Source organism: Equus przewalskii, chromosome 2, assembly GCF_037783145.1.
Source record: "Equus przewalskii isolate Varuska chromosome 2, EquPr2, whole genome shotgun sequence".
NCBI lineage: Eukaryota > Metazoa > Chordata > Mammalia > Perissodactyla > Equidae > Equus > Equus przewalskii.
In genome coordinates this window covers 69,054,190-69,342,547 of record NC_091832.1, presented here as the reverse complement: position 1 = coordinate 69,342,547, position 288,358 = coordinate 69,054,190, and the positions used below count along the sequence as shown (strand labels likewise).

Below are 288,358 nucleotides of genomic sequence, written 5' to 3'. Positions count from 1 at the left end.
CTCAACTCACTGGGCTCCGTACCATCCAAATGACTGGAATGATCCAAACACTTTAAAAGAAAGTAAGAGACCACTTCTATTTAGCACTCTAGACAAATCACTATGATGCTCGGTTCAGGGACAAAATTTGCAGTAGTAGTGACAAAGTATTTGAAGTACGAAGAACTGATGAAATATGGGATATAATTAGGCGCAGTTTAAAAACAGTACTTTCTGTAGTTACGTGATCAGAAAAAGAACAACATTTGGGAACACCCAAATCATACCAGATGCCATATAGCCTTGTCACCTTGAAATGATTCAGGCAATGATTTGGCAGCTGTCACACTGTGGGTGCCATATGTCTGGTGATCTCACAGAGCTGAGATGCTGCCTTCTGAATCAGTTTCATAACTGTAATTCATAGTATGCTAGATAATCTCTCCCGCATTCTTTACCTCTCATGCTATTTCAGCCTCTTTGTCCTACTCAGCAACTCAGCCCCAGAATTAAGCGCCTAATTATTCCAGAATGAATAATGAATGGACAGAGAATACCTATAGTACTCTTCAAACATGTTTCAGAAAATATCTATGGTCCATTTAAGAGACAAAGGGTGATACTAACTCTAAACTACCCCCACATCCCAAGAATGCAAAGTGCTAACTTTTGTTTAGTACTTATTATGTCCTGGGGAAAATGTTAATCACTTCCTATGAATTTTTTCCTGTAATTGTCAAAAAAAACCTAGAACTGCTTTGCAAATGACTCCGTTGGGAGTCAACTCTGCCCTCTCTACCATAAAACTCTACTCTCTCCTGATTGCGTTTTTTTTAGAGTTTCTTATCTTCAGAAAAGGAAGTTTTATAGCTTCTCAAATAGGACCAAACACCTTGCTCTGTTATTTGATTAATACTGGTGTTTTTCTCCACGTTGAAGATTCAGCTTAGGGAGTAACATTGGAATCAACAACAAAACTACATGCTATTGAAATAAATATTTAGGAATAAGAAAATGTTTATTAGATTAAAAAGCCAGTATTTATTCAGGGAACTAGAACTTCATTTTCTCTTTCATCAATGTACATAGAAAGCTATACATAATGAAGAAGTTGAAATAATAAGCATGGATTCTTCTTTTCAACATGACACCTGGAGTTCAGTCACGGTTATTTAAATGATTCTATGTAGAGATTTGCACAGTTAATTTATTCCACCTCTGAATGGTTATCAATATTCTCCTGGTGCAAATTGACATGAATGTACTACCACTGGTGCCAAGTAGGAATTTTCTTATATGTGTTGACCAAAGTCAACAGGTTGCAATAGAATATAATAAAACCTTTCATGGCATTTCACCTGATTTTCACACATATTATTGGGAAAAGAAATTGTGCCTTGGCTATAATCTTGACCACATTTAGGTGGAAAAAGTAAATGTTGTCATACATAACCATCCCACACAAAAGAGATTTTGATTTTAAATTGTATCAAACTAAAAATATCAGTCCTATAAATGCCAAACAAAGTAGAAAAAAATAAGAAGTTAGGACAACATTCAAAACTAGACTGATAATCTAATACAGTAAATAGAGCTGAATCAAGAAAATTTTTCCCAGGCTTCACCTCACAGAAATCCAGATTTTAATTCATGAAACAGAGACCACCTTAAAAAAATGTGTGAAAATATCAAACAACTCCCATCATAAAATGAATAAATGAATACATCTGTTTCAATACTATGTAAGGGCTAAATTCTGAGGCAGCTAGATAAACGTACCAAACCCCACCCACTCTATTCCCACCCCACTCCACTGCCAGCAGCTTTGCACATCTATCCAACGTTAGCAACTCCAATAAAACATCTGAACACTCAGTGAGGGGAGTAGACAGAGAGTCCATCCAGGGTGCCTTGCATCTTGAGGAGTCTACTTTCAATAGGAACATATTTGGGTAAGGGTAGGAGAAAAGAAGGACCTGGGAGTGCATGCTGGGGGTCCCAGTGGTATGCATACAAAGTTGTTTGAATTCTCCAAGAAGCATACTGCAGGATAAGAAGAGGTCAGCAAAATATAGCAGACTTGAAAATGATGAATGTCTACACTGAGAACTATGCACATAGAACTTTTCTCCAGTTAAAGGTTTGAGAAGAGGATTTGGCTGTCATACAATCTAATCACAATTGTCACTCTGACAGATGATGAACAGTTAGACTGGATAAAATTAACCTTGATAAACAGGGGGAAAAAATAAGCCACCTTAGAACCTATGAGAAGAGGCTGAGAAAAAGCAAAATGAAGGGAAAAGGATCACAGTCTAAAGCTCAAAGAAAGAACATATCTCTGAAAACCTTTTTACACATCAAGAAGATTTTTCAGTCAACTGTTAACCATTCTCAGAAGATGCAAGAAAATACAATGTCAAAGAAATAGGAGAATGTCAAAAGATGAGAAAAGGCTAAGATGGATAACAAGAGGAAAAGATAGGATGAAAGGAAAATGAAAATGGATACATGGCAGTTGTAAGGCAAATAAAATGTAAAAGCAAATAAAACCTACAAGATAGGCAATAAAGAGAGGATAGTTCAAGAAACTACTAATTTCATGGGGGCAAACATAAAATGGTGTGATATGTGAGAGTGTTAAACTAAGTGGTTAGCCATGTGGAAACTGACAAAATTGCTTAAAGCATACACTGGGATAAATTCCAAGTGGATCAGAGAAGTACAGTGTAAATGGGAAAATACAACCACACAAGTACTAGAAGGAAGCACGGTTATACTCCTCTGTAGTCTCAGACTGAGGCAAACTTTCCTGACTATGACTCAAAATCTAGAAGCCATAAAGCAGAAGTGTGATTAGGTGACTGATTTAAAAAGCTTTTCTAAAAATCTGTGCATGGCAAAAAAAAGTAAAATAAAATGACAAATGACACACTGAGAAATAATGTTTGCAAATTATATTGGAGTCGTGTGATATAAATAGCTTCTAAAGAAGAAAAAAAAAGGGCAAAGATCCTGTAAAAAAAAGAGGGGGGTGGCTAGAGGTATTAAGCTGATAGATTACAAGGGAAAAAAGCGAATGGCTTTTAAGCATAGAAAATATACTCAAACTTACTCACAAGAGCGAGTGGTTAAGTTCGCGTGCTCCGCTGCGGCGGCCCAGGGTTTCGCTGGTTTGGATCTTGGGCACGGACATGGCACCGCTCATTACGCCACATTGAGGCGGCGTCCCATATGTCACAAATAGAAGGATCTGCAACTAAGATGTACAACTATGTACTGGGGGCATTTGGGGAGACAAAGCAGAAAAAAAAAAAAAAGGATTGGCCACAGTTGTTAGCTCAGGTGCCAATGTGCCAATCTTTAAAAAAAAAAAAAAAGAAAGAGAAATGCATATTTAAGCTACATTTTTCACCTAACAGATTGGCAAAACGCAAATTTTTAACCAGTTGTTCTACCATGGAGAAAACGGGTTTCTTTGTATATAGCTGGTAAGAACGCAAAACGGTACAAACACTTTGGAAGAGAATTTGGCAATATCTAACAAATACTTATCCATGTAACTTTTGACCAAGGAATTCCACTTCTAGGTGTTGATCCCAAAGAAACACTGAAAGAAATAGTAAATTCAAATTTGTAAAAGCAAAATTTGCAATAGCGAGAGACTGGAAGTAACTCAAAATATTCATCAATTGGGGACTGCTTGAATAAACTATTATAAATCCACACTGTGGAGTACCAGGCAACGGTAAACGTGAGCGAAGAATATCCCTAAACATTGCTACGGGATGATCTCCAGGAAATGTGCTTAGGTAAAACAAAGAGAGAGGCAAAGAAAGATGGTAAAAGTGCATATGATATGCTATCATTTATCTAAGTAAAAATGTATGCTTGCTTTTAATAAATACATATATATTTGCTTTCAATAAAGAAAATCAGTGGGAGAATAAATCATTAAAATTCCATAAATGTTTTCTTTTTGAGGAGGGGAAGAAGGAAGAGCATGGGGAAAAGGGTAAATTTTAGACTTCTTTGACTATAGCTTGTCTTGTAGATTTGACTTTAGAACCAAATATTTTTCATAAGTATAGCATAAAATTAAAAATTTTTAAATTCCTAAAAGTCAAAAGTGAAATGACACAAATGAACCAAAATTTGTACCTATCTGGTAGAATTGTGCCACAGAGAGAAATCATTCTCAGTGACCCTTAAGCAGAGTAATCTGATTCTGCCTCCTTAGCAGGATATACTCAAAGAACTAAAACCATAGCGCAAACAATTTTAAACCATTTAGTAATTAAATTGTTGGTAATATTATTGGTATTGTTATTCTAATACTATTGTGTTTGTATTATGAAATAAATTGAGTGAATAATTACGCTAGTGTCTTTGAAAATCAAGATTTTTGGCATGGTTAAAACGAATTACATGTCTCATCAATGAAATCATGTTACACACAGTTAAGTCCTGAATATGAATTTGAAGTATCAATATGAACTCATGATGCATTTTGTTACACACATACACACACACACATCCTCTAAGACCTTTCTAATGTAAGAGCCTAGAAACAATGATTAAAAAAAATAGCTATGATCACAACTAACAGTCATATTTTGGTTTGCAAGTATCATTTTCCTTGAAAAAGACTTAAGCCACTTAAAGAAATGACTTTTTTCGGGTTTGGGGCAGAAAATATACAAGCTGAAGCAAGGAAGCTATCAAATACTAAAGTAATGTCAAAAGGATACAGGAGTTAGTCTGAAATCTGAATAAACTCCCACTAGCCTAAGACTGGACAATTTGAGCAAAAATAAATATAACAACTCTCATGGATTGAAACACATCAAATATGCCTAAATCCATGGGTTCGTAATAATGCTAAGAAAAAAAATTACCTCTTTGGTGTCTTTTGGGGGATACCAGGGAAACACTCAATTTTAATAGACATTGGGGACAAATCAAGCATTTATCTTGCCTTTTCTATATAAGCAATATCTTAGGGTAACGAAATAGTTGATATGGGGAGGTTTTTCATCATAGGTGTGTTCCAGCTCTCAAAGAAGAAATGATTGAATAAAACGTCATGTTGCAATTCTCCATGAGTTCAAAGACACAAGGGATACTGATCAAAGGCTGACATCACAAATAAGAGAAAACAGACATTTGGACCTCCTGATGAAAGTACAAAACATCAACTCTGAAGAGGTCTCACCGGAAAATGTAAAACATTGATTCCTAATCCAATCAGGCCTGTAGATCTAATTACTGATTGACAGGAAATGTAAGGGACAGATGAATTCATTTAATGACAAAACAGGATGTAATCTGCACAATCATTCTAAAATATAACATTCTGATTTTTTTAAAAAAAAACAAAAATAATGCCCAGTGAGAACAGAGATGGAATATACTGAGACTTTAATACAACCTAATTGCTTTAAAAAAAGAAAATTTGAAAATGTGTATAATAACTAGACACAAAATTGAGAAACTATTTTTTTGTAGTATAATAATGTATATTACATTTTTGTAGTATAATAATGACATTGTGGTTATAATTTAAGGAAAAGAGTTCTTATATTTTAGAGATACATACTGAAATATTTATAGAAGAAATGATGAAATGAGTAGGATTAGCTTCAAAATAGTCCTGTGGTGGGAGTAAGCATGCATATAGATGAAAATAATTCACCGTGAACTGATCATAGCTGAAGCTGGCAATGGATCTTCAAGTCCATTATGCTATTCTCTCTACATTTGTATATATTTGAACATTTTATATAATATGAATTAAAAATGCCATGTGGTCAAATGTTCTCAGGAGAATATACAGAGACTTTTCTTTTGTAATAAGAAAGTCAGAGACTAGGTTAAGCATTTAAATAAAGAATTTGGAAAAAGAAGAGAAACATCAAACAGATAATTTCCAAGCAAAGCAGGGGAAGTAGGTTTTTTTTAAAATGAACTCCTAAGTCAATATAAATATAATTTTAAAAATTTTAAAATTATATCTAGAGCGAATTATTTGAAAAGATCAATAAAGTGTTTTAAATCACTGCTGCAACCAGTCAAATAAGTAAAAAATAAGTTTAAAACACTAAAATCATAAGGAACATATAATCAAAGGGTTTTAGGAATTTTTTGAAAACTATACACTAGGCTAATACCTTTGAAAATCTTGTCTAAGATATACATTTCCAAGTTTAGCTTAAAAAAGTTAATCTGAATAGATCAGTGTTCATGGAAAATATACAAAGATAGTGAAAAGAAATACCTTTCAAACAGAAAACTAGTAAAGGGCAATAGTTTATCTCATATTTTGACAGTATCATAAAATAAAAATGTACAGTAGGGGCCGCCCCATGGCCAAATGGTTAAGTTTGTGCACTCCACTTCAGCAGCCCAGGGTTTCACTGGTTTGGATCCTGGGTGTAGACCTGGCACCGCTCATCAAGCCATGCTGAGGTGGCGTCCCACATAGCAGAACTAGAAGGACCTACAAGTAGAATATACAACTATGTACTGGGGGGCTTTGGAGAGAAGGAAAAAAAAAAGAAGATTGGCAACAGGTGTTAGTTCAGGTGCTAATCTTTAAAGAAGAATGAACAGTAAAAGAAAGATCAATAGAAATTGAATACAAAATTCATATAGACACTCATGCTTAAGTATTTAATTTTAGACGATAAAGGCATTCAAAATGGCTTGAGAAAGATTAATTATATGATGGCTTTTTTAGATGTTCTAATAGTTTGATAACTCCGTGTTTCCTGAAGTCTCATATTGAACACCAATTCTGGAGCATATTAAAAGGTGTTGTGTGAAGTAAAAGATTTCAACATTCAAATAAGCCTGTATAATAAATAGCTAGACAAAGCCAGACAGTTTTATTAAATTCAGAATAGAAAAAAAATGAAGAGAATGCATGTTCAAAGTAATTCACCATAGAAAATGAATAACCTATAAATATGTGAAAAAAAAAGGTTAATCCTCTTAGGCAATAAAATGCAAATAAAACAAGATACTGTTTTTAACTCTGCAATTGGCAAATACTCAAATGTTGTAAAATACGATATTGATGACTATTTAGAGAAATGTCATTTACCGCTGACAGGTACAAGTTTTTCTGGCATGAATTTGGTAATATGTACCAAAGTCTTTAAAAATGTTATATTGTTTATTTCAGATATTCCTCTTGTAGGAATTAATCCTTAAGGGCATGATATATTCAAACACATTTCTCACAACTTTATCAACTGAAATATTAGAAAAAATTTGGCCTCTTTACTAGTTAACTCCTGCAATTTTTTTAGTGTGTTTCCTTGATCGACTTCATTCCAAGTGTGCACAGGTGTTCTCTCCTGAATTTTTCCAAAAGCCACCCAGCAACATCCGTAGAGTTTAATAAAAAGTTATTGAAGGCTTTGGTGAAAAGAAAGGGGGAATTAAAATGCAAAGAAAGGGGGACAAGTCTTAATGTTAACTATTCTATATCATTGTACATAGAGCCACCAAGAACGATGCTCCAAGACGGCCATTCACCATTGGCTGTTTGTCTTCTCAGCTGTGTCCTGCTGCAGTGTTGCAGAAACTGTCTTACTTTCCATTATCTAAGATGAGAAAATGCTGTTTTCATAATCATCTCTACAAAAATCCAATTCTGTCTCTAAAGAACAGGTTACTTAATATTTCAATCAGAATCATCTACCTTCAGATTCGTTTATTCTTGAGATATTAGGAGAGGTCCCAACTTACATCTTCATGTCTAATCTCTCTTAGAACCAGGGGAGATATTGCTCCAAACACAACATCCATCTTTCACCCTAAGAAGAAACAATTTATGGCTCCTTTAATGCCTGTTTTCCGTCCTCCACAATGTTTGATCTCCAATTTCCATGTTCGGCAATAGGAAGAAATTTTTGGCAACGTTAAACACAGCAACTTCTCAATACATGTATTTTCCATATTTTCTTCAAGCCCCTAATAATAATAATAATAATAATAATAAAAACAGCAAGAACAAAAACTACAACCATGATAATGATTACAATGGAAATAAAGAACTAATAGATGCAAGTGAAAAAAATGTCTAAATGAAAAGGTCTGAGTGATGCTGGCAAGGTTTCCATTATAACAAAATATATAGTGAAAATGTTTAGTTTTGTTAGTAATTATTTTTATTGAAGTAATATATTCTCAAAAAGAGTACAAGGCATAGGCTACCAAACCATCTGATGGTCATCTCAACTGAATAAATATGTGCTTTATTTGGGAAGAAAGATAAAATTCAAATCCATACTAAGATTTGCTTTTCCAGTCAATATTTTTCCCAGGAATTTTTGTCTTAGCTCTAAAGGGAGAGAGGTGTGAGAGCAGCTAAGGTGATGGTTTTTTCTCAACACACTAGGTTAGATACAGGATAGGTGCTCTAATGCATTTCCAGCTAATTTTTAGCTAGCATATTTGAGGTTTCATTAAAATGCTTTGATGTGTTGAGATCTTAGCATATTTTGAGGCTCTATAATGATACATACACACACCTTTTTTTTGATACTTTCCAACTTCCGTCTAATTTTTTTTACAGCAAAGTGGTCCCATAGCTGTGTTTTAATCCATTCAGATCTCCTTAGTTTGTTTGACTGGTGGTAGATGGTCTTAGGTTTTCCTGGGGACTATTCATAACCCAACTTTCTTAACTCAAATACATCATAATTTATTTATTTTCCTTAATGTGTAAGTTTTCTTTGTAACTTGCTTGACAGAAGGGTTGGAAATATTTATGATATCCTACTGAGAAGATATATCCTTTGGAAAACCATCGGCAGAAATGACTTTCTGCATTTGTAACTTAGACATACTGTCCTCTGGAGCAACTGAAGGGTCTGGAACAATCCTGGGGAAAGAAGTCCTTTAGTTCCTACTATCATTTTCAATTAATAGAAAGTTACGGAAATTAAATCAGTAGCATTTACAAAGTAAAGAATTTACCCAGAGTTTCTGTTTTTGAATTGTAAAAAAAGGAGCAATTTACTTTGTTTTTTTAGAGAACAATATGAACAGTTTAAGTTTTGGTCCTTGTCCAGGGAAGGCAAACATAGTGTCAAATTTTGTTATTCTTATTTTACAGATTGAACAATAGAAAATGAGAATTTGGTGCAATAATATGAGATGATTCCATAAGTATTAAGACTCTTGACTTCTATGTATGATTTTCATTTGCCTTGTTTCTTGCCTGGTAAGTGTGTACACACACACACATATATAAGATTACCAACAATATGACATATCAAATTCAGTTGCCAAAGAGGAAAGTAATAAACATGAAGGGAGTTTAATCAATTCTCCCCATGCCTCACTCAGAGTTCACCATGAAAGAATCACTTCTCAGCTTAGTGCTTTTCTTCATACTTGTATTTATTCACAAAACCTGTTTTTACTTAATCTCCACTTCAAGAACAGAAAGGCTTCTTTAATCTTAGATGACTCTTCTCTCATTCCAGAAAGATCTCCAAATGGTTAGAGTTTAGAAAGATTCCAACTAAAATGTCGGGTAGTGTTTACAGTTTTCTTAACGTTTTTAAAATTTAGGAGGTTCTTTGTTGTATAAGCAATAAGTAGAATTATTTGAAGTTTAGTAGAGATAAAAAAAAGATTGCACATTCTGAACACAAGAGAATTGAAGGATTCAATAGATTTAAAATTCTTTACAATAAAAAACCGCAATTCTGATTCTGAACTCTGTGTTCTTATTTTCCACATATTGATATTTGACTACTTTCTTTTATTTTGATAACACAAATAAGTGCAAAATAGGGAGTGTAGATTATCCCAATAACTTAATTCAGTTGCATAGTTCTTTCTCTTCCTTTATTTTGTAATTTTTTCTTTGTAATTATCTACTTGATGGATCATTTGCAAAATACCTTTTTTGGAGAATATTGCCCATTTGGAGTGACACTACTCTTTTGGAAAATATTAGCTTTGTCACTAATTTTGTGGGCGGCTATAAAATGAAACAATTAGTAAGAAAACTATTTGATTTAATTTTCCCCACAATGACTTCTTGTGTCTAAAAGGTGGCTCATATATAAATAATGTATTCCTCCAAGCTGATCTTACTATAGAAATTTTAAAAAATGTATTTTTATCATATTACGGACTTGTGAGAGTATGTGCTAACAAATAAATGTGCAATGTATTTATTACATGTGCACATAAGGCTAGCTTTTAGCGATTCAGTCATACTCCCTAACAGTCTGGATTTAAAATATGTACATATGTGTATCATTGTCATCATTATTTGCTTCACTGTTGATAGAACATTGTCTCCTTCACTGTTAATAGCAGAACATTGTCTGAAAAGCAATTTTATTTTTAGCTTATTTAAATCACAAGCCTTTTCTTTCCTGATTTGGCAAACTCTCAGCATCCCTCACAACTGACATATTAGACTTGACATTTCATAGATAAACTATTATTTGAAGCAAATAATGTAGCATTCTTATGGAAAACATTTTTTCCATAAAAAATGCTTAGACTTTTCTGATTCGAAAAACAGAATTACCTTTGTGTAGACTGATCAAATATTTAATATTCTTTTGGATGAATATTTCTAAAAGTTAGAATCATTTGAAAATATATCTTATATGGAAATAGTATGAAAGATTTTATACTATCCTATACATTGTCACTGTTAAAAATATACTTTACAACAATAAGAGTAATGAAAAACAATAATGACTCCTTATAGTCCTAAGTCAGCTTTCCACAGTGATGGAGGAGTGGGAAAGGGTCCAAGAGGTAGCATTTTCTGGGTGAGGGAGCTGCAGCTCAGAGAGTAGACAGTTCACCCATGGTCATGGAAGACGTCATGTAAAGTAGCTATGATTCTAACATGAATCTTTTTGACACTAAAATCTATGCCCCTGAAAGATTTGCTGAGACAGTTCAGCACTGGAAGGGACTGTGTTTAACTACTTGGGAAATATGTTCAGATGCAATAGGGTTGACCAGGTGAAGAACTCGGTCTAGAAGTCATTTATCACTTTACAACCTTGAAGTACTTTATCAAACTCAAGTTTTTAATGTTCCCTTCTTTGTGTTCAATACCAAGATTGCCTTGTTGCACAACTCCAAGGGCCCCCATTCACAATGCATTCTATGTCACTCGGATTTTGGGAGTGCACCTCCTTCAGCTGTGCCATTGATGTTGTGGAAGATACATAAGAATTACAGCAGATGCTTGTTTAAAGATGCTTCTGATCTTGGTTTGTGTATAGTTTCCCCCAAAACAATCAAACAACTTGGAGAATAATCCAAAAATCTAAAATAATTTAGTCATGAGTTAAGCTTGTGGTAAAGGCACATCTTTCAGCAAATTGTGGAGCATTCAGCTTTTCTTTGGTGGCCTCCCATTCTCTTTTTTCTGTACTTGCTCTACAGGTACACTCACACATCACCATGCCGGCCTCCACAAAGGTTCATCAGAGCAGTCACACCTAAGCCTCTAAAGGTGCTCCTCCTGCCTGTGGGATTCCATTAAAATACTCCCTCTTTATCTAGCTTTTTTTGGGATGTGTGTGTGGCGGGTAGCTATTAGTGGGAGGGAGTGATATTTGATTTAACCAAAAGACTGGAAGACTTCATCCTTTCCAGAGGTGTCTGAATATCAAGAAGCATGATCCAAAGGAATGAATCTTCAAGAACCAAACAGTAAGCAACTTGATTTCTGCAGAATTGGTAGGACATGAGTCTTTGTGTAGATGGTCTTTTCCCTGGGCCCCTCAGGTCAACAGAAGTAATAGCCTAGTCTGGTTTCCCAAAAGGTATGCTGGCACATCTTTGCCATGAATTTGTTTTATATGTAGCTCACGATTTTGATCCCCTCAATCCTCAAAGAGGCCAGAAGTGCGGTGAGCCTCTACTCACAATGAACTTCATCTGGTTTAGTTCAATTAAGTCCAATGTGAGCCATGATGTGTGTTTTTTTAAATTGTGGTAAAATGTACGTAACATAAAACCATTTTTAACTATACAGTTCAGTGGCATTAAGTACATTTACATTGTTGAATGTACTTATTCTTCTCTCCTCCTAACCCCTAGTAAATATCATTCTATTTTCTGTCTTTATGATTTTGAATTTGAGTATTCTAGGTATCTCAGATAAGCTGAATCATACAATATTTGTCTTTCTGTGTCTTGCTTATTTCACTTGGCATCCATTTTGAAACGTATCAGAATTTCATTTCTTTTTAAGGCTGAAAAATATTCCATTGTATGTATATGCCATGTTTTGTTTATCTCCTCATCCGTCTATGGACATTTTGGTTGCTTCCACCTTTTGGAACTTGTGAATAAGGTTGCCATGAACATTGGTGTACAAATTCCTGTTCAAGTCCCTGTTTTCTGGTCTTTTAGGTATATACCCCAAAGTGGAATTATTGGACTGTATGGTAATTCCATGCTTAATTTTTTGAGGAATCACTTTACTTTTGTCCATAGTGGCTGCACATTTTTACATTCTCACCAGCAATGCACACAGATTCCAGTTTCTCCATATCCTTACCAACAATTATTATTTTCTGTTTTCTTTTCCCCCAGCTTTATTGCAATATAATTGGTGTACAAAAAACTACATATAAGTAATGCATACAATTTGGTAAATTTGGATATATGGATGAACTCATATTACTATGTGAGCTATGAATTATAAAATTGTTGGAAACACAGTCTTACTCTAGCCACTTATAAGGGCCAACCTTAAAGATGTGCTAATGGTCACAAGAAAAGGAGAAGAGAAAGGATTTTAGTTTTGTCCATTATTTTTTAAGTTAAAGAATCTTGGTTTTTAAAAGCGTTTCTTCATAAGATCTACTTTCATCATTTTGACCACTTAATTGATTATTCCAGGAGCCATGTCTAATTTTCCTGTATCTCTTTTATAGTTTTGTAAATGGAAAATATACACAAAGGACATGGGTGTTGGTTTGCTGCAACACTGGGTAATGTTTGCAATCTGCTCTAGGAATAATGTGGGCTCTCAGAATAATTTTTTTGTTGTTTTGCTCAGATGTTTTGCTTTCTTATTCCTTTAATGTGATCTTTGTCAATTTTTATGGTGTTGTCTTTTTTAAAAAAGTAATTTGGGGTTCTTTTTACAATCTGAATATCAATGCATCATCAATTGTGTGTTGAAGCTATCTTGTCTCCATTTGTGGGTTGCCTTTTCCTTAATTTTTTTGTACTTTTATGAAGTTTTGTGCTTTTGTGCTAAAAATCCTTCTTTATTCTAATATTAATGATATTCTCCTGCATGACTTCAAAAAATTTCTTTTAAATTTTAAATTATCTTTTAAATTTTGGTCTTTAATCGACTTGAGATTGATTTTTTGTGTATGACGAAAGGCAGTGACCCATTTTTTTCCCCATTAGTATAAACAATTGTCCCAGACCAATTATTAAGAAGCCATCCTTTTCCCCAGTGACCTGCAATGACAGTTTTTCTTATACTAAATTTATATGAGTTAACCTGTGCCTATACCACAAAATATTAATAACTTTAGCTTAATTATCTTTATAACATGTATATTATGTTTTGATGTCTGGTAAAGTGAATCTCCACCTTCTTCTTCATATTTAGAAGTTTCCTGATTACTGAGATTTATTCTTCCATGAAATTTTAGAATCAATTTTCAGAAATAACTTATTAGAAGTCTGATTATGATTATGTTGAATCTATAGAGCAGTTTGGAAAGAGTGGGGAAATTCGTCATACTGAATAATCCTATTCATTTTCACAGTAAATATTTCCATTTATTTAGGTCTTTTGTTAAAGCCTTTCAAAAAGGTTTATAATTCTCTGCATAACATCTTTTGTTGAAATTATTCTTAGATATTATGTTTTATAGTATTCATATCTTTTTGTAAATGACATTTTTTGAATGTTTGCTGGTTTATTGGATGACTTTTCACATTAAATTTGTCCTTGGTAAACTTGCTACACTTTGTTAATAATTCTATTATTTTTATGGATTCCTTTGATGTTCTTTGTAAACAGACACTCTTGCAAAACAACAATTTTTTTCCTTTTCTATTTTTTAAAATCTTTCTTTTTCATTTCTTATTGATTTATTTGGCTAGTATCCACTTCAATGTTAAGGAAGTGACGTTAGATATTCTTATCTTACTTCTGATCCTAAAGGGAATTATTTTAAGGATTTACATTAGATGTGATAGTTGCTATAAACTTTTCCCTGATACACATTAAATTTTGAGTCTCTATTTTGAGTCCTCTAAGGATTTTTTTTATTATGGATAGATTTGGACTTAATGAACACATTTTCTGAACCAAACTGTTGAAGTGATAATATGATCTTTTTCTTCTAATATACTAATGTAGTTAATTTATCATTTATCAATTTTCTAATATCACAACAACCTTCATTCCTGAGAAAGTTTCCAACTTGTCTATCTAGATTTGGTTTGCTAATATCTTATTTAGGTTTTTGCATCTATGTTTCATAAGTGAGAATGGACTATTCTTTTCCATTATTGTAAAGCCCTGGTTTGTTTTCTATCAGGCTTGGGCCAGACTTAAAAAAATGAATTTGGGGATAATTGCCACTTTTTCTATATTTTTGAATATTTTGTATAACTTTAGGATAATTATTTCCTTGAGTGTTTGGTATTATATACCTAGGAAACCATCTGGGTCCATGATTTCTTTTGTACAATTGCTTCAATGGTTATAGGGTAATTTGGGCTTTCTATTTCTTTGTGAATTAAAATTATATTTTAGAATTTTTTTCATTTCATTTAGTGATTTAACATTATTGATATAAAAGCATTCATAACATATCCTTTGTTAACTCTTAGCATCTGTAGTTAGATATCTTTTTTATTTCTGTTGTTGTTTATTTTGTTTTTTATTTTCCTTTCTTTTCATCAGTCTTGCCAGAGGTTTGTCATTGAGTCAACTTTGGGCTCTCTTCATCCTGTCTGTTGTATGTTACTCTTCTATTTTACTACTATATCTTTATTATTTTTTCACTTTTACATCTTCGAACTCATTCTACTGTCCTTTTTCTAACTCATAAATTGAATAATTATTTTAATACGTTTCAACTTATCTTCTTTTCTAATGAAAGTGTTTGAAGCTATAAATTTCCTTCTAAGAATCTAATTAGAAATTATCCCTCAGTTTTTGGTAGGTGTTCTTTCATTTTTGTTCAGTTTTATTGTAATCTATACAGAGTCTCCTTTCCATGATTTCTTCTTTGTCGATGAGTTTTTTAGAAAATGTTTTTCCTTTTTTTCAGATATTGTTTTCCCAATTGGGAAGATTGACATCTTTGATCAATCATGGAAATTTGACCATTTAATCTGATCATTGCTTCTCCTTTATTCTTGCTTTATGTTACAACTAATTTTGTATATGTTACTGATTTTTAACTTAATTGGATTGTGGCAGATAACATAATATGAAATATACTAATCTTTTGATATTTATTAGGGTTTCTCGATGGCCCAGTACATGTTAGTTATTTGTGTGCTTAAAAAGTGTATGTTTTCTTTAACTAAGTATAGTATATATGTACATCTTTAGATAAACCTTGTTTATTGTCCTATTAAAATCTGAAATATCTTCACAAAATATTTTTTCTTGCTTGGTCTACCAATTACTGAGAGAAGTATTTGAAATATTTCACTATGATGGTTGTCTTGTCAAATTTCTCTTTCACTTCTGTAAATTTTTGCTTTAAATATTTTGTGCTATATTATTACTTACATAAAAGTTTCAAATAGCTATATTCCTTATAAATTAAATATTTTTATATAGATATATATGTCTACCAATGCTTTCTGTCTTAAAGTTTATTTATTTTATATTAATATCGGTTCAAGAGGTTATTTTTTAGTATTTGTTTATTCTACCTTTTTCCATGTTTGCTTTAAACAAGATGGGAAGTAAAACACAAAAATAATAACAGGCAAATGTATATTTTTTAGATATTATTCTTACAGTTGGCTTTTTCTTGGATTTTCCCTCCCAACTTTATTGAGGTATAATTTACATATGCAATAAAAATTGACATATACAATACAAATTGTATATATTTAAGATGTATGATATGATGATTTAATATGCATATGCATTGTGAAATTATTACCACAATCAAGTTAATTAGCATATCTATTATCTCACTTAGTTATCATTAAAAAAATTTTTTCTTATAGCTGTCTTTGACTTTATTTTTCTTTTGCTTTTAAAGCCCAGTTTGAAATCTTTCTCTCTCAGTGGAAGAACTCATGCAATTACAACTATTGTCATTACTGACATAAAATCGAATTTAGTTCTACCATTCTTATTTTTTGAGCTTTATATTTGTCCTAATTTTTTATGCTTATTTTATTTTCTCCTTATTTTCCTTCTTTTATATTGATTATTTTTCTCCTTGTTACTTTTCTCCCATTAGTAGTTTGAAAGTTTGATAGTTTATTTTTATTCTTTTCAGATTTAAAATTTAACATGCATGCTTTAAAATATTTAATGTTAATAAGTTTACCTTACTCCTGGACACACGTTACTCCCTCCTATCTTACATGTTACTCTTATTGTCATTTTAATTCCATTTTTAAGTTGTTAAATTAGGTATTATTATTACGTTTTGCATGCATATTTTTAGCTTAAAATTTAGTTTCTTTGGTCACCATTCCTTTGTGCACTTCAGGTCTTCTACCTGGGTTCATATTTATTTTCCCAGAGTCATCCTTAAAGTTTCCTTTAGTAAGACTCTCTTGGTGTCAAATTGTCTGTCTGAAATGGTTTTATTATGCTCTTGGTATTGAAAGGTAGTCTTACAGCTTGATTGACAATTGATTTCTCTCAGTCCTTTGAGGATGGTATTACAAGATCTTCTGGTTTTAATAGTTGTTAAGGAGACAGACGTCAGGATAAACAGCATTTCTTGGTAGGTAATTTGTCTTTGGCTCTGGCAGCTCTTAAGATCCTTTTGTTGTCTTTGGTGATTTGCACTTTACCATAATGTGCCTCCATGTGGGTTTGTTTTAACTGTGCTGGGCTTTCTGAATCTGAGTGATGTTGTCTTGCAACAATTTGGGAAATAACTGTCATTATCTCTTCAAAATTGCCTTTCTCCTGTTCTTTCTTTTCTCTCTTCATTTTAGCCTCTATGTCTTTTTAATCTACATTTCATATTTCCTGTTTCTTTGTCTCTCTATGCCACATTCTAGACAATTTCTTCAGATTTATCTTCTAGTTTACTAATTCTCTTTTTGCTACTGTGTAGTCTACTTTTAAGGTAAGGCCTAATTTAAAAATTTTTAGTTATTATACTTTCGTTCTAAAAGTTCTGATTAGTTCATTTCCAAAACTGCTTGCTACATTTTTATGGTTTCTGATTCTATGCTTTTATATATTTTCAACGTCTTATTTATTTAAACATAGTAGATACTGTTATTTTATATTCTTATGTGATCACTCCAATATCTGGAGTTTCTAAAGTCTGTGCCTTCAGTCTTTTGTTTCTGCTACCTCTTTAGGTATTTTATAATATTTTACTGTATACTCACGTGTTTTGAGAATTTATCTGTGGGAATTGTTTAAGACCTTGGCTGAAAGTAAATCTTTCCTGAGAAGATTATATTCATTTATATGAGGCATGTGAGGGCACTTTCAGCCCCAGACCAATTTAAAGTAAGTTCTCAATTTGAGGCTTTGGAGACCTGCTGGTGAATTCTGGCCACAAACCCATGTGAAATCCAGTCTATGGTTTTTGATTATTGGAATACTTTTTACCTGTTACTCAGACAAGACAGACAAGTTCTCTTGCTATATATTTCTGTTGGTACCAGGTCAACACAAGGCTGACACAAGGGAAGCCATATTGTAGGAAAGAAATCATTGTAACTTTGAATGACCTCTGATTAACTAACCCAGACATGCTCTGTAGATTTCATGGACCCTCCCAGCTGCTATAAGTTGATAACTTTGTTCTTTTGAGTTCTTTAGGAATGTGATGACCCCTGGGCAGAGAGTCTATGCTGATAGCCATGGTCAATGACAACTGAAAGAACAGGGTGTAGGGCGTTGCTCCAGTCTCTGATGCATATCCAGTAAAACAAAAGACTATTAGGAACTAAGACCAGATGTCTGCCCACACCTGGAGATCAGAAGCAGGCCCTACTGCGATTAGGTTTATTTTTCAGGGACTGTTAAAATTGGGTTGTCTGTACCTCTTATCCCTCTGGTCCAATACTTGATTATAAAATGTGGCTTTAGATGTTGTTCCAAAACTGTTGAGCAAGGTACAAAATTCTAATAATGCAAAATGTCAACCTGAAGCTGGGAACAAGAGAATATTTCCAAATGAGTGCTAAACAGTTTCATTCCTCTAACCAAAATCTATGCCTCAATTGAGCAAGAAGTAGCTAGATCGGTTGTTGCCCTGAATCCCTCAAGAATGAGGAATAACCAAAGAATAGAAGGGATTGAAACTGGAAAATAGTTAGCCATTGATGATTAAGTAGCTAGAAACTAAAGGGCTTTTTTTCCTTTTTGCGATTACTGATTATAGCTTTTAGCTGTTTAACCCACCCATTGTTAACCATACTATTTAGGCAATGTGCTAACTCCCACTGGTTCCTATAGATAACATCTCCCTGAAACCTGGATCACCATGGTAATAGGTGTTTTGAGCTGTTTTTCAGGAATTAGAACCCCTTGTCCACTTCAGGCCAGTTGAGACCACTAACCCATCAACTGGGCCCATGCAGATGTCCAATAGCTAACTTTTGACATCAAGAGGCTAAAAATTCACCCTTAGATCATGCTCATGCTGCCATTGTGTGAATATGCATCCTACGAAGAGGCATGGAGTCTGACTATGCTTGCACAGATCACCAATTACCTTAGCTCTCCTCACCTCCAATCATCTATCTCCACATTTCAGACCACCTTGTCCCCCAACCTCTAAATGTTGCTGAGTCCCCATATTCTGGGAAGTGGATTTGAGACTCATTCTCTCACTTACTCACATGGCTGCCTTGTGATTAAAACCCTCTCTCTGCTGCAATCTCATCTCTGTGTTTGGCTTTCTGGGCAGTGGGCAAAAAAAACCCACCTAGTGGGATAACACTATTCTTAGTTTTTTTTTTTTTGGATTTCCTTTATACCAAGGACGTAACTTTGCATTCCCACTTTGGATAGGTGTTACTATTAGCCTTCCTAACCAGGGATTTCTATAGACTTTGTCTTCTTAGTGTTTTGACATAATTAAAGCTGGTTGAAAAATTCCAAGTTTTGATGAATGCCCCCGGGTTAGAAGCCACCTTCAGTGCTAGCTTACTCTCTGGATTCCTGCTTTTACCTCATTTTTGTCCTCTTATATTTCCTTCCTTTTTCTCACCTTAACAATGGATTAAAAATATTTTTTAAATATTTTATCACAAGCATCACTTAAGAAAGAAAGAAGAAAGAAAAGGAAGATACTAGAGAGAAATTTGCATTGCAAAGAGGAATTTAACTACCCAGAGGAGGGAAATGATGAAGTTCCAAAGGAAAATTTGTTTGGTTGTCACCATGAATATATGGGTACAATATCAAGTAGCAGTGTTCTGGAATTTCTCTGATTTCCCAGTGGAGGAATATTCTTCATGACAGTGGCATTGATCTGCTTCTCCTAGCATCCTGTGTTCCACCTGTAGAACTCACATAGTTTGTCCTTCAGTGGCCTCCTATTTTATGCCTGGGGCACATCTCTGGGAACTATGGCAAAGCCTTGTCCCCTCTAGCCACCATCATTTCTTTTGCTGTCATCCCTGTACTGTTGGATCTACCAATATGGAGAAAGGATGGGAGGGTGGGGTGGAGATGGAGGTGCTAACAGAGAGGAGAAAACAAGTCACATGGAAGTTTTAAGCCTCTGTACAGTATTTATTATTTAATCTTAATATCCTCCCTGTCTCCCCTCCCTGCCACTCATCCCCTATTCTCTCAGATCTCTAGCTGCAGGGACGACACTCTCGCCCAGATCTCAACTTAAATCCATTTTAGCAGGTCTAATCCAGCCAGAGGAGCACATGCTGCTTTAAAAAACTAACATAATCCTTGTTTCTGTCTCCCATAATGTCCTATAATTTTTGAAGTTGCAACTATCTACACTGAAACAGGGAAGAAATATAGAGGTATTTGCACCAGTTTACATTCCCACCCTTTTCTTTCCTATTTTCAATTTCATTTATATAGCATGTGTAATGTTTAATAAATAAATGAACCATCTTTATTGTTAAAAATTTTTTTAAAAAAATTCTAACCAGCAGTTTTAGGTGCTTTTGGTGACAAGGTTTTCAGGAACTCTAATTCCCACTATTGCTGCAATTGGAGGTCCCCACTACGTTTTTCTCAAAAAAGCAGTATTTATTTCCCCAAAGAGTTGACTCCCCCAAACATGGTTTTGATAAGCATATTGACTTATATTTATAAGGAATCTAACAATTGGCAAACAGTGGAGACACTATTCCTAAAAACACCGATGTGGAGAATTTAACCTCGTAGTTTTTCCAATTACTTGGCAATTCATCAAAGGGTCTCCATAAATCCAGTCTTGAGGGAGCTTCACTATATTTCTGAGGTTCCCATTAGAAACAAGAATGCCCTGAAACCAGTTGGGAGCTCCAAGGAGGCAGAAATTTTTAATGGCCTACACAGTGGACTAAGAAGCAGAGATTTGACCCTAGTTGGACCTTTCTTGGCATGGTCTCCTGCAAGAAAGTTAAAATCAGCTTAACTTGATTTCTTTATTTGTTACAGAGAGTTGTTACAAGGAGTAAACAAAAAACTAGATTTAAAGCACTCCAAAAGGGAAAAAGTGCTACAGACATGTAAAATAACACAAGACTTGTTAGAAATGTAAATGGAGTCCCTTGAGACTATTTTTTTCCCCAGTTTTATTGCCCTTGAGACTATTTAAACCAGTGCAGGTGCTTGAGAAATTCAACTAGCAGTAAGGTGACTGGGCAAGGTGACTGGGCTACAGTTTCTGGCAACAGCTTCTCACCAGTAGCCTGAAGGGCTTCCAATCTCTCTTGCATTTTCTTTGCCTTTCCCAATGAATTGAGGTGTTAATCTGAATAAGTTTGAGTTAATTCCTAAAAATGGTAAGAAGAAAGTAATGACTACTATTTATTCTACTACAAATGGACTAGTTTTGTTGTAACATCCTTTGTTCTTGATTCCTTTCCCATAATCAACCAAGATGGTCCTCGGGCAAGCACAATGAAACAAGAGTATTTCCAGAGCACTTCCCAGAAGGTGTTTTCATGTTAAAATTGACACTCAAAGATTCTAGATTTTGGTAAAAAGGAATTCTGGCAAAAACTGTGGTTTGCACAGCAAAAACAATTCAATGTGCCAAAGGTCTTGTTTTTATTTAGTTACTGTGTGCACAGATATCGAAAGAGGGAAAAAGAACATGGTGCTGAGGAAGGGGATGCCTTCCCAATACTGAGGAAATTGCCAATAATTCACAAAGGTGGAGCCTTAAAAAGTTGAAAAGGTCACTCTCCCAGCTGTGACAACAGTCGGCATTTGTTTTATACAGGAGTTATGTGCAGCGTTATCTGTTATATGCTATCTGTATAAATCATTTTGACCTGTGTTTCTTCTTAAACAAAATTATCTGCTTTACAGTTGCTTCCTATCCTGATGTCATCAATATTTATAGCTCTTTCTTAAGTAATTTTAATATACCATCTTTCAAACGAATTTTTACTCACATTTTGATATGATAGGTGAATTATAAAGCAAATTTAAAAGTTACATGATGCCAGATGTTAAGAGTAGGACAATTCATCTGTCTGTGGATAAAATAAAAATAGAAGCTTTGTAAAGCAGCTGTAGTTGTTGTTAAGCTATTAAAATATTAATCATTATGAGTTAATTTTAAACTCACAAAAGTAGTACAATGCAAATTTAATACTCAAAAATCCTTAAAAATCATTATTTCTGGTAAAAGTCACTTACTGTGAAACACAGTATCCCTACTATATAATGGCGTCTATAAAGAGATCTTTATTAATTTGGAAAAGTTTCTGATTTTTTTGGTCAAATAACTCTTTTTAAAAAAATATCTAATATGCAGATTTGATTATCTTAATTGTGGAAAGTAGAACTTAAAAAAAGAAAAGAGAGCTGTAGCTATCCTACGGGAATCATTTTCTCTGGATGTGAGTCTGTAAATTGTTTCTAACACATCATGAGTGAAACATATGTCACAAAAGTCATTTGACCAGCATTTACCACAATAATGTCCGGTGAAGGCAAACTACAAGCATATTTGTTTTCTCGAAATACTAAGGTATTTTATAAATTGCTTTTTCTAGGAATAGCTAATGGAAAGTGAATATTCTCCTCAAATGTTGTAATAGTAAACAAGTCAAAAGTAGCGTTTTGTTATCCGTACAGTTTGTCTATGGCTCCCTGTTCTCCATCTTCTCTTTGTGTGTTGATGGAGCTATTCCCGGACCATTACTGTGAATAATATTCCTCCAGCAGAGGATTCCAGCCAGCTGCCACATTCTTGAGCGTGCTCTGACACATTTGAAAATGCTTTTTGATCTATCAAGTCTTTGAGCTGGTTTAATGAGGATTATTATTTAAATGCTCAGTTTTATGTTTGTTTCTTATATGTCTTTGACAGAGCATTCACAACGTGCTACTCATTAGACCACGAGTGAAAATAACAAGATTTCTAGCATGATTATGTTTTTTTCCCATACTATGTTTAATGTCCTTTAAAGAGTATAAATCAAGTGGTATGCTCCAAAGACTTCCTGGATGTTTTTCTTTCTCACCTTTTTTGTATCTTAAAGCTTCCTTCCAAGCATGCTACGAATAGGCTGCAAATTGGGCCAAGTATTAATAACATCCAGTGATAAGAAGGAAATACAATCATTGTTGTTATAAGTCTTTGTTTCCATTTTGTTCTCAAATTCCTTGCCTTGTATAAGTAGTTTCTGTCACAAAGTTTAAAATATGTACTTGCATATATGAAAGTAGATCTATGTGTTCGAGAAAGAAATGAAGAGAAATGCTAGTACCATTTAAATACTTCCTCTCTGAGCTAAATTAGCATGAGACTCCCTAATAAGTCTGAGGAAAAAGACAGGAAGAAAAATCCCATTACAGTGTCTTAACAGAGTCATGATTTACCTGTTGAAAATGAGGAATTATTGAGATCATAGCATCTATCTTGTCTTCCACTGGATTGACTCAGTCTACCTTGTCCTCAACAAAATTTATACAGGCAAGTTGAAGTAAATCTGCTTGACAAAAAATACCAGAAGGAAGAAATTTGGATACAAATTACCTTCTACCAGCCAAACTTAATCTAACAGGAGAGATTGTCTCTGTTGGTTTTATTTGCTCCAGGTCAGTTTGTGAGGGCAGGCCAAATAGAAATGAAATATTTATTGTTGATAAAGATAAAGCATTTATCTGAAAAATAGAGGCAAATGGAAGACTGAAGGAAGCATTATATTTCAAGTGACTGCATTATCAGACCAAGTTACACTGCCCCACGCTGTGATCCGCAAGATAAGGTCTCCACCATCTGTTCTCTGAAGGTCCTGAGTTTAAATCTCAATGGGAGGCTAGTGCAGGATGCCAGGAGAAAGGAAAAGATAATTTGTAAATTTTGCATTCTTTATGCCAAAGCAATAATGATTCTTGCATACATTTGTTTATAAGAAAGGATAGCATTCCACCCATACACTAATATTAAACAGACTAACATTTAATCGAACATTGAGATCCATTTTAACTTACCTTATATGTTTCTGTTTTAGCTTACAATTTTTGAAACATACTTACATATAAAACAAGGTGTCAACAATTACACCTACTCTGTTTACTTTTTCTAATCATTCATGTTGTTGGATTCTGACAACATTGTTTAAATCAGAATCGGCTGGAGAAATTTAAAAGTATTTAAAAGTTCCATCAAATGTAATTCTATATTTTTTTTTCCTAATGCCTGACAATGGAGTAAGCTAAGAGTTGACAATCAGACTGAAGTTGCTTTAGTATTTAAACAAAACAAAACAACACACATTTAGAGGTATGTTTGTATCTTTAGAAATAGGAAGAACCTGGCAGACGTTGGCGTCTGGTGCTATCTAGACTGAACTATGATACAGCTGAAGGTAACCGGTTGCAGTGGTTATTACAGGGACTCCAGGGGTCACACATCTCTCTATATATATATCAAATTCTTTGCATCATGTATATTTTAATTTCCTGTAATTTCTCCTGGTCTCCCAGAGAGATGGCGTTTGTATCTCAAAAATTCTTCAATACAGAAAGCATTTATAGGAAATATAACATTTTTTTCTCAAAACAATAAATATCCTCAAAATACAAAAGCTACTTCTCCGTTTCCTTCCCTTTCACTGCTTACATCCACTTATATGTGTCTCTCTCCTACCTCTATGCTACCAGTAGCACTTCATAAAGAATAAAATGATTATGTCCAGATGAACACATTGGATCTTTTAAAGAAAGTATTTATTTTCTGTACAATCCAACACATAATCAGCCCCTTACTTACATAGGATTCAGGAAAGGTCTAATCCGTTCTTTCTTCAGAACATGTAGCCAAAGCAACCTTGATAGCTTTTCAGTATGTTACCCCCTTGCTCAAAGCCTTCCTTCCCCATTGCCTACTGGATTAGGGGTAGACATTCAAAGCCCTTCACTTTCTGGCTTCCCACTATCTCTTCCAGGCTTATTTCTAACTGCTTTCATATACTACACTCCTGCCAACCACCCATCGTTACCATAACAAGTCAGGCATTTTCCTGCCTTTGTGATTTGGTTCAAATTTGTTCTTCCTAGAATATTCTTGGGACCTTTCTAACCTTTCTGTTAATTGATTTTCTAACAATTTTTCAAGGCCTAAGCCAAATACCACTTCATACATGAAGACTTTCCGGAAACCACTAGTATGAAATAATTTCTCTCTTCTCAGTATTTTGTAACTACCTTTTAGCAATTACCTTATTGCAATGATGTTAAACTATACATAACCAATTACATTAGGGCAGGAGCTCTGTTATTTATCTTCACAATTTTTTTCCTCTATATTATCTTGCATACTCCCTTATAGACAGAAATGACTCAATAATTATTGGACTGAATTTGCCAAAGAGCAGACAGATGTTGCTTATGAAAATCTAAATGCTAAAGGTCTATGGAGCAGTCCTGGATTTCCTGTTTTAGTTTTCACTCAGGCATTTATCTAACAAATATTTATTGAGTGCTTGCTTGCCACTATGTGGGGCTATAAGACATGAGAATTAACAGAACAAACTTGGTTCCTACTCTCATGGACCACAACTCTCTGGATTTATGGCTTTTATGGGACTTACATTTCCTTATCTAAATGAGGTTTAGATTATATAATCTCAGACTCCTTCCAATTTTAAAATTATGAAGACTCATAAACAGAACATACTTTGTAAGATTAAACATCTATGTTAGAGACATGAACTAACTTATGCATTATATATTTATAAATATAATACGTATGTATGCTTTCTTCGTAGGTAATGTGTCATAAAAACATGACAGTCACACTATAAAATGTTCTTTTTTGGAGGGGTAGAAAACGAATTGCCACTTGTTAATTAGGTAAGGTAGTCAAAGAAGTTATGAGATATTTCCTCCATCTTTTTGAGATTTTGGATGAAAAGATTATCCTTTTAGGAGTAAACTATTAGGGTGATAGAAAATATGAAAATTTGTATATTAGACATATTTTTGTCAGATGGCTGTAATCTTTCTACATATCAACTTTGCCATCATATTAAAGTTCCCCTTTTACTAACATGGGTATTTTATAAATAGCATGGAGAATGTTTCCAATGGAAAATATGCTGATATTCTTGATATAGTGAGGTCTGGTTGAATTAGGTGGGGTTTTTTTGTTGGTTTTTTTTAAGATTGGCACCTGAGCTAACATCTGTTGCCAATCTTCTTTCTTTTTTATTCTTCTCCCCTAAGCCCCCCAGTACATAGTTGTAGACACCAGTTGTAGGTCCCTCTGTCTCTGCTACGTGGGACACCACCTCACATGGCCTGATGAGTGGTGCTAGGTCCGTCCCTAGGATCCAAACCGGTGAAACCCTGGGCCACTGAAGCGGAGTGTGTGAACTTGACCACTCAGCCACGGGACCAGCCCCTGGTTGAATTAGTTCTTAAATCACTTATTTTAAGTAAAAATTGCATATGCCACCAAGTCTTCAATCTGAGGAAACTTTGTAAATTTTCTTCAGACACTCCTTTACAGAAGACAGTGTCTACAGTGAACTCATGAATGTGGTTAGAAATAACCCCGAAGCTATGAGATTTTCTTTAGCCAATTAATCTGGTTGTATAACATAATAATTAATCCTTTTAAATCCTTAAAAATACTTTAAAATAAAAAGACAGTATATTTCCAGCTACGTACTAATGCTGATTATCCCTATTGTTCAAAAACACTTAGATGATGCCAGTATATTAAAAATGAATAAAAGTATGCCTTGTGAGCTCTGTATTCTTTGAGCTAGGCAAGACAAAGAACTAACGTCCAGAAATATGATAGCCTGATTATTTGATCCTGTATTGGGGGGTGTTTTGGGGAGAGCTATGCTTGCTTTGGATTGGATAATCTGGACACAGTGTATTCTCAGTGGACGGGAGGTGAAATGGGGAGAATAGAAAAGTGGAAAGGATAAATTGAAGAATTACTTAAAATCAAAATATGATCAAGATAATACTTACATTGTTATAATTTGAATATAACCCCTATTCTATTATGAGAAATTATCAGACTGACGTGGGCCGTGAATATATGTTTATACAGATGTGAAACTGCTGTCCAGGCTCATTATCGCATCATGATTCAGTTCAATCATGCTCTCAGAGGAGAGTGATTTGTTATATTTGTGAACAGGTGGCAGCTTCATCTACTCAGAGACCAATTATGTAAAGCAGCATGAAAATAGCCAGGGTGCCAATGCTGGCACAGAGAGAGAGGGAGAGAACGCAAATCTGTCACATGTTAGTTACAAAAGCAATAGTGATTTAACTTTTGAACAAGGAAGTTTTTTTTTAAGTTTCTGGTGAAATAACTCCCTGCATGAGTGTCTATCATGTGAAATCCATCTGAGTATCTGATAGTGTTCCATTAGTCCGGTAAGACAGACTAAATGTTTAAAATTTGAAAAACACTGACTGATCAGCTTGCAACCACAACAGTCCTGGCTGCACCTAACAGTCTTATTTTGGGCTAAAACATTTCCTACCAGAGCTACTATTTACATGCAAATGTATCTGTTTTGTACGGATTTGCTTACTGAATGAATTAGTAATCTCCTAGAAATGTAGAAAGAAGCTTCCTAGAGAAATGAGGGATAAGTTTGGTCAATTTTGAAAGGGATGAAATGATCAGGAGATTGAAAGTTTCTAGCAACCAGGGACAGCGTGAATAATGGGACTCTGAGAGAGTGTAGCTGCCTAGGGCGGGAAGGAGAAGTCAACTGTTTCTCAGAGTTACCAATGACTGGATCTGCCGACAATTATTAAAAAGTCTTTCTCCAGTGCTTCTTGGTAAAGGCCTTTTATACTAGAGCTTGTAAGTTTGGCAGGGAATGAATTGATCTCATAGTTGAATAAAAATTCCCACAGGTCCAAAGAGGTGTTGAAGAACAGCTATTATTCCTCAAACTGGAAATGACTTAGATAATGAAAAACAAGTTAGAAACATACAGGTGTTTAGATAATTGAACTTTGACCTTACTTTTTGTTTTGTTTCTGGCAAAGCTTGCCGGCCAGAAGTCAAAACAATAACACTAATCAAAAACACTGTATCTGTTGTGAGCCTTGGGGAAATAATAAAGTCTCTTTGTTTCAAAGAAGTTTTTTTTTTTTTTAATATTTGTTTGGGATTCAAATTCTCTGCTAAATATATAGTAGAATCCACATCACAAGATTTCAGCCAATCGGGCACAAGCATGTAGGATGTTTAAAATTTATTGGGAACCATTCTGATTGAGCTCATCTTGGCTTTACAACAATGCTGTATGTCATTAAGAACTTCTCAGGTTTGGGGAAAATTGAATTCCTGATGGAGATTTCCTGTGAAATGATGATTTCAAATCTCTCTGATGATAGCAGTTTCTTTTGGTGTCTGGGAATGTGGTATAGTTAAAAATGAGAATAAACATCCAGCTGCACCTATCTAAACACATAATTAGTCTGCCTGACAGGTCTTCAGTGTAATCTGCATTAACTGAATGTTTTTGTGTTGTCCTTGATGTTAACTAGCTAATGTCTTAAGAGAATTTAAGCTTAGGCTAATAGGCAACTAAAGTTTCTTTAGTATACAGGTGTTTACACATAATTTAAATTGCAGCCTACATTCAAGTTTAATTTGTGCCTCTCTGAATGAATTAAAATTTCTATCTATATTTGGTTTAGATTTGGTTACATTTTTGTAACTTCCATTGTCTTAGATTTCTGTCTGTTTTTCCAAGGTGCTTACCAGGGGTCTCCGGGTTTGGCTGTTGCCACATAATTTGGGATAAATCCCCAAGATCTATTAGAGATGTAGGAGAGGAAATCTACAGAATTGACAATGTCTGTGGGAATAAACTGTTTCTCAGTTTTTAGAAATTAAATTAATCAGATATGAATTGTTAAAACAACCCTTTTAATCTGTCTACAAATTTAGTTGAAGAGGAAATCAAGCTGCAAACCTTTGGGGTTTTCAACACTTCTTAATTCAGTATTATGTGTGAATTTAATTAAGATGCCTACCTTTTTAGCTAGATTTAAATGAAATTAGGCTATTCTGATCCTTCTGGCAGCACCTACTCATCTCTTAATTTTTCATCACATACCCCTAAGTCCTTTGCTCTGGCTTTATCCCATCATTGATGGTCTAGATAATTTGCCATCCTTTTTTCCAAGTCTCCTTATCTTTCATTAAGTCCCATTTCAAATAGATAATCTTTAGTGCATTATATTTGCCAGTCTCCAGTCTACTAGTTTGTTAATATATGGACCACTCCTTTGCATTCTATCCACAATAGAAAACTATTTTAAGTGCAAAAGGCATAGTCACAAATACCTGTTAGAAATATTTTGTCTGTAACACTAGAGCAAGAGACTCACGCTCCTGTAGAATATTTTGTAAAGTGATTGTGAGTGTTAAAGTATTTTTCAAAGTTTTTTAATTTTTATAAACCGCTAACTTTTTCTTTTGCAGATTCCTTATGTATGGGAATGGGCATTGTGTGCAAAGGAAAAAGGAGAGGAACTTTTTAGGTACAGCTATCCTGGATCTGTTTGTCTGATTCACTGAACTGTTTTAATGTCTCATGAAGTGTTTTTAAGGCCCCTATACAGCTTAGCTCAAGTTTTCTAGTTGGATTCTGTGGTGGGCATAAATATTCAGATTTAATGCTTCTTTTTCTGTAAATACAGAGAATGGTAACAGGCATGTTAATAAATGAAAGACTTCACTTTGCCCTTCACAAGCTTTCAGGACTAGATGGGGCAGTATTTCATATTTTGGTATTTTTTGTCTCAAGTAAATTTCACACAAACACAAGTGACATTTCTCTATCATTCTGTAAATGAAAAAATTTCTTTTTTTAATATCATTATTCCTTTTCCCTATAAGAATTAACTGCATAGAGAGCCTGTGAAAGCCTTGATACTTATTCCACAAGAGCAGAATATAAAAAGGCAAAAATGATAGGATTTTATATCAGGATAAAAGGACAATTTCCACATAGGAAAACAACAAATTGGGAATTCCAGTTATCAAAGAACCCAGAATCTAATCAGCCATGAACTAAACATATCAATATCTACAAATTCAGTATCTAAATGTGTCTAGAAAGAAAGTAGTATTTAAAATAACATTCTACATGGCATCCAGGATCTTTCAGCACACCATAACTTTGTAGAGATATGAACTATAACTCACACTTTCCTATTGTCTCTTCTGTAAGATGCTCCCACACAGAACAGGTTAATTGAGTTCTATTATCAGTTCATTTCTCGTAATTATTTATATCTGTAGATTTGGGAGAGCATATATTCCCAATGTCATGACTTTTGCAATTTATTCTCAGCCTCCTCTCCAACTTTCCATTTTTCTTTTCAAAAGCAGCAAAAACAACTAGTATTGTGATATGTATATAGGTATGTGTGTGGTTATAGACACACACACAACACAGAGCTCTAAGATGTTTTTACTCAAAGTTTTTTGCATGTATATATTTCCTGCCCATTTTTTTCAATAGACATCTGAAACTCTCATGAAGACAAAATCTGGTTTAACAGCTTATTATTTGCTGCACACCAGAGATCCATCTCATAATGAAGCTCACTTTCAGTTCATTTAAATGAGACAATTCCTTTACTCAGTCTGGAGAGGATGTACCATCATGGAAGGCAGCCAAATGAATCTGCCTGAGAATTCTCTCTCCAAAGTCATTGGAAATTTCTCACAAGGAGATATTAGTATCCCTGGTGAGGACAATGTTGACCTGGCTTAAAAAAAATGCTATCTATGATTGGTCAGTTTTGGAATATATCAAGCTGTTTACAAATTGTTCTACTAATATATCTTCCATGAGTATAATTGGGAAGGAAGTTACGCAGGCTAATAGAAGTTTCCAGGATTTCCCTGTTCTCTTTGTTTGGCATTTACCTCCATATTTATTTTTCTTTAGTTGCTCTGACACCTACTTAGATTTCTTTTTAAGTTTATTTTTGAATCCTCAGTTCAAAAATATTAGGTTGTTAGATTTGCTTCTAATTCCCATTTTTCCAATTCTCTCTTGTCAAAATAAAACAAAATCATTCTTCACTGTATTTATGAAGTCTTTTCATATTTCATTATCAACTTAAGATTCATCCCCATACTGTCTTCTGTAGTTTAAGATGATTACACTCCTTAATTTCCACATTCTGTCACTTTTCTTGTCCAAAATAACTATGCCTTGTCTTAAATTGTTCATAAAATAATCGCTCATCCTTTGTTATTAACACATTAATAACCATAATTCATATTTCCTCATACTTAAGCTGTGTAGTGCTAAATGCTTTCTATTACTTCATTCGATGTTGGTAACAACCCTCTCATCTAGGTATCATTTTAAAGATGGGGAAATTGAAGCACAAAGGATAAGTACTCCACCCACATTTTCAGTTGCTTTCCAGTTCACCTAATCATTGGCTCAATTTATGCCAAAGCTCTCTTATAAACAATGATTCTTAACCTCTGCAGCTGTCTGGAGCCCCTTTTCCTTTGCTGGCTCCCCTCTATCTTTTTCCTGCACTGATTTTTCCTGACGTGATGCTGTGGTTAGGCTTAGTTCCTTCCCAATCTCCTTTCCATTTAAATTGCAAGTTCTTTTTCACCTCATAAATCCCTAGGCATTATCTGAGACTCAGCAGTAAAACTGGGAGTACACAGGGCCCTGTTTACAGGTGTGCTGTTAGATGGTAAGATAACCGGGAGCTGGGAAATTAGTCATAATGAGTGTTTCTGTCAGTAGAGGGCAGGAAAGCATACTCCCAGTCATGTGGATTAGCGTTGATTGGAACCTCCTGGAGTTCTCGCTGGGACACATGGCAAAAATAATAACTGCTGATATTTGATTCATCTTTTTGGCAAACCAGAGTTTTATTCCATTGAAAATGTTTGTTATATATGAGTCTTCTCTGTTGTTTGGTAAAGGGTGGGAATAGGGTGAAGAGAAGGGAAGTAAGTTCACTTTGTTGTCTTTCCCTTCCTCCAAACATGGTGTGAAATTCCACTTGGCATACTTTCTAAAATTTGGCCTGAGTAGCACACACAATGATACATAGTGTATACAGGAAGCAAAATTCAACAGAATACCTTTGGCTACCACCCATGCTTACACAAAAGAGGAAATGGGCCATTATCCCACTCTCTACTTGCTGAACTTTGGCTACCATTGCTGTGAGGACAATATTTATCCTCATCTCACTTCATTCAAACTACTGTATTGTTTTCAAGGCACAGTATGAGGCAACAGGAACAAAACCCAAGCAAAACAAAACCTTACCTACCACAGCCAGACAGCTAATCGGTCTGAGAGAGAATAACTTTACTAAATAGGATAAACTTAAACTCTGGTTGTATTTGGACATAAGGTAGTTTATAAAATAGGAGTGGATAAATTACCAAGATTTACTCCCTTCAGGGCATCTAAAATTCCTCAAATAGTAGCATTTATAAGTGGAAAAGACGTTAGGTGTTGTCTAATTCATAGACAATTTATCAACTTTTACAGATGCCCAAAGTGCAGATATACAGAAATTCAGAATCAAAGGGAATAAATCCATTGCTCAGTGTTAAATAGCTAGTAAGGGGCAGAACCAAGATCTGGCCAAGAGTCTCTGGATTCTTTGACTAACGTACTTCACATATATTACATGCTTAAATAGTGCATTTCAGGCTATGGGATATGAAGTCTGAGTAATTATGGATTAGATTATAATCAGCTTTGGCTTATCCACACTCAACATATCTTATTTGCAAATTTTCTACCACAGAATTTTAATCTACCACAAAATTGTGCTAGTTTTCTCTACGATGGAGCACATATCATGCCATCTCCAACTTCATTTATACTAATATTATTTCATTGTAACTAAATACTGTAATTATTAGACTCCTTCAACAGAAGTACAAAGAGATTAATTCTGTCTGGAGGAAATTGGCGAAGCCTTCACAGAGGACTCTCAGCTCAGCATTCAAGACGAGAGGAAGTTTACGAGGATAAGGAAGAGGGAAGCACAAACTGAGTCAGTAGTTTGTTTGCTTAACATCTTGGACATTGCTTGGCCCATTGTAGGTGTTAATTAGAAAAAGGCAGGGTTGTAAAAACCCCCCCTACTGGAAGGAGGGAGAGAGGGGCGATAGATAGAGAGAGAGTGATAGAAATAGGTGAGGGAGAGAGAAAGAGAGAGAGAAAGGAAGAGGAGGGAAAGGAAGGAAAGGAAGGAAGAGAAGAAGGAAGAGGAGGAGGAGGAAGAAAGGGAGAGAGAAGTCACTAAAGAGAGAAGGAAAGAAGAGAAGAGAAAAATCCAGAATGTTGTGACAGAAGGAAAAACAGTTATTTGAATAATTGGTGAAAGAATCAGTCTTAGTGAGAAAATTGCTTTGTTTGTTAGTGTATTTGTGTATTATGAAACATTTAATGGGTCATTTAAGTGTGACGTGATAAATCTTTTGAGGCTAGGTTGTAGAAGGAGCTGGCATAATGATATATTAAAAGTAGGTATAATGATACCACATCAATAGAAGAGAGAAAAAGCACAAAAAGTATAAGCAAAAAACATTTTAGAGGAATCTGATTGCGTAATGATACATTAAAAGTAGGTATAATAACATCACATTAATACAAGAGAGAAAAAGCACAAAAAGTACAAGCAAAAAAAATTTAGAGTCATCTGATTTTCACTTTATATGAGGAAGCCAGCCAGTGGCAAAATGAGCAGCAATGACAAAGAAAAAAATATCGACGTGACATTTCAGTTCTGCTTATTAATCTAGCAATATTATAAAATGCAGCAATAACATTGTCAGCTGATTAGCATTATTTAAGTTCCTATTTAGCCAAGAAGACTGAATCATTTTATGTCACAAATTTAGCTCACATCTAGGATTAGAATGCAGAAAACCTTATTCACACACTTAATGTTTGTTCTGTTGAGTCATAATTATAGCATCTTCCTTCTTGGTGGCCTATGAGCAAGAAACAGTTGTTTCTATGAGTTTGTCCAAAAGACACAGCTGAAAGAACTTTTGAAACCCATCAGAATGGATTCCAATAGAAGCTCTTTGAATTTAAAACAGTGTGATCCTGTACAAATAACTTAACCTTCTCTAGAAGTCTTAGTTCATTTATCCGTAAAATGGAGATTATAATGCTCATAGACTTCTTTGTTGAGGATTAAATAAAATAAAGATATGGAAAGCATCTAACACAATGCCTAGTATACATGGGATGTGTTCAAGTGTAAATTCTCTTTCCTTTTGCCTGCTTAATCTAAAATTGATATTCACTTTTTATCCCTCAGGGAAAAAAACCAAGTCAAAAGACAGGAAATTGAATTACCTTGTAAATTTGGGCTGGAGAAGTATACTTCAACTTTTAGGGTAATTTAATTTTTCCTAGAACTAGAAAATCAGTGCCTAATATCCAGCTAACTTTGTGCTGAATAAATCTTTAGATTATTTCTCTGGACAACTCTGAAATCGTTGGGAGATGATGCAACTTTCTTTGTGAATGAAAAATCTTGCTCCTGGATTAACATCCCTCATCAGTGTAAGCAACTAGAAGGGAGAGTAAACGCAAATAAATGTAAAATAGCAAAGTATATGATGATCTGATGCCATATCTTCTCTCTCTTTCTAAGTAAAACAGATTCTAAATATACAGGTCTATGTTGGCTTATTGTTCATGCTTTGTACAATCGTATTCATGAAGCACTCACTAAAAATAGATTCAGATCCTATTTATGTTGTTTCCCTTTTAAATGGATATTTCACAAAATTTTGACTCTTCCCCTATCGTTACTCCCCCGAAAAACAACAAAAGAAAAAGAGAACCTTCTCTGCTAATATTTTGCTGAGATTTCTTTTATTTCTGACTATTAATTCACCTTAGGTCAATGTCACACAAGGTCACTCTACATCTCTGAATACTCTTCCATCACTGTCAAGGAAGAATAAATGTCCTCATGAAGAGTGACAGTTTAGCTGTCTTGAGCTGTTTTTATTCTAAACTCAATTATTTCTAGGACAGAAAGAGGGTGTCAGATTTCTCACTACAGCTGATCATGTAATGCTGGGTGCTTTATTGACAATCTTGTAGAGTTCCTGGTTAGTTACCACTCTAAGAAGAAAAGCCAAACTCATAATATCATATGTGTTCATTGGATCATGGATCTTCTCCATTTTATGTGCATTTATTTTATTCTATTCACACTGTAAAATTGTTATACAAGCTACAAAAAGCACAAAGCCCTAATCTATTTTCCTGTACCAGGTTAGAACCAAGTTGAAAAAAGGATCAGTACAGTAAATTAAAGAAAAGTTCAGGTCTCCTGTACAAGTCATACTGGCTGTCCATGATGTATTTAAATCTGTAAATATGCCACAGGAGAATCTCCAGGAGAATTGCCACAGGAGAATTTACGAGGTTTCTTGTAAAACTCAAACCTCTCTTTTTCTTTGTGTAAAAGTTTATAATTAAAAATCAATTCTGGAAAAAACATTCATATTGAAAATGCTATTAAACTAATTTAACACTTTTTTCCCTCTGTATTTTTTCAGGTGTGACTTGTAGTGGTGAAATAATTTTTTCAAGAAAAAAATGCATTGGTTTAGGCTCGCTAAACTTCATTTTAGCAAACCAAGCCACAAGAAACATTAGTATAATAAGAATGAAAGTTATTATTGAGGGGATAGAAAGAACCCACAATATATCTTTTGAATCATGGTCTGACTTCTCCTCATATTCTCAGGTCTACTTACAAATACACCCTCTTCCACATCTCATATACCAGCCTCATTGTGAACCAGGACCAAACACCTTATCATTTAGAATCAAACAATTCAGACTCTATCCCACTTTTTCTCATAGAAGCAACATCCTCTGTTATGGGCAAACTCCACTCCTGGGTAGCATGACATCTGTGCCACTAACAGCATGCATGCTATCCTCCAGGACATTCTATATCTTCAGAGTTCCCTAAACTAGAGCTGCTTTATCCTGGATTACACAATAAACAGTCCTACGCTTGGAGCAATAGCAAAGCATGGGCACCATTTTTTTTAATTTGATATTTGCTATTTCAAAAACATTTAAAATTTTCTTTTTTAGAAGCATAAAAACTTTGATGGATATTTTTATAATTCGTTTCTGGTTCGATATTAATAGTATTTCCAGGCCTTTGTCTTACCTGCCCCTGCCCTTGAACGCCAGAGAAGCACTTACTCCCTCATGTCAGCCTCAAGGTCTCGTCTATTCAGAATGTCCTGTCCTTTTGTGTACATCCCATTGGCTTCCCTTCCTATATACCTTCCTGCACCCTATTATTGCCCTTTTTTGACTTCCACCAGATTACAGCTAATTAAAATTCAAAGATTTATTTGTATTACGTACTAATTTATTTGTATTATACAAACATTGCTTGAGTAATGCTTTCATACATGGACAGTTTTGGACCAATTCTCAATAAAATTTAAACAATTGTCTAAACAGCAGATTTTAGCTTCTGTGCATCCCTTTTCTTTAATGTAAAAGAGATCATGCATGTTTTCTGACTTTTGTCTGGCTCTATGAATAAAATCATGTTTGACTCTGCACTCTAATTAATGGAGTTCATTTTCCGGCCAGGTCTCTATTGGCAGCCCAGGATGGATCAGAGCCAAATTTCTGAGGTTGGTTGCTCACTGAGTAGCCTAAATACACACATACTCACACACTCAGTCATCCATTCACAGCATCAGCAAATGGGGGTTTAAGGTGGTCTTTCTAGAACAGCTTCATTGTAAATGAAAATTTCTTCCTTTCTCCTTTCCAAAACCTGCACTTTAAATTATATTTAAGCATAAAAGCTTGCCTAATCTCTCTTGAGCTTCCACTCCCAATCACAGGAGATACTGACAACTCTCAGTGTATCTTCTTTCACTTATTCAGAAGTTTTTCAAAAATAATTTTGGGGGGCCGGCCCAGTGGCACAGTGGTTAAGTGTGCACCTTCCACTTTGGCAGCCCGGGATTCGCCAATTTGGATCCCAGGTGAGGACATATGCACTGACTGTCAAGCCGTGCTGTGGTACATACCACATATAAAAAAGTAGAGGAAGATGGACATGGATGTTAGCTCAGGACTAATCTTCCTCAAAAAAAATAATAATTTTGGACTGGGGGCCAGCCCAGTGACACAGTGGTTAAGTTTGCACACTCTGCTTCAGCAGCTCCAGGTTTGTGGGTTTGGACCCCAGGCATGGACCTACACACCACTCATGAAGCCATGCTGTGTCAGTGTCCCACATACGAAATAGAGGAAGATTGGCAACAGATGTTAGCTCAGGGCCATTCTTCTTCACCAAAAAACATAATAATAATAATTTTGGATTGTAGATTAATTTAAAACCTTCTTACAATGAGGGACATAGGCAGTATAGGGTGGTGGTAAAAGTGTCCTCTAGAATGGACAAGAGAGGATCATGGCTCCACCATTTATAGTTGTTATGATTAGGACTGTTAGTCAACCTCTGTAAACCTCAGTTTTCTTATCCAGAAAATGGGAAGATTTTAATACCCACCTAATGGTGCTGTTGTATAGATTAAATGAGATTTAGCTTAGTGTCTAAGCACTTACTAAGTGGTAGCTATGACTATTGTAGTTACTATTGAAATTATTAGGATTATCCCCATAGCGAAAACTAAGGCTGTAATTTGGCATCTGTTTTAACCTGGCTAAAAGTGATCGGCAATCTCTTCAGACTTAGAGATATTTTACTCCTAGGATCTCTGAAATATTTATAGCAGCTCAGGGAAATTCTATCCAGGCTTTACAGTAGATGGGAGCACCGCTCAATATTTCTCTGACAGACACAGTAACCTAGGGTTATTTTCTTTTTTTTTTTGATTTTGTAAAAGGCTATGTCCTGTCTAAGAATAAAAATATTTAAATTTTGTTTTACAAGGTGAAACACATTCTCTCTTAGCAAAAAAGTATTGGGGATATTATAACTAAATTCAGGACTTTAAGAGGTACATTATTTTGAATTGAAACCATAGGATGCTACATGGCCTTGAGGGAGAGCATCTTATGTAACCTCATGGAACAGTGTTTCTGTAGCAGCACAGGCAAACACACAAGCAAATTTGTACTCTAAAAGCTCCCAAAGACACTGATTTAAGATGACACATTTTCAGATAGAATGGCGCAGAAAAATGTGGCTTGCAAGAGTTTGATACAGTTTTGTGCATAAAAATTTTTAATTGAAACAATATACCAACAAGTAAAAGTATTAAAATATATATGGAGACTTCTGAGATACACCATTTTAATGATTTCCCTTTCCCAGGGAACACTCTAATATGATCAGATGGAACTAAATAAGCAAATGCTCTGGAAATTGCTTTTTCTTGAAGGCAAGGTTCTGAAATATACATTTCCTTATTTATTCTCAACCTGTAGACAAAAATGCTTCTGTCTGTGGAATGTCAAATTTGAGATTTTGAAATATCAAAAATATCATATCAGAATTATAAGAGGGTAAAAATAACTTGTTCTATTTTACGAACACACAGTGGGAAAAAAAGAGAAGGACTTGACTGTAAATTTATCTTAGATTTCAGTGTTTAAGCTTTCCAGAAATATAACAAGAATTTATTTATTTAGAAGTTCCAAGCAACACAGTTTTCTACGAATATACTTCTTTCTTACTTATCAGCAAAGTTCTGAAACATAGGTACAATCCATAGAAGAGATATGATAAAATTGTATTAAAATTTGGGGATTATTAGGAACTTTAAATTCTATCTCCTATAATAACTTTAATTCATGTCTCTGTGAAATCCCAGATCCTGTATATACAATCTAAATAGCACATTGATATATTAACTTGGGCATGGCCATTTATAAAAGGTAGTAAAGAATAAAACTGAAACGAAAGCACTAGGTTTTATTAAAAAAAAAAAAGATCAATACTTTCAGCCTAAAAGGAAATGGCTTGAACTTAAAAAAAACACAAAACTGTTATTGATCAATAAAATATATTTTGCATGAATTACTGCTACGATTACTTGGTATTTTTTAGAAAATAGATATTGAAACAATTTATATTTTTTCTTAAGTAGTAAGACATAGAAATACTTGTCAAATCATAAGGTAAATTAACAATTAATTCATACCAACAACCTAGGTTAGACTGAAAACCTTTAACAAAACAGTAAAACTCAAGACCATGGATTTAAAGAAGTGACATCTAACATTTGATAAAACTTGACATTTTGCCGTAGAGAGTAAGATAGAAAATAATTTTAAATTAATTGCTTTTCTTTACAATAGCATCAGGAGCTTGTACTTTGTGGTGTCAACTCAATTTGGGCTTTAGGTCTCCAATCACGTTTGTAAAAAAAACCCAGAGTTTTTCTGTTGCAGTATTGATCGATCCTCAACGTTATTAGATAAAGTCTAATTAAAAAAAAAAAAAACGGTTTGTGCAAATGGAGATGGGAAGAGTGGATGTAACTGGTACATGAGATTTTTTGTGTCAAACTCTGTGGCGCTTCTCATTTGTCTTCTCTCATGCCTGACCTGGCTCTCCCTCATAAACAGTCCGTTAGCACTGGCCCTGTCTACAGGGTAAACCCAGTATTTTCAAGTCATCCATGGCTAAATATGCGCTAGGATTTCACCTTCTGGCTTAAATCATCTATGGGTTTTCACTATTTGAGGGAAAAAATAAAGGAATGAATTCAATATGCTTTGCAAAATATTTTTTAAAGGGATGTACCTTCCTTGGGATCGTGTTTTGTTATTAGATCGTCCTAGCCCGAAATGTAATCATTGATCTCAGAATAAAAATATCCTCTTGGAAACTCTAGAGGAGCATAGGGAAGTTAGTGAAAATTGCCTGAAGAACAACTGGCTGTCTTCTCTACGTCAGCCACACAACTCTCCTTGACAGGTTCTTCTTTTTGCAACACACGCACACTTAGACACACACTCACATCAACACGCATACACATGAACATATACACTTTCAAATCTGCAGGGGTGGATTAGCCATGTTAGACTTGCTAATATTCCTTAAAAGTCCTGTAGATTGTATAGGTTAGACAAAAGAATAAAACAAGAAAGAGGTATAGGTGACATTCTTCTTTCAGTAATTCAATCAAATTCAGCATGAGACGCTGGAGCTTGGAATCATACGGTGTGGATTCATCATCATTAGTCAGTGTTTATTGCGTGCCTTCTGAATATGTGGCATTATTATAAATTGTTTACATCCAGGCTGTGCTTCCTTAAGATGACCCTTAAAGCTTTAATAAACAAACACAAAAAATAAGCAAAATAATATTCCCTAAAAAAATCTTAATTAGTGATGACTCTTTTGAGAAAACTTTTTGCCAGGAAAATTTCAGTTAATTTAGAATTGGAATCCCTTGTACTTTTTCAAAAACCCCAAATGATTTTTTTATCAATTTATGAATCTCTAGTTTCTCATATACAAATAAAAAAGCAACAGTTTTGAAAATGTGTCTCTATTATGCCAAAACTGTGTCTCTCTGTGTCTTTGTTTCTCTCTCTGTCTCTCTGCATCTCTCTCTCTCTCTCTCTCTGACTCTCTCTCCCTGTCTCTCTCTATACACAGAGGCGCACATTTACAATGAATGTGTCATTGACTTTAACTAGGGTAGAAGCTCCTGGCTTTGAACTTGCCAATTTTGGAGGAATCGTCAGTATCAGTTCTTCCAATCAGTTTTTCCAGCATTAATTCTTGCAAGTAATTAGGCAGTTTTCATGACCAGAAAACAGTGTGTTCCTACTATCATCTACAAAAGTTTATAAATTGTGAAGATAAATTGAAGTTTCCTATTAGATATTCATATTAATTAGATAGAAAGTTTTTTCTCAGCGAGAACTTAGCCATACATGTGGAAGATGAGTACTATAATTTGAGGAGGCCCCACTTTCTCAAAATGGACTAAATAAAACTGCAAAACAGAGAAAACAGCAACTTATCTTGTTGAAAATTCTGGTGATTTTTACTTGATAGAAGAGAATAGATTCTTTTATGTTTATTAGGTTAAATTAAAACAAGATTGTCTTTCTTATATCAGGCTATTAAGTCACAACAAATTCTGATAGGTAATTTTTTTCAATATATAAATATATATAAAATACTATGTTGATATACATATTAATGTAATGTACACGTACAATTAATATAATAAATGTTGATATGTATATTAATATAACCAAGGTCTATATGATGAGAAAAATTCCTACTTCTTTTAAATATCGGAAGGAGCTTTTTGATCTTTTCTTACCAGCCTGTTAAGATTAAGGTACTATTCATTTTACTTGCAGTAGAGTTGTTTGATGCCAATAGATATATGGAATATATATAAAATTGATTATCTAATTGTCTAGAAAAATTTAATCTTAAAGTGCCTTGCTTGGGGAAAATTCTGGAAATAAGTTCATAGTATCTACCCCTCCTGAGCTAAGCAGTGACATGCCCTCAAGGACTCCATATAATCAAGAAACATTAAAGTGTCTGAGAGGTCTCAAGGGAGGAAGAAATGATGTCAGGATTTCTCCCTGGAGCGTGGTGAGACACTCGGGTCCACTGTCAGGGGGGTTCAGCAAGCAGACCAGAAAGGGGTAAATCCTGGGAGAAGCTGTGTGAATCTCAGGAATTTAAGGTGAAGGTCGATGGCTGTACCCAAGTACGTCAGGACTTCCTGGCTCCCAAGGAGACCATACGGAGCTGCAAGGGAAGGCCGACTATATAGCTTGTACTCAATAATCTCTTAGTTAGTACTATAAATATCTTGCCTTAGTTTTTTTGTGCCTTATCTGATCTAGACGTTTCGCCAGATTACAGTTTGCACTTTAATATTAGTGTTCTTTTTCATAGTCCGGTTGACAGTTTAAAATACTTTGTCAGAGTTAAAGAATAATAAAAGTGGTGCAGTATTGGGACCACAATCTCAAAAAAGGCTACACTTGCAAGATGCCAGGTTATTTATCTGATGCCATAATTTCTGGGCCAAACAATGAAGGTAATGTTATGGGCCATTCAATGACATGTTTTTGTTTGCTTGTTTTTAATCTTCTTGTTTATCCTCTTTGAACTTAGGGAGGCTGAATCTCAACAATATTTCTTTTAGCTGTGACATCCTGCAAGCTTATCGCCTCATTTAATCTCTAATTTTCATTTATTCATCTGGTCTCTAATGTTTGACTTAATTACATTTGTTACGACTTGAGAAACAGTTGATATTTTGTTTATAATACAGTATTAATTGTAAGGAATTTAATTTTTTTATGTTTCCAATTGATCTCTGAAAAATCATGAAGGCCTGTAAATGAGCCTTTTGTGTTGGATTAACATGGTGTCACTCAAATGAAATGTTTTAATCATGAATTTTCTTAAACAATAAGAAAAATTATACATAGATTCTTTTTTTCTTGTCTAAGGATATATTATTATACATTACTTTAACATTTTAAATGGGTTAATTTCTCTGTCCTAAACATTGTGTCTTCTAGTTAAGAAGGGAATTTTCTTTTCTCTTAAATCATTGCTTGCCCCGTGAGCTGCCGTGATGGTTAGGTTGGCAAGAGCCATTCCAGAGATTGAACATGGTTAAAAGCTGCTTTTTCTTTTTCTTTCTTTCCCACATGCACACAGCCACACAACCACAAACTATACACACACATCACATATACATATACACATATAGAACACACACCACACATCACGTTACATATACTAAAAAACACTATTACTCTGTAGCAATCCAGGGAACTTCTAGGTATAAGAGCCTTTGGACTACCCAAAGGAAAATGAATTTTTTGTTCATTACCTTTTGTGCCAGGACTACTGTGATTGCTACGATGTACACCACAGTCACAAAAGAAGAAAAACTTCCTCTTTGTCAGAGCTCAGTTAGCAAATCATAATTATAATTATTATCAGCAGTCATAGTATCCAGCAGCCATAGAGATACCATTTTTTCTCCTACATTGCCAGTAAAACAGTGCGTCCTTGCCTATGGCTCTATGAGTTATTCTTTAATATCAACTTCGATCATCTCTAAACCACAAGTTAAATCATTCACGATTATAACCTTAAATAACATGCTATATAAGAATTAATATATTACTAATTTTTAAGTATTCCTGTCACAGAGGCTGATGTAAACGAGGTCTTTCTACTGCTCTTTCTGCCGACTGTACTGTCTGAAGACTCTGGCCAATGTTTGAAAGCTCTTTCAACTCAGAACTCCCTCAGATGTTCTTTGATGATAAGGAAAAAAGGAGAAAGCAGAATAGCTTTGTGTTCTGTGGTAATGAAGAAAGGTCAGAAACCACAGCATATAGATTTTAGGAAAAGAGTCAGAACTTTTCAGAGAGAAAAGATAAAGATTATTAGCAACATTGACCTTGCAATCCAATGTAACCATTTTTAAGGCTAAATTGATGCCTTTGTGGAACAAATAGCATGTTGACCGTCAAAGTAACCTCACCATGACTATGGACAGTAATGAAGCCACGAGGCAGAGGAGAAAAGGGCGTTAGTTTTAAATTACAGCAGCGACATCAGATTCACGCAGTAAACTTTAAGCAGCGTTTCCTCCATATTTTAATTCTCTTGTATATTAGGAGGATGGCAAATACTGTATTTTTCCCTTTTGCATCATTGCTATAGCGATCATATCAATTATCATCCAAACTGAGATAATTTTGAGAGTGACAGGGTTACTATTAATATTCTGGAGCAATAGGAATAAACCAGGACTGACTCAGGGAAACAAGGATGCGTGGTCACCCTAAGAATATATTTGCTCTGGGGAAAGATTTTATTATCATAGAATATGCACCCTACAGAACCTCAACAGTAGCTTCCAATTATTTGTGACTCAATGTAAACATAAACCAGTTCAACTTGTGAAATTCGGTCAACATTGAGATTTGCTTCCAGGAGGAAAAAGTGATAGAGTTTTATCCAAGTTTTAATAACAACATTTCAAAAGTTGTGTTCAGCAGACAATGATGATATGGTCTAAAAAAAATACCACAGACAAAGTCTGGTGTATGTTTTGCAAATATGATGCGAAATGATGATCTAAATATAGATCTATCAATGGAGTATTTTTAGGACGTAGTTCTCATTTTAAGTACCCGCAGAACATTGGAAATTCCAATAAAAATATATGTGTGGATCAACATATAGAAATTCCATTATGTTTCTGTTTTGTGGAAGGATGTTTATAATTAACATCTAGTCTAAAGACTCGAGTAGTTACAACTATGATTCTGAGAAATTCTTTAGGAAAAAGGAAATTTGTGATGAAAATAGTATTATGGTACACATGCTATAAGCATAAAGGATTAGACTAAATTAAGTTATTTCCCCTAATTGCCCACCTTAATTTTTAAGGTTGCTTTTATGTGAAACTGTGGAATTTCATTCACTAAAGAAAAATTTTCCAAAGTAACTTATTTGATCTAGGACAAGGAGTAAATACATAGATTTACTTTGAGTTTTAATTGAATAAGTTAGTTTAAAAACCTGAACCAGTTGCATGAAGTGGCATAGTCTGACTCTGTTTAGACACTTGAAGTCCAAAATCGATCTATTCTAGGTTTCGCAGATGAATGAAAAGAGTATTGAAATCACAGCAAGGAGACATGGTGCGGTGGAACTTGTTCCAAGCAACTCTGGGCAAATGATTAAGCCTCTCTGGCCTTCAGTTTCTCCTCCATAAAAATGAAAGAAATGGATTTGACTGCACTATAGGTCCTTTCCAGCTCTGATACTCTATACTTCTGTCCCGGTGATTCAAACCACCAAAACCATTTTGCTGTCATTTGGCCATTAATCTTTAAATAATTATCCTCTTGACCTTGTTAAGTATTTATGGGCGAGAATGACTTTCATTGAAATGTATCAAAGATTTACTGCATTCAAATGAATAATGGTAGTAAAATTTTTGGTTTGGATTTTTGACTTGTAAGGAGTGCACCTGTTCAATAGTTTCCCTCTAAACATCTTCATGATGGCAGTCAGCTGCACAGAGTGGCATTTTGTAAGTAGTGTGTTTCAGTTGCATTTTTACTTCACTTTTACATGGGAAAATAATCAAAGTTGGTTAACAAGGATTCACTTTCTGGAGAGATAAAGAAGAAATTTCTGATTTTCTTTTTTCTCTTTTCAAAGGTATCTCTGCCAGCTACCACTGAGATTTCATATGCTGTGTGGTATTTAAAGAGAAACTGCTCCTGATTTTTTTCATACCTGAACTCCTCTATTTCAGATGTTCCAAAGAACGTCTGCCTAAAAAGGAGGTGCAAAACAGATTACAAAATTATTTTGGCATCACCTACTGGAGAAAAAATGGATAGTATTTACCAACATATCATCACACCATCTCATATAGGAGAACGAAGTTAGTCCCTTTGCTAGTTACTAGAGTACCATTTAAAGCAACATAGTGAACAGAAAGGTTTGTTGTCTCTTTGTCTTGCTTGAAATGTTTTCCATACAGAATAGTTACACCTGGTTGTATGCTTTCTAAGACCCTGATTTTCTCTGTAGCATTTACAATTATAATAATCATTTGCAATTTACATATATAGTCATTTGCAATTATAAACACATGTAATCTTGTTTTTGAGATGACAAACTTGAACATAATTCAAGCGATTTGAGTCTCTTATAAACCTTATCTCCTCCACAGTAATTCTACATGCTTCTGTTCCCACAATGCTGTAGAGAATGAGAGCTATGTAGATACTAAGAAAGCACCTACTCACGGAGGCTGCCCATAGCAGTTTAGATGCATAAAGTATTTGTTAAATCAGATTTCACCACTTTAGGATCTTACTAATTGCCGAATCTCTAGAGCCTTGAATATTCTGAGTGTTAATAAAATCTCTATTGAAACATAAAGAATGAGAAATTGCCCCAAGAATAGACCCCCTCTAGATGTAAACATAAATTTTATATACATTACTTCTTTTTAAATAAGTGCTTTCTAGGTTGAATTCTAGTAATTTGTTCCATTAAAAAATGTGAACATAATTAGTTTGAACCATTTCCTGCTACACAATTTTATGTATCCTGTTTTAGTTGTGGCTATTTCTACAACACTAATGGAAGGGGCTTTGCTTTGGTATAGCATCCTGCGCGTCATATTCTAAGACCTTTTTTTCCTGGAACCTTAGGAAAAATGGAACGTACATGGTGATGCAGTGCTGTCTGCAATTCGAATCATGCCATAGAATGATATGTTAAGTGCTCTTTCAACAACAAATAATGGAATATCACTTCTAAATAAGCTAAATATAATTAGGTTCTAATAATATTATAGAATGTATTTTCAAAGTATCTTATTTTTAAACCCAGAGAATGTCATGTAAAACCTTGAAAGTAGTTATTCATACATAAAGCAAGAATGAAAAATATACATGTTTTTTAACCAAGTGGAATTTAATCATTTAGTCACAACTTGTTGTGTTAAAAATAAAGAATGGTCCAGGAGATGTCTTAAAGTTTTAAATTGGTTCTTCCTATTTTTAAATCTGAATTCAACATAAAAGTTATATCCTAGGACATGATGTAAACACAGTTCTGTACATAGGGCTATTACAAAGCAATGCTGACACCTACAGAGAATCTGTGCAAATATCCAAGTTTAATTGGTATATACGTCATTGATTGGTATCAATATTTTAAATTCCAAGTATCTAGATATGTAAAAAAAAAAAAGACAACTTAAGTTTGATGTGGTGTATTTAAAAAAGGATATTTTGCTTATAATAAAAAGGCTCTTTTTGGTCCTTTCAATAAACTTCATTGTTGGGTGTCACATCAAAATGATTTGATTATTTTAATAGTCAGGGGTGAAGCCTATTTTACAGCCCAGTTGCTGTGGACCTATCTGCTGATGTCAACTGATGACATGTGAAAGATTCTTTCAATGAAAAACAAACAAACATGTTTATTCTTTTTCCTCCTATGTTTGTGTAGTGTTTCTAGTGAGGAAGGTGAGCTGTCTTCCCCTTTCTGGGAGAGCTGAGTGTTCGCAAATATATTGCTGGAGGCCAGGGAGAAGCACAGACTGCCCTCGTCCTTTTTCTGTTGGCTCTTCAACTCCATGTTGTAGAAGAACTATTCCTCCCAAATTAAAGTGTGATGTGAGCTTAGTCCAGTGAACATTTTTTATGTAAGAAAAACTCACTACCCTCTTTAATGAGCATAAGCCAAAAGACGGCAAAAACTACATCCTTTGTTAAACCAATATCTAAGTGCCTAGTTGTCACAAGAAGAAATCAGGCTTCTACAGTCACGAACAATCAGAGTCCACTGATTCTAATTTAAAGCTCTATACCCTACCAGTTATTCCCATAGAAAACATCCCTTTTATTTGCAATAAATAATACCTAAGCATAACTTTAATAATGAAAGTTCAGTAGCTTTATGAAGAAAAAGTGCAAAATTTTATTGAGATAAAACAGACATAAATGAATATAAGAAACATGGTCCTGACTAAAAACATAGGTTAGTATAGGGATGTCAATTATCTCCTAATTCATTTGTACATTTTATATGATTTTTAAAAGTCCAAAAAAAATCTTCATTGGAGTTTTATTTGCTTAAGCTTTTTAGAAGTTGTGTAAATCACTGTTTTTCAGAGAAATAGAACTAATAGGCCCACCCACCCTGGGGAGGGCAATCTGCTTTACTCAGTGTACCAATTCAAATGTTAATCTTGTTCAGAAACATCCTCATGGACACATGCAGAATAATGTTCAACCAAATACCAGGGCACCCTGTGGCCCAGTCAGTGAAATTAACCATCACAGCGGTTCACGAGCAAAATTAGCTGAGAGCATTTTGACCAGGAGGACTAACAAGAGAACTATGTTAGCAAATAATTATATGCCAAATAAAATGTATATTCCATAATATATACTATATGACATATTAAGTGTATATAATATAAAGCCAAAACAATTAGAACAATGTAGATCTAGCACTATATAGACAGACACTTTAAAAGAACAAAATCTATTGTTTATAAGTACACCAGTATCACAAACTATTGTGAAAGGAAGAATTAGTCAATAAAATGGTGTTGGGAAAATCGATTTTCAAGTTTATTAAACCAGGAAAAATATACATAAAGAATACAGAAAGTAGAGGTCAGCCCGGTGGTGTAGTGGTTAAGTTCACATGCTCCACTTTAGCAGCCTGGGGTTCACAGGTTCAGATCCCAGGCATGGACCTATATACCCACTCATCAAACCATGCTGTGGTAGCATCCTACATACAAAATAGAGGAATATTGGCACAGACGTTAGCTCAGGGACAATCTTCCTCAAGCAATAAGAGGAAAACTAGCAACAGATGCTAGCTCAGGGATAATCTTCTTCACCAAAAACAAAACAAAACAAAACAAAACTCCAGAAAGTAAATTGCATCTATCATCTGATCTTTAGATATGAGTGAAGAGACCAAAAATGAAAATGAAATCACAAAGTAAAGAGTGATTGAATTAAGACCATAAAACGTAGAAATTTCTGTGTTTCACAAATACATCACATAAATTAAGAAGAAAATGACTGTTGGGGAGGAAAAATTTCTTCCCCACCCTTATAGGTTCTTTGGCTGGTCTAATAATCAAATTGACATCTGAGAGATTAACAGGAGAAAAATTAATTTAATTACGTATGTATGGGGGCCGCACAAAAACAATGAGACCCAAGGATAATTCGGGCAGGTGAGGCTTACATGCCATTTTGTGCTAAGGCATGGGATAAGGGCCTGGGGCTTCAAAGAGGAGGAGGGTAATTCACAGGAGTATAAGAAGGGCAAACTTCAATAATTAGATCAATTAGATGTTTTCCCTGCCCTACAGATAGGTCATTCAGATAAAAAGTTATCTCTGGTAATAACTCTCTTTCGGGACAAAGCCTCCTATCTAAATTCTTTTAGGTAGTTAAAAGTTTTTCTTGAGTCTTCTGGGTCTCTTGATTGCCTTCAGCTCAAAATAATTCACATGCCAAAGTGGTATACTGTGGGGTCATATATTCTGCTCCCCCTCACGACAATCTTGGGAAAAATATTTACAGTGATTATGAAAAAAAATCCATAAAAAAACTCCAAGAAAGTCCAGTTGAAAACTAGGAAAGGATTAGAAAAATTCATTCCCAGAAAAACTAATATAAATGTTTAATAAGTGTGAGAAAAAAATGTTCAACATCACTAGTATTTAATACCAGTTAAATTTTAGTTAATTCAATAATACTTTTTTGCACATTAAAACTGTCAAATATTAAAAGAGATTCTATTCACTATTGGGTAGGTATGTGGTGAGAATACACACTCTCATATATTGCTGATAGAATATAAACATGGAAAAACCTTCTGAAAAGATAATATATAATATGAGCTTAAATAATGATCATACTTTTCAACATTAATTTCACTACTTGATTTTTTTTCATATTGAATTAGGCTAAGGAATAAATTCTAAGGAAATAATAAGAAAAATAGTTTAAGGAAGAATGTTCATTGAAGCACCATGAAATTGAGGATAAGTCTAAATGTCCAACAATTGCAAAACAATGAAAGTAATTCTGCTGCTTCCATAAGGTAGAATATTATGTAGCTATTAAGAAAATATTATCAAAGGAATTTTAATATGTAAGACAGAAAATTCATTGAGATGAGAAATATGGCTGCTGTGTGGGATAGAATCAGGATGGGGAAGACCTGTTTGGGTTTAGGAACTTGATTTGAACATGCTAACTTTGAGATGTATAAGAAGTATCCTGATAGAGATTGGCAATGGGATATATGAGTCTTGAGCACAATGGAGATATAAATTTGGGAGTTTACCCATCTTCCTGACTTTATATTTCTGTTTGTGGCATCTCTGCTCATTCGAGGTACAACTCTTTGTGTCAAGATTGACTCTTCTTTTTCTTTTATTGTCCCTCTCAACTGGAAAATAAAATTAATCTGGTTTATCAAATTCTAGGAATTACCCTTTATAGTAATTGATTTACTTAATGGAGTGCTTAATACTCTATTCAATGGACTGACATTCTCATTGTCATCACTGTGACATGAACTGTGGCAATATATTCTTCCACACCCTCCACTTTTGAATGATTCCTGAAAACTACACCAGATTAATCTTCCCAAACCATCAACTGTATTATTAATCTCTCAAAATCTTGAATCACTCCTCATTGCCTATAACGTGAACAATTGCACGACCTGTACTATGTTTCTTGTCTGGTTCCTTTTCTCTTCTTTCCAATAGGTAACTTATATTCCAGGCAACTCATATGATTAGCTTTAGCAAACATTCACCATGTAGTCACAAGAGCAACCTTGGCTTATTTGTTCCCATGAGCTGTAACCCCTTCCCCTCTTCTATAACTGCAAATCCTATTCATATCTTAAGAATCACATAAAATGTCTTATCTTATATGGTGTCTTTTCCCAATATCCACAGACAAAATGTTTCCTCACATTGCACTTTTCATGTTCCTATTTTTATCTTTTAGATTACATTTATCCTACATCAGCCTATATTTTGCTCATTTGTTAAATGTTTTACTTTATCTCCTAACTGTAAGTTATTTTTAGCAAAGTTGGAGACTTTTAAACATCCTTATCTTTAGCAGATCTGTCAGGCCAAAAACAAAACAAAATGCAACAACAATAACAACCACAGAAAAATAAAAAGCAAAAGTAGTGACAGTTTCACTAATAAAAATAAAGATGTTAACATATACAAATTAAGTTTCTTATGCTACAGCCGAGAAAACCTGTTTCTTTCTCATGCCTATGGAGCTTTTGCAAAAACTGGTTATATTTTGGCCACAAAAAATTTTTTTAATAATTCTAAACAGCAAAAAATGTGCAAGACTACCTTCTTTGATCACAACATAAACAATAAAAAGAAATAAGCATTAATAATAAATTGATAAAAAAAGAAAACAAAAATTCAAGTACTTTGAAATTTAAAAAATAAATCTTCTAAGTAATTTTTGAGTGAAATACTATAAAAGTAGAATAAAACTATGTACTGTGAAAAATCATCACAATAAGAAAAATAAATTTCAAACCTATGAGATATTGCCTGAGATTTTTATCAAAACATACTTCACATGGCAGATATAGTGACTTAGTTTGCTCAACATCCATTTTGGCTTTCAACTGGGGGCCTTTCTCAATGGAAGAACTAGAAAGCTAAAACCTACTTTTTTAATGCTTTTTGGTGAAGAATATTGGCCCTGAGCTAACATCTGTTGCCAGTCTTCCTCCTCTTTTTTCCTCCCCAAAGCCCCAGTACGTAGGTGTATACCCTAGTTGTAAATCCTTCTAGTTCTTCTATGTTGGACGGTCCACAGTGTGGCCTGATGAGTAGTGTGTAGGTCCGAGCCCAGGATCAGAACTGGTGAACCCCGGGCTGCTGAAGCTGAGCACACGAACTTAACCACGGCCCCATCAGGCCGGCCCCATAAAACCTACTTTTACACGACTTCCAGGCAACTAAATTTTTGGATGTGAAATTGGTTCTTCTAAGAGATGCACTCTTGAGAGTTCTAGAGCAGCACTGTCCAACAGAAATTTAATGTGAGCCATATATGCAATATTAAATCTTCTAGTAGCCACATTACAAAAAGCGAAAAGAAACCAGATGAAATTAATTTTTAATAATGAATTTATTTTACCCAATATATTCAAAATATAATAATTTCAACACGTAATCAATGTTAAAAAAATTGAGATATTTTGCATTCTTTTTTCCCATCTAGTCCTTGAAAACTGGTGTGTATTTTAAACTTAGAGTACATCTCCATTTTGACTAACTACATTTCAAATGCTCAATAGCCACATGTGGCTAATGGTGACTATGTTTGGCACTAACATAGAAGATGAAAACTGGGAGAAGCAATTTCCTGCTGCTGAGGCAGTTTCTCCGAGTGGGCACTGCGGTAGAGAAGTTGGGTTTTCTGCAGCAGTGTTTCAGTGTTGCATCAGAAATAGGTGTGGCGGTGACAACGACTTCCTGATTTCTGGATCAAAGCTAAGGGGGTGTGTTCTTGAAGTCAACATTTCCAGTGATGGCTTCCCAATTCCTTCCTTTCTGATTGTATTAAATGTGGTGCCTCCCTTGGCAGGCTAGTTTTGTGGTCTTCTTCTGGGGTCATTCCTGCCAGATCTGAATGAAGCCTGCTTCTTCAAGCCTTCCAACAACTCTCTAAGCATACAATTCCCCGCCAAATTTCTTTCTGCTTAAAATAGATAGAACAGTTTTTGCTCCTGCAACTGAACTCCAAATGGTATGCTAATTCATCATAAATCTTCTCATGCTTAAAGAAGTAGAAATAAATGTACTGAGGATTTTTAAGAGTTTTAAAAAAACCAACTTCAATAAAATAAGTAAAAAATGAAGACAGAATTAGTAAAGAAAAAGATAAATTAACTTAAAAAATCTTTTTGACTAGTCTAATAAGTAAATAAAAGCTAAATTGGAAACTCATAAAATTGGAAGTGAAGAGTATGAGTTGTACAATAACAAAACCAAAAGTTATAGTAAAATGCTGTGTTTACATCAGTTTATAAATTTGAAAATCTTGATCAAACAAACGAAGATCATAATTTTCTAAGAAAAATGAAATTATCAAATTTGATTCAAGATATAGTAAAAACCTGAATATCCACGGAAGAATCAAGCATCTTAGAAGATGGAATATCATCTTTCTACAAAGGAACTTCCACTGATGGAAAAGTCACTCTACTCTAATCCCTGTTCCAGATGTACCAGATGGAAAAAATCTGAAAATATAAAAAAGAGTCAGCTGAGCTGAGACTAGAGTCTTTAAAATATTTAGGTTGCATACTGCTAGCCTCTAAAGTTTAGAGTGTTCCACACTCAGAAATATTCCTAAAAGTTAGCAGAGAAAAATCATAATTTTCAGTGATAAAAAGTCTAATCTAGGCATCCAAAGTGTCTGAGCATATGATTTTTCTTGTAGCAAAATGGGTATATAATACATAAAAATAGCTAATGCTTTTGGGTGGATACTCTTCAACAGTTTAAAAGAAGCAAAATCTTTCTCCAATTTACCGGCATTGTCAAGTTGAGTGCACCTCCCAATTCAGCTAACCAACAAAGCAGATGGTAAAATTATTCAAGAAGAGAGATGGGCTACCTAGCATGTGATATAAGAATTATAAATTAATGTTTACTCACTATTCTTTAATTACTAAAAAAGTAGTTATTTAGAGCCTATTCTATCCAGCAGTGTGTTCATGAAAGGATGAATAAAACAGAAATAGAAAATATTGTACAACATTCAAAAGATTTATACTTACTACTCCTTTAGTCATCATTTTATGGTGGTGTAGCCTTTTTGAATTTCCATGGCAGCCAAATAATGAGCTGTGAATATTTTCACATTATGAAAGTATACCTTGCTTCAGGTAAGAAATCACGTCTTTTCCATTTTATTCCCTGGAGTGCTTAACAGAATGCTGTTTGAATTGAGTTGGAAAAAAAAAAAATTGAATTTACTTCCTAGCATTGGTTTACTTTGTGGCATGGGTTCTTCAGAGGGCAATGAAACAACACCAACACCAGCACCACCAACAGCAAATTCTACCACATTATCTTTGAATAACATTAAACCTGTTACTAACTTTTCTCTGAGTAGTTAGAGAGCTTCTGAGTGACCAAGCCTGTTGATGATGTGAGACGACGGCCACGTGAGAGCTAGCAGAGTGATCTGGATGTTGTTGCTCAGTTCTCTTCCCTCCATTATGTAGAAGAAAATGCCTTTATTTCTTTCTTTTTCAATGTGGAGACATACTAAGCAATACTTTTCCCAATGACAGGCTGCCATGTACCTCAAGTACTTTCTGCAGTACTAACACTTATGCACATTATGAAGAATTTGTGACTGCTGAAGCTCAGTCATCTAGCTTAGGTCCTGAATCAGAAACTTATAGGGAAAATTCAGGCTAAACTCAAAGAAAGTGACTGCAAGTAAGATTCTTATTGGCTCCCTGCCACTCATGCAGATCTTTAAGAAAATAACAGTTTCAATTATTTTAGAAATGAGGCAATTGGACGCTATCTGTGGTCATTTATTTCAATCACTTTGATTCTGATGACTCATACTAACAAAGTATCATTAAAAGAGGCAAATAGCTGATGTTTTAAAAATTAATATACATTCTCTATCATCTCATTCTATATATAGTGTTTAGTGAATTATATTAGTAGATTAATTGAAATTACTTTTTCAAAATTACTAATTACAAAATCTGAGAGTAGCCCAGTATTGCCAAATATGGTGCAGGAAAAAAATCATGTAAATTCCTACTCTTTTTTATAATATTCCTTAGTTTAAAAACCAATTTATAAGAATTTTAGGAAGCTGGATCCATAAGAATAGTTCTAGAGCTATTTAAACTAAATTCCCACCTAAAAGAAAGAAAGAGAGAGAGAAAAGATGATCAGAGGAAATAAGATACAATATGGCTAAATTTAATCAATTAATTTTGTGCTTTATTAATTGACTAGATAAGGAAATATTTTGTCATTATACGGGTAGAGTAATCCAATGGAATTCTTAGGACATAATGAGAATCACCCTCTCACTCAAATCTCAGAAAAGTTAAATTTATAGTAATGACTACATACATATACATATCTAATTTAGAATTATGTAATCATAGTTAAACATTATATACATTATATGTGTATGTGAGTATAAAATATTGCTATACATAAATATTTATAGGCATATTTCTCAAAAATGACCCTAGAACAGAAGTTTTAAGAGATTGTCAAAAAAGTTTGAGATGCAATTAAATTAAATACATTTATTTACTCTGGGAGGGTATATGTATACATTATAAAATAACAAATATAAAATATGTTATATATAAAATATATCTCCAAAAGATGTTTATTTGATCAAGGCATTTTACCTTTTTATTTCAAGAAGAATTTTTGATTGAACTCATGTCTCTTGGAACATCCTTAAATGTTATAGCACTAAAGAGATATGGAGGGTTCCAGGGGTTTTTTGGATTTTTTTGCTGAGGAATATTAGCCCTGAGCTAACATTTGTTGCCAATATTCCTCTGTTTTATAGGTGGGTCACTACCACAACATGGCCACTGATGAGTGGTTTAGGTCTACAAGTGAACCTGGGCCACCAGAACAGAGTGCATTGAACTTAACCACAAGGCTATGGGGCCAACCCTTCTAATTTTTTTAAGTGACCATAAATTTTATAATTCCCATAGCAACCATAACTTCGAAACATTATATAACCATATATAAATGTTTAAGTGTAAAACCCATTTTAACTGTGTATTATTTATACCAAATGCCCTGATGTAAACAATGCATTAATATGTTTGCTGTTATTAACAACAGAAAGATTCAAATACAGAAAGTTATAATATACGAAATTTGGGAAGCAATATGAGATTATTACCCAAGGTAAGATCTAAAGGGAGAATATTTTCCATCTTTGAATTACAGATTAAGTAAAGGCTAAAATAAGGCCCAGGAAGATGAACAGAATTCAGCGAGCGTGAAAGGAAGCAGGAAGGTGCTTGCTTATTCCTATTTCTTTCTCCCTCATATTCCCTATTTGGGTCCAACGCCCCTATAAAAATTCTTCCCTCATTTCCTAAAGTGAAAGCGATTAGTTTTCATCAAACACCTGTAATTTTCAATTGTTCATCATGTAAAGTATTTATCGTATTCTATCACGTTATACCCGTCTCCACTCTATTGGATTGTACCTTTAGTCAGGGTGGTGACGAGCTGTCATTCATCTTTCTGTGCCTTTATTATGCTGTTAGTAATATATATTGACCTCAAACAACTAGGCATCTTTATCAAAGTTATAGTTATTATAGCTAAACCTTTCAGAATGAGCAGCATGCCGGGTGCTATGCTATGTGCTTTCAGAGTTAAGGCCATGGTGTTCTCATTCATACCTTATGTACTTATTTGTGTATTTATGTTTTGCATTGAAATGCACTTAATTGTTTAATTTCCTAATTTCAGGGAATAATACTATGCTTTATAGGATTAATCAAAATATAGTATAACTGTATCATTCTAAAATTTAAGCATATAACTTGCAAAAATGGTTGCTGCAAAACAAATGTCAAGTAACTGTCCACTTTTATTTATTTGTAATATATAGAAGAGGCACATTACTTTCTTTCCTCCCTTGTTACTCATCTTATGTTGTTGTTGGACTCGTCACTGTTTCTCCTTTCATTCGTATGCATTTTTATTTTCTTTAGTGTTGTAACTGAAGGTACCCTAATGACTGTAATGAAATTTCCATAAAATTTCAGGAAAATTTTCTAAAGGTCCATATTTTTTACTATTTTCTCCCTCTCAAACCTGACTCAATGCTGTGAGGTGAACAAAAGAAAAAGTATCCTATGGTCCTTGCTGAGGTTTTTTTCTTTCTCTGCAGTTCCTATAGGGACTCAGACTGGGCGAGGAAATTTATGTTGGCTAACAGCTCCTGGTTCTCACTAGAGGTCGCAGGATGTCAAAAAACTGACCAGCCAACAAGGACACAGTTGCCAACGACAGTCTGTATAAAGCATCCTCTTTGTACACTCCGAGTCGATTAGAACACCATAGTCAAAAACACATGAAGACCAATTAGTGCCCGACCTCTGCACTCTTTCTGTCTTGGAGACTAAGAGCTTCCATGCTATGTGACCTTTGAAGGCCTAGTAGAAAAACCGCATCTGAAGGATTGGTATACCATTTGCCAGACCAAGCGCTTCAATATAGTTAAGGGTGTCTGATGACTTAGATTATTATTGTATTTTCTCTAATTTATGAAGTGTTAGAGATATTTAATTAGTATCACAACCAATGCTGTAAATTCAACACTTACCAAATCAATATTTCTTTAAGTTTGAATCATATTGCCAGAAAAGGAGGTAATATGTCCTGTCCTTTATTTAATACATTTTAGTAGATTCTACCTGCAAATGTTCCTTTGGTAATCTTAATTTTCAACTTTCCTTATATACAGTACTTTCAATACTCAAACTCTAATGTGGAACTCATACTTTTGATGTTTTTCCCATCACATTAACTAGAACATTAATAAAACAAAATATGCTTAAAATATATACAAAAATCTCTCACAACTGTACAAAAGTTCCAGTTATAAATCCTCAGGAGAGCTTTTAAATGGAGAAATCTTTCTGAAAATTTACCCTGAATTGAGTGACACATTTAAAGGAATAATTTTATGGAAAAATATATGATAATTGGGGAAAAACAGATTTCATCTTTGACAGAACGTCAGAAGCCACAGGAAATCCTACGGATCAAAAAAAAATTGTCATTACTTTAGCCTCAAGTACTTGACATTTGAACGAAGAAACAACTAATTTTGCAATGAAATAAGTTCTGTGGAGCTAAATTAAAATTTATCATCACATTATTCATTTTGATGTTTATTATTTTGGGAAATTATTTATTAAAAATAATTCAGATGCTGAAGTCAAAGCAGTAAATATCGATTTAGTTAGGAGCAAGTTAATTTTTAGGGGTAAGGAAGAGCCCAAGTCAGTAACCGGTCTACTCTGATATTACGGTTTTTGTAGAGTTAATGTCATTAACTTGCACATACTCTATTTTATGACGAGCATCTTCTTTCATGATAATTTTATTTATCCTTTGAGAGCATGCCCTGTGAACTGAGGTATTTATATTCTAGGTTATTAGAATAAAAATGGCTAATAAAAGGTTCCACTACATATTGAATTAATTGTTCTACTAATTACTTTCCTGTTTTACTATTAATTAAAAGCAAACAGCTTCAGGTTCTCTGTATGTGGTCTGATGATTTCAAGAGAGTAAGCCATAAACTTTGCACTGGTTTTAAAGCCAAACACAGGGCAATTTCCATTTCTCATAGCAATTGTTGTTATAGAGCAAGAAACAAAGGAGAACCAGCTCATTTTTACAGGTTGTTTAGAAATGTTTCAATTTTTTGTTATTCCTTTTTGAAATTGTTACAGTGTTTTATTTTAAAAGGGAGTTGTACTTAGAAACTGTTCTAGCAATGGGATTTAATGACTTTTTATGTTGATGTTGGAACCCATATGAATGAGCCGACCTTTTTTAAATCCTTGTAAAGAACAGAGAGAGAGAAAAAATGATAGCAACCCTTTCCATCTCTGTTACAACTAGAACGCTTAATGGTGAAGAGTGAGATACTAAGCACAGCCTTCCAAATGAACTGTGACCTCAACTCACAGATGGTGGTGTTTTTAGAGGAGTGGTAATAATTTGGAAAGCACTGGGTGTAATGTTCTATCGAATACATGCTAACTAAAGTAGAAAAACGGAGGAAATTCTCCAGAAATGTCAGCACTTGCCCGCCAGCAAAAAATTAAAACACCACACCCCTTCTCATCTGAAATAGCTAGATAATTGAGGATGAGGGGTGATTTCAAAACCTGTCTGAGTAATTAGCTTTTGATCACCCAGCTCTCCTGTGTACCCTGGCAAAAGCAATGTGGAGAGTCCGCCGCTCTCCTGACCTGTGAGAGACAATCGGAATCCACTGTTCAGACGGTTGACATCCTGACCCAACTGTGCTCTGCTCTGTTGACAAGATCATTTTGGGGGGGTGGGGTTGTCAGACATAGAATAAGTCTGAATGAAAGCTTTCTCCAGGGGATGAGGAAGAGGAAAAACATGAAGGAAATTGTTCTGTCTGAGTTGTAGCCACTTCAACATCTCAGAGTTTTAGAGTTAGTGCTGCTAGCCTCGAACGAACCATGTTCACCTATTTTAGGGACCATTAGTTAATGTTGCTAGAGTGCTTTGAAGATGAAAAGCAATAAATATATAAATAAGCACACCTTAGATGCTTCCTATTGATTGGAAGTTGGTTTTATAGTGCAAAACCGTTGCTTTAGTGGTTGGAAAAGCGACCCAAAGTGAGTTATAATGCCTGAAGATAAAGGCCGAGGTCATTAATTATTGCCACCTGAAAGCCTAGTGCAGCTTACAAAATAAATTTGGCTTGGCCCTGGAACCAGACCCAGAGCATAATGGAGAGTTTAGAAATAGTCACAGAAAAACTAGTGTTCAACTGCAGCTGCATATTATGAATAGAGTTAAATAAGTTATAAAATAACTTAGTGATTTTTACAATGCATCATAAAAACTGAAGTCGCACAAGTTTTAAATATATTCCAACCAATTACCGAGCAACTTAGTCAAGAAGTTAGTAGACAATGTCAGCTTTTTCAATTTAACTCATTTCACCACATTGTGTTTTTATTTACTGATTACTGAAAGATGTTGGCTTTGATAAATCCAGGCTGTCAGAAATTTATTTTGAGAAGGTAAATTAATAAAGTTAGCTATGAGGCATTACTACCATCTGGACATTTAGTTATTTACGGGTAGAGAATGGAAAGGAGAGATGAAATCCTGAAGTAAATGAGTCCTGTTATGAATATAAGCATTCTTCTTTTTCAGTCTCCCTTCATATTTTCTTCTTATCTGGGGAGGAGAAATCTTGTTTTTCCCAATCATTTTACAAATACTTATTACAAATTTCCTTTCAGAGTCTTTGATTTGATTGTTGGTGTTCTCATAAATATTTGTATTTGTTGGCAGAGAGGGGAGGACTTCATAGCCACTGAGGTCCTGTCAAATGCTAGGCTCCATGCTAAGTGATTTATCCACCTGATGTATTTGCATTGCAAAATAATCATATGAGGTAAGCATTTAATTTTAGAGGTGAGAAAAATCAAACTAAGTGCCCAAAGACATATAACAAGTAGAATAACAAGGATTCAAAGACATTTTCTGATCCCAAATTCTATTTTTGTATGACATACATAAATTTTTGAAATTAATTTCCACTTTTATTCTAGCATTAAATGTTTCCAGTGATGGAATATAAGAATATTACTTAGATTGTTGAAAGGGATTCAATTCCATCTTTTCCAGTAAAAAAAGTTATTTTGCACTAGTATGTGAGAAGTACTTTCTAGGATTCATCCATGGAAAAGATGTGGCCTCTATCATGGAAAAAATGTGCATGGGAAAGATGTGGCCTCCATGAGATCAATGACTTGAATGTGAGACAGAGTAGAGGCACTTCTGCCTAGAATATAATCTGGAAACTCAGGAAAGAAACATTTCAAAGTGAGGCTTGACCAGATTCTCGACTGAAGAGTGGGCTTTAGCGGGGGCTAGAGGCTCTTGGCCATCGTCAGACATGAAATTCTCCACTGCCCAGTGCTTGTCAGCAAGCTTAGCAGAACTGCAGACTCCCAAAGAGAGGCCAGCTGAAGGAGCCAGTGGAGGGTCAAAGATTATAAAGTGACAGTATACGTTCACGAATGACTCATTCATTCCAACTCTTACTCCCTGTCTTTGAAATAGCATAAGGTTAGAAAAATGTTGGCAAGTGATTGACCCGGATAATGGGCCATATGGAGTTACGGCATTTCTTTCTCACAAGAAGTGCTACTTCCTTATTTAATTTTTTAAAATCAAGTTATTCTCATTGCATTGGAAGTTTATAGTATGCTTTATCAAAGGCTTTAGTGTCTAGTTTCTAGTCTTCATGAAGTAAATAGAACGAAATGATGTACAAATTTCATTTCATAAGGAAATTGCATAGGAAAAACTGGAAGACCTACCTTATGCTCATAATATGAAAATATGAACACAGCATCAAATTAGCTAAATTAAGGGGGCAGAAAATGTCCAGATGAGAGGCATTCTAAATTTCAGTCACAGACATATATTATCAGGGAATTTATAAGCAATACCAGTAACATCACCTAAATCTTTACAGTTATGCGTGGCGTAATGACTTTTCAGTTCACAACGGACTGCATATACGACGGTGGCCCCATAAGACTAGCACCATATAGGCTAAGTGTGTCGTAGGCTGTACCATCTAGGTTTGTGTAAGTATACTCTATGATGTTCGCACAATGAGGAAATTGCCTAAGGATGCGTTTCTCAGAACATATCCCTGTCATTAAGTGACACATGACTGTATTTCAATTCGATAGGTTTTATATTACTAGAATTTTTCAAATAAAACTGTCTTAGCTTTATTTAATTTTTAACCAGGTGTGTGTGTGTATGTGTGTGTATGCTGAATTTCTTGTCTGACAGTGAAAAAGCTCACAATGTACAGGTTTTTCCCATAGATCACAAGGAAAATGCCAATTAATAACAATAACTACCTTTTTAATGTGCTTACACCTGGGGGTTGGAAATATTTTGACTTTTTTAGAATTTACTCAAGATGATAATAGCAAACAGATATCAAAAGTTCACAATATACTAGGAACTGTAAACAAATCATATATGTTAACTAACTTAATCCTTATAACCGCTCTATGAAATATTATCACCCCTAAGATTATCCCTATTTTATGGATGAATAAAATGAGGACACATGAAATTATGAAAGTGGTTCCAAAATTACCAAGCTAGTAAGTAGACAGCTGGAATTTGGATTGAGGGAGTATTTCCAAGCTCCGTACTCTTATGTTTCCATAGCTAGACGTTCAGGGGACAACAGTGAACACTCAGTACAGGTGTAGAGGTTACACAATTGAATACTACTGGTAGACTCAAACCTATGAGTTCCACCAGGTGGGAAATGAGACGATCCCCCTCTTACTCCATTCCTTTCCCTCTATTTCCCTTTGGCAAAGCTGATGCCTGAAGGAGATGCCTGAATGAAGAAGACAATCATTTCCAGATGTTGTTAGGCAATAATATGCGGTTTCTGAACAAACAAGTCAGTGGCTCTTCCTGAGGTTTATACAGCAAATGATGCTTAAACAAGTGAATAGACCAAAAGTGCTAACAGTAAATACATGCAGCTTCTATGTCCAAATATAGCCTTTCTGCATTGTGCTACTGGAAATGAGAATGGGTGGTAAGCAGGTAAGAGAAGGGAGATGTGGTACAGGTGTGATGGAAGGGGGAAAAGGTTGTTGTCCACAGACAGTGTGGGGTAAGAGGACATGGGAACTGAATTAGATCAACGTTACCAATCACCAGTTAACCGTCACATGCTGCCTTTATTATTGACTTAATATCATAAATCAACTAACTTGTTTTTTAATCTAAGCATCATTATAAGAAATATATATGCAATTGCAAATTTGTTAATAACTACTTTTTCTAATACACACACATACATGTCACTATTAATATCTTTTAAAAGTTTATCACTATAGTACCTAAAATGATCTCATGTAGCAGCAGTGGGTTAAGTATCATACTTTGGGACACTGAAGTAGAATTTGCAGATCCTATACAGAACTGCTCAGGGCTGAGAGAGAACCTAAAGGAAAGATGGTAAAATAAAGTAATATGTATGCTGTAGAGGGTCACATCAGAATGGGGTGAAAGGGACAGTTAAAGGGTCTGGAGTAGCTAAAAGCCATAAAAAGCAAAGGGGTCTCTGTTCCCCCCCGGCCTGGGTATGCTAGAGATGAGGCTAGTACAGCAACCTAGTACCAAGTACCAAGGAATGACCAGAGACTCCTAGGTGAGTAGCTCATAGTCAGACCAGAATCCATCCAGAAGGAAGGCTCTTGTCTTTTTTCTGTTTCCTGGAGAAGTGTGTGTCTTTTTTGTAACAAACAAACAAACCCCTTAACACTTTTCTTGTGAAGCAAATATTACCTCTGTTTGCTTCTTCATCCTGTCTCTGACACTGTATTTGACACTAAGGAAAGAGCAATAAGCACAGATTTTGACTGAACGCAGTGTCATCCTAATTATGAAGAGTTGGGAACATCCTGCAGTGGTGATATGTGAAATAAAGTGATATTAAAAAATTGTAGAATGTAAGATTTTAAAAAAAGAGAAGAAAAGGAAATCAAAGGCCATTGAGGCCTAGAGAATCATCTCTTTATTTGAAAATATTTGACTGAGATAATTAATTCAGAAGAACAACAGCATTAATGCAACACAGTTTTTACAAAGCCTGGAAGTAATAGGTGGAACCATAGGAAATTGCCAAAATTTGCTGTTTTTGACCTACAGATGAGACAATTTCACAGGACTCAATCTATATACACACTATTTGGTTAACAGGTTAACAGTGTTTGCTTCAGAGGAGGGGAGTGAGACCAAGGGCCAGAGGGAAACACATTTCAATCCATACACCTCTGAATTATTATTATTATTTTTTTTTACAAAGAACATGAGAGGAATACATTCATGTATTACTTGTTTTCACAACAAAAATCAATTACAACTAACTTTTCACAAATGGACTGAATTAGAAAATAGACATTTGCTTTTTTTTTTGAGGAAGAGTAGCCCTGAGCTAACTGCTGACAGTCCTCCTCTTTTTGCTGAGGAAGACTGGCCCTGAGCTAACATCCATGCCGGTCTTCCTCTACTTTATATGTGGGACCCATATCACAGCATGGCTTGCCAAGCTGTGCCATGTCTGCACCTGGGATCTGAACCGGTGAACCCAGGGCTGCCGAAGTGGAACGTGCGCACTTAACTGCTGCACCACTGGGCCTGCCCCCAAAACAGACATTTCTAATTGACATTATCTCAAGGCAAGTTTATTGTAATTACTGTGATAGTAAGCAGGATATACCAACAGATGTAGAGTGTACCTCTTGCTTCGGCTATCTTGGGTGGCTTTATTCCCTAGGATTGCTGGATGCTGGTGGGATCCTGCTGCAGGTGCCAATGGCAGTCAGTGGCAGTCGCCAGCTAGAAGGCAAGGTTACTTCAGCACATGTCTTACTTCCTTTAGGAGTCAATCTCTTCTTTTAATCTTCTTGAGGAGACTGGATTCACATACTGCACGTGTGTGTGGCTACATTCTAACAGAATACTCGACTCCCTTCTCACGTGCATATTCTTGATTTTTACGATTTTTTGCAAATTCATGTTTTTGTTCTCGGACAGACCAAAATCTATTTTTAGTTTGCAATCATAGCAACTATAGAAATAAAGTTTATTGATAGGTATTTTATTATCATAAACAGAGTTAGATTTAATAAATATTTTAACATAATATTTAAAAATAAAACGGGTTGAGGCCTGGCATATTGTGATATCAATAAATATTCTCTGCAAGTATTTTAGCTATAAAGAAACATTTCTTTATTTTAATTTGAGTTTATATTATGTCAATCATTCTAACTCTGAATTACAAATTTATAAAACTGTAAAACTATGCAGTGATAAATTCTGTAAGGAAAACATAATAGGTGTCACTATATAAGGAGACAGATGTCCCTATATGGTACTATTTTTTTCAGGACAAATGAATGAAACATACTTGTCCCTGCAAAGTACGTGATATTTAGGCAAACTCCAAGCAGAAACTCTTGCAAACTTACATATGATAAAAAAATTCTAAGGAGATGCTTGCAATCATTTCTACTAACAACGACATTTTAAGAGTCTTGGGGTAGAGAGTGGGGAAACTGTCAGCAGCTCAAGAGCAAGGATCCTCTAAAGGAAAATCGTATTTTCTGGGCTTTTAGATGGGCTAAGCAGAATGCATTCTTGTTTAGCCCTGCACTAGAGTAACACCATTATTAATTATGCAAACATTTTTTTTGGATGGGTAAAAGAATTTGAGAATGACTCAGCAAGAGATTTCAAAACCGAATACTCCACCTGCTTATTGAACGTGCTCTTTTCAAATCTGCTCTCTGTTCTGTGACCTGGGGCGAAAAGTTTGAGATCTGCTCGAGCAGTGAGGCCCCATCACTGTAGCGGCTTCTGAAAAAGCCTCAGTTTTGCCAGGAACATGGAATCAGTCAGTTCTATTTAGTCCTCCCATGCTTTTACTGTTAGGTTAAGTTGGAAATAGTTGGTACTTCTGCAAGATTAGCCTCTAATTTTTCTTTAACAAACATGGAACCTGGTCAAATCCCCAAACGGAAGACTGGATCTACCTGTCAAAGGCGTGTGTGTGGTTACCTTCATATTTCTCTCTAGATGAGACTGTATGTTGATGGCAAATTGCAAAAGGGGGGGAATTTAAACGTTAAATGAGATGTAAAGGCAACAGAAAATTTTTTACAAGTCCCCGCTAAAGTGACAGTTCAAGATTTAGTCGGAAAAAGGAAGGCTTCCAGTCACCAGTCCCTTGGAAATCTGGGGGAGGAGAAATCCTCTCACCTATTTTGGAAACTACTTGCAGATGTGGGGAAACCTCTGAATTGCTCACAACAGGGGTTTTGCAGAGATTTCCTCTGATTTTTTTTTTTCCTTCCCAATTTCCCACAACCTGTGTTTGTCTTGCGTCTGCTAGACCGACATGTGGTTTACCTCGCTGATCCTGCTGCCAGGTTTTACACACTCCCCTCCAAAGTCAAACAACTGACGCCGAAGGATACTGAGCAACTCTGGGCATGGGCGCCAGAACTGTCACAGAAAATTTGCTTCCCGAGTATTCTTTCCAACTTCCCTTCCTGCGCCCACGTGAGCCATAGCGCCAGCCCATCAGCAAGGTCTTAGCGTTTCCTGCTGCGGCAATCTGTAACTTGATTTCGGATTTTTCTTTTTTAATTGCAGTTCTGAGGATCTTAGTTCTTACCAAAACTTTGTCGGTTGGGGGACTTTTAAAGCAGTCTATTTCCTTACCTAAGTCGCGGAGGCTCAGACACTTTTCCTCCATTCCTGGGCTGCACTAAGGTTAAACAGCAGCAAAGGAAAGAAACACACATTCGCTGTTTATTTGGGGGGAGGGGAAGTAGAGATTTGCTGCTAAGTTATCACGATCCCTCGCGCCACCCCCGGTCTGGCACTCTCTACTGACACGTACATCATCTATTAATTTCTGTTCGCGGACGCAGATACATAATATATCCATTTTTATCTTTAGTAAAATATAAATGGAATTGTCAGCGCGCTCGTGTCTGTTTGTTTGTATAAGGCTATCAAAAGAAGTCAGAGAGGAGGCTGTGGCCCGGATCCTGACCCTGATTGTATGAATAAGTAAGCAGGATGCAAGTGATTGGGTTAGATGCTGCGAAGATTTTTTTTTTCCAAGTTAGGAAGAGGGTAAAAAGACAGCCTGGGGGGAAAAAGGCGAACAGTGCATCCCCACATCCTCACACTTTTGCTCTCCTGGCTTTGCTGGCTTCTGCAGGCTTTTAAGGTCTCGCGGCGTAGACATGCCTGCCCCCCACCCCCTTCCTCGGTCTCCCCTTTCAGTTCAGATGTGCTGATGTGCAGACCGGATTCATCTTCCCGGAGCGGCGGCGGCGGGCGCAGGCGGCGGCGGTTCGTGCTCCACCGCCGGGTCCTGGCAGCGACGGGGGCGCGGCGCGGGAGCCGGAGCTCCGGTGGCAGCTGAGCCCGCGGGGCGCCGCTCGCCGAGCCGCGGCCGCGGGAAGTTCGGCCGCCAGAAGGACGACCTGGCAGGCTGCGAGCGCCCGCTCCGCGAGAGGCGAGTTTGCCCGCGGCTGCCCCTCCCCGCCTCCGGGAGCCGAGCTCCTTACCTGCCCTCCGCCCACCCGCGGGCCCCTAGCCAACTTCTCCCTGCAACTGGGGGTAACAGGCAGTTCTTGCCCTCTCTACTGTCCCGACGGCACCCGTATGTCTCCGGACACCTGAACACCCCGGTCCCGCCGAGGAGCCTCCCGGTAGGGAGAGGAGCACCGGTCCCCCTCGCCCCGCACATCAACGCGGACCGCGGACGCCTCACCTCCGGGTCCCGTCCCCTCCTTTTCCTCTAGGGGAGGAGGATGGGGCTGGAAACGCTTTCCCCGAGGATGCTCGTGTGGCTGGTGGCCTCGGGGATTGCTTTCTACGGGGAGCTGTGGGTCTGCGCCGGCTTCGATTATGATTACACTTTTGATGGGAACGAAGAGGATAGAGCGGAGACGATAGATTACAAGGACCCGTGTAAAGCCGGTAAGTGCCTCTCCAGGTCGGGACGGTGGCGCGCCGGGGACCGCGGCGCTGGATTTCCGATGAGTGGCGGTGGGAGCTCACCTGTTTCCTTCCTTCCCTCGCCGGCCCCTCGGCCGCCCCTCCTTCTCTTCCCCTCCTTTCCCTCTCCTCCCCACCCCCAAGTGGCAGCCGCCGCGGCCCGAGTTGACTGGAGTTCTGTGCTAGTGGGATCGGATGCCAAGCTCCCGTCTCCCAGTTTGGGAAAAACGTCGTAGAGTGCTGATTCCTCTCCCATCCCCCAGCAAAACGAAACAAGCCGTAAACACAGCTGGCTGCTGTAGGTTTTAAATCCCAACACTCAGTGGGCTTTCTGCATCTGGAGGGGACAACATCTCCTCTTTGTTCCAGGGCGCGGTTCCCCAGAGCTCGCCTGAGACCGAGTGGGCAGAGTTCCCTAAAAGGTGGGTGGGGATGGAATTGCTACCTCGGGACACCTTTGCTTCCTCTTTTGCCTGGGGTTTCAAGTTTGGGTTCCAGGCAAGGAGGGGACTGTGACGACCTTGGAAGCTCTCACGCTAGCTAGAATTCAAACGCAGTTGCCCATTTAAAATAAACCTTAGAGAAAAAATTTCAGGTTGCTACCCCATTCAAACTTGTGTCTTCCCTCCTGCGTACACCCCCGGGAACTGCAGTGGGACCGGCCCTGCCTGGAGCTCAGCTTCTCCTCCCCAGGTCCCGGATCGCCCTGGGACCCGCCCCTCCCCTCGGCGCGTCCGGTGCCTCTGCGGGTCTCTCCTCCCTCGCGGGGCGGCGCTTCCCTCCCGCCGCCTGAGGTCGGAGCCGCACGCGCCGCGGCCGGCGACCACGTGAGCGCAGCGCCCCAAGGCGCCAGCGCGCGCTCCGGCTCCGGCGGGGCTCCGGGAGCTCCTGGTTCATGCTCTGCTGATTTGAGATTGAGGTGACCCGAATTCAGTGTGGACTCTCGACTAACTTCGGAAGGAAGGTTACAGGGGTTGTTGGGCCGACTTTGTAGAGTTGTTTGTAAGCTGAAGGCATGTTCTGTCCCATCTCAAGAAGTTGGGCTTTGGCGGAGCAAAGAGGAAGGGAATGGGCAGAATACCAAAAGTACCCATGCCTCTCCAGTTGGTCGGTCTGTCACTGCGACTGCTCCCCGTCCAAAGCTAGGTAAATCTTATTCAGCCTCTTCTGGGCTTGAAGGAAGGAGAGGTGTATACAAATGAAGGAAGATGCTGGAAATCCCCTTTTTAAATTTGTACCTTTGATGGCACATTGTTCTGACAAGGAGGGCACGTGAGTTGTGCTGGCGTTACCAGATCCTTCTTGGTGCACCTTACTGCAGTTACTTATTCAAAACCCAGTAGCTTAGCAGAAACTGGTCAGTCTGGAACTCGGAATTCCGACAATTCAATTTTGCTTATATTTCCTCCTGTCACCGTTAACACTCAGTGTGTGAAGGCCACGGTTTCTTGGCCTTTCCTGATGGGGTAGAAGACAAGACGGTGTTCTGCTGTGGTGGGTGTCTAGTGCAGGGCAGCCAGAATTCAGGACTATACAACTCGCTACGCATACTTTCTATTGAGAAATTTGTTTTGAATAATGTTTGTAACTGGGTGAAAGTTGTGAGCTTTCTTGTTTTACGTAAGGTAGAAATGAACTATTTTCTTCTAAAGATTGTCTAGGAAAATATCTACTCTGATGCTCTGTTGTGTGAAAGACTCAACCAGCTATCAAAATGAGAAAACCAGGGCACGTGTGTACATTGGTCCGATTTCAGGAAAATAAAAGTAGTTTTCTAGACAAATTAAAGGTTTCTGACTTTTAAAAATCATTAACTTAAAATATGAATATTTATAAGAGGCATAAAAAATTAGCTAACATATTTTCAGAAGTTATGTTGTTTCAGGCTTATCTTCTGTTAGAAATTGTCCAGAAGCAGGTTCTGTGAACCTACGTGGTTCTTTTTGTTCCTATTTAAGAATGTTTTCAGTTTTAAAATTTAAGTAGCTGTACTATGTGTATTGAAACACACCTCAAGCAGAAATATTTATTTTCCTCATCAAATAAACATCTAGGGCAAAAAAAACCCTCTTTAATAGCATGTACTTTTGTTTTTCCTTTAATACTGGTTTATTTTTGAACATAGCTGTTAAAGTTCAAACAACTAAAACAACTTTGAATGGATCATTACTGTAATCTTATTTTCTTCCCTGTCCTTGTGTAAGTAAAGAGTCATGCCTCTATGTGTGTGTGTGCGCAGTGAAAGAGAAGAATGGCCCAAGTTTCTTTGGTTGAGAAGTATGCCCAAAATCTGAGATCACTTTTTAAATTATCAGCTCTGCTTTTTTTAATTTAGTGAAATGAAAGGCTTTAACTTACCCTCTTGGCCGAAGAGTGGCAGAATCTTAAGTGCCTCCCTTTTGGCACTGTATAAGACAAATAAAATTTGTAATAACAGGAAAAAAATTAAATAGTACATTGAAATCCCAAACAAGAGTCAAAAAAAGGTCACTAAAATGAGAAACATGAGGACGGCTATGTGAAATACAGCTACGCAAAAGCAGGAGAGGGTGCTCTCCAGACTCTGGGGTTCCTTTGATCTGCCCTTTCCAAAGACCACAGGGGAGGGCAGGGCCTTGACATAAAGTGCCCTTTGTGAACTCCTCTTAAAGGAGTCCTAATGATCCTCCAACTCCACAGTGGCTTGATGTCATAATGACTAACATAACTTTATGGTTTCAGAGCACTTTTGAGTACGTTATTTCAGCTCAGCACAGCAGCCCAATATGGTAGAATATGTTAATTTTCCCGGTACAGAGATAGGAAAACAGATGCTTGGTGAGGTTCTACACGTTTGTTAAGATTACCCAGAACTTGATTCCAGGTCTCCTGGCTGGAGAGTCTGGCTGCATTAAACCACTACACTGCAGTCTTAGTTGGCCTTTTGGAGGCCTTTCTTGAAATGCAAACAATAGAAATTCGTCCAGATTTACCTGGAGTCTAGACAATAGAAATGCGGTTACTTTGATATCTGACATGAGTGAATGACTAAGAACATAGTTTCATCTTTTCCAAACCCAATTAGAATATAAAGTCCTTGAGGACAGAGGTCATAACTGATTTTTAATGTTTATCACATGGATGGATTACCACTATTAGGTATCTAGTATATTCTCAATATCTATAGATTATTAATATTGATCTTCGTTCCTTATCTACACATTTCTGTTCTAACCAAGAGCAGATGTTACCAAGGAGAAATATTCTTAATTATAACTTGTTAAACATTGTGCCATCCTTAATATATTTGTGAAACAATATAACTTGTATACTTATCAACTGATTTCAATTTCATGAAACTATAAAACAAAAAGGAAGTTTTGTGTTAATTTAATTGAATTTTGATTTAGAAAAACATTTTTGATATAAGAGAAAGTAGATGCAGAGCTGCATCTAGATTTATATAGCCAAATCCATTAGGATGGAATATAGGTAATTAATCACTCTATGTAAATAGATAGACACAGAGATGCAGATAATTCAAAGAAACGTCTGATTATCTTTCTTCCGCTGAGTACGGTCATCTGAATTTGCACTCAGATTTCTCTTACTCTCTCTAGTTCAGAAGGGTCCTGAGGGCCATTGGGCAGCTGATGCTGCAGAAAGTCATTCCCAAACGGAGGCTGAGGTGTCCTATGTCCTTGTTGTACTGTACCAATAGGTGTTAATCTGAGTATTAATGTCTGTGAAGAGCCGAGGCAAATTCAGTGTGCCAGTTAATCTCTCACGTTTGTCTAGAGATTACCTGGAAAAGCAGAGACCTGATAAATGAACTATGTGTGTATTCACAAATACCCTCCCCCCATCACCCCCTTCCTCTCCCCCTCTCCTTCCCTCCTTTTCCTCCTCCCTCCCTTTCTTCCTTCGTTTCTCTTTTTATATTTAAGGGGATATTAGGAAAGCTCAGGCAGTTAAATATATAACATCTAATAAGGGAGATTGAAGAAATTATTATTTTGAATGATGGGTAGACGATGATAACACTGGTGAGGTAAAGTGTTAGTCCAGAAGGGTATCCTTATCCTCTTAGACAAGTGTGAGCACCCTGAAAAAAAGACTTCATCTTCTGAGTAAATGACTCGTTTTCTTGGAAAAAATCCAAGCATGTTAAAGGTTAGTGACTTGCAGGATTAAATTTGCCTTTTGGGTAGCATATGCAAGACTGTTTATGTGGAAATAGGCTTTTGGCATCCTAAAGGATTCTTCTTCCTGCTTTTCTTTTAACCAATGTCCTGGTGCCCTGGTATACTAATTCTTAGGATAATTTTCACTGTTTTTTCAGTAATACCTTATCATTCTTTTGGTCCTCAATGTTGAATTTTTCAGCTTCATTGACAGCCTCCTAGACATGACATTTTAGAATTTGATGTTCAACACCATGTCTACTTTATGCCATCATGATATTAAATATCCAAACATACATTTCTTGGTCAGCACCTCTCAAGGTTGCCAAACCCTCATGTTAAAAATGCATTTCATAGAGCCGTTTCTCTTAGCCAGTCTCTTCTGTTTTAGTTTTCATTCCTCAGATCTTTTTTTTTTTTTCTCTTCCTGTCTGTGGTGCCAACTTGGAAGTGGCCAAAATGCAATTTTTGCAAAAGGAATGGATAAGGCATTATATTCTGTATACTTGAATTCTCTTCTTCATTTGCCAATGGTAATTCTTTAGCCCTTGTCGTGGGGGCCCACATCCATTTTTGGCCCACAAACGGCAGTTCCTGTTATTAGATATGAATAAGATAGATTATTTTTTCTTAAACATATTCCCTGAGACTAAGCCAGCTCTAAAACTCTCTTTGGTTTCTTTGTTTGCATATACAAGAGATCCTGAGATCTCTTGAGGTCTTCCCATTTTTTGTCTCTGTCGAAGGTAGTGTCATTTGCAAATTCAAAATCTAGCTGGAATGCTTTCTCTGAGGTTGCTTGTGTAAAAATTCATGGAATTCTTATAGTTTCCATTCTGGTAGGTGCTCTTTGAGCCCTACCTTCTCTGTTTAGGTCTCCTTAGTCCACAGTGAAACAGTTAAAAGTGTTTAAGAGCCTAGTGACAGCTTTTTGAAAAAGTTGATATATAATTCCACAGTTTTTCCTCTTGCTCTCATGATTGCTCACTTTTCTGTGGAAGTCTAATATAGTTCATGCATACTTTCTTTTACAGAAACCATATTGCCTTCCCCCATTGTATATGCATGAATCCTATTTTTGTATATCTTAGCCTTTATAACTTTCCTTAATTTAAAATTTAGACTCAACTTGCCTGTAGTTGCCATCATAGTCTTTGTTATCTTTAAGGATATTAGTCAGATTAATAATTCCTTAGGCCTCTCAAGCACTGAGTTTACTGGAAAGAGGTGAGCCCTTAAATTTTTCTAGAACTCAAATAGGTAGTATTGAGTGTAAGCGATTTACCATCATTTTTTTTCTTTTTAGAATATTATCTGTTGTTTCTAATAGTACCTTAGACCCATCTGCTTAAAATACTTAAAACTGGGACCCTCCTTAAGCTTTTCTAAGAATGCTTAGAAAAGATAGAGGCAAATAATCCATTTAAAATGAGGCCTTGCACATCCTGCTGGGACCATCTGGTGTCTGGGGAGGTGGGGGGAAGGGGGCTGTGCTGTTCCCCTGAACTACAGGAAAGCCCCCTGCAGCATCTTGAGCCCACAGCTAGGCCTGGGCTAGGCCAGGGCTCAGGTGCCTGGCAAGATTCCTGGGGATGTAGGATTTCCTCTACTGGGGGAATTTTGAGGCCTCTTACAAGTTCTTTCATTTTCCAAGATCTGGAATTAATTGTGGATTTATCCTTCCTAAATTAAGGAGGGGAGAGTCCTCTCCTCAACCCTGGATACAGTAGAATGATTTAGCAATATGGTTTTAGTGGTTTATTTCCTTTAGTTATCTATTGAATAATGATACTTGAGGAGGAATATATATATAAAAAAATTTTATAGCCTCAAAGCTATGGAATGAATTAAATAGAATGTATTCTTTCCCAGAAAGGAGGAGGAAGAAATCCCTTGCTTATTTATTTAGTTCTTGCCAGTGTCAGCCCTGAAAATGGGATATTGACTATTAGATTTTGGGACATTGTGGGCTGGCTAATGGAATGCTTGTTTTATCAGCTCCTTACAAAATGTGTGCTAATCCTATCAAGCCGTTCTAAAGAGCTCAACTATATATTTGTATTAAGAAGTATTGTAAATTAGGTGTTAATGAAATCCAGAAAGTGAACCAAGGAGGTGTTTGTCTTACTCAGCTCTTCTCCTGCAATTTACATGTATAGTTTAAGCTAAAACATTTGTTATTGATCGTATTAGAAAAAATGCAAACTTCCTTGAATGATAATTCTAAAAAGTTGAAGCTATACTTTAAGTAGGTCAAAAGTGCTTCCAAAGTATATTGTTTCTCCCAAACAAAATCTAATTAACGTATTAGTTTGCTACTCAAAGCATTCACTTCAGTGTTTAAAAAGGACATTTCAACAGTTTTTAATACACTACATGATTTTATAAATCGTGGGAGTAAGTATGGAGATGGAGAGGCAACCATATATTTATATCAGCATTTGATGTCTTCTGTGTTGTTGAACTTCCTATTGATGATGTTTAATTTGTGTGGTGGGGGAGGCAGAGGTGGAGGGGTAAGAGAGTGGAATAGTTTCTTCATTCCTTACATTGTTCATCTATGTTAAACTGTCAGCACATGGACTGTGTACCACAGGGGTACCTTGAATGGCCCCTGGCCTGGTTGCTGATATCAGCGTCTTTTGAGCTTCCTTCTTTGGCCATGAGTGGATTTGAAGTGTTTATTAGGATAATCTCAGTTCTTGTACAGCGTTGGGAACCACCTTGGCATCAGTTCTATGGATCGACTATCCTGAAAGAATGGAGCTCCATTCTCTGCCTTGATCGTTTTGACCACAAATGCCTAGTAGTTGAGGGTTTGTGGTATTTTGTACTCAGGTTATTGTGTTATTAAGTATACCTCATTGCATGAAAGTTGAACCTTTAAAATACCCCAGGGAAGAACGTCATGCATAACTAGAAAACAGCCAAATGGAGAACTTTCAAGAGAGAAAATTCTTGGATCCCACATACCTCACATATCTAGGAAGTGCCTTCATGACTCATGTCAAAATAACATGGTTTGTATTTTTACAGTAAATATTTTAAATGGTCTCCTGTCTTCACCATATCCCCATCAATTAACACTATTGTTTCTTGTTTTGGACACATGAGGAAACTGAGATTCAGAAAGGTTCAGTGGCTGGGCTGTCATCACAGTTGTTAAGGTGTGAGAACTTGAACCGAGGTTCTGTGTTCCAGAGGTCTTTCTTTTTCTAAATCCCCTACACTGATTCTCCAGAATACAAATGTATTAAGAAAGGCAATTGAACTGACTGTATTTGTGCAGTGGGCATCCATCATTGTTATTTTCTTTAGTGAGCGTGCATCCTGTCTTCAACATTCTTGCATTTTATAATCCATATGCAGTATTGTCAGAGGAAGGCCAATACTTTCAATTGCATGGACTTTAGCGCAGACCCTAGTCCCTTTAAAAGATAATTTTATTTTTTTTTTGAGGAAGATTAGCCCTCAGCTAACTGCTGCCAATCCTCCTCTTTTTTCTGAGGAAGACTGGCCCTGAGCTAACATCTGTGCCCATCTTCCTCTACTTTATATGTGGACGCCTACCACAGCATGGCTTGCCAATTGGTGCCATGTCCGCACCTGCGATCTGAACCCGTGAACCCTGGGGTGCCAAAGTGGAACATGCGAACTTAACTGCTGTGCCACTGGGCCGGCCCCCTAAAAGAGAATTTTCTAAGAGTGGAAAGTTACAAATGAAATGTCCCAATTAGGTATGAGACAAATGAAAATGCTAAATAGTGTAGGGAGACACTGCTGTGTGTTGCTCCAAGTGTATAAATTGTGACAGCAGGCTTTCCATGTTAAGTAAGGCAGGAGTTGAATTGGATTTGAGTAGAATTCAGTCATTAGTGTCCCGTTCTTGGCACAGGCTCTGACATTTTGTGTAGTGCGTGTTAAATTGTTTCACACTTTAGATTTGCTCTCTGAGTATTCATTGAATTCGTGATTATGAGCCCATAAAGAGTGTGAAGAACATCCTTTCAAATGCAGGCGATTCAGGAAAGTGGTTTACAGTGTACATTATGTATGTAAATGATGTGTGAATGCCTTTGAGAAAACAAATATGCTGTGAGAAGTTACTTAAATAACTTTAGTTTTTTCAATCCCAACTTGTCTATAAGCCTTAAGGTCAAAAGCTTGAAAGCTTTTAGAGATCATAGGGTTAAACTTCTTGAAACTCCGGTCTGGGTTCCTAAGAGTAGTCTCATGCAAAATATATACTATGTGTAATATGTATTATAGTACAGTTTCTTTGAAGAAATCATAGTTTTTAGCGAGTTATGTTTTCTGGGAGGAAGAGTTCCTTCTCCTGCTTGTTCTCTAACAAATGGGTGAGAACAAAATCTGGTAAAACAGGCTTCCCTTTTCTGTCTCCTTCTTTTCTAAACCTAAGAACAAGGGGACGTTTTTCTTATATATATATATATGTTTTAGTCCCGGGAGAAGAAATAGTATCTATCCAGACCTGGGTGGAGTATAGAGTGCAGGCAGTCATCAGGGGAGGAATAATTGAGATTTGCCATCTGGAGTGGGTAACGGAAGTTAATGACCTAAATCAGGGGCCTTGTCTCGCTTTATGTTTCTATGGGGAAAGAGATTTGTGAGCAGGTTGCTGGGTGAACTAGTGACCAAGAGTTAAAACACAGAAAGAAGATATTGGTTATAGTGTACACCGCCAGTGTGTCCCAGGATTCAAATTTTTACAATAAGAACAGATCTCTAGTATATGCATTATAGCTCAGTGGTTGAATATGGCTTCAGACACAAAACTGCATGCTTCATAAGTATCCTATAATATATCTTATTTCTATATTGAATGGCACCAGTGGCTTAGTGTTTTAAGATAACTTGCCTTTTGTCACCCAGTGATGGAATCAGAATTTGAATCCAGAACTCTGGATTCCATGTGTTGCCATGACGTTTCTCTCTTCATCTTCTTCTAGTCTTGATTTCTTTTTTTGTATAGGTACATTTTTGCAAATTGGGGTTGGCTTCAAAAATTGTTTTTTTAAGATTTCAGGGAGGCAGAATGTGCATCTATTAAAACCTTGGTCTTTGCAGTTTGATGGACATAGACCCACCATGTAGTAACTGTGTGTGGTTTTTGGCAAGTTATTTATCCCTGTTACGCATCAGTTTTTTGATCTATAAAATGGAGATAACGTTAATGTCCTCATGGCGTTATTACAAGAATTAAATCAATGTAAAGTAAAAATCACTTTGCCTGGAATATAGTAAACACCGTATAATTTTTATTTGCAGTAGCATAAATATATAGGAAGTAGAAGATTTTTTGTTTTTAGTTGCAACTACTTATTTGTGGGAAGATGATCTTTATAAAAACATTTGTGGGATGAACATCTTTTTGTTGCCATATATAAACATGCATTTATGTCTCAAGTCCTCTAAACATTGCAATTGAGAGGTTAAACTCCCAAATAGACCTTTTTTTTGGAAAGATATCAGAGGTAACCAATATAAATATTTTTTGTGTTTTGTTCTCTTGGCTATTTACTCAATTGCCTAATACACTCAAAATGTATTGACAATTTTCAATTCACATTGACTAATGTGTGAATAGAATCTTGGCTATATAGTCTTTCAGTAATTTCTGGTTCAGATTTTATTTGCCATCTGGATTAACTTGAAGAACTTACATACTCACAATCATATGTTTACATGGAGCTAAGCTCAAGCACATGGCTCTAAGCTACAAGTATTCATAAATTTGTCAAACCTTTATTGAACCTTATTGTCAATGAAATGTGGATTTATCCTTGGGGTTACAGAAGTATGAAATATGATACAATGCCTGACCAGGTGTAGTCTTAACTTAACCGTTTGTAGGTAGATGATAGTTTATGTATAAATAGTTATTTGAATACTAATCACATAATTATTCAAATAATACTAATTTTTTCTACAAATTTTATATAAATAATACTAATATAATTTTTATACAAATAATACTAATAATTCAAATAATACTAATCACATAATTATGTGCTAAAGTTATTTCAATTTAGCACTTGAACATGGATAATATTATAAATTATGGTAATCGGAAAATATATTCTGTTAAATTTTTCCTGGAATTTTCTTTACTCATGATATATGATGAATAAAGCTTTGTGGAGAGCATACCATCTTTTAAATGAGTACTTTCCAGACTTTGTTATTTGGCAATGGACTTGGATGGGATGTAACCAGTAATTACTTATGAAATTATCTGCAAGTAGTCCATAAAAACAATCATGATTTCCATTTATTTTTTCTCAAATAGTTTGATTTAAAATTTCGACTTCTTTTTGTGATGTTTTCCCACATTATCTACTAGAGTACATTTCTGCCCTCCACACTATATCTTTTTCCTTAAATACATTTAAAGGCACATGGTTGACCTTTTCTTTGTTTACAGGTTGGGAGAAGCAAAAACAAATGATAAAACAAATGAAGTGAATGTCTAGTCTCTTTACTTGCGCCATTCTACTGTGGTTTTGAAAAGCAAATATAAATTTTGCTTTTTTTAAATAATTCTATGTGGGTAGTGATATGGCAGTTGGAAAACAAACTGGACTAGTAGTCAAGAAATGTAAATTCCATTACTAGCTCTGCCGCTGTATTTGTGTGTAACCTTGGGGACATCCCTTGATTTTTCTGGGCCTCAGTCTCTGAGGCTTGGAAGTCTCTAAGGCTATTCAAGCCCTAAAGCTTTCTGAATACTGGTGTCTCTGACATTGGAAGCAAGAGCTCCTCTAAGTAGTACCAGGAAATTGCAAGACCAATGGCCTACACTGTCCATTGAGAGGAAAGGGGAAATGTTTACACCTCTCCTATGGTCACTCATGCTAAGACCTCAGATTTCTCATGACTCCAGCCAAAGCATGACATCCACCAGGCTACAGCTTCAATAGACTGTGCAGTTCTGAGACTTAACTTTGCCAAAATTAGCCTTGGAAGCAATTTATGCATAATTTCCCGTCCCTCTTTTTTCACCCCAGTCCATCAGTCAAAAAATTTGCCCAAACAGGAGTAAGGTATGTGGACATCGCCTTTCTTCTTATCAGCGCATGTTAGTCTCATATTACCATCAGAAGTGAATGTTGCTCAGTTGGTTGTCCTTTATAGGAGAGATGATTTTCATGTTGGATGAGCAGAAAATGGCCAGTGAATGGGGAGAGTCCAATTCTTTCAATATTGAGGTCCATACTCATAAGGGAGAGAACGAGAGCTACAGGCAAGGAAACTGCAGGAAAGATTTTCCAGCTTAAGGCATTTTACCACATACGTGGCACATTAAAAGATACATTCTTATGTCAACTAATCACTTATATCTATCCTTGAAAACATTCTTCCGCTTGGCAAAAGTGTATATTGTTAATTATTGCCATAAAACTCAACTTCACAAAACTTCAGTTTATCTGAATTTTCTAGTAAGGAGCTACTCTTCTCATCATAAGTTAACTTATTTTATGTATAGTATAGTTTTTTTTTAAATGAGGAGTCTCAAATTCTCAAGCAAATCATTGCCAAAGGAAGTTTTCATTCTTGATGCTTTATAATAATAAAGAAAGAACTCCAATGGAAATTAATGACATGAATCTACGTAATGTAGTTGAATTCGAAGAGTGCTGGATGTTGGATCAGGAGAGCTAGGTGCAAGTCTTGGCATGTCTATGTTTAATTATATGATCTTGGACTGCTTACTTAACATTTCTGAAATTAAATTCTCTCATTTGTGATATAGGGATAGTGTTGCTTAGTCTATAAAACATCTAAGTGTTAAATGCACAAGGTCTTGGTAAACTGTCATGCACTGTACAGAGGTAAATTAATACAAACTATATTTTGCACCTGATATGTTTCAGGAATATGCTTGGAAGATGCAAATAAGATATGTTGCCATCCTGTGAGGATTTCAGTGTCTAACAGAAAAAACAGGAAGAATATGTTTCAATTATCAATATAAATGTGCAGTAAACAAAATACTGTGGTAGCACAGAGGAAAGAATGCATTAATTATGTTTGGGATAGAAGGCTTCTCAGAGAAGGTGTCATTTGAGCTGGATCTTGAAGTCATGTAATTTTTTTTGCTAGAGAAAAGGTGGTGCAAAACTTGAGAGTCAAATAACTAAGATAAAAGCTGAAGCTGTGAAGATTCATGGAATTTTATGAAAGTATAGGAAGTGATAAATAGTCTAATATGGGCAGAGCAGAGGGTTTGTGCTTTGGCAAGAAATGGTTGTGGAAAGTGCAAGGAAAAGGATCTTTAATACCCAGTTAAGGGGTGTGAACTTGATCCTCTTGGCAGTGGGAAGGGGCCTTACTGAAAATTTAAAGTAGATCATTGGCTTGATTACAGCTATATTTTGCAAAGGTCAGTGAGGATGTAAAGGATGGTCTCATGTAGTTGGTGTAGGAAGTAAAGAGCAAGTGGGAGGAAGGAGACTTGTTAGAGTTATAGTAGAGGTAAGTGTTGATGAGTGCTTGCGTTTGGACTGTGTCAGTAGTTATAGAGTATAGGGGTTGGATATAAGAGACCAGTCACCAACTGGATGGCTTTGTAGCAGAAAAGGAGTAGTCAAAGATGATGCCTCCATGGCCACATACTTCAGTGACTGGAGAGACAGTGATACAGATAACCAAAGTAAGAAACATAAAATAAAAACAGTTTGTGTTTTGTAAAGAAAATAAAGGTAGTTTTGAGATCCCATGAGTTGCAGATAATTCTCGATGTTTCTTATCACAGATCCTCTCATGTTGTTGTTCTTCTGGAGTGTATTGGTTATATTTGTGTTCTGTATTAACTTTGAATCAAATTTCAAATATAACTGTTTGGATTTAGATTAGAATTGCATTGATTCTATGGGTTAGTTTAGAGAGAATTATTTTTATGATAGTGAATTTTCTAATCCATGAACATGGTATATATCTGCATTTGTTTAGGACTTCTTTGATACTGTTGAATAAATTTTTGACATTTTTATCTGGAAAGTTTTTCTGCATGTTTTGATAGATTTATTCATGTATATATTTTCTATTTTTTGATGACATAAATATACCTTTTTATAAGAATTCTTTTTTAAGCCATTTGTTGCTGTTGTGTAGAAATGGATTTGATTTTTGGAATATTTACTTTCTATTCAGCATCCTTAACGGTTTCTCATTAATTTAAATGATTTATCTGCATATTCTTCACCTCGGCAATCAAATTATCTGCAATAATCATGTAGTTTTGTTTCTTCCTATACAATCCCTATGCTTTTAATTTAATTTAATTTTTCTTGCCTTACTGTGCTGATAATCTTCCAATGTTGTGTACAAGTTATGACTGAGGGCTAGCTTATTCTGGTCCCAGTTTTAAAGAGAATGCTTTCTATTGTTTATCAATTATACTATTTGGTGACTTTTTTTAAAAAAAAAACAACAAAAAAACACATACCTTTTACCAGATTAAGGAATTCTGCATTTGCTGAAATGATATAGTTATCCTTGTTACACCTTTGAATATGATGAATTAGAATAATTCATTTACGGGGCTGACCTGGTGGTGCAGTGGTTAAGTTCGCACATTCCTCTTCAGTGGCCCGGTGGCCGCTGGTTTGGATCCTGGGTGTGGACTGATGCACTGCTTGTGAAGCTACGCTGTGGCAGCCATCCCACCTATAAAGTAGAGGAAAATGGGCACTGATGTTAGGTCAGGGCCCATCTTCCTCAGCAAAAAGACGAGGACTGGCGGCAGATGTTAGGGCTAATCTTTCTCAAAAAAAAAGGAAGAATAATTGATTTACTAGTATTCCCTCACTTTGCATTCCTAGGATGAATACAATTTGAGCATAAACTATTATTCTTGATTCCATCCTTGGATTCAGTTTATTGATAATTAGTTTGGAATTTTTGTTCCTCTGTTCATTAGTTAAAGTAGCCTGAAACTCTTCTTCTTTTACTGTGCTTGTTGGGTTTTGGTGTCGAGGTTGTATTAGCTTCTTAAATCCTCTGGAATAGTTTGTGGAAGACTGGAGTTATTTGTTCCTTTAATGAATTTGAAAGGATTTTTCTTTGCCTCTGTTGACTGTCTGGGAGTACTAACAGTTCAGGAGAAGTTTAAACTAAATTCTCTGCTTGAGTTATTGGGCTACCATTGATAATATCAATTTAGAATGCAAACCTACTTTGGGAATGAGTTTTGCTTATGAGATTTCAGAGGATATTTGCTTTTCTCCTCCTACTTAGTCTCAAGCTTCCAGAAAATCAGTTTTCGTATAGTTACCTGGGGTGGTAGGAACTTAATTTTCCTTCTTCCTTATACTTAGGAGTCCCAGATTTGGGAGTTCCAGATTTTGGGGGAGTTATCTTTTAGACTTTCCAGCTAGACCTTCCTGGCATTAGTCTTTTGCTTATCTCTCTGGATCCCCTCCTTCACTCAGCCATGAAAATGTTTTTACTCCTCCTTTCATACATTCAGGGAGATTTTTAAAATATTTTATCTAACATATTTAGTTATGCAGGAAGCCCAGGCCAATACTGAGTCTAGCATCTTGGCAGAAGTAGCAGTCTTTAAAAAGGACTTTACATGTTAAAAAGGCCTTTCAAATGTTAAACATCAGGGGCTGGGCCCCATGGCCTAGTGGTTAAGTTCAGCACTCTCTGCTGCAGTGGCCTGGGTTTGGGGGTTCAGATCCTGGGAGCAGACCTACATCACTCATCAGCCATGCTGTGGTGGTGACCCCCATACAAAGTAAAGGAAGACTGGCACAGATGTTAGCTCAGGGCGAGCCTTCCTCAAGCAAAAGAAAAATGTTAAACATCATCAGGGTATTGCCTTATAGAACTTAAAAATTATGGCAATTAAATGGCTTTATTTGAAGCTCATATATTAAATATAACCTTAAGGTCTTCTATGGGAATATACCATATGTCTAATTTGGTTAACATGGGAATTTCATAATGGTCAAACCACCATTTGTTTTAGCTGACTTTTCAAGATAGTCATTCAGTCCTAGGTATGCCCAATAACTCCGGAAGTTTCAGGAATTATACGTAAGCACTTCGTTGTAAACATAAACATTTTTCTGCCCTTCACTTGAAAGGATTCAATTCAAATTTCAGGGGAAGAACTTCCATATGTAACTCAAAGTAGCCATTGTGATTTGCAAGGAGACACTGCACCAATTACCTGCACTGACCTCCTGCCTTCAGGCAGATTTGACTACTTTTTAACCTTGTGGAAAGAGCTAGGATTATGCTTTTCTTAAATTTACCAGTGAAGTAGATGAGGGATGTGTTTCTGCATCTTTTGATATTTAATTTATTTTGTTTTATTGATTTTGAAAAGATAGAGAAGCAACTCATCATCATTCAATCTCTTCAATTGTTTTAAAACCATTAATAAGGTTTTTCTTTTTCTATTTAAAATAAGTAGAATTTCTTTAACTTGTTCTCACATGATTATTCAAACTTCTGATGATAGAACTTTAACCTCAATTAACATCTATGCTTATTCAAAATTTCTTATATTCCCTTTCAGTTACAGGGCCTCAAAAGAGATCTTCTTCTTTAATTTGTAGAAATGTAGCTCTGAATGTACATTTAGAGATTATAACCCCAAACTCCTCATATTAGAGGTGCTGCAATGCTGTTCTGAAGTGCTAACCAATCCCAATTATCACGCTTAACCTATCTTGGAGCATGTGATGCAGATAGATCGAGTTGGGGCGGTGACTTGTGAGTGTGAATGGAGGTGAATTAGAAAGGTCATTCACTGCCCCACAGTATGTTATTCACTAATTCATTATGGTTTCCTGAAAAATATGCCATTAATGATTTCTTTGAATAAAGCATTGCTCTCTCTATGCCTCTTTTCTTTTAAAACACAAATACTCTTTGCTGGGTAAATATTAAGTCATTAACTTGAAAATCATTAACGGGAAGGATCAGGCCTGTTTCATAAATATACTAGGAACATGGAAAACTAAGGAGGTAGAAAAAGCAGCTCTGAGGGTAACCTTAGGCTACTTCAGAGCTTTGCTTTTGGGCAGCTCATGGTCTGGGTGCCCCAGTGCTTCTCTTGTCCTTAAACTTTTGTGTTCCTCATATTGGTGCCTCTGCATTACGCTCAGTCATTCTTAGTTAGCCTTGATCTGGAGAGTGGTTATGGAGACTTTTCTTCTCTAAGGAAATTCTGACCTTACTTTAGGAGATTGCGTCTTCACAATGGTAGCTGTTTCCATCAACTCCACTTCTTCTCATAACTCCAATGTGTGCTTGTCATTTTGAGTCATTAGTGAGCATGTAAACTAGTGCTGAGCTTTTGAGTAAGACTATCACTTGATGGCCTTAGAAACTTACCTAGAATTATAACACTTTCTAAACTGATTCTTTAGTAAGGTTTTTTACATAGGTGTTCACTCCTTAAAGAAAATTGGATCCAAATTGAATGATCGTATTTCTTCATATGGAACTGAATGGAATCCTAATAAATTCAAGCTATGTGAACTTCTGCTTCTGGTTGGAATGGAGTAACGTGGACCAGATTTATCATGTGCCTGAAGCAACAAAGAAACTTCACAAAATATATTGAACAGTAGTTCCCAAGACATTGAGCATCAAGTGACAACAGACAGTGGTCTTTGGGAGACAGGAAATAAATGAGGTGAGCCTTATGATTGCTCCAGCTTGCTATCTATAGATCAGGGTTGGAGAATCCAGGCAGAGACCAGAAGTCTCCCTGTGTTGAGGAGATGGACCTGGAAATCCAGAGAGTCCAAGGTGGCTAGAGTTTGCAGGGCAAGGTTCCGGAGAGGAGAGAGCTGCACAGAGAAGGAATTCTGGAGACCTGCAGAGAATTCTCATCTTCTGTTCAGCAGAGTCTTCAACCGGAATGTTCAGCCGACTACTGATTAGTCCATGCATGTAAGGAGACCACCCAAGGCTCAGGAAATCACTACCCAAAGGGTAGGAGGAAGAAATCCTTGGAGCTCACAGAGCAGGAAATAGTGTTCCGTTTTCCTCTAGCAGAGTGGAAAAACTTCATAATTCACTGGGCATCAGAATACTGAGAAGAGTTTTTCCACAGTATTGGGAAAAACTTAGCTCTAGACTAAACACTGTTCCGGTCCTACCTAACCAAGCTTGGAAAAGAAGACCAGAAGGGATCCAAATAACTGCTTCCCAGAACAAAACTGAAGAATATTTATAGGAATATAAACATATCCAGCATCCAAGAAGTTAAAATTCAACCCGTATTGCACCTGGCATGAAATCCGTATTGGAGCATTGTTTTAAGAGGGGAACAAACTGGAAACAATGAGCATGTTTGTCATTAAGAAAATGGTTGACTAACATATGTTATATCCTTACTAGAGAATATAATGAAGGTATTAAAAAGAATTAGTTAAGCGTATATCTGTTGATCTAGAGAGATATTCATGGTATAATAAATGAAAAAAAAATCAAGTTTCCAAAAAAACCCACAAACAAAGAAAAAGCATATATTTGTTTATATGTTGTTTACATATGAAAGATAGAGAAAGAAACAGAAAAAGGAAGGATACACAGAAGGATCCATACCAGGCTGTTAGTATTTATATCTGAAGAAATGGAATTGGAGTAGGGTGTGGAGACTATATAATTTTTTCTTTCATATAATTTGTTTTACTTGTAAAATAAGCATAAATTACTGTGTAATTTTTCAAGCCTTAAAATATTTCAGAGAAAAAATAATGACAAAGACTATATGGGGAGATTAAAGATTTTTATAACATTAAATGACAGCATAGAAATATTAATTTGTCTGCATACTTTGATTAGAACTGTAAAAATGAGAAAATGAGCTATGTATGTGGACAAGGCCTAGTGAGAACTTCAGCCTTTTTTTAAAAGTGTGCTAGATATGTGTATACTTCCCCTCCTTTTTTATATCTGAATGTTTGTGGGCAATAATAATGATAGTCTTATTATGTAAAGTATGCCACATATAGATGGATGTAGATTAAAAAATGTAAAAAGGAAAGGTATTAGAATAATAGGGTTATAAATTAGGTTTTTTTCAATTTCCCCAAACTTTATGTAATGTTATACTGTCTTTATAATAAAAAGTAGCTCAAAACTCAAGTGGGCTTGCAAAGAACCATGAAAATGGGATTCACAATGAGGAGAAAAATCACATAAATGTGTCTCAGAAAAGGTACAGATGACAGTACTAGTACACAAAAACATTAAAATAATTATAATATTTCATATGTTCAAGAAGCTAGAAGATTTGACATGTTATATGGAGACATGAAGGATATAAAAAAGACCCAAATCAAATTTCTGGAGATGGAATATCCAAAGTCTGAGATTAAAAATACACTGGATGGTATTACCAACTGATTATACATTGCAAAAGAAAAGGTTAGTAAACTTGAACACAATACAAGAAACTATGGTAAATGGACACAGACAAAAGGTTTTAAAAGCATGAACAGAGCATCAGTGAACTGTGGGACAGCATCAAGTGGCTTAATATGCAAATAATTGGAGTCCCTGAAGGAGGAGAGATAAATGGGGGAAGGGGGTGGTGATAGTGGAACAAAGCCTAGGAAATGATTTGAGGAAGTAATGGCTGAAAATTTCTAAATCTGATGAGAATAATAAATCTGTAGATGCAATCTTGTCAACAAACTGCAAGTACAAGAAACATGAAGAAAATGGCATTATGTCACATCATAATCATATTTCTTAAATCCAGTGATAAAGAGAAAGTATTAAAGAAGCGAGAGAAAAGGATGCATTACTGAGGAACATCCAAGGAATTACATATGGAGGCGCAAAGATAAGAATGACAGCAGATTTCTCATCATAAGCAATGCAAGCTAGTAGGCAGTTGAGCAACGTCTTCAAAGTCCTGAAACAAAAACATTGTCAACTTCGAATTCTTTACCCAGTGAAAATGTCTTTCAAAAATGTAGGTGAAATAACTTTCAGACATGTAAAAGCTGAAAGAATTCATCACTATCCAACTTACCCTAAAAGAAATGTTAGAAGAAGTCCTTCAAGTAGATGGCAAATGACAACAGATGACAGTCTGAATCTCCCAAATGAATAAAGAGCATGGGAAATGGTAACCACCTTGGTAAACAAAGATTTTTTTCTTCACTGTTTAAATGTCTTTCATTGTTTAAAACTTTCCTTCTGCTCTGTCTTATGTCTCATTTCACAAAGAATATAGTTGATATACTAACTTCTCCCAATTTACTGTGACTTTCCATACCCCCATTCAGTTCTTAGCTCCAGGGCCTTATTTGCCTTGTTATCTTCCTCTCACTATTGTCTTCCTGTTCACTGGCATACTCTGCTTGCACTCCTTTCCCCCTGGACTTAAACACATGCATACCTACTTTTACAGAGATGAGATTGGGTTAAAATTAGCATCAAATACAACTTGGAAGGGGGCATAGAATTAGAGTGATAAATGTTAGAAATGGTTAGGATTAGGGGTTGAAGTGAAGAGAGTATCTGACTGTGTTAAAATCAACCTTATGATTCCTAATCTGCTTTTCTGACTCATTCCCCAGTCACTCACCAATGAGAGACCCCACAGATGCCCAGTGAGGCAGATACCCTCATTGTGTTCTAGGAATGACTCTGCTTGTCTTTTTAGAGTAATAATGCCACAGTGCATTTCTAGGATAGGAGCAGTTTTTCCAAACATAGTTCAGGAGTCAGCAAACTGCTGACTTCTTTTTACAAATAAAAGTTTTACGAAAAAAGTTTTATTGAGGGGCCGGCCTGGTGGCATAATGGTTAAGTTCATGCGCTTTGCTTTGGCAGTGTGGGGTTTGTGGGTGTGGATCCTGGGCATAGACCTGCACACCATTCATCAAGCCAACAGTACTGCTATCCCACATAGAAAATAGAGGAAGATTGGCACAGATGTTACCTCAGGGCAAATCTTCCTCAGGCAAAAAGAGGAAAATTGGCAACAGATGTTATCTCTAGGCCAATCTGCCTCACCAAAAAAAAAAAAAAAGTTTTATTGAGGGGCTGGCCCAGTGGTGTAGTGGTTAAGCTCACATGTTCCTCTTCAGCCACCTGGGTTTCGCAGATTCGGATCCCACGTGTGGACCTACACACTGTTCATTGAGCCATGCTGTGGTGGCGTCCCACATACAAAATAGAGGAAGATTGGCAATAGGTGTTAGCTCAGGGCCAATCTTATTTGTCAAAAAAGGAAAAAAGTTTTATTGAAATGCAGCCATGCTCCTTTTTTTATGCATTGTCTATGGCTGCTTCCATGATATAACAGTAGAGTTGAGTAGGTGCAACCACTGGAGTTAGTGTGGACATCTTGCAATGCTAAATTATTTACTTTCTGACTCTTTAAGGAAATGTTTGCTGGCCTGTGTAGTTAATTAAAATTAATAATAGCAAATACCTATAGCATTTACTGTGTGCCAAACTGTTTTAGTACATTAATTAAAAATATTAATTTAATACTCATAAAAACCATATGAAGGAGATACTGTTAAAATACCTGTTTAATTGAGGAAACCAAGGCACAGAGTATTTAAGTAATTTGTCCTAAGTCTCAAAGCTAAGTGGTAGGGCCAGGATTCAAACAAAGGTGGCTTTACTCCAAATCTTGGCTTTCAATAGCTCTCCATACTGTGCTCCAATTGAAGAAATAAAGGAAATACAGAATGAAAAAGTAAAAGGGCAGCACACAGAATACATGGTGCATTTGTGGTGGACAGCCAACCGATTTCGGTGAAAAGCAGGGAATTATTTAAATTACAAGAAAGAAGATGAGATATATTTAATTAGTTTTAGAGTCATTATTGCAGTTTCTTCAGGCTTATCCATGAAAGAATAATTATTTGACTAGCCAATTTTGTTTTAAATTTAGTTTTATTCACCCTTAGTCAATGACCTCTTTGAATCAGGCCTGTATCTCAGTGTAGTAATTTTACAGGATGGTAGACTCAGGCTTCTTCTGTCAGCTTCCCCGTTTTGTCCTTTTTTTTTTTTTTTTTTTTTTGTGGTTCATTGCCGTATCCATGGAACTGTCCCACCAAGGAATCAAAATGATTTCCAAAATTTTCGTTTCATAATTTTGAATTTTCCTCAAACCTGTTTTATATTTTCTGCATCATTGTAGTAGAGAAATCCATAAGCATTTATTTGGGTAATTTGTTTGCAACTAAAACATGTGAAACAAAACAGGCTCAATAGATTCTGTCAGCTTGCTTATTTTTCTTGAAATGATTTGAGTTTGGATTCTTGACACAGTGGTCTCAAAAAAGTTTAAAAATTATACAAACATACAGTTTGGTAACTTTCTCCTTTTGAATATTATACTTGTGACCAGAGTTTAGCATGAAATAATATTTAAGAGTACGTCATAGTTGGGCTTTTATTAAAAGACCGTCATGCCACAATTTTATCTGTTTTTGAACTCAAGCCATAATGTCCTTTCCCTTTTAGGGCCATAATAGATATTTCTTTCAATATGGGAAGCTGGAGTTTTGTTCATCGTGAGACGTTAAAGCAGTCGCTGTTCATTGCATCCAGATAGCCACATCAGCTATAAAAATGTGTGTGTTTTCTTTTACTGGACACCTGTGACAGGGATCTGTGAGGAATTGTATCTTGGACAGGGATCTGTGAGGAATTGTATCTTGTAGAGAATGTTTTGTCCTGTAAAGACATTATTGTCTGGTCAGGAGTAATAGAATAAGGATTCAGATGACTGTAATAAAAAATGCCAAGTAAGGTCTGCTTCGCATAAGTCATTTTACAAACTTGTGAGAAGTTAAATAGTGTTACAATATTGAAATACCTGTTCAGGACAGTAGTGTAAGTTGATAATAAATCTTTGAAACAAACAATGTTATAAGACTTGAAAAGAAAGAGATATTCTTTTACTAGTTCACCTTGAAAATGCTTTACAAAGAAGTGCTAGTTGGGTTTTAAGTAGATGAGAAGGATTAGATTATAATGAATACTGAATATTTCTATAGCACTTGATTTTCTTTTCAAAATACTTTCACATATGTAATCTGATTTTACAACTAGTATGGGTATTCTCATTTTAAAAGTATTTTGAGACTAAGGGGGCTTAAATGGCCACGTGTACACAACTGGTAATTGGTGGTGGTGTTATTCGTACCCAGGTCTTCCAACCTGGAGTCCTCTAAGTTTTATATTGTACCACTCCTTAAAGAGAAGAGTGGAAAGCACTAAACTACAGTCAGTCTGCCTGGAACTCAGGTAAAGGAAGTTGGAAATTAGGCTAGGAGGTAGAGAGGATCTAGATTCTGAAGCTCCTTAAATGCCTGAGAGTAGATTTGAGGTGTGAGCAGGGCAAGAGAAGATGAGCAAGCCATCGCAATAATCCAGGCCAGACACGGTTGTGGCACAAACCAGGGCATTCGTAATGAGGTTGGAGGCAAGTGTTTAGATTCTGGGTACGTTCTGAAGATAGAGCCAACTGGATATGCTGGTGAGTGGAATGTGGGGGTTTTGAGAGGGAAAGAGAGAGTCAAGAATGGCTCTAAAGTTTAAAGCTTGAGCAACTGGAAGAATAAAATTATGGTTTAATGAGATGGGGAACACCGAGAGATGAACAGGTCAGAGATGAGTTTCAGACTGTGGAGTGGAGATGCCAGTTAGACATCCAAATGGTGATATCAAATAGGCAGTTGGGCAGGTGAGTTTAGAGTTCAGTAGAGAGTCTGGGTTGGAGAGATGAATCTAGTAATCATCAGAATGCAGATGGTATTTATAGTGGTTAGATGGAGTGACATCCCCAGGGAACAACTGTGGACAAGAAGAGAAGAGGTCTCAGGACTTATTTCTGGAATACTCCAGCATTCTGAATTCTTGAAGATGAGGAGTGACAAGTAAGGAGCTTGATACTAATGCAGTTGCTTTAGAATAAGCTGAAAAAAGGCTGCTGAGTGTGGGAAAAGCTGTAAGGGCGGTTGAAATGTAACTTAAAAGAAACTTGGATTTTTTTTCCAGACTGTGCTATGGGCCTAATGGTGTGTTAGGTAAGAAACATCCATCATAAAATGCTAACGTGATTAAATGTTTTCATTTTTTGGATGAAACAATGTTTGTTTAATTGCCCCAATAGCAAAGTGAGAAGTAAGTATCAGAGAGTCATTGCTTTCATTTTTAACGTAAAGAAACTTAAGACCGGAGAAGGTGAGTGGGTTGCTTGTGTATTTACAAGTGATGGCACAATTTTTTTGGTTATTAATGTCAGGTTAATTTTCAATACTTACTGTAGTCCCTGCTGTCAAAGATCTTGCTCAATTTCTAGAGTGATATATTTCGTGAGCAGGAACTCATTAGACACCAGAGCAAAGTAGAGAAAAGGAATTGATGTTAAGCATAATAAGAGAAGAACAGTTAGAACACAAACAGTGACATGCTCTACAAGGACACAAGGAATCATGGTGTGGTGAAGAAAGCTCCGGACTGAGAATCAGGAAATTTGGATACCAATTCTGGCTGTTTACTTTTTTGAAAGCCTTGAAACCAGTTTCTCAGAGCTTAGTGTGTGGCTAAGAGCATGACTCTCCTGTAGGAAGGGGTGTGTAAGCACGTTGAAAAGGTCTGAGAGAACACCTGTCAAGGAGTTACCTCTGGGGAGCAGACTGAGCCTGTAGGGGCAACAACAGCAGACTTTTACCTTCCTCCTTAGCACTGTTTGATTTGTTTCTAATGAGCATGTGTTACTTTCCTTAGTTTCATCAAAAAATAAAAGAAAAAACTATAAGATAAAATTCAATTAAGCCATTTCTAGACATTGGTAAAAACATGTAGATCATTCCATTTGATCTCTAAATCTTAGTTTCTCCTATAAAATTAGGGAGTTTGGCCACAGTCCCTAAAACCAATTCCAACTCTAGTATCCTGTGATCCTATGGAGAGCCACAAAGTTTTAGACGTGAGGCGCTTTCCTCACTACCATATAGAAGGGAATCTTTGAACGAATGTGTTCAAGAAAATCAGGTGACTGAAATGCCCTGGTACACTGTAATGCTGAAATTGTACTTTGCGTCAGTACTAAGTAGTCCATAACCATACCAATCACTTGAAATAGTTTTTTTTTGTTATCTCCCATCATCCAGTTTTACATATGAGGACATTGGGGCTTATCAAGATTAACTCGTTCACGCAGCTGCTAAATGATGAAACCCAAGCCCGAGTCCTAAGCCTGAAATCTAAATGACTAAGCACATCTGCTCTCAGTCTTTTTGGGGTGTACATCTTCCGTGATGTGAGGAAGTAATGATTTATTTTAGTTTACAAAGTGGGAAAACCAGAGTTTGCCTGGTTTTTCTTATTTCTGATGTCCTTTCAAGTTAATTTTAAAGTTAACTAGGTAACCTGCTCATACCTCCTTTCTGTGCCTCCCGTGATAGAACCCTACCCACATATTCTTCAGTCATAAAATGCCTTGCTCCAATTTTAATGTTTCTGAAATACAAATATCTTACAATTTATGGGTGTGTTTGGTATGACGGTATTTCTTTTCTCTACAGGAAAATTTAAGTCAAAGGTGTTCTTAAAAATGTTACCTCTGAATTCAGAAAATAAGATGATAGACTTTCTGTTAGCAGCACTGTTGTCTTGTTAAACAGTCGAGGGGCCCGTACAGCTAGTTTCCTGACTGTCTTCCTGGTCCTACCGCATTGTCTTATTCAGAGCTCCAGCTTGAGTCTCTGACTTTCATTTCTTTTTTAATTGTCAGACATGGAGCCCTCCCAGATCTGACCCACTCCTCTGCTGCCTCCTGATTCTGTTCCAAAACGTGATTTGGTTTGTCTACTGTTCTTTTTTCCTACTTAGTTTCTGTGACCTTTGTGAACAGCTCTCAAACTTTTCAGAACATCAGAATCACCTGGAGAAATTTTTAAAATTATAGATTCCACAGTACAGATCGGAAGTGCAAAACCAGTTGCTTGAACTGGGACCTGGATTTCTCTGTTGAAAGGGTTGTTTCATGCATTGCCAGACTGGGAATTTCTGCCCATGTGATCTCTTCACCTGAAGCAGGTACCTTTGTAGATTTTCTCCTGGTTCGATGAACTGGGTTCTTCACCAGCTGTGGGAAGTTAGGAAATTAGCTATCATTCCTTCGTGGCATTAGAAACTTTATTTTTGAGAATTATAAGAGGAAGCCATTCTAATCTCCAGAAAAATGTGCCTGTTTATACTTATGGTTGTGTTAAGCACATCATAGTAAATTACACTTAGAATTATATTCCCTGTAGAAGTGCTCATTTTACTGTATAACAAAAAAAAAACCTTTTATGTTGGTTTTTTTTTCTCTTTTTTCTTCTTTAATCAAATATAAAACATTTTATGCATTGGAGTTTATATTGTTTAAAAAGTCATCGTCATACCACATGAACTGTGAAGTAATTACATGTTTGTTCCAAACAGTTTTTGAAACGATATTTCCCAATGGATACTTTTCTTATTTGAATAACAAATTCAGATCGTTGATTTTTTTGTCCCATTAGTACATGCTGAGTTCATTATGATTAAAATATTCAATGAAATTAAAGTTATTTATGTTAATTTACTTAGTGAATATTTAATAAGTGTCTACTCAATGCTAAGAGTCTTACTAGGTGCTGGAGTTTATGCCCTAAGCACAGTTTATACCCTCATGCTGCTGTCTATTGTCTATTTTTATTGCGTGAAAAAAAGCCTTTTCAGAGCTGAGTGTTCTTGTTCTGCACTTCATGTTATTTTCCTCTCTGAGACAACACATGCAGATTACTTTTTGAACTAGGGCTTAATTACACAGGACTGCTTAAAGCAAATAAAGTGATATATAATTTATTCACCTGAGAAATTCAAGGGAGGGCTGATCCTGCCTAGATATGAAAGTCTAGTTGAAAATATGTTAATACTGTGTTCCAAAATAGATTCCCATATCATTGAGCTTTCCCTTCTGCATCTTACCCTTAATTTGCAGTTGTGCAAAATAATAGCTGTCTCATAGTAGCCATTTAAACTGAGGTTCTATGTAAAGCACATATTTTAGTTTATAATTATTTACAGCATACACTGGGGAAGTTCCCAAACTCTAAGAAGTCCATGTCATTAATCTCTGTAATCCTCTCGTTCTTCACTTGTAGTTGCTTATAGCACCAATGAGAAATGATGTTTAAACGCTTGTCAGGAATGTTTATTTTTTATATTTGTTACCTTCATTAGATAGTGTTTTCTGGTTGGCTTTCATCTTCTACCATCTGTAAAATGTTCGTAGGGTTTGTTTTCCTTTGCTACCCCAGAGAACAGCAGGCTCTACTAAAAATGCTGTATTTATGCAGATTGGGAGAAGTCTTGAACTTATTTGTGCTATTTTTCCCAGATTTTCGTTTCTAAATATTTGTAATTTTTATCCTATGAAATGCAATTTATACTGCTTCTATTCAAGCCCATGAGTGCTCTGACTTCTTCAGGAAAGTTATCCGAAGGTTTGATGTTCAAGCCAGTTCAGTGTTACCTGAGAGAGACTGAGTGGTCCTTCCACTGAGATAGAGGGATGCACCTGGATAACGAGCATGGAGGATGACAACGTCCTTGTGAAGAACGGTGAATCGTATAAGATTCTTGCAGTCTGTTCTCGCAGACCACTTGCAGGCCGTGGGGTTAGCCTGCCACGTTTCACAGATGCTGGTAGAAGCTTTTGTTTCAGAGACAAGGACCTTTATTACACCCAGCACAGCAAACAGTATAAAATTCCTGTTGTGTGAGTTAATCTTGCTCCCTGGGTCCTTTAGGGGTGCTGTAGAGTGGGCTGGGCCCATGGTACTAATATAGAGGATTCGCGTTACAACCCGGGATTCCGAGCTTAGGGAACTCTTTTATAATGGACTGTAAGCAAACCTGTCCAAACTTTACCCTGGAGAGAGATGTTTTACTGCTCAGCAACAAATCTGCCCTCTGCCCTATCTGCCTCAGCTGTTCCCTACACAAAAATCCTTGAGAAGATAGTCTAGAACAAAGGACATCAGTACTTATCGCAAGATAGGCTCCTAAGAGCCCCCTGGAGAATTGTCTCCTGGGAGTCCTGAGCAATGAGTATGCTCATAGTTTGAACGATTCCTATCATAATTTTTTACCCAGTCTACTGATTCTGGTTTACTTGAGTTTGCCTTGGAGTATATCTTTTTATATCATCTTTATCGTAGGCAATATTGATGATTAATAGTCCAGCTCAAACATGAGTAACTAGAAGCACAGAGGAGAGGAGGAGCTGTTCCTCATAGATAAGGCTCTCTTTCACACAAACGTGTTGTATGGCAAGTGATTTCTTGGCCTTTTTGGGGTTCTAGGAAACACGTTAAGTAATAATAGCCCAAACTGGAATTTCCTTTTAAAGAAGATGGTCTGACAAAAAAAAGGGGGGAAAAAGAAAAAGTGTCAGAGAAATAAAGACAGAACTACTTAACTACTGAGAACAGGATTAAGTCTGCTTTTGCAGTTTGAGTTAAATCTTGTGGATTTATGTGGATTGAATGCTTAAGATGATTGAGTGATGGAATGAACTATAGGTTTATATCTTTCTTTGCCAGGTACTTAATTGCCTGCAGGAAAATGGCTCTTTTGAAGTGAATTTTGTGTTAACTGTTCAAATGATTGAAGTTATTAATGCTGAGGATTATTTAGTCACCCCTCCCTCAATATTACTAACTAGAAAACTGAGGCCCAGGAATCTGGGAGACTTGCCTAAAGTTACACAAGGGGGAGGAGCAGAGCGAACCCCTCCTGTCTTCCTGTAAAGCGTTTGTTTACTCAGAAGGTGCACATTATGTTAAGGTCAGACAGAGAGAGTGAGGGAGAAGAGAGACGGAGGCTGAATGAGCTCAGCGGGAATTGTAACCCTCTACATATAGAAAACTCCAGTTGTGACTGTAAAGACTTGCCCAAATTAGTGTTGTATTTGGGACTGGCCGGGGTGTATGAAGGGTGCATTTCAATTTCTGTCTAGAATTTGGCCATTTGGAAAAATACTAATTGCTATTCAAAATCACTTTAAAAAGATGAGTATCCATGATGCAAATACAGGATTGCCTGAAGCACAATAAACAATTAAACCAATTATAATTTACCAGTGAAACTTTCAAGCATTGAGAAATTGGCCTTGTTTCATGTTTGGTGAAAGACAGAGAATGTCAGAGTAGTCTAACTACTTTCGTCTGTATTCAGAGGCACTGGCTGTGTTGAGCTGGAAGGGGTCTTGGAGAGCATCTGTTGGGATGATTTTCATCTCTTTGAGGAGCCCCCAGCTTTTGGAACCTGAGGCTGTGCAGAGGGACCCACTGAGGGTGAAAATCTTCACCCTTGCTTATTTTTAATAGAGCTACTCTACTTTTACCTGTTTCACATCTTGGCTTCTGATATTTAGAAAACAAACTCCAGAACTCACCAATATCATGTTTCGTATCTTGGTAGGAGTTTAAGTGCATGTATTTATTAAAACTAAGTGATTGTATACTTAAGATTTGTGTGTTTTATTATATTTCAATTTTATATAAAAAACTGTAAACAGTTATGAACTCAGTTATAGCATGCGGAAGTATTTAGGGGGAGGTGTACTGATGTCTGCAATTTAGTTGGAAGCGCACCCAAAATAAGGTGGACTGATGGGTGGATACACAAGGGAGCAGGTGTAACATGTTAATGGTAGAATGTAGGTGGAGGGTATATGGGTGCTTACTGTATGATTCTTTCAACTTTTCTGTATGTTTGAAAATTTTCTTAATAAACTATTTAAGAGAAAACTCACCAAGATAGTTCAATCCTCTCATTTTTATAAATGAGGAAAGAAAGGCTCAAGGAGAATAAGATTAAGTCATTGGCAGAGCAGGAACTAGAATAAAAAGGTTTCAAAGAGCTGGTTCTGCTGCTTGTCTTTACATTCAAATTCGAGCAATATTTCTTTACTTAAGCATCAGAAAAATCAAGAGTGTTATGAAAGATGAAAAAGAGGCATTCTGCAGGATTATTGAAACTCCTACTTTGAGGAAGATATCCTTTTTCCCTGCTTTTTTGGTTTCTTTTTCATGCTTGTGGTGTTGAGGCAGTTTTTGTGCCTCTTGTAGTTTAATACATTAGAATTGATTGTGAATTTATATATTCTATGGTATTTCTGGGCCAACTTTCTGTTCTGTTTTCCATTCACATATAAATAAATGCATACAGTGTTTCTTGATCAATGTACTCCTTGAAAGTATAGAAGTGAAGGTAACTTCTTTAGAAAAGGTCTATGAACTCTACTTAGATTCTCCTGATGTCTTTTCTGGGGGAAAAAGTGGCTTTGCCTCTGGTGTTCGGTATAAGTCATAATGAAGGACTACCTAAAAATGACTTCTCCTTTACTCTTAGACTCTTCTAGAACATTTAGAAGGTAAGAATCTCTGGAGTCAAGGCTGCCTTAAGTTTAAATTCTGATCGTGATGTTTCTAAGTGTGAGAACTTGGGGAAGTTACTCAAATTCTCTGAGCCTTTTTCCTTGGGTATAAAATCAGGGTAATAATGGTACTCTACAGCTCATAGTATTTAATAAAATCAATTATTATTACTTTCATTAGTGGTAACTTTAGAATTTGCTAGCGAATAACTTATATTTGTAACATTTTATATTTATATTTTGTTTCATTTACTTTTTATTTATAGCTGACATTCACTTTTACAAGGGGTTAGTGCTCCTGAATATTTATAGGATTTACATCTTCCCTTGTCCTGTCAATAAAGTGTGCACACTGTAATTCTTACAGTTGTTTGCACAAATGCATGAGTCATCAACAAAGCACATTTTAGTTAAGATTGGGTTTATTTATTCTCTAACTCTGTTGTCCTTTGAAAGACTCTTGCTTTCAGGTTTTAGTGTTGAGTCCTGCTTTTCAGTTTCCTCTCTAGAATTTCAGAACGTTAAGAACTATAGAATTGTAGACTTGTACAACTCAAAATTAAGAAACGTGGAATTCTAAAAGAGTGAGCAATTAAAATTTTGGTTATTAGTGCAACTTTTAAAAATTGCAATGTAAAGATGCTACTTTTTCACATTAAGTGGGTAAAGGTATTGGTGTTAATTGTGGGCACAATTTCAGACGAATGAAAATGTTAGCTTGAAAGTTATTGTGTAAATATATTTTATCCACCCCAGCATACATAAACATATAAGATAATTGCTTATCATTTGAAGGAGAAAAAAATGTCAACATTATATTTACTATAGTTCAGTATTGGATAATGCTTTCTCTATCAATCATTTGAAATCCCTTTTTATTTTTTAATTTTTTTTAAGATAGGCACCTGAACTAACATCTGTTTCCAAACTTCTTCTTCTTTTTTTTTTTTCTCCTTCTTCTTCCCCTCAAAGCCCCCCAGTACATAGTTGTATATTCTAGTTGTAGGTCCTTCTGGTTGTGCTATATGAGATGCTGCTTCACCGTGGCCAGATGAGCGGTGCCATGTCTGCGTCCAGGATCCCAACCGGGGAAACCCTGGGCCGCTGAAGCGGAGCGTGTGGACTTAACCACTTGGCCACAGAGCCGACCCCTGAAATCCCTTGTTAAATAATGTGATATTTCATAGTTTCCAAAAGTGATGAAATGAGCTTATGGTACAGAATCATAAAATGTAGAGGGTTGGAAGGAAGCTCTGAGATCATCTAGAATTCTAGATTTGTGGTTTTTAATCCTTATTTTGGGGAGTTTTAAGAAAATACTGATATTTAGTCATACTCCAGATGTAGTAAATTAGAATCTCTGTGAATTGAGCCTGAATAGCCCTAGTTTTCAAAAGCTCCCCTGATGATCCTACCGTGATATCAATGTCAGAATCATCCATCTGTGTGTGTGTATATATGTATATATATTTGCCAATATTTAGAAAGGAAACAGAGACTTGCACTGGATCTTGGTGAAGTCATAGAGCTATTCACCTTCAGCCTTGAAACAGAATCTTAGTCTCCTCTTAAATCAGTGGTTTTTCTACTCTCCCACACTGCTTTCCTTTGGTTACTCCGTACTGTGTTTTTATTATGAGTTTGTGTGGTCTACCCTTGGGGGAGACCTATCAGATGTTGTCAGGCCTTGTGTTGGTGGGTGAGCTTCAGGGAGATCACACACTTGTATTTCCTGAAACACAGGGGAGTGAGTGAAGATGCTGGCTTAGCCCCCATACCCCGAACTGGACTGGTCAAGCTGCTCCATAAATAGAGTTCTTTGTGGCCAGGAGAAAGTGCAGTGGCACTTCTTATTGGTTACTCTAAGTTTTGTGCACTATGTGTTCGTTAAATTATATTCTACTTTTTTCAGTAGTAATGGAATATGTGTATTAGACTAGTTTTAGTTATGGGACATATGTTGAGTTTATTTTAAAGATGGTAGAATAAACAAAAATAAATATATTCTGTAATTAAAGCTCATTTAAAATAATTTTTTACCTATTTTATGATATTAATTCTTATGATTTTGTTCCTATTTACAGACACCAATATAATTCATATATTCTGTACAATTAATTAGCTTTCTGTGTGTTCTGGAGTCTTTTAAAATATGAAGTTATAATATTATCATGCCATTAAAGTTAATTTCTAAATAAATGGCAATATGGGAAATTGTGTTATAACCCTCTCACGATATATCCTTAGGATAAATACAGTTTATTCTAGGTTTTCATCACCAGTTTTTGCTGTGGTGGGATAATGTTATGGTCTCAAATGGCATGTGGCCAAACATGGATGCAGTGTTAGCGCCTCTTGAAGGCCTGGTTTAAAACACTCACTCTGGGATACTACTGTGCTTCTTTACTTCCAGACTGACCACTGCTCTAAGCAGTGTTGGGGCAATGCCTGGGCTGCCCGAGCCCTTGAAGTTCAAGAAGAAGCACCTGGACTTCTCATGATGGGAGGTCAGAGTCAATGTAAGTGACTTCCTAATTTTGGGGGCTGAATCCCTTCAGTGATTTAGGTTTGTATGAAGCCAGCCGTATAAATGATTATTTTTAGTGTGTGTTTTATGTTATCATCCTACCTCAAAATATTACCATTGATCTCAAATAAAACTTCAGAAGTGTTTCTCAAATAATAAGTTATGTATCTCTGGTGAAAAGCATAGTACAAAGATATGATGCGTTCAATTCTTTATTTCCATAGGATTACCCATTGATATTTTCAATTCTGTGAAAATATTACTTTGAGGAGATTGGAGTTCCTTTGAAAATTTGAGTCAATTATAGTTTAGAGAAAACTTAGAAAGTCTAATTTAAGATTTTCTTGGATTTTAAAGCTGAGCAGAGCTTTATTTATCAGACATAAACGTATTAGTAGGCAAAGCTGCAAAATTTCTGTCTTTGAGAATAGTTTCAATTCTGCTATAGTTTGAGCATTGTTGGTGAGCATTGTTGCTCAGTACAGATTTATGTCTTTTCAGTGATGTTACTTCATGAATTCTCAACCATGTAGGAACTTCCAAAGGTCATAACTCAGTAAATTGTATTGGAAAATACTTGGTGTGTGAACAAGTGGTTAGTAGAAATGGTAAAAAGAATGTTTATTTGTGATAAGTTACAGCAAACTGGGATTGGGTTTTTCCTTCAGGGCAAAATAATGAAGTTATAATAGGATGCTTGTATTAAGATGGAATTTTCATTAAGAACAGAGATAAGAGGAGAAAATGATGAAAGAATAGAAAATATTACACTGCCATCAAGTTTTATTCTCATCAAGTCCTGAGGATCTAAGTCTTTTCAAATAGTTTTTCTAGCTGTTTATAAGTTATATGGTAACAGCATTTGAAGATCATGAGAAGATAATTCCTCTTGTACAGCTGAACTCTTGTGTGTAAAATTGTAATACATGACTACATAGAAGGGAAAACAAAATCCTACAGTAAATAAAGATTGAAATTGGTTTCTCTTTTTCTTTCTAATGGCTTGGATCCAACTCAGATAAATAAATTTGAACTACTGATATACAAATTAATGTTTTACATATTTCTACTTTCCTTAGTTGAATCCATCCTATAACATATTAAAATAGTGAGTACTGGAAACAGCATGGTACATATAGCAAAAAACCCCAGGTATATTTTAAGTTTCTATTTCCCAGTTTACTAGAGTGTCATTTAAGTTTTCTGAGCATCAGGTCTGATTACCTGCTCTGTCTACTCTCCTAGGTTGCCGGGAGGACCAAATGAGATTGTATATGTGAAAGTAGTTTGTTAACTGTGCCAGGCTGTAGAATATTTGTTAATCTTTTGAGTGCAATGCTTATAACAAAACATCTAAAATAACCTGGATATTTTATGCAGTCACTTTAGAGAAGGTTGTCTCCTTATATGACTTATCAAAAAAAAAGCAAGAAACAAAGTAATTAATATATGGCGGGCTGAAATACATGGAATAACAACATCAAAATATTTGTGAAAAGCAGCTTGAGTTACCATGGTGTGTCCTGGAAACAGACTGTCTTTATCAGCCCTCCTTCCTCTCTCTCCTCTGTTCTTTCTCGGACTTCTCTCGCTTCCCTTGGTCCCTTTCTCCATTCTGTTTCCTCCCCCTTCCTTACTTTTCCAAGGGTGGTGGGACTTTCCTGCTTGTCTCCTGACCTTAAGTTTTGTACCCTGTGGATCCTCTTCTTTATCCGTATTATATCACTTAGACATGCTGGCAGCTATTGCATAACGTTTTTTGACGTCTTTCCCTTGATGTTTTGTAGTAAGACAAAGTGAGGCTCTAAGCTGCTGGACCAGAAAGAACAGAGCAGTCTTTGGTCCCCAGTGAGTAATAAAACCACAGGTAGTGTTGACAGGTGTGTATAGTCATACTTCAGCTGAGGCTGTTCTGTGGTTTGAAACTCTTTAGTTCTATCTGTCACTCCATATACAATTTAAAAAAATTGTTTTAGATCTCATCACATGTTTAGAATGAAAACTCATAGAAGAGCAGAAACAGAAGAAGTACAGTTGGCCCTCCATATCTGTGGGTTCTGCATCTGTGAATTCATCCCACCATGGACGGAATGGCCTACGATAGTTGCGTTTGTACTGAATGTGTACAGATTTGGCTTTTCTGTCATTATTCCCTAAACAATACAGTATAACAACTATTTATGTAGCATTTGCATTGTATTAGGAATTATAAGTAATCTAGAGATTATTTAAAGGTTACAGGAGGAAGTGTGTAGGTTATATGCAAATACGACCCCATTTTATATAAGTGACTTGAGCATCTGTGGATTTTGGTATCCGGGAGATCCTGGAACCAATCCCCCTGGGTACTGTCATGCGTGAAAGGGAAAGTAAGCAGAATTTGAGAAGAAATACAAAGAAACATGAATTACATAAGAAGGGTAGCAGTCAAAGGTGGATTTTTAGGTTGGAGATGAGAGGAGGGCTGTTGGATGAGAGAGAAAGACAGAGAGATCTCATTTTACCAGGGTTGCTGTGGCTTGTCAGGGCTGATTTCAGAAAAGCCTACGGGGGCTCTGGAAGCCAGGGCAACAGTGCACACCAAGTGACCTATGCCAAGAACACTGGAAAGGGAGAAAAAGGCCAAAAATGAATGGATGGGTAACAGGAGGTAAGGAACTTATTTATGTTGGCATTCATAATTTAAACATCATAAACTTAAGAGGAGTATCTGTTTTGAAACTTCTTAGCATCAAATACTTGCTGTGATTTTTTTTGTCATCGCTTGTTTGTTTTCAAAACCTGTAGTGGAAAGAGTGGTTTAGAAAGCTCAATATTTGCATGAACATTGTTTACTGTTCTGTAATTAACCGAAAGCAAAACATTGAGCTTGCTTTTTCTCCATTGTTTCCTTTCCTTCATTTCTTTACTATAATCATCCTTTTCCTTCCCTGCCCTTCTTCTCTTGTCTCCTTCTCTTCCTTTCCTTCCTTGTTTTCCATTTCCCACCCCAAGATTTTAGAATGATTTTTTAGACTTACAAACCCTGGCTTGACAATGGGACATCTCAGAAGTGTTTTTCCTCAAACATGTGGATCGTAAGTAATTTTAATTCAGAGATCCATGTGCCACATCGAATTTTCAGATTTTCCCTGTTGCGTAAAGAGACTGATAGTGATAAATATAGAAAAGCTGAAAAACAGAACAGTACTTCAGTAACTTAGGCTATTTGTGCACATTGTCTTATGATTTTCAGAATTTCTGTGTGTCTAAAAACTGGAGATCTTGGAATGTGATCTTTGACAGAGGCTCCTCTTCTCTGAGGGTTAAGCTCTGGTAGCGAGCACAGGATTTGAGAGGGTCACCTCAAGTCGCATGAGATTCCTTGCTTTGCCTGGGCTTCCCATTGTGAGTGATTCCCGAGCTGCTGCAGTGTACCTCTGTCTCTCAGGCAGGGATATCATTAACTAGCTTGTGCTTGTCTTTGGATAAATTACAAAACTGTACCCTCTCTGAGAAGAAGAATTACAAGGCACTTTTTCCTTCCAGGTGTGGCTTGGCACTGAGACTAGGCTGGGTTTAGACTCCCACTTGCCACCCAGGAATTGTTGCAAATGTATAAATAGTACCATCATATGCAGTAGCCCTGCCTCCAAGCCCAGGGTAATGGGAAAAATGGGAAATTTTCCCCTAAAAGGATGATGCCTTATATATCATCAAGTCCCCAAAATACAGCAAAAGTTTTTTGCAGTCTTAGTCAATAATCAGAAATTGCTGACTTTTTGGAACTAGCAGATTATCAACATTTTATCTGTCAGCTTTCAAAGTTTTAAATAAAGTAATATCCTAATCATGGGATATTAATTATTGGAAAATTATTGAAATATAAAAATTGTTTCTATGCTATTTAATGAGGCTTTGGGGTAGGAAAATAATGCAACTTAAATGAAAGATTACATTTTGAATATTATCATGTGTCGAAGAGTTGGTAGCAGTAATTATGATTTGTCAACCTTGTAGCACCCCCAATTCCCAGATAACTTGGGAAGCTATGGATTGCAGTAGAAGTAAAATGTCAAGTATGTGTGTGTGTGTAGATTGATCTCTCTCCCTCTCTTTTTTAGCTTATTAATTCAGATTTTAAGACCTTATTGAGGAGATAGCAAGCAGGATGGGAAAGGTTTCAGGTTAAAAACTTCATACTTAAAGCTGTGATATTCCTCTTAAATGCATTTAAAAACTTGAGCATTTAAAATCGCCACAAGCATTGGAATTTGCATACAGTGTGACTGGCAATTTGCTTCTGTCCTCTGGCTAAAGTTCTTATCTTATGGGGACAGGAAGACCACAGAGGAGGGTGACATAGGGTGAGAAATGGGAGGCCACTTTGTTTCAGGAAGCAGAAGGCAAAGGGGTGAGTCTTGAGTATCTTTTGGGTCCAATTTGCACAATCTAGTGATGAAATCACCTGAGTTTCAGGGATACCTGTTGTTCTGGACATCACAGCTGGCATTAATGCCATGCATTGTCTTCTTTGATAGTTAAGTCAGAGTGGACAGCTGCCACCCAGTGCTTTCATGCCAAAGCCAGGAGTTGGAAGCTAGACCCCAAGAACTCCCAGCCAGCTAGCGGTACTGGCCAAGTTTGTCATTTCATTAAGCTGCAGTAATGGAACCTCATCGTTGATACAATTGAAGTGCTGCATTTTTGGATTCTACTTGTTAAGTTGTGATAAGGTTTTATTGCACCAGATGAATGGAGCATACTAAGTTTATGTTCTCTTTTTTTTTGATCAATCACAGCTTCTTCATGTTTGATATTACAGTTTGGAAATGTGAATTTGATGTTGTGCTACATATTTAGAAACTAGAGCAGGACTCTGCATACTAGAGCTAGCTTTAAGCATTAAAAAAAATGCAAGTATATAAAAATGTCAATTAGAAACCTGTGTATACCATGAAAGAAGGCATGATTTTTGGAAAATATATACTAAAATCAGTATTTTCGAAGGGTATTTGCTTACTTTCACTAATTTTGGTTTCCTTAGACTGTGTTTGGTAGAAATATTGAATTTGCGGTTCTTATATTTGATACTGAGGATGGAACTTTAAGCAAGTTTAAAGTAAAGCTAAAGTAGAAATTATTAAGATTATCTCTATAACATGTTAAGTGTGTTTAATTCCCTTTAGAAATGGAAGTTTTAGCTAGTTTTTTCTTCTGCTCTAGCTGTTGCATTAGCAGCCATAGACCAAGTGACAGCATCATTGTTTTTAATAAAATGGATTAATAAAAATGTAAGAGGATTAAGCATTTCGGCTTCTGGCTTCTATGCTTAATATGAGAGCATTGGCGTGAAGCCAATGTACTATACATGCTAATTTATTGGTACCTTGCTTGAAGTAATGTAGATGACCTCCTCTGAGATTGTTCGCCTGGGGCAGTCATTCTCAACTAGGAGCAATTTTGCCCATATGGGACATTTGGCAATGTCTAGAGACCTTTTTAGTTGTCACAACTCAGGAGTGGGTTGCTACTGGTGTCTAGTGAGTAGAGACCCGAGATGATGCTAAACATCCCACAATACACGGGACAGCCCCCACAACGAAGAGCCATCCAGTCCGCGATGTCGATAGTGCCAAGGTTGAGAAACCCTGATCTAGGATTTGCAGTTTTCCTTCTTCTTTGTCTTCCTTTTTCCTTTTCCTTCCTTCTTTTTCCATCCCCCTTACTTAAATAAGTATGTGTAAGTTGGTGTGGAAAAGAGTAAGCGGCTCTCTGTTGTGTGCTAAATGCAATCTTTTCAAAGTCATTTCCCAAGCTGTGGTACTGTACAGAGCGGAGAGGCAGTCAGGAAGCCTGTTCTGTAGCTGTGTGACCTTGGACATGTCACTTCAACTCTTTCATTTCTTTATCTCTAAAACTTGGAACTGCAATGGGATCTAAGGTTCTAGCCCAACAAAGTCAAAATAATTCGGCTAAACCATTTATTCAGCCTCACATGAGCACCTCCTCTGTGTCAAATAGATGTGCTGGGTGCTACGAGTGAAACCATACAGAAGACCAGAAGATGAAATCCCCAATTTCCAAATGCCTGTGATTTAACTGGGGAGACAGACACGTAAACAGAAGGGACCGTGCACTGTGATAAGCGTTCTAATAAAAGTGTGATTAAAGTTCTACAGAACAGGGGAGACAGCCACTACCTGTGATAAGGAGAGCTGGGTAAGCCGTCAGAGAGAAGACAGACTCTGACGTGGCTGTTGGAGAAGAGGAGCGACTTGTCAAAAGGGAAGGAAGGACATTCCAGGCAAAAAGAATGGCATAGGCAAAAACTTACACTTATGAAAGCTCTGGTATGTTCTTTACCAAAAGTTTCAGTATGGCTGGAACATCATTGAATAAAAATACTCTTCTTGTATTACCTTAAAATATGATAAATTTGCAAAAGAATCTTAAAGTTGTGAAAAGTAAATATTATCACTTAGCGCTTGCCCTTACACTTTCGCCACTCATTCATTTCCGACGTGTGCATCACAAGTACAGACAGCCTCAATTATAGTCTGAGGATTCCTTCAGGCTCTGGGCTCTCCTACTTTACTCGTCTTAACTTGTGCCTAATCTGCTGCTTCATTGTTAATGCTGTGGCTTGTGGTGCAGAAAAGTCAGGAACAACAAATTCAATTAAAACAAAAAATTGCCTGTTTTTTTTTTCCCCATTAGGTTCCCTTGAAATAATTTTGAATTTTAATAACGCCTTTGGGGCAATGGACTTGGGTAATTAAAGCTGCTGATTTAATTCACAAATGAGGGGAACCAAGTGCAGTGCAGTCGCATTCAGCCCTTCTAAGGCAAGTAGAGAACATGATGGCAGAAACAGTGCCGAGGCTCCTGGCTCAAATGGACGACAGACAGCACCGATGTTTGTCGTAGGGTGATCAAATTCTGGTCAGCATTGCTGAACAAGTGGTTCTCAGCTTGGCTTGAGCCCCCATCCCACTCAGTTTTCTTCTGCAGCTGTGAAATTCAGTATCTTTCCTCAGAGGATGTCATAAAAAGAAAGGAGAGTATTCTCAGGGAAATTCATCTTTATATCCTCTTTAAAGAAGTAGACAAATTTTGCATGAGTTTTCCCTCAGCAAGTCTGACTTTTGTCAAGGGAAGGGAGTTTAAGTGGAACAACTTTTTCTGTTGCTTTCCTTCAGAAATATCCAGATATAAAAAGAAGTTATGCAGTAGATATCACAGTGACTTGATGCGAGTTCAGGAAATCTGTCTTCTATTTCCAGCCAAGTAGCTGACTCTGTGATACTTTATTTCTTGATGTCTGAACTTCTCCTGCTAGAAATAAATCTAATAATACCTGCTGTTCATTGCTCAGGACTTATGAAGTAATGTCTGTGGAGTACTTGGGAAGAAAAAGGTTCTATAACACAAATAAGTATTTTTCCACCCTTGATATCAGTTAGTTCCCTGTTTGTATGATAAAATTCCAAGTATTTGGACATTTGACAAACTCTTTTTTTTTATCAGAATATAAAATTCATGATTAACTGCTCATTATGCGTTTGTCACAACCTCACTTAACCTAATAAATATCCCAGAAAAGAGCTGACTTGGCTGGAGTTGAATCAGTACAGCTTTGCTAATTTGGCCACTTTAAAGTCAATCCTTTTAAATCTGGATTGAGCTAAGGGGGAATGTTCAGAAATCAAGGCCTGGGTGCATTTTCCCAGAAATCACTGGAGTTCAGCTGTCTTCATCAGCATGGTAAGAGGAAGAGGAGGTGCAAATAAACGTGTTCAAGGCCAGCATGTCACTGTTTGGTATGTATAGACCAGCAGTGGTGGTGGCAGAGGGACTCTATGAGGAATGCACGGATAAGCAATAGTAAGTGTGATATATGATCATTTAAAATGTTTCGAGTTATTAAAGACTGTTCATTATGCAATAGGTGCATTTTCTTTTATTGGCTATTAAATTTTGTTTTCTACATGAATAATCACTTACTGCATGCTTTAGAGCTAGAGTAGATAAAATTTTACTGAAATAGCCACACTCATTCATTCCTGTGTAGTCTGTGGCTGCTTTTGCATTACAATGGCGGGGTTAAATAGTTGGCAACAGAGAATTTATGGCCCACAAGGACTAAAATAAAATATTTACTATCTGGCTCCTTGCAGAAAAAGTTTGCTGACCCTCGCTTTAAAAAAATACCTTTTGTAAACAAAAACTAATTTCTGCAATTTAGATAAATCTCTCAGGGTGATTATTCACCTAGACAAATGAAATTCTTTTCTTTTGAACAAGTGGTAACCCCAAATACTTTCTTTTCACTTTATTTGCTTTATAATACCTGAGAAATTCTTTTAAAGTGCAAATGTTGAAATAATATGTAAAAGGAAATATGTTTCTTATGATCTATAAACACTCAAGGAAAAAAATATGCGTAAAGTAGTATAGTGACTATAAGTTGATCTTGATAGTATGTCAACAGGGAAATGAATAAACAGCAGTAACAATAGCATACGTTTAGAAAGTGCTTGTTCTCTGTCAGACACTGTTCTAAGTACTTTTTAATTTCTTTCTTCAGTAACCCTTTGAAGTAGGATAATTATTATCCTTATTTTATAGATGACATTTTTTAGCTGTGAATACAGTTGAAGAATTTAACTTGTAAGAAAAATGACTAATAAAATATAATTTATAACTTATTTCATGGGTTTATTGATACAAATGAATAGTTAAATGTCTTGAGATGGTGAAGCCAAGGCACCATCTCTATTCCATGACTGAATGCCAGAGAAGGGTTTTAATAACATAGGAGAATTGTCTTGAATCGTAGTGTGGTACTTTTCAGTTCTGGGCTTAATTTTCTTAAGCTTCTTCTAAGCTTAATTTAAATTTTTTGTACAGTTAGATTGCTGTTGGGTGTATTTTTCTCTTCTGTGAAGTTCACGCCTTCCAGTGTGCTCATACTGGAGGCTGCAATGGCTGGCTTCATATTCTGCACAGGGTGGTTCTCCACTCAGCAGTTCATTCTGAGCTACAACATTTATGGAAAGAGGAAGAGGCCTGAGGTGGAGACAAGTTCTTAGCAGGTGGCTGGATAATTGATCAGCAGAGAATAGAGTCCTCTGTGTGCCTTTTAGTAGCAAAGCAGAAGCTATGCTAAGCTGATGAGTAAGAATGTCAGGAGTCACTGATAGAGTTTAACTGCCAGTGGAGGCACCAATTGGGACTTAGCTTTGCACAAAAGTCAGAGAAGGGTCGGATGTTGTGGAGCAGGTGGTGAGGTGTTTGCCATCCAGTATTTCACCCCACTTTAGCTCTGCCGACTCTGGAATTTGTCTTGGGAAAACACAAAGGATTCAATGAAAAAAGGTGAGAAACAAAGGCAAAGAATGCCACAGAGGCGTTTGAAATCAGGAATTTCCCTAGTTAGTCCACACTCTTGAGAATCGCCCCACCCTACCCACCCACTCCTTTCTCTTGAACTCATAGTACTGCTGTTTCAGCTATTTGGCATGTTAACATATGCTTTTAACTCTGAAGATGTTACTTAACCTGTACCTTGAACCACTGTCTCTTCCTGATTGTTTCTTTATACTGGGAAATTTTCAGCTGAAGTATTTTTTGTGGGTAGAAAGTGAGTCTCCCTAACAGAAAACGTTGCCTATCCTTGATTGTCATCCTCTTTATAAATTTCTATCTAGACAGCTGTTTGCATCAAGACAAAAGGGCAGATTAATAAATAGGGATAATTTATAAACCTTTCATATTGGAGATGCTCATAAGCATCTGCAATAACCATGCATGGCTAGGAAGATAGAGCTCAGCCATAAGGCCAGAAATGAAGACTGAGAATGGCAGGTTAATACTGGATTTAACTGGATGTTTTGACATTTGACATTTGTCATCTGGATTTCTTCCTGTTCTTTAGATTTTGTTTGTAATCTGTTGTTATTAAACAGATTTAGAGTCCCATCTCATTCTAAGGTTTTAGCTTTTCTTTTTCAATATTGTAAGCTTAAATAAGTGCCTATTTTAAGATAGATGATGACTTCAGGATCGCAAGCTGGTCTCTAGAGACCTCCTTTGCAAGTCCTACCTAAGTGCTCTAGCATCTCACTTTAGAAAGAAGGGGTGGTTGGCACCTTTTATTTCATTTGCAGATTTTGAAACTTCAGCTGAAACTGACACAGAAAGTGTCTCATTTAATGTCCTGTTACACTGGCAATACCCTAAATACCTGCCACCAAGTGAGTGTTTATTTCTAAATTTTTTTTTCTTTTTTAAAAGAGTTTATTCATTTTATTTAAATTAAAAAAAACCCCAAAAACACAGTTCACCCATTGCTCCCACCCTCAACCCCCACCGCTTTCAACCACTAATCTTTTCTCTGTATATGAGCTTGTTTTTTTTTTTTTCTGTTTTTGCTTTTTTTTTTTAATATTCCACATATAGGAGAGATCATATAGTATTTGTCTTTCTCTGTCTGACATATTTCACTGAGCGTAATGCCCTCAAGGTCCATCCATGTTATTGAAAATGGCAAGATTTCATTGTTTTTTATGGCTGAATAATATTTGTTTGTATATATACACCACCATTTCTTTATGCGTTCATCCATTGATGGACACTTAGGTTGTTTCCATATCTTGGCTGTTGTAAATAATGCTACAATGGACAGGGAGGTGTAGATATCTTTTCAAATTAGTGTTTTTGTTTTCTTCAGATAAATACCTAGAAGTGGAATTGCTGGATCATATGATAGTCTATTTTTAAGTTTTTGAGGAACCTCCATACTGTTTTCCATAGAGGTTGCACTAATTTACATTCCCATCAACAGTGCGCGATTCCCTTTTCTCCACATTTTCACCAACACTTGTTATTTCCAGTCTTTTTGATAACAGCCATTCTAAGAGGTGTGAGGTGATATCTCATTGTAGTTTTGTTTATTTGTTTTCTTTTGTGTGAGGAAGATTGGCCCTGAGCTAACATCTGTTGCCAATCTTCCTCTTTTTGCTTGAGAAAGGTGGTCCCTGAGCTAACATCAGTGCCAGTCTTCCTCTACTTTGTATATGGGCTGGCACCACAGCGTGGCTTGATGAGTGGTGTGTAGGTCCATGCCCAGGATCTGAACTCATGAACCATGGGCTGCCAAAGTAGAGGGTTCGAACTTAACCACTATGTCACCAGGCCATCCTCTCATTGTAGTTTGATTTGCATTTTCCTGATGATTAATGATAGTGAGCATCTTTTCATGTACTTGTTGGCCTTCTTTGGGAAATTGTCTATTTAGATCTTCTACCCCCTCTTTTTTTTTTTTTTTTTTTTTTTGCCAAGGAAGATTGGCCCTGAGCTAACATCTGTTGCCAATCTTTCTTTTTTTTGCTTGAGGAAGATTGTCACTGAGCTAACATCTATGCCAGTCTTCCTCTATTTTGTATGTGCAATGCTGCCATAGCGTGGTTTGATGAGTGGTGTGTAGGTCCCCGCCTGGAATCCTAACTTGCAAACCCTGGGCTGCCGAAGGTGAGAAACTTAACCACTATGCCACTGGGCTGGCCCCATTTAGATCTTCTGCTCATTTTTTAAGCAGCAGAAAAATATTTTAAAACGTCAATACATTAACAATTTAATAATAATTATAAATATAATTATATTACATAAATAAATTATAATTCTATAATAATTATATATTATTTATAAAATTATTAATTATTAATACATTAATAATTCATTTTACTACATTAAAATCAGTAATGTGTTCCTTGTTTCGTTGACTCTGTGAAAAAAAGTCTTCCATTTTGTATGCATTGATTTGACAATTTAAATTTCTCCGAGATGATAAGCTTTGCTGAACTATAGGATAAATTACGATGTTGAATTGTTTGATGTATGTATGCAAAAGAGCTGGGAAAGCTGCAGTGTAAATGTTGGATAGATATAATACTGCTCTTATCAACTGTACAGTAGGACACTTATGTTATCTGCATACATTTACCACTTCTGATTGGAATGTTAAAGCAGCTTTAAGTTTATGAACTTTCTCAAAAAATTCTTGTATAAAACTCAAGTTTATGTGTGCTCTATGTGCCAAAACCCCCAAAAATCAAAAAACCAAACTGGAAACAAAACCCTAGCTTTTTTCTTTTCTTTGTCTTATTTTTCAAGCTTTCATTGAATGCCAGTGGTCGCGTTGATTGTGGTGGGAGTACTTAAAGCACCAAATAAAGTTATCGCAGTCTCCTTTTGCACAGTTGTTCAGTAAGTTCACCTCACTGTCTGATCAGTTTTTCCTAATATACTCCCTGAGATGTTATCTGGGTGCATGGGGATGGGGAGGGAGGGTTGTTGTGTGATGTCATGGTCTTCGGAGAGAGGACACCTCCGATCTGTGTGTTGTCCCCGGGTTCTCACTGGCCTCTGCTAGGGGGAGAGGGGTCACAGCTCTGCTGTTGTGCCCACTGCTGTTCACTGTGGAAATCAGGTAGCATGAACTTGTGTCCCTACTGCTGCAAAGCCCTCAGATTGTCAGCACTGTTGAAAATCCTGAGGTTGGCGGTCCGTTCCATCCTGGCAGTCTGTCCTTCAGGTTTTAATTTCAGGAGCACTTGACTCTGTTGCAGTAACTCTCTTGGAAGTCTTACCCAGCCTCATCAGCTACCTTTGCATCCTGCACAGGGCACGGAGAAACATCTTGAATGCCTTCCTTGCCTCCTGGGGGTCGAGGAGGGCTTGGGAGTACTAACTTCCACTGGCATTTTGTCCCGAAGTCACTGCCCCACGCTGGGGGAGGTCCACTCGATGGGCACTTGTCTCCAGCAGTTTCAAACGCTCTCTGCATTTACCTTTTCTCTCTGCATGCCTGATCCGGCCCTCCCCGTCCCCTTTGCTGTTCCCACACATGGTGTGGGAGCTGGGACACTCGTGATGACTGATTCCCCTACTGCTCCTCTTGTCTTTCAAATTTCTGTGGGCTGCTTTTATTTCTCCTTTCTGTTCTGCTGGAAATTCCTCCAGGTCATATCCACCTCCTTCTCATGGTGGCATTTGTCCTCCCTTTTTAAGTGCAGAGTGCCTGCTGAGAAACACTCTTTTATCATAGAGGAAAACTTTTAAAAAAATACATGATGTTTTCAGAATATCCTTTCTGTAACCTCTGATGTGAGACTTAAACTGACTGCACTAGTCTTAGCATCTAGAAGTTAGGGAATGAGGCCTCTGTGTCAGGTCATGATTCCAGTGTCCTTTAAAAGGTACAGAAAGTGGTGCTCATAAATCGGACACAAAGACCTCACATCCAGCTTGAGGAGAATGTTCCAGGGACCTGAAGACAGTGAAAAAGAGGCTCTCTTGAAAAGAAAAGGCAAGAGGTAAAGGAACAGAGTCTTTCTCCCTGCTCTGTACCACGTGCTTTCCTCACTGCCTGCCTTGATTGATCTCATGCCAACAGACTCCAGGATCACCTCTAGCCAGTCTCCTGACAGCATGGTCCCCTTGCTAGTGGCCTCCAGGAATCTAGTACCTTTTAATGTTTGTCACAAGGGCCACAGGATCCTGTAATAAAAAGACAGCAGTGGCATTCTTATTGGTTCAAAATATATGGAAGCTAGTCATGGGAAATGGAATAAAAATGTTAGGATTAATTAATCTGGACCAAAATTCTGTGTTTCCTTTGTTATGGAACAGTCAGTGTTTTGGAGTTTGTGATTCTGCGTGGACATTAGAATTTTAAAATGAATTTCTATAATTAAAATAGCAGATGATATTTCTTGAGTGCCTGAACTGTTTCTGGTACTTTATACACAAATTTTCCAACTTTAAAAAACAATAGTATCAGTAGCCATTCCCATTTTGCAGATAAGGAAACTGGAAATCCAAAAGGTAGGTCACAAAAGTAAAAAAAAGTGGGATTGAGATTAAAATTTGGGCCTGTCAGGAATCAACACCCGTGCCTTTTCAACTTACTAAACTTCAATAAATAGATCATTAGAAATACCTCTGTGAGAAAAGATCTTGTGACAAATAAGTAAAGTTTAATGCTTAGTTACCTTAGGCACGCACGATGAAGTTACGCTGAGTCAACATTACCTGTCTGACGTCAATCTCTTTTGCTTTAGCGATATATAAATTTAATGTAGTACTAACTTAATGCACAGGATCTAAGTTTTTAACCTTTTTAGACCTTAGTTTTATAAAATAAAACTCAGATATAGGAAATTAGACAAAACAAGCATATAGCTAATGAATTATAAGGAGAATATCCTTGCACCACCACCCAAGTCAAGAAATAGAACATTTCCCCTGGCCCCAGAAGCTGTCCATGTGCCCCGGCCCTGTCATAAGCCTGTCCCATTGTCCCAATGTAACCACTATCCTGATTTTTGTAATACCCACTTTTCCTTATGGTTTTATCAGCTGAGTCCATTCCTAGACCCTGTAGTTTAGTCTGACCTGTTTAAAAATGTGGTCTATCTTTCAAGTCTCCTTTAATCTATAGGTTCCCCTTCAATCTCTTTCTTTTCCTTGTTATCTATGTGAAGAAGAACTTGTACCCTTTAACTGGTATAGTTTACCATAGGCTAGGTTGTGCTGATTTGGAGACTCGTGGCACATTTAACCTGTTCCTCTGCCATCTGTATTTCCTGTACGTGGTAGTTGGATCCAGACGTGTAATCAGACTTGAGCTGGATCCCTCTGGTGGTGCTGTGTTCTTTTATCAGGATGCACATCGTGCCTGGTTTTAACTTTTTTTGTATTAGCAGCTGTTGATACTTAATGCTTATAATGATTATTAATTCCTTGAGAGTTGCAAAATGATGATATTCTATCATTCTTTTTCATTTACATAAAATAATTTTATAAAGAAATACTCCCTTCTTCCACTTTTTGGTTACCCAGAGATATAGTTCATATAGGAAAGGCAGGATAAATGTTTGATTCTTTCCCTTTATTTACACAATAAATATTTAAAGGCAACAGTTTCATTCCTTGTCATCCTTTAAAAAGGACCAATTAGTCTTTTCAAAAATCATTATGGGATCCTGGCCTGGTGGATGCGTGGTTAGAGTTCCATGTGCTCCACTTCTGCGGCCTGGATTCACGGGTTCAGATCCTAGGCATGGACCTACTCCTCTCACTAGCCATGCTGTGGAGATGTCCCACGTACAAAAAAATAGAGGAGGATTGGCACAGATGTTAGCTCAGGGCAATCTTCCTGAGCAAAAAAAAAAAAAAGAAAAATCATTATGAACTGACTAATTTAAACATAGTTGATGTTTAATCCACTTAGAAATCTGTCTTGCTTATCTGTAGTGTTTTTGCTTGTGTTTTTTTGGATAGTTTTCTTAGTGGTTGCTCTGGGTATTATAATATACATATGTGACTTATTACAGTTTGCCGGTATCAACATTTTAGTACTTTAAATGAAGTATGAAAATCTCCCTTGTATGTAAGTCTCTTTACTTTCCTCACATTTAAACATCACTGTCTTAAATACTGTATGATATCACTTATATGTGGAACCTGAAAAAACCAAACTCATAGAAACAGACAGTAGAATGATGGTTACCTGGGGCTGGGGAAGGGGGAAATGGGGAGATGGTCAAATAGTATAAACTTCCAGTTTTAAGATGAATGAGTTCTGGGAATCTACTGCACGGCGTGGTGATTATAGTTAATAATACTGTACTGTATACTTGAAGTTTGCTAAGAGAGTGGATCTTAAATGTTCTCACCACAAAGAAGAAATGTGTAGTTAAGTGACGTGAGGGAGGAGTTCGTTAGTGCTCTGCTGGTAATCATTTTGCAATGTATAGGTGCATCAAGTCAACACATTGTATACTTTAAAGTTACACAGTGTTATATGTCAATTATATCTCAATGAAGCTGGGAAAAATGCTATTGTCTTTGAGTATCAGATGATGTTATAATTTTTGTTTCAATCATCAAATATGATTTATAAAACTCATAAGGAGGATAGTCGATTGTATCCACCCAGATTTCTGCTCATTCTGTTCTTCTTCCTTCCTTCTTCATGCTCCAAAATCCCTTCATCTATCATTTATCATTGTTTCTTGGCTTCTTCTCTGGAAAAACTAGGAAATAGTATACATTTTTTAAAGATAAAATACCTGATGAGCTCATTCAGATTCTGCCAATTCAAATTTTGGATCACTGGGTTTTTACTTAATCTCTTTATTTCATGTTGGTTTTCAGGGGTACGAGAATGTTAGAATATTCCGTAATTATTCTGTCCTGCATATCACACACAACATTCTCAGAATGACAATTATTAGGACTTGTTAAATAACAAAAGTTCAACCGAGGAAATTTTCAAGATCTAATAGGCTTTGTTGAACAGGTCATGAATTGAGCAGCATCCCATCCAGGAAGTAGCGAGGAGCTCCCAGGGGCTACAGAAAGAAAAATATTTTTAAAGACAAGTCATAAACAAAAAAGATTATTTCAGGCTTAGGTAACCTACCTATGGGGGACGGAAGGGGTCTGTGTGTCAGATTATCTCATTTTCCTTTGGGGGATGGAAAGGATTACCTCATTGGAGCTGACTAGAAAATTCCACATTGACTGGTTAATACTACATACTCAAGAAGGTTCTAACTGCAATTAGATTAGGTATTAAGTCTTGGTTTGCTTAGCGCAAGTGACTCCATTTTGGGCTGTTGTTTCTTTTAACAGACAATTATTACCAATTCTGATTACTGAAAACAAAAAAACAAAATGTCTTTGCATTTGATGCATCTATTAACCTCCATTTTTTTTTGTCAGAGCTTATAGCTGTAACATACAATATTTTCTTCCTTCTAACCTTCATTTCTCTTTGTTCTGCAAGTAACTATTTATTTAATGCCCCACACGAGTTCTTCTTTTTATGTCCCTCTCATCATTATGGTTGTCTGAAGTTTGTTCTCTAGTAAATTCCTTGAGATGGACTAATAGTAACCACATTCTCTGAGTTCTTTCCTGTAGATAACAGTTGATACTCTTTATATTGAAAGTTAGTTTTCTTGGGTAAGAATCTTTGGCTCACATTGTCACTTTTTTGAACATCTTAATTGTACTCTCCATATTTCTGAAATAAAGCACTGCTCTCAAAGAAAATTATTTTGTTTTCCTTATATGTCATGTGCTCCTTTTATGTAGATGCGCACAGGAGTTTTCTTTTTCTTTCAAGTCCAGAATTTTACTAGATTGTGTATTGGGGTTGGTAGTTGTGGGTTAACACCTATAGCTACACTGTTGTGTTTTCTTAAAACATAATTTCAAATATATTTTAGGAACTTTTTTGAATTATAATTTTTATTATTTGTTTTGTTTCTTTTAGGGACTGGAAGTAAAATCATAGAGTGCCTATAATTTCCTATAATTATTTTGAAAGTATTGCCTCCGTGTTTTTTAGCATCTAATATTATGAAAGAATTCAGAAGCCGTTCTGATTCCTGTTTCGTTGTATGTTTCTCATTTTTCTGACTCTTTTCATATCCGGTGTTCTGAAATTTCTCAAGCATTTGTCTTAGTGTAAGTCTTCATTTATTGGATGAGGTGGTAGGTGAAACATTTTTATGTAGAGAGTCTGGTTCTTCAGTTTGGGGAAATTTTCTTCCATTATTTCTTGAATTTTCTCTCCTCCTTTTCTTAATTCTCCCATTTTGCAGTTTTTGTTAGTTGAATGCTTGGCCTCCTAGATTAATTTCCTAATTAATTTTCCCTTTGTTTTCCTAGTTTCCATCTGCTGTAGACTGAATTTTTGTGTCCCCCAAATTCATATATTCAAATCCTAATCCCCAGTGTGATGATATTTAGAAGTGGGGGCATTTGGAAGGTGATTAGCTCATGAGAATGGAACCCTCATGAATGGGATTAGTGCCCTTATGAAAGAGGCCCCAGAGAGCTCCTCTGCCCCTTCTGCTGTGTGAGGACGCAGCACAAAGATGGCTGTCTATGAACCAGGAAACGGGCTCTTATCAGATGCTGAATTTGTTGGCACCTTGATCTTGGACTTCCAGCCTCCAGAACTGTGAGAAATAAATATCTGTTGTTTATAAGCCACCCACCCTGTGATATTCTGTTATAGCAGCTCAAAAGGACTAAGACACCATCTCTATGTCTTTTTAAAAATATATAATTTACATACAATAAAAGTCACCTTTTTTAAGTTTACAGTTCAGTGTGTTGACAAACATGCAGTCATTTAACTGCCACCGCAATATTGGAAAAATTCCCTGTGCTCCTGTGCAGTCGATCCCCTTTCTCTGCCTTCATCTCCTGGCAACCACTACTCTGTTTTCTGTTCCTAGAATTTCCCCTTAAAATCTCTGCCTTTTTTTCTACTTTCTTGTAGGTTTCCTCAACTTGTAGAAAGCTTTTGTACCTACTCTTCTAGTATTGTAATTTAAGCTATATTTAAAATTGTTCCTAATATCTTGTTCTTGTTTCATGGCTGCAATGTCGCTTTATCTGTCTATGGATATTGTTTATTGTTTCTTGAGTTTTTTCCTGTATTTCCTCAGTGTTCCCGTTCCTCTTTCTTTTTCTTTTTTCAAGTTGGACATGTTTCTCAGGTGTCTGATGGTTCTTAATTATCAAATTGTATTAAGTGTGAAGTGCTGAAAAGCTGATTGGAAACTGTGTGCATGGGTGGGTCTTGTAGGCTTTTGGGCTTCACTGTAGACTGAGTCATTCACTGGTAACTCCAAAATTATCTGTAAATATGTTTCTTGGTGTGCTTTGCTACCTCCAAAAAGAGAGCCACCAGTGTCCTTCCTGATTATATAACTGCTAGTCTTATAAATTTTGGACAGGAAATGAGGGCTGTGGAGCTCACTGATGGCTACGCAGAATATCACTTAGGCCTTTTGTTTTGAATGTCACTCCTCATCCTGGGTTTGTTCTGTGCTTACTGTCCCTAAATCTGGCATCTGATTGGTTCCGTTTCTCCAGAATCTATAAAACTTCTTTTTTCTGGGTAGCTTGACAGATCCGGATGTGGTAGGGTCTGGGGATCCAAGTATTCTTTAAGTAGATTTTCAGATGACCCACCTGTTTTCAGTCCCAGCCTCATCTCAGCTTTAGAGCTCTCCATGCTTGAACCGTTCTAGGATTCTACAGGGCAAATTGGCTTGTTTCCTCTTCATTATTTCTGTAAACTTTATCTTCTTCCATTCTGCTAAGTCACTTACTCTCTATCTACTCACTATTTGGGTTACAGCTCTTTCCTAGTTTCATTCAGGATGGTGTCTGGACTTTGCTTTCTTGTTCCATTCGTTATTTAGGGGAGGATTTTGAGAGTAGGGGAGTATGGAAATGTCTTTACACATCCAACTTGAAATGAAAAGTCTACAGCTATATCTTTATATATCCCTATAGTCTTTTTGTACATAAACTGCAGTCTTTTTCAGTATTTGACAAAATTAATGTACTACTCTTGCTAGAATTCCTTTTCCTCCGACTTTCCTGGTTTTCATTACTGTCTTATATCTTCCTTATTCTTCTGTCTATTCTATGGTGCCACTTTCATCCATATTACCTCTTAAAAATGGATATAATTCAGAGTTGTATGATTATCACTCTTCTCTCTTTCTGTCATTGAGCACTTGGACTATCACATCTAGCTTTAACCAAACCACAGATCTGTATATCCATCTTCTTACTGAGCATTTTCGTGTATGTGTTCTACCCATTTTAATAAAAGTCAAGTAGTAAAATCAAAGGTATCTTCCTTCCCAAACCAGCTTCTCCTCTTCACTTTTCTACTCCAGGACACTATAATTTTTCTATGCAATCAGGCTTGACATTTTAGAATTACTTTTAGCTACAGCCTACATATTTAATTGGAAATTTAATCAATCCATTTGGTCTTTCTTTAAAATTGTATGTGATTGCATTCAATGTTTTCTTTCTATTACTGCTGCTCAAATCCAATTTTAGTTATTTTTTTCCTTATTCTAATAAGAAATATACACCGTACATTTGCATAACTAAAGAAATCTGCTGGGTGTAAATTCCCTCAAACTGATGTAAGGAAGTTGAAATTCCTAAGAATTGTACAAAAAAGGTCTCTCTCTCTACACATACACTCACACACACACAGTATATATATATATAATATGCACACACACACAGGTATAAAAAGAACCAAAGAGATTGATAATTTTATGATGGATAAATTTGTTCTATGGAGAAGAGAATTTTTGTTTGGTGTCTTTTTTGTGAGGAAGATTACCACTGAGCTAACATCTGTGCCAGTCTTCCTCTATTTTATGTGGGGTGCCATCACAGCGTGGTTTGACAGCTGGTGCTAGGTCTGTGCCTGGGATCTGAACCTGTGAACCCCGGGACACCCAAGTGGAGTGTGTGAACTTAACCACTATGCCACTGGGCTGGCCCCAGAAATTTATTTTTTAATTTGTTCAAAAAAATAAGATTTCTCATTAAAATGCACATACACAAAGTAGAAATTGTTCCAAGCAAAATACCGTGAAATTGTTTACCCACCTAGATATTCCTGTCTGTGTTATTATTAGGAAAGACATGATGTGGATATATGACCTTTCACTTATATCATCTATTTTATTAAAGAGCAGAATGCACATGGCCAACCTTTGTTATATAATTTCCAAGCTGAGTACGGTATTTGATGGGGCCAGACTTTTTTGCATTTTGTAAACATTCACCATTTATTGGATTATTTCTTCCGGGAGTTCTATAGCCTGCTTCTTAGCTGGAAAAGTATATATTTGCTCTATCTTTTTTCTTCGAATTTCTTATTTTGCTATTCTATTTACAGAATAACTCTGAATTCAACATGATTGTGTTATATCAGAGATATCATGATCACTTTACATCATTTAGATCTGAGAATAAGACACATTTTCTGTATCTACAGAGCTTTGTAATTGGGTCAAGGTTATATAAAAACTTAAAATGGTTGTCTTCTCAGTACTTAAGTTTGAAAGACATGATTTGTTTTTTAATGACTTTTGTTCTATGTTCTTTACTTCTGAACATAAAGCATTTACTGAGTAGAACTTTGCTGTTGTAATAATGCAGAGAAGGATTCTACTCCTTCTTTACCAGTTTATAAAAGAGAGGCCTTGAGAAGGGGTAATTCCTCTGAGATCCTACAGAGTAAATTGAGATTGTTCTAATAATGCGGCAAGAATTAAATTTCAGGAGAAAAGTAGAGATAAATTGAAGACAAGAAATTGTTTGAAAGCATACCATGAATGGATGAAACAAGAGTGCAAGCAATTATAGCACAGCTTAGAATTTATGAGGAGAGAAACAGGACAAAGTGTTCAATGAATGATGAGGCTAAGACATATTTTAATAATTCGTTGTTGGCGAAATTTAGCATTTGGTCTAACTTAGCATCATACCTTAAATTATTGAGATTTTTATAGCCCAATGCCAAGATGAAAGTGTATTTAAGTTTGAAGTACATCCACTTGTGAAAAGAACTTAAAATTAAGTTAAAAATAGGAAATAATTGTCCAAGCAAGGTACTTCTACATATAGGGAGTAAATGCTGTAACCAATAGCCAGCTTTTATTAGCTTTGATTTCCTTTCTTTCTTTCTTTCTTTCTCTTTCTCTTTCTTTCTTTCTCTTTCTCTCTCTCTCTCTTCCTTCCTTCCTTCCTTTCTTTCTTCCATTAATTTTTTCTATTCTTTTATTTTCTAGCTTTTATTTTTCGAGATCATAAAACATCGTTATTATTTTCAGACTCTTTCCTGTTATTTTGCCCTTGCTTGTCACCTTGGCTTTCTTTTTTTTAACTTTGGGATTTTTAAGATTTGGGAGCTCTTAAGTAAAAAAAATGAGGAAAAGCATTTGTTGTTTGATTTGTGTTGTTGCATTTATATATATATATATATTTTAAGCCACTAGACTTTAGGTATTGTTACAATCAGTGGCGTTAGAGTTCCTCTGATCTGAGGTTAAGTCTTGGCTAGGATACCTAAGTCTTGGCTAGGGCTCATGTACTTTTCTTCTGTTAGCTAATAATAGCAAATATTTGAATATGTGTTCTGGTCATTCTTTTAAGTTTTGGTTATTAACCCATTTATTCCTCACAAAAACTGTGGACACTCTTAACCCATTTTACAGATTAGGAAATGAAAGCAGAGAGAAAGACTCAGTAGCATTCCCAAGATAATATGTCATAGTTTCTTCATCAGGGACATCTGCTAATACCATTTCTAGTTTTATTTTTGGCCGTTTCTCTTTACAAGCCTTGTGCTATCATCAACATTGGTATTTGCAGTTGCTGAAATGTATCTGGCCATTTGATATCTTTCTGTGCTTTGTAATGCACTTTCATCTGAGGTTCTTCCCACCACCCTCCCTGTTTCCTCTCCTGTCTAACTCTTCATCCTCCTTCAAGACTCAGTTTGAGCCCTAGCGTTACTTCTCGCAGAAGGTCTTCCCTCTCTGTCCACCTGTGGCTGAGTTAAAAAAATGATGCGGGGCTCCCATGACATCCTTTATGTTTTATCTTTTCACTTTGCATTGTAGTTATTGCTTTATTTGTTTGTCTCCACAATTAGACTGAGGCAGAAATTCCATCCTGCTTTTCTATTACCTGAATCTAGCTGAGTACCTTTCAGTAGAGAGTAGCAATTGAGAGAATAATATAAATAATTTTTAAATTATAGGCTGTATACTTTGAATAAATTACTTGTTTTAACTTTTGCTTCTTCACTTGTACAAATGGGTTCAATACTATTTCCATCATGATAGGATAAGTGGGAGAATTGAGATAATATATAAGTGTATACATGCCATTGGAAGCTTACTTGATAAGTGAGAGCTGTTTTTGCAATTACGTATTATTAGTGTTCTGGATTATTCACTACATAGGCTTTCTCAGAGCACCAAACTATGTAGTATATTGCTGGTTCTGGATCTTCTTAAGCACCATGTATTTTCATGTCAGAAAGATATTTTCTCTGATAGAGTATTTCATTTAACGGTTTGAAAGATCAGAAAAAAATTCCTTCAGTTATCAAAGATGAATAGAATATTTCAGTTTCCTTTATTCCTCTTTAAATTTGCAATATTTATCTGGGTACTTTAAACCAAAATTAACTGCACTACAAAATTAAGTCTATTACTCATTTCCTATACTCAGCATGTAAGAAAGGATTGCTAGCTCACGCAAATAGAATAATTGCTTAAATGGACTTTTCTTCTTTCCAATCTAATTATTTAAAAATTTAAAAACTTATTTTTGAAACAAGTTTTAAGCTTTCATACAAAAAAGCAAAATCTTAATTTTCTTAGAACTCTCCTTGATTAAAAAAGAAAACTTACTTTATTAGTGTGTGCACTGTAATATCAGTTTTATTTATGTTGTTAGAAATCTTCTAAGGGAACTTTGGAAATTTCAAATTTTAAAAGATCATAAAGATCATAAGCTCTTCTCTCTTGGTAGTATTTTACTTTTTTTTGTTTCTCTTAGATATTCCTAATATGATTTTTCTTAATAGATTAAATGCTTGTAGTAGAGAAGATTTTCTTTAAAAGAAAATTGCTTATCTCCTTTAAAAAGATTTTCTTTAAAAGAAAATTGCTTATCTCCTTTAAAATACTTATGCCAGTAAGTATTAAGTTAGCCATGAATCTGAATTCTAGCTGTGGTTATTTAGAAATTGTTTCCTATAGTCTTCCTAAGCCACATGTACTCTTTGGAAAATGTGAAGCAAAATACTTACTACTGACCTCATCATTTAAAGCCGTTTTTAAGGCAAAGTCATGAAAAAGAAAACGCATGCACTATGTAAATAAAGCTGCTAAAGTAGATTTGAGTTATTTTTTATTGCTGGCTTTTTGCTGTGTATTTTATTAGAGTTGAACATTTATAGTAATTTTTTTTTATTGCTGCTGCATATGCACAATGTATATTGGCTTCTGCCCATCATAATATTACTGGGTTTAGCTATTCCACTTTCCTTTTGGGGATTGACCTCTTTATGCTTGTGTGTATATATTTTTAGAAGTTTCAAATAGATTCTTGTTTCAGGCTTTATGGACTCAGCTATTTGAGAATAAGCTGTCTTCTGATATAACTTCATAACAAAAGGATAAAATGCCCGTTGGAGGACATTTGGTATTTGGAGATGCTCTTATTATTGGCGATCCTCATGGTTGGTTTTAGACTATATCTTATGGAGAGATGTTTTAAAATGCATCACATTAAAGTTATTTTTGTACATCAAATTGTGTCATTCTGTTGCTTAAACAGCCTCAAAAGCTGTCCAATGTACTTATAAAATCCAGATTCCTCATCTGGTCTCTCAAGGCCCTGCCTGACTTGGCCGTTATTTGCTCTTCAACTTTATTGCAGGCCCTTCTTTTCTGATTCAGAATGCTTCAGTTTCCATGGCTATATTTCAGTTCTTCTAACACAGGACACTCTTTCTGGACTCAGGGCCTTTGCACATGCTCTTCTCTTAGCTTCAAATCTTCTTTGCTCGTTAGCTGACTCATTCTCATAATTCAGGTCTCAGTTTAAATATTACCTTCTCAGTGAGGCCTTTTACATCAACTCCAACTTCCTCCTTTGCCTATGTTGTCTGTCATAACATTTACTTGATTATACATATATTTTCTTTTCTTTTCTTTTTTCTTTTTTGCCTTCTCTACCGTAAGTAAGAGATGAAAAGTCTACATTTAAAGGAGTTCAGATTCACTCCTCTTGGAGACTGGAGTAAAACTGGGTCAACCCAGTAAGAGGCTTGTGCAACATCTAGGGAAGAAGATGTTGGTGGTAGTAGAGTGGAAAAAAAAGAAAATATAAATTGAGAGAAGATAATGTTGGTGCAGTTTATGCAGATGTGTAATTCTGGCATTGGTGTTACAAGTTTGGGGTGGGGGAGAAAAAGATTTTGGACATACTGTGTTGATGATACCTAAGATCTAAGTAAAGATGTCAAGTGGATATGTGGCAGTGGATATGTGAGTTTCAAACCAAGAAGAGAGGTTTTTACTAAAAAAATGAATTTGGCAATCTTTGATATGTAACTATTATTCAGATACACAGAACCAGATTTAATTAACTGGGTGGCAGTGTTGAGAAGGAAGCAAGTCCAGGGAGGAAGCTTGAGAAACCCTAACATTTAGGAAGCAGAATTTTGCAGAATCAGCAAATAGACTGAGAAGGAATAGCAAATAATGTAGGAGGAAAACTAGCATGGTGAGATGCTGAGAGAAGATAGTGGTCTGCCTTGCTCGATGCTTCCAAGATAGTGGAATAAGCCACCTGAAATATTGCTAATCTTAGCAACAGAAGTTTTAGTGTTGTTGTGAGGATAGAAGTTGGGTGGGAGTTGGTTAAAGAGGAGAGGTGGAGTTAAAGGCACCATGTATAGACAACTTTAAAATTGCTCCGAACAGTCAGCAGAGAAGGGTATAGTAGCACTAGGGACATTTGGGATCAAGGAAGGACCTTAAAACGAATTGTAGGATTTGGAGCAAGTTTGTGTGTTGATGAGAGTCATCTAGTAGAGAGGGAACTGTTAGTGATTCAGCAGAGAGCAGAGAAAATTGTGTGATAGTGCTTTTAACGTGTTACATATGACAACCTAATATAGGGGGATGGTAAAGGATCTGTATAGATGTAAAGTTTATTTTTTTGCTTGAAGGGATAAAATTATTAATTCTAAGTTGATGGTATAAAGTGTGAACTGTATGCTGCAAGCTTTAGAACAACTGAAAAGATTATGTGAAGTCTGTGTAAAAGACTCTATAAAAGATTATAGAGGCTGGCCCGTTGGCATAGTAGTTAAGTTCACTCACTCTCCTTTGATGGCCTGTGATTTGCAAGTTTGGATCCTGGGCCCAGACTTACACACCACTCACCAAGCCGTGTTATGGTGGTGTCCCACATAGAAAATAGAGGAAGATAGGCACAGATGTTAGCTAAGGGACAATCTTCCTCATCAAAAAAAATATTATAGTCAAAAAGCAAAGAGAAAATATAAATGGAATTCTAAAAAATATTCAAATCTTTCAAAAGAGGGCAGGGAAGGAAAATGAGAACACAAATGTAGTGGGCAGATTCTAAAGATTTCCCCCCAAGATTTTCCCAGAGGTTACTCAGTCACACACTAATCCGGGTACTGCTGGTGAGGGGACTTTGCAGATGAAATTCAGGTTATTAAACAGTTGCCCTTGAAATGAGGAGATTGTCTAGGATTGTTCAGGACAGCCCACTGTAAGCGCGTTAGCTCTTGAAAGCAGAAGGCAGAAGAGTCGGTCAGAGAGATGTTGCAGAAGAAGTCAGAGAGATTTGAAGTGTGAGAAGAATGTCTTACAAGAACAACTCAACCTACTGTTGCTTGAAGTTCAAGGTGAAGAGGAAGGCATGTGGCCTTATGGAGCTGAAAGAGGCTCGCAAGGAAAAGGGGACCTCAGGGACCTCTGTCCTGTAGCCCCAAGGAAATGAATTGTGCCAACAAGCTGAGTGAGCTTGGAAGCTGACTCTTGTCCAGAGCCTCCAGAAGGGAACTGGCCTTGCTGACGCCTCAATTTCAGCCTCGTCAGACTAAGCAGAGGAGCCAGCTGAGCAATGCAGTGCCTTGACTTCTGATCTACAGCAACTGTGAGACACATGGTGTTGTGTTAAGCCACAAAATTTGTCATAATTTGTTACAGCAGCAACACAAATTAATATAGATTTTGGTACCTGGCTGTAGGGTGATGCTGTAGCAAATCCTTAAAAATGTAAAAATGGCTTTGGAATCAGGCTGTGAGCGGAGGCTGGAAGAATTTTGAGGAACATGATAGAAAGAGCCTACACTGCCTTGAACACAATACTTGTAGAATACGCATATTACAGATGCTTCTGGTGAGGGCTTAGAAGGGAATGAGGAACATTTTCTTGGAAACTGGAGGAATGGGGATCATTGCTGTGTAGTGGCAGAGCACTTGCTGAAATTGTGTCCTGTAGTTATGTCGCAAACAGAACTTGCAAGTGATGAACGTGGGTATTTACTTGAGATTTTTAAGCAAAATGTTTGAAGGTATTGATCTGCTCAAGCTGCCATAACAAAATACCATAGATTGGATGGTTTAAACAACAGAAATTTATTTCTCACTGTTCTGGAAGCAGGAAGCCCAAGATCAAGGTGCTGGCTGGGTAGGTTTCATTCTGAGGGCTCTTACCTTGGCTTGTGGGCAGCTGCCATCTTGCTGTGTGTGTACTACATGATTTCCTTTTTGTGCTCTTACAGAGAGAGAAGGCGTGAGCTCTCTGGTGTCTCGTCTTATGAGGACACTAATCCTATTGGGTCAGGACCCTACCTTCATGACCCCATTTACCTTTAATTACTTCCTTACTCCAGATACAGCCACACTGGGGGTTAGGGCTTCAACAGATGAATTTTAGGGTACACACACATTCAGTCCATAGTGCCTGGCTTCTTCTTGCCGCTTATAGTAAAATGTGAGAAGAGAAAGATAAATTGAGGGAAAAACTGTTAAACAAAAAAGAACAAGGCCTTAATGATTTTGGAAGTTTTCAGCCCACCGAGATGGGAAAAGACTCTAAAATTAAGAGATTTATTGTCAGTAAAGGATGCTTTGGAGAAAATGCTAAGGGTGTGACTCTACAATTCTTTTTGAAACTTCAGAAAGATCAAAAGATCCAAGTATTCAGTTACACAAAAGGCTCTTTGAAGAAATTCAGGGTGTGATTTGCAGATCCTATCATTCAAACCAGGGGGCTTCTAGGAATCCAAAGGTTACCTCAGCCATCTCAGCAGAAGAAAAAGCTAGAAGAGAGATTATTTCATAAAGATCTGTAGAGGGGCATCTTGTCTAATGGAGTGAAACCCTATGAAATTCACACAAACCTCACAAAGTTTTAGAGAATTTCATACTGGTAGAAACACGGCCATCTTTGACAGAAGGGGCAGAGAATATGAAATGAAAGAAGTCTGTTTGATCTCCCAAATTCTACTGGTGGATAAAACTATTGATAAAACTACTCAGCTGCAAATAGATGCTACCTTTCAGAGAAAATGGAAGGATGAATCAGAGCAGAGTAATGAGCTCAAAGAGTGGAACTAAGATCCTAGAAGTCAGAATCAAGAGCCAAAGGGGATTTTTCCCAGCTTTGAAACCTAATGTATTTTTCCTGTCTGGATATTGAAACTGCTTTGGATCTGTGACTGTTTTTTACTTTCCATTTTTCCCTGTTGGAACCAGCATGTTTGTAACTGACATCCTATGCCTTTCTCACAGTTGTATATTGGGGCAGATAACATATGTCTTTAATTTCACAGGTCCACAGATAGACAGAAATTGTTCCCAGAAGTTCTATTTAATAGATTACTCATCCCCGTTTGATTTAGATGAGACTTTGGACTTTTGAGCAGATGAGATTTAGATGAGATTTTTATGCTTTAAGCTGATGCTATAATTGGATTAAACTTTTGGGAACAGTGGGAGGAATGTGAATGTATTTTGCATTTGTGAGGGACCTGAACCTTTGGGGGCCTGAGGGCAGCCTGTGGTAGACATAATTCTAAAGATGTTCCCCCAAGATTTTCCTCTTCTGGTTATTCAATCAAGCTAATCTGAGTATTGGGGTGAAGGGACATTCCAGAAGTAATTGAGATGTAACCAGCTGATCTTAAAATAGGGAGATTATCCTGGTTTATCTGGATTGGCTCAATGTAATCACATGAGTCCTTAAAAGCAAAAGAGGAAGGTAAAAGAGTTAGAGAGACACAGAAAAAGGAGAAGTCAGAGAGATGTGAGTGTTAGAAGCTCTCAACCTCAATTGGAGAGCAAGGTGATGAGGAATGCAGGTAACATTAAGGAGCTGAGAGAGGTTCTCAGCTAATGTCCAGCAAAGAAATGGAGACCTCATCTCTATTGCTGCAAGGAACTGAATTCTTCCAACAACCTGAAAGAGGTTGAAAGCTGACTTTTCCCCAGAGCCTTCATGAAGGAACATAGTTCTACTGACAACTCAACTTCAGCCTGGTGAAGCTCTAAGTAGAGGAACTGTTTGAGCCCCACTGTGCCCGGACTTGTGGCCTGTGGAAGCTGTGATATATTGAATGTGTGTTATTTTAAGCCACACTATTTATGCTAATTTGCTACAGCAGTGATAGAAAACTAATACAACAAAACATAAGGAAGAAGCATAAAAGTAATACTAAAATGACAGACATAAATCCAATGAAATCAATAATTATAATAAATATAAATGGTCTAACTACAGCATTAAAAGACTGAGATTATCAGATTAGATATAAAAACAAGGCCCAATTATATGCTGTCGACCAGGAAACTCACTTGAAACATAATGATATTAGTAGGTTAAAAATAAAAGGCTGGAAAAAGATATACCACACAAACTTGAATAAAAACAAAAACTACAGTGGCTATACTAATATCAGACAAAGATGACTTCAGAACAAGGAAAATTGCCAGGGACAAAGAGGAATATTATATGATGATGAAATGGTCAACTAACCAAGACATAACAATTTGTGTAGGTATTTTAGAATGAAGTTTCAAAACATGTGGAGCAAAAAAACGAACTGAAAGAAATAGAGAAATCTACAATTATATTTGGAGACTTCAACATTCCCTTTTACTAACTGGTATAACAAATAGACAGGAAGTGAACAAATGTATATAGAAACTTTGAGCAACATAATCAATCAATTTGACCTGATGATATTTGCAGAGCATTCTACTCAACAACAGCAGAATATACATTCTTTTCAAGTGTACGTGGAACATTCACCAAGATAGACCATATTGTGGGTCATAAAATATACCTTATTAAATTAAAAAAGTGAAATTATTCAAGCTGTGTTTTTTGACTATAATGGAATTAAAGTGGAAATAGATAACAGAAGGATAGATGGAAAATCTCCAAACATTTGGAAATACTAAATAATATAAAATACCAATAAATAATTCATGGATCAAAAAAGAAATATCAAAGGAAATTAGGAAACATTTTGAATTGAAAGAATGTAAGTATACAGCATATCAAAATATTTATGATGTTGCTAAAGCAGATTTAGGGGGGAATTTGTAACATTAGATGCTTATTTTAGAAAAGAAAAAAGTTCTCAAATCAATAACTTGAGCTTCTATCTTCAGAATCTATAAAAGCTAGAGAAAACAAAGCATAAAGCAAGCAAAAGGAGGGAGATCATAAGGTTCAGGGCAGAAATCTCTTAAATTGAAAAGAGATAAGTATTAGAGAAAAAGCAATGAAACAAAAGCTAACTCTTTGAAAAAAGAATCAATAAAATTAATAAACTGATAGGCAGATTGCAGGTGAAAAAGAGAGAACACACAAATTATGAACATCAGCAATGAAAAAGAGGATGTAATTACTGACTCTAGAATTATTAAAATAGAAAACTACAAAAAACCTTCTATGCACATAAATTGGACAGCTCTGATGAAATGGAGTGATCCCTTTAAAGACACAGACTGCCAAAACTCATCCGAGAAGAAATGGGAACCCGAATAGTGTAGATATATTTAAGAAATCAAATTTCAGTTAAAATTATTCCAAGAGGAAACTTCAGGTGCAGGAGGGCTGGAATTTAGGGCAAGACTTTGGAGCTGGCAGAATAATGAGCAAATCAAGACTGGTCAGGCTATGGTGCAGTGCCCAAACATGTTCCTCTTATGGCACCAAGGGGAATCCCAGACTTAGCCTGTAGGCAGGAATGGGGCCACTGACATAAGGTCTGTCTTAGTCACAATTGGCCCATGGACAGTTAATGCCAGGCTTCATTAGCTACATTCAAGAAGGTGTTAGGTGACCTTTGAAAGAGAGAAGGAATCTCAAGAGGATGTGTCATGTCGAAAAGGAAGGGCTAATTACGTGCATTACCCTAGTGATGCAGTGCGTATGTGGAGAATTTTGACTACGTTGTCTATGACTTCAGGTTTTGGAAGCACTGGTGCCAAAGATAGTTCCTCTTTTAGCATTGAGTGCTTCCATAAACTCTCTACTTAGCCACTGTGTTCTATAGTGGAGTGACGTTTCTTTAGGTGACATATGCAAGCACTTTACTATACTCCAGGAAGAATTGTAACTCTTTTTATACTCATTGGTCCATTTCTGCCAAGTCAACCTAGTTTCAGTTGTTCATGCATCTTCATTCTTTTTTTTTTGTTTTTTGGTGAGGAAGATTGGCCCTGAGCTAACATCTGTTGCCAATCTTCCTCTTTTTGCTTGAGCAGGACTGTCCCTAAGCTAATATCTTGCCAATCTTCCTTTATTTTGTATGTGGGATGCCTCCACAGCATGGCTTGATGAGCAGTGCGTAGATCCTCGCCCAGGATCCAAACCCATGAACCCCAGGCCACTGAAGCCCAGCATGCAAACCTAACGACTACACCACTGAGCTGGCCCCCATCTTCGTTCTTTTTAGAGCACTGTTGTTGATCTTAAAGAGCGCAGTGCTAGAGCTAGTCATCTATTTTGTACCATACTTTATATAGCATTGTGCTTATTTTTACATTTTTGTTCTAAATCTGAACAACTGCTCTGTCGTATTTTATGTCCAGGTAGCTCTGAACAGGTAGAAAGAAAAGGATAATTTTTGTGGTTACAAGTAGTACTTGTAGTAAAATATTTCTCATTTGATTCAAAATGGAGAATTTCTTGCTTATCAAATTTTTCTAATGGACTCTACAATTTTGGCCAAGTCAAGAAAAATGTGAAATTATGCTCTTCTAAATACGAAAAATGGCAAAAGGTTATACTAAATTTCTATAATATTTTATTTTATAGTAACAATTTATAATATTTTGTTATTTTGTCCGTATGGTTAAAATTAAAAAATTAAAAATCTATTAAAATTATAAAATCTTAAAGATTAAGTAAATGTTTCCAAAATTTTCATACAATTTCAAGAAAACATTTAAATGCCACAATATTTTAGTTTTGAAGAAAAGTTGGAGTGAATTATAAATTGTGCGTTAACTTCAATATTTTTAACAGTGATTTGAATAATGAGGAGGTGAAATGGAATCATTGCGCAGTCTTAAAGGCCCGAGTTTTAGATATTGCTCGTTATTTTGTGACCTGTGACCCTCACTTAATCATTGCCCTTGCATCTTATAGATTTCTTATGAATACTGATGAGAATGGAATGGTTGAAGGGTCTGAAAAATACAAGAAATAAAGAATTGAAGGATGAGAGTTCCAGAATATTGAGTGCCTTCTAAGGATGTACATGATTACTGTTTTCATGATTCTAATTTATTAATAGTCACTGGAAGGCACAATAGAATTGACTCTGCCAAAATACCTATGTTAACTCCCCATAATGTATATCAGTGGTAAGAAAAAATCAATATTTTCAAAAAGCAAACAGATCCAATAATTTAAAGGGAAAAAAAGTGTTTTTTTTTAATCTTCCAAATTATAGTGGACATAGTGTCCCCCACTGAAGAACAAGAATGAGCTTCAAAAGAAAAAGAAGACTTGAGATATATAGATTTCCTTGCAGACATATTTGTTTAATTTCTAACTTCACTTATTCATGTTTACTCAATTATAATGCTGGTAGATTCAATCTTTTTCTTTTTGAAAATCTTTCAAACAGACTTAACATGTCTAAAGAACGTAAAGTTAAAATGAAGGTCCAAATAAGATGTTAAAAGCAGTTGTCTTGTCAAGGCATAGTATTAGAAGTATTAGGTTTGACATCATGATTACCAGTGTCATGCTGAAAGGATGAGTGACTTCTACGTTTTGACACTAAACCATGGCTTTGGGTAACAGAAGATCAAGCATGGGAGGCAGGTCCATGTGAATCTTTATAGTATTTGTCCTTTGTTATTTACTGTCATTGCTCAGGTTCTTGCCCAACCTGCAGTTTTCAGGAACCATGAGGTACTGCCAGATGGACAGCTTGTGCTTCTCACATACTTTGGCTCCCCCAAGCTTCCCTTCTCCATCTGGAGTCTGGTTGACTGTGCCAATGCTGCAGCACCAGGAGCTAACTTCTACCTGCCCCTCCACACTGTGTTCTCTCCGTGGAGCATCTATTTATATATCACCTCATGCTGCAGCCCCCAGCTGGTTCTGTTGTTGTTCCTTTCCATTTGCAGAGATGTTAACAGCAGTGGTATTTATTTGTTATCAAAAACACCTTTGAGATAGGTCAGCCATTTGCTTGTTGTCAAATTTTTTGTACAAACGAAGAGAGTGAATTTCACTCGGTTTAGTCAAGGACACAACGCCATTGATACACCTCTCTTTATTTAACACTAGAGCATAATTTCCCTTAAATCTCTTTTTGTAACTTTATTAGGGAGAAGGTGTTTCTGAAATGGAGTGTGTATGCTAGCCTTTTGTAATTGAAATAAATGCCACTGGAGAATCATTGTGAAGTCCTAGGCCTAAGAAGGCATCCTGTGGCAGAGTTTCTTGTAATAAAGAGTTATAACATTCCTTCTATTTTTACTTTCCTTGAAGTGATCTTTGTTATCAAACATGGATGCTCGCCTAATTTATCTATTTCAAACTTTGGGGGCCAGAATTCTTAATTGGATACTACCTTATGGTTTTTACTTTTAAACTCAAATTTATTTTTATTAAATCTTCTTGTGGATGTTTCTTACTTTAATTCCTCAAGTAGTTACCAGCTTCTTTCCAATATTCACCGTTGGATTTGTTTAAGAGTGTTGCACCGGGCCACACAACATTGCCCAATAACACTGGCGGATCCCAAAGGATATGGGGAGAGGAAGATTCTAAGAATGTCTTTAAGTAAGATTGACTATAACTATTTGTCTGAAATACTCGGGATACCTGCACATTTGAAAGGAGTAAGAGGGGTAAATACACTTGGACCAAGTGCATTCCACAAAAGGAAGATTTTTTAAGGATCTGGAACATGTTGGTGGACTCATAAAAAGATAAATGGCACTAATTATGACCAGTAGCTTAATCATAGCCCTGGGAGGAAAAACAGTCCAGCCCAGCACAGTATTGTTGTGTGACAGCAAAAGAAAGACAGATATCTGAGACTCTAGGTTTTTATAATTCAATATTACAAAGACTGTTAAATGAGCACGTATTTGGATTAGTTTCTTCGTATCATGATAGTGTCACTTTTTTATATTTGTCATATGTCATATTTTCTTTCTTTGCCAGGGTAAGGGGGAAATTCTATTCTCCTTATAGCTGAGGGAATTCATTTTGATTCTGTAGTGTTAAGAATTTTCTAGTGAGGATTGGAGAAAAATAAACAAACAAGAAGAGATAATCCAGGTGAAGTGAAAAATGCATAATATTGTCAGAAGACTGGAAGGATCATAGTTGGCTATGATTTATCATAAACTGTGAGGAGTGAGGGTGGAAGCTCAAGAGATAAGAGTCTCAATCTACACCTGGTAGGAGAGGATGGGTCTCCATGGTGATGGCTCTGAGGTTTACAAATTCACAGCAGCTGTGCATTCAGCATGACAAGAGATGAAGTGAAGAAATGTGGTTGGGAGAAATGAGAGAAGGAGATACCAGTGCAGGAGAACATTGTTAGAAATATCACTGATTACTGAAATAATGTATGTTAAGCAATATCTTTGAGAGATTTGTGTTGTCACTAACACCTAATGAGAAACTTCTATATGCTAGACGGTGTGTGCCAGAATCTCAAGATTTTAAGCTAAATATGGTAGACTCCCATTAAGGTTTTACAACCTAGTGAGGAGACATATCTTAGCATATACATTAAAATGAATTAAGTGCCATAAAAGAAAGATATTAGAAAAGTAATTGTAGTTAAATATTTGGGTTCTGTAATCAGACTGTCTGAATTTGAATCTGTTCAGGGATTTGCAGGCTGACTTTCTCCAAGCCTCAATTTTCTTGATCACTTTTTTAAAATCTGAGGAAAATAACCTGACTACTTAGTAAGTCCTTGTGAACCAATACTTGCACTATACTAATTTTAGTGCTTGTTACACATAGTAAGTTAATTATGAGAATGATTATGAACACAATGTTATGAGAGCAACATTGTGATATAGAAGCTTTAGGGCGTCAGAATCTCTGTGTGTCTCTGTGTGTCTGTGAGTGTGCGTTGTTTGGGTACAATGCCCCCCAGAGCTCTAACTTGAAAGTTGTCACACAGATTTAGGCCCCAGTTCTGGCCTTGATGCTGATTAGTCGTGACTCTGATGATTCGCTAAATCTCTCCTGTCTTTAGTCTTCTCTACGTTGTAATTCCTACCTCAAAGGCTTGTGGTGTGGGTATTAAAGGGACTTTCTGAAAGTTTGATCAAATATAAATAAATCCATCCATCTCAATTATCTTTACATAATTTGGGGGCATTTATAGTTTTCATTTTTAATATGTGAAAACTATGTTGGTTGATATTACCTGGTTGTTTGTGTTCAGGTCATTGAGAATTCTAAAATTGCAGGTTTGCTCCATGACTTTGGTCTGTGTTACATTAAAATAATCAAAACCCTTTACAAAAGATTGTCTTAACACCCATTTACTCTGAAGTCAGATTTAGAGTTTTTTCAACCCTAGAGAGCGGAGTTTAAATCTTGCAGTAAATGAAGGTCTCCAATATGCAACAGAAATCTGTGTCACCAAACCCTATGTTATTTGGGCATTTTATTTCTTGGAATTTCTACCAGAGTCTTATTGATTCTTTCTTAGCATAAGATTTTTAATAAACCTACTTATCAGCTTTACTGACCCACTCATATTGCTTCTGAGAACTAAAAGAGAACTGAGCAAAGATTTTGGAAGTAAGTGTACTAATAGCTGGAGAAGTGACCCCATACAACCAAGGGAGGAGGACACTGTGACCTTTATGTCAATGTAGATGGGTATTCCTGAAATTTCCAAGAATCTGTGTTCGTAGTGCCTGCTATGAGTCACTGAGAAAGAATATCAGCTATTCACTTTTCATGAAGATAGGCACGTATATATTTTATTATGTTGCCATTTAAGAATTTGATGTGGAATGTTCACTTGCCTGGAATACTAAGAAACATCACCGTATTTAGAGTGGCAGCATGAAAGATGTGGATTTGAACTTAGAAAGTACAAGGCTGAGAGGAGAGGAAGCAACAGCAAACAGCTTGAATGAAGACATAGTGGTAGAACAAAGCCTGGGGTCATGGGACAATGAGAAGGCTGACAAGACTGGAGCCAAGGATGAAGCCAGACTTTGAGGAGCAGGGGACTCTCAACTTTGGGCTTATAACTATCATCCAGGGAGCTAGTTAAAATACAGATTTATGGGCCCTATCTTCGGAGAGTATATTCCAGTGGATTGGAGTTCAAGACCAGATATCAACATTTTTTCTAACTCCTCACTAATTCTTATGTGTATAATCCAACACTCACACTTTGAGAAATAGTACCAGGGAAGATGGGACTATTCGTTGAACGTTTGTGCAGAAGAGTAATGTTAAAAGTGTTCCAGAAAGGTTACTGTGGTGGAGTGGCATACCAGAGGCCAATATGAAAACTACTAATTAGTTCAGCTAGGAGGTGATGAGAGCCTGGCTTGGCATGCTGACAGAAACATTAGAAAAGACAGAAAAGTTACTGGGCGTGTGTAGAAGGGCAGAGTCAACAGAATGTGATGATTCACTCTAAATGTGGGACAGAGAAGAGGGAGGAGGCAATGACAGTACTAAGATATCACTGGAAAGGAAAACAGTTTTAAAGGTAATGGATAGAATTTATGTTGAGTTTGTCCTTTATCTGATTATAATTAGTCTGGTTTCTATTTAAGGTTTGTTCATAAGTTAATATAACATAATGATAAAATGTCTGAGTTTGAATTCCACCCTCACTAAAACTAACTTAGACAAGTTTGTTTACCTCACTGAACTTCAGTTATCTTATCTGTAAAAGGGGTGTACCAACCTCACAGAGTTATTATGAGAAATAACTGCATGCCTTATTGCACTTTTTGCATCCATTCTCTAAGTTGTAAACATCAGAGAAAAGCTATGTATGAGTGCTTTGCTTGTATTTAGTCTCAGGATTCTGTTTGCAGAACAAGAATTTTAATTTATTTGTATGTGTCGTCTTTTCTTTCACAACGTAGAACTTCTAAACAAGAAGCATGTATTTAAATTTCTGAGGTTGTTTTGACTGTTTTTGAAGAAGTATTACCTTAGTAGCCGTTAAATAGTTAACCACAGGCCTATGTGCTTCTGATAGTAAATGAACTGCTTCTATGCCAGAAGATTTCAAAGTACACTTTTTCTGTGCCCTGTTCCCATTCTGAATTCTTACCCCCGCTTACTAATTCATCAGTTCTCTACATTGGAACATAGACCAAGCAAATGAATGGTGAAAAACACTGTTTTTTCACTACTCTTTAGGGGAAAGGTTATCAATGTTAGGCTCAGTCCTTACTCTTTTGGGCTCTGTTTTAGAGGACCATTATTTGCTAAAATAGTTGTGTTAAACACATGATTTTTTAATGAACATGGAGGTATTGGCTATCTCCCATAAAAAAAAACTAATCCTAAATTTAGCCACATTGATAGCTTAAAAGGGGAAGACAATGAGTTTTGTTTTGACAGTATTTTTTAAGAAGAAAGATTCAAATTGTAATGTTTTCTACCAAAATGGCATTTTTTCAAACCATGAGATTGGAATTGTTATAGTTCATCTCTTCAATTAAAAGTCAGAGCTTTTCCCTCTGTGTGACTGTAGCAATAATTAGGATGAGCTGCATAGGGAACTGTGATACCTTGGGTCTAAGAAGCATCAATTGTGGTTTTGGAAACCACTTTCATTGCTGCCTAGGTGGTGAAAACAAAGAATGTAAATGTGTATATGTTAAGCCTTGGAGAACCTGGAAGTATTTTGAGCTTGGCAAAATTAAATTTCACATTGAGATGTTCCATGTTTAGCAAAACTCAAAACATATTTTGAGAATTGCTTTCTCCCTTAAGTTTATACCGCTGGGTATTTTAAGCAATGTTTTTATTTCTGATTCATTTCCAATATTTTATGGGAGGTTTTTGATACTCATGGGACCTTCTTCTTTGAACTTGGAAATTTTGCCTTGCCAATATTAAACTGTATTCTATCTAGTCAGAAAACCTGAGTTTAGTTGAAAATTTTAATTTGTGCCTTAATGGTTGGTGAAATGTCTTCAATTATTCTCAGTATGTTTGTGTTTAATTATATTGAAATGCTTGACTAGTCTTATTTTATCATTGCATATGTACTTTTACCTTTATTATCATGTTTCAGTGGACATTCATTTAGAAGGAGTTCAGGACCCTAAGCCATTAAACATCAAGATTGTCTATAAATTTTATTCAGTAGAGTTTTTATAAATTTTATTTGTAACATCATAAGTATTTAGATGTGCACATTTTTAAAAAATACTGCATATATGTTGCATATATTCAAACAGGCCCCAAATTCAACAATTCTAGTTCTAAACCAAGTTCTGAGAAAAATATATGGAAAACATCCTTGAATGGATTAAACTTATGATATCAGAGAGTGTCATAAATTGGTAGTCTTTTTGTCATTATTTTAGAGATGACCTAATAGAAGTTACTCAGGGTCGCCTTTTCTCTTCCTTTCATGGATGTGTGGCATTCCTGATGTCATGAAAGTACACTATAGAGCAAAATTGAGAATTATTAATCACTGTTCTTAGAAGGACTCTTTCATATTAAAATGCTGAAAACATTAACAGATGCTTTGAACAATCTTGTTTTGTATATTTTATTTTCACTAGGGCACATTCTTATCATAGAAAGTTTATGAGAAGTTGTTATTCCTAGATAGAGTTTTACTCTGTGTGACGTTGTATGTGTAATTTTACGGGAATCTATAGTTCCCACACAGATTTTCATTCTGCATAACTCTAAGGGAATTCATTAACATTAAATACACAGGCTAAGAAAGATTCTGAATGTCTCATGACCTTATAGGAGGTAAACATTGAACTTTTAATGAGTTTTTCCAAGGTCATAGAAGACCGAGTGGGAATCCTACAGTGACAGAAATATGACTAAATATAATATTCTTAAGCAGGTAAATTCTTTGAAACATTTAAAGTATATTAGAGAATATTACTTTCCATGCTCAATCTTTATTCTCTTGGGTAAGTGAAAGCTGTAGGAGGAGGTTGGGTTTAAATCTTTTTTCTTCGTAGGAGGCACAAGAAGGCTAATATTTAAAATAGGTGTTATTCTTTTGAACATGTGTGTCTGGCCTCTAAGACAATTTACCTTTACTTTTTTACCTATTCAAAATTTGTATTCTAGAGTATACTTCTTAAAAATGTAATTAACACATTATTTAAGTGATTGTAATTATTCTATTTTAAAGAATAAATATTATACATAAAATCGTGTTGGTTAACTGATGATCCACATCTATCTTGTGCAACAGAAATTCGAATTCTTGAGGTTTTTTTTTGTTCCCAACGTCACACCCTGTGGGATGGCAGTATTAGATTCTCCTTGGCTAGTCTAGATGGCTTATCTTATCTAGTGGTGTCACCCACACCCACATCCCTGAGCATCTAAGCCACTACATACCATGCCCGTCTCAGGTTATGTCTGCCGCATTATGGTCGAAATTGATCAAGAAAGTATCATGAGGTGCCCAAGGGGGTTGCCTGTCAACAAACATGTTCTTCCTTTCCCCATTGTGTAGCAGCAGCTCCAATTCCTCTGATGCTTAGGATTAATTACCCTGTCAGGATGGTGACACCTTATCTTACCTGCTGGTCCCTTGGCACAAAGAGCCCAGAGTGCCCAGATGACATCATAGTTTAAAGTTCAGTGGGATTCTTGCCTTATCTTCTGGTGGAAAAGCTCTTTCTTTGTGGACCAGGATTTCTAAGTGCTCAGAGTCTAGAGCTGTGGGGATGTGGGCAACTGAGAGTGACAGTAATAGGGCCACTTCTCTTTCTCCCTCTTGGCTTTTTATTGTGATACTAGTCCACACTCAGCCTTTAAGAATTTGTTAATTTTAGGTGTTCTCTTTTTATCCAATTTTAAGGGGCTACTTCTTTCTCTCATGCTCTGTTTCCAACAGTCCTCAAAATGTTTGTGTATGGTTATACTAGGAAATAGCTACATGCCTCTGTGGAAGGACTGAAGAATCATTATCTTATATTCTTTTCTTGATGTTATGGGATCCTTCCTCTTGGAACCTGATCACTTCTTCAGTATATATGGGTTCCAGGTATGAAAACTGGCTTGTATCCTGAAGCCCAGTAAGGTATTTTTTGGCATGTCGGAGGTAACCACTCTCAATCTTTGGATCATTCAGCTTTCATATTTTTGGTTGTACACATTGAATAATACCTTTGGTTGGCTACCCATCTATTTTGACCCTTGGATACCATGTTCTACCAACTATCTCATAACTCTCTGAGGGTCTATAGCTTTGCCATGCATTATGATAATTGCCTCCACCTGGCTTATGGCAATTGCACATTATCCTATAACCTCTATTTTTTTGGGATTCTGTCATACCCATTGTTGTCAGCGAGCCCTGTTCTGTGACACCATCTTCTGCCATCAGTTTTGGCTTTCAGAGGATTATCACTTCTTAGTGATATTGGTTCTTCTTTCTCCAGTGTGTTCCTTCTAGCCTTGGTAAAAGGTGTATCTTCAGGGCCCTTCGATCGTATCATCATCTGGTGGGTTTTCTGGCTGAGCATAGTATGTCCATTCAAGCACACTTACTTGTCTGAGTCTTTTAATCCCTCTGAAATAACAATTCTGGTAATTCTCTCTTACTCAGTGCTTTATCCTAATAGCATGTTTGCATCATATTCCCATGTTCTTCCAAGAGTATCAAAACCTGTGTCCCAGGAGAGTGCTTCCAAGTGAATAAATCCTTTCTTATATAGCTTTATGTCCCACCCTCAGATTTGAGTACTCTCTGGGCTCCTCCAGGTACAAGTACACTAGGTTCTGTAGATCCTTTTGGATATAGTCCCTTGCTTCCCATTTTAAGCCCATCTCACCTTGGTCAGGTTATATTGTGATTTAACCCTTGTTATTGGGTTAGTGGCCATAAAGGGAGATGTGGGCAGATCTTGAGGGGTGCGTGTTGTCTCTCAGGATAGGGTCACTGCATCATCTTTAAATAAAGGGAGAGCATTTGTCCTAAAAAGGTGGAGTAGGCCACCTCTTCAGACTCAGAACTTTCAGCGAAATCTGGAGATTCAAGATTTTCAGGGACATTAACCCATATTTCTTCATCCCCTGTGTTGGGGTACCATTGTTTCGCAGGTAGAACCTAATTTATGTATAGCTGACCTCCTGAGATTGGGAGGCTAGTCCTTCCTTAGAGATCTGTAACTCTTAGGACTTGGTCCTGGACCTCATCTTTAACTTTCTCTGCCTTCAGGCTGTAGGAGAGGAGAGCATTTTTATATGCTAATGACAAGGCTTTCTGGCTTTCACCCATAGCTTGCAATTACTGATTAATTGCTCTCAGTCTTTCGTTAACTTTTAACAAACATCAGTGGAGTTTAGCATTAGTCACCTAATTTGCTGTCCTTAGATTTACTCTTTCCCCTATATTGCACAAAACCGTATACATTACCCTGGCATTCCCTTTTATAGTCTACCATCACTACGGGAGAAAGATGTAGCAGTTATACTATTGTCTTATGCCAGAGGCTATTTGTGTTTCACCTACAACCAATGATGGAGTTCTCATTGCCAGGGAAAAATCTCCTGCCAAAATCTCATTTTAGTGCCTGCATATGTGTACCAAGATTGGCACTAACTGCCACAGGTCAGGTTGCTGGGGAAGCAGACTGTGGTGGAGATTAGCATGTGGGGGTTTATCAGAGAGAATTATTGGATCATACCACTTGTGAAAGGGAAGGGAAGGAAACAAGATTGAGCAGAGGAAGATACTGGGCTGTAAAGTAGTCTCAGTGAAGGTCTCAGACAAATGTGGAGCTCTCATGCTAGCATGACCCATCAGAGATGTCTCAAGTTGGGTTGAGGGGACTATACTTTATGTACCCTCCTCTACCAGTCATTGGATGCTGGCTACCTGCAGGAAGTGGGTTTGGCTATGAATGAGGCAGGTCTTCAGCCAAGAGGGTTGACAGCTGAAGTCTTTCAGTCAACAACCTTTCCATATCTGGGAATAAATTCTTCACAAACAAGAGGTGGGATCTGGGCAGCTCATCAAAGCATCCTCTAAAAAAATGCCATAGTGGGGCTGGCCACATGGCCAAGTGGTTGACTTTGCGTGCACCAACTGGGCAGCCCAGCGTTTTGCTCGTTCGCATCCTGGGCACAGACATGGCACTGCTCATCGGGCCATGCTGAGGCGGCGTCCCACATAGCACAACCAGAAGGACCTACAACTAGATAAACAACTATGTACCGGGGGGCTTTGGAGAGAAGAAGAAGAAGAAATAAAGAAGATTGGCAACAGATGTTAGCTCAGGTGCCAGAAAAAAAAAGAAAAACAAAAAAAGCACCATAGAAAAGACTCTAGTAGTGACACCCCCTCCCATCCTGCTCTGTATTTATAGGGGCCGTGGAGACAGGAAACATCTAGGCTACAGAAAGAAAAAAAAAAAACTACCCTTAAGTATAATACCATGCCCAGACACTATATAAATAATTTCTGCCAACTGTTTAAGGAACAAATAATCCTATTCTTATACAAATTGTCTGAGTGACTAGAAAAGAAATAATGTCTGCCAGCTCATTTTATGAGGTTACTGTAACTCTAATTCTAAAACTAGACAATAAAAATAAGAGAAAAGATATTATTGGCCAATCTCTTTATCAATCAAAACCATAAATTTCAAATAGGAACATAAGGGCTTCTATGACCTGACAAAGTATCTGCCAAAACCCTTTAGCTAAAAGCTTAGACAGGGCTAAAATATTGGAAGGCTTCCCTTTAAAAGTGGTAAGACCGATATTCCTGCTATCACTGCTTATTTTCAATATTACGGTTTTAGGAATTGTACAAAACAAAAAAAGAAATTTGCACACACACGTCATGTATGCAGACGCACTGGAACTGGAAAGTATAAACACAACTTACTACTTTCAGGTGATAGAACTGTCTTCATAGGAAATGCAAGAGATCTATTGGAGCCAATGGAAATGTCCAACATATCTGATGAGTATGAGATCTAAAGGTAAAAATTATTTTCTTACATACAAGGAACACCTAGAAAATATAATTTAAAATATTAGTATTTATTATAGCAACAAAATCTGAATGTTTACCTAGAAATAAATTCAACAAGGCATATATAAGATCTTTATGAGGAAAAAGTTATACCTTTATGGGAAGAAGCAAATAAAGCTAAAATAAGGTGAAACGTGCAGGATCATGAGTGTGAAAACTAAATATTTTTAAAATGACAATTTTTCTGCATGAATTTATAAAGTTAATGCAATTCTAATCAAGATCTCAGTAGAATTTTTCCTGTAGCTTGACTATCTGCTTGTAAAATTCATATGGAAAATCATATTGCTAAGAACTGAGAAAATTTTGAAAACAGGAAAGAAATTAATCCTATTAGATATAAAGATTCATCATAAAGAGATTATTATCAATAGACCAGGGTATTAAAGGCTAATATAGTGGTGAAACAGAATAAAGAGTCTAGATATATGACAGAGGTGGCACTGTAGATATTTGGAAAAGGATGGCCATTCTTTACAGAGAAAACAGTTCAGTGTGGACTAAAGACATACAAGTGAAAAGTAGATTTTAGAATTTTAAGGAAATATAGGAAACTCTTTTTGTGACCTCAGAAAAAGATTTGTTGCTTAGATATGACTCAAAAGAACAAAATATAAAGGAAAAGGGTTACAAAATTTATTGTGTTAAAATTAGATGCATTTATTTAAACTGAGTACACTTAATAAACTGCACCCACTATGAACCAGAAACTACTGTAATGGGAGAAAATTAGTATCCAGAGTATATAAGGGACACCTACAATTAATAAACATAGGACGACCTTCCAAAGAAAATCATCCCAAAGAATGGACACAGAACATTCACAAAAGAGGAGGAGTTCTAAGTACGTACCTACGAATACCCAATCTCACTATTTGTCAGGCAACGACATTTTAAATTTTAATTTAAAATTTTAATTTAAAATAGATTTTTAAAAATCTCTTTCTTGTTAATACATATGTTTGTAAAATAAATGATTTGACTTCCTAGCATACTCCGAAGGTCTTCAATTGCTTTTTTAGTATTATTAGTGAACTAATGGACTTAAACAGATTTGATAATGTGTTTCAATCCAATCACTTATTATCCTTATCAATGCTCAAATTGCGCATTTTTGGCCAGTGGGAGCTCATTGAATTCTTTCTGGATTCCTTAACACGATGCTTTAATCTTTGGCAGCTTTGTTGCTCTCTGGTATTATAATGTGTTCCAGGCTCATCTTATTCATTTCCTACCTTCGAATCAGTCGTTGTTTTCAAAGAATTTTGATTTATTTACTGGGAAATTTTTCTGGATGCTAGTAGTGTTTATTACCACTTTGTTGGCCATCCACTTTTTCTAGGCTTTTTATTGGTTAGACATAGGAAATATGTGTATATAATTTTTATTATATTAAAAATTATAAGATCATTTTATTATTATTATTTTTTGAACTTCTGTTTTATACTTGATATTGTGCTAGGTACTGGGAATTAAAAAATAAATAAGACAGAATCCCTTTCCTTAGGGTTTAATAATTTAATACATCACAGCATGGTGACTATAGTTAACAATAGTGTATTGTATATTTGAAAATTGCTAAGAGAGTGGATTTTAAAAGTCCTCATCACACAAAAGAATCTATAACTATGTGAGGTGATGGATATGTTATCTAATGCTACCATGATAATCATTTTGCATTATGTACATGTATAAAATCACTACATTGTACACCTTAAACTTACACAATGTTATGTGTCAATTGTATCTCAATAAAGATGGAAAAAATTAATTTAGCACATAAGGTAGGCACTTTTAGCAACCATTCAAAGAGACTTTTAAATTGACTATTTAGCTTTCTATTTTCCTATTTTATCATTCAGAAAATTACATTAGGCTGAAGGACTCGAGGGCTACTTTGAATCACTGTAAGGAATGTTAAAAATAGATTTCACTGCCAGAATTAGTCACATCGCCCTAGCAACTGCTCAGACTATTGGGTTTTACCAGTTCTGTGCCTTTAGCTCTAATGACACCTAATCCTGAGTATCTCTGAGTGACAGTCCATCATCACAATTGGCTGCACACTTGAATTACTTTTTTCTCTGAGGCTGTGGCTGTAGAGGTCATTCATTTGCTTCTTCACGAGAAACTACTATTGAAATTCCAGAAAAAATAGATTTTAAACATTAGTGTTTAAATGTATTATTCTTTTTGGGGGGCTTCATTATTTATGAACTTTCTTTTCATGTTTTAGATGTTGGTTTTTTATAAGCCTCCAATGACTTTATTAAAATAAATTAATATGTATTTTTTCAACTGCATTATTTTGCTCAATATTAAGTATATAACTTTTGTTCATGATACCAATCATTTGGTAGTTTTTTAAACTTCTAAGTTATTCCTTTTTAAAAATTAACTCATCAGTAATATTACAGAGAAATTGGAGGATTTAATGGCCAATTTTCCAATTTATATCTACTAGCTAAAACTTATGCCGGTTCTAAATATTTAAATTTAAAAAATGACAAAGTTAAGGACAATTATTCCCTGGTATTTATAAAGATTTTATTTACTTAATATGCATCTATTTCTTTTCTATTTCAACATTGATTTTGTTCTACTTTATTATCTCAAGGCTTGAAACATTGCTAACAGTTTACTCAGTAACGTTAATATTGCAAGTTGATAACAAGCAGAGCTTCTGGTCCTTTTGTCCCTTCCAGAATGAAAATTATGTTGAACTCCATTTTCCTGTAGTAAATACTTCCTTTGTAGATCACTTCCATTTTTCAGTAAAGTATATTATTTCTATATGCCAGTGCAGGTAACATCCTTGTTTCTGCAAATCTTAACGGAAAATGACCACCTATTCCTTCGTTTCCCATATGACACCTTCATTTGGTTAAGACGGGTCACCAGCGTGACCTCAAATTGAAATGTTTAGATAGACAATGCTTCCAACTCAGAATCCTGTAACTCTAGCAAATGACCTGAAGTCAGTGATAATAAACTTCCATATCAAGTAAAGGGTGGATATTATAATAGGATAGGCAGTAAGGAATGGTAAGCTTTTTAAAAAGTAAATTCTATCAGCAGATTAGTAGTATGAATCAATATCCTAGAATTTTCCAAGGCTCAAATGAGATAATGTTGATAGGGGTACTTTATTAATATTAAGTGCCACCCATTTGATATTCGTATAATTTACTGACAATGTATGGAATTTTTAAGTAGAAGTTTAAAACATTGAAAATAATATTGACAAGATATTTCGCAGATCTTTCAATTTTTTGCTTGTTTTGTAGTAAATAAAGTTCCTTTTAATTACCTTCCCGATTGTTTAAGATCTCTCAGACTATGAAGAGAAGAAAAGAAATCAGTGCATGGAGTCAAGCTTTTAGAATGTCAATGAGTTTTTAAATGTTGTAAAGTTTATTTCACTGAGCACATGTTGTTTTGTGGGTTCTGCGGTGGGGGATATTAACCAAAGGAAAAAGACTCCAGCCTTTGACTTGTGCCCAAGAGGAAATCTTTTACAAAGATGAATAATAACCAGAAAGGTTGGAATGCAGCATTTTCTCTCTTAGCATATCATAGCAGTAGACTAAATAAAAATGGAAAAAAGTGGGAAAAAATATTCTTCTGTTTATATGAAGAGGTGACCAGCCACTGGGTAAGACATAGCTAGAATATAGAAAATAGCAAATTTGCATGAACGGTCTTACTTCCAGGAAGATATCAAGATTTATTCCAAGAGCTGGAGTCAATATTTAGAAAGTAAACAAACTTAATTAAAAAAGAAGTATCAGAGTTGACTCCTACACTGTTCACAAATGTAAATAATTACAAGCCTAGGGGGAGAAAAAAGCAAGTGTTTGTTGTTACAAGATGTATGATGTGGGAAATATAAATAAACCAAATTTGATGGTGGTTGATTATATATTTATTACTTAAGCAGTATGAGAATGGCAGTTTTTAAAAGCTTATGAACTACAATAATTCATTTTATTAAAGCTTGTGACAGAAAATATTAAGCCGTACGCAAAAAGCTTTTCAATATTTGTTTTTACATTTCTTGATCAAAGTTCTTTTCTGTCAATGTTTTCTCTTTTGAGACAAAGAGTTCAAAATGAATATTTGTGGTATGGGTGATATTTTAAAAATGTCCTGAGAAATCCTATCCATGGGCATTGTGGGCTATAAATGCAGATTGATATTGTATTTCAATGAATCTTTTGTTATGGGAAACATTTTGTTTTCTGACTTAAAAGGAAAGATATATTTATTTGAAAATTTAGCATTTAATCATGTCCATAATGTAAAATTGCATTTGAAATAGAAAAAAAAAGAATTAAAAAAAAACTTGCTGCATGTCTTCTGTGTTCAGTATCTATCGATCAATCTAGATTCATCTGGAAACTCAGTAATGTCATGAGAAATGACTTTAGCATTAAATGACTCCATGTTCTGGAAGAATATTCCTTGCTCTAGCATGGTGTGTATGTATATGTATATGCATATGTTTATTTGTTTTGCATTTCAGATTGAACATTTGATTTTGTATTGAGATTATATCATATTTTCTGGTTCAGGAAACATTTGAAGAAGGCTGTTGAACTCGAGCAGCAGTGCTCTGTTCTTTGAAGGGACCTCTAAATTGGAGTATGTTTGGACAGTTTCGTTTTTTTTTTAAATTATCAATGATCCAAAAAGTATCTAGTTTTTTATATTGCACCGCAACTCCTTTCTCTTAAAAATCTGTTCTTGGTAGATAAAAGCATCTTGTTTTAAAGTGGCCAGATGATAGTCATGTTCCCCAGAGGCACCTTTCAATCCAGTTTATGTGGGAAAGATGAATAAACCATTTTATTTAACTCATCGTTTGCACTTCCCTGTATGCACACTTTTTAATTGTGGATCAGATGACTTTGTTCAGTTTATGTGATAGTATATGGTAGAAGTGAAAATTCAGATCTTTGAAAAAAACAAAATAATATAAATAAAGCTTTGCATGGTATGCTTGCTTATGAAAAACGGCTAAAATAATTCGACTGCAAATACTTTTTTATTATTAGAAGTTTAAGAAAGAAATGTACTACATGAAAAAAATTTTTATCCTTATCTTTTTCAGAGTATTTCTGAGTGTCTATATAAAAATATATCTTGACTTTTTTTTGTATTGTATCAAGAGCTTTAAAAATTTTAGATAATTTTTTCTCAAACTTGGAACTTAAATTAACTTTCATGTGCGTCATTTTGGAGGAGAAATTTATTCTGTGAATATGAAATGCCGTTGGAAAATTATTTTCTCTTTTAAGTAGTGTAACATTGTCTCCAAAATGTATGTATTAGAACTTTTGCCAAATGTTACTTTTCCTTGGGAATTTGCATGGTGGTTGTCAGTCATGTGAAAATAGTTGACTTTTGAGTCTTCACTGTTGCCCTTGTCTGAGGAAAGTTTCACTAGGCCTTTATTGTGGGCGAGAGCAGCCAAAGCAGCCTTGTCAGGCCTTCATATGACATCATGCTTCCTCCCTAAATCCAATATCAATAAAAGCAGAAAGTTTAAACTGTATATGGAAAAAGTGTAATAAGCAAGTGCTCTTGGCTATTGTTGAATCTTTGAGCTATCTCTCCAAATCCCATAAATCTCAAGATAACTGATCTGTTAGTTCAGTCATGTATTTCCTGAGCATATCAGTGTGGTGTTCAGAGAAAAAGGACTCATTTCCCATAACTACACTTAATAATATATATGACTGGAATAAAAAAAGGCAGCTGCCTTTTACTTGTTTTTTTTTTGAAGTAGATAGCAGTAATCCACTCTAGACAGAAAGGATTCCAAATATTCATTCCTTGGAATGGTCAAATATCTAGTATTTTGTTTCTTAAGGCAAATTTGTGAAGTATGTAGTATGCCTAGCCTCATTTTTGTTATACACAATTTGTACCCCAATCCATGATGTTTTCTCATTCACCTTTTTTTTGTGCCTCAAAGCATATATTGAGGACCTAGTTTATGTCAGGCACTCTGGCAGTGAGGGTTTAAAGATGAGCAACACGTGCTTTCTGTGGTTAGTGTTTGCAAAACTAGGTTGAGGAATCAGATGATTAGAAAGATATTATGAGATCTTATGTGTTGACCTATTACTGAGAGACCCACAGGCGGGACATGGAAACAGAGGAGACACCTAACTGGGTTAGCTGGAGAGAGGGGGTTTCTGAGAGGATTTTCTGTGGGTAATGCCTGAGGAGACTCTGTCATTTTATCTATTCCAGTGTGCTGTCAATTAGTAGCCAGCTGTCAGATGACTTAACATTAATTCGAGTAAATATATTTATTTTCTTGAGGGTAGTTTGTCTGCCAAGCATTTTCTCCCAAGTGGACTGAAAGTCTTTGCTTTTGGCAAAAGTAGTGGTTCTTTACTTTATGTGATCCCTTTTGACAATCTACTGTGGATGTCGCCCCTGCAGAACGTGTGGTGACTGTGTTTATAAACTCATATGTATTTTTTGCTTACAGCTTTTAGGAAATCACGGACTTGAAGCCTCCTTAAAGCTGGTCCCTGGACCCCAGCTTCAGAACCGAAGGGCTAAAGATCATTCGGGAATCGGGAAGTGGGTGGAAGAGACATCACTTAAAATTCGAGTGTAGGGAATCACAATCTTGGATTGCTTCTTCTCCTCATATGCTCTTTTATAAAATATATTTCCTCTGCCTACTACAATAAAAGCACTCTGTCTTGGTCTCTGATTAAAAAAATTGTTTTTGTAGTATGATGAATGCAAATAGCCTTCACAAGAAAAACAAAACCCGTGGTTTTCCACGTAGTTTCATAATTGTTGTTCTTGACATTTTATTTTGGCCAATTGGTTAGCTCCACCTCCATTTTTGACCAGAGGAATTCAAGCAGAATTTCAAACAGTAGTAAATATTTTAATTGCACTTGTGCTTTTCTCTAGTATTGTCATCTGTAACCGGTATCCCATATTGCTTTTAGTTCTGACATCATTAACTTCAAATCACTGTATTAAATGGGGCTAATGAGTGATAATTCATACTTTAAAACTGTTTCTCTCTAATTTTTGTTTTTTGATGCAAAATAAATAGAAAATAATGTATAGAAAGAAAAGCAAAAAACTGTAAAGTGGACTTGAGAATTACAAATAAATCAGAGCCTAAATGACAAATATATATTAAATTATAATGCAAATTCTAAGTCCACGTTAATATAAATTATCATGGTCCAGCTTACATGGTCCAATGCAGAAGTAAAATATTTTAGCATGCAGAAATAGGACACTTAGATTTAAGTAGAAGATGAATTAAAGAAACCTTTAAATGTGTAAAATATAAAGAAAAAATTGTGCATTTAAACTATATGATAGGTTGAAAATTCTAAGATGTCTATTTTTTTTTCTGTTGATAATATCAAGATTTAAAGACGTACATGACCTACAGTGTATCAAAGTCTGCACATAAGTGAATTGGCTTAGTGACTCACATTAGTTTTGAGTTTGCTCTCAAAGAAATATTTGGGGGGCCAGCCCGATGGCGCAATGGTTATGTTCACACATTCAGCTTCTTGGCGGCCCCTGGTTCGCGGGTTCGGATCCTGGGTGCGGACATGGCACTGCTTGGCAAGCCATGCTGTGGTAGGCGTCCCACATATAAAAAAAGTAGAGGAAGATGGGCACAGATGTTAGCTCAGGGCCAGTCTTCCTCAGCAAAAAGAGGAGGATTGGCAGTAGTTAGCTCAGGGCTAATCTTCCTCAAAAAATAGTAAAACAAAAAGAGACATTTGGTTTTCTCCTGAAGCAATCATATTCAGAACCACCAATCTATCTGAAGCTATTAGTTCAGAAAAACATAACAATAAATGAAAAAAAAATGGGACTATGTACTTGAGAACAGTTTTCGAGTTATCTGGAGTTTTCTTCTCCCAAGAAGTAATGTTTTTGCTTCTGTGAAGTGTTATATCCTTGGACTGCTGATCTGTGTTTGATAATCCATCAAGACGTGAATCCTATTGCATGTGAAAAGTCATTAAGGAAATTAAAAATATAACAAACATCTGAATTTTATTTTATTCATACTACTTTTATTATATAAGCACAGTACCGACAAACTACATTTTGTTTGGTGAAATGCCTCAGTTTTCAAGTCAACCAGATCATTCACAGAGGAGTAAAAGTTTATTTTAGCAGAAAAAAAGTGCTAATAAAGATGATGACAATGATAATTACTTGTAATAATAAAGCTTGTTAAAGTGTAGGCTCTGAGGCCTCCCTTCAAACCTGCTAAATCAGAGCCTCCATTTTAACCAGATCCGCTGTGATTCCTATGATGAATGTTAGAGAATCACTGTTTTAGTGTCTCTTATTGCCCCCAGCACAGAGCCAGAAAGGAAGGGCCAAGCTGGGAGTCACTGCCAGTCAGTGCCCACAACTATTTGCATAGTAAATACACATACTGGAAATTTTAAATAACTAGCAAACTTGGTAAATACCTTAGAGTAGCGTAAAATCTTGGAAAAAAAAAGAAACAGTCCAAAATTTATATTTCTGAAAACTAACAAGCCTTTTATATAATTGACAAATATTTTATTTAAGCAGGCCATCTAGTTCTCGGGATGTCTGGCTTTCAGGGAAGCGGGCATCAGTGGTTTCTGCTGCATGAGTATGAAGTTGATTAGAGTCTGGATTCAATTTCAGGCTTCGAGACCAGCATCCTAGCCAGTAAACTCTTCTACAGGCTTTTCATTACTTTGTCCCTGTGATAATAAAAGATAGTAGGCATCTCTTTGCTTTTACAGACTGCCATTCCATGACAGGAGGGCAGAAGAGAGGGGCGAATGAGAGAATTCTAATTCTAATGAAGATTTTTTCTTATATTGAACTGATAACCTACCTTGGACTAATTTCTATTGTCTAACTTTCTGGATTTACACGTAAACCTAACTGCTTATCTTATGTCAGTTTTGTATGAGGGCACTAAACTGGGCGAATATTTTATATGATCAACCTTTGCTCAAAGCCTAAAGCCTTGTATACCTTTCAGGATGGAAGTTTAAATTTCATAAATTAACTAATTTTATTAACTTGTTCTTTAGAGGTTAAATTCTTAAGATTTGAATCCAGTAAAAGTGATTTGAAAAGCATGAATTTTGTCACTTCCTACATTTTTAACGTATTTTCCTCCTCTCTTTTTTGGTTTTGCAGAAGAAATATCTGAAGGCAATTTTAAAAAAGAAAGTTTGTAAACCTGTATCAAGACACAAATATCCCAGAATTTTCAAGGGATTTCTCAATGTTTTACTGTCTCATGATTATTTATTCTCTCTCTTAAGTGTGCTGTGTTTCCTAAACTTTTCATATTTTGACATCTGACAGTACTAAGGGATTGATTTAGACTAGTTTTGGACTCAAATAAACAATGAGGCCATCTTTTGGTTATGCTAATGTATATTTCCAACCTTAAAAGAGAAATTCACATACTGGTTATGAATAAATTCTCCCAGTTTTTCACAGTGGTTTATAGAGCTTTGACTTATTAAGTAGCATAAAAGGCTGGGTATAAAAGGTAGAGTCAGAGTGTTTCCAGGATTTAGGGTAATGATTTTGAAGCCCCTGAAAATATGGACAATGCCTTATTTGTCATTAGAGATCAAAGACCTAGCACCTAGTCATTGCCTAAATAAAGATTGACTTAAGTATTACTTTTGGTGGTTATGTATACATTTTATAGAGACTCAGAGGCAATATCATCTTCAGAGAAAGTGCATTATAATTGTATAAAAATGTGTTGAAGAAGTGCCTGTAACAGCACAATATTCTTTTGTCCGAATTGCATCTTCTTTTACAAAGTTATTATAGCACGTGGCTTAGTTGCTACTTCCTCTCCTACTGTCAGTGGAGACCTGCTACTGGTCACAAGCATCCACCATACATGCGGAAGTTCTTGGCAGATTTTCACTTATTTACAAATAGCCATGATTGCTGTATCCTCCTTCCTTAGAACCCCCCATAAATCAGTGACCATTTCATTCAAAGAAACGACTGCCCCCCTTGCCTCAGACATCAAAGTAAAGAAATGTGGGTCATACCCTTTCCAGGTGGCTCATATGATACTGTAACATGCCCCACATACTCAGTTACAATTACTTTCTGAAATATCTGTCTGTATCTATATGGACCACATTTCCATATTTTTAACAATATTTTTCTAATTAGCTTTGTTTGCATTGATTTTGCTCTTAAATATTTTGCATTTTAATTGAACCTTTCTCTTTTAGCTGTGTTTTGGGGTGATATTGCCTTAGATGAAGAAGACTTAAATATCTTTCAAATTGATAGGACAATTGACCTTACACAGAACCCCTTTGGAAAACTTGGACATACCACAGGTACAGTTGGTTATTTGATTCAATTTGTGTTCATTTTGGAGAAAACATACTCTTGAAATGCTGGAAGTATTCTTTGGATCATTTTTAGTGTCCCGCTGATCAACTTTGATTTCCTGGACACAAATAAGCCTATTTTGAAATTTAGAATTTGTTCACAGTTTTCATTTTATTAATTAATTTATTTAACAAACATGTTGGAGTGTTTACCATGTACCAGGCCTCTGTGTGTGTGCGTGTACACATACATCCATAAATGTGTATAAAACAACATTTTGAAATTAATTGCTGACAACATGGCACTTTATGTTAGGTAGGTTAGTATGCACTTTGTAAGAATAAGGACATTTTTCTATATAATCAAAATACCATTATCACGTCTAAGAAATTTATATAAGATAATAAAATGTAAGGAATTTGCCTACAATAATAACACACATTACTTAAAAAATAGTATGCTTTGGCCTTTGTTATATGTAGTGACAGTGTTTTCTGAAACAGACACCAAATATGGGAAGAAAAGTTTGCTTTGCAATATAATCAGAGCTAGTACATTCCTGTAGGAGACATTAGTTGACAGACTCTCCATTTACTCCCTCACACTTAACGCTGATACGGAGACAATGTATTTTGGACAAGCAAGCAATGATAGAGCTTGGCAAAATCCTGGATTTATCATGTGACCTTTTCAGTTTTATTAAAATTTTCCTTAGCTTCAAGCTTTATTCACATCATTTGTTTAATCCATCATCCCCCCCCCCATTGTTTTGAGGACACTCATTTTCTGTAATCTAAAATTTTTTAGTAGTAGTAAATTTTAGCGTTTCATTTATGGTTAAGCTCTGAAATAGTAATAGTTGGAAGAAAAAATGCCATTATTTTAGATAAATAGCATAAAACAGATTATACTGTCAATCGTAAAAAACATTCTAAATATATATATGAAAAGTACACATGTTCCAAAGTAATTTGTACTGTTTAGTTAATTTCAGACAATGTAAAAGTATCCTTTATTTTATTGTTTTCTTACTCTATCTTTTCCTTTTCATGTTAGCTTGTGCCAGATTGACTACGCTTCTCATTTCCTTATTTTAAAATATATATTCTTTCCCAGAAATATTTCTGTAGTTTTCATATTTTCATTTTGTTTTTAGAATGTGTGAAATAACTAGTTACCTTAAGAATTTTTTTCTATTTGAATGGACTTCCTACACAGAATTTTGTTTCAGTTACTATAAAAATTATTCAAAATTCCTAAATATCACATTATTGAAAACATTAGTCTTTGATAGTCTTGAAACATCGTTTGTTTCAATTCTATAATTACTCCTATCCCTATCATTACCTTCATATTAACTAAAACGTTTCTTTTTTCTCATAATTAGCCTCCTTGTAAATTATTTATATGTATTTCAGCCCTACCTAAAATGAAATATAATTGTTACATAATGGTTATTTCAAACACATAAAACCCATTCTTTAAAAACGTGTCTTGTAACTGCTTAGGAATGAATACGTTTAAGTGTTACCTCATCTTTCTAAAATGTTCAATGAAAAAAATTTCAAAAATTTTTCTCAAGGGGCACAGCAAAAATGTGACCATGTAATGCAAATAATTAAGCAGATTATTAGTCAGTGAACAAGCACTCTAACTTATTTGCCTTATAAGGACTTAATTGATTTTTCCTATAAGAGGCTTTTATGGTAATAATGTTTATTATTGTTTTTGTTTTTTATTAGCTTCAATCTAGATAATTAAGTTTCAGTTTTAATTTCAAAGGGAAAAAAAGTTATTGGAAGGAAATAGTACGAAGTTCAAGAAGAGTTTGTTGTGTTCATGACTTTCTAGTCCTCTTTCATTGTTTTAGCCCAGAGACACTTATGAACTGCAGACATGCTTAGTCGTACAAACTCATCTGCACTTGTTCAGATGTCGTTAGTGGCTATATAGGTTGTTTACTCAAGATACCTCTTTATTATTTGTCTATTAAACATTCAAGAGAAGGGAAAATAGGGAGAACATTTTATTAAAGCCCTGAAGTGAGAATGAGAGGACGTGAATTTTTGTCAAGTGCTCTGCTTTCTCACTTATGGCAGGAATCTACCTTTTCTAGTCTTTGTTGATAAAATTGCAAGAAGACATATTTTCTTATCCCAACCCTCTCCTCTACCTTTTGAGCTATAAAATTCTTTTCATCTATTTTTACAAATTTTGCAAAGTATGTAGTGTAAGTGTGTTTTGCAGCTGAACATTCTTTTGGATTCTTACCTTGTGACTTTTTTCTGTGTTATTGGGTTTTATAAGTTATAGAAACTAATTTTCAAAATTTATTTGAATATATTATGAAATATGAAATGCTTTTAGAAATATTTCAAAATTGATCAGAGCTTTGGAGCAAAATTCTCACTATGCTTTTGCTTTTCTAATGTTTTTATTACCATTTGCTGATTTGGTGTCTGAAAATATTCAGTTTGCATTGGGAAAATAGCTGGAATGCAATCAACAGGGCAGGACAACTTGCTGTCATCCTACATAACACCATATGGTGTCAAGGTCACAGTGAAGAAAAATGTTTCAAATTATCAATGGATGACTCAATTGCCGTAATGTCCAAATAAAGTCATTTAGATTGCTCTCTGGATCTCCCACACCCCCTTATTTTTAGTTAACGAAATTTATTGTAGAATTTCTTTTTTTTAAAGATTTTATTTTTTTCCTTTTTCTCCCTAAAGCCCCCTGGTACATAGTTGTATATTCTTAGTTGTGGCATGTGGGACACTGCCTCAGCGTGGCTCGATGAGCAGTGCCATGTCAGCCCCCAGGATTCGAACCGATGAAACACTGGGCCGCCTGCAGCAGAGTGTGCGAACTTAACCAGTAGGCCACGGGGCCGGCCCCTGTTGTAGAATTTTTATCCTCTTCAAAAAATTCATGGATATTCGTGATTCTAACACACTAAGACCATATAAAAGGAGATGTCCAAAGAGAAATGAATTTAGCCTATTATTATTGTTTATTTACAAGAACTTTACAATACAGTGAGTTTAACTTAACTATTTTCTTTTATTCTTTAAGGTGGACTTGGAGACCATGGTATGTCAAAGAAACGAGGGGCCCTCTACCAACTTATAGACAGGATAAGAAGAATTGGCTCTGGTATATCAATGTTTAAAGTTGCAGACGCTTGACTTGATGTACAGTAAATATTATACTCATAGCAGTTCAGTTTGCCATTATGATGCAAAGTATGTAAAGGATGTACACTGAGAAAGAATCTTTTATTCATTTTCATTTTGTTAGCTGGTATTGTATTAAGTTTTTTAGAACTTAATTTGGGACAATTGAAATGTTTCTTTAACTTATTTTCAACTTCTCCTTATAAAAATGTATCATTTGTTTATTTTATTGTTGATATTTATTTCCAGTAAATTTGGTGTTACTCTCAGGTGCTTTTATCAAGCATGGAACTACATCAATTTTAGTCAAATCAAAAAATATCATGGCTATTTGTTTTGAAATAAGATCCACTTAAAGCAAGCTAACAAACTGATACGTTGGATTAAAAAATAGTTTAAAATGTTTTTGACTCTTCCAAAAATATGTAGAGAAAAGCATTCAGAAAAACCGCCTCTGGTTTCATAATTAGTTAATATTTATAGTATTGAATTTATTCACCACTATTTGTAGACTTTAGAGTTTTTTTGTTAATTCTTCTCTTCCAAGTTTATATCCTAACATTTCTTAAATTAATAGATTATTAATTAAATATTTGAAAGCATATACTTTCAAGGAATAATTTCCCCAGCAAAGGTGCTTTGTTCTAGGACATTAAAAAGATAGACATGCTAGGGACATGAGACTAGGGGCATACATTCAATATTTGTTGTGTCTGAAGTATATTCTAGTGGTTGGATATTTGTATCAACAGTGATAGGTGAATAAGAAAGAATAGTCATGCAAGTTTAGGAAAATCAAAATTAGTAACAAAAATATTATGAAAGACCACTAAGAAAATTAATGACTACAGACTCAAAAGTCGCCCCAGAATAGACTGCATTTTATGTTGGCTTGCTCACTTTGTTTACTGATCTCTAAATCATGCTGTCTGCCTGGGTGTGAATCCAGAACTGGAATGGAGATAGCCCATTGTCCCAGAAGGCTGAGACCGTATCTGTTTTAACCTTATTTTGTTTTGCTCTCTCTACAATGTAATAGTTATAACTTTAGGCCATACTATAGAATATCAATCCTGATTTAAAGGATTAGGAATTTAGCAGGAGTGAGAAGAGTTTTGAATATCATGAGACTTTGTAAACAACTTCTATTTTATCATCTGGTGTGGATTGGTAGTGATCTAGTAGATTAGAATACATAAAATAATTTTTCTGTGGCCTACACGTCTGCCTGACTTAATATTCGCTGTAAGCTCTTGTATGGAAATTGATCAAAATTTGCTCATAGAGTGTTAAGAAATAATATTTTGATGTGAAATACTTGAATATTTTAATGTTTTTTCAAGTATGTAACATAAGTGAAGTTGTTCTTTAGTGCATTTTGACTTCAGGCATATTTATACAAATATGTAAATAAGACATTTTAACTTTTGTCCTTTAAGAGGTAAATGATTCTTCTGTTTCACAGAATGTTTTAAATGTCACTGCAGGCTTGGAGCAAAACAACACAGTTAAGGGAAAAGTACCTCTAAAATTCTCAGGGCAAAATGAGAAAAATCGAGTTCCCAGAGCTGCTACATCAAGAACTGAAAGAATATGGCCTGGAGGCGTTATTCCTTATGTTATAGGAGGCAACTTCACTGGTAAGATATTCCCAGAATATCTATTCTGATACGTAATAATTGCCATAGAATTATCTTACATGATACATCATATCATACAGTGTATATTTTTATAGAATATTAATATATAGAACAGCATTCTATCAAACTTGAGAAATACTCCACTCACCTCCGTTGTTACTTTAGAATGTCTTTGCAATTGAAAAATATTTTTAATCTTCAGTTCTAAGAGTCTACAATACTATTCTGGTGTTTAGACTGAATTTCAAATGTGCCCATTAAATCTGGAAGCTGATTTCTGTTCAACTGACGGGAAGAATGTAAGTCCCGTTTATAGAGCCTTGTACCCACATATTTGTAGAGATAGTGAGCTTGAACCTTGTGATTATAAGCTGAGTGTCCATTCTTAACAATGACACATTTGTGGTGCTCTCGGCTAGTATTCTTTGGTTGATGATAGTGATGGCATCTGAACTGCCCCGCTGGACTCGGGATGGAGGAGCCAGCCTTCAGCACTCCTCCCCAGGGCAGACTGTTATTAACGTCATGCCATTTTTCCAGGCAGCCAGCGAGCCATGTTCAAGCAGGCCATGAGGCACTGGGAAAAGCACACATGTGTGACTTTCATTGAAAGAAGTGATGAAGAGAGTTACATTGTATTCACGTATAGGCCTTGTGGGTAAGTAGAACCAGGGAATGACTTAAGTTTGGAAGAGTAAAAAAATCCGTAAGTAAGATTCATTTATTGCTTAGTATTTTGCCCATGAGAAGATGTGAATTTTACATAAGAAAATATTATATTTTCACTAAATATAGTCTTTGATCACAGACTTTTGTGCATTTACCCCAAGTGTATTCCTCCACGACCTCAGCTACTTTTCCTTGTATTCTAAGTATAACAGTGGCATTGCCAACATCCCACTCACCTGGGTTAGAAACTTCAGTATCACTGTCTAGAAATCCTGTTGTGTTGCCTCTGAAATCTATGCAGTAAGTTTCTATTGATATTCACTTTGTCTTTTGGCTTCCATCTCTATCCTATGTCATTGCCTTGGTCCATTCATGTCTTTGTCATCTCACACTTGGTCTATTCCAATTGCTCTCCTGTCTTTCCTCACCAATTCACTGCTGTTAGAATTCTCTTCAAAAACTACTGGTCAGAGCAAGTTACCACACTTTTTGAGGTTTTTCAGTGTTTCCTCCTATAGTGGTGTTTTCTAGATTTGCTTCTTACAGGATGATAAAAAATATTCTTTCTAAAACAACCTTTACGTAAGTTGTGAAATTGCTGTTAAATTTCAGTAGGTATTTCTACAGCAATCTGCTGATGAACATGATTAATATTGAACCAATTGAAAGGAATATAGAGTACAGTGTCTTCTAAACTTATTTAAAAAGTGGATATCCATCTTGCCCTTTTAAAAGTGAAGAATTTACATCAGTATCCCGGAACACATTTTGGGCAATGCTAGCCTGAGTATCAAATCCAAATTCTTTCATATAACATTTAAGGAATGCCATGAACTTACCACAACTTCCATCCGTAGTTTCTTCTGCCACCAAATCTCTCCGCAAATCCCATAATCTAGCCAAGTTACAGTAATAGCAGTCCACCAAGCAATGCTGGAGACCATAAGAGACTTTTTACTGTGAAAGTTTTCAAACGTCTCTTCCCTGTCTCTCTAGTTAATTGGAACTTATATTTAAATACGTTATTAAATTCAGCTTGAACTTTTGTTTCTTTGCTAAGAATACTTAAAAGGTGTGCTGTCTGCTTTACCTTGCATCACATCAGGAAGTACGTGTGTCTGGACCCACCACTTTAGTGATGCTACGAATGATCAGTGCATTCAGGTGGTGGTAGCCATGTCTATCCATTGTAATAGTCCCATAGTTGCAAAATAGTGAGTTTCCAGTGCCGTTCTTGTATTTCTCCTACATTTATTAGGTAAAATTCTTCTATAAAGAAGCATTTTCTCTCATCAGCTATAGCTATTTGAATACCCTGTAGTATAGTTCATAAAGGGGAGTAAAAATAAATGCTTAATTCCTTTGGAGGAAATTGTTCTTGCCCTAATGACATGTATTTTTTTGGGGAAAATTTATATATTTCAATAGGTATTGGAGGGAGGGATTAAGTCATCTGGCTTTGTTCTACCATATTTTCCTAGAACACTTAATTTAAAAAGTAATGGGTTTTATCAAAAAGTCAAGAAATAACAAGTGTTGTTGAGGATGTGGAGAAAAGGGAGCTTTTGTACACTGTTGGAGGGAATGTAAATTGGTGCAGCCACTATGGAAACAGTATGGGCGTTCCTGAAAAGATTAAAATAGAACTGCTATATTTTCTAGCAATTCCACTATAGGGTATTTATCTGAAGGAAATGAAAACACTAACTTGAAAAGATATATTCACCCTCATGTTCAATGCAGCATTATTTACAATAGGCAAGACGTGAGAGCAACCTAATTGTCCATTGATGAATGAAGGGATAAAGAAATGTACTATAAATGAAATGAAATATTGAATGAAGTGAAAGGAAATATTATTGAATATTCATACAATGAAATATTATTCAGCCATAACAAAGAAGGAAATCTTGCCATTTGCGACAACATGGATGCACCTTACTTGAGGGTGTTATGCTAACTGAAATAAGTCTGACAGAGAAAGACAAATACCGTATGATCTCACTTAAATGTGGAATCTTATAAAAACCAAACTCATAGATACAGAGAACAGCTTGGTGGCTGCCAGAGGCAGGGGTGGTCGGTGGAGGAAATGTGTGAAGGTGGTCAAAAGGTACAAACTTCTAGTTATAAAATAAGTCATGAAGATGTAATGTACGGCATGGTGACTGTAGTTAATGATACTGTATTGTGTATTTGAAAGTTGCTAAGAGAATAGATTTTAAAATTTCTCATCATAAGAAAAAAAATTTTGTAACTGTGTGGTGATGGATGTTAGCTAGACTCATTGTGGTGATCATTTTGCAATATACACAAATAGCAAATCATTATTTTGTACACCTAAAACTAATGTAATGTTATATGTTAATTTTATTTCAATAAAAAGTAATTTAAAAAGTAATGGTTTCTAATTTGGGCCCTATCTGAGTGACATTAGGAAAAATTATACATTATTACCTTTCTATAGTTTTTGGATAGTGCTTGAATTTTTTAGTTATGACTTACTCAAGTAATATTTCCTTCTAAATCACTTTAATTTAAAGTTGATAAGTTTTGGTTACATTTGAAATGCCTCCTGGTTCTTTATATCTGTTTAATATGTAAAAGGTCTGAATCTAAACTGTCCTTCCTTCCTTCTAGTTGTCTACAAGGAGTGGATATAGCTCAGCTTACATATTTCTAAATACATAATGTATTCAAATCAATACTTCTTTCCTCTTTCCCACCCTTCAATTTTGTAAAAACAAATAGGTCCAAAGTACTGATCACTTGTTATGTTATTGCTCAATTTCTGTTTGTAGCAAATTCATATTTATACTCATTTTCTTTTATTAATTTGGCTCTTGTTAAAGTTTTCCATTTTGCTAGTTTTATTCTGCCAAACTTGGAGGATATTGGAAACTAAGATAATACGTAGACATGTTTAAATGACGTTTTGTACTCTGTGCATATTGCCCCTGTCATTCCACTTCTGATTGCATATATTTAGTTATTTATTCATCTGAGCATCTAGAATTCTTCTGTCTTTAGACCTGTAGTATGTCAGAGATCAAACCACCACATTTTTCTTCTTTCACAAGGCCATTGTAAAAGTCAATGTGAAATGTACTTTTGCTTTATACAAAAATATTTTTGAATTATGAAACCCCATTTTAGTTATTGGAAGTTTCTATGAGTGAAATTATGCTTAAAAAGGTGTTTCAGATTAAATAAATTGACCATATTCCTTGATTGTCTCCCAGAGTTTGATTTGCAAAGACTTTCTTCTCTGAATATAACCAGCAAGAATGACTCAGTTTGGGTAATTCAGTTGCTGTATAATCATCAGATAGTTCAGTTTCATTACTATTGCTTCGTGGTAGCAAACGATTCAGTTTAAATTTCTGGAATTTGCAAATTTTGTGTTTTTCCACATCTAATACTTTACTATTTGCATATCTAGTAAATAGTTGACTTTGTATGGATTAACTATCTATGTATGGGTTAAAAGATACTATTTAAAAAAAAAATCTACCTGGAGGCAAAAGCACAATTCCCTGATTTCTTCCCTACCAGTTACCTCTCTCTTCTTTTCTATTATTGATTTATTAAGCTTAATTAACTGTTATAATAGATTCATAAGTAATAAACTGAATACTTCGTCTAACTGGCGTGGTATAGGTTAAAATGCTTAGGCATTTAAAGCCTACAAAAATACTTAGAATGACAATATTTTTATTTGTTGACAATCAAAAGGACAATCAAATGTACTTTGAAAATTAAAATTGCTTTTAGTCATTTGGGAAATTAATTTTTGGCAATTTTCTCTTTTAATTTAGTAAATTAGAAAAGGTGTTGGTGTCTGGTGCACTGTGATTCCCAACTATTTGAGACCCATTATTTACTGCCCTTTGTTGCCATCTATTGGGGATGGTCCTATAGATAAGCTATTTTACTGTAAAACTTAATTACTGAAGTTGTAGATATAATTTTATTTATAATTGTAATTGTGGTTACTATATTATTATACCATTTAAAAGGTATTTTAAGTGAATATCCCCATGTGCCCACCCTTGCACGTGTGTGTGCACTTTCTTATGCATGCTCACACACATCCATCTATGCACACACACAAAATGAATACATGGAACTTCTATATTGTGGGTAGAAAACATCAATTAATATCTATAAATATCAGTAAATTGAGGAAAATCTGCAGAAAGATACTCTGCATATTTCATATTCTGTTGGTCCAAGAGATTCTTTCAGAAGGTGAAATAGAATATCACACTTAAATATTAGCCCAACCATTCAATGCAATCCTATAAATCTCATAATTCTACCAGTTGTCAATTTTTCTTCACTAGTTAACCATTAACGCTAGACAATTCACCTTTTGAAACAAATTTTCCTGAATTGACTTCTTCTTTTAGAAGTTTTCTTCTTAAAAAAAAAATTCCCATGAGCAGGAAAAGTAATTTCTTTTTTGATTAACCAATATCTTTCTTAAATAAATTTAATTCTGTTTTTCTCAAAGAGGAAAAATAAACTTTGTTTTTATATTGAATACTGAAATCGTGGATTATTGCCAGATAACCATATTGATAAAGTAGTTACCTAAATAATTTACATGGACTGTGAGGATAAAAAATTATATTAGAAATAAATGTGAGTTATGTGGTATATATACACAATGGAATACTAGTTAGCTATAAAGATGATGAAATCTTGCCATTTGCGACATTGATGGGCCTTGAGGGTATTATGCTAAATGAAATGTCAGACAGACAGAGAAAGTCAAATACTGTATGATTTCACTCATAAGTAGAAGATAAAAATAACAGCAGCAGCAACAAACAAACACGTAGATACAGAGATTAGGTTGGTGGTTACCAGAGGGGAGGCAGAGAGGGAGGAGGGCAAAATGGGTGACGGGGCACATGTGTATGGTGATGGAGGGTAATTAGTCTTTGAGTGGTGAACATGATATACTCTACACAGAAATCGAAATATAATGATGTACACTTGAAATCTGTATAATGTTATAAACCAATGTTGCTTCAATTAAAAAAATGTGAGTTGATGTCTTGAGTTTAACTGTATGTATTATAGCACATTATTCATCATAAGTATTTCATTTTCTGATTTATCTTCTGCATACTTCTAAAAATGATTTAAGGCATATCTTCTAATATATGAATTAGTACAAAAGCACTTTAACTGATTATTTGAAGACTTTTATTGTACATAAATTTACCAGGACACTAGAAATTAGCCGTATTTGTTAACGAAAGGCTGCTCTGCTTCTGAATGTGTTGGACTTTATAGTTCATCACGATTCTTTACAAAAGTTTCACCATATTGTAATTCATCCAGCATCACCCTGTTCATCACCATCTCCACTTTCTACTTTATTCCAGATGCTGCTCCTATGTAGGTCGGCGGGGAAATGGACCTCAGGCGATCTCTATTGGCAAGAACTGTGATAAATTTGGAATTGTTGTTCATGAATTGGGCCATGTGATAGGCTTTTGGCATGAACACACACGACCAGATCGAGATAACCATGTAACCATCATAAGAGAAAACATCCAACCAGGTGAGAGGCTTCAGGATGTGTTGGATTTAAGGTTGACTGAATATCTTTTAATTATAATTATGCTATTTAGCATTTAACTTACAAAAAGTGAACTGATTTTTTTGATATTATAGATCAACAGTTTGCTTGATTAAAAAATACCCATGATGATATTATATTTTTCATTTTTCCTACATAGTGAATGATCTTAATATTTTTTAGGCTTGCTTTTTTTCCTTAAGATTTAGCTGTTTTTGTATAAAAACTTCTGCGCTTTCTAAGAATGGGTGTAGGCTATTGAATCATAGATTAATATTATTAAATATTTCTTTTTTAAGAGCATTTTCTATACCTAGTTCTATAATTTATGTTGTAGGGATTTAGAAAGGGTTCAGCATTTGCCATGAAACATGCTGCTACTGTAGGAATCTATGTTATACCAGGGACAATTTCTGGAGAAAATTCCAGAGAAGTGTCATTTTCAGGATAGTCTACATAGTTTCTTTGACTATTAAACCTGACTACCCTAAAGACAAATTCTTAAGAATTTTTTCAGTGGTTGAAATATAATATACAATTAAAATTTAATTTCCCTTGACAGTTGATGTGCGATAATAGCCTCACTTTATAGCTTTTTATTTTAACTTTCATAAATTCACAGAGATCAGTACATTTCAATTTCCAAAAGAAAAATCTCGTTGGTTGGAATTGTCGTACAATGTAGTGTATATTTCAAGAATATACAAAGGAAAGTGTGTCCTTATTTCTTTATTCATGACCAGTTTTAAGTTACAAACATTGAATTCCTTAGAATTTCCTGTAATTAATGGCGTTGATATATTTATTTGCTCATCCTATATTTGTTACCAATTATTTATTGAGGCGCTATTAGACATTGGAGATACTGTCATGAAAATTGCAAAGCTTAATGTACAGTATGTCCGTATATGCAGATGATTGCACATGAGTGAGAAAAGCAACAGTAGTCATTTCTTGAGAATACCATTAGTCCAAGCAAGATGTGACAAAATGCGCCTTGGTGAGTTGAGGGAGATGTTACAAAGGAACTGAAATTTAGAAGTAAAGTAGAAGCGTTCTAAGAGCACAGAAGAGTGATGGAATTTCTAAGCTGAAAAAACATCATGATCAAAGCTACAATTATGGAAAATTGAACCTTTTTTATTTGCCCATTATGGCTACCTTGTAAATTACAAGTGAGATTAGTTGGCACTTACCTCGGGAGGTTAGATCATAGAGATCTTCTATATGAAGCTAGGAAATTTAGATTTTATCTTCTAACTACTGGGGAATAATTGAAGGATTGAAAGCAGAGCAAGTTCAGATTTTAAAAAGAGAAGAATTTGTTCAGCTGTAGGGATCATTAACTGGAAATGGGGAGGTGGGGGTGGGGAGGATGGACCTGAAGTCAGGAAAACATATTAGAAGCTGAAATAAGTAGTTTATGAGATGACTAAGTCTTCAGGGTGGTGCAGATCAAGAGGAAAAAGAGGGAATAATCTTTCAAAAATATTTTAAGAGGAACATGATTATGTGAGGGAAAATCTTCAACGTTTTATTTTTAGGCAGCAGGATGAATGGTGGCACCATCCATGGAAATAAGAAATATGGATAAAGCAATATATTTTTGAGAGGGAGAAAGACAAATAACAATTTCATTTAGCATATCCTTGAGTTTGAGAATCCTTTGGATGATCCGAGTGGAGATGTTTAGTAGAGAAAGGAAAGGTGAGTCTAGACTTTAGAATATGTCTGGAAACAAAAATTTGATAGTGGATTTGACTGTCTAGGGAAATGCTGGAGGGAGAAGAAAGTAAGATTGAAGATAGAAAGTCAGGAACACCAATATTTATGCAACATTTTGCAGCAAATCCCCCAAAAGACTAAGAAAGTTTGGTCTAGGAAGTAGGTTAAAAATCACTGAATGGGATGTCCCAGGGAAGAGACCTTTGCTAGAATGATGAAGTAAGTAGTCCTTCCTTATCCCGGGTTTATCTTTCCGTGGTTTCAGCTACCCTCGGTCAACCGTGTTCCAAAACTATTGAATGGAAAATTCCAGAAATAATCCGTAAATTTTAAACTGTGTGCCCTTTTGAGTAGCATGATGATGTCTCACACTGTCCCACTCCCTTTTGCCAGGGAGGTAAATCATCCTTTTGTCCAGCGTATCCACACTGTGTACACTACCCACCGTTAGTCACTCAGTAGCCTTCTGATTATTGTAGCATCACAGTGCTTGTGTTCAAATAACCCTTTTATTACTTAATGATGGCCTTAAAGCCCCTAGAGTAGTGATGCTGCCAATTTGGATATGCCAAAGAGAAGCCATAAAGTGCTTCCTTCAAGTGAAAAGGTAAAAGTTCTTGACTTAATAAGGAAAGAAAAAAAATTGTATGTTGAGGTTGCTAAAAGCCACATTAACTTATTCATATATTGTTATAATTGTTGTATTTCATTATTAGTTGTCATTCTTAGTCTCTTACTGTGCCTAATTTATAAATTCAACTTTATCATAGATATGTACATATAGGGGAGAAAATACTATATGTAGGGTTCAGTAACATCCATGGTTTCAGGCATCTGCTGGGAGTCTTGGACCATATCCCCCAGGGAAAACGGGGGACTACCTTCATCTGTAGTATTGAATATCGAAGAGAATTAAAGAAAATGTATAGTCACAGAATAGAAGACTCTAACTCCTGAGCTAGCTCTCAAGGTTCATCTTATAGTTTATGTCATTAGGAGAGGAATAAGGAGGAAATAGTATTTCTGAAAATTATTTCAACTATCAGTTAAGTGAGAAGTTTGCTGTTAACCACAGTTATTAAGTTTCCTCTATTATGTGGACAAAATGACTCGTAAAGGAAGTAACTTTCGAGAATGATTCTTACTCTTAAAAATAGACTGTGATTCAACATAAATATGCACCTAAAACAAGCAAGAAATGGATATGTAGTATGTAAATGTATAATACTTAGCACATTGCTACGCAAATTTTGGCTATCTGTACTTTTGTAGACTCAACATTCAGGCCAATAGAAAAAAGTAATTTATTGGATGAGATTTCCTGAGTATTCAGCAGTTCTATAGCAGGGAAATCCTAGTGTGCAAGAACTCATATTGGAGATTAATCTTCAACAAATTTTATCACTTGCCCTGGTTCAGAAACTTCAGATCAAGTGCTATTCAAGGGCAATGTCTAATAAGTGCAGACTGTAGCTTTGCATTTATATGCAAAATTAGTGACTGTGGTAGGAACCAAATTGGTATAAGGGTTGGATTACTTTAATCCTTCTTAGAATATACCTTCAAGAAAGAGGCTCATCATTTTTTTGTCGTTTAGGGTGGGTTCCCCTGGTGCTCTGTATCTGATCCTCTTCCCTTCTATCATGAAATTGGTCTAATTTTCTTTATTTGGACCATGTATGGCCATGTTCTTTTTAACTATCACAAAAACACTGTATCATATACAGTTAAATGCTCAGTGATATGCATCAAAATGTATTACTGAAGTTGCTTAATGTTCCACTTTCAGAAATTTTTATGAAACTTTTTGCTTTAATTAGAGAATATGTTCTCATGTTGTGCTTGAAGTTGAAACCTCCACTGGGTTCTAGATTAATATCTGTAAAGTAAGCTCTGCAGCTTTATGAAAATCTCACCTTAGAATTGGATACGTTAACATACACTTAAAATTCCTTATGAAGGAGAGTTTTAACTGTCGCTTCTATCAGAGATTGAAGATAAAACAGGGTATTTCCTGAGAATGGTTGTAATTCAGACACACACAAGAGATTTGTGGAGCATGTATTTCACTATATGGTCTGATCAGCGTATTAAAAGCTATTTGTTGTGTGAATTCATTGAAAGATGGACTAAAACACTTTACTCTGGCACTTGGGTTCTGTAACTTCAAGCTGATTCTCTCAACCTTAATACTCAAGTATACCAGATTTCTTTCTTTCTTTCTGTCCGTCTTTTTCTTTCCTTCTTTCTTTCTTTCTTCCTTCCTTCCTTCCTTCCTTCCTTTCCTCCCTCCCTCCCTCCCTCCTTTCTTTCTTCTTTCTTTCTTTCTTTCTTTCTTTCTTTCTTTCTTTCTTTCTTTCTTTCTTTCTTTCATTCTTCCTTCCTTCCTTCCTTCCTTTCCTCCCTCCCTCCCTCCTTTCTTTCTTTCTTTCTTTCTTTCTTTCTTTCTTCTTTCTTTCTTTCTTTCTTTCTTTCTTTCTTTCTTTCTTTCTTTCTTTCTTTCTTTCATTCTTCCTTCCTTCCTTCCTTCCTTTCCTCCCTCCCTCCCTCCTTTCTTTCTTCTTTCTTTCTTTCTTTCTTTCTTTCTTTCTTTCTTTCTTTCTTTCTTTCCTTCTTCCTTTCCTTCCTTCCTTCTTTCTTTCTTTCTTTCTTTCTTTCTTTCTTTCTTTCTTTCTTTCTTTCTTTCTTTCTTTCTTTCTTTCTCTCTCTCTCTCTCTTTTCTTTCTCTTTCTCTCTCTCTCTCTCTCTCTCTCTCTCTCTCTCTGTCTCTCTCTCTCTTTCTCTCTCTTTCTTTCTTGGTGAGGAAGATTGGCCATGAGCTAACATCTGTGCCAATCTTCCTCTATTTTGTATGTGGGATGCCACCACAACACAGCTTAATGAACAGCGTGCAGATCTGCGCCTGGGATCCGAACCCATGAACCCTGGGCTGTGGAAGTGGAGCACATGAACTTAACCACTACACCACTCTCCCGGCTCCACCAGATTTCTTTGTTACATGTAAGAGAGATGTACTCCATGGCATCACTCAATTTCTGTATTGCCTTTTGGAAAACTTTCTATTAAAGTGATATTTTTATATTTAGTAGTAATATGGCAATTGAAATAAAAATCTGGTTAGATGAATGTTGTAATAGTTCCATTTTGAACTCCAACTTTGAATTTTGAATCCTAGTAGCTCACCTTTATGGTCTGATGTTTCAGAGCTTTTTAAGTTACGTAAATGAGCCATGAAAGCAGCCGTCTTTGGCTGCCGAGATTGTGAAAACTGAGTTCCTGAAACATAAACTCTATCTGAGGAAATTCTCTGCTGCTGGAACTATTGGTGTAAATCTGCATATTTAACTCTGTTATTTTCAGATTTCAGGAAATAATATTACAGTACAGATACAAAACAGGCGGTTGAGGAACCTATTAACATGAAGATGTCCGGAAGTTAAAGTAACAGTTGTGACAAGTTAAAAAAAAATTAAGTTCTAAAGCATATTCTTCTGATCAAAACGGCCTCCAGGTAGAGGCTCCTTTTCATCCCACAGAATCTTGTCTCAGTTTTGAGTGAAGTTTGCTGCTGTTGCTTTAACTTTAGTAACAAAGTCCCATAGCTAATGCCTGCAGGGTTATGTGTACGTACAAATATTGTTTTTATATTTTTTCCTAGTGTTTCATAGAAGGAATCTAAAGAAAATAGAAAGATAATTTTTGCTGGTCTTGGAAAATATAGTCATCAGAGAAAGGTGGGAAACTCATTTGATAAAAATGTAACTTTTTATAATCATTCCTACAGTAGTGAAAAAAGCAGTAAGATTTTAAAGAAATCAAATATGAGAAGATGAAAGAGTATATATAGGAAACAAATCCAGGGTATGCTTTTGGTAATCTACCTGTTTGCTGAAATTAACTTATTAATGAAATTCAGTATCACTCTTTCAACATGATGTTAAGGTGAACACAGTGGCACAGGATGTTACCTTGGTGCGTACCTGGGTGTTAATACGTAAATACAACCAGCATGAAGATCAGCCATTCAATTAAAAGCAAATGCAGGCCTAGGAAGGGCTCTTCTGCTCTCTTTTCTATCTGTTAAAAGCCTTCTGAAACGTTGTCTGTGCCTGATGCTTAGGTCAAGAGTACAATTTTCTGAAGATGGAACCTGGAGAAGTGAACTCCCTTGGAGAACGATATGATTTTGACAGCATCATGCACTATGCCAGGAACACCTTCTCAAGGTTGGAGTCTCAGGTTATACCTTTTGACTTTTAATTCCTTTCCTCTGTGTGACTCCTCGCAAAACTATGTTTAACATGAGAACTAGAACCACTTTCAAACATTGCTGCCATAAAGTACGAAAAATATTTGATTGGCGTTTATAACCAACACCAGGCATTTGAGATTTTAAAAACATATTTTCACATATCCTATCAAATACATATATTCAAAGTAAAATTTAAAATGGTATGAATTATTTAAACTGTTTTATATTCCTAAATCATAAAAAAGTTCAATTAAAATGATCACCAAACCAATCAACCTGTTAAATTGGCAAAGCATTACTTAACGAAAATTAGGCATTTGCAAGTGAATTGTTGAGTTGGAATGTTATACTCTCTTATTGCTTAAGTGCTAGTTATACTCAAAAATTGCTATACTAAATTATTTCCCAGAGAAACTGTTAGGAAAATGTTTTACTTCATATAATTTAGAGCTTCACCTTTCATTAACCTTAAAATTATTTAATCAATGACTGAATGTTATTTTTTGAGAGTGTAATAAATTTGAGTTTTGATCTACTTCACTCTAAAGATGATGTCATCAAGCAAATAGTTCCCCAGGTAAGGAATTTGGAGCTGTTAAACCATTGAAATCATCCCTTTTCCCCATTTTATGCCCATTTTACACTCATATGTTCATTCCAGCTCATTCTTTTTGCCCACCCATGTCCATTTCATAAATCATTAACACCTGTTTCTAAAGGTAGGGTCAGGAAGAAGATAAAAAATTCAAATTAATTCCAATTTTTAAAAAGAAATTCTTGGTAAAAAGTGAAAAAAGATGTGTAAAGAACTCCTAATACTCGGATACATTTTTAAATTATGCTTTTTTTAAGGCTAAACTTTATTATTAAAAAATTGAGTGTTAACTATTTTAAAAATTATTTTCTTCTGAAGTATATATAATATACACATATTTGTTCAAATATAATAACTACCCAAATATTTACTGTTTCTAGAGTTAAATTTAAGTTTTGGTAGAAATACACTCATCAATTTGGCCTGAAATTTATCTTAAAGAGTTATGAAACTTTGTCTTTAGGTCAATATTTGGAATTGAGTTTTCCACAGAAACTTGTAACAAATGGGGATTTGGGTCTCAGTTCAGCCAAGATGCCTCTCTTATGCTGCTGAATTATATTATTTAGAAATAAACAGAGTTTTGATTCTTTGAAACAGAGGAGGTACTGGAGAGTGGAGAAAAGAATTTATTTTTCCTATCCTTGATAGATAATGAATCTGTGCCAAAGTTTCGAATATATATTTCCCCTTATTCTGTACTCCTTTTATGTGTTTAAATTGTTGCTTTTCCATAAGCTGCTCTGCTCTTGAAGCTTGCAGTCTGTCACTCCCTGTGGTTACCTTGGTGGTACATGCCAGCCAGCCTCGAACTATTATTTTTTCTTAGTGTTTCAGAATTATTCTATTTACTTTTCTAAAAAGTTTATATTCTATAGTGAAAATAACCATGTCTGCCTGTTAGAGGAATTAATTAATTTCACATTATTTTATTGTTTTGATTTTAAAGAGGATATTTATTAACTCATACATATTTTTAAATAAGTGAATTTCAGGAGAGGAAATATTTGGCACAGTTCTCAGCCACTACCTCCAAAGTATTTGAAGGTTTTTTTTTTTTGTAGTTAAAAAAACAGCGTCAAATTTACTATCTTAACTATTTTTAAGTGTATGGTTCAGTAGTAGTAAATACATTCACATTGTTGTGAAACCTATCTCCAGAACTTTTTCATCATGCAGAACTGAAATCCTACACCCATTAAATAGCAACTCTGTTTTTCCCACCCTGCAGCTCCTGGTAACCACCATTCCACTTTCTTTTTCTATGAAGTTGGGCTACTTTAGATACCTCATATAAGTAGAATCATACAGTAGTTGTCTTTTTGTGATTGGCTTATTTCACTTAGCATAATGTCCTCAGGGTTCATGTTGTAGCGTGTGTCAGAATTTCATTCCTTTTTAAGGCTGAATAATATTCCACTGTATGTATATATCACGTTTTGTTTATCCATTCATCTGTTGATGGACATTTCAGTTGTTTCTACCTCTTGGCTATTTTGAATAGTGCTGCTATGAACCTTGGTGTACAAATATCTCTTCCAGACCCTGTTTTTAATTCTTTTGGATGTATACCCAGAAGTAGGATTGCTGGATCATATGATAGCTCTATTTTTAGTTTTCTGTAGTAACTGCACCATTTTACAACTCCAGCAGTGCGCAAGGGTTTCCTTTCTTTGTATCCTCACCAATGTGTGTTATTTTCTGGTTTGGGGGGGTGGTTTGATAGTAGCCCTCCTGGTGGGTGTGACATGATGTCTCATTGTGGTTTTGATTTGCATTTCTCTGCTGATTAATAATGTTGAGCACTTTTCATATGCTTGTTGGCCATTTGTACATCATCTCTGGAGAAATGTATATTCAAGTTCTTTGCCCATTTTTTAATCAGATTATTCTACTTTTTACAGTTGAGTTGTAGGATTTCTTTATATATTCTGGCCCCTTATCAGATGTATATTTTGAACATATTTTCTCTCCTTTTCACTCTGTTGATTGTGTCCTTTGCTGTGAAGAAGCTTTTTAGTTTGATGTAGTCCCACTTACCTATTTTTACTTTTGTTGTCTGTGCTTTTGGAGTCATATCCAAGAAATCATTGCCAGATCCAATGTCATAAAGGCTTTCCTCTGTTTTCTTCTAGGAGTTATATAATTTTGGGTCTTATATTTAGGTCTTTAATCCATTTTGAGTTAATTTTTGTATATAGCTTAGATAAGGGTTTGACTTCATTCTTTTGCACATGGATATCCAGTTTTTCCAACATAATTTGTTGAAAAGATTGTCTTTTCCCCCTCAGTGATCTTGGCAACTTTGTGGAAGGTCATTTGCTGTATACACTAGGGTTTATTTCTGGGATCCCTATTCTATTACATTGGTCTGTAGCCCTGTCTTTATGCCAGTATCACACTATGTTGATTACCTTAGTTTTGTAATATGCTTTGAAATCAAGAAGTGTGAGTCCTCCAACTTTGTTCTTTTTTTTCAAACTTTTTTTGGCTGTCAAGGTCCTGTGAGAATCCATATGAATTTTAGAACTGTTTTTTCTATTTCTGTAATAAATGCCATTGGGATTTTGGTAAGGGTTGTATTGAATCTATAGATTGTTTTGATTAGTGTGGACGTTTTAACAAATTAAATCATTCAATTCATACATAATTATTGTCCTTTTATCTATTTGTATCATCTTTGATTTCTTTCAACAGTGTTTTGTAGTTTTCAGCATACACGTCTTTCACCTCTTTGGTTAAGTTTATTCCAGAGTAGTTTTTTTTATGCTATTTTAAATGGAGCTGTTTTCTTAATTTTCTTCTGAATTGTTCATTATTATTGTATAGAAATGCAACTGATTTTTGCATTTTGGTTTTGTATCCTGCAGCTTTGCTGAATTTGTTTATTAGTCCTGACAGTTTTTTGTAGACTCTCTGTGGTTTTTTCTTTTACTTAAGATCACGTCATCTGCAAACAGAGATGATTTTATTTCTTTCTTTTCAATTTGGATGTCTTTTATTTCTTCTTCTTTTTTTTTTTTTTGCCTAATTGCTCCAACTACGACTTCCAGGACTATGTTGAATAGAAGTGTTGAGAGCAAGCATCCTAGCCTTTTTCCTGATGTTAGAAAGTTTTCAGTTTTTCACCATTGACTATGTTGTTAGCTGTATGCTTTTCATATATGATCTTTTATCTTGAAGTAGTTTCCTTCTAATCCTAGTTTGTTGAGTGTTTTTATCTGAAAGAGTGTTGATATTTGTCAAATGCTTTTTCTGCATCAGCTAGATGAACATGTGGTTTTTGTCTTTCATTCCATTAATGTAAGCATTTGAAGTTTTATGGTTTCTTCTATTCTGAATCCAGAGGGTCTATAAAAGTTTTAGTTGTTTTCGTCAGTGCTGCCCATCAACAGATTTAGGTCCTTACTTGTGGGAAGAACAGTGCTGGATATATGGGGGCTTCATATGCCTAGGTAATTTGCAATGTAAATGCTTGCAAACTGGGACTGCCCATTTTTCATTAATAAAAAATTGTAAAATTTTATTGTTTCTTAAAAAGCATAGCTAATTCACTCTTCCAATATAGATAAAATAAATGAAGATTAGTAAGCGAACCCGTCTATCATCTGTCTCTGGCCTATTGATAGTGACTCACTGAGAAAGTTCAGGAAGAGCCTGCAATTGCTTAATGGCCTGGATGTGGAGGGAGAGAATTGTTAACTTCTTTTTTTTTTTATTTTATTTTATTTTGAATTGTTAACTTCTTGACCACAAAGAAATAAGAAAAGATTGGATGACTGACCCCTTCCGAATGGAAGGGATGTTACTTCAGCAGGCAGAAGGAGCCAAATCCATCATTCCACTGTATGAGTTTGAATATATCTATTCCAAGATGTCCTTGACCTTTTTAAATTGAATTTCTTTTGAAAATTGGAAAAACCAAAATTTTTCAAAGACTACAAATTTGTTTTTAGATATAGAAATAAAAAATAGTGACTATGTTAGTCCTGAAGTACTGCAAAAATTGTAATACTTCGTTAATTTGGACTTGCCTGCTTAATGTGTCTGTTGATTCATGCAGCACAGTTGAAGAATGGCTTTTCTCAATGCTACCCTGTAGCTCAACCTCCTCTTCAACTGCCTTGGCCTAGCTGGAGTTGCATCTTATTAAGTATGTGCAAGCTTTACTTTTGATGGTCAATTCCCATAAATCGTTAGTTACCACCTCCCTCCCTTATCTCAGGTAGTGTATTAAGTAGTTCTATAGTTACTTAGATTTGGTTTTAAAGAGTTCCTTTCTCTATTTGTTATCCAGGTTTTATCTAAAGAGCAATACTACCCTTACCCAGAAGCTGGGGAGAGTAGTTATAAATTACTCATAGATCACGTCACTCCTCTGTTTACCATCTTCCAGATAGTAACAGTTTTCCTCAGGCTAAAGTTAAATTCTCTGGCACTCAAACACTTTAGGGGTCTTCCCATCTCTGGGTGGTTGTATTTCTTGTTCTCTCTCTCTGGAACTCTCTACTCCCAGTTACCCACATTGCCCTCACCTTCACTTTCTTCATGTTTGGCTGAAATGTCAACTTGCAAGTGAGTTTTTCTTTGATCACTCTATTTAAAAGCTACCCCATCACTGGACAATCAATAGCCATCTTCTCGTCTTTATTTTTCTCCATAGTATCTGTCACTATCTCAGTTATCAATCTTTGTTTAATGTCTTTCTCCCTCCATTAGAATGTGAGAATCATAAGGGGAGGAATTTTTGTTTCTTTTATTTACTGCTATAAATCCAGTCAGATAACAGAGCTTAGTAAATATTTCTTAAAGGAAGGAGCTGAAAATGTTATTCTTCTAACCTGCAGTTTAAATACAATCTGTTCATTTATAAATTTTGGGAAGGAGTGTCCCATCATTCCTCCAAATTTAAGAGATTTTTTTACAATTGTATTTCTTAACTTAAAATGCATTTATAGGAAGTTTCTCTTACTTTGAAAATCCTCATATGCACACTCCATCCGTCTCACCACTTGCAGCAGTCTGTCAGCCCATTTAACCTTTAAGCTCAGTGGTTCCTTTAGAGCTATAAATGTTGACATTCGTTCAAAAATTAGACTGTATGTTTAGTGCGCTATATTCAGAATTTTTAGTCATGCACATTAAGAAAAATGGTTTCTATCACAACCTTGGGTGAAAAGCAATTCAATATCTATAAATTAACATTATTAGGACATTCCTTAGTTTTTTTGCTTATTAATTTTACCATGAAAATTTTATACTATATATATGTGTATGTGCATGTGTGTGTATCACAAAACCGTTTTGCTTTAAAATGTCCTGTCTAGAATCTGACACTCTATTTTTCCTTGTTCTTTTAACATATACTGTAATAGATGGACTCATACAATACTTAGGTTAAATTAGTAGTTTAATTCAAAAATATTAGCTTTTGCATACTTTGACTTTTACAATTTTAGTAATCTCAAGATATTTATCTCTGTGAAGAAGAACTGTTTTACGACTTGGTAATCTAAGTGGTTCTTAGATCTGCTTGAGAGGCCAAAACAAAAGCTATAGTGTACTTGGTGGGGGACTGTATAGAATTCTAGATTTTTAAAAACATATACATTTCTAAGGAAAAAGTGCATGTCGTCATTGACTTTATACTAGGTATACACATTTAACAAACAATTATTTTTCTACTTTAATGAAAGTGTTTTGAAAGTCTGACACACTATTTAAATATCAGCACTGGTGTATCTCCCCTTTGATTGACTTGAGTTTGAAAAAAATAACCTTATATTTATAACAGATATATATGTCTTAATTGGGTGACTTATGTGTGGCTTGCTTCTGATTTTTTGCAGGGGGATGTTTCTGGATACCATTCTCCCCTCACGTGATGATAATGGCATACGTCCGGCAATTGGTCAGCGAACCCGTTTAAGCAAAGGAGATATTGCACAGGCAAGAAAGCTGTATAGATGTCCAGGTATTGCACCATACAAATGCAGAAGCATAATTGTGCCTGGTACTGCTATTCCAGATGAATAAGCCACAATTTACTCAGCTGCTTACTTGTCTCCCTCCATGCTGGCAAGTGACGTATTCAGTTCAAAGTCATAATCATAAAATGAAATAGGAGAGAACTCTGGAACACCCACTGCTATAATTAAAAACAAATTGCTAGAAGTCAAATTTCAAGTATAGGGAAAAGTATGTTTTATTTCTTTTAATTTAATGAGTAAAAGAGCAAAAAAGTATGGTTGGTTGATGGTTATTATCAAATAGTTGCATGATTTCGTAGTCAAATGCTGAGTTTCCTTGACAATATAAAAAAAAAAATCCTTTATTTCAGCTTCAGAACTGAATCCCGAATGATCTTTTCTTTCAAGTACCATCATTAATGGTATACAGCTTTTATTAATTGGAATTTGTAACTTCATTGCAAAAAATAAGTTTTAACCATGTTGCTAGTGAGCTACTGTATGTTTTGCTTCTGGATAAAGTCGTGAGAAAAAGATTAATGAAATGTCTTAATAAGAATGTTGCAAGGGAACACTAGTGTCCTATTGGACCAAGAAAGAAAAAGAGTCTGCTTCCAATTGGAAATGCTGCATACTCTATATACCTCCCATATACTCAAAATGATTTGAAATATCCTATGTCGAGAAACACGTCTAATTTTGCTTAACACAGCTTTTCCCTAATTTTTTTTCCATGGAAACTTCCTTTTACCTAATACTTACCTGTAGAATTCACTTTTGGAAATATTGTTCTAGATACTAAGATTGCAAGTGGTGAAATAACTATAAAAGTTTTAATCACCTGTTATTCTAGTAATTTTTACAGAAAATCAGGGATATTATGAGTATATTGAAGTTTTACATTTTTATGTTTAAAATTTATTTATATATATTAATTATTGAGAAGTTATATTAATTAAGTTTACCAATGTGATCATTGGTGTCAGTCCAGGAAACTTTCTTTATATAGTACAAGAGAGGGCTAGCTAATTCATTCACAAAAATGTAATACTTGCTCATTGACATGTGGTATAAAACCCTTTTGTTGAGCAGATCAACACTCAAGTGCATGCGAGAAAAAGTGAGTCAGTTGGATAATCACAGGAAATAGCTAGGAAGTTCACAATTCCGTGTAGGTATTGGCATCAAATTCATTGATTCAACGTGATGGATTCTGTTGAAACTTCTGTGGAGAGAAGGGGTTTTCTCCCCCTTAAGATAAAATTTCCTAAGGAAAATTGTACAAAATTATGTTTTTCCAATTTTGTTGTAACAATTAGTTTTTTTGTAATTCAGTTCTACTAGGTTTTCAGAAGGACATTTGAGGTTTTTCAAATTTAAAATTGTATTTAAAACCTTTTGCATGTTAGTGATTCAATATTGAGAGTAAGTTTTAAAATGTTTTCTTTTGTACATAAACATACTTCTATCTAATTTTTCCATATATCAAAAAATAATTCAATTTAATGTATATCAGTTTACTTATTTTATGAATATTTATTTAAGTTGGATTCACACTTGCATAAATACCTTTTAAAATGTTTTATGTTTGTATGTAAAATACACATGCATGTGTGGCATTTTTTTAAATCTAAATTTCCATAGGATAGATGAAATTATAAGCAAATGGACCCACTATGACAAAAGACCTGGATGATCCTTGGCTAATTTGGATATATTATACTTTTGACTTTCAAAGTAGAAAATTTGGGGTAAGATTATGTGATAAATAGCAACTAAATAAATGGATAGTTATTTAGTTTGACTTATAAAACCATTTTGATTGTCTCTCTAAATATGTATGTAAATACCTGACACTTGCAAAGCACACTAAAGATGCATTTGCACACAGAATTGTGGAAAGTCAATCAATAGGAATCAGGAAGTAATCACACTTAGGACACTGTAATTTAATTGTCAGCCTAGGGTTCTTGAAAATTTAAGTTATTAATAGGAAAATAATTAGTACGTATAGTTTTGCTATTTTCTTGCTTGAAATATAGTAATAGTTAATGTGTACATTGCTTTGTTAATACACTAAAACCACCATCATGAAGGCACTATCATCAATGAGAAAGATACCTTGTGTTTCTAAAGCAATATAAAAACCAATTTCTGTATTACAGCTTGTAAGTTGCGTGGAGGAAGGGAAAGCTAAAAGATATGGGTATATTTAAAAAAATAAAGATATGTCAACTTCCAGTTCCAAAAGTCTTTGAGAATGACTTTTTTGCTATCTTGGACTTCATGCCCTCCCCAAACTCCCTCCCTTTCTTTTTCTGTCTCTCTCTCTTTTTGGTTTCTTCCTCTCTCCCTCTCAGCCACTCGTGTGTGTGTGTGTGTGTGTGTGTGTGTGTGTGTGTGTATGTGTCTTTCTTTGAAGCTGTTAGATTTATGCTACATGTGGTTATGTATTTAAAGTTCTTCCTTTCTTCACAATGGAGAGTACTAATGATATTTATATAAATAGACTTTCCGTAGACCAAATAAAATTAAGCTACCCTGATGCAGTAGGTTTACCAGTAAGTCCGAGTACTTCTGTGGAATAGTGTTAAAGATCCATAACTGTACACAGAGTGTAAATAGGATGATTTATCTGAGAATGACCTAGGAAGTGAGTAAGAGTTTATAAAATGAGATCTCGTTGTGTCTTGGTTTTAGTACAGAGAAGAGAGGGTTATAAACCTGCATATTCCTTTGGAGTTTTTTATTGTTTTTTTGTTGTTATTGTTAGAAATTGCTGGTGAATAGAGCCAGTCAGAGGCTTTTGGCTGCTTTTACTCCAACTTTTTACTCCTTATTGGTTTATTCTCAAAGTTCTAGTGGATCTGCGTTTTATAGAGCTATTCCTCAGAGTTTAATCTTGAAAGGAATACTGACCTGGTTCACACTTAAGTATACAAGGTTGTGGCTTTTATAGTCTATGATAAGTGGGGCCCTGAGTCCAAAAGGGCAAGTTTGTAGTAGGCAGGTAATAATAAGGAGACTGTAAATACTCTTGCTCCACCTTTAATAATATAGGAAATGTGTTTTTATCTATCAGAAGATGAACAGCATTAAAAATGTATATACATTTTACTTCCCTTAAAGCAGTATAAACTAATTTTTGTAGGACTTTTTAGCTGATAAATAACTCGTAATCCATTATTATATTTATCTACTTATATAGGTCAAAAATATAGATTAGGTTTGTATGTGAAACCGCAATTACTTATCGTACAGTCAGTGCATGCTCATCATGAAAGAGCTCCATACAGGAGTAAAGTTGTGTTTTTAAGGTGATAGAATGAGGATAAGTTTCTTTTAGTTTAGAATTGTTTTCATTGCCATTTCCTGCTCATGCTTTTAGAAATACTTCTAGAAGCAGGCAAGAAAAGTCTTATGCATTGTTATATAAAGAAAGAATATGATCCTTTACAGCTCTGCGCTCTACTGATGCAAGCCAGTCATCCGTTGCCAGACCACCTAGGCCTGAAAGGAAGGAGAAGGGAAAGAAAGCGAGAGCTGCTCAGCCCTGGGATTGAGTAGGTTTCTGGACACTGTTGCCCAAAGGCCACTCCTATGTCCTCCCAATGGCTTCCAACCTTTCTAATATTAAGGCATCTTAAAGGACACCCACTAATGCTACTTGCCTACATCATAATCCCTTGCATCCTATACTGTCAGAACAAGAAATGTCCACATGGGGGCGGAGAATGGGGCATCATTACAACTATTCATCTTTCCTTTGACTCAATAATTAGCAGTTGGCTTGTAAAGGAGATCTTCTCTAATGTGTACGAGCTGTAATGTATCTTCTTCTTTTCATAAGTGATTAATTTGTTCTCTTGCTCTCTCTCTTTTTGGGGACCTTCTTTTTCTTGTGACTCTCATCTTCTAAACGTATTCTCCTCTACTTTGACCTAATGTTAGGATTATTTTCCCTTTTTTTTTTTTTGGAGGAAGATTAGCCCTCAGCTAACTACTGCCAGTCCTCCTCTTTTTGCTGAGGAAGCCTGGCTCTGAGCTAACATCCGTGCCCATCTTCCTCTAGTTTTATACGTGGGACGCCTACCACAGCATGGCTGCCAAGCAGTGCCATGTCCGCACCCGGGATCCGAACCAGCGAACCCCGGGCCGCCGAGAAGCGGAACGTGCGAACTTAACCGCTGCGCCACCGGGCCGGCCCCTATTTTCCCTTTTTTTATGAGGAAGATTAGCCCTGAGCTAACATCTGCTGCTAATCCTCCTCTTTTTTGCTGAGGGAGACTGGCCCTAAACTAACATCTGTGCACATCTTCCTCTACTTTATGTGTGGGACACCTGCCACAGCATGGCTTCCCAAACGGTACTATGTCTACACCCGGGATCCGAACTGGAGATCCCAAGCCACTGAAGTGGAATGTACGAACTTAACAGCTGTGCCACCAGGCCGGCCCTCCTTTTTTATTTTTAAACTGCTTAATTTAACTCTTCTCCTGATACAGTCACTGGTCTTTATTTGCATTTTCTCTTAATTTGTTTTTCCTGTAGTCCCATGACCTTTTTGCTTATGACTACTTAGTACTTGTACCAGCTATCAACCCTAATATTCTCTCAGTAAATCTTAAATACACCAGGTAACATGTTAAATTTAGGAAAAATGTAAAATAAATTGATATCTAAAAGTAAAGGGGCTTCTGAGGATTAGAATCTTTCCTGTTATATAAAAGCTTATGTGTATTCACACATGAACACATGTACAATCTGAGTTCACAAATTTAAGTGTTCTTAGTTTTGGTATACTTCCAGTGCATACAGAATGCCCGTGTCTGTGGATGCACATTTGTGTAGAGTTGTAGGGATGGTAGACCAATTTCAGCACACATGGAGTTTGAATACTGGAAACTTTACATTGCTTTAAACACTTGTTTCATTAAATTTATCTTTAAAATCAATATAAGCTTCGTTTTAGTTACCTAAAGTGTTAATCTTTTGGTTCCTGATATAGTTCTCTGAGATTCCAGGTAGAATATCTGTACTATATGTGCTTGTGTGTATATAATTCTTGGCTAAATTTTAAATAATTTTGCATATTGCCAAAGTGCAAAAAATAATAGTTTAGCCATTTTTTTCCCATTTTATTTATGGATTCACTTATTCATCTCCCTGAAAACATTACCTAGTTCAGTGGATGGTGCCACACATAGATCATCCGGTAGGTCGGCCAAGCCAGAGCTGTGGAGGGCATTCTCATTTCACTCCTCTGTCTGCCTCATTCCTGCTTCCTTCGTGGTATCTCACATTCTTGCAGTGAATCTGCTACTCCAGGGATCCTTGTCTTTTGTCCAGATTGCTAAAATGCCTCTTAGTTAACCTCTTGCCTCCATTCTTTATAGCTCTTTGGTTCTCTGGCCACACTGCTGTTCAAGTGACTTTTTAATGTGCAAATCTTTGTTTATTTTTAGGGTAAGGGCTATTCTGTTTTCAGTATATCTCCTTCAGGATTTTCCCCTGTCTCCTGTCTGCCTCTTCTCTAGGTATTTCGCCTACAGCCTAGTTTCTCACCTCTGCTTCATTCAGCCCCTGGCACCATGGTATGCTTGCCTGCTGCCTCTTCCTCCAGCCACAACACTCCTAACTGCCTCCAGGCTAAATCCTAGCTCATATTCAGTATTCAGCTCCTATGTGACCTCCTGCTTTAGAACTCCCTGGTCTCCCAGGACCCCATGGTGGTAAATTTGATCCTGGGCTTTGTGTCTTACTCCTACAATTGTCAGTTCACTCATCTTTTCCTATACTAGAGTACTTAGGATTTAGGATTGTCATTGGGCTTTTTCATCATGATATTCTAAATCCAGTTTAAATTAGGTGCTCAGCAAATAGTGAGTGTGTGAATGAATGAGTCAGCTTTAATACGTGAAAGACACTGCAGCAGGTGTTATGGCCACAGAGAAGGAATCACAAACCATACACATAAATAGCCCAGGTTCCGGCAGACCAAACAGACAGTGTCACTTGATGAGGAAGTAAGTCCCGTGAGTAAAGGATGCTAAGGCAGTTCTGAGGGGTGCTTAACCTGAGCTGCACACTGCATGAGGAAAGCTTCTAGGGGCTGGTACTTGTGCTTCATCTTAAGGGATGGTTCGTTCGGACATGGTTAGGTAGTTACGGCTGAAGGGTATTTTAAAATATTTCAGTAATTAATCTCTCCTTTATCACTCAGTGACTTAGGATTACTTGTAACATTTCCTTATCCTAAAATCATTTTAAAATTTTATTTTATATATTATATTTGAAATTTTAAAGGAGCCATAGGGTTTCTTTTAACATTTCCTTATCTTAAAATCTTTTTAAACCTATGATTTATTTATCATTTTTAAAAGTTTAAGGGAGCCATCTAATTAATAATAAGTTAACTAGGTAGGACAAGATGATTAGATACAGTTTTATTTTTTCCTCACTCTAGAGTTTGTCAAGACTTTTTGGGAAGAGACTTATTTAATACAAATTATTCTGTATATCTACCTAGGTTTTCTTTAGTATGAGTAAAATTATAAATATGATCGTATAAAATATGGAGAAAGGAAAGTTCTCAACCTTTGGTATTTAATAGCCATGTTATTAAAAGGACAAGAGTTTGTAATAATTGCTCAAAAACACACAGTCCAAGTACCATTTATTCAATTTAAAAACAATTTTATATTCTGGAAGAATGAAGATATATGCAAATTATCTGATTCAAAAGTGAGCTGGATCATATGATAGAGTATTTAGAAGCTTAACTTCTTTTTTATTATTAATTATTTTTTATTTCGTTAAAAAACAAAAATGAGATTAACAAATTTTTAATTGCACAGTACAGTATTGTTAACTATATGCACATTGCTGTACAGCAGATTTCTGGAATTTTTTCATCTTGCATGACTGGAACTCAATACCACTGAACAATGACTCTTCTTTTCCCCCTTCCCCCAGCCCCTGGCAACCACCATTCTACTTTCCACTTCCATGAGTTTGACTGCTTTAGAAATCTCCTGTAAGTGGAATCATGTGCTATTCGTCCTTCTGTAACTTATTTCACTTAGCATAATGTCCTCAAAGGTCATCTGTGTTGTAGCATATGGCAGATTTTATTCTGTTTTAACGCTGAATAATATTCCATTGTATGTATACATTTTACTTATCCATTCATCCACTTCTGGGCATTTAGGTTGTTTCTGTCTCTTAGCTATTGTGAAAAATGCTGCAATGAACACGTGAGTACAAATATCTCTTAAAAATCCTGTTTTCAGTTACTTTGAATAAATAATGAGAAGTGGGATTGCTGGATCATTTAGTAGTTATATTTATAATTTTTGAGGAAACTCCACACTGTTTGCCTTAGTGGCTGCACCATTTTACATTTCTACCAGCGGTGCACAAAGCTTCCAATTTCTCCATATCATTGCTAACACTTGCTATTTCCTGGGGTGGTTTTTGTTGTTGTTTTTTTTTTTCTTTTTTTGCTAGTGACTATCCTAACAGGTGTGAGGTGATATCTTATTTTCATTTTGATTTGCATTGTCCTGATGATTAGTGATCTGAGCAGTTTTTCATATACTTGTTAGCCATTTGTATGTCTTCTTTGGAGAAATGTCTATTCAAGTCCTTTGTCCATTTTTTTAATAAGATTTTATTTTTTTTCCTTTTCCTCCCCCAAACCCCCTGGTACATAGTTGTATATTCTTAGTTGTGGGTCCTTCTAGTTGTGGCATGTGGGACGCCGCCTCAGCATGGCTTGATGAATGGTACCATGTCCGCACCCAGGATTCGAACCGATGAAACACTGGGCCACCTGCAGTGGAGCACGCGAACTTAACCACTCAGCCACGGGGCTGGTCCCCCTTTGCCCATTTTTAAATTGGGTTATTTGGTTTTCTGCTATTAACTTTTAGGAGTTATTTATGTATTTTGGGTACTAACTCTTTATGAGGTATATGATTTGCAAACATCTTCTTCCCTCCTGATAGTCACCTTTCACTCCCTTGATTGCTTCCTTTGCTGTGCAGAAGCTTTTTAGTTTGATGTCATCCCCCTTGTCTATTTTTGTTTTTATTGCCTTTGCTTTTGTGTCATACCCAAGAAATCATCACCAAGACTACTGTCATGAAGCTTTTCACATATTTTTTCTCCTAGAAGTTTTACATTTTTAAGTCTTTAATTCATTTTGAGTTGATTTTTGTGTACGGTATAAGATAAGGGTCCAATTTCATTCTTTTGTGTGCATCTATTGCTAGTTTCCCCAACACCATTTGTTGAAGAGACTGTCTTTTCCACATTGTGTAGTCTGGGCACCCTTGTTGAAGATGAGTTGACTGTACAAGCGTGAGATTATTTTGGGGTTCTCTCTTCTCTTCCATTGGTCTATATGCCTTTCTTAAGCCAGTATCAAACTATTTTGATTACTGTAGCTTTGTAGTATGTTTTGAAGTCAGGAAGTGTGAGGCCTCTAGCATCTTCTGTCTTAAGATTGTTTCGGCTATTCAGGTTTTATGGTTCTGTATGAATTTTAGGATTTTGTTTTTTCTATTTCTGCAGGAAATGCCACTGGGATTTTGATAGGGACTATGTTGAATCTGTAGATTGCTTTCAGTAGCATGGGTATTTTAAGAATACTAAGTCTTCCAATCAATGAACACGAGATGACTTTTCGTTGATTTGTGTCTTCTTTCATTTCTTTCAGCAATGTTTTGTAGTTCTCAATATATAAATCTTTTGCCTCGTTGGTTAAGTTTATTCTCAAGTATTTTATTCTTTTTGTTGCTATTATAAATGGGGTTGTTTACTTAATTTCCTTTTGAAATTGTTTGTTGTTGGTGTATAGAAACCCAAATGATTTTTGTGTGTTGATTTTGTATCCTGCAACTTTGCTGAATTTGTTTATTAGTTCTAACAGTTTTTTTGTGTGGTGCAATCTTTATGGTTTTATACATATAAGATCATGTCATCTTCCTACAGAAGTAGTAGTTTAACTTCTGCATTGTGTTCTGTTTTACAGTAATTTTGATTACAATAGTGATAATAATAATTTGCCTCTGTATATTTCTTTATTTTTCTTCTCCTAAATATGACTGAGTTTTGTAGTTCAAGGACACATTGAGACACTTTAGACAACGTTCTTTCTATCTGTGGAAAAATATCTAAGGGTTAAAGAAAGAGGACGCAGGGCATAATAACATTTGACCCCTACGAAGCAACTTTGATAAGTATGTGTTAGTAAGATAGCCACTTTACAGGAAAGAAACTGAGGCTGAAGCTTTGAGACTTAGTTGTATGGCATAATTAATAGGTGGTAATGCCATGATTCAAACTTGTGTTTTCTCATCCACATACCTTGCTGAGTAAATGGACAGACTGTGCATTTAAACTTAGTAGTGCCACTTTTTCCTTGCAATTTTCTTTTAGGTCTTTTAGTAATAAACTTTACTTTTTCTCTCTGAGCTTTAATCAACAATTGGCCACGAAAAGTGATGAAGGATGTCCCGTAGTAGGGTTCAGGTAGCCTGGGACAACCACACTTACTGAGGAAAATGCACAAACGACTGCCACACCTTGACTATAGCTATTTGTATGTCTTGCTTTGTAAACAGGTGCCATAGAATAGATTTATTTAATATTTGAATTATATGCTGTGTTCTGTTTTTTTTTTTAATTTTAGATAGATTGTTTTATCTTATCAGAACAGTATTGTTTATGTACATCTGTGGATTAAATATATTTAATTATTTTGGTTCCACTTTAGGAAATCCAGTACCAGCATTCTATGTGGTTTATTGTAGTTTTCCATCATTGCAGAGTTTATTTTTAAACTGCTGAGAATTATAGATTTTTTCATTGAAACACAGTCAACTCACAAATGATTATTTTGCATCTAAACTGATCCTATTTAGAAGCACATTGTTAGCATTAATAAAATCTTAACACATTTTTGTTTTCCTAAGAGTTCTTATAATGTTACATTTATCAAACGCCCTAGATGTTTCCTGGAAAGTACTGAATTATGTATTTTTGACCTTGAGCATTTTCATTTTGTTCTAAAGTTGCTTTTATCTGCCTACTCATCAGAATAAACATTGCTTACTCCTACTTTAAATTTATTTTGTTGTGCAAACATATCTGTTTCTAAATAAATATTTATATAGTATCAGACTGTTTTTACAGCTCTATTTTGTTTTCAAAGTCATCATCTTTCTTTCTTCATTTAACTCAAGATATGCAGAACCATTTGTAATTTTTTGAGGATTTGATGAGATGAGAGTTCACCTGCTGGCAGCTATGGCTCCATATTATGATAACATCTCAATTTGACTTAATCTCCTTCAGAGGGAAGGAACTGTTCCTTCAAATTGTTGAGTGAAGTTTATAACGATGACCGGCTGCAGCAGAGGAATTATTCTGAATTAAGGATACTTAAACCAGCCTAGGTTCATGCGGTGCATATCACGTCTTACAAAAGCAACAGGAAAACCCATTATAGAATGATTCTGACCACTAACCTTGGCTGAACCAATGCACTAATTACACTCTGTCTGTGCCTTTGTTGAAGTGGCCCTAGAGACATCAATCACACAGATCTTGAGGCTGTGCAGCTGATAATTTGCTATTTCAGATGACTGATAATTACTTCCAAGAAGTTAGACACGCTTAGTAAGAGGAAAATATAATTGCTTTTCCAGCAATTTCTACTTATGATCAACAGAAATGAGAGAGTAAATAAATGTCCACATCTTGTTGGAAATTTTGAAGCTTGCATGATGTTTTTCTCTCTCAATTGTTTTTGGCTTATTTTAAGAAAAATTTTCATTGCGTATGACATTTTGGTACCCCTTATTGATTATATTTTAGTTATTATTTAAGATTTCTTTTGTTTCAACTTTCATGTGATATTCACGGTTAAACTTAGCCTCAATCTACACCAAATATTTTAATGGAATATTTCAAATGGTCCCAGAGCCCCATCAACTAAGTACTCACTGGCCTGAATCTGAGGAAGGGTAACCTATTCATTGGCTACTGGCTTTTGGGAATGAATTAGAAATGTATCGATGAGGAGGAATTTTGTGAATACCTGATTATTTATCTCATAATGTTGTTTTATGGTTAGCCCTAGTGATGCCATTATACATGTTGAAATTCTGGTAAGAGAGACATAAAAAGAAATTTACTTAGAAGAAAAAATCTTTGTAAAATATAAATATATACTCTTGTCCAACACCAAAAGACTCAAGGCTTTATTTATGATATCCATGTCTTTCATAAAAATCAAAGAATGAGATCTTATCTTTTTCAGGAAATATGGATGCCATCTTCTTAAAAAAATCGAATGCGTGTATCTTTTTTTCTTTTCAGCATGTGGAGAAACCCTACAAGAATCCAATGGCAACCTTTCCTCCCCAGGATTTCCAAATGGCTACCCTTCTTATACACACTGCATCTGGAGAGTGTCTGTGACCCCAGGGGAGAAGGTAGTTTATACCATCAAGAGTTCTCTTTTAGTATCATATAAGTGCAAAGGTTCATCTTCTTTCTCATATAATTTGCTTTATTTTTATTCTTGTTTGATTTCTCAAATAAGAGACTCAAAAATTTCAGAAAGTTTATAATGGTAATTGCTCAGATTCTGGGAATATTTTGACTGGTATAATTTTAAAAGAAATGGCAAAGGCTCTAAAAGAGTTGAAGTAATATAGATTATGTTCTCAGACACAATGAAATTGAGTTAAAAATCAGTGTCAGAAAGACAACTGGAAAAATCCCACACATTTTAAAATTAGGAAATATACATCAAATATTCAATTCAGCCAAGAAGAAATTACAATGAAAATTATAAATTATTTTCAACTATAATATAACAAAAATATTGAATAACAAGCCTGTAAGATGCAACTAAAGCAGTACTTAGAAGGAAATTCAGACTTAAATGCTCATATTAGGAAACCCAAAACTTATGAGGTAGACATCTGTATAGAGACACTAGAAAAAGTGCAGTAAAATAATTGGAAAGGTACATGAAGGAGGAGGTAATAAATGAAATATAACTTTAACAACGTGAAAATAACATGATACAAAGCATGAGCAAAGTTGTTACTTTGAAACAACTTAGAAAAATAGTGAAATGGGTGAAAAGAGATCAAGAAAAAGAAGTAACAGAGAAAGCACAATTATGTAATATTTAGAATAAAAAGGTTATTATAACCATAGATTCTTTAGACACAAAAATGAGAATAAAAGAATATGTTGAACATTATGCTAATAACTTAAAAAATGTAAATGAAATGGGCAAATTACTACAAAATATTATTTACTATGTTCTTACTCAAGAAGAAACAAAAAGCTTGAATAATCCTATAACCACAAAGAAGTCAAATTACTATTTAATTGAATTACTAGATTTTTCTTAACGATGAAAATCCAGGGTCAGATGGCTTAATCAGTGAGTTCTACCCAAAAACCAAATAAGAGATAAGTATAATCTTATATAAAAAATTCCAGAGAATGAAAAAGAAGGTATCCTCTCCTATTTATATGGCTTGCGAAAACTTGATAGTAATCTTAACAAGAATGCTTTAAGAAAAGAAAATTTAAACCAAGACTCACACTTGAATATGGATGCAAAATCACCCCAAAGTTACCAAACCAAATGCAGATATATATGTGTATATGTATGTAAGTATGTGTGTATATGTGTATATATATATTACATATTATTTATGTATGTTTGTGTATATAAGTATGTGTGTATATACAGTGTGTACATACATACAAACACCATTAAATGAGAATCTCAATTAAATTAAGAAAAGATCTATTAATGATTTAACAGCAACAAACGCTGAGCAAACTAGGAATAGAAAAATTCTTTCTTAATCTTGGAAAGAGAATCAAAAAATTACTGCAAATATCATTATTATTGGGGAAATTGTGAAAGTATTTCTTTTGAGATAGGTAAAAAACCAAACATATACCCCACACTACTTCATTTTCAACATTTTGGTGAAGTCTTAGCACAGTAAAGCAAGAAACCAGAATTAAATATATAAGGATTGAAAAAGAAGACATGAAATTGTCTTTCTCATATTTAGTTTGTTTGGTTTTAGAATGTAAAATTATTAAGAAATGAATGAATCTGTTAATTTCTGGATTCTTTCTTGAAGGCTAACCTTAAAAGTCTTCCCAGACCAAGATAGTACTGATATTAATCTTTATTTTCTACTAGTTATTAAATGACTTATGTCATTTGCTTTTAACTAAGTCACCTGGAATGACTCACACACACTTTGAGTTTTTGGTAGGAATGCAATTGCAGTTAAGGAAAGTTTGCTATTGCTAATAATTGAATGTTGTTAAGAGAATTATGGGGTGGAGCTGTCCAGGGTGTTGCAGTACTCACAATGAAAACTGAGTGAAACACTTGTGTAACTTAAATAGATTTTATACATAAAAAGTTACAACTGACTTGGAATACGTGAATGCATATATAATTCTTTATGTAGTTATTTTTAATTTAAGAATTATAAGTCTATATTGTAATGTAATTATAGGTTTTGATTAATTTTTGTTTTGATTCTTCAAATAAGTCTCTGAAAATATATTATGAAAATCATTCTTAAAGAGGTACTGAAGAACAAAATATAAAAGATGATAAAACTTCAGAGCAAGTTTAAAACTATGCACATTTTTGAAAAGAAAATATTATAGAATAGGAAAAATTTTCAAACGAGATTAATCAAATTAAAATAGCTCCTAAGAGCAAGATAGTATCTGAAAAAAAAATGTTGCCTTTATCCTATCCTTGATCTTTTATCCTTTTACCCATACTATTAGCATCCAAAGTTAATTCACTTTTCTTGTATGTTTGATTACCAATAAAACTGTATTTTCTAAAATGTTGCAAATAGGAAGAAATCAAGAAATCTATCATCTTTTCTCTTATTTTTCTTAATATTATGTATGATGAGCAAATAATTTGTATTAAGTGGCCAAGAACAATATTAACTCACCTTTCTTTCTCGTGTGTTTATTATTTTTTCTTTTTTAGCATTTGAGTTCAACCTGCTCTTACTTTCTGCTTTTTCAGTTGGAAGCGTAACTCATTAATTTAAAGCATCTTTTCTTGTCCACTACAAATATTTAAGACTATAAATTTTCTTCTAAGAGCTGCTAAATCTGAATTTCACCAGCTTGACATATAGCATTTTTGTGATTTTTCAATTCTAATTATCTAATTATCTTCTATGGTTTTATTTCTTTTCAACCCACATGCTTTTTAGTAACATGTGTTTTCTTATTTGCAAACATATGTTGTTTTTCCAATCTTCCTTTAATTATTAATTTCTCCTTGAGTCACTTTTTGGTGAGAGACTATAGGCTATATCATGTCAATTTTTGAAATAGCTTGAGGCTGGCAATATGATCTTGGAAGTGGCCAATGATTGGGTGCAAAGTTCTCTATATAGACGTTAGTCTTTTTAATTGTGCTGTTTATATATTCTCTGTATTTTTGTTTTTAAATGCATCATCTATAAAATAGTCAGAAAAAACCTGTTAATATTTGTCACTATTGGTAGATTTGTTAATTTCTCTTTACACTTTTAAAATATATTTTTACGCTATATTATCATAGAATGAATCTCCTCATCTCTAGTCATGGTTTAGGTTAACACTCTATTTCTTCTAATATCAATAAAGCTACATTTTCTTTTGCTTAATATTTTTGCCTGGTATGTCTTCGTCTTGCTTTAGACATTCAATGATTCTGTAATTTTCTGTCTCAGGCATGTCCATTTTAAACAACAAATACTTTGTCTTTTTTGTTCAATCCATGATGGCAAATTTTGTCTTTAACTAGAGTGCTTATTGCATTTACATTTATTGTGATTACTGATGTATTTTTACTTCTTATTTGCAGTCTCTATATCCCACTTTGTTCTACTTTTTGCCTTCTTATTTTCCATCTCTCTACTGGTGTGAAAGTTTTAAATGTGTAGTCTATTATTTGGTAATCTTTTTCTACCAGCCTACTTTCTTTCTTTTTTTTTTTTTTTGAGGAAGATTGGCTCTGAGTTAACATTCGTTAGCTAACATTCGTGCCTATCTTCCTCTGTTTTGAATGTGGAATGTCTGCCACAGCATGACTTGATAAGTGGTGTGTAGGTCTGTACCTGGGATCCAAACTGGAAAACTTTGGGCTGCTGAAGCAGAGCATGCAAACTTAACCACTACACCACCAGGCTAGCTACTTTACCAGCCTGCTTTCTTAATAGTCATATTTAATTAGTATCTTTATCCTCCTCCTAAACCTTGAAAAGATCCTAAAAAAAGATTTGAATTCATATTATCTTCATCTTTTTTCTTTTGGTGAGGAAGATTGGCCCTGAGCTATAACATCCATTGCCAATCTTCCTCTTCTTTTTTTTTTTTTGAGGAAGATTAGCCCCGAGCTAACATCCGCTGCCAATCTTCCTCTTTTTACTGAGGAAGACTGCTCCTGAGCTAACATCCATGCCCATGTTCCTCTACTTTATATGTGGAATGCCTGCCACAGCATGGCTTGACAAGCAGTGCATAAGTCCAAGCCCAGGATCCGAGCCAGCAAATCCCTGGCCCCTGAAGTGGGGAGCATGAACTTAACCACTGTGCCACTGGGCCAGCCGCCAATCTTCCTCTTTTTGCTTGAGGAAGATTGTTATTGAGCTAACATCTCTGCCAATCTTCCTCTGTTTTGTATGTGGGATAGCACCACAGCATGGCTTGATGAGCAGTGTGTAGGTCTGCGCCCGGGATCCAAACCTGTGAACCCTGGGACCCTGATGGAGAGTGCACAAACTTGACCACTACGCCACCCGGCTGGCCCACGTTATCTTCATCCTATATGCTATTGTTTTGTATTTTTGTTCAAGCTTCCTGACACAAAGAGTTAGTATTATTGTTTTTGGCACTTAACATTTATTTAACTATATGCAGATATTTACCAGATATTTTTTATTGAGATCAAAACACGTCACATAAAATTTACTGTCTTAACCATTTTAAATGTACAGTTCAGTAGTGTTGAGTACATTCACACTGTTGTGAAAATCTCTAGAAATTTTTCATCTTGAAAAACCAAAACTCTACATCCATTAAGCAACAGCTCTCCATTTTCCCCCTCCTCTCAGCCCCTGGCAACCACCATTCTACTTTCTGTTTCTATGAATTTGACTACTGTAGATACGTCATATAAGTGGAATCATATGGTCTTTGTTCTTTTGTGACTGCCTTATTTCACTGTGCATAGTGGCCTCAAGGTTTACCATGTTGCAGCAAGTGATAGAATTTCCTGCTTTTTAAGGCTGAATTATATTCCATTGTATGTATGTACCATCTTTTGTTTATCCATTCATCTATGGATGGACATTGAGTTACTTCCACCTTTTGGCTATGTTGAATAGTGCTGCTACGAATATGGGTATGCAAATATCTCTTCAACACATTGCTTTCAGTTCTTGTGGCTACGTACCTGGAAGCAGGATTGTTGAATTATTTGTTCTATTGTTAATTTTTTGAGGAACTTCCATACTGCAGCATTTTACGGTCCCTCCAATAATGCAAACAGTTCTAATTTCTCCACACCTTCTCCAACATGTGTTATTTTCTGAGTTTTTGATAGTCACCATCTTAATGGGTATGAGGTGATATCTCATTATGGTTTTCGCTTGCATGTCTCTGATAATTAGTGATGTTGAGCATGTTTTCATATACCTATTGTCCATTTGTATACCTTCTTTGGGGAAATGTCTATTCGAGTTCTTTGCCCATTTTTAAATTGGATTATTTGGTTTTTTGTTATTGACTTGTAGGAGTTCCTTATGTATTTTGAATACTAACTCCTTATGAAATATATGATTTGCAAATATTTTCTTCTTTTCTGTAGTTGCCATTTCACTCTGTTGATTGTTTCCTTTGCCTTGTAAAACCTTTTCAGTTTGATGTGGTACCACTTAGATACTTTTGCTTTTGTTTTCTGTGCTTTTGGTGCCATATCCAAGAAATCATTGCCAGATCCAGTATCTTGAAGCTTTTCCCCTATGTTTTTCTCTAGGAGTTTTATAGTTTGGAGTCTTATTTAATTCATTGTTGGGTTAATTGTTGTGTATGCTTAAGATAAGGGTCTAACTTCATTCTCTTGCACATGGAGATCCATTTTCCCCAACAGCATTTGTTGAAGATTTACCAAATATTTTTATTCAGTATTCTTTCTCGCATCTCAGACTTCCATCAAGGCTTATTTTGTCTTGCCTATAGTTTACACTTTAAATTATTTTTTCAAATTGGCATTTTTTGGTGATATTTTGTCTGTTTGAAATGTGAATTTTTTTTCTTGAATTCATGATACTATAGTTTTACTGGATATAATCGGCTATATATTCAACTTTATTAAAAATCAACACTTGCAGAAAAACTTTCATTTGAAGTATTTCTTAATGTGAAATCCTAGAAATTAAAGTTATCAAAAATGATTCCATTGAGCACTAAAAATTTAATAAGTCAATAGTCATATAAAATAAGTTGACAAAAAAAGTTATTTCAAAGTGACGCTATTTGAGATGATTTCTCAAGGCAGTTTTTTCAAATTGTAAAAGCTCAGATACTCCCCATGCAATCAAACGTATTTTAAGTGCATTGTAAAACAATGTGTAGCCTCTTCATTTATTTTAAAAAACTTGTCAAAATCTGACAGGCACAGCTCATACAACACACATGAAAAAATTATAAAGTGCTTTACATACTCAAACATATGACTGTTATATATAAATATAATCAAATCAAATCAAGCTGTATAACTTATAAACTTTGCAAGTATTTTGATTCAGTAATTTGAGTGTAGTTCAATGTTATAAAATCTGCTAATTTGTCAAATAATAGTATCAAAATGGAAAAAATAACTAAAAATTTCCATATGCTGGTAACACTAGAATTCAATATATATGTGTAGTGATAATCTGGTGAAACTAGAAGGATTTTTTTCAATCCAAATTTAGACGAAACTAATATTTATTGAGTGCTTACACTCTACCAGGTACTGGGCTTAATTTCTCACACCCTGTTGAGTTTAGTAGTATATTTATCTCTGTTTTACAAGTGAAGAAATTGAATTTAAGAAAGAATTGAATAATATACCTAACATCACACAGATTCCATTTTGCAGAGCTAATCATTATATTTTTCTTTAGTAGCAGAGGATATATTTTCTCTTCTTAAAAATTCCAAAGAATCAACTAAAAAACGGGACTAGAGGTGATCAAATAAAAACAGATATATTAAAATATAATAGATTTTAGAAAACCGAAGACTTTGTGGGACTAAAATAGAATGACATATCATGTAGCAGGTTAAAGGATACCTATCATGTTTCAGGATGTGTTATAAATATTGTCAGTGTTTCCCATATTAAATGTAATTCCAAATATATTTCCCACAGATTTTTTGTTTTGTACCCAGATCAATTTTTTTCTGCAATTTACTTCTAATATAAAATGGTTGGAATAACCAAGGCAAATTTCAAAGGAGTTAGTGAAGAGGGGTGGCTTGCACTGTAAGGTAGCAGAAAAACATTATGAAGCTTTAGTAATTCAAATTCTGTGGTTATGTCAAAATAGGCTTCTGAATCAATGGAACAAACTAAAATTGGCCAGAATTATGCCTGAGAACATGGAAGACTTTTGTCGTATACTTATTTATAAAGATGATTTTTCAAATAAATGGGGAAGGATTTTTTTTAATGAATAATAATGGAACCATTTTTAAGTATTTGGAAAAAATTAAACTTTTACTTCATACTGCATATTCTTCTGACGAGAACGTAAGTGATTTGTTTTTTATTTTGGAAAAGATGTTTTAGGTACATAATTTGAAAATAAGAAAATGTAAAATAATTTATTAGAATTTTTTGCATAATATAAATCTTTTTAATAAAAATACAAAATCACAAATAAAAATCAAAATGAAAAATATTGTAGCACAAACCGATGAGCAAACATTGGTATTATGTGTATATGAAGAGTTGTTATAAATTAATAAGTAAAGATTAACACCACATTAGCAAATGCTAAGGAAGCAGAATATTGACTGAAGTATCAATGCAAATAGATATTTAATAAATATATGAAATTGTTTACTCTCGCTCTTTATCAAATAAATGCTACTTGAACCAACAATGATGTGTTGTATTTCACCTAGCAAACTGACAAAGAAGGAATAGCATAATAATATCAAATAATCATGAGGGTACACAGCTCCTGGAACTAAAAATTGAAATAGCCTTTCTGAAGAACTTTGGCAATCTGTACTACTTTTTGAAAAATGTACCTGTACATTTATCCTAGAGAAATTTATCCTAGAGGAGTTATCTGAGTATGTGCAAAGATAGTTATTTATAATAATGAAAAATTGGAAACAAAACAAATTTTGAAACCAAAAGAAAACATTGATTGATTGATTTTTTTTAAGAATTGAATTGTCTATATTACACAAACATCCAGAATCATCAGTGTAAAAATGAAAGCCTTATTTGATAATTTCTTTATCAAATTGTGTTTGTTAAGAAGGAATAAAATAGTATGAAATGAGAAAACTCCCTAATTTAGCTCTCTGAAGATAATCACATGAGTTATTATCTAAAAATATCATGGGCACCCTTGTTACAGACAATAATTTTTTTAAAAGACTTGGAACTAGAGGACTGTGTTTTCAGTATATTTAGAAATTTAATAAGCAGGTTAAAAATCATAGGCATGAAAAGATCTAATTTTTAAATTACATATGTTAGAAATAAAATTATACAAGAATATATACCAAAACAATGCTTATTTCTTCCTGGTGGGTTTACGAATAGGTTTTATTTGTTCGTCTTCCTTTTATTTTCAACAATAAGCACATATTATTTTACGCAGTAAAAATTCTTTAAAAAAATAAGATTGTTGTTGGAACGTTATCAATGTGAATACCCTTAACGCCACAGAACTGTACGCTTAGAATCGTTAGAATGGCAAATTTTATGTTATGTATATTTTACCACAATATAAAAATTGATTGTCGGTCCTCATGTATGTCTTCCTAGAATTGAGCCTCTCAAGGTAAAGACAGCTTCCTGTCCAATCTGCGGCTGTTCTTGATGTTGCCCTGAGCGTGCTGATAACAGTCTAGAATGTGCAGCTGAGAATGCGACTGTGTTGAGCTGATAGAAGCATACCATATCGATTCTTCCATCCTTTAGAACTGATTGACCCTTTAACAAGGGCAATTAACTTAAATAGAGTTAATATTTTTTCTTTTCCTATATAACCTATTTAAAAGCTAGCATCTGACTACTTTCATTTTGCAAAAATTTCTTTTTAACCGCTCATCTAATGGTTTACACATGTGGAGTCAATTCACAATATAATATTTATATTGCCAAAGGCACTGCTTAAATTTAGCGATTACTATGTAGATAAATCTTTGATTCCATTAAAATAGATGTATCTTCTGCTGTGTGAAAGAAATCTTCGCTATCAGGAATCTTATAAACTTATAGCAAGGGCAAAGCCCAGTGATATAGCTAAACTCTGAAAAATCACTGAAGAAGGCACGATACAACTTGTTGTGGATTTGCAGAGATAAGAGAGCCCACATCTAATTGGGAAATCTGGAAATGAACGAAGACAAGATAGCATTTGGTATAAATTTTGAGAGATATGAAGAGTTTCAAGAATTAAGGAAGAGGAAACCAGAATCCCAGGTAGAATCATGTACACTTTAAATGAAAGAATGCTGAAATTGGGGTGCTTGTCAGGGCACAACAGCAAGAACTCAGGGGTGGGAGGGATGAAAATTCTGTGTTTGAGATAGTGAAAGAAGAGGCAACAAACGTGGGTTATGATCCTAGAGTCTTTGATGCCCATGCTTGGAAGTTTATATTGAATTGGGTGTGAAGGCACCAATGCCATCATGGGAGCCCAACTTTCCTGGGATTAAAGTGGATGTAGAGTGTAGGATGAGCTGGTGAAGAACAAAACTGAAAACCATGGCACATCTTGTGAAGTGAGTGCAGTTAATTCAGAGAAATGTGAAGAGCACTGAGAATGAGGAAGGAAGAAGAGCGTTTTTAGGGGCACTGCAGAGTGTGACCTATGGAAGGTGGCAAATGATTAGATGTGGGAGTGGAGTGGGGATTAAGGAAAGGGAGGTATAAAAAATGTTCCTGTGAGTAGTTGGCGTGACAAATCAAAATTTCAAAATCCAGATGTTATCATATAAGTTTAAGCGGAAAAATTGTTTTCATAGCGTGATCCAACTCGTTTTTCACGTGTCATGTGGTTAATCCCTGATAGAAGTAGGGATCTGCCGGAGTCATTCAACCAGTCTGTTGTAAGGCAAGGACTTGAACCAAGGCCCTAAGTTCTGTCTGTTCTTTAGATTTTTTTTGTTGAGATATAATTAACATACAGTGCTATATTAGTTTCAGATGTACAGCATAGTGATCCGTCATCTCTGTACATTGCAAAATGGTCACCACAGTAAATCTATTTAGTGTCTGTCACATTACAAAGTTAATATAATATTATTGACTATATTCCCCACACTGTACATTACATGCCCATGACTTATTTATTTTATAAGTGGAAATGTGTACTTCTTAATCCCCTTCACCCGTTTCGCCTCTCTCCTAACCTCCCCATCTTCTCTGGCAATCACCAATTTGTTTTCTGTGTCTATGAATCTGGGTTTTGCCTGTTCATTTGTTTTGTTTTTTAGATTCCACATATAAGTAAAATCAAGTGGTATTTATCTTTCTCTGTCTGGCTTATATCACTTAGCATGGTACCCTCTGGGTCCATCCATGTTGTCGCAAATGGCAAGATTTCATTCTTTGTTGTGGCTAAGTAGTATTCCATTGTATATATGCACCACATCTTCTTTATCCATTCGTCCATTGATGGACGGATACTTAGGTTGTTTCTATATCTTGGCTTTTGTAAATAAGGCTGCAGTGAACATAGGGGTGCGTATATCTTTTCCAATTAGTGTTTCCATTTTTTTTGGATAGATGCCCAGTAATGGAATTGCTTGATCCTGTGGTAGTTCTATTTTTCATTTTTTGAGGAGCCTCCATACTGTGTTCCATAGTGACTGCACCAATTTACTTTCCCATCGACAGTGCACAAGGGTTCCCTTTTTCCACCTCCCCACAAATACTTTTTATTTGTTGTCTTTTGGTAATAGCCATTCTGAAAGGTGTAAGAATCCCTTATTTTAACATGTTGATTTTCCTCTGTAACTTTAAAATTAAGCTGATGTTTTTATGTATCCCAGCATAGTTGGATTAAGCAAATTGGATTAATACTTCGTTTATTTCATAATTGTTCTCAGGATTTATACTGTGAGAGTATGCACCATGGAAATAGTAATACATGAGAATCTTAACAATGCTTTTAGATTAGCTGAGTGTTTTTCTACACATTATCCAGTTCAGTACTTCTGATGTAATTCTATTGAGATCTGGCGGATATGATGACCTCTCTTTTACAGTAAGAAAATTTATTCAGACTCAAAGTTTGAGTAAACCAGCAAACTGAGAAGTTAGAATTTGAACCCAGGCTTTCTGACTTCCAAACATGAATGGCTTCTAGGTGTAGGAAAAGATGCAATTTTTCCCTTTAGCATGATGCAATTCAGAGCTGAACAAAACCTTAAAGATCAATGATTCCAGGAGTTGGCAATTTTTTCTGGAAAGGACATACAGTAAATATTTTTGGCTTTGCAGGATGTACAGTTTATTTCAAATACTAAATTCTACCATTTTATCACAAAAATAATCATAGACAATATGTAAAGGAAGGGTTCCAACAAAATTTTCTTTACAAAAACTGGCTTCAGGCTGGACTTGGCCCAGGGGTTTAGTTTACTGATCCCTGATCTTCTCTCCCTTAGTCTTATTTCTGAGAAGAAAACTGCGGTCTCCCTAAAGACTTTATTAGGCTTGTCCAAGCTTCTTTTGGCTGGAGCCTGGAAACCTGTTTTATTTTACTGCTTTTGATTCTAACTTCTCTTCCTAAAGAGCCATTTAATAATATCAGTGTAATTGACAAGCTTTGTATCTTCAGCACTTTATAAGGTATAAATATTATTGTAATCGGTCTTTCTGTGGTGCTCATGGAATTAGTTTAAGTAGTCAGTAATGTCTTAAATGTGCTGACAAAAGTGCACTGATGATATCTTTCTCTGGAGACTTGTAGACATCCGGTCCCTTGACTGTGCATCTGCCTTTCTTCAAGATTCTTCCGTCTGCAGCACTGTACAACAAAGTCTTTAATAAGCAAACTTCACAACAGTTGTGTCAATTTAACTTTGCAGAATAACAACTAAGACTCCTAACAGATCACAAGAAATCTTAGAATTCTTCTTTGTGTCTCCCACAGTCCCACTTTTCAAGGGAGCTTGATTAATTTTAAATTGATAACTGGTAAATTGATACTTACCATCAGAAATAAAACATTTATATAATTGTGTTAGGTAGCTTTTATTTCATCATTCTTTGAAAAAAGTTGCAACATATTTACATAAAATAGCATGATGTAAAACAACCAAATATTTTCCAAGTGCTCTTGATTGGTAATTCAAGTATGGATTCTGCTAGCAACCTAGCCAAAGACCAGCGTTTTACTTCATCAGAGCCTAAGATTTGATTTTAGAAAATCTATCTTTATTACATTTTCTGCTTCTAAAGGACTCTGTGTTTTATATTAAAGTAGGCCAGTTTTATTCCTCCACAGTGCTTGGCGTTTAAAATAGAAGATTAGAAACAAGATAGGAAACTTTTCTGTTTAGAGTTATCCCTCTTCCAACCGTGTGTGTGCGTGTGTGTGTGTGTGTGTGCGCGCGTGCCAAGACTTCAAATATTAACTATTTGTTAGCAATCCAACCACATTGTTTCAATTTTGAATAAATTTGATGATACACACACTTCCAATTTAGCTGATTTTTTTCCCTCATCGAGGAGGAAGTTGAAACTATTTGCACACCATTACAAAACTCCCCTTTAAAGCCAAGAAGGAAGCCACAAAATGAACCTTGGGGTCTACAGTTTGTGTCTGTATTCTAGTTTTGCCGTCTCTGCTACAATAAATGAGTTCTTGTATGATCATATAAAGTTTAAACCTGGTGGTTGCTGTAGGGAGAATACAAATGCAGAATGAAACTTAATATCAGGCAGTGGTAGTGTTCCCCATTTGTAGCAGACTTAAAGTAAACACAAAATTAAGGAGAAAAACCAGAAATTATCTCCCAATTTTGTCCTAGGAGTAACCTCATGTTGCATTGGTATTCAGAGATGGAGGAGAAAATGTATTGAGAACTTCATAAAAATAGTTCAGAATCTATGCATTTTGACAATCAAGTGTGGAGGATTACTGAAAAAGAAAGAAAAACATGATCAGTCCTTTGTCCTTGGATATTTTGGAAATTTTGTAAACATTTTGGAAAATATTTGGAATGATAAAATTAGGGGGAAGAAAAGAAGAACAAAGGAAAAAACAAAATCTATCAATAAGGTAGACAAAACTAAATGAACAATTTTATTAAACACAACCAAATTATGCCACACGTACTGTATCACATTAAAAAAACCTATGTCTCTATTTTCACATCCTCGGTATTTTCATCTCTTTGTAATCAAGAAGGTACATGTTTGAAGAAACTGAAAAATATTAAATTTAATAGTGACATAATACTTCTGTAAGGTACAAGTGACTTTCATTATGGTTAGATAAATTTCTAGTTTCTATCTCTGTAAAATAATTACTTATATGGGAAATCGTAACCAATTTTGGTGTACAATTTCATCAGTGATCATTGCCCTGCTGAGATACAAGATGCCATGAGAAATATTTACTGTTATGCTGTATCTTCAATCTGGGAAGAAGTAAGCTAGTTAAGGATTGATTTGCCATAATTCATACTTTTCTGTTAAAAATGAAAAATTGTACTCAAGAAAGGGGAGAAGTATATGTTTTCTAACACAAAAATGGTAATACTTTTCTGGAATTTGACTTCAGGATTGATTGATTTTTTATATATATATATATGCGCACACACACACATATATATTTATTTTAGTCATTCCTTGAAAGTTGTCTTACATTCAGATTTTTATACTGTCACAAAGGGATTCTTTAAATATTGTTACAAGCTGTACTTTTATATTAGAAGCATCTCAAATATTCACAATTTGTTTCTTTTGGCCAAAATCCATTTCAGTTTCTAGAGTAAAGAACAGGTTCACTGTATGCCTTAAGCATCTTAGATATTTTCAGCAGAATAGAGTTAGAATGAGTTTTGAATATAAAAAATAGTTTCCAAATGAATTTTACCTCATCAGAAACATACATTTCTCATGTTAGTTTGACTCTACTTTTGGTGTACCAAAGTAAAAAAAAAAAGAGTTAATTATTTGAAAAGCAAAGTGTTCTTATAAAGTAAGAAAACTGTCTTTCCTAGAGTTGTTTGTGAATTATCTTAACAAAAAGCAGCATCATTGCAAAACAAAGTACAGAATAAAAGGTCATGTTCAAGATCTTCTAACTTGAAAGATCTCTGAATATATGTTCTTGGATCTGGAGAAGCATAGTGACATCTGCCTTTGATTATAGTTACATGGACAAATTTGAATTCTAGGGCTGTATTTAAAACATTTCAACATACACAATGATATTATATTCTTGGAATATGGCACACGATGGTTATTTTTAACATAATTATAGATGTCTTGACCGGTCGTCTTTGAAATAAATTATTAAAAAGAAGACATTCATGGCAAAATCAGAATTTTTCATGGTTTAAGTCATATTTATCTTAGAAAAGTTAAAATAAACTATTTGAATAAAGATGTCTGTTTCACAATTGTTCGTATAACTTTACAGAAACTTTGGTTTAATTGCTAAAATGTTTAGTTTAACTCAACATTGTGCTTCTATATTGTTAAACATTAATGAGAATGAGAAAATTAGGTTTTCGGGGGATGTTTATTAAGAAAAATAGTAGGGGAATGAATAAGAAAAAAACTTAACTATGAATCTGTTTTCACAGTAGCCCTGGGTTTCCAACCTCTGGGAATCAAAGCACTATGTGCAGTTATAATCATTTTTACTCTGTGTGTTGTTTTGGTTCATTTTGCAGATTGTTTTAAATTTTACTACAATGGACCTATACAAAAGTAGTTTGTGCTGGTATGACTACATTGAAGTCAGAGATGGGTACTGGAGGAAATCACCTCTCCTTGGTAAGAGCTTATCTACCTCCTATGTGGCTATGGGTATAGCTTGTCCTGTCAAAGGATAATTGATTCTTTTAAGAGTCATCTTAGAGTTAAAACTTTATATGACCTACATTTTAATTTTTATTATGCTTTTTTCAGCCACGGAAAAATACTCACAGACACATAGATTGATTGATTGACTTAAACTAGCTTAAATTATGAAGTGGCACTTGGATCTGAACATAACAATTAAGAATAGTTTTCACATGTATTATGCTTATAGTGTCTACTAATCACAATGTTTCTGTATTTTTAATTTGAAAATCATAGTTTTAATGAGAAAACCAGGTAAATTATGTGTGTGTGTCTTGGTTTGTGTTTTTGCTAAGGCCGTAGAATGTGAGCTGTTTGATCCACATTTGGGAGCTGGCTTCCTAAGCGAAGCGTATTAGCTCTTACTTAGACGTCACAGTTTTGCCTCTCAGAGAGTTTTTCATGGCTGAGAAGAGGCATTTGTAGTTTGTGTCATAAATTGTAGCTCAGATTTGGTGCTCACGAAAGTCTGCTGCCAACATTTAACCACAGACCACACCGTTAACTTGCATGAGGCACTTTACTGTTGCCCTCTGTTTTACTTAAAGGTGAGAGCTGTTGTGAGCATGTAAGCATCTACTCTGTATGGATTTTTTTTCGAGATTGTGACTTTTTGTTTGTTTTTACAAGGAGCTTTGCTCAGTTTTGTTTATGTGCTGTACAGATCTTCTTTCTTAACATCTAAAACCTGTTGAATGGACACTATTGTGTTAAGAATGATAGCAGCCTTAATAAGTCCAAGAGATCTGTAGAAATATTTAAAAATGAGAAAAAATAAAGATTAAACTAATGTGATAGGTCAGGTTGAGGAAAACATTGTCTTGAACATTTAGTTTCTTAGCCTAACTGAAGCAATTTGAAATACAGTCACATGCTGCATAATGATGTTTTGGTCAACAAAAGGCCACATATACAATGGTGGTCCCATAAGATTAGTACCATGTAGTCTAGGTGTGTAGTAGGTTATACCGTTTAGGTTTGTGTAAATATACTCTATGATGTTCATACAATGACGAATTGCCTAACGATGCGTTTCTCAGAACATGTCACTATCGTTAAGTGAGCATGACTGTAGACGTATGTGCATTCCAAAGAAAACACTTCTTTAAACTCATATTGAAGACTCAAATCTAAAGCTACTCTTTTAGAGAACACTTCCTTTTAGAGCACCATCAACGTTACTTTGTTTATTGTATAATGGTCGGCCAGACTGGTTCAGTCTGATCGTGATTTTCATGTGAAAAGCTTTTCCCACTATCACCTCTTAAACCTTGCTTCTCAAAGTGTAGCCGTCAGACTGGCAGCATCAGAATCACTTGGCAGGTTGTTAGAAATCTAGAAACTCAGACCCTACTGCATACCTTCTGAATTAGAGACTGTATTTTAACAGACTCCCTGGAGTTCATATGCACATCACAGTTTAAGAAACACTGCTCTCTGCTACATGCCCCTAATTTACTTTGCCATTTAGGAAGACATTTCTTCTCCTGTTAGCTGTTAGTATGAATTTGTTCTAAGTTGACCACCATTTTTCATATACTAAAACTATGTATGACATCATTGCCAGGGGCATACAAAAAGGGATGACCATGTATTATCGTTTTTAGAATGATATCATGTGCATTGTCATATTTAATCATTTTGTCATCATATGAAAGCTTAGAGCAAAGTGACAGACATACAGTAAACAATAAATATTTGTGGAAGTTTGACGGAAGAAAGAAAGGAATACATGTATTGTTCTATTTATTTGCTATTATACTTGCCTGTGCATATACAATTAGAAAAAAATCAGAACTCATCCTTAATTCTTCTGATACTGTTTGTCATTCTGCTGACTACACTACAGATTATAACTTTATAGAAATGAGATGGAATGTGTGCAATCACATAAGATCTTTGGAGCAGCCTGTGAGCTTCCCTGACGGGTTGTCATTGAATCGGACTTGACAAGAATTCCACTTTGAGCTGAGACACCTCCTTAACCAAGTGACTCTCCTCCTAATGACCAAACTGACAATTTGAAATAGTTTCTCAGGATCACTTGTACTTTTTGTCTGTTTTTAATAGAATAATATTCCCCCTATTGATGTATCATGAGCCCTTTTACAAATATCTTTTGAGCTAGCCATTTCTTAATTCTCCACATAATGATACATCAGTTGGTTAATTTGAAGATGCTGTGTTCCAGTATTTCATAAATATATATGAAGACATTGTTTTGTGTATCTACCTTTGCTAAGTAAATATGAAGGCATAGTTTTGGCTCTCGTTACTAGAGAAAGAGATAGGAACCAAATCAGGTTTTATGTGTATAATTTTAGCTAGTGTGGAAAACAATTAGAATGTAGAGTCATATTTAGGGGTCTCTCTTTATTCTTTTATTTCTTTTAGGTAGATTCTGTGGGGACAAAGTGCCTGAAGTTCTTACCTCTACGGACAGCAGAATGTGGATTGAGTTTCGCAGCAGTAGTAACTGGGTGGGAAAAGGCTTCGCAGCTGTCTATGAAGGCAAGTCCCATTGAGTTTTTGAGATTACTTCCTCTCAGATCTCTTAACAGAGATGCCCTTGCTCTCAATTTCATTAGAATGATATTGTAACTGTATTTTAATTATGAAGTTTTCTAAATCTGTATTATAATATTCATGAGGATGATTTTGATAAATATACTTGATAAATTTAAATTGCAAGAATAACCTGTTTTCTGAGGCCAGTGATGTAGTAACATGTAAATGTACTCAAGGATGTATGGAAACAACAAAAACCGGCACAAGAGTTCTTAAATGTCAATTAATTTTTTCATGATAATATTACATTATTTTGAAGAAATTATCATTTTCCTCTGTACTGAATTTGTGTCTACTTGATGCTGGTACTGCTGAAATACTCTGTTCTAGGAAACTGCACAGAAAGTAATTGTGCACATTTCTGGAGCATGCTTTGTCTAAATGAGAGAGTCAGCATTCAAGGAAGAATTTACTAGATGCTTTGTTCTATACTTCTCTCAAACAATGAGCTGGCATTGTGCTTCCTGGCTTTAAAAACATCTCCCTTCTTGGCAGATTGTGGGTGGAAGGCACCGTTCTTGCTCCTGCCTCTGCTAGCACAGGAGTTTAGGTGATTTAGAAGACAGAAGATTTCTGCTTCTCTTAAACTTTTAAGTAAACAGAAGCACTTTGTTTTAGAGATTAACTGTATGGCGGTGAAGAGGATTCTTTCGATGGAGCCACAGATGTTGAGCACATGACGCTAGCCCACTGCCAGAGGCCCAGAGAGTTCTCTGAAGCCTCTCCACCGCTCAGCTATTTCACCTGGGGTCAAAAGACCGAAAGATGCAGTTCAGGAAATCACAGAACACACTCACATAGAATAAATTGTCAAAAATCTTGAAAGGTTTTTAAAAGTTAAAAAAAAAAGCTTTAAAAAAAATAAAGATGTGAATTAACAGTGATAAAAAATCATATATTCCTGTGCTGATTATCTAATATTTATAGTTAAAGTGACTAGGCTTTTTTACCGTCTGAATATTTACAGCAGTACAACCAGCCAACTTTGATTTTTATAACCTGGTCTTTATGTTCTCAGCTACAGGCGCTGAACTGAAATGTTATCTTAGAAGAAACGGAAAATGAAATGGCATAACTAGGTTTATCTGTTTATTTTTGCTTTCTTCAGCGATCTGTGGAGGGGAGATACGTAAAAATGAAGGACAGATTCAGTCTCCTAATTATCCTGATGACTACAGACCAATGAAGGAGTGCGTTTGGAAAATAACAGTGTCAGAAGACTACTATGTCGGATTGACCTTTCAGGCCTTTGAGGTAAAGTCTTTTAGGCAACCTTTTCAGAGCACATCCTCCATAAATGACAGTGACATTTAAGAGGATCCTCATTAAATAAGCAAAGAACCAGAGAATCAGCTTTTTAATCAGCAAAGAAGCACAGGGTTGCCTATAAAATGTAACATCAAGAGCAAAAGAGTTTTTTGTTTTTCTTTCCTCTTGTTGCAGACATTTTCAAGAAGATTAAAGTGAGTTTACATTATCTGCTCTATTTGAATTAGAGTGTTTGAAGTACTGACAATAGTTTCTTTTGACAAATGCACAGACTTGTTTCACAAGACTGCGTGAAGGGTCCATTAAATAATAGAACTTTTATTTCTCTTCTAAACTAAGAGGCTAAAAGGTAGACCATCTTTTTGTTGTTGTTAGTGGGGAAAATCCATTTTTCACCTTTTTACCGTTACACAGAAGATTGTTTATATCAGAAATAGGGATTTAAGTGTTCTTAGGAGCTTTTGACTTTGGGAAAAATATTTGTCAGGGAGGAGATTGGCACCAACAGTGCGTTATTAGATGAGGGCAGAATAAAGCAAAGGCCAGACAGAATTCTGAAGCAAAGTCAGGGTTCCAAACTATCAAGCTGATTAATGAGTCATTTTTGTGTGGTTGGAGGGGCTGAGTTAGGGATGGGGGCATTTTTCAGGAACTCCAGAGTATGTTTAAGTCAAAGAACTAGTCTAGTTGAGAGCCCAAAGCGAAGTGGGAAGAAGTGATAAGATGGTGGCAGTTGGTCCAGGAAGTCACTAAGTGCGGTGACCGTGGTGGTGTCTCTATCCCCACATGAAGAGCACTAGGATTACCCAGGCATTACTCATAATCCAGAGAATCTCACACCCCCACGTGCAATCTGTGTAATATATTTTTTAGTACTTATCTCTACCCTTTCGCACATCCCATTTAATTTCCAAGACATATTTCTTTTTATCATGAAAAATTTATCTTTTCTGACGTGATCATGGTGTTTATGCTCCTAAACACTTTGCAGCTTTGAAAACCGTGGTTCTGCAATTTGATTCACATTTGAATTTTCTTATTTTAATGGATCAATAAGATTGCAAACATGATTCAAATAGACTGCTTTATTGTTAGCAGTAAGCTAAAATTGGCTGGGATTCATCCACTGTTTAGACCAAAACACCTGGTTCATTGGAAAATTATCTGCCTAATAACCATATTACTTGTGTTTTGTGATATTGCCAAAATTAAGAGATGACCTGTCTTTCGATGTGTAATTCGATGTTTTATGAAATTCTCCTATTGCAGACGTGATGTCAGAGAATGCATTCATTCCATGCATCTAAAAACTGAGATACAATTTCTGAGATGCAGAATTTTTTTCTTGTCATATCAATATAGTAACAGTGCTATACTTCAAAAAATAGGTTAGCGTAAGGACAAATAGGAAAGATTTACATCACAGGCATTTAGAACCTTGCCTAACACAGTGTCGTCACTTAATAAATACTTATTGACCGAGTGAATAAATACATTATTACTAAGCTTTGGGATTGGGGCGAAGTCATGTCATAGTTTGGCTGACAGTACATTTTATTTATTATCTCTAGTTCCTGTCCTTTCTTCATTTTGCTTTATTTCCTTATCTTTCTTCCTCCTTCATTTACACACTGGACATAATTGAATGTCAAATAGGACTCTCATCTTTCAATAGGTAAAACCAAACCTTAATTGTCTTCTCTTACTCACTAACCCACTCTTCTTCAGCCTTCCCTATTTCAGTTCTTACTATTTGCGTGTGTCACTGTTTACTCAAGCATATCCCTAATTCCGATTTTTCTCAAATCCCAAGGCCAATCTGTCAGCATATTCCACTTGCTTTCTCTTCAAAATATACCCCATACATGGCCACTTTATACCTACTTTCTGGCCATGACTCTGCTCCACTACTGCCCCTTCTCTTGGAACTTGGTGAGAACCTCCAGTCTCTCCTTTTACCCAACATATCCCCATCTCCACCAAACGGCTAGAATGGTACTCTTACAGTGTAAGTTAGATCATGACACCACTCTGCATACATTCTTTCAGGGGTTTTCCATCACACCTAAAATAAATCTAGACTCAATTATCATGGACAAGGCGACCTACGATTTGGTCCCAAGCTCCTTTCACTCTCTGTGCCAACCCCTCTGGTCTTCTGTTTCTTCCTCAAAAACGCCAATTTTACTCCCACATCACAGCATTTGCCATGGATGTTCCTCTACCTCTAGAGCTTTGCTTTTCTTCCTCTCCTATTTTTTTCAAATGTCTGCTTAATCATCACCTCCTTAAAAAGTCCTTGCCTGGTAACTCTATTTAAAATATTTTCTTACGTGCAATTGTCTATAAACCATTATTCTGTTTTATTTTAGTTCATTTCACTTATGACTACTGGAATTTTTGTCATGGATCTGTTTGTTTACATGATTATTCTCTGTCTCTCTCATCAAATATGATCTCTAAAGGGTAGAGATCTTACCTGTCTTGTTGATTACTGTATCTCCAGCACCACTAGATGCATGCTTAATATTTGATAATGGGAGGGATGAATGGATGGATGAGTTAAATGTAAGTAAGTGTGTGTGTGCATGATGATTGGTGGGTGGAAATTAATATATCCCTTCTTTATCAAAGGTATGTAAGTTTCCATGAAGAGGGAAACAAGCCTGGATAGGAAAGAAAGGTTGAGATTATGTAGGACCTCGATGCGGTATGGCTAAATTTAGACTAGAGATCTGGGGTTCTAAGAAATTCACAAGTGACAGGGAATTTAGAGGTCTCCTAATACACCATCTAACACTTCTAGATAAGGGAATTGAACTTATGCCATTAACCTAGTATCACACAAGTGAGTGCTAAACCAGCGTTAAAACCCAGGTACGGTAATCTTTATTATTTGCAGACTCTGTATTGTCTACTTGGGAAAATTTATTTTCAACCCCCATATCAATACTCAAGTTGCTTTCTGGGTCATTCACAGACATGTACAGCACAGCAGTATGTTTCATCTGACATGCACATTCCCAGCTGTGGTGTGCCTTATGGAGAAAATATGTGTTAGATAAGCATCATTCAGGCGTGGTTTATAGTGCTGTTGGCCATGAGCTCAGTGTTAATAAATTGACAAAATATATTATAGTGTCTTTAAATGGAAACACACATTAAAGAAGATTATGTATTGATTGGTTGACAAAAATTTCGTGACCAGAAGCTCACAGGAACCTAATCCTGTATTCCCTCTGGAGCAATGAATCAGTATTCGTTAATTCAGTGTTTTCAGCGAGTTTATAGAACATAACGACTGAGGATACCAAGAATCGGCTGTATATATTTTTTAATTTGTTCTAGTGGTCATTAGGTGGTTTGTTTCATTTACTTAGTTATCTGTTTATATAACTTTTTTTGTTCACATAATATGTTTTCAATATACAGCTTATACATTTTATATTGAAAATGTATAATTTAAAAAGTCCTCAGCAATTCTCAATGTTTTGTGGTTTTGTCTGACAAAACAGCTTTTATTCATTGATATCAGTCTTTGCCTTTTTTCAAAAATGGTTTCTTGTAACTTTTTATTCTCTATATTACTCTCTCCCTTTTCAGATAAAAGTGTCCTTAAGATAGACTTGTCCTTCATTCTATCGAAATCTACTAGTATAAAGAACTTACTAGCTGACCATTATTTTTACCTTTCTGTGAATTTATGTCATGACTTTACCTTTCCTAATGCTACATAGATTTCAATGTAAGAGCAGAAAGAAAATGTGGACAAGCGCCTTTGTTAATGAATTGCAGGTATCTTTGAGCAGGAAAGACACTATTTGGAGGGTCATAGAGTCCCGATCCTTCTGTAATCATACCATTTGGGAAGCTTTTTCTTCTGTAGCAGTAACTGGTGCATTGCTTCTTAAGACGAATACTGAAGTGAGTTTGTTTGTGTATGTAGATCATGTCTAGAATCATTTTGGAGAGCTTGTCGTCTATTCAGCAGCAGCATTATTTGTAAAGAAAACCTCTATTTCACCTTAGCACTTTCAGGATGCAGAAATACAGAAGAAAAAAAGTTGGGGGAACTGGAAATGTTTATAGTAACAACTTCAAAGAAATGCCAATAAAGCAGAAAAGAAGTGAAATAAATCCAGAGCTTACTTATGTTTACGCTGAAATCCCCACATACATTAATTTAAATGGGATTAAGTTTGAGGTACTTGTCAACATTTCTACACACTCTGGTTTGGTTATCCTTCCCTGGTGAAGTATAAAATCATAGATGTTTAATTGTCTTACCCATTGTTACTGCAAACTGCAACATTCTAAACCATGTACAAAAGTTTTTATCTTGGTACTTTGTGGATTGCCTGACAAAAGTAATCCTTTAATTACTGTAAATATTTTATACTAGTTTAAGTTAAGTAGACTAGACTTTGTGAATGAACTAAGAAGCCAAGACTAGGAGATCTTAACTAGTTAACATCTTTATGCCTGCCATGTACTGTTTTTGGATTTTGGCTAAGAATATATATTGGTTAATGACTATAAAAGAGAATTAAGTTGCTCTTCAGAATTATGATTTAGGTTATAATTCTGCTCTGAAAGGTTTACACTTCTTAGTTTAAATAAATTTGCCCAAGGTCACACAATTCATGATTGGTAGCACTGTGATTGAAAGCAATTCCACGGCTCGTGCACTCTTTCGCCCAGGTCCTGATAGCAAAGAAAGGCATCAGTTTTCTCTCATAGCATTCAATTCTTTCCTTTCATAATTGTCTTCGTTTGTATATTCGTCTATTTGTATTGTTTAATCAACATATGTCAATCAGTCAGGGACATGTCTGTTTTATTCACCAAATTTTACACGGTCAAGTCTATATTATCTGACTATAGTAGGCTTTCAATAAATATTTATTAAATATGTGAATGAGTTGAAAATAATTGTGTCATGAAGGGAAAAAATCAAGTGGCAGAATTATTTTTAATTTTTTTTTTTGGTGAGGAAGATTGTCCCTGAGCTAACATCTGTGCCAGTCTTCCTCTACTTTGTATGTGGGCTGCTGCCACAGCCTGGCCCAATGAGTGGTGTGCAGGTCTGAGCCTGGGATCTGAACTCGTGAACCCCAAGCCACTGAAGTGGAGTGTGTGAACTCAACCACTATGCCACCTGGCTGGCTTCTCAAGTGGCGGAATTTAAAAACCTTGCGTCACATAAAAATAGACCTAACCTAGACTCACGATTTTGATTTTCACATGGTTGAACATACTTGGTTTTCATCCTCCTTTTTTGAGCTGCAATTATCTATGTATTAATATTAATTAAACATTAAATGGTAATAGTAAAATAATATTAAATAAGATATTAAAAATGATAGTAAATTTTAATGCTCTGCATAGTTAGCTTTTCTCTTTTTTATTCAAAATTTCTTTTGTTGATAACATTATTTCTTAGACTTCACTAGATTTTTCCCATTATTACAATCAATTTATTTTTAATGATAAGTGCTAATTTACATTGTTTTATTAGTCGTGCTTTTCTTTAACATTTTCCCCCAAAGCACAAATTGATGACTTCAGCATTCTTCTTAGTGTATACGCTTTTAAATTATATTATCTCAAAATGTTTAATCATTTATGCAGTTAATTGCATTAATTATATTTTGAAACTACATTCTCAGAGTCATGGGAGAGGTTTTTGTTATTATTATGGTAAAGTAGACATAACATAAAATTTACCGTCTTAGCCGTTTTTAAGTGTGCAGTTCACTTAAGTGTTAAGTACATTCACATAGTTGTGCAACGAATCTCTAGAACTCTTTTCATCTTGTAAAACTGGAACTCTATACTTAACAAACAACAACTTCCTTTTGTCCCCTAACCCTTCTTTCTGTCTCTATGAATTTGACTACTCTAGGTACCTCCTGTAAGTGGAATCATAACGTATTTGTCTTTTTTGTGACTGGCTTATTTCACTCCGTGTAATATGCTCAAGGTTCATTCATGTTGTAGCGCATGAAAGGGCTGCCTTCCTTTTTCAAGGCTGAATAATGTTCCATTGTATATATATACCACATTTTGTTTATCCATTCATCTGTTGATGGACATTTGGATTGCACCCATATTTTGGCTATTGTGATTGATGCTGCTGTGAACGTGGATGTACAAATATCTCTTTGGGAGCCTGCTTTCAATTTTTTGGATATATACCTAGAAGTGGCATTGTTGGATCCCATAATAATTCTGTTTTTAATTTTGCAGGGAATATGGGAGAGTTTTAATGGAAACTATTATCTAGAAATCTAGAGTTTTCAAAGCTTTTTACAAATAGCGAGGAACTGCAGTAGATGTTTTTACAATGTTATATTTATTTGGAAATTTAGTTATAAAATGAAAGCAAGATGTGTGAATGGGTCCTAAGCCTGGTCCCTTCCTCTGGGGCTGGGCTTTTTTCGGGGTGAGAGTTCACCTACATGCACTGACCATAAGCTCTACACTGGTTGGTAGTTTTAGGATGAGAGGCTGACCACTTTAGGTTACATTTAATTGATTTGAGTTCTTGCTAAATAGAAACCACTTAACTTTTCCATGCTTCCTCTCTAACCCGCTAATAAAGGCGTGAGCCCCCATTTAGTAATGAAATGTAGTATTAATCTCTTCTGGCTAATCTTTGTGCTTCTTCATCCTTTGAATATTTGGATCTACTTCCAATATCATTTAAGCATCAGTTTTCTAAAAAATATTCAGTGCTTACTATCACTTTCATCATATTGTCTATGTACATATTAGGTCTGTTTACATTACGATAAATTTGCCACATTCATATGTGGTTTATGCTCTGATTACCTTAAAGTCTGTAATAAGTCAGCATCATTATCAAAACGTATTTATTATATGTACTTGTAATTGTTCATGACACTGCATTCAGGTCCCAGCTCTATGAACTATGTTCATGATTTAACTCAGGAAGAAACTGCTCTTGCTTTTTTCGTTTTTGTAAATCATTCACTTTGGTGTTCTGTCCCTCAGGGAGTTTAGGGTTACAGGCATAAGACTGGTGGACTTGATCCACTTTTTAGTTTCAACCATATTTCTTTCTATCCATTCTGTATACTAACTGATGTATGATTAATTGATATAGCTGGAGAAAATGTTACACAAATGACATAAACACAATAACGTAAACTTTGATTTGTGCTGTCATTACTCCTATGTAGATGTTGTTGAAGACGTATAATTGTAATTAACACCGATGGAGCAGATTGCTTATGCTGGCATTGCAATTAGGATTAATGCAATTAAACTGGAAAAATATGTAAACAAGGATCATGGAGGTCATTGATAAGATATCTAGAATTGTTGTTATGAAAGGATAATGTGTTTCTGAAATCATAAATTCATATATATGAGGCACATTTTATTTTCTAAGCAATTCAACAACTGTGTCATTTACTATGTGAGAATACATTGTAGACTTCTATTGTGTTACCCCTAATATCGGGTGCATGATATTCAATATGTAAGTAATATGTAATTCTTATATAGTTACTGGAGAAATTATTCCTAAAGTTTATTTTTATGCATTTTACCTATGAAATATTTATACTTTGTGTGTCATATAAAATATTCAAACATCCAAGTTTTACTAAGAGACCAGTGAATATACTATAAATTAAGATTTAAAGTGATCTGGTGTATGTCTTTTAAAAGAACAGAGTGAGTTTTATTTACAGGGAGATATCATTATCCTATTTATTTTTAGTCACTGAAGAAATAGAAATTTTTTGTTTCATTTTCAATAGTGTCTATCTTGTTTTCTTTCTTGTTAGTACTATAATTTTTAAAAACAGTAATCTCCTCAAAATACTCATTTAAAAACCCTTTTTAATTGACCTTAATTTTTATTCTTTCATGGCTTCTAATATGAAGCAATGTAATTTTATTTCTATTAATTGACCTTCTACTACAAGCAGCTTCTTTCTTCATTGTGTGCCCTCGTTTCTTTTCCTCTTCTAACTCATTCCTTTTCCCCCCTCTTCCAATATGGTTCATGAGTCAGGAGCAGGTCGTTCTGTGATGCTCTAAGCAGGTGAGGGTAGAACAGCTTGCTGACACCTTTTGTTATTTTCCCTACAGTTTTGTCACTAGTTCAGTGTTACTTATTCTTTTGTCAAGCCCTACACCTTGAGCGTTTTAGATATTATTTTACATGTCCGTTGACTAAAGAAGAGCCTTTGGCCATCTGGAAATGTTCTCATATTTATAGAGAACTCTGATTTCGAAGGGAGCATATTAAAGACTGAAAGAAAAGGGCATCTATATAGCTAGTCAGATTGGCCTTATCATCCCTGGGCTAAGTTACCAGTAGCACTGCTACCGCTCCCTCACTATCTCTCTATTTAAACAGCTACAGTCCTAAAATTGTGCTTAAAAATGAGATATTCTTTATATTAAATATTTTCCCATCATTTTCCATAATTCTACACACAAAGAGAGTACATTTTTAGGAAAAAATCTAGATTTGTGAATCAAACTCAGTGAGCACCTACTGATAGTATAATTTAAAACCATAATCTTCACTCCCCCGACCCCTACTGCTCATACTTCTTATCTTGTTTCACTTTACATTTTTCCATAGAATCTGTTACTTTCTAATATTTTATGATGTAATTATTTATCCTTTTTGTTGTCTTTTGCTCTCTCCCCTTCAGTAGCATGTAGGCTCCAGAAGGGTCAGGCTCTTAGCTCTTTTGCTGGATGATGCATAACAAGCAGTGAGAAACATGCCCAGCATAGACTAGCCTCTGAATATTTATTAAAGGAATGAATGAAGCTTGATTTGTGATTTGGAAAAGGGAAGCAGTAAATGTGCTGCTTAGTTCTAACCAAATCTGTCCTTCAAAATCTATTTTTTCTCTTTGTCCTTATGCTACCTAATTTGAAGACTGTCGCTGTTAGTCTATCAACAAATCAGGAAACACATTCTTCAAGCAACTGCACCAGCAGTTTCGTGCATTTAGGTTGTAGTTCCATGGAATGACCGTGTTGCCTGATATTTGTCTTGTGAGGGAGAATTCTGTAAGTTAGTGAACTGTATGTTGAACGATAGTTGACCAGATGTGATACTTTTCATGGTTTAGTAATTTTAGATGTCATGCTTTCCAGCTTCAAATATCTAATAAGTAGTTGATTCTATTAAGACTTCAGGGCTAGTGCCCATTTTCTGTGTAAAAATAAAAAGCAAGAATTTTATTTAAGAATTGTCATAATTTTTAAAACAATTTGTAAATGTTGGTTTGTTGTTTTTAGAAGTTCAGGGTCAAAACATAGGTCTGTGAACACGCAGTTCTTCATAAAGTTTTATAGGCTAATAGCCTGAGCTAATATTTCCATTCAGTTGTTTAAGGAAAGAGATTAAGTTCCCCCAGGTTATATGGGTTGAGAGGAGTGTGTTGAGGTAAAAGGACTCATATAAACAAGCCGTGTTACATTGAGAAAGGATAGCCAGTGCTGATTCTTAGTAGAGTAATCCTTCTACATACAGCTATGCTAACCACAGGTAATGAATTTCATAGACTAGGAAAAAATGGAATCCCGTATTATCATATTTTCCTTCAAAAAGAGATTAATAACCTAAAAGAGTGCAATACTTGTTGATAGAATTTGAATTCAGCTTCTCTATGAATAAAATAATGCTTTTGTTGATGAACTATGAACAATTTTTATAACTATGTTTCAGAACAAGTTATACATTGCTTATAGCATATCTGGCCTAGATTTTTAGTGATAATCTATGAATAAAATAATGCTTTTGTTGATGAACTATGAACGATTTGTATAACTGTGTTTCAGAACAAGTTACACATTACTTATAGAATATCTGGCCTAGATTTTTAATGATAATTTTAGGTCTGTATATTTTAGTCTTAGCTCTATTTTCCAAAGAATTACAACTTTTTTTATTTTCTTTTAGGAGGCAGTTAACTTCTCTTGATCCTGATGCATGGGGATGCAGTGTTCCATAGATTTTTTTTCTCTCTTTCTGTGTCTACCAGAAAAATATGTCCTTTATTCAGGAGCAGTGTAGAAGTGTAGATATTACCATGCACACTCATGAGAAATGCTCTCATTTGGTGTAATTGGTTATATGACCATGTCAGTACTATGGCACTGGGAATACATAATATTTTTTCTATAGAAATTGTTTTATCTATTAGTGAGCTATAACTTCACATATTTTTACAATTGCAGATTGAAAGACATGACAACTGTGCCTATGACTACCTGGAAGTTCGAGATGGAACCAGTGAAAATAGCCCTTTGATAGGGCGTTTCTGTGGTTATGATAAACCTGAAGATATCAAATCTACCTCCAATACCTTGTGGATGAAGTTTGTTTCTGATGGAACTGTGAACAAAGCAGGGTTTGCTGCCAATTTTTTTAGAGGTAATTTGAAATAAAGTGTGAAATTTCCTTGTCAAGGATAAATGTAGTATTTAGCTTTTAGTTAGGGAAGAACCCAAAGTTACATTGAAAGTTAAAGTGTGTACTGTTCATAAGGATATTTTGATGGTTTCTGATGGAAAAGGTTATTGGTAAAATACTGGAATTTGTAACTTTGCAGCACCAGGTAAGAACCACATTAGGATATTATACCGTGTTTTTTTAATGAAATCATCAAAGTAGAAAAATCTAGGGAGAAAATATTTGCAATATAATCAACATAAGACTGGTAATCAGAAGGGGATTTACTAACATGTAATTCATCAATTTATTTCCAGGTGGCAGCATTTCAAAACCATCCCTTAGAGAATAGTGTTCCACCACATTGGAAATAATTTGTGGCCTTCTTAGCAGAATATTCTAGTACCTAAAATGTCTTTTTGGTAAAGAATTATTACTCATCAGCTTTAGTTTTGAATTGCATAACCAAATTTTAGTTTATGTGTCCCATATTTGGTGTGTATTACTGAAGTAAAAAGAAAGCTATTTTAGTACAAATCATAGCATCAAATTTGCATTTAGAAAATTTGTAGGCACTTAAGTGAGTCAGGGTAGAAAAAATTTCTTTTATGGGAAGAGAAAACAAAATTTTCTCTACACTGATTTTTATAGAAGAAATGATGGATTCAGTTGTGTATGTCAAAATTTAGCATAGTTAAGGCTGGCCTGGTGGCGTTGTGGTTGAATTTGCATGCTCTGCTTTGGTGACCCAAGTTCTCAGGTTTGAATCCTGGGCACAGACCTAGCAATGCTTGTCAAGCCACAGGGTGGTGGCATCCAACCTAAAACAGAGGAGGTTTGGCACAGATGTTATCTCAGGGCCAATCTTCCTCACACACAAGAAAAAAACAAAAACAAACAAACAAAAATTTAGTGTGAATAATAACTAAATATTTTCATTATTTAAAGAACAACAGTACAATGGATTTTCCCACCGAGCTATGGTAAATAATTATTCACCATATGAATTGAAAGGCAGAGAACATTGGCACTTTTACTGTATTTTTTCAAAGTATTCACTAACATGTACATTACTTGCTTTCCATTTTCTCTACGTGTTATGTTTTACAATAGAAGAAACATACTGTCAAGCGTCTCTCATGTGATGTTTATATACTTGGTTATCAAAATGCTTAGTCTTTTGCCAATGCATAATTCCTTCAGGGAATAATTACTATTTTCCTAGCACACAATGGGTTATTCCTGAAGAGTGAAATTATGGACTACCTTGTCATACACGTTTTTTTAAATAGTATATATTTTTCATATATATATTTTATATAGTTTTTCGTGTTTCCACATATGAGTAAAATAGTTTGTGTGTTTACAAAGATATGGAATTGTTATATATCAATGTGTCCGTATAAAAATTGTCATGACACGAATTCTTGCACGTCATCCATCAAGGGCTTACAAATTGTTCCTGCTCCTTTGTTGAAGAAATCACTTGTCTCAGTTTTATTCAGGGCCATTAAGCACCATATTTTCAAAAAATTTTACACCTTAGTAAATAAAAACAAAATACTTCAGTTGTTCTCTAACTCTCGCCATCTTTATAGAGGAGGATGAGTGTGCCAAACCTGACCGTGGAGGCTGTGAGCAGCGATGTCTGAACACACTGGGCAGTTATCAGTGCGGGTGTGAGCCTGGCTATGAGCTGGGACCTGACAAAAGGACCTGTGAAGGTATGACTGGTTGTGCCTGTTCCCTGCCTGAAACCCTGTGCCCCTTTCCTTTCATTCTTATAGTCTCATTCTCTTTCACCCTCTTTCTGCCTCCCTCTTTCCTTTCCTTTCCGCTGTAATAATCTCTTTCCTCAACTAGTAAGATTCAATTTGTAGTTAAAGCTAATGTGAAACCACGCCTGGGTTCCCGTTATAGAATCAGTCATTTCCTCCTTTGTTTACTAGGACACTTTGTTATATCTCTATCTGTATCTATCTATATATCTATATCAATCTATCTATATATCTATTTCATCTATATATACCTATTTCTATTTTTATCTCTACTAGACCTAGATTTTTATCTATCCATCCATGTATCCATCCATCCATCATTTGTTTTTATCTTTTTCTTAACATAAATTAGGGGCACATCTCCCTTATTAAAGCAAGGAGTCCTAAATCTGAATCGTCTTTGTATCTCTAGCATCTACCACAGTCAGAGATAAAGCAGGAGCTAAATATGTGTTGTCTTAATAAGTGATTCATTAAACCAACAAAGTTATGTTGTCCTGTTTATCTAGATTTCCTCTGTCCATTCTGAGAGTTCATGTTCAATCCTTTGTTACTCTGTTCTATGATCTCTTCCTTTAGAATTTAAAGCTGACCCTTTTTTTTTTCCCTCTGCTCCACCCTGTTATAGACTTCACACACAAATTACAGACAAAATGAATGGGCTGATCTTCCTTTTTCCAGTCTATTCTTCCTTTATTCCCCTCTGAAAATTTCTGCCAAAATCATCTTCATAGAACTTGTAGCAATTTAACATTGTTTATATTTATATATTTATTACTTTACTTTTTGTGTTTCTCACAAAAATGTAAGTTCTCCTAAAATAAGCACTTTGTTCTCTACTGTATCTGTAATAGAGGACATATAAGTGGCAAAGGCGACAAAATTATTTGCTTAATGAATAAATACCACACCCCTGCTTACCTATTAAAAGAAAATCAGAGACTCCCTCTTTCTTCTTAAAAGTTTAAATACTGTTTGGCAAAAGTCTCCATCCTGCCTAGAAACTACTAATCTGCTCCCTATTTTTGAAAGAGAAGATATTGTATACCAGACAACAATAAAGTAACATGACTATTATTTCTATGTGGCTCCTAGAAATAAATATTTTACTCTATAATAATTTACCAAAAAATAGTAAATGTGGAAAGTACAGGTGGAGTTCTTTCATATGCATATATATTTTTACATGCATATATATAGTTTTATATATATATATACACACACATATACATATATATAACATATGCACATATATACACAAAGGCAATTAAAGTAGAGACCAGTTACTTTAGGTAACTCTTGACTCCCTAGGAATTCATTACAAACTGTGTACACTATATATTGTTTTCACTTAACTTGCTTTGGATACCCAGATATTGCTAATTTTACTATCAATAAGGAAGAGGGATAACATAAATAATACTTCTTTTAAATAGATCATCCAAAAGAGAAAGAGAACCAGTTGTTAAATGGAGTTTTGGGAATAACAAATATGTCCTACTTACTATCATTTATCTTCCTGCCAGCTCAGGAATACTTGCTTGTTTTAGAAAAAAAGAGTTTAAGAAAATAAACAATTGATTTTGGTCTTACTGTATTGTACTTTACTTACACCTTTTCATTAATTCTCACAACCACCATATCGTGTAGATATTATTATACCCATTTAAAAGATAAGAAAACTGACACCCAGTTTTGTTTATATTGCTCACCCGAATTAAAGGGCTCTAAAACGTTGTAGTACAGCCATTATTTGCTTGGCTCCAAAGCTGCAAAATGACACTTTATAAATGGGACTAGATGATTAAAATAGTTGTACTAAAGATTAAGGAACAGAGACTGCAGCTGTCTGGAATTGGAAAAATCCGGAAGATGGTTGCAATTTGATGCTGAGATGTTTGGTTGTCAATAGAAAGGTGCTGAGAGGGAGATGACTTTCTTAGAAGAAAACCTTTTCCTTTTCTTTCCTTCCAGCGGCTTGTGGCGGACTTCTCACAAAACTTAATGGCACCATAACCACCCCGGGCTGGCCCAAGGAGTACCCTCCTAATAAAAACTGTGTGTGGCAAGTGGTTGCACCGACCCAGTACAGAATTTCTGTGAAGTTTGAGTTTTTTGAATTGGAGGGCAATGAAGTAAGTGAACAATAAATATAATTTTTTGTATGTTTTGGGAATCCCTGAAGGCAAACTGGTAAACTAAAAATATAAAGAAAAAAAGAATATATTTCAGTAGTACAATAGTATAGATGTGATAGCCTTTCTTTGCTATGCTGCTCATTTCTACAACTGCTTATAATTCTTGCAGGCACTGGATGATATTTTAGATTTTCTGGGAGGTTGAAAATTACCTGGAGGGAGTTTTTCCTCAGTGTATTAATATACAGCATTTTCTTGATTTATTAAAGAACTGTGAAAAAATTAGGATCAGCTCCATGTCACATAGACTTTTCTAGAAAAAATAAACCTAAATTCACTGGTTGAGTCATAACAAAAATATCCACTTGGAAGAAACTGGTATATTTTACTTGTAGAAATGGGTATATTTTCCTTTTATAAGTAGTTTTTCATTATAGTCAATATGCTCATGATTCACCAATAAGGAAAGATTGATTTTTTTAGCCTTATTTATAATAAAAGGTGCATTTGGTTGACACTATCTTTCCTTTGCAAAATATAACTTACCATGGTAAAGGTCCAGTCTTCTGTCAGGTGGCCACATTTAAACAAATGAAATCATTTATTTGAAAATTCCTTTGTGCTAGTACGTGCACACAGAATTCAAATGGAATGTCAAGCCTAGAAATGGGAACTTTCAGAACTGTGTCCTTTGTAAGATTGGTCAATATTGGTTTAATTGCAGAGAAAATGTAACAAATGTGTTATTTGAGCTTTCTTACTTTCTTTTCTTTTTTTTTCTTTCTCTATCTCCCACATTCTTTCTCTCAACCTCTATTTTTGTGTTTATTTTTAAATGAACATGATTATAAACTTCTAAATATGATAAAATTAACTCATAAAATTTATTTTGTCTTTGACATATTTCTGTTGAACACTTGCAAAGAAGTGAAAGAACAGAAATATAATATATCTGTGCTCCTGGGCCAATAATTGTTGGTAATATATGCAGGTTTTATACCATAATTTTGTCTTTATGTGTGTATCTTCACGGCTTCTTTTTTCCCTCTTACTTTTCCCTCTCTCCTTTGAATTACTTTCATTTTTTTTCTCTTAATTCTGCCTGTAGTAGTCAAGGCACTTCAGTGCATTTTTTAGACTTATTAGTGGCTTTGAGGTGAAATGAAGTTGCTGACTTTCATGTTTCCTTAAAGGAAATTAAAGTCTGAAATGTGATGTACTTATGTATTTCAGAGAGTTGTAGAAGTTTAGAGCTCAATGGACCTTTTGAGATCTTTACATTGTGTGTAAAGTTTTATGATGAGAAAGACTGCTATTTATATCTCTGACATAGTTTATCCACGTGAAACATCATTTTCCTTTAATAATTATCTGAAATTTGGGGAAATACTTAAATGAAGAAAATAATTTTTATAGTATTTTTAGAAAAGCTTTCATTCTTACTTCTGAGAATGAGGATTTCCTATCAATTCTAAGATTTGATGTGAACTTAGTGTTGAATGACTTCTAGTCTCTCAGTTTTCCCTAAAGCTATTAGTGGTGGCAGATATGACATTTTGGTTCATTAATTGATAGTTATTGCTAAGAAGGCTAGAAATTTGTATTCATGAGGAAAGAAGGGTAGATGGTTTTATATAAATGGGGCATTGTGTTCTGAAAGCACTTTTCTCATGGTACTTAGTGGTCCTTATTCATAGAAAGACCTTTATAAACTCTGTAACATATCCCAGAATTCTTAAATTTATAATGATGTTTCTGTGTGGAAAGCTGCCACAAAATTCTGTGCATTTTCATGGTTTGATGTATTGGCTATTTAAAATAAAACCATGAACAAAACTGGACTTATGGAATACTGGGTTAAGTTAAAATTTCATTATTTTGTTCATTATATTAATATCCAAAAGGAAAGTTAATGTCAAGCAACTCTAGCCTTGGAAACATTCTCTTGTCCTATGTTGGAGCCCTGTCTAAACAAAAGTTGCAGTTGTAACAAAGTAGATAGAAAACACTTCATTCTTTCCAGAAACATTTTGCTTATTTGTCACCTAATTAATATCACAAGAACCAGTAATTTGAGTTGACATATTGCAAAGTACAGATCATGCCCCAGGGTTAAATCAGATGCATTGTTAAACCTTGCTAATTACACATTTATGTAATAAGGTCATTTATGCAAGATGCGTCCTTTAGAATGTGCCTCCTCGGAACTCTGGAAAAGTATGTTATGGAAACATCTGTTAATGGCCGTCAAATTGCTTAAAAATACCTGGCATTCACTTAGCTTCTTCCATTTTAGTGTTAGAGCATTGCATATAAATCAGAGTGAGTCCACCTCATTTTAGTATAAATCTTGCCTCCATTTCACTGAATAGAGGTCCTTTTTTGTTTGCAGTCCTATAGCAATACTACAGAGTAACTTCACGATACCAAGATACTCAAAGAAATTAATAAATATCAGTCCTTTGGATAAGTTTGAAAGTCAAAGAAACCTTTTATTATGTACCAAGTGTGTGTCTCCTTTGGAAAGCTCCTAATGGTGCTGATCTGATTAGAATGTGTATTTTGGGCAGGCAGCCCTGGACCAGGCCAAACTCCATGTTATTAGTCACCACGCTGCCATGTATAAGTGAAACTTTGCACAAGTTATATGAAAATTTCTGAACCTCGACTTTCTCATCTCTACAATAGAAAGAATCATTTTGTTTCTAATGGTTGTTTTATAGACTAAATATACAAATTTCATATAATTGTCAGCATTAAATAAGACAGTGATACATGACAAGTTCTCTCGCAGTTCCCAGTGAAAATTCAAAATGTAGGGAAAAAGGGCAGGATTGCTACTCTTCTTGTGACCACCAGCACCATCATCTCAACAAATATTCATTTCAGTTCTCCTTCTCTCTTTGTGTTTGTTTTCTAGAAAAGATGTTTATTGTAAGTACATATAAGCAAGCATATATTTGTATGTGCATCTCTTGGAAATATGAAGAGCAAAATTATTCTCTAATCTGTCTTTCCTGACTTCTGTCTCATATCTGAACTCTTTTCTTGACTTTTTTTTTTCCTTATCTGTTAATTACAGTTTGATTACCTCAGGAGTAAGGAGGGAAAACCATGATACATTGTTCACAAATAAATGTCAATCATCTGATACTTTCAAATACAGTGACTGCAGGAATCATGTCTTTTCTAGGTTTGCAAATACGATTATGTGGAGATTTGGAGTGGTCTTTCCTCTGAGTCTAAATTGCATGGCAAATTTTGTGGTGGCGAAGTGCCTGAAGTGATCACCTCCCAGTTCAACAATATGAGAATTGAATTCAAATCTGACAATACCGTATCCAAAAAGGGCTTCAAAGCACACTTCTTCTCAGGTATCAGTGTTCACGTGCTATGAGTGTACATTATAGATTTTCAAGGGGGCTGGGCTTCAACTGCATGTTATCTGTTCTTTATAGTTTTCTGTAAATGTAACTTGGAAGTGTATAGAATGCACGCCCATTTACCTAGGTTTAACAAGCTTTACCTAAAATTAGGATATTAATAATAGGGGCCCTGATGAAATGTAGCTCTCCAGCACTTAGATCTTATATGAACTCTAATCAAATATTATAAAAGCTACTACAAACGACACAAAATTTTTATATCTTTGTACAATGACTTTACTCTTTACAAGTAAATGGCAATAATGACACTAGACTTGCAAAAAGTGGCAGATATTTTCAAAATTATTTTTGTTTTGGGAATATGAGTTCTCATTTTAGCAATGTGTTTTTATTCTTACTATTTAGCAACATGTCACTTATTATTATTATATTTTCATTCTTATTGTTAAGCTAATATTAAAGTCATACTTTGCCTCATCATTATAGAAATGATTGCAATAAGAGACCTAGAAAATTATAATTTTACTAAAAATAATGTATTATATGAGTACTTGACACTTCTGTGTTTGGAATTTAAGGCTTACTTTAACCAACTCAAAGTAAAATTTCCCCCTTAAACAGCTGAAATTTGGCAAAAGGTCCCCAAATTTTAAGAAAATATATAGAATCATCGGTGAAATTCCCTTATTTTCCCAATTTCAGAATCATGCTTTATAAAAATATTATTACTGAAACTTCAAAAATAGATAAATTGTAATAAACCAAAGTATAGTTATCTATTCTATTTTTCAGACTGGCAAGCAATTTAAAGCAACTGAATTCCAATTATGTTTTAATATTAGGTAATTTGGATTGAGTTAATTCAAAGTCCATTTATTCCAGTCCCCATGTGTTTAAAATTAATGAGATTTACAATGCCCAGGGTTTGTTTGGGGTTTCCAGTGTAATTGAAGTTAATGGTTCACAAGCTCCATTGAGGGCCAAGTCATACACAAAAGTACCTTCAAAATACAATGGATCTTGGCTCTCTTGTTCTCATTCCTTTCCTTCTCTCAGATTTAATTGCCTCTTAAAAATTCTTCTCAGGCATTCATTTAAGATTTATGTTATTCAAAGTAGAATTTTAACATCCTATTTCAGTGAAAGGAAGACTTTCTTAGACTTCACTATTTTGTAAATATCATATATTTTACAAATTTTAGGTGATCATTGGTCAGAGATAAAGCTTCTTATCTTAGAACCACCTATTTATTTTAAAAATTAAAATTATAAAGTGAATAAATTTTATCATAATATTAGTAATATTCAAGATCCTTTTTACCTTACTTTAGCCGTACATTTTATTTAATAATTCCTTTAAAAAAGATACATGCTACAGATACAGATGACAAAATATGATTAAATTTAAAGTTACCCAGAAAATTTAAAATTCCCTCTCTGATATTTTTGATCAGGCAAAACTTTCCAAATCGTAAAGACAAGTTATTTGTTTGTATCTTTAGAACAATACTATTGCGATATGGGGCATGCTGCTTTAATTCTTATACTACAGATATGAAGGCACAGATAGATGCTGCTGCTCTCCAGAGCGCGAGAGTACACAGTCTTTATTCTTAGCTCCACGTAGCTGTGCTCTGTGAAATTTACTGAGAACCTTGGTAGTACTTGAGCTCATCATATCTAATTTGCTATAAATCATGTTCACTGATACTGATGCTCATAGTAAATCATCTCAATTTTTAGTATTTATCAGTGCTTTTTAAAAAAATAATAAATCAAATAAGTGACAGTACTTCATTTTGAAAGAGTCTAGCCTAGATTGTTCGACGGAGCACCGGTCGTTAAGTAAACTGAACAATGAAGTTCAAGGGGAAGCTAAATCCCAAACTGTTATATTATAGATGCTATTTTTGACAACTTATTATGCAAGTATACATGATCTCTTTTATAATCCAAATAAGGCTATAATAGGCTCACTGTTGTATTCATTTGACAGATGAAGCGGGTGAGGAGTTAGGTAAATTGCTTAGTGTCACAACGAATTTAACCCTAGTTTGTTGTAGTTTGTCCTAATCATCAGAGCTGATCACGTCCTTTGCAAATGGCATTAGTTATCTCCACATATTTGTGACCTGAGAAACAACAGATACACTTTTCACTTCCTTATTAAATTATTATTTTGTAAAGTTCAAGATAATAATCAAGTATAAACTTTCAGTATTTTCTTCTAGGTGCATTCTAAAGTTTTGTCAGTTTGTCAGATTCATATTTCAAATACTGTAGTTCTGAATAAGTAATTTGCTCTATTTCACACAATTTTCTGGGAGTTTCTGTTAGTGGAGAAGATGTTTGCTCAGGAAAAGGGAAGAAAAAAAACATTATATTTCCAAGAACAGTTATCAAGGAATTCAATAATAATAAGAAACAATATTTGATAATAGTGATTCCATGTCATTTGGAAAGGAAAGGTGTTTAAAAAGAAATTCTAGCTGTCTTGAAGCTAAGTGATACCTTAAGGAAAAAAGAAAATATATTTAGACTTTTAATATATACAGTGAAATAAATTATTTATAGCATTATTGCCAAAATATAATTGTTTAGTAAAATAATCATATAGAGATTTTACTTTTTTTTTCACATAGCCTCTGATTTTAAATAAGGACTTTGCAGACTTCAGAAATGGAATTGAAAGGATAACTGAGAACTTATTAGCAGAATAACTAACATCGGTGGTTTCTGTCACTTCCATGTGTGTAGTAGTAAGCAACTATCATATCAATTCCGATTGAATATTATAGATTGGTTATGAAAATGCTATGACTTAAAAATTTGGAAGTTATTGTATTATACAGCAGAAAATCTACAAGTTTCTCTACAAAAATCAAATTTGATGTACTATCTTCATTCTAGGGTATCTTTTAAAAGCATTTGATGAAGTAATATTAAAGCAAATAAGGAAATTAGGAATATCAAACTAAGGCCATTTGAATATTATAAAGAGTTATGTATCTATTCAATATTTTAGCTAATTTAAAATATAATGACATAGAAGATATCTCGTCCAACAATATATTACCGTTATTTTCTTGGATTGAATGAGGTTTGTTATTAGATTACAATAATGGCTTACTTTATATTATAGTAAAACCAAACTTAATTTTATATGATGTTGTATTTGGACAACAGTGTACATCTGCACAAGTATACATGATGCAGTTTATTTATTTTGAGTGGTGAAGCAAAGTTAACTGTATTCTACTCAGAACAAATTATTTTTCTTAAATGAATTAAACTTAGAGAAATGTTAGTAGGTGTTTATGTATGTAAGAATAGCAACCTTTGGGAAACTTGACATGCTTTAAAAATGTAATTGTAGCATTCATTATTAGGAAATAATAATAGCAAATGATTTTAGGCGATGAGAGTTGAGCATAGATATTCTTCCTTCTTTAGACAACCTTAAGACTCAATTATGACTTCTGTAATAGTGAGAATAGAGAATTTGAAGAATAAATCTCATTTAATAGCAGACTCCCTCACGGATAACTTTAATAGGAATATGATCTATTACTGATGGACCTAGTGACTTTCTCAGTGGCAGAACTGGAGGAAAAACCCAGATTTCCTGACTCCCAGTTTATTTCTGTCTGTAATAAGTTTAGGAGTCAGATAAAATGATTTGTGCAATTTTTCTACCTCTAAATTCAAGTGATTTCAACGGACATACTCCTCGCCTTGTCCACCTTTCTTTGTGTGTGACTATTTCTTTCCATTGTTCCTCCTGTACACCATTTCTCTCATGGAATGGTCATAGATATTTTTAGAAGAAATTCAACCTGATATTATTCTAACAAAACTTTAAATATTAGTCTGATTAATTTCAAATAGTAACACAGTTAAAACTTACCTATATGATTTTGAATCTTGCTTCCAAGTCTTCACTATTAATATTTAAATATTTGCATGTTTATAGAAAGAGCAAATTGTCTGTCATAGCTCTCTGTAGAGCTTAATAGTGCTTTTTTGAAGGTGATTATCTGTTCAATAGTTTTGTGTTGAAATCTGTGTGTGCTGTGTATGTGTGCGCGCATGCATGGGAGTGTACGTGCATGTGTGTATGCACGATTGTGCATGGGTCGGTTTATTTTATATTTAAGCATTTATTGTGAGTATATCTGCTTATATATGTTTCTGTTCTGGTGCATGGACTCTTTACTTCTTTTTCCTACAGACAAGGAAGCTTTCTGCAAAGAGAAAATTTTTATTTTTGAATCTTGCAAGAACTTGATACAGGTTACCACTTCACTTCCCTCCAGTATGTATAATTCCTAGACTGATGGCCTCTGATAGTCCCAGAGATACTCTGCAGGCCTCTGATGGGAAAATGCCACCTCCTTTTTCCCTAATAATGGACCTTTCCTTCATCTAACATGAAGGAATGGAAAGTAGATACGTCCATTCCAAAGAAGGAGGCTGATTTCCATCTGCAGAAAATAAATGTTTTTATTTCTACTCAACAAAACATTTGTTTCTTTCACTAATAAAAACTACTTTAAAAAATTTGTGCCTGTAGTATGAAAATGCTAGAAAATTTCAAATGAATTATTGATAAAATTTTGTTATTGAATTTATTATGCAGACATTCTGAGAAATATTTAAAACTTACCTGCATCCTCCTCCCTTCTCTCTTTCTTTGGATTTTTATTGCTCAAAATATTTGTAGTTTGTGTCCTAAGAAAAGAAAGAGAAGGAAGGTGAAAACATGGTCATGTTTGCCAATAGCTTTTTCCCCTAGTTTGATGACATGCTTAAGAAGTCCAGAATATATTTGTGGACTCATCTTTTATGATGTTATTATTTCCCATCAACATCATCAAACAAATATTTTAAAAATAACCACACTGTATTCATTACTCCCTAGACAACTTCAAATGCAAGTTAGATAAGTAGCTTTCTTTGTTTACATGATGTAAAATGTCTGGATAATTTTAAATATTCCAGCGTTTACTGAAATTTTCTGTTTTCATATGACTATTTGACACGTGGAGGCACAGTTTTAAATGCTACTTTGCTGGGCATGATAACTTTCCTCTGCTGCTTTTAGTTACTATTTTGATTAGTTCAGTTTTGAATTCTCGCTAAACTTTAGAGTAACCATATATGTATTCCTGTAGTGTATTATCAAATTGTCACATGACAGATTTTATTAGGCAACATTTCATGTGGGGATGAAGGCAGGAAACACCATCATGTGGGAAACTGAAAATAAGAGATACTTAGATAATAATTTCTGTATAAAATCTTCTTCCTCCTGCTTCTCCTCCTCTTCTTCTTCTAAAAATTATTTTTAGATTATTATTTTTCCAGCACAGTAGAAATATGAATAATTGGCTGCAAAAAACTACGATTCAAATATGATTGGTTTCACTTTTAACTTTATTTCTCTTTAGTTATGATTACCACAGGTCAGATTATATCAAATCTTAAGAAAATTATTTTTCTTGGATATATAAGCTAGTGACTTGAGATTTCCAGTAGAATGAAGTTTAAATGTTAGAAACATTTCAAGTATTGAATTTTTTTATTATAAAATGACTGTCGATTTAAAAACTTAACAGTAATACTTGTGTTCATGTTTTATTTTAAAAACTTTAGATCTCTCATGTATGGCAATCCAAAGAGGTCCAAATAAAAGGACAATTCTGGCAGTCCCTGCCACTATAGGGCTTGTCACTGAGCAGTTAATCTGTTTACCAGTCAGTTGCAAATGTGAACTAGTTTTCTCTAAACTTCTTTGCTTACGGTTGTTAGATTTCCAACCAACTCTCAAGAGTCTGGTTGATCTATAGTACAACTAACCTTCATTCTATCATGTTTTAAGTACACCAAATGATCATTATGTAAACATTTTCATAGGAAATATGTGTCTGTTTCAGAGCAAGTAATCCTGGCACCAGAAATTTTTTAAATTGGCTCTTTCCATTTAACAAAGATGAAATGTATTTCTACATCTATGCATGGGGAAGTATTTTTCTGAAGCATCTTAAGTAAAGAGCCTCTGGAAAGTTGCATTAAAACAATAAATTTAAATCATTTACTGCTTGGCTGTCTTGAATTAGAAAATGCAGGTAACTGACACCATGGTGGTAGGAAGCGTGGTTTACTATCCACCCATTCTGAGTAGGTCATTCATAACTCATACACTGTAATTTTCACTGCTGATACAGTTAAGGGAACAGGGCTTGCAAATTATTGTAAATTTCTCTAAAATTAATTTTACAAGGCAAATTCTGTATTAACTTCTGATTTCTTTTACATTTTGGTGTTTGATGCTCTTTTGGAGAATAATTTTCTTTATTCTACTTTTTTTTTTTTTGCTTAGGCTCCATAGTAAGTTTAAAAGTATAATAGAAGTGTTAAGGGTAGGTAGAGAACACATAAATCACAGATATATTGATTCAGATATATTCTTTAGCCCTTCGGGACTGCCTGTATGTGTTTGGGATATTCTGATATTGCCAATGCTTGAATATATCCCAGGAGCTTGTGTGTGTTATGTCATATAATCACTCTCCAAAAGGGGAAAAATAGATGGATCCTTAAACATTGCTATTAGATCCTTTGATAAAAATGTCTTTCCTAAACCCATCTCCATAGAGTAATATTGATTTAATAAGAAAGCAAAAATAGCATTTGCTATTAGTGTGCCTCCACCAGCTCACAAATTCTCACTAGAAAAATCTGTTGACAGTGTAAATTTTAAATTCAGCCTCACCTCTGATATGACTGTCATGTGTCCTTTTTCTTCTCTCTGCTGTGGGAGTGATGAAAGTCTGAGTGAGGTGTCATCATACATGTGTGTCAGGAGCAATCTGCCAGTTTTGACTTTAATGGACGAGCCAGCCATGGAATGACAAGCTGAGTAATATAATACGGTGGCTGATGCCTCTCACTGGATTGACTGCCTGCTAATCTAGTTTGGCTTTTTCCCCTGTTCTGAGTTTGTTGGCTATTTCTTAAAGCTCTTATTTCCTATTCTAATCTTTACTTCTAGCACACTCAAAGCCCTTTGAGGGAATTACTTAGTAATAACTGGTCTGCGGGAGTAGATTTAAGTTACATAAATTAAGTTTCTTCTTTAGGATAGTCTAACGATTCCTTTTTCTGTCTTGGAATATTATGAAATCTCCAGATTCGTTATGCTAAGCATAACTGCAAAGTTAATGAAAAAAATCCACTACAGTAGTTATACTGAGTGATTTTTTTTAAAGTGATTACATATAAATCTTAGAACCTTGTTTAGCCTCTGTCTATATACCATGGTTGATATACTGAAGGATTTCCATTTCTCTCATTTATTCAAACTACTCACAATTTTAAGTTTATTTTTTAAAAATCAGCCATAAGTGTTTAGGATTAGTTGGACGAAGATTCATTCATTTCCTTTCTCCTACTCAAAACTCCTACTCCCGCATAGGAGTGAAAGAGAACTGTGTCATCCTAGCACAAATTGTTTTAGAAACTCAGTTCATGGTACAAGGCTCCAAGCTAAACAAGGAATGGGTAGAACTAAGACACTATCAATTTTTTCTCTGTTTTTTATGCTGGGAACAGGAAAAGCTGTGACTTAGTTTACCCTTTGCCAGTGTTAACCACGACTAAATGACTCTCCTGTGATGTTTTTTGTTTTTAAAGCTACTTACTAACCTATGGGGGTATCTCTTTGCTAGACAAAGACGAGTGCTCTAAGGATAACGGCGGCTGTCAACACGAGTGTGTCAACACAATGGGAAGCTACGTGTGTCAGTGCCGTAATGGATTTGTGCTGCATGAAAATAAACATGACTGCAAGGAAGGTATGAGGGGAGTGTTCTTTTCTCGACAATGTTTAGAGTTTCGTGAAGTTTGGGTAAAGCACTGCTTCCAGGTAGAGTTAATCATATCAATGAGTGATATCATTGTTGACTATTCAAATGTCAAAAAAAAATATATGCAGTGTTTAAAGATCCAAGGCATACCATTGGAAACCTCATATTACCTAAAGGTTCTGCACTTCACACATGGGTGGCATTAGAATAACTTTGTATAACAGACATAGAAGCTGCTATGATGCCATCTGGCAACCAGAAAAGCACTACATTATCACCAGGTCTTTATAGAACAGACCTTATAGCAGTCTCCATATTTAAACTTAACTTCTGCTAAATGCTTTGCATTTGGTTTAATTTCCCTCCCCAAAATATCTCATATATGTGCTATATGAGTGATGCCACTTTAAATACCAGGAGTATCAACTCAAATGCCTACCAGAGGGAAGACATTTGAAAGTGGCAGATACTGTGCCACTTAAAGTTTCAAGTCATGGTTTGGGCCAAGATAAAAGCATACTAGTAGCACAATAGTAGCCTACCAGTTCTTGGCCCCAAAGCCTTACAATACGCCAAGATTTTATTTAAAAAATTATCTTAATCTCCTTAGCCAGTATAAGCTAGATGGGAACAAGAAATAGTTATTCAGTTCTGTCTTCTTCCTTTGAGGGTCTGATCTTGAATTTTCTACTTAACTTGGATTTATGCCTATTTTGAAAGAATTACTAAGGCATATTTTGTAACTTTAGTCATTAGCACATGCGTATTGGTAAGTACTTGCCTAGAACCACAATTAGATAGCAACTCTTTGTATGCATATTCAAATAGTACAGAATGTCATGAATTGACCCTTGTTTCATTATGTTCTATTCAAATATGGTCACGTCTCAGGATTGTTTTCTCCTTTTTTCACTGAGCTAATGACATAGCCCAGAATCATATGCAAGCAGGATTTTTTTCTTTACTTACTTTCATGTTTGAGCATAAACTCATGAGGATTCTGATATTTGTAACTTGGTGTTCTATTAAATCAACAGGCTGGGGAATAGGCCCAGTTATTTTGCAAATATGGAAAGAATTCAGAGAAAAAAAGAGACAACTTTTGCAGAGTATGCATGTAGCTCATGGCTCAGATGTAGCAAATCAATTTAGATATCCTAAGTCTCTGTTCACTTCAGTGAATATTTTCAAGAAAGGATTTTATAGGAAACTTCCTTTTAGGCAGAACTATATCCAGGTACCCCTAATAAAGTTCATTTTGCTGCTAGCAAAGGGGTTGGATTCTCTTTTACCTTTGTTATCCATAGGGGCACTTTCTACAGTTTAGCAGCGAGCTTCTTGGCTGTCTCATAGGCTTTTTGCCAGATCCTGGAGGCTCCACATTTCATATGGCAAAGCAAGGACAGAGATAATGGAATTTAGAAAACCCTTGTCGAGACAGGATCTGTTTAAGGCTGTTGCTGTGCTACACGATCCTATATTGTTTGAAAGGAGCTAAATTTCATCTCTTTTAGTATTCCTCTATTACAAATCCAAATCTTGCTGCGGAAACTTCAACAATTAAGATAAAATCTAGTAGTAGGAATGCAACAACAGTACAATAATGTTGGGCATCTTACCCTCATTGTGCAGCCCTGCAGTGTAATAGGTGTTTAAGTCCATATGATGAAGAATTTTACCCAAAGAGATTTCTTGGAAAATTTGAGAGCCTAATTGTATTTCAGAATGGGATACACAATCCATGACAAATAATTCCCAGTCTAAACCAGGATGTGTAGGGTGCTGCTTCTCACATCACATAGAATTAGCACAGCCTGAGACTATTAAATATTTTTAAAGTTTGACATTAACAATATGGACTGGTCCCCTCTATGACGAAGTTATTTGAATTGTGAAAAACCTAAAAGAAATTTCATGTCAATTGAATGAGATATTCTTTGAAATTAGTTCAGAAGCTATCTCCATGGCTGGTAACTGTTCACTTATTTTGCCCCTTAGTGCTTCATTTTATGTTGATGAAATTAAGGTTAATCTACTTTAGCAGCTAAAAGGATGGTTTAGGTATTCAAGTGTATACTTTAAGGGAGAGAGAAAATGTAAATACATGATTCATACGGTTAATGATGTTAATTAGCTTTAAGTGATGTTTCTGTTAATAAAAAAATGATTTGAAAATGGCATAGTCCATTGATTTTTGTTTGTGGCATTGCATTTAATATTTTGCACATACCAAGTGTTGATATCCTTGATTGTCAATATATGTTGCTCTTTTAAAATCTGAGCTTACAGATCCAGCAGTTTGAAGTAGTTCATTTTCTTTTAGGCATTTATATAATTCATTGTAAACACTTAATTTCATGTGAGCAAGAAAACAAACATCGCCTGATTATGCTCAGCAACATGTTTGCCAAAGCAGATGAATATGATAACAGAGACCAGAGTGATGATTAGTTAGTATTCAGGAAAATCTTTCAGCATGATAGCGGGTAAATAGACTGCTTTCTTGCTGGCACAATCCTCGGCTAGATTTCCACACTGATTGATATTATCGTTACTGGCACAGCTGAGTGTGAACAGAAGATTCACAGTCCAAGTGGCTTCATCACCAGTCCCAACTGGCCAGACAAGTACCCAAGCAGGAAGGAATGCACATGGGAAATCAGTGCCACTCCTGGCCATCGAGTCAAATTAGTAAGTGAGCACATCTTTCTTCTTTCTATTAAGCTGACTGCCCATGTCTTTCATGGCTAACACATGGAAATAAAATGGATGTTTATTGAATTGAATTGAATTGAATTGAATTAGTAGGCAGATGAAAATATTTTCTTTCTTGTGCTTTCCTACTAACACTAAATAAATCCAATTTCCTAGATCAAGGTGATGGTAATGGTAGCCGTGTAGTCTTGTATCGTGTTCTTATCCTGGATGCTTTAAAAGGTGTTACCAAAGTTACTGCAAAACAGTAGGCTCTACTTCCTACTTTATTCTTGGAAATGATGTTTCCAAATGGAGAAAATAAATAACGGAACAAAATTTATCAGAAATTCAGCAATAAAGCAATTAAATAAGTATTTAATTAAATATAGTATAGCAAATTCTACTGTTGTGTCAATTCTATATGCCTCATATCCAAAACATATATATTTCTATACTAAAATGAATTTTGTCCTGTGGTTTGTGGAATATTATTTTTGCATAATATAATTTCTCTCTTTAGATGGATACTGATATCCTTAGACTTCTCCCAAATTCAAATATGAATATAACGTTTGTCCTCTTTCCTGTGTTCTTTGTGTCTTGCATTCTGTCCTGGTCATCTGATAGTATATATTAAATTCCATTATAGGATACAGAATACTTGAAGAGGAGAATTTAAAGAAAGAAAGTCATAGGAATGTAGAAATTTTAACAATTTTCTGCTATATCCTGTTGTCAGAAGCAGAAGGGAATGCCAGCTAGCAAGGCCCAGGATAGTCTAGTGGCACCATAGTAAAGGACAAGAAATTGCCTTAAAAATGAGGCTACCAGTCTATGGTAGTTTACGGGACCAGTCTAGCCATAAAGTTAACTTTAAAATTCTGTTCAAACCTTTCCCTTCAGGGATTTTTTTTTTTTTTTGGCCAATAAAGAGGCCTTATTCATATGCAGCATTATAATAAAATTAGAGGCAGTCATCAAGACATTCATATTCCTATTATGAGTTCCTTCCAATCACCACATTTGTAAAATATCAGTCAATGACTTTCCAAACAGAGAATCAGTTCATTTGAGCCACTCTTTGGAAGGATGCTAGATGCTAAGATGACAGCACTGTAGGTACTTGATTGCTTCCCAGTCCTGTCCAAGGTCCTGATTGAGAGGATCATTATCTGAAGCTTATGCACTGAGATATAGAGGCAGACTTCTTTTCAGCAGAGCAGTCAGCTAACGGAGTTGGGAAAATGGATTTTCCTAAAGACATTCTTTTGTGTGTGTGCAGATTCAAACTTTGGTATCATATCCTGTCTCTCTGAAGAATTTCCTTTTATATTTTGTGTAGAGTAAATCTGTGCACTATCACTTTTTAAAGATATTTTCATTGGCTATAGAATTCTAGGATGAAAATTTTATTTTCCTGTCAGCGCTTTAAACATCTGCCACCATTATTTTCTGGCTTTCATAGTTTCTAATAAGTCTGTTTTAAATCTTAGTTTTAGTCCTGTGGAAGCAATGATTCTGTTTTCATATGGCTGCATTCAACATTTTTATTTTATCAGTGATTTGAATATAATGTACTAAGTGTGTGTGTGTGTGCACGTGTGTATGTCTGTTTAGTACTTTATTATTCTTGGAAGTCCCTGAATTTCTTGCATCTGTATTGTGGTAACTGTCATGAATTTTTGAAAATTCTTGACCATTATTTCTTCACAAAATTCTTCTATACTATTGTCTCACTTCTCCTGGGATTCAAATCATATGTGTACTAGATTGTGTTATATTATCCCATAACTCTTGGATGCTCTGTCACTTTTTGTCACTCTTCGAATTTAAGTTTGAGTAACTTCTTTGGACTTATCTTCAAGTTTAGTAATTGTTTTTTCAGCTGTTTTGAGTCTACCAATGAACTTGTTAAAGGCATTCTTTTGCTTTTCTTATCATGTTTTTTATTTCTAGCTTTTCCATTCGACTCGTTATTGTAGTTCCCATTTGTATTAGTTCGCTCAGGCTGCCATAACAGAATACCACAAACTGAGTGGCAAAAACAACAAAAATGTATTTTCTCACAGTTCTGGAGGCTACAAGTCCAAGATCAAGAAGTCAGAGTTGGTGTCTGGGGAGGCCTCTTCTCCTGGCTTGTAGATGGCTGCTTCATTGCTGTGTCCTCACATGACCTTTCCTCTGTGTCCCTGGAAAGAGAGAGAGTGCTGATGTCTCTTCATCTTCTTAGAAGGACACTAGCCCTGTGAGATTAGGGCCTCACCCTTGTGATCTCATTTACCTTAATTACCTCCCTAAAGGACCTGTCTGCAAATGTAGTCACATTGAGGGTTAGGGCTTCAATATCTGGATTTAAGGAGGGCACAATTCAGTCCATAACACCATCTGTCTGTTGAAATTTCCCACCTGTTCTTGCATGTTTTCTGTATTTTCACTAGACTCTTTAACCAATTAATCATAGTTACTTTAAAATTCCATTTGATAGTTTAAACATAGGGGTTGTGTTTAAATCTATTCTGTTGATTATTTTCTCTCTTAACACCAGGTTGTTTTTTCCTTGCTTTTTTATGTGTCATGTAATTTTTGATTAAATACCAAACATTGTGTGTATAAATGTAGAGACTTTATGTCTGGGAGTGGACACATCTCTTCTGTTAGGCTGTTGGTGTAGGTGTGTGTGTGGCAGAGGGTGTCGTTGAGCAAACCCAGTCAGTAGTTAAGTTGCATTTGGGTTTTCTCATTTCTATGATTAGCTTTAGCACACCATTGGCTTCAAATTCTTTTTTCTTAGATTGGAGGCTGGGATTTCAGAGGCATTTTCTCGATGTTTCTCCTTCATTTTTAGGTTCCTCGTTCATCTCCACCATGAGTTTTGTCCCTCCCCGCACTTTTTTCTCTCCCTCAGTGGTAGACTGCAAATGCTTGTTCTTAGTGCATGCTTGTCTGGTGGTGAGGGCAAGGAGCTCTCTATTGTTTTAGTACAACCTCCACCTTAGACAGGCTCTGTGTGTTGTGTTTAGATCTTAGAGGTTGCCTTTCTCCATGATCCTGCCTCTTCTCTCTGTGGCAGCCAAATTCCATCTTACAGCTTTGTTTGGTCTTCCACAGGAGAGTTTCTTTTCCTTCTCCCAGTTGTAGAAGATCTCTAGTGTTAGTAGTACAGAATCCTATGTCCAGGACGTTCCCAAGGGTAGAAGTGATTTTTTTTAACCTTTCCACTGGCTACAGTTGGTCTGTACCTTTGTCCTAGTGGTGACAGGGTTTTCTGCTCCTCCCCAGAGGCTTAAGGCTTTGTTTTCCAGAGAAGGGTTGCAGCAGGGCTTCATGCTTTTCTCACAGCCGCGACCACTTCCCCCCTCCAAGACTTCAACACTAAGAAAGGCACTTGAGCATCTCCTGCTCTGCCCACAATATTTCTCATGAGCAGGAGATTGAGGTCCAAGGAGAAGAGTCTGTGAGTAGGTGCAAACTCCCCCTGTGGCTGCAGCTGCCAGGAATTCTATACTCTTACCCTAGTCCATACCTGACCTTCACCAATCCATCAAAAATTAAAGCTGAATGCTTCTTACTTAGTTGTATGGCACCCAGCATCTCTTCCTCCTGTAGTCACTGTTGAGCAGGTGCTTGTGTCTCATCTCTCCTTTGAGGGACCTGAGATTCAGTGGATTTGATAACTGCTTGGTTGACTAGGGACTTCAGCTCTTTGATGTGTTCAGCGAGGTTGTGATTTTTTTCAGTTTACATGGATTTTTCTTTTTAGGGTAGAAGCGACACTAGTTCCAGCTTTCTATGTCCAAGGGGAAATAGAACTCCTGATATACCTCAATTTGAAAAATGGCAATACGTTATTTGTTCTTAATTATATACCTTTCAGCTTATTGAACACCCCTTTCAATTCTAGGACAATCTGTTCCTTCACAAATTTCAGACTTCATTTTTCATGCAAATATTCCACTTGAGGATCAGGGAATAAAGCATGTCTGTTCAACAGTGGTCATATTTACTGGTATCCTAAGAAAGTATTTTCTAAAGGAAAATGAGAGCTTTAATGCAAATTTTGATCTTTGTTTTAATATTTGATTTTTTGATCTTTGTCGAAGTAGCTACAGTCTAAGCCAAGTTTTCTCAAATATTAGCATTTATCAGAATTACCTGGAATACTTGTGAAAATACATATTTTTTTCCACTCCAAAGTTTCTGAATCAGAGCAGAATACTGATTCCACTCTCATATCCCATTAATCATGTTCATATGAAACCTAACTCTCAATATCACTTGAAGAATCAGGATCAGTAGCAAGTGTGTCACAACAGATCAGCTACCAAATTCACATGATATTTTAGTTCCATATTTTTTAACTCTTACTATTTTGATATTGTTGCTTATGTTCACTATGATTGTCTTCCCGCTTATAATATAACTGTTAACTAATCTTATCAACTTTAAAATTGTAATCACTATCAATTGCAGATATCAGCCAATGGACACTTGGCCAATGCTGTTTACTATACCAGTTCAAACTATTCAGTCACCTACCTATGTCACCTACCTTTGACATTTATTATAAAGGAGATTTCATCAAGACGATACATTGATTAAAATAAATGCATTTTGCTTGGTTTCTTTAGGAGCCTTAATTTTCATGTAAGAACTTGAGCCCAAACTGAATTTAGAAAATGGATTCCAAGGAAACTTGGAAAATTATGAATTCTTAATCCCCTTAGGCCAAGAGCTTCTGATAGATACTTAGTTACAAGCTAGTCTCTTAATGGGCCGGGGCAAAGAGGAAAGGCAAGGAAAACATTTGGTGTTCCTGTGCACACCATGAAACTTTCTTGACAACTGGTAGATTGTTACTCCTCCTACCATAGGCTGTATGGAAAAATAAGGAAACATTTATAAATGTTTTACCTATTCATATAGAACCAAGAAGAGGAAATTGTCCCTGAAGACATTTTCATGAGATATAAAAAAAACAAACCCACCTTGTTTATGAATTTTGAAAGGCTTACTGTTCTTTCTAATCTAAATATTCCTTTAATTTGTTACAGGTTGTGTTGTGTGACATGCAAGTAGTGGCTTGGAGTGATAAGCAAGCCTTCTTTCACTATGTCTGAGATAACTATTATTTTAGTTAATTGGTTTAACACTAGAAATATTAAGGTTATTTAGATAATCTTGCAATTACAGACTAAGAGGAATTACAATAAAATTCAGTGTCTTTTGTGAGATACCAGCATTCTTGTACATAGTATTTATTTACCATAATTATAGTCAGTTCACAGTGTGAATATCTATATCTAATGTATATTACTGAACAATAATGTAAGGCCTGAACTATCAATATTGTTCAGTTTATTACAGATGTACAGAAATTGAAGACTTTTGGCATCATAATGCAGTTATTCTCTTTTATGCACTATTCTAGTTATGTATGGCTTCATAATAAACTAAACCAAAATCTCATGGCTCAAAACAAGCACCATTTTATTATATCCCATGGTTTGAGGAGAAAGGAGTCATGATTTGAGTAGTCCTTTGCTGGCAGTTCTTCTGTTGCCCACGGCATTGATTGAAATCAGCCAGTGATAGTCACCTGGGGAATGTTCTGGTTTGTGTGTCTGTCATGCTGGTGGGGAGGACTCGAAGGCTGATTCAGCTGGAAGAGTCAGAGCACCTACGTGTGACCCTTCTAGCATGGTGGTCTCAGGGGAGCCATACTCTTCACGTGGCAGTTCTGAGTCCCCACAGAGTATTTCAACATGTCCGAGGGAATGCCTCAGAAGACCCTGCACGTGACCCCTGCATGTTCTGTTGTTAAAGCAAATCACAAAGCCTGGCCAAGATTGAAGGGGAAGAGAATTGAACATCTCTCAATGGGAGGAGTAACAAAGAATATGTAGCCATCTTTAATCCCACACACGCATTTGAATACGCGAGACTGGACATAGTCAGGGAAGTAAAGATAACACAAGTGAGTTATTGCTTATACTCTCCTGACCTAAGTTTGCTCTAGGTAAATTCTGGAATGTGTAGGTAAAATACTATTGGGTTGAAGTATACTACCTAGTACATAAACAGGAAGTATTTAAAGGTGATTTTATTGAGGCCACAGTAAATACCATCCAGTAATATAAAACAGCAGTTTGAATATAATAATGATTTAAATTATGTCTATACTACATAATAAACATACTCATTAATTTTTGTCCTTACATCATGAATTTCCTCTTATAAAGATAAATATGAAGATTAAGTAGAGGTGCATTTATGAGCAAGTGTATTGGTTCTTGAGGATTTTTTTGTATTCTTGCATATACCTTTTCTGATATATGCTCTGATCTTTATAAAACTCAGGATTACTATCTTCATATAAATGTAGTAAGCTAGAGAACTGGGATCCAGAGAGCCTAGGACTGTCCTTTAAAAAATTCTAAAATAGGCACTCTCTCATATGTAATTCTACAAAAAAATATACAGATGTTCTTAAGTTTTCCATTTCTTCAAAGTAGTCTCCAAATAGTAAAATGTAGCTTGACTGGGCACTTCTTGTATCTCACAAAACTGTGCTTGGGCTAAACAGCACTGAGAACTAATGTGTGCATAGTGCCTAACGGTTTCAAAGTGGTATCATGTATATCATCTTAAGTTGATATCATAAATGACGCTTATAGATAAGGAGGCAGTCTTAGGCAGTTTAGGTGACTTGGCAAGTTTATAAAGCTAGTAGGGTCTTAATACATTCAAACTCAGGCATTCAGTCTCTACATTTAATCTTATTTTTTCTTTAGAGCATCCTGCATCAGAGAGGAAATAGATCTATAATTGCTGTAGGTGTATAATCTATAAATGCGTATGTGCACATATATAATAATTTAAATGGAAAACAATCATCTTAGTAGGACAAAGTTAAAAAGAAAACTCAGAGAACTATGGAGGGATTAGGAACATATATTTTAAACCCAAAAAGATTTGAGTCTAGATCTTAGCACTTCTACTTACTAGCCACGTTATCTTGGGAAGGTATCCTTTTAAAGCCTTGATTTCTTCGTCTGGAAATTGGAGTTAATACTCATGAATTTTGTGTGTGTACTAAATGAACTCATATAGAACATATTTGGCATAGTGCTTATTAAATGCCAATAAACATTGATGTATATGTTATGATGTGTGTATGTATATGTTATGATATCCAAATAGTAATCATAATTATGGTAATGATTAATAATAAAAATCATACACCATTTTATTGAATAACTCAACCATGATCAAGTTTTGGGGTAGCCTTATGAATTTGAAATTCAGTTCTAACAATTGAAAATGTAACTAAGGATTTCTTGTCAGGAAACTTTTCCTTTAAAGGGCCAGATAGTAAACATTATAGATTTTGTAGACTGTGTGATCTCTGTCACAATTTAATTCTGCCGTTTTAGTGTTAAAGCAGCCATAGACAACACACAAATGAATGGATCTAGTTGTGTTCCAATAAAAGTTTAATTATAAAAACAGGCTGCACACCATATTTTCCCTGAGGGATTTAGTTCGTTGATCCAAGCTAAGAAGGTCAGGGGTAGAAGAGTTTGAAATCATGAAGTCCTAAGGGTTTGTGCTCATTTTTCCTAAAAATCGGAGTGAAAACATTTGGCCTTACTTTCTGTGGGAGGCAGAATAATACTCTCCACCCCCCGAAGATGCCCATGTCCTAGTCCCCAGAACTTGCGTATATATTACCTTAGCCGGCAAAAGGAACTGTGGTTAAATTAAGGATGTTGAAATGGAGAGATTATTCTGGAATATCTGAGTGGGCTTGATGGTATCACAAGGGTGATTACATAAGAGGAAGGCAGGAGGTCAGAGAGGAGAGAAGATGCTATACTGTTGGCTTGATAAGCGCAGCCTTTAGAAGCTGGGAAAAAGCAAGGAAATAGATTCTCAACCAAGACCTCTAGAAGTAACACAGACCATTTTAGACTGCTGACTTCCACAGATCTAGGACAATAAGTTTGTGTTGCTTTCAGCCACTTAGTTTGTGGTAATTTGCTACAGCAGCAATAGGAAACTAATCCATTTGCTTTGGTTTCAGTGTGTATGTGTGTTTAATTATGAGATGCTGACTGCACGATAATAGCTTTGAAGTAAAAAAACGCTTGGTCAAAAGATACTTGGAAAAAGTCTTCTTACTTGAAAAGGGATAAAGTTCTGAATGAATAAGGAGAAGGATCTATTATTCTTGGCTTCATCCTGTCTTGGTTCTGAGAGACTCAACTGATCATTAAATTTTTGGTACTTTTTTCTTATTTTGAACCACTCTCCATCAAAACCAAAATAAAACAAAACAAACAAACAAAAAGAAAGTTCCAAGTACAGGAACATACAGCAGTAAGCTAATGTACTTATGTCATTTTTATTTGATTTATCATATCCTAGAGTTTTGCCAAGTTATATAGATGCAGTTTACAGCTTCATATATGGGATATTTTGAAAACAAAAATACCCACAAGTGTTACATAATTCTCCACCATAAATCCATAAAAACTATATTTGATCGCAGTTATAGAGGACTCATGGGAAAGAAAAGGTCTTTTGAATCAGAAGACTGGGGTTTGTATTCCACTGTGCCATTTTTTCCAGTGGCCTCTAATCCTTCCAATATCTTGTGGGAAACCAAATGACAGTTCTTACCAAAGACAGGAAAAGGCAAAGGATGGCTAGGACTAGGGAGCTCTGAATCTTATCTCACAGCTGCTCGAATTGCATCAGTCTCTTTAATTCTCTTACTTTAAATGGTAAATTTTATTTCCGCATTAAGCTCTATCATTTTATTATCTTGTCCTTTGTGAATATACATAGTGACTCCAAATTTCCTTATCCTTTAACCAGTGCCTGCATTTTCAATAAAACCACCTTTACATATGTTCCTATGAGGGGGCTGCATATGGAAGCCTGGCTGGTGGCCAGCTAGGTAGATTAGGCTTGCTTGGGTGTTCCAGAAACACAGTTATTCTTTCTGCAGCCTAAAATGAGAGTTCAATTTCATTTCTTTTGAATGAGACTCCTTAATCTCTTAGTTTGCGTTGTGGGAAATACATTAGGATTTCTGGCTAGAGCTCACTGTTATTTGCTTTTCTGGTCTTTCTAAAACCTAAATTAGAAACTTTAAAGTCATAGAAATATAATCATGGAATGAGTAAGGTTTAAATGTTTGAATACCAAAATGTCCATAAAGTCTTAGCATAAATGCTTAAGAAAAATATTTAAAAGTCCTAAAAGAGAAGGCAATGTTTCAGCAGAAATCGGAGTTCCTTAAAGGTCCATACATCAGCTTTGCTAGTTGTCCTGTCCTCATTGTGAAGTTGAAGGACTTTTTGGGAACCTAAGTGTCTTCTGTGGGGGTGAGGTGGGAGGGCATATTTCTCTGGTATTGGTTCCTGGTGGCTGGAAATTTTCACATTCTGCATCGTTTAGATATAGAGATTCATGTCTTAGCATGTGTCATAGAATAAAGTAATAAATTGTGTATCTCACTTCACTTTGGGAACTCTAAAAAGTATTTTTAAAGATCTTCTAATTTCCCATAGGGTCTTATAATACCTTTCTATGTCTTAGACATATCTTTTATTGATGCAAAGTCACTATACATGGAGGTCTCTCTATGTGCATGTCTCTATGATATTAAGGGCCAGATTTATGAGATCTCAGCATGTGAGTTAGTCACACTTTTGCCTGTGTGCAGTGGAGCATTTGGCTTAGGCTGACTTCTGGGAAAGACCACCCAATCTTTGCTGTTGACCTAAGAAGCTGCTACCAATTCCAAGAGGAAAATTCATTAATACCTTAATGAATGAGAGTTGTTTGCATTGCTTGAGAATATGTCAGCTACAAAACCTTTGCCTAATTTGACTCTTACAGAGTCAGTCTGCTTCCATTAGTAATTTGATAAAAAGCTGGAGTCAGTTGGCTCCAGACCAGGTGTCAGCCCACCAGCTCAATGCCACTTTGTGTGGTGTTGCTCTGTTCTGTAAAACAGATGTTATGATTTACTCCAGACATCCTGCATTTCATTAGGGAGTGAAGTAGTCATTTAGTTATCTCATTCACTTAGTTTTCAATGGACCAATCAATGGACTGAACATGTGTGGTCTGTAAATTCTGATCTCATTTTCACCTTTCACTTGAAGGATATGCTTTAGAATGCCGTTACTCCCATTATTCTTAGAATTTTCTCTTCTACACAGTAGGTTTCTGTGCTCTTTATGTTTATAGATGAATGACTCTAAATCTCATTCAAAAGAGACAATGACTCAACATGCAATGGTTTCCAGTTATTGTTATTTTCCTCTTGAAATAATATTGATCTTATAATTCAGAAGCTTGGTTTCATATTTAATAAAGAACTCTGGGTACAGTTAAGGCAATTTTCTCTTAGTGGTTTCCTAATAGTTATAAACTGATCTTAAGACTGTCATGTGTGTACACAATGATTATAGAAGCTGACTGAGTACCATCTCATGAGAGCAGCAAACCAGAAGTTTCCATCTGCCACTTATACAGCATTTCCATCCCTGGGGTTGGCCATAAACATGGCACAGGTAGGTAGGTAAATGAATGAACAGACTTATCCAGACATCCAGTGAGCCATCCATTCAGAGTCTTCTATGTCCCTTGCACTGTGTCTGCTCTACTCTGTCCCACTGGATTACAGTGATTAATAAGCAACAAACTCCATCAGTGATCTCCTACTTTGAATGTTGTGCTTTAGGATAAGTAAACTCTGCTAAAGTCTCTTTGTTCATTATATTTTCCCATACTGTTTTTAGTTTCTCGTGAAATTCTTTGTGCCGTATTTACTTTTGTTTGGACTATTCAGTATCTTTGGTTGAATGAAGTGAACGTTCCTTTTTACCTATGATGATTTTAACAAATAACGATTCTTTAATGCTTATTGGTTATAACATTTTAATCTGTACTTTTTAAGAAGGGTGAAGTGGAATAAGATGTGAGAGATCAGTCTTCTTTCTTTTCTTTTGTTTCTTCTTTTAAGTACTTTTCATTCCTTTCTCCAACTCCCTAATTAATATAAATTGGTTCTTTCTTTTCTTTCCTTACTCCTCCAAAGTCAGAAGTGTTAGTACACCGTGGTGTGGTATGGAGTAGACAATTGTGGCGAGCACTAAAGGAGAACGATTTTTAGTCACTTTTTTTCTTCCAACGTGACAAAATGTGTCTTCATTAAACTGAGAATTATGATCAGTTCACAAAATTGCATTAAAGAAAACATGTTTGTAAAAAGTTCTTGTGCAATTACCTTATGCTTCAGAGATTGGAGCAAAATTAATGAATTTTCAAGCATATTTTATATTTCTTCAGGTTTATTTTCTTTATATATTTTTAGCTTTGCTCTATAGACTTAAGTAGTAGTGATGGTTTATTTCTTCATTATATGGTGGTTTTTCTGGGGAAAGGAAAAGGCCTTAATTGGCAATGGCAAATAACCTAGAATTCCTGGAATTATCAACAGTTTGGACAAATGTTATTTTCAGTCCATCTCAATTAAACTTTCCTTTGTGATATTAAACTGTTATGCATTTAAAGAATTTTTACTTTAAGAATTTGTTAAGACTTACCATAAAAATTATTACACAGGTAAATTAGAATGACTTTAAATGACAAAACATACTAAACTTTGCAGGACCCAAAATATTAAAGTAAGTGTACCATATGTCTGAAAAGTAAATTAAAAAAATCTATCCTAAAGTCATATTAGTGTTCTCTAATAAAATGAGTTATAAGATTTAAATAAAGAAATATATAGTGAAAATTCCCTTTGTTTTAGTTATTCTATTAAGATTTACTGCATTTAACTTTTATGAAAATATAATAAGTATTTTTATGAAGTTTTCTTCATAGCTTAAGTGTCCAAAGGTAGGGGGATGTTTGATAGTTTATCATCATCAAAACCAGAAGGAATCAATCTTTTAATATAATTGCTTAAAATTTTCTGATGTATTCAGAAAAAATTCAGAATTAAATTCAGACTAAAATATCACTTTGTTATTATAATTCATCTAAATTCTGGAGTAGATTTAATTGCATTAATAGAATTAGTTGCAATAGCTGAATGGTAGAATTTCACATGGAGTTATTACTTGTTTCCCTCGTTATGTTTTTCCAGAGATTTTACATTCTATTGATTTTACGCCCCTTTCAATAATGTACACTATGAATTAAATCATTTGTATGCCTGAACATATTTTAGTGATCTGGATTTCTGCTCCAAAGAGAAGAACCCATTTGAGTGATATGCGGCTTTTTGTTTTTCCTTTTCTTTCCTTCTTTTTTCTTTCTTTTTTTAATAGGCCTTTAGTGAGTTTGAGATTGAGCAGCATCAAGAATGTGCTTATGATCACTTGGAAGTATTTGATGGAGAAACGGAAAAATCGCCAATCCTTGGACGACTATGTGGCAACAAGATACCAGAGCCCCTTGTGGCTACTGGCAATAAAATGTTTGTTCGGTTTGTTTCTGATGCATCTGTTCAAAGAAAAGGCTTTCAAGCTACACATTCTACAGGTCAGTAAATTAGGGCCATGCTTCTCTTTTCAAAAGATCCAGGTTTCTCTTCGAGTGAACACAGTGGATTCCATACGGGATAATAAATGAATCTCCAGGTTCAGCAGAAGAAATCTCGCTGAAGCACTGCGTGAAGTATTTCTGTATTCTGATTCTAATGCACTGTGAGAACCATGTAGCAGCCTGCCTAAATATCTTTGTAGTTGTTAAACATTTAGAAAGAAACCTAATACTTCGGTCTAATTCTTGTTCAATGCAGTGTGATCACTTGGAACTGTTTCTAAATATTTGTATAATGTATTTCATATTAACTTTAGCAGTTTGATTAATATGTTGTATTTAACAGACAGAAATCTATAGTTAGGTATTCAAAAAATGTTTTCTCTAACACCTTACCCGGTTTAGCTAGCTTTTGCATTAATATATCTATTTTTGTAAATCAAATTTGAGAATTATCCCTCTGTTTTACCGAGCGTCATTTTTCCCCCCTTTTATTTGGTATGCAACACAATCTTTTCCCTGATCTTGTTCCTTAGTATGACTCTTACATATTTATAGGTATTCTGGAAGTCTTTAAGAAATAAATATAATTTAGAAAAATATGGAAAAATTTCAGCAAAATGTTGAATAACATTTTTTATAATTTTATATTTTAGTAATATGTTCCATAAATATATAGGAAATGTCCTTTTTTTGTTCAGTTTTTTATTTTGTTCAGTTATTTACTAGAGTCATTTGGCTTATGGTGACATCTAGTGGCATTCCCAACGCATAGACTATTAAGCCACTGGAGAGAACATCTTGGTGTCAAACATAGTAGGATAGTCTATGGATTCATCCCTGAAACAATTTTAATGCAGTCATTTTTCTCATGGTTTCCTGCTGATTGCTTTTGTTTTCCTTTTGTTTCATTTTGTTTTAGAAGTCAAAATTTTAATTATTCCATTGCCCAATATTATTTTTCACTCTAGTATATTTTATTATGAACCTTAGCTTCATATTGTGAGAGAGTGGATATTACTTGTTAGGATATTGAGCTGATTCATAGTAGTAATTAATGATTGGACTCGTTAATAATACTCATTAATTATTTTCCATGATTAATATAAGTATTTTGGTTTGAGAAAAACCTTCCTATACCATAGAAATTTCACATTAATGAAGGATTTTCCATACATGTGACATTTACTCTTTAAATATCTTCCTGATAACTAGTCATGTATTGAAGGTGGAAAATTTGGAATCCTATTATTTCATTGATATTTTTCTCATCACAGAGTTCACATGCCATCACAGAGTTCATGGCATATATATGTATATATTTTTTAATATCCTATCACCGGTTCTAAGAATTCAGTGTGAAAATATGCGGTCAAAACTCCTGAGGCCGGCCCGGGGCCTAGTGGTTAAGTGCTTGAGCAGCCCAGGGTTTCGCCGGTTCAGATCCTGGGCGCAGACATGGCACCACTCATCAGGCCATGTTGAGGTGGTGTCCCACACAGCACAACCATAGGTGCACACAACTAGAATATACAACTATGTACTGTGGGGGCTTTGGAGAGAAGAAGAAGAGAAAAAAAGGAGAATGACAAAGATGTTAGCTCAGGTGCCAATCAAAAAAAAAAAAGGAAAGAAAAAAAAAACCTCTTGAAATAGTTGATGCTCTAGTATTTAAAATTATCTATATATAAATTATCCATTTTTAGTGTAATAAAAATTTCCTTTTATGGGAAAAAAGCTTCTCTTTTTACCCTTCATGAGTGGAAGGATTAAGATTATATTATGATCCATTGTGTTGGTACATCTGTGTTTTTGATCCAACTGTGCCATTACCTTTGAAAAAGATAATTTCTTTGGGTCTCAGTTTCTTCCTCTGTGAAATAATAACCTCAAGGCTTCTTACAGCTGTAAAACTCCATGACTCCTTAATTTGCATGGCTTCTGCTCATGGACCCTATTTGCAGTGTTTATATTACCATGAAGAATCCATTGGTTGGATCTAATTATACTATAAAAGACCTCCAATGGTATATATAACATACACTTAATTTTAGGCACACGTATACTTTATATACACTTTACAAACATTGAATGTTCAAAAGAACTGTATGATGAAGGTGTTAGTGTCTTCATTTTCCAAATAAAGAAATTGAAAATCTAGATAATTAGTTAATTTACAAAGACTTCCAAAATTATGTCAAAGCCTAGATTTTATCCTAATTCTGTCTGCAAGGCTCATGTACTCTTGTACACCTTCCACGATAGTATATTTTCTCTTAATGTACCAATTTTGGATTAGGAAGAAAACCAATACAAAACTAGGTCACTGTTATTTGAAGCAATAGATAGAGACTGAATGCTTCCTTAGATAAGTTTTGAACAAATCCTCTGTTCAAAGTGTCTAACTGACTAGGCTAATTTTATTTCCCTATTAAGGTCACCTCCATTCAAATACCCTCATGAGCAACCTCAGTGCAATTTTGTCATGCAAAATGTGCCGTGATATTGTTTAATCCAGCTCTATCATCTCAAAAATGAGGATTCTGAGACTAAAACTTAAATAACGACCAAAGTAGCACAAAAAATAACAGTTGGAATTAGAATCCTGGCTTCCCAACTCTTGCTCATTTGTTCTTGTCAAAAGTTTTGGCATTATCTGTTTGTTTGTGGGGTTTTTTCTCTTCATGTATAAATTTTTGCCATCACTTAACCAACTGTCTTAGAATTTTGGGGTAAATTTATTTCTTACTGTTACTTTCTAGTAGCCATACATGCTGAAATATTCTTATGAACTGCCTACTACTTATTTCTCCTCAAAACTTTCTCCTTATCAAGTTTATTCCATAGTCTTTCATCAGATATTTATTTGGCATGTGCTTTGGATAGATACTATAAGGCATTAGCAATTTCTAGGGAAAAATTATGAATTTGTGGGAATTTATGGGAAAATAGAAGAAATTCCTGCCTGTGGACAGCTTAACGGTCTGATAAGTTAAACTTCTGATTTTCAGAAGTTTTTTAAGTTCCAATTTTCAGTTTCTACTGACAAGATAGCCAAGTCCAGTGCCACATCTGTCAACTTTTGCTACATTTATAAATTGCTGATGCATTATTTACTGCTTTCTAGAATACACGTGGCTATTATTGATGGGCCCTGAAGTAAACATTTTAATTTGCTTCAGTAAATTTATATTTCTATATACAATTTTAATTTTATAATACAGAATTTATAATTCCGTATATAATTTTAAAAGTTTCCAACATAATGAATTTTGAAACCAGGTGATTATGGCTACTTTTTCATAAGTAATACTGTCCAAATCCATGGGGAAAGGACTTTATTGGAGAGAGGCCTTTTTTCCCCTGACAGTAGATCCAAATTCATGGAGATCCAAATTTATTTCACTCAGGTAATGAATGGTATTCCTCCAGCCTTAAATAAACTAATTGAAGGAAGCAAATCTTTCAGCTAAAAATATACCCTGTGTATTCACTTAGAGGATACAGCTAAAATACAGAAGAAGAGATGAAACGTGGATAGAAAATAATATTTAAAAACATGGCATTTTCTGGTAAAACTTCTTTTCTGCAGCATAAAGCATCACACTATCTGTCAATGATGTTTAAAAAGCAAATAATGTATTATTAAGCTCCTTAGAAAGGAAATTATTTTGATCTAACTCAATTAAATTAGAATGCCCACTAAAAGCATTTATGGGTCAAATTACAGGACCTTTCCGAGAACTTAACACATTACCAGGAAATAAACAAATGTGTCTTTCCAAATTAAAATGAAGGCAACCCCCGGGCTTCTCTTCCCTTCTTGTTACCTTTCATATTCAGCTTCATTTTCCATTTCCCAGAATTCTGTAGAAGATGCTCCAGTAGCTTGTGAGGTATTTCCAACAGTTGACTTAAAAATGATACGCTGACGTGCTGAACTGCTGCTTTTATATTTTCCTGACTTGGTAAATGAATAGGGATATTTGCAGGAAATGCATTTACTCAATTTAAAAATTTTATTTTAAAGGGACCATGTTAAATGATATATTGAACCATATTTTGAAGAATAGCCACTAGAATTCTCAAAAATACTCATAAACCCTTGCTCTCATGCTGCCTATTATTTTCTGCTCATGAAATTTCTCTGAGGGTATATTAAAATGACACCTCTTGTGCATATAATATTCAAATGTTCATCCTGAAAATATTTATCCTGCAGAGTAAATTCTCTCTTTTTTTTCCCACGGTTGGAAAATTAATTCCAGATTTATCAGTTTGAGCAGTGACCCATAGGAATGCAGTTATGCACTGAAACAGATCAACGAAAACAGGGGAACTTTTTGAAACATTTTAAGTCATCCTTAAACGTAATTTAAGTCATTTGTTTTTGAACGTATGCCATTTTCTAGAAGCCTTCACTAAAATTGAATAATGTTGCCTTACTGTCCTTTCAGATTCACAAACACTTTGTGAAATCTCTTTTCCCATTTTGTTCACTACTTCATTTCCTCCCTGATTTTTGTTCCAAGCTGGGCTGGCAGAGAATTGTCTCTTCTGGCTCCTGGTCTTTGTTTGGCTACTTTGTCTGTGCAAAGCAGGCACACAGAAGCCTATGCCTCTTCCCTATCGCACAGTCCACCCCGCTGCAGCCTTTTCTGGGCTGTGAAAGAAAAGTCATACAAGCACCGACAGTTTTTCAAAAGCTGAAAAGAAAAAAGATCTGTCAATTATGTCAAACTTTGAGAATAGGTAGAACTTCTAAAAATCTGTAAGTGGGACTGCACTGGTTTATATATTTGTATATTGAATTCAGAAATATTTTTCACAAAATATTTTCTTGGCCTTCAAAAAAGAAATTTTTTCCCTTCTGATAGCGGATTAATAGTGTTTTAAATTGTTTTTCAGTTTTTCTGGCTTTTCATTTCATACTTGAGTGGATCCCCAGAAGTACAGATGATGGTATTTAGATAGTCTCTTTGGAAAATAATAACAGTAATGATAGTTTACACTTATATGGTTTTTCCTATGTGCCAGGCACCTTTCAAGCATTTACATATATTAACCCATTCACTCTACATCTAGACCCTATGATGTGAGTATTATGTGTGATTCCCATTTTAGAAGTGAAGTGTAGAACAAAGTCCCACAGCTGATGAAGGGCAGAGCTCAAATTTGGACCCAGGCAGTTTGGCTGAGTTGTTGAGTCACAGGGAGAAGACAGAAATTCATGGAGTTAGTGAAATAAGAGAAGCATTATGGTGGAAAAAGGAAGATGCTTGGCTTCCAGTCTGCAGGACTCAAGAGACTATATCCCAGACTGATTGGTATCCAGCCTTCCATGGTGGTTCCAGCACATGTGTATCTTCGAAATTTGCATTTGCAATAGTGGCACCTCTATCACTAGATTGTGCAAGATGCCACACCTACATCTAGAAGACAGAGCGACCTTTAGATTCATCATGTAACACAGCCCCGTGGGGAAGCCATTCTCATGACCAGAACCCTAGTGGGAAATTCTTTCATACGTTAGTCACACAAAGGTCTCTGAATGTGCAGTTGTCTGTGACTATGTGCATAGGGTTTGTTGAGCCCACGAATTCAGAGATATCTGAATGGAGTTCCATATCTGGGAATTCAGAAATATTTAGTTATTTAAAATCGCCAAACCACAGTGTGGGTAAACCACATACAAATCTGAAAAATCCAAGTAAGAATTTAGCTCCTAATCCATCTTTACAGGGTGCTGCCAAGGCCTGTCTGCTCCCAAACGACCACGAGAGTGTTACAGTTGTGTTTTGATATTCGGTGGCTTAGTTTGTCCAGATCTTTCCACAGTGAATTTTTGTCCCTTCCTAATCATCCCAGTTTTCCTGAGACTTTCCTGGTTTTAGTACTGAAATTACTACTTCCCAGAACCTCTCAGTCCTTCACAAACAGGGACAGAAAGAAACTCTACTTTCTCCTAATACTTTTCGTTCTTTACTCTATTCTTTGTTGCCTCCCACTCCCAGCCACACGTTTGCATGTGTGTTGGACTTCTGCCGCCTTTATTTAATCTCTAGTTATTATAAAGTTTTGGGGCTCTAACTGCAAAGAGTTCCTGAGCAAATTTTTTGGAAACTTTTATTCTTTAAATTACACTAACTTTAAATTTTTATGCACACTCATTTATTTATCTGTCATATTTACCTCTAGTGACATAGGCAGTAACTGGTGGAGCATACGTTTATTGATATTTCTCTGAAAAACAAGCTGTAAAAAGAGCATTTAAAATTTTTTATTTATTACGAAAACAAAATATAACTGAATAGGTCCTGGAACTGTAAAGGTAACTATAATTAATGATGTGTCTATGTTTTTCCTAACCAAGTTAGATAAATATTCTACCTAAGTAAAGTAATACTATTTTATATATTCTATATAGAGAATTCTAGATAATGCAAACACACACACAGGGGTTTTATATATATTTTTGGTTTTAAAGTTATTGCTTTGGATTCTAGGCTCTTAAATTATTAAGATTAAACTCAGTTTAAGACATTGAATTTTTCTCCATGAAGATAGTTATTTGGGACTAAAAACAATAAGAGGAATAACAATTAAAATTATTTATTGAGAGTTATTATATGGCAGGCACTGTTTTAAGTGATTTTCATATATTGATTAAATCCTCAAAACCCACTGAGATTGGTACTATTATTGTCATCTGCATTTTACCCTTGAGAAAACTATGGATCAGAGAAGTGATGACACTCATCCAAAGTCGCTGAGCTAGTAGGTGTTGGAGCTGAGATTCCAACCCTGCAGTGTGTCCAGGGCCTGTGCCAGTATCCATTACACCATCTGACTCAGCAATTATGGTAAACATACCTGATGATAGCAATGAATACAGAAGTTAGAGAATGGTTAAACTCCACTGAAATTGAAATTGCACCTGTTAAGCCTTATCGAGCTTACTTCTTTCATTTTTCTTTCCTGGGCAGAGTGTGGTGGCCGACTGAAAGCAGAATCAAAACCCAGAGATCTGTACTCACATGCTCAGTTTGGTGATAACAACTACCCAGGACAAATCGACTGTGAATGGCTGCTAGTGTCAGAACGGGGCTCTCGACTCGAGTTATCCTTCCAGATTTTTGAAGTGGAAGAAGAAGCTGACTGTGGCTATGACTATGTTGAGCTCTTTGACGGTCTCGATTCAACAGCAGTGGGCCTTGGTCGATTCTGTGGATCGGGGGTAAATACAATACCAACAGGATAAAATAGACATGATAGAAAAAATGCCTATTGATTTGTGATTGATATGTGTAACATATACAGATTGGCAATGTTTTTACAAAAAAGTTACCTGGTATTATTAATAACTTGACAAATTACAACATGCTACTTCTTCCCTTACCGTTTCTCCATCTCTAGTCAATTTGCTCGATAATGTCAAACAAAACAGATGAATTCAGTAGTTATAATTTCTTATTACTGTCCACCTTCTAACTTTTTTATTCACATTTTTATTGTGCAATGTCTTTAAATATTTAATAATATAACTTAATATAATAATAAAAAAATATATATATATAATATAACTTACACATCTTTGGCAATGTTATCACCTTCCTAAAAGAATATGCACTCTCTTCGCATTGACATTCCCTTCTCAACAAATATACTTGGTGAGAGTGGCAGGGTCTACCACTGGTGTGTGGGCTCAGCCAGCGCTGCAGGAATGTTGTTCTATTGCAGTGTGCCACTTGCAAATGGGACAGAGTTCCAGATACAGGTTAAAGTGTGCCACCCTGAGAAATAAGAAAAAGCTTAAGGCTTTCTCAGTGCGTTACTTCCCAAGACTCACTGCGTTAATATCAAATGGTCTTCTCAGTACACATTTTGTTTTGAAGACATTAGTCCCATTTGCTTGAATGTCTACCAGGATCTCTTGCTTAAATAATACTATTGAACTCCCATGCAAATAGCAACTGAAATAAAACAAAACAAAATAAAACCTTCGTACTTAATTTATTAAAACAAGAAGGAATGAACAATTTGGATTCTGGAAGTGGCTCTGCCTCTGAACAGCTTCTGAACAAACTTAATATCTCTTTATCCTTTGTGAACCCCACTTTATTTATTTGTAAATCAAAGGAACTTGGCTTAAAACTTTAGGAGAAAACACCAAGTTCCAGAACTTGGAAACAGATTTAAGTATGTTTAAAGGCAAGCCACTTCACTGCCTCGCCATGTGAGCTTGAGCATGTCATTTACGTCTGTGAAACTCAAGTTTTCTCATCTGTAAAATGAAGTCACTCATAGTCACTTTTCAAGGTTGTTGGGAGGATTAAATTATATACCGCTCCCCCCCCCCAAATTCCCAAACATGAATTACAGTGAAGAAAAAGTGACTTATGCTCTTGTTTATTTGCTTGTTTTTTGTTTTATCTTCAGCCACCAGAAGAGATCTATTCAATTGGGGACACAGTTTTAATTCAGTTTCACACTGATGACACAATCAACAAGAAAGGATTTCATATAAGATACAAAAGCATTAGATATCCAGATACCACACATACCAAAAAATAACATCAAAACCTCTGTCGGAACATAAAGGAATATGCATAATGGAGAGAAGACGTATTTTTTTTTTAAATGAAGATATTAGCACAAATGTTTTATATAATGAGTTTGAACAGAAGAAACTATAAGACCAGAAGTATCTCTGTACTAAAAGAGAAGTTTCCAGCTAACTGATCAGCAGTACCAGGATATTTGAACTCGTGTTTGACAGTATAAATAAAGCTGGTAAAAGGGCATCACAAGCTTCAAGGAAGACTCCACAAGCTTTTGATCCCAGCTTGACATAGATGCCTCACAATTGAGACAGTTCAGCTCAGGGTCTGTGACCCTGCAGAGTGTTCTTTTTGACAATTTTTCAAGATCTGGGAGAAAGAAAATGATCTTGCAAGTCATAAACTGGAAAACCCTCTCCTTATATCTTGGGATAATTGCTTTGGCTCAGTAACTTGGATACAATGTAAACCAGATCCATATAAGATGTTGTGAAATGAGTGTCTTTTGAGGATGGTTAGTACTTTAAATGTGATTGTGTCCAATGTTTGGAAACTGGAATATTTCAGCTTCATTATTTTCACTTGCAGGCCAGATTAACCTCTTTGAAACACAAATGATCTTGAGACCACTTCATTTTACTGACATTTTGACAAGTTTGAAATGTCAGCGTGTCTATTATTGCAGTTAAACTCTTGACATCATTTATTTAAGTGCTGGAAAATGCCCAGTTGATTGGTAAACTCAGTTCTTTCTGTGGAAGTGCTGCCTTTTCACACCAAATCCAAGAAGCCTTGTGATGTCTTATGAACTTTATGGGAAAACTCCCAACAGGTGTGAACAGGATTCTTCTAAGTGACTGCCTGGATGGTTCATACTCAAGTTATCACTGCTGCTATTGTCTTTCTTTTATTGTTGATCTGTTGTAGTTGTTATTGTTGATGTTGTCATGGTTTAATGTTGTATTTAAAAAAAATGAGATGAAATGAAGTGGAAGTAGGCCTTGTAAGAATTGAAAGACCTCTTTTCTTTTTTTTCTCTTCCTGGGATTCAGTTAAAAAAAAATGTAATGTAGAAAAACAGGATTTGTGTCTGAAAGACTTTCTATGGTGCTATTCCATTAACATTTTTTTTAAGCAAAGTTTTTGACCTTTGAGCCAACCACCTGTAGACTATGAATGTCTCCTTATGTCTGGCTGGTGGCATTTGAAGACTAAAGACTTGTTAAATGTATCAAGAGTATATCAAGGGCAGCACTTGTCCTGTGGAACAACTACTTATAATGCCTTAGAATTCTTGCACATGATCAAACAGATCCTCCTAGAGACATACCTTTGGAAATGTTGAACCTAATAGTGTATGTTAATTAGCAGCCCTATGACGAAAATCCATTTTCATGACTGAGAACATTGGGTATAAATATGATGACCTGCTTTTGTTGTAGAAAATGAATATTCTGCTTTAAAGCCACGTGTGTTTTTAATATTAATGTATGTATATGAGAGATTGTCTGAGTGAGTGAAGCTACAAGAAGGTGAAAAGTAGTGGGTGGTTGAAAAGTTAAAATTTATGTGCCAAGTTCTACTAGAATCCTGTTTGAAGTAGCACCTTTCTAGGAAGTTTTATGGACAAATAATGGGAACTTCTAATTATTATTAACCCCATTCAAAAGGCTCTTTCCTTTAGAGAAACTCTATTTTGATATTTTTTGATGATGCAGATTGCTGTATGAAGTAGCTTTGTTTCTGTGGCCTGTCCATGAACATCCAACGTTTAACAAAATGGGGTATTTTTCTTCATTTTTACAAAATTAACCTATGCACACAGATGTTGCGTATTTGTTTCTTTTGTCCTTGTTCCCCCGAAAAATCTTTTCTTGCATATTAATTATTAATATGTAAATACATTTTCAAAACCATTATTTTGATCTTATTGAATGTTACTTTGGAAATGCATAACTATTGCCTGCAATATAATGAGCTTTTTAGTGGAGCTGATTTATTCCAGTAACAATTTCTATATTTTTTCACTAATCTCCAATTAGCCAAAATATATCAGGAATGGGAAAGAGAGGAGAAAAACCATTAACACCTGGTGTACTACATTATGCCTAGCCCAGGACTAGGCACATGCACTCGCTCTTTTTAAACTTTATGCTACCCTTTGAGAACTGTGGTGAGGTTCTCATTTTGTAGTTCAGGAAGTGAGGCTCCAAGAAGGTATGGAATGTTCCCAGGGTCACAGTGTAAAGTTAGATGTTGAAACCCAGCTCGTCTGATATCAAAATCTGTGCTTGTTCTACAAAATGTAGTTGAATCAATCTTGACATATATAAGTAGTAGCTATTTTTTTATGATGAACCTTTTCCACATAAACTAAATTTTAGGGGTGAATTACAGTCAAACTTTCAGCATAAACATATTGTTCCTTTAAGGAGCAGCATGACAAGTCAAATATGAACTGTAGATACCTTTAAGAACCACAATTAGTACTAGAAATTAAAAAACAAAAAACTACTCTCTAGTTCGGTGTTAGTAACCACAGGCCTTTGTTGAAATAAATGTGTTAAATTATTTTATCCGGCGTGCTACGGGAAATGTTGTGTGCTTTTAGAAATCCTCTGGGTATTTTGGTTGACATCTTATTAGGCCACAAAGAGCTGTGTTCAACACAACCGAGAACTTAAAGTAAAAGGGTATTTAGAAGGCAGTAGAGGTGTTGTCATAACTTTAGGTCCTCAATGTGAACATTAATTTTTATTGTATCTTATGTCAGATATTGGTTCACTGCACATTATTTTTATATTAATTCAACTTTGGCTGAAATGTGTTGTTAAATGCAAATACGGATACTTTGTTGTTATTTTGTTAATAATTGTTAGTTACTGTTTTAGGCATTTTATTAAATTAATTTTGTAAATTATTTTCAACCCCTACGTCAGTATATTGGTTGTGTTCTGTATTTGCCAAAGTTCTAACTCCTATACAATCTTCACTGACTCTACACACAAGAAACTGCTCCCACTTAATATGGTTTTATTAAATTATTTTTAAAAATCAATTTTGAATGTCAATCTAGTTTATTAAGGAGGTCATGACTTAATGTAACTGCACAAAACAGCATTTTTAAAGAAATGTATGAGAAACAGCAATTATATTTCCAAAGTCCCCAAATGTCCCCTGCCTGTATTGGATGGATTTTTACTGTCTAGGACTAAGTTTAATATGCCACAGTATCAGATTCAAATTCTGTCCAATTTTGTTTTTAAATATCTTAGTCTCTTTATTTGGTTTCTATTACACTGTATTTTTGATAGTAAGCCTCAAATATGAAATTTTATTCTCCCATATAGAGAATCTGAAAGCATCTGATGATTAATTCTTATTCTTCATAAGGGTAAAAGTTATTTTTTAAAAGAAACGTTAAATTACATACTTGCTTAGATTTAGTAACTATAGCCATATGTGGCATTAAAAATAACTTTTCCTTAACTATCAAAATGTTTGGAAATTTTATTTAGTGGTAATGGGAATAAGACTTGCTTTGGAAAACCTGTAATACCATTTGTTAAATCTGGCATGGAAGGAGGAAAACAGGAATAATAATTACCTCCTGAAGATTTATAACTTGAATTGCAGTAATGCCTTCTATTTTATAAGAAAAATATGTAGTGTACAAGTTTATCAAAAAGAAGAAAAGAGCTGGTTTGTGAATGGATTCAAAGTTTTTATGCTTCAATGCATAGTAAATGGTTGCCAATGATTATTTAGCTTTTAATCTTTTAGAGTTATTGCTATAAAATTGAGAAATTGAGAAATTTTGTCATTAGCTTAGGAAATGATTGATGGAAAGACTGACTCTGACACATTGTGAGATACAATTATTTGTCTCCCTGCTTTCTTTGGGCATCTGCTTTTTTCATTGTCCAGCCTTCAATCTGCTTGCCTTTCACTCACCCTCAGTATATTCAACCTGAATCCAGGCTCACCTTGTGACTCCAGTCCACACCATGACATCGACCTGGGGCACGCACTGATGCAGGATGATTCCAAAGAAATTATAGGGCCCTGAGTGTGTCTCACTATATATTACCTCCCTCTCATCCAATATTTTAAATAAAAAATTAATACAGTAAATATCAACTCCTAACTTTAGAGGACTTGTTGGTGGAAATGTATTTGGGTTAAAGCAAATGAAAAGAGAAGGCCTGAGAAGCCAATATGCAGCCAAAGATGTGTAGATAAAAGGTCCAGGCAGCCAAGAATTATCTTGCCTTTGCCGCCAGAGTGGAAATATTGAGTAAATAATGAAATTACTTGTGTTATGTGCCTTTTCTATATGAATACAAGCTAAGGGTTTCACCAATCCCTCTGCCCTTACCCTGCTCTGCCTATCTGTATTGTCCATATAGCTGGAAAATTACTTACACAGCATTTCATTTCTGCTGAACTATCAAATTTGTAGTGTATACGTGCATCTGAAATAAAAATAGCAACCAAGGTTACTCAAACTAATTTATAATATTTTCACACGTGCTTAATGCTTCAGTATATTTGCAAATTATATTTTAAAAAAACATATCCAACATTGCTACATCTATTAGATGATATCAGAAGGTGATATTAATCACAATATTTAACTGCACAACAAATCCAAGAACTGAAAAATCTCATATCAATCAAAAGCTCTATTAGGAAATTTTAGAGAGTTAACTATGGAAATTTAGTAAAAAATATAATTTTCAATCAAAACGTACAACTGCATCTATATTCTCTCAAGATATTTTAAAGCTGGAATCAGTGACTCAAAAAATGATAGCTGGCTGCTAAAATAGTGGTGATAGGGTACAGGTGGTGGGGAGGGGTTCATTTCAAAGAATGCCATTAAAATTATTTAAACAGGAAGATTGCCCCCAAAAGACAAATAAAGTGAAAAGATTAAAGATAATAAGGCTTAAATATGTAAACCTACCCTAAAAGAATATTTAGTGGACATTCCTTAGAGGGCTATAATTAAAAATTAAAATAAATTGCACGAAAATTTTCCACAGGGATCTAATAAATTTGTTCAAATCCGTTTACACAACAGAATGTCTGTTAGTTGTGTTTGAATTTCCTGAGAATAAAGGGTCCCTCATAATAAGTTTTGTCATTTTCAAACCAAAAGAGAAAGTAAAACCATGTAGTTTATTCACTCTATTTGTTTATTTATCAAATATTTGCTTAATGCCTACTAATATGCCAAGCACTATGCTAAGTATTAAGAATTTAATAAGTGAAAAAAATCACAATCTTTGCTCTCATAAAGGTTAAATTCTAGTTGGAGAGTTAAATATTAATTAAACCAATCACAAAAAGTCATAATTGCAATATAAAACATGCACATGTGTATTTTATTACCGTTTAGGGGCATTATTCCAAATGGCGTGGTTTGTATTTTGAGGAAAGCATTAACAGAGGCATCCTTTCCTTATCCTTGGTTTTTCACTGTCTTCCTACTTGCATTTGTGTTTCTTACAATTTCAGTTGTACTATAAATTGACTTTTTTTTGCATTAATCACTTGTATTTTCAACTTATAAATATTAATTATTCGTTCTCAAGATGGGTAGTGGGTGTGGTATAGCATATCAAAATTCTGATATTTATTCATATAATTATTTAACAAATAAATCTAGACAATATAATTTATGAAAAGCACTACCTAATACCAGCACCAGTAGTGCTTGAGAAATTCTAATTCTAGTTAGGATGTACATTAAGATACTTGAAACCTATAATCTTCAATCAATGCTGGCCTAACTGGTGGAAAAGGGAAGCTTTGCAATTGTAGCGTGACTTGTGGGACAGGGAAATGCCTCACTGCTTTGCTATTTGGTTCCCTCCCTCTCCAAGACAGCAACTATTTTTCAAATATTGGTAATGTCCCTTGGATACCTAGCCCTTCTGAGAGCATACTCATATTAAAAAGCTCTCTAGAAGCAAAAACTGGTCCCCAGGCAATGTAGTTTCTCCACAGGAAATGCTTCACAGAAAATGATGTCACAATAAAAAATTATAAAATGTTCAGGTAAGAGTAATCCAAGATGACAAGTAGCTGAATTAGACTCTAGATATTTAGATACTGGAATTATCCTATGTAGAGTAAAATTATTAAAGAAAGGAAAGAAAAAATAGGTGGAAAAGGTATAGATACTATCAAAATACTGAGCAGATTTTTAAAAAGAATTGAATTCGTAGAAATGAAAAAAGAATACAGTAATTGAAATTTAAAATTCAGGTTAGATATAGCTGATGATATAAATAATCAACTGGGAGAGTTTAAGAATCACACAGATGTAGCAGAGACAGACAGAGATGAAAAAATATATTTTAAGAGAAGTGAAATAGAATGTTAATGTTTAATGCATGTTATTAGGAATTAAAGAAGAGAATATAGAAAATGAAATATTCAATAGATAGTTTCTGACATTCCATAGAACTTTTGGAAGACCTGTATCCTCACATTCAGGAAACACAATAAGTTTCTAAATGAAATAAATAAAAAGAAAGCTACACCCATACACATAGTACTGAAATTGCATAACAAAGCTAAAGAGAAACATCTTAATTGTCAACCTAAATTTTTACACCCTGTTAAGCTACTATTTACAAATGGAAACTAAATTAAGTCAATTTCAGATTAGTAAAAACTGAGAGTTTACCACTAACAGATATTCATTGTAAAAACATCTAAGAGATTTTCTTCTGGAAGAAAAATGAAAACAACAGTAAGTGATAAACAAGAAGGAATAGTTATCAAAGAATTGGTAATTATGTTCCAATTTTAAAGATATTAATACTATTAAAAATAATGACTCATTTGAGAAGAAAGCAGAATTAAATATAAGACAATAATAATATGTAAAACTCAAGATAGATAAAGTTGAGGGGTTCTAAGTTCCTTACAGTGTTTGAGAAGAGGATTAACTTCATATTTTGTTAAATGTACGTGGTAATGTTATAAGGGTAACCACGAATAGGAGCAGGATATATAACTTCTAACCAATATAAGTAGGTTATATAACATCTAACCATGGTAAAAACAATAATATGTAATATTTAAATTTTAAAACATATATCTGCCAACTATTTTTCTAAATGTCTGACATATTAACTCATTTAATTCTAATAACAACTATGAGTTATATTGTCTCCATTTTATGAGTGAGGAAATAAAACAAATATACTGTTAATCACAATAAATTTAAGTGCACTAAAATTTCCAACTTAAGGAAAGATATAGTCAGATTGGATTAAGAATTCATCTATAAGCTTGTAGAAAGGATTATAAAACATAGTACCAGAAAAGTTGAAAATAAAAAAGACACATCAGGTAAATTCTAAACTAAAGATAGCTGATTTTTCTATAGTAATATTTAATAAAAGAAATCTTAAGGCATGAAAGGTCATTTGGGATAAAATGAGTGACTCCACAATGATAGAAATGAAAGATGAAATAATACATTATTCTTTCACCAATGAAAAAATAATACATTAAAATTTTTTAAATGTGCATTTGGATGAATGTAAGAGCAGAGCTTCAAAATATATAAAATTGCCAAAATCATTAAAGAATGTAATCTATGATGATAAATGAGAATGCTAGGGTCTTAGTAAGAGAGCTATTAAAATATAAGATATTTGCAATCTATATATCTGATGAAGGCTTAGAACCCAGATTATATATAGCAATCTTAAAATTCAATAAGGTACAAACAGCCCAATAGATCAGGAGCTGGCAAACTATATCTTGTGGGGCAAATTCAGCTCGCTGCCTGTTTGTGTACAGCCATGAGCTAAGAACGATATACAAAAAACACTGTTAGCCTTTCGGCAAGAACAGTTAAAGAGTTGAGGACATTATGATATGATTTGTCCCTTTACAGAAAAAGATAGCCAACCCACGCATTAGGTAAATGTGCAAAGGATATGTATAGGCAATTAATAGAAGAGGAAATCAGAATGGCCAATGTACAGATGAACACGTTTGACATTGCTATTACTTGGAAAATCAGGAGTTTGCTGAGAGGAGCACACTAGAACAAGGAAGAAGAACCTCTTCCCCAAAGAACATCCTCTTGTGCTACATCCTGACAAAGCTTAGCGTCAGGCTAGCTAAGGACAGATCTGCAAACAGACCAGCTCCATTTGTCACAGCAGGCATTGAAAAATGTATTTGGAATTGAGATGCAATAAATAGACAACTGGTACATAAAAAATGACAGAATATGAGAATCTAAATGCACATGATATATAACACATTTCATGACCTTTAAAATTTTTCAATAAATCCAAAATCATAAGAACTAAATACTTGACTACATTTTAAAAGAGAAAAGTTATACATACTATATGTTATACAAAAATTCCCATCTAGATGTGACAATCTTCTCCTTCTCTTTCTTTTTTGCTCCTCTAGCTCCTCCTGAAGAAGGAGATCAACATAGATAAGCCTATTATTCAAAAGCATGTTTTCAAAGATTCTTAAATATGATCGCATAATTGATGTGCATCTATGTAGATTTTCAGTTCAGATTCAGCATTTATAGAGTGCACAATAGCCCTATGAGATAAGTATTATCACTCCAATTTTACAGATAGGGGTCCTGAATGGAAAATAAATTAAATAAGTTTTCCAAGAGCACACGGTGTCTGTGATAAAGGAAATATATGTGAGAAGGAGTTGATATATAACTCTAAGTTTAAAAAACAATCATAGTTCATATTCCTATTTTGCTCTTTATTTTGTAATTTTGAAGACTAATATAGTCAAAATTGTCTCCCTTGAAAACAGAAAAGCCATTGATTTCCCATTAAGTAGATGATTTATAGTTTGACTAAATTGTATTGAACTCTATTTAGAGTTATGATAAAGTAGCTTGCTGCAAAATAATATGCTCCATGAAGAACAAACAGAAAAGTAGGGTGACATTTTTTTCAACTTTACTGAGGTATAATTGATTAATAAATTGTAAGATATTTAAAGTGTACAATGTGATGCTTTGATATATACATACATTGTGAAAGAATTTCCCCCACTGAGTGTGTTACAACATCTACCCCCTCACATATTTAGGGGTTTTTTTTTTTTTTTTTTTTTTGGTGAGAACATTTAAATTGTACTCTCAGCAAATTTCAATTACACACTACAGTGTTATCAATTATAGTCACCATGCTATTCATTGAGATTCTCAGACCTGATTCATCCTATAACTGAAAGTTTGTACCCTTTTATCAACCTCTCCCTATTTCCCCCACCACCTAGCCCCTAGCAACCACTTTTCTACTCTCTGTTTCTATGAGTTTGTTTCACTTTTTTAGATTCCAGAAATGTGATACCATGTGTTCACAATTAAATTATCAGCTTAAAATACTGTTATAAATACAAGATGTCTTATGCAAACCTCATGGTAACCACAAAGCAAAAGCCTATAGTAGATTACACAAAAAGTAAAGAGAAAGGAGTGAAGGTATACTGCTACAGAAAATCTTCAAGTAACAAAAGAAGAGAATAAGAGAGGAAGGAAGGGAAAAAAGATTAGAAAACCACTAGAAAACTGTTAACAAAATGGCAGTAGTAAATATAAACAATTACTTTAAATGTAAATGGAGTAAATTCTCAAATTAAAAGACGTAGTAGTTGAATAGATAAAAAACAAAACAAGACTCACTCATATCTTGCCAACAAGAGACTTACCTCAGGTTTAAGGATATACAAAGATTGAAAGTGAAAGGATGAGAAAAGATCTCCTATGCAAGTGGAAACCAAAGCAGGTGTACCTATATTTAGATCACATAAAATAGACTTTAAGCCAAAGACTGTAGCAAGAGACAAAGAAGATCATTATACAATTATAAAGGGATCAATTCATCAAGAGTATATAACAACTATAAATATTCATGTACCTAATATAGGAACACCTAAGTATATAAAGCAAAAATATTAATAGATCTGAAGGGATAAATAGCAATACAATAATAGAGAAATTCAACATCCCACTTTCAACAATGGATAAATCCTGCAGACATAAAATCAATAAGGAGACATTGGACTTAAACTGCATGTTAGACCAAATGGATCCAACAGATATGTATGGAACATTCCATCCAACAGGTGCGGACTATACATTCTTCTCAAGCACATATGGAACATTCTCCATGAGAGATCATATGGTAGGCCACAAAACAAGTCTTAATAAATTTAAGATTGAAATCATCCAATGTCATTTCCAACTATAATGTTATGAAACTAGAAATCAATTACAAAAATAAAATTGGAAAATTCATAAATGTGGAGATTAAACAACATGCTTCTGAACAAACAGTGCGTCAAAGAAGAAATAAAAAGAGAAATTTAAAAACATCTTGAGACAAATGAAAACGAGAACATAACACACCAAAACTATGGGACACAGCAAAAGTAATTCTAAGAGAGAAGTTTACAGTGCTAAACACCTACATTAAGAAAAAAGAGATCTCAAATAAACAACCTGACTTTACACCTCAAGGAACTAGAAAAAGAGCAAACTAAGCCCAAAGTTAGCAGAAGGAAGGAAATAAAAAAAGATCAGAGAAGAAATAAGGGAAATAGAGACTAAAAAGATAATAGAAAAGACAAATGAAGCTAAGCTAGATTTTTTTAAAGATAAAATAGACAACCTTTGCTAGCCTTGCCAAAAAAAAAAGGGAGAGAGAAGACTCAAATAAATAAAATTATAAATGAAGGAAGAAATATTACAAGTGACACCACACAAATACAAGATCATAAGAGACTTCTATCAACATTACATGCCAACAAATTGGACAGCCTAGAAGAAATGGATAAATTCCTTGAAATATGCAACCTACTGAATCATGAAGAAATAGGAAAACTGAACAGAACAATTAGTAGTAAGGAGATCCATTTAGCAATCAAAAATCTCCCAACAAAGAAAAGTCCAGGACTAGATGGCTTCCCTGGTGAATTCTACTAACAGTTAAAGAAGAAGTAATACCAATCCTTCTTAAACTCTTCCAAAAACAGAAGAGGAAGGAACATTTCCAACCTTCTTTTACAAGACTAGCCTTACTCTGATACCAAAGACACATGAGGATACTACAAGAAAAGGAAAGTAAATGTCAATTTCCCCCATGAACATAGATGCAAAAATCCTCAACAAAATATCAGCAAACCAAATTAAACAAAACATTATAAGGATTGGACACCATGAACAAGTGGGATTTATTCCAGATTGCAAGGCTGGTTCAACATTTGTAAATCAATCAATACGATAAACCATATTAACAAAATGAAGGATAAAAATTATATGATCATCTCAATAGATGAAGAAAAGATACTTGACAAATTTCAATATCCTTTCATGATAAAAACTCTTAATAAACTAGATATAGAGGGAATGTACCTTAATATGGTAAAGGCCATATATGACAATCCCACAGCTAACATTATACTCAATGGTGAAATACTGACAGATTCTTCTTTAAGATCAGGAACAGGACAAGTATGCCTACTCTTGCCATTTTCATTAAACCTAGTATTGGAAGTCCTAGCCAGAGCAATTAGGAAAGAAAAAGAAATAAAAGGCGTCCACACAGGAAAAAAAGAAGTAAAATTGTTCCTATCTTCAGATGATATATTATATACAGAAAATCCTAAATACTGCACCAGAAAGTTGTTAGAACTAATAAATGATTTCAGTAAAGTTGCAGGATATGAAATTAATATGCAAAAATCAGTATACACCAACAACAAACTATCAGAAAGAGAAATTAAGAAAACAATCCCATGCTCCTGCAGGAAATTTTCCCTGACTACCCCCCCTCTCCCCCACTGCTCCAGGTAGAGGCCTCTCTTATGTGAACCCATATTACTCGGTGCTCCCCTCGGTCACCCTCTGCCTTATCTGCACACAAAACCCCAGAGGCATGGAATAAACACCTATTGACTGAGTGGACTCTAAGCTCCTTGAGGGAGGCACTGCGTCTAGTAAAGTGTCTAGAGGACCCTTCCCTCAGAGGGAATGCAGATGCAAAGACATGAAGGTGCAATGAGTCGGGGAGGACATGGAAGAGCCCCTCCCAGTCACACAGCACGTTCTGAATGGAATGGTCCATGGGGTCCGGCAATGGCCGAAACAGGACCTCATAGAATCCTAGAGAGGAAACACAAGATGCCCTTTCTTTACTCACCTATCTGACAGCGCCTAAGGACTAATTCCACTCCCAAGGGCACAGGCGAGCCTGGCATGGGTGCGTGGGCTGAGGGTGAGGGCTGGGTTGGGGCCATACAAGGCACCTAAGGGAGGTGGGGGGAGCAGCTGGGTGGGTGGGCCAGTGGTGGGGCTGCAGACCTCGAGGTGGTGAGTCTCTCAGGAGCTGCCTCCCACACCGCCCAGGCCCTCCAGATCAGGGGGCCAAACCAAGGTAGGAGCAAAAAAAAAAAAAAAAAAGAGAGCCCTCTTACAATTATATCAAAAAGAATAAAATAGCTAGGAATAAATTTAACCAAGAAAGTGAAAGATCTGTACACTGAAAACTCCAAGACTGGTGAAAGAAATAGAGGAAGACACAATAAATGGAAAGAGATTTTGAGTTCATGCGTTGGAAGACCTAGTGTTGTTAGAAGGTCCATGCTACTCAAAGCGATCTACAGATTCAGTGCAATCCCTATCAAAATCCCAATGCTATTTTTCACATAAATAGGGTGGCATTTTTTAAAAGAAAATAATTCTCTTTTGAGGATATCTGAGAGCTACCAAGGGAGGCAGGATTTGAGTGGCCAAATGCTCAGAGAGAAAATCACCTTTTAGAGATGAGCCCGCATTCTATGTTCTGCTTTTCCTGTCCAGGTATAAGCTCATTCTTTTTCTTTTTTTTTTTTAAAGATTGGCACCTGAGCTAAGAACTGTTGCCAATCTTCTTCTTTTTCTGCTTTTTCTCCCCCAAATCCCCCAAGTACATAGCTGCATATTTTAGTTGTGGGTCCTTGTAGTGGTGGCATGAGGGACACAGCCTCAACTTGACCTGACGAGTGGTGTCACGTCCACGCCAAGGATCCGAACCAGTGAAACCCTGAGCTGATAAAGCGGAGTGCGCAAACTTAACCACTCACCCCTTGGCCGGCCCCAAGTATTAGCCCATTCTTGATCCAGGGTGAGAGGTTATGAATCTAAGCGGAGATTGAATATTAATCTTTGTCAAAATATACTTGAGAGAAAATGCTAAATCGATAATTCAAATGTCTAATTCCTGAATAGACTGTAGCAAAACTGGAAATTTTGAGAAAGCAATCGTTTTTTCAGAAAATTTTAAGAAATCCTTGCACTAAAGGTATTATCATATGCTAGAGGAGAAAGGACAACAAACAATCTAGTTATTAAGATAGAAAATAAGAATAAATCATAGAAAAATCTCATAATTGCCAGTGGGAGAAGATTAACAAGAAATACACTTAACATCTCTGTTTTAGTAGGATCTGTTAATCATATATCAGATGCTGAAAATTCAAGTGGGAGGCCAAAAGTGAAAATGCATTTGAATCATTAGTTTTAGGTTTGTGCACAGGATTATCTTAATTTTAAGGAAATGGCATTATGAAATTGAGAATTCTATAGATCTTTTTTTCCCACATGTTTTTCTGCCCTGTTGATTTTTAATGAGTTCAATCAAGATTAAACTTAAATAAAATATGAGAAAATGTTCCAAACATCAGAAAATATAAAATTTTTCTGTTAGCAGAAATATTTCATTATCTATGAATAATAAAGATAATGTTCATTTTATACTATAGTTTTCTTCAGGTAATTTCGAAGAGAGGCAAAATAAATCGATTTAGCACTATATTGTGGTTTGAATATGTAAAGTTTGTTATTAGGTAATGTGCTTTTGGAAGCACTACAGTAGCGGTTTTGAAAATTACACTGAGTGCATTTCTCTGAGTGCCATCAAATTACTTGTAATGCTGATTGCATTTGTGTCTTATACTGAATTTTTTTTTCATGTGCCAGGGTTTGAGATTCTTGAAAACAGGAAATAGATTGTATTCATTGTTGGATTTTCTTCTGCACTTACAAGAACAACACAATAAAAGACCTCCACTATTTATTGGTTGAATTCAATTGAATTGAATTGAAATGGGACTGAATAAAATTGATCCGAACCGCCCAATGTACTAAAAATTAAAATTCAGAAAAGGAGTATTTGTCACTATAAGATCTGGGATATTTTCTGAGGAGCACTAACATGAAATTAATAAACAGCATAGCTAATACAGGAATGGACTTACCACTTATAATAATGAACAAGGAAAATGTTGTCCTTTTATCTTCATAAACGTTTAATTCAGTTCAATTTACAGAACTGTAAAATCACTTTTGTAAAATAAAAAAGATCTTTTCTCTCTTGCTTTTATTTGTTCCCTCATTTTTTTAGGTCATAAAGCACAAATTTATGACAAGATTCTAAGCTCACTTTACAACAATGCTAATAAATTTGATTTTTAGTGATAACGAGCAAAACATACATTTCCATTTCTAAGTAAATATTTTTCTTAACTGTCTTTAATCTGTGTCAATTCAAAGAAAGTTTTTTATCCTTTAAAAAGAGCTATCTTATCAAGCCCCATTTAATCAGTAACTGCAAAAGGATCTATTCAATAGAGAAGAATGAAGATAAATTTTAACATATTTTACTTTCACTTATTTTTTCCAAAAATAGATATTTTTGTTCCCTTAATATTCCTGCATAAAATAAAATAGATCAGGATCTCAGTGGAAACCTCACAAAACTGAAGAAGTAGGACATTTGGAATGAACAGATAATCCATCCCTATTTTAATTTAACCTTCAGCAACCTGAAACTATTTTATCATAGATTTTAGAACTAATCTGTTAATTTATATTGAATTGTATTGAATGAATTCTCAGTTTGCAGGGACTCAAAATGAAGGAAAAGGACTGTGAATGAAATAGTGTCCAGAGGTGGTAAACTACGACAGAAAAAAGGTTCTCAGTGATAAAAAAGGAAGCAACCAATACTTTTGAGAGCAAATGAGTTTTATTAAATTGACCAAATGAACTTTGTCTTAGGGTATCACATAGAGGTAACTATGCATGAGTCTATCCTAAAACTTTAAACAGATATTGGACAAAAACATCTATCCACCATATTCAATACACTTGCAGTTGGCATCTATGTTAGTTATCAATTGCTGTGTAACAAATTATCCTAAAATGAGGAGGCTTAAAACAGCAAAGGTTTGTTATTTCCCAGTTGCTGTGGATCAGGAACGAGGTGAGGCTATCAGAGTGCCTGTGCCTCAAGGTCTCTCACAAGACTCCAGTCAACGTGTTTACTGAGTCTGTGATCTCATCTGAAAGCTCAACTAGGGTGGAAGCCACTTCCAGGCTCACTCATGTGGTTGTTGGCAAGATTCAGTTACTCACTGGATGCTGGCCAGGAGCCTTCTTCAGTTCTTAGCCATGTGCATCTTTCCGTAGAGCAGCTCACAACATGCTAGCTGTCTTCTCTCAGAGAGAGTGAGCAAGAGAGTGAAGAATACAGTCAAGACATCAATTATAGCCTTGTTATAACCTAATCTCAGAAGCATCACTTTGCTCTATTATATTCGTTAGAAGTTAGTCACTAGGTCCAGCCCACACTCAAGAGGGACCACATAGGCAGAGATTATTGGAAGTTTCCTTAGAGGCTATCTACCATAGTATCTCGTGTCTTTGATTCCTGTGATCCCATTCTTACTTAATTTTTCTTGTCATATTTTATTATTTTCATGGGAGAGAATAAAAAATTATTAGGTTTTCTCTTATGTTCAATATGCTGTGTTAATCATGCTATACAATAATCAAAAATATTTGTGGGATAAATAGTGTATTTCAAAAAATTATTTTCTCATCTATAACAAAACTCTCCAATAATGAGCAATTAATATTAAGAAACACGTGTACATCACCATGATATAACGAATATTTATATTGAAGGAAAAATCACATTAATATGATATGATTCTATGCATTTAGCTGTATTTTACTTACTAAGTATTACTCAGCCTCCTTTTCTAACCTGCATAATTTTTTCACTTAAAAATTACAACAAAATTATTAGGGGAAACAAGAATTTCAATAAGTTTGAAAACAATATGCATAAATTAAAGAAAATGTGTGTTTATTTTTGGAAAAATTAGTGAAATCTTGTTTTGATTTTTTAAATTTGTGACTTTGAGTACTGTAATATCACCTTAAATTTTCTAAAGGACCTCAAAACAAAAAGAACTGCTAAATTAGAAATTGTCAGATTTCCTTTCAGTAATTGGCACTTTTCTTTTTATTTCAATTGGGACATTAACTGTATTTGAACTAGAAGTTACCTGATGAAGGCATCTTTTGTGGCATACACCCAGGAAAAAATGAAAATAAAATAGAAAGATGTGAGAAGGCATTGCTTACAGTTGGTCTAATTATAAATGTTTACCATATATTGGACCTGGAAAAAGTCATAGTGGTAGGTTTCTTAATTTCCTTTCCTATTTACTTCTTAGAGTTAACAAAAGACTTTTTTAGTAGTAAAAATATGCCGTTGCCATCCAGAATAGAACTAAAGCCAACATCCTAGTGTTTCCTAGTTTTGTTCCCACCTTTTCTTATAATCCTCCTTATGATGTTTCTGAGCTGAATAGAAACAAGAGAAGTACTGAATTTGTTATCAGACAATTTGCAGCTGAGTACTGTTTCTTGTTATAAGAACATTTCATTCCAGCTGTCTTTAATATTATAAAAGACCAAAAAAAACCCAAAAATCCTGAAAATAAGCAATGTAATTACTTAGCAAGAAAGCAACTTAACCTTGAAAAATATCAGGGCTAAGGCCAAAACAGCTGGGGGCAGTAGTGGGTGGAGGGAGGAAGCAAGAAAGGGGATGGCTTTCAGGCAATTGCTTGTTTTCTTCTTTGTTTGGGTTTTTTTTGCTGGTTGCTTCTGTATAATTCTTAGCATTTCTCTAATCTTCTTTTAAGACAACATCTTGAAATGATTTACCCAGGGAACATATATGTTTAAAGCTATTATCAGTCAAATTTTAATTTTCAAATAATATAATGATGTTTAGAATATTTTAGTATTTTTGTAAAATTTTCCTTAACAGATACCATATTTTTTCAATTGCTATAATCTTTCAGGGTATGATATTATGGACTAGTGTTTAATTCAAAAATGGTTAAAATACATTAGTTTTACATATTCTACAACTTTTACATTCCTTGATTAAGAGGCAGGTGTTTAATCTTACATGCTTGGTGACACCAGTATATTAGTATGATTTGTTTTAAGCTATTAATCCATTTCCATGGTCTCTTTTCTTGAGTTATGCCAATTTAATTAAAAGAAAAGATTTAGAAATGCTCATTTTAAAATGATGTCACTGAAGGAGCAATGTGTTTTGCAATAGCGTTCCTCCTGGCAACTTGGGAAGGAAAATGATAGGCAGAGTCCAATGGAGAATTCATGCTATTCCCATCTTCCCTTCCTCTCCCATGTCCGTGATTAATTTGCCCTTTCTTTCTCTATAAAAAATTAGCTCTTTTCCATCTTCCATTTCATGTCTCTTCCACATATTAGCTTTTATTTTTCTTACCAATTAATATTTTATTGACTTTGCTTTATTTTATGTATCTTTTTAAGCAGATTAAATTTTTTCCTCTGAGTTAGGTTTAAACAAAAATCTGTATCTAAGAGACAGAAAAATAGCTAACTTTGATTACGTCTCTTTTTCCTATAAGGGGTAGCAAATTTTCAGCACGGAGCTATAATTCTAGGCTATTAAGGTTGGAAATTAAAATGTGCATTATATTATTAAAACTAAACAAATACTGCATCAAAATCAGTATATATAAATATAATTAAATAAAATATAAATGAATGCTATATATATAAATATATATATATATATAAGTATTATATCTGTGGGCATGTGGGTTTGTGTGCATGCAGTAAAAGAAAATATCTAGAAGTTGGGAGGAAAAGAAGAGTAAGGGGAGGGCTGAGACAGCAGAACTATTGAATATTGGTTTTGTGGGCAGAGATGGAAAAGAGTGTTTGAGAGTAAGAGAATTTCAATGAGGTACAGGACTTTTGGAAGATACATGAGTAAAGAGCATCTACTTTAACTTTCGCTGTACATTTTTTAAATTATAATTTCTCCATCTGCTACCTTTTTAAGAGGTTGTCTTGTTTAAGGCTTTTGAGTATGAATTTGTATTTCTTTTGGAGGCAGTGTTTTGCTAAAATAAAACTTAAAGTGAGAGAAGAAAGGTCCAAATATATACACTGTTTTGAAAAAAAATGGTATCTGGGAAGAATACTAATTTACAATCTACTCAGGGGATATATAAGTGCTAAATTTGGTACAAAAGTACAAGAAAAAGATAATATCTTCAATGAAATGTATTTGTCTTAGAATGATGCAGAGCCTGAGACAAGGGTTTGGATACAAGTGATGTATGAGAAACCCAGGAAAGAGAGTAGGAGAAGCTAAACAGGGAAAGGAAAGAGGCCCAGGAGTGGGTCTGATTTTAGAGAAGTTGTAGAATGTAAGTTACATTTCAGAGTGGTTCTCACTTGAGTCAAGAAAACTGGATATTCATACTGGCCCACTGATTAGTCATTAACCTAAGGTGACTGTGGTGAGGAGGTAAACTTCCAGGCACTTCTGGTTCTGGATTTTCTAGCTTTACTTGTGGACAAAGTGGGTTCATAGCTGAAGGCCAGCTCTTGGAAGATAAGTGCAGCTATGGACCATTGGAGGCAAAAGCACACAGAGGCAAGAAGTGCTAGCAGAATGGCTAAAAGAGATCCAAGAGGATTTGGGCAGAGCAACATCAGTGTCTACCACAGTATTCTAGATCTTTATGTATCTGATGAAATCGTAAGCTAATCTCTTTTAAATGGTTGTTGATGTGACAGAGAGTAATGAACAAAAATGAGTATTCCTTAAGCTCCTATTGTTTGCAATGTATTGTACTAGAGAATGTAATGTATAGACAGAAAAAGTTTACATTCTAATAGAAAAGATATGGACATGTAATATATATTAAAGGGTGTTAATACAAATGATTTAATAAAATAATAAGGCATAATTGACTAGTACAGTTTTTGGAATAAAATTGTGCTGTTTATTTTGCTTTATTATGTTTTACTTTGCTTTGCTCTATTGTTACAGTCACTAAATGTTAACATTTTATCACACTCGGTTTCTCTTTGTGTGTGTGTGTGTGTATGTGTCTGTGTGTGTGTAATCCAAAAGTAAGTTACAGACATCATGACACATTATCCCTAGACACTTCAGCTTTTATCTCCTTAGAACAAAAACATTTCTCCCACAATTATCATAGTACTATTATGTCATTCAGTATATTTAATACTGGCACAGTGCTCTTATTTTATATCGTCAATGTTCAAATTTTCCCAATTATCCCCATTAAAATAGTTGATTATCCCTAGGAAAATACCTATACCTGTATCTGTATCTTTAACTATACCTATACCTACATCCGTATCTATTTATCTAGTTACCTATCCATCTGCCATCCATCTATCTACATTTATGTTAGGTATAATAATTTATCCCTATTATAACAGCTCGTATACCTGTAGCCTATTGCAGTTAGTTTTCTTCCTCAATTAATTATTGCATTGATGATCACTCATTGTATTTAGTTGTCCAAACATATTTCAAATTTTATGTAAATTCCTCATGATAATTTACTTTCAACTTAATATTTTATTTTCAGAAAAATTCAACGTTATCTCCAACTATTGGTGAATTGGAACCAATCTTTTTCTTGATTATTTTTCTTTCTAGAATTAATCTCTAGTTGAATAAGAATTTTAAAAATATTATTTCCTTAATAGTATGCATTAGTTTACTGAAAAGTATGCCATAATCCTCCATCATATAATTTTTATATTAACATTTATTAAACTTTTCCCATGTGCCAGGCACTATTTTAAGATTTTTAATTATGTTAATTTCTTTAATCCTCAGTAGAATCCTATGAGATAAATACTATTATATTACCCAGTTTTTGCAAATGGGAAAGCTGTGTCGCATTTAAAGTAAAAAGTACTAATTACCGCATTCATTCTCAATCTTCCATAATCTTTCACAGACTATAATTTAGCTATTTTGCTTAGGGTATTCATTTAATGTAGTACCATTTTCTTTTTTTCCTGAGGACTTACATGCATTGAAGATCCATTGCTGGATTAATCTTATGGTGGTTAACATATCAAAGTTTATTTAAGATGTGTGTGCAAATAAGCTTGAGGAGTGTGTTAAAGAAGTCAGAATGTATTTTAAAATTTCGTACTTGGCTATAATACAGGTGAAACTCAATTGTGAATAGTGAGGAAAGTCTTCTTTCATAACAAACTCACCAAATTGTGAGGTCACTTGGTACAAGGGAGAATGGTCAGTAATACAATTCTGATATTGTCACAGTTAATCATCAAGTACACAATTTCGTAATATTGGATATAATTATTAAAAGTACACATATCAAATCTATATTATGACATGTTTTGAAACATTTTGTCTTGCTTCTTTCAATTGGGATTATCTATGTCCACCATCCCTACTTTCTATTAATGTGAATTTTTAGAGTTGACTTAAAGAAATACAAGGAGGATGTATTAGTTTGTACTAGTATATGAATTAGTATATTCCTGGGATAATGTTATAATGCCCTTAGGAGTTCCTCAGGTCTCAGTCTTAGATGTGTTTTCATTTGAAAGTTTTTCTCTAGCCTCCCATCCTCATGTGGAGCTGATAACTTCCACATTTATATAACCAGTTTAGAACACTTTGTTATGTTCCCCGTCTGAATATCAAATCGCCAACCAGGTGTTTCACAAATGCCTCAAACTCAATATGTGCAAACTGAAGTCAAGATTCAATGTACTCTGTTTTCATGCATCATATCATTTCACCTCCATTTGTGTATGTCCTAAATGTAGGTGTAATATTAGAAATCCTTCTTTTGACTTGAATTTCATATCCAATTCAGTACCAAGTCTTGTCATTATTACTTTCTAAATCTCTTGCAATCTGTCTGCTTCTCTCCATCTCTGTTCTAACCTAGTGCAAGTTATTGTCGTGTCTTCCCTGCCCTTTTGTGATAGCTCACTATATGCCAGTCATCTAAGCTCCTTACATATATTAACTGATTAATGTTTATTATTTAACCCTTGCCCTATGAGGCCAGTACTCTGATCATCTGATTTCACCTATGAGCTAATCTGCTGAATATCACACACCCAGTAAGCGGAAGAACTCGAATTCGAACCAGGTCTTTCAGTTTCCAAAGTATGCCCTTACATACATTATAGAACCTGACCTAGACAAACAAACATTTTATTGTCCTTGAATTCTACAAAAAAATGGATTGTGAATATTTTAATTGAAGATATCTTGAGTCTTCAATTCAGCCTTGCAAAATGGGAAGTAATTCCTTTTCATATGGGACTTCCTTAAATTATGACCCTGAGCAAGATGGAGAATATAACATTGAAATCTTAGCTTACTAAAATTCTTTCTACAGGGAATTAAGATAATGTGATCCAGACCTTTTTCCTTCTAAAACCTGACATTTTGCTTAACACAGGGAAAGAGTTTGGAGAAACTCAAGAAGTAAAGACTTAACATGTCCTTAGATTGTGTCTGACCTATATCAGCTTTCTCAAGTAAGCCGTGGGCAAGTGTTGCATCACGGTCTGTTTACGGTGGAATCCTCTGACAAGTGCCTGAAGTTCAGTTCTTCTGTCCCTGTTGATTATAGATGTATCCACGTGATTTAAATTCCAGATGCACAGGAGGCTGACTTGACATCATGTTTTGAAAACTGAGGAGACTGACCTGCATTACCTTCCAAAGTCCATCTCAAACTGACACAGAGATAGACTCCCTGACAGTCTGCAGATTTATTTAATTGGACTCTTTATTTTAAAGTGCCTTTATTTTCCTAGGTTATGTTCTACATTAGGATATGATGGATGAGTTCAAGATCAAAATCTCTATAATTGGGTTGACACCATCCCCAGAGTCAGAAAGCCTTGAAATTCATTAAGTTTCCCAGAGGAAACATCTTATTTTCTCTGCAGAATAATGGGTATTTTGAAAAAATCAACAAATTATACTCTTCCCTGATGTCACGTCTTCATCCATTACTGGATGATGTTAAGTCAGTTGACCCCGAGGCCTGCCACCTTTGAGAGTCCCTAGTTGGGAGAACATCTTTTAACAACTGTTTCAAATATTGGCTGTTTCTTTTTCCCTCAGCTCCAAGGTCTGTTGAAGTGCACACAAGCTCTCAGCAGCTTTCCTTACTGTTAGTTGTGACAATTCCTAGTAGCTGGTGTCTCACCTTCTCTAGCAGCTTCTAGGTGATTAAAGCGCTCTCTAGTTGGCTGTCTATATAACTCACAGGATACAGAAAAACTTGGTGAGCTGCCCAGTGACATTCGCACAAAAGCCTGTGCAAAACTAAACAGACATCCTGATTCTGTGTCTCTTTAGAGCTAAGTTGTTGTCGTTGACCCCAGATACACTAACTTCCAGCTCAGAATGAAGTCTCATCCTGACCGAAGTTACCATATTCATCTACAAAGTCACAGCTTAGTAGGTAGGACTAGCTCATAGGTAGGTCTAAGGCTTTATTTAGCTCTAATTTTTAAGGCTTTCCTGTTTTCATTGTTCAGGATTCCCACCTGGGTAGAGGTGTTAATCTGTGACCTATGGGATTTATAGGTAGAGAGAATTACAGGACACTTGAATGTTTCCTTACCTCATTTTCACTCTTGCCCCAGGCAGTTGTGATGACTTGATAAAAGAATTTTCAAAAATGCTTCCAAACTTGGAAAGAGGCAGGCTTGAAGTTTACGCTTATCTAATTCCTCTTCTATTTTTGGTAGAAATGTCAGTTTTGTAGAGACAGGTGAAAGTGTACATGTAAAAGTAAGTTTGCCTTTTTATAAACAAGCAGAGCTGACTTTTTATATAGAAGTGTTAGCGTCAGGGATCCAGAAGAAAGGAGCCCCACAAACTGATAGGCTACTCCCATCCTGGAACTAGAACACATCTCTCATTGGGAAGGGAACTGTTCAGTATCAGAACAGGGAGCAGAGCCCCATTCCACAAAGAGTAATCAAAGAGTTCCGGTTCGGCTCTCTCTGTTTTCTCCCAATGAATGTAATATAATATTTAGCCCTCAAACTGTTGCAGCCAGACAAAACTAACAGTTCTCTGATAATCTGGAAATGGAGTCACATAAAATTTAAAATTCTGGCACACTCTGTAAGAATAATTAGAGATTCTGGACAGAGCTCCTCTAGTTCAGCATGAGCGATATAACAAGAAATGATCTGGCAAAATCCCATACAACCAAAATAGCATTCTACAGAACAAAGGAAATCTTACAGAGGAGAATAGGCCCAGCTGAACATTAGGTTCCTGAAACAGAAGAAAATATTGAGATAATCACAGAAAAGGCGGAGGGAAAGTTAAAAAAAGATTAAAGGAAAAAGAGACCATAATAGGGAACACAGATGAGATAATCTGACATAAAATAATTGGTGTCTCAAAAATAGAAAACCCAAATAAAAGGGACTATATTAAATGATATAGCATAAAAAATCTTTCCTGAAATGAAGAAATGACTGAATTTGCAAACTGAAATTGCAGACTGAATCTTATCTCAGTAAAGCTAGGAAACATCATTAAACGTAAACTATAATTATTCAGCCATTGAATCTGAATAAAGCAAGAAATTTCAAAAACGAAAAGTTAGTTCAGCCTTAAACATCTTCACAGTAACCATCAATGCCAAGAGAATGGATATGTGTCTGGATTGATCATCTAGATAAAGATCCAGGAGAGTAGGCACCAGACCTCACATATTCACTGCTGTATCCACAGCACCTGTGGCAGTTTATGGCATATGGTATGTGCTCGATAAATACTTCCTGAATAAATGAATATAAATTCCTGAGAAAAGGTGGATAGTTATTGAAATTATGATCAATTTATCACTCAAATATAAGAGCGCATTCTGAAATATGAAGCAACTCAGGAAATGTATCGCTTAGTAAATATTCCTGAAAAAAGTCCAGTCAAGCAATAGGTAAATCAAAATAAGAAGCTTGGGAATGAATCATATGTTAAATCATATCATTTTTATTAAAACAATAGATTCCTTACTGTAAAAGAAGTGCTGGACAAAAGTGTTGAGAGGGGAAGAAAGAAAAGAATTCACCTGTGCTAGGAAATGGAATAGGTTGGAATATAGAACCAAGAGGGAAGGGTTTATAGAATGAGAGATTAGAAGAGTGTTGATGCTTGAGGGGATTGGAAGGGAGAAAAGGGGGAATTTTAAGAAGGATTATGGGAATTCTAAAAGTACAGATCAGTACTATTTATTTTGTTGTTACTGTTGGATTATCTGTCTTGGATGCAGTATCTTTCTGAAACGTAACTACATTGTGCCCTAAATACGTGTTTGTACGTGTCTCTGTAGCGTTAGAATGTGAGATTCGGTTCTAGGTAATTTCACCGTAAGTGTTTTGCCATACACATCTTTGCTGCAAGCATTTTTGTTGCAAACATTTTTGCTGCAAACATTTTTGCTGCATAACTAATTGGCCATAAGGCAATTTTGCCGTAAAAGATAAAATGAAAATAAAATAAAAGAGGGGCATTAAAAAGGATACGATGAAAGACACAGTACAGATCTGGACTACTTTTAAATCTTCCATCACATGCCCAGTCCTTATATTTCATGTAATCGTCTAAGCCAGATCCTGTGCCAAATACCAAAATTCTGTCCATAGCATGTTCTCCACTATCAATAGCAACAAATTTTCACCATTTTCAAGAAACTTATACTCATCAGGAATGACATAACCATTTTTGGGGGGGGGGGAAGGATTGAGGAATGATCTAAGGCGATTGATTCTTCTTTTGCCTCCAATTTCTAATGTTGCATGACAAATTTGGTATTGATGACATTAGAGAACAAGATGTACGTAAATTAGCTAAAGAATCCATAAGTTATGCTCTTGAAGACAGTTGTGAATGACTAGCCACCTCTTTTGTATTTGCTGTAGCTTGGTAAACTTTTGGTTTTGACAGGTGGGAGGAATGACTGTGCTCACCGAAAGATTTACAAACTGATATACTACCATTTTCTAGGTTAGTATGTGACCTGGCTCTACACTCTCTTATTTCACACTTCCAGTAAGTTTTATCACCGTATTTTCTAGTTGAAACCAAACTGTCAACCAGTTATTTTATCTTTTATGGCAAAACTGCTGTATTACAATGAATTAGATATGTGGCGAAAATGTTGGCAGTAAAAATGCTTGTGGCAAAGATGTCTACAGCAAAAATATCAGACGTGGTGAGGAGTCATGAGGCCAGGAAGTTTTGTCTTTTCATTGCTATATTCTCAGCACCTACAGTGAATGACCTGGCATCTACTTTGTGGAAAAGTAGGTGTCCAATACATATTTGTTGAATGAATGATATTTTAGTAATTTCACTATTATACAGTGAAATTTTTCTTATTATAAGAGTTGATCATTGCAAAACTGGCAAAATTTATTATTAAATTTTTCAAGAAGTTAGCTTTTGTTTTGGGTATTTCTATCTGCTGTGTCTCTCATATTCAAGTAACTATTTTCCCTATTAATTGCTTCATTTTCCTGTCATTTCTGTATGTCACCTCTCAGAATATATAAAATAAAATCTTTTTCCTCAAAGGTGCTTATATCAGGAACACTTTTTCATATGTGTATTTCTTCTTAGAACTATGTCATTTTAGAGGTTTAAGGCGCTCACAGATAATTCAGTTTGGCCATTTCATTTTAGAGAAAGGAAGAGGCAATTAGATTTCTAAGTGACTTGCCCAAGGTCATAGCTCTCAATTTAAAGTTCTTCTCACTCTGCTACTTTAGCTCTTTGCTTTATTGACTTTCTGAAACATTAAGGTATTGCAGCTATTATATTTCCATCATTTCAAAATATTTTCAAATGAGATCATTCTAGTTGAGCATTTACTTCAATATTAAAGCATAAAGGGGCTCTAATTCTCTAAACATCAACTTCTCACTCTCTTCAACGTTTAGTACGCATGTCATGATTATATATCTACTGAATGAAAAGTCCATGGCTCATTTGAAGTCTTGTGAACATTTTGCCAAGTTCTTGGACCCATTATAAAGGCCTTGTTTACATAATCAATTTCCTGGAATCTGCCTCAATTCTGTGCCACATTTCCTTCACTGCTCACTTGAGATCCAAAGCAGCTAGGAGATGAAAGAAAAGAAGATATATGCTCTGCTTATACTATTCTGCCTGTTATTAATATTGTGGTAAGAACTCTTCTTTAACATTGGGCCATTTGCCAAAATATAAGCTTCTGGGCTCCTTCCACATGCAAAGGGAACCAGTAGACCAAGATACTGACAAGGAAAAATATGAGTTTGCAGAATAAGACCTATGTATTATTTTGATCTTGGAAGAGTCTAAAGAAATTCAGTTCTAACTTTTCTCTTGTTGGATCTGAAGTTTATAAGATCTTTTATATGAGCAAGAGAAGTCTAATCCAATGTAATGATTGCTATTGTTACAGCAATTGCTATTTACACAATTAAACTTGAATAGATTTGAACATATTTTTCTTTCTTTTATAAGAGAGTGAGTTCCCAACAATTTAAGTAAGAAAGCTCATGACATTTATCCATTTTGTTCTACATGGAGGGAGCGTGGCTTAATTCCTGTGGACTTTGATGCAGGATAAAACTAGTGTGAGTGTGTGCGGTCCATCTCTCTTTCAGAGCCTCCTTTTATATTTACTCAACAAAAATTTGAAACTTAAAGCTCACTTTTTTCACCCATATTGAACGTGTCACTCCCTTACTTCTCCCCAGTTTTCTTGTCTTTTAGCAACTGTCAATACGTAATTCCACTGAGAACAGATGATCATCATGTGCCACCAGTGAAATAAAATGTTTCCTGACCAAAGCAAAACTGTAATGACTACAGTAAGGATTAATTTTAAAAGTGAAACACGTCATTATCACTACATTCCCTCTCATTTGGCAAGATGTAAGTAAATATAGAGCTGTCTTAATTGGACAGAAATATATTAAGCACTAAAACAATAAAAAGTGTATGATATAATATGGATGCGCTCAGTGTTAATTTCAGCTCCTGAAGGACTTTATAACATCATTTTTTAACTCTTATGAAGAAAATATGGTCAATCTTGCATAGAGTTTGGTGATTAGACACAAGTGTTTTAGAGTCAGACAATCTGCAATTCAATTCAGTTCCACTATTTAGGTCTCAATTTTGTCATTTATATAATGAGACTAACGATTGCAACTTTTCTTTCAAAATTTAGGAAGAATAAAATGAGATAATTTGCGTGAAATCTGAAGCAAAGTATTTGGGGTATACCAAAACTTCAGTAAACCTAAGTATTAACAATATTGATATTAATAAATGAAGTTTCTGAGTTAATTTCTGCCTTGTTCATATATAAATACAAACTATATTTGTAACTATTATAGACAGCAGAATTAAACATTTTTCTGTACAATTGATGCTGCTTAAAAATTGCCATATAATTAAGTTGTGTACTTGCTTGTCCTTGTCCACTAAGAACAATTTGTAACTCTTAAAAACTGCTTAAGTGGTACATTTTACTGTCTTCCCCAGATATATCTTGGCCACTAACTTTTGTTACTATCAATCTTTTAAGAAATTAAAACCATTTGCTAGAATTACAATGAAGTCTGGCATTAGTTTCTTTGGAGACTTTATTCTTGTAATTGTGTGAGCACCAATGTGTGGGTGCTAACACTATAGCTCTGTTCTTAGCCAGTCCATTTGGATGGGTTCTTACCGGTTTCATCTCCCCAAATGAATCCCCTGAAATGAGGCACAGATTTTTTTTAAAAATCCTTCAAAGATATATGATGTCAAACAAATAGAGCATTATTGTGTAAATATGACACATTATTTGGCTGGCCTCACAGAAGCAATGATGTATTACAAAACAAATATCAGATTTGTTGACATTTTGTCAAAGTAATAGTTTTGTTGCAATTTCTGTAGAAAAACACCGAGCTCAGAATTTTAGTAGAAATATACTGTCATTCAAACCAAGGCAACAATTATTTATTGGAAGCTAATATCTGCAAGGCCTTCTGCAGCATAGTTTAGAGGACAGAATGAAATTAAAGACACAGATTATATTCAAGGAGCTTATGAAATGGGATGAAAATATTAAAAATAAAAGACCAGAAAGCTAACTGACTGTATAACAGAAAAGTGGAAGAAACAGCAGGTAGTGTAGGATTGCTGTCTCTGGCTGGTGCACAGATAATAAACAATATAAAAATGAGGAGAAAGGAGCAATTTTTTCAGACTGAGTGGTCATAGGGTTTGAGCAAGTGTTTAAATCATAAAAAGGAATAGAATAGGTTCCTAAGTAAAAGAGAGGCATTCGTAAAGGATGGAACAGTGTGATCTGAAGTGTTGAGGTTAGACACCAGGCTGTTATTCAAGAGAAGATAGTAAAGAAAGACAATAAGGAAAACAGGGAAATTATATGGATAGAAGGCTTCTCTGACACAGCAGATGGTATGTGGGGCCAGACATGCTAAGTATTTCTCTCTAACTCTACTTGAGATATTAAATTGGCACAGAGCTACACATAGTTTTAAATAAGTACATCTTAAAATTAATATTGGTCAGGGTTCAAGTAAAAAAATTTTGAGGTTGCTGCTTCACAAAGCATAGTACATTTTATATATATATTATTTGCTACTGTATTAAAGTGTGGGACAACTGAATACTTTAGAGTAAAATATCTGAAATCTTATTATTCCTGTCTGTTAGCTGGTTCATAAATCTATGTAAAAAGTTATTACAAATCCAATTCAGCGTTACATTGCATGTGTTTTTAAAATGAGTTTGGCATATATTTCTTCCCTAGGGATTAGAGACCTGGTTTTAATCCAGAGCAGGACCCATTCTCTAGTATGAGGTTATACATACTGGCAGGTTTCAATAGTAGGCAGTTATAGATGTTTGAAATTTTCAAATACAAAATAAGTTAATTTAATTTAAATTTTTTAGATGCAAAGTTACGTTTTATGGCCAAATAACTAGAAAAACTACCACTTTTCAACAGACGAGTTTCATAAAAATTATTAGTTATAGCAGAGATACAAAGTTTTGCAACACATCCACTTTATTTCATTTCTGGCACAGCTAGTCGGGTTAGGAATCACTAGCTTCTTTCTATTAGCAATAACAGTTTGTAAGACTGAGGAAGGAATGTGGAGAACAGCCACACCTCAGTGTAATTTCTCCCAAACAAAATAAGCTCTGTGAGAAAGATGCCAGGGAATAATACGCGTCTCTCAAGTTGATTCTATGGCATTTATTTGGTTCTTTCTTTTCCCCTCTCCTGAGGAGGAGAAAACTCACACAGTCTGTTTTAGGGCTGGTTCCGTTTGTTGCAGTTTGATTTAAATCCTCTGTGCTCATGGCACATGTTCATTTCTTGCTTCAGAGAAAATAAGCTTAAAAATCCTCATAATATGCTTGGCTACCTACAGCTCTCTTAAAAAGTGCTTTGGAGGAGTTATTGGAATGTTTTCAAGATCCACTGTGGACCTGTCATGGATCAGACCATCTTGGGAAGTACTTTTTCCAACAATTATAGAGCTGGGCCCCTTGGAAAGAATTCAACATGGGTCACCTTACAGCATATTTTTCTCTGGTGCTTCTTGATTCATGTACAGACTAAATTTCTTTAAGGTGTACATACGTCTAAAAGTAAGAATACAAGAACTGGACAATGATGCCGTGTGGTTCATTGAATATTTTAAATAAGTTTGATTTTGGAGAATACAGGCAATCAAAGCCAAAAAGCCTGGCAGATAGAGAGGAAAGTGTCTTGCTAAGCATTCCTGCCATTTTGCCTAAAGAAGTCTTGTTACTTCATGAGCAGATGTGAGACGCAGAGGAACACAAGCAATTTCAAGCTCTGAGTTAGGTAAATGGGATGGAGAGGGAAGATTGTGGCAATTCAGAAAGACTTCTAGTTTTTCTGCCTTCATCTCATGATGTTTTTTTCCTGTAGCTGAGCCAAATGAAGCAAAACAAAGAAAAACTAATGGACATGCAAATAATTGTAACTATATACATTTTTGTATGTTTTCTTTCTTTTATTATTTTTTTTGGTGAGAATTGGCCATTACAAGCACAAAGAGTAAATAGAGCACCTCCTTGTCTACGCGGAGGACATATCTCACTGAAATCTTATTGTTCGAAGTCGTGTTTGAGGGCAGAATCTCTCCCAAGATAGAGATGTGTGAATGTGACATCAGGGATGCTGGACTCCCTCAGTTGTGGAATTAAGTAATTTACACTCTATAGAAAAGGGAGTTAACGTCATTCTAGTTTGACAAACCACTCTGTACTATTCTCTGGATATTTCTTTCCCCAAGAAAATATCATTATGAAAAATAGATGGGCATTTTAAAATAATAATTTAAAAATTGACTGAAAGATTTATTTTGAAAAATATTAAAAGACACTAAAATAAATTTTTAAGAATTGGGAAAATGCTACACCCTATTTGAAAACCAAATTTGAAGTGCGTTATACTTATTTAGAGGGAATTTATTATAGTATACTTATTTATTGGCTGATGTGACTTTGTAGGCTTGAATTAAAATTAATGGAGAAAAAAATCACAAATCCCATTATCCAAGCATACCCTCTGTAGTATAACAGTGAAACATTTGTTTATTTTGATGAGCACAGGGACTAGGCCTTAGGAGCTCTGTGATATTAATAATACCCATAAAATCAGAAGCAGGTAGAATGAACGACCTTTCCCTGAAGCAACTCTTAATATTTGGTGTTAGTATTCTTTTGGACATTTTATAAAATATATGAACAAACAGTAGAAGAATGTGCAAGCCATGTGGGAACAAGGAAGCTGTTGCATGAAATGTTTTAGATGGGAATAATCTGTGCCCACCTGTTCCTGTTAGAAGAAATGAGACGTTCTCAAGCTCTTTCAGGTTAAATGAGATCGGAAGATGTTACATTATGTGTTAGAATTATAGGTTACCAGAGGCAATGTTCAGATTATTTCCTCTATTGCCTTTTTGGGGTTGCTACCTCCTCCCTTTTGTTCTCATGCTATCAGAACTCCTGAGAGCTTGAGGCTATCAGCTCGTCATTAGGAAGTGTTGAGATCCAAAGTGAACTACAGCTACCCACTGGCTTTCTCGATATGCCAACAATCATTTAGTAATAGAAAGATTCTTTCAACCTATAAAAGCCTAAAGTTATAACATCTGTTATACACAAAACTAGTTTTAAGGTCTGACGTATTTTGAAAAGGAGAACATGGAATTATATTTGATTGACATTTTACTCAGTTATATCCCTAGTACTCACAAAAATCATCAATGAAAAACCGGAGCAATACAAAACCGATTGTTTGCTTACATTATTATATCATTTCAGAGCTAGAGTCAGGGTGAGTGGTTTGTCAGGCTCCTTTGTGTCATGTTTCTCTGAACTACACAGGAAGTAGAACTAATTTGTACTCTATCATTGAGATGTGCTTTAATTTAAAGGCACATAACTGTCAAGTTATAGCAATTACGTCTTCTTCAGTTTTGAATTGATGCTTCATGTCTCGTTAAAGTCAAATCTTTCATTAAAAGTTGTTGTGCTGTCACTTGCTTCTTGAATCCCCTGTTTCTTCTGTGCTCTAACCCAGATCATCTCATTTTCATCCACCCAGTCACCTACACTACAAACCTAGGAGTTTTCTTTGTTTTTCACCCCTTTCTCATATTCCGCCTTTAATCAAATCACCATGGACTGTTCATTTAACTCCCTAAACAGTTTTTTAATCAGTCCCTAGTTTTTCATCTTTACTAAAACAGCCCTGGTCTCAATTCTCATCATCTTTTGTTTGGATTATGGCAGCAGTTTCCTAAATAGTCTCCTTGCATTGAGACCATGCTTCTAGATTCCACAGCCCTTTGAGCAACTGAAGGGATTAATTTAAAACTAAAATCTGACCATGCAATTCCATCTCAAATTATTTTGTTTGATCCCTATTTCCTGTAGGGTAAATATCAAGCTACTGGGCATGATGTGTGTGACGTCCCATAAGGACCTTTATCTGCAGCTTTAGTTTCTCTAGAATTGTTGGAAGTCTTTTCTTCGGGAGGCCCTCTTTCTATTATGCTATTACCTATGTTAAAATAAATGGATACGATTATATACTATTGCT

The 288,358-nt window shown here is 35.2% G+C and overlaps 1 protein-coding gene across 10 annotated transcripts; it reads left to right on the top strand.

Annotated features, from left to right (window-relative positions):
- Positions 1-66,025: 66,025 nt before the first annotated feature.
- TLL1 (tolloid like 1) lies at positions 66,026-258,977 on the top strand. 10 transcript variants are annotated; one of them, XM_070608242.1, is made up of 23 exons: positions 66,464-66,851; positions 98,899-99,004; positions 152,497-152,607; positions 155,681-155,761; positions 157,269-157,421; positions 157,962-158,079; positions 163,490-163,668; positions 169,532-169,637; positions 176,108-176,232; positions 187,616-187,731; positions 202,460-202,562; positions 205,026-205,142; positions 206,308-206,453; positions 216,708-216,903; positions 218,520-218,645; positions 220,674-220,834; positions 224,031-224,211; positions 228,455-228,538; positions 231,954-232,079; positions 234,655-234,782; positions 247,145-247,358; positions 254,345-254,595; positions 255,798-258,977. In XM_070608242.1, the coding sequence occupies exons 2-23, from the start codon at positions 98,983-98,985 to the stop codon at positions 255,930-255,932; spliced, it is 2,979 nt and encodes a 992-aa protein (XP_070464343.1). In that variant the 5' UTR covers positions 66,464-66,851; positions 98,899-98,982; the 3' UTR covers positions 255,933-258,977. The 10 variants fall into 10 exon arrangements, with proteins under 10 accessions (XP_008536255.2, XP_070464343.1, XP_070464345.1 ...); XM_070608244.1 differs by lacking the exon at positions 228,455-228,538; XM_070608270.1 differs by lacking the exon at positions 228,455-228,538 and having other exon boundaries at positions 155,681-155,799.
- Positions 258,978-288,358: the final 29,381 nt, after the last annotated feature.

Excerpts from the sequence above, each read along its gene's own strand:
- TLL1 (XM_008538027.2), top strand. The coding sequence starts at position 66,683 with ATGGGGCTGGAAACGCTTTCCCCGAGGATGCTCGTGTGGCTGGTGGCC. Across the intron at positions 187,732-202,459 it reads CTGTGACCCCAGGGGAGAAG|ATTGTTTTAAATTTTACTAC; the intron begins GTAGTTTATACC and ends TTCATTTTGCAG. Across the intron at positions 202,563-205,025 it reads GAGGAAATCACCTCTCCTTG|GTAGATTCTGTGGGGACAAA; the intron begins GTAAGAGCTTAT and ends TATTTCTTTTAG.